General features: G+C 37.8%; 1 protein-coding gene across 2 annotated transcripts; it reads left to right on the top strand.

Moving 5' to 3' along the window:
* Positions 1-162,899: 162,899 nt before the first annotated feature.
* On the top strand, positions 162,900-283,418 carry arhgap28 (Rho GTPase activating protein 28). Of its 2 annotated transcripts, none has more exons than XM_028803730.2 (15): positions 162,900-163,160; positions 239,378-239,574; positions 239,763-239,983; positions 243,713-243,800; positions 244,989-245,152; positions 251,864-252,029; positions 252,113-252,204; positions 257,889-257,966; positions 261,714-261,873; positions 265,850-265,932; positions 271,352-271,549; positions 275,426-275,563; positions 279,057-279,184; positions 279,596-279,654; positions 281,246-283,418. In XM_028803730.2, exons 1-15 carry the CDS (start codon positions 163,036-163,038, stop codon positions 281,335-281,337), a joined length of 1,989 nt encoding a protein of 662 aa, XP_028659563.1. In that variant the 5' UTR covers positions 162,900-163,035; the 3' UTR covers positions 281,338-283,418. The 2 variants fall into 2 exon arrangements, with proteins under 2 accessions (XP_028659563.1, XP_051785113.1); XM_051929153.1 differs by lacking the exon at positions 162,900-163,160 and adding an exon at positions 203,877-204,100.
* Positions 283,419-288,358: the final 4,940 nt, after the last annotated feature.

Here is a 288,358-nt window from a genome sequence, read left to right as displayed (position 1 = left end):
AGATCACAAAGTATAATAGAAGGATACTGATGAGAAATAGAAAAATAGGAAGGGCTTAGTAAGAGCCGGTAATGATGTTTGCAATCATGATACCTCAAAAAAATTCAAAGCAGGGGTCTCCAACCTTTTTTCCCCTTAGAGTTACTTTTACAAAATGAAAATGGCCGAGAGATACTCACGTTTTCTAACGTTTATTCTCTTAGCTTATTTCAACCCAAACAAACTGAATAAGCTTGTTTTGCCTGAACATTTACAAAATGTTGGTTTCCACAACTCACATTTTGCATTAAAGCATCACAAAAAATATTTAGTTCACCTGCAAGTGCATTTTGTATGAATTTTCTAGTTTATCTCACACTATTGAATTAAAACATGAATGCTGTCAAAAAAAAACAATGCAATTCCATAATACACAGATGTTATTTACTCATTTGTCATTTTGTTCCATGTCACTGTTTCACTTCCCAAGAGTATTCACATGTCCAGTTGCATGTGTGATGTGTTTTTTAGTTCGTCAGATAAGTGTCACTGCATGGAGTCAACAAGAGAGGCGTATGGTGGAGTGGAGCAACTTAGGTTCACTCTTATGGAGTCATTTAAATGTTCATCTGTCAGTCTTGTTCTGAACTTTGATTTCATGACATTCATGTCAGAAAAGGCAGAGGTATGTAGACCCAAACAAAGCAGACATTGTCAGAGCTGCTTGGTGAAGATTCTTATAGTTATCTGGCTCTACTAAGCTCCAGAAATGCTGAGAATGCTGTTGAGAATTTAACTGCACATTATTTTGAAGGTTTACTAATATACAGTACAATATATAAAATCCAATGTCTGTCTATCTGTATGTCTGTCCGCTTTTCACGAGAGAACGACTTAACAGATTTAGATCGTTTTTTTTCTATAATTTGCTTGAACATTCCGGTTGAATTTGTGACTTCTCTCATTTCTCTATGCATCATAGTTTGCTTGTGGTACCAATTTATTTGCGCAAATCTGAGATCCATGCCACGGCCTTCCTCACTCACTTGCCAGCTTCGGGGCGTGTTCCTTACCCCCACTTAGCTAGCAAATGAGAGAACAATTGAATTCAACTTTGTTTGATATTTAAAATAAAGTGTTACTTAGGTCTTGATGAGTTTGAGTCCAGATATTCTCTTAAGTGTATGCCACATTGAAAAGACAGATTGCAATTCAGATTGTGGATCGTGATTTTGTGTTAAAAGGATCATGATATGATTTTTTTGGAAAGATCGCCCACCCCTAATTTGACCAATCAAGTTTTCAAATTTATGTAGGATGCATTAACCCTTTGGCGAGCTACTTGGAAAAGGGTTGCAAGCTACTGGTAGCTCGTGAGCGATGTGTTGGAGACCCCTGATTTAAAGTATTCTGCAATATTCATTGGCTGATCAACACCTTTAAATATAATAGACTATACTAAACTAGTGGGTCCTTAGTCTGGATTTACATTTTCATAGTAATGTGAGAACCCCTTCTACCTTCAGAAATATTACAGCAACGTCTAAAGGCCCTGGAAGTCAATATTTTGTCTCTACAGTAGGAAAGCCTACATAGTATGTTCACACCGCTCTCCGTAGAATCTTAAAATTAATAAGGTAAAACATGTAACACTAAAGACTTTAATAAACAAAAAGCATTATGGCTGGGATGAGGAACATACTGACTGAAAGTAATGGACAAATGTGAATACCTGCATGCAATTATGTAAAGTCCAGTTCAAGTCTGTAGGTTGTGTTGAAGAACATTCATACAGTAGGGTTTCTTTGTACTAAATAATCCAAAGACTCTTCCATATACCTACTGATCATAGCACATGAGAGTAACAGTGTTTTATATGTTGATGAGATATACACGCATATTGTACAGACATACTGTTCATGGTACAATAAATTTATATTTGAACTTGATCTTGAACTTAAAGAAAAAAGAATTACTGTTCTCAATTATAACTAACACACATATACACTACTAGTCAAAAGTTTTAGAACACCTCAGTTTTTCTTCAAATTTAATCAATCACATGCAATGAATGACTGGTGAAAAGGTAAGCAGTAAGCTGGCAGATGTTTAAACTTAAAGTTTAGTTTAGCAAAAACTGAAAAAAGGAAATATCAGAATATTACAAAGGGGCCTTCTTCAGGGAACAACTAATAGGTTATAACCTACAGATGTTCTGCAGCAGTTTAAGTAAATTAAGCCTTCCAAGTTGAAGCAGACAATTGCACAGGTGTCCCAACTTCTTTTGATTAATTACAATCCCTCTCTCTGTCTTGAAGCAGAGTTGGAACAGACTGTGTTACTTCAGCCTCTGAAATACTACTTGGACAATATGCCAGTGATAATGGCAAGAAATTGGCAATTAACAATTGAAATGAGTCAGAGCATTATTAACCTTAGAAGTGTAGGCCTTTCATTTAGAGAAACTGCAAAAAATGTGTTAGTGAGTATGGTGTCCTACACAATCCAAAGGCAATTGGAAACTGGAAGAAACTCTGATAGGAAGAGATCTGGCACACCCAAAGTCACAACCCAACCAGAAGACAAGTTTCTGAGGGTCACCAACTTGCATGATAAGTGCCTCACAGCACAACAGTTTAACAGTGGTCGAAAAAAGCAAGTTTCAGTTTCTACTGTGAAGGGGAGGCTTTGCACTACATGTCTGACAGGGCGAGTAGCAGTAAGAAAGCCATTCCTCAAAAGACAAAATAGGGTCTTGAAATACTGGCTGTGGACTACTGCAGACTGGTGCCATCACAGAAGATGCTAAATTTGATTTTATCAGTTTCTTATATATAAACGTCTACATGTGGAAGTGTGGGGTAAGTTGGGGTAAGGGCTCCACCTCTGAGGAAACAGAAAACTCACTTAATAACACAAGTGAGGCCAGCACATCAGCAAAACAAAACCTCCTAAGAAAGTCAAAGTCGCTTAGCCGCTAACATTGGCAAAATGGTATCCCTTTTACTTTTCCTCTCACCACTATTGCACAAGTGATGTGAGCACGTCGGCAAAACGAATCCTCCTAGGAAAGAGATGCCCAGAGTAGTTTCTTTCAATTACCTGGCATCTCTACATTTCAATTTTTTTCAGATGATTTCAATAGTTTCTAGGACCCCGGGCTTTTTACAGCACGGGCTTACACAGCTAGTATATTATAAACTGCATGAAGTAGAGTGACATGTTTTGATTTACTTTCTAATCAACTCAGTTATAGGATGCACTCTGGACCCAGTAGTAGCAAAGGGAAGAGTTAAAACAAAGCTGAGGGCCGTTATGTACAATGTTGCACATCCTCTCTCTCTGGCACACTGACACTGAGGACATTCAACCAACGAATTATTCATCAGAAATTTGTCAAGAAATGCTACTGGGGTGCCTTTATTCCAGCAGCAATACATCTGCATAATGACTCAGTGCGATTGTGACAGCAAAGTCAGAAGTTTTCTTTCTTTTTAATTTTTTTCTTTGTTCAGACCGAAGTGTGTGAATATTTATTTATTTATTTATTTACTTACTTACTTACTTATCAACATATTTATGTATTTATTTACAAATACAGTTCTATCTATCTATCTATCTATCTATCTATCTATCTATCTATCTATCTATCTATCTATCTATCTATCTATCTATCTATCTATCTATCTATCTATCTATCTATCTATCTATCTATCTATCTACATCTGTGTGCCACTCAGACCCTTAATGCAGAAAGGTGACTGTTTGTTTTATACAGCGTAACAGTGTGATTAGTAGAATATTTCAGTGTACTAGTAGTGTTCCTTGCAGGGATGGTTTCTACCTTGCTCCCAGTGTTGTCAAGACTGAGCCTAGCTCATCATGATGTGGTAAATGGGAAGGATGGTTCAGAAAATGGATGGATTAATGATCAGCTTAATTCATGTTTAATATTTTCTGCTTCTACTGTTCACCAAAAAAAAACATTTTGCGCATCAAGATCAACATAAACTGAATAAAAGAATATTGTGTCCCTTTCTAAGGCATTAGGGATATTACAGACATGCAAATGCAATGCAATATATAGAAATTCTATGCAAAATTCTTATCTCATCTCAATTTCTCATCCTCTTTTCCTGGTGAGGGTAACATTATGCAGTATTTTTATTAAAATGTACTAGCAGTTATATCAGTATAAAGTACATTTTATTTTTTAACAATATTTTCATCAAGGTCTTCATACTGCTTTTCCAGATGTTCTGGATATTTAGTCCTTAATTCACTAAATAGTGGGTCTGATGCTGAAGTAGAAGCAGCCATCATCATGAAGTGTTGTTTATCAGATGTCTGCTCTGCTTATTTTTATCTGTCATTATTACGATACAATATCCCATACCTCACATATGAATTGTGATTCTTTTGTATTGTAGGCTAGCTCTCATTTTTATTTTATCTATTCCATACGCATAGGTAAAATACTGGGGATGTTGCATGCTGTTTAAATATCAAAGCGTTACAATACGAAACCTTGCACTAATAATACATTTGTGTTTTAAACACTAACCCAGCATTATTTCTATATTTGATTTTGTTAAACAACCATACAGTTTTGACCTACGATATTTTACAGAGCCTGTTTGGAACAGCCCCTCATATTTTTCTCATTCAATGGCTGTACCTGGGTGTGATCTTCTTAGTAAATGTTCACACTGACTTTCAGTACGTCTCTCTTAAATGTATAAATTACTGTAAGTTTAATTATGCATTTTTGTCGGTTGGTGTGGTGCTACAAATAGGGGTTTAATTCCACATGACATGTCATAGGCAAAGCACAGAGACACCCACGTCACCATTTCTCTTTTTAGCTTCACACACGGCTAATTCCTTCTCTTAGAACTCAGCACTGCTTCATTGTCATGGCAAAATCCCTTCATTCTGAGGTGGCCATAAAACTAGAAAACTTGTAGTTTAAAGTTTTCATGATCATAAGAGGAAAAAGGGACGTTTATCCAATAAAGGCTGCCCCAGATTTATCCTGATTTATAAGGTGCAGTAAAATTGCCACAAAAACAGAACAACAAGGAAAATCTTCTGGTTTGTGGTATGGAAAGCCCCCAAGTGCCCAAGACAAATTTCACCCCTCCTTATAGCTTAACATAAAGCAAATGTCCAATCTGTTTTTAAAAAAATAACCTGAGTATCTGGTTTCATTGTATATTGGTGGAATCCCAGCCATGCCATTTGTTTATGGCCTACTTTGCAAGCAACTTTCAGCAACATGTGGCCCCAATCTATCTCTTCCTTGGCATCATTCCCCTGCTGTTTCTCTTTTGTACAACCAAAACTTGAAAAACATAATGTAATATCTACTCCTTTGGGGTTTAATCACACTTTTGTAACGATTTCTGTGTCTCTTTTTTCAAGTAGCATCTGAAAATGATACCCTTTGGACAATATTTTCCAACCATCAATCGGTCAGTTTTCAAATCCAGTTTAACCACTTCAGGCTTAGAAATGCCAGGACCTATTTTGGATTTGACACCAGTATGTTGCAAAGTATTCTCATTCCCACATTTACTGTACAATGGATCAATATAGAGTCACTAATTAACTTCACCTAAAAATCACAGGATGTGGTAGGAAAATTGGAATGCCTGGGTAAATGATATAGGAAGAATGCTTATATAGGAACATTAAAAGGATAGTTCTTCTGGTATTGCCATTTTCATTTAACATGCTGCACTTTTTAGCTAAACAGTCTTCCAATCGCACAACATATTTGTCCATTTCAAGATAATTTAAAACAGACACATTTGTTTAAATAATTTTACCTGCTTAATTGGTAGCCCAAAGTACAAAAGAGAGTCTTTATCAAATGTTACTTTGTTTTATTATTCCATTATTGTTTCACTGATGCTAGCTGTGCCACCTGTCTAAGACAGGTAAAAATCCAACTAATCACAGTAGACCTCAATGTTAGCATTTTCAGTACACCTTGCAATTCATATGTTGGTATTATATGCCATTGGCATGGGATTCATGAAAGCTGTGTTAATGTTTGTGTTGCACCATCTATTGAAATGACAAATGCAATACATTTTATTCCTAAAAGTGTTAGTAATGCGCCCTCTGTTGGAATGAAAGAGTCATAGGAAACGGACAGAGACACAGACATTCACTACTTCTTCTTTCGGCTGCTCCCATTAAGGGTTGCCACAGTGGATCATCTATTTCCAGACACTTATTCTTTTATTAAGGTGGATATAAGGAAATTTTGCAATGGGGTTAGTAAAAGTAGTGTTAATTTTTGTGTGTATTAGAATGACAAAGACAGTAATTGGACAGACACACACTTACATTTTTATTAAGGTGAATAAAAGGAAATGCTGAAGAATAGTGAATTAAAGATCTCCATTTTATTAGGTGTTACTAGAGTAAGAGGACTCCTGTAAAAGGAATATGTGACTTGTAGAGCTTGGGGTATTTTAGTTTGTATTTTGTGGTGTTTTTGGCATGAAAATTCTAGTGGGGCCCTACAAGAATTTTCCTAACTAATAATATCTGTCCATACTTCTCTCACGTCACAAAAATTCAATCAAACAACCGGTATTTCTTGATTGGCATCAGATCATTATGATACCCTCGAACATGGTCATGATCTGACAAAATACAGCTATATAGATTTAAACATCAGTTAAAACCTATTGGCTATGAACTGCCTAAACTGAAACAGAAACACTTTCTAAGTTCAGTATCAAGCAGCTTTGAGGTGTAAAAGGACAAGCCACACTAATATGGAAAGTACAGACTCCACACTTCATGTCCGGTAGCAGCATTAACTACTATGAGGTAGGGATTTGCTGATCAGCACGTGGCCAGCAAATAATTGAAGAAACAGTTTTCTACATATATACCAATTTTTAAGAAGACAAAGCCAAGGGTTGTTCTAAACATTTTAAGAATAACTTTAATCACTGATGAAGGCTTTTTGCTTATTGCACGCTCTGACGTCACATGTGATGAAGACCATGGAGCGGCAGGTGCTTCACCACCTGAGGCCACAGGTCCAACACGCCCTCGACCCTCTGCAGCTCGCATACCAGGAGAAGATGGGAGCGGAAGATGCCATCATCTACATGCTACACCGATCCCTCTCCCACTTGGACAGAGGCAGTGGTGCTGCAAGAATTATGTTTCTGGACTTCTCTAGCGCCTTCAACACAATCCAACCTCTGCTCCTTAGGGACAAGCTGACAGAGATGGGAGTAGATTCATACCTGGTGGCATGGATTGTGGACTATCTTAAAGACAGACCTCAGTATGTGCATCTTGGGAACTGCAGGTCTGACATTGTGGTCAGCAACACAGGAGTGTCGCAGGGGACTGTACTTTCTCCGGTCCTGTTCAGCCTATATACATCAGACTTCCAACACAACTCGGAGTCCTGCCACGTGCAAAAGTTCGCTGACGACACTGCTATCGTGGGCTGCATCAGAAGGGGGCAGGAGGAGGAGTATAGGGACCTAATCAATGACTTTGTTAAATGGTGTGACTCAAACCACCTACACCTGAACACCAGCAAAACCAAGGAGCTGGTGGTGGATTTTAGGAGGACCAGACCCCTCATGGACCCCGCGATTATCAGAGGTGACTGTGTGCAGAGGGTGCAGACCTATAAATACCTGGGAGTGCAGCTGGATGATAAATTGGACTGGACTGTCAATACTAATGCTGTGTGCAAGAGAGGACAGAGCCGACTATACTTCCTTAGAAGCCTGGCGTCCTTCAACATCTGCAATAAGATGCTGCAGATGTTCTATCAGACGGTTGTGACGAGCGCCCTCTTCTACGCAGTGGTGTGCTGGGGAGGCAGCATTAAGAAGGAGGATGCCTCCCGCCTGGACAAACTGGTGAGGAAGGCAGGCTCTATTGTAAGCATGGAGCTGGACAGTTTGACATCTGTGGCAGAGCGACGGGCGCTAAGCAGGCTCCTGTCAATCATGGGGTATCCACTACATCCACTACACAGTATAATCTCCAGATAGAGAAGCAGCTTCAGCGACAGACTGCTGTCAATGTCCTGCTCCACTGACAGACTGAGGAGATCGTTCCTCCCTCATGCTATGCGACTCTTCAATTCCACCCGGGGGGAGAGGGGTAAACGTTAACATTATACAAAGTTATTGTCTATTTTACCTGCATTTTTATCACTCTTTAATTTAATATTGTTTTTTATCAGTATGCTGCTGCTGGAGTATGTGAAATTCCCCTTGGGATTAATAAAGTATCTATCTATCTATCTATCTATCTATCTATCTATCTATCTATCTATCTATCTATCTATCTATCTATCTATCTATCTATCTATCTATCTATCTATCTATCTATCTATCTATCTATCTATCTATCTATCTATCTATCTATCTATCTATCTATCTATCTATCTATCTATCTATCTACATCTGTGTGCCACACAGACTGTTAATGCAGAAAGGTGACTGTTTGTTTTATACAACATAACGGTGTGGTTTGTGGAATATTTCAGTGTACTAGTAGTGTTCCTTGCAGGGATGGTTTCTACCTTGCTCCCAGTGTTGATGTTGTAAATGGGAAGGATGGTTCAGAAAATGGATGGATTAATGATCAGCTTAATTCATGATTAATATTTTCTGCTTCTACTGTTCTCCAAAAAAAAAAACATTTTGTGCATCAAGATCAACATAAACTGAATAAAAGAATATTGTGTCCCTTTCTTAGGCATTAAGGATATTACAGACATGCAAATGCAATGCAATATATAGAAATTCTATGCAAAATTCTTATCTCATCTCAATTTCTCATCCTCTTTTCCTGGTGAGGGTAACAGTATGCAGTCTTTTTATTAAAATGTACTAGCAGTTATATCAGGATAAAGTACATTTTATTTTTTAACAATATTTTCATCAAGGTCTTCATACTGCTTTTCCAGATGTTCTGGTTATTCAATCCTTTATTCACTAATTAGTGGGTCTGATGCTGAAGTAGAAGCAGCCATCATCATGAAGTGTTGTTTACCAGGTGTCTGCTCTGCTTATTTTTATCTGTCATTATTATGATACAATGAAGGGTGCAAACAACAGAGAGAATGGGCAGAATTAAAGGAAAACAACAAAAAAGAATTAATCATTTAAAGCTATAGCAAACACTGAAATATTTCTAAATGTCTTATAAATGTAAAAATTATACTGCTGTGATTTTCTGAATGCAAAATAAGAGAAGAGAAAAAAGGCCACCTAATTAAATGAGATCAGCTCTTATCAATTCTTATCTCTGATTGTGAATCTGGTTAGAACAATCACCTATACCCATAGTGGGTCCCCAGGACTGATTTAATCAATTTTGAAAATCACATTTTTTGTCATATGATCTTAGGAAGGGAGAGGTTAGGTTAGGAACACACGCTGATACAGTGCATTGCCGCACCCACCACATGACAAACCAACTCAGGATCCCAGATTAGGACCCAAGTGCAGCCATGCGATGGGTGACACTTTGGCACCACACTAGTTCAGATGGAATGGAACAGTGTGAGGTTTTTTATGGTTGCTGGAGTGCCAATTCTGCCACCAACCCCCAGGGTTTTCCCTACAGGTTGGAGGGCCTACATGAAGGGCTGGATGCAGATTAACGTCATACCCAGGACGGAGCAAATGCAGGTTAAGGGCCTTGCTCAAGGGCCTAACCAAGTAGAGTCACTTCCGATTGCCAGCGCAAATCCCTAGCCTCAGAGCCACCACTCCGCCCTTAGGGAGGTGGAGCCAATTTTCAGCCAATCACAGAGCTCACTCACAGTGCCACTTCACTAGCCTTGGAATACATATAAAGTATTTTTTGTTTTTTTCGTTCTCATTTTAAGAAACAGAATACAATTTATTGATAAACACAACAATTATAGAAACATGACAATGGCATATACATTGACATAGAAGACCAATGAGACAAACAAATATGTAACACAGAAGAGAGACTCTGCATAGATAAAAACTTTCACGATACAAAGCCTTTAAGGGTGGTGTCTGATATTGCATGGAGTTGTTGCTGTTATTGCTCAGGATTCAAGTGGAGGATTCTTCTTGATTTAGTGTGTATTCTTACTTTTTGTGAGGTGATCTTTTGTTCATGGTGTGCTGTGCATTTCTCAGTTAGACTTTTTGCTGTGTCCTCTGCAACTTCATAGAAAAAATCATTATACTTTCATGTTCAAGAGTTTAGATGCTGAAGTTCCCTTCTTGAAGTAATATGTGCTTCTCATTCTTCTTAAACTAGGCTCAGTCACTGACCTAAGGCTTAGCTTGACAGAGTGGATCTCAGCTTTCAGGTCCACAAAGAGTCAAAAGAGAGAGCAGATAATCAGCTTTTTAGGTTTCAGAGACTGCAAAAAGATTTTTCAATGAGAGATGAGCACGGCTAATTTTTGAAGGGAGTTGTAACCTCTGGAGTTTGGATTATAGTCACTTCCAGGTACAGAACTAATACCTGCTCCTAGGTACGTTATTTTGTCCTTTAAGGAGTCACTCATTGAATTATAGTTCTTTGTTTGAACTTGGGTGTCCATTTGATGCCTTCTGATCTGAATGAGTCTCTACAAAGATGCCAGTTCAACTCTGATTTACACCTTTGTCATCAGATGAAGTACAAGACTGAGATTGGTATGGACTGTGGCTCAGCCATTTAGTTTAAAATGCAAAAGGGGACTGGAGAAACTGGATTTTTGCATCTCTGTTAAATCTACTGTCTTAACCAGCTTTGTGTGCCACTAAAAAGCATGGCAGAATGTGCACTGCCTACTTTGTCCTACACTAGAGTTGAGATGAGTTTTTTTTTAAATTATTATATGTTTAAGGATGGAAATAAAGGGTGTAGCATAAGTATATAAACAGTGTAGAGATAAAGTAAGAACACACACCCACACCTTTGACTCTTGGGTATAAAGTTAACACAGTATCTTTCGATAGCACCGATATCAAACAGCACTCTACAAACTCCTTTGTCTTTTCAAAGCTGGACTCCATACCACCCTGCCAGCATACACTGTCCTGTCAGGAGTGACTGCAGATGTGCAGTCCTACCATACTGTGCAGACTGTTAGGAGCTCTAGATATTATGGTCTGCTGCCAAATAACACAATATATAAAGTCAACAAGCCCTAGCAATATCAGCAGATCTCTAACACCATGGTTATTTTTCCTATGAATTTCTACTGAATGAAAAAAAAATGCTGGAGGTGACCTTTGAAAGGGTGTGTAATTGTCCCAAGCCAATAGACCCCTAACAACATAACCATCTATTGCTATGGTCTACTATACTGTAATATAATGTATTCACTGGATTCTGGAGAACAAAATCCTCTTAAAATGTGCTCCTTGCTGAATTCTTGCCCAATATGTGTCCATCTCTCTAGAAATATTTGCATTAATATATATACGCTGATGTATTAGGCTAATATAGCATTCATGTACTTTCGAAGATATTTTAAATATACTGTAAGTTCACAATTGGGATATTTTAGCCAGTTGAAATGGTGCTTGCCATTGGTGGAATTTATATATAACTTTGTTGCCAGATTTTGCAAAACTAGGGTACATCTCTGATCATGTGATTTTGTTACACAAATAGATTAAGATGGTAGTTTGGGCATATAGAATAAAAGACAGAGGATTCTTGGTTGAACAGGATCACCAACCTAGAATCGGAAGAGATAAGATTCAGAGGGAAACCAGACAAGATGTGGTTGGAGGTGATGTTAGTTAATATGAAAAGATATCGGTGTGCGGCCCAAAGTGTTTGGACTTGGAGGAAACAGATTTGATATCTGATGATAGCCACAAAATAGGAATACGAATCTTCAACTTTCTGTAACATATTTTCTTGGCAGTTAAGAAAATCGCATCATCATTTATATTTCCTCAACAAAGTCTTTCCATTACTACAAAGTCATACCACAATACTGCATTTCAACCAATTTATGGCTCTTAGGCCCATTCCTGCTTCTAATTAAGCCTCTTCATAGACAATTGATGTCATTAGTTAGCAGCCTTTGGTTTAATTTTAACTTGTGTTTGACATATGTGGTAAAACATCCATCTGCTTTGTAAATTCTGTTTTTCTATTATAAAGTTGTTGAACACAAGGGAGATAGCAAGCCTGAATAGAATTTGTATCCATTGTAGGGCACATTTATGCACATTTCCATATTTTAGTCAACTTAGACTCTCATATGTGACCAGTACATTGGTGAAAGTGGTGGATTTCAATGTTTAGTTACAGGAAATCTAACTGCACCCTTGATATAAAACTTAAAGGTGACTTTGGAATCCCTTAGGAAAGCACAATGTACATCTGTCAGATTGAAAATGAGCACAAAGCCATTGGATGGTTCATTACCTGTGTGTCATGGCACTATAGAATGGCAACGTGTAGCATGTTGGTTTGACATGTAAGTAACAAATTCACTGTAGACTACTACTACTACTACTACTACTACTACTACTACTAAATACATTCACATTTCATTTGGAGGCAGGACTGAAACCAAATGAAAATAATACATGATGCAAATTCAGCATCTATGGTAGTACTTTAGTCATATGCTGGGGAACTCTTGATTTATGGTACTGGGAAAATTTTAGAGTCGTATAAATTACCTTTACACAAGGACAATAAAGTTAGACAATGTAGTCTGGCAACCTAAACCATAAGATGACAGATGAATCCTCCTACTTGACCCTGAGCAAGTAGCAACCTGTCAGTGGACATTACAAACATGTACATTAGCAGTGTGATCTTCAAATCATCTCAACATCCAGACTCAGCTAGTATTTAAACCTTAACCCAGGAATCTTTATGGGCCATCCTCACAATCCCTACCAGGGTTAGTCAGTGGCTCCTCAAACTTTCTTGGACACCAGGCCAGAGTTCAGAACACTGCTGAACATACTCTTTAACTTAATAGGGCAGAAACACTTAAAAGCATTCAGGATGACTGCCTTTCCTTTTCTGTAGCTAAATGCCATCTGTCACCTCTAGGAATTACCATCTGTCATCTGCAGCCCTGACGAAATAATATTCTCTCTCTTTCCGTATCTCATGTCTTTTCTTTAAAACTGGTATCTCCAGATTTCGTCCCAGGTTGTGCTATGCTTTGACGTTACATATTTTTTGTGGCAGCCTGTGTTTACTTTCTAAATGCCTACATAAGTTATAGAATGCCTGTCTATTAATAAATGTAAGTATCTTATGTCTGATACTGCCATTGTTAAACCTTACCCACAGGGCCAGCGCTGTTGGTGATGCAAAAGGTACAATTGCATTCTGAAATGAATGCAAATGGGGCCACACCAAATTCATAAGTGGGCTGAAAGTATTAGCTCCTGCATTTTATTAATCCAGTGATACAGGATATTCATGCCCAAAAAGCAGATGATTTAAAGCACTGCAATTGCTAAACAGCATTGAATTCCCACCACCAAAGAAAACAGCAGCCTTTACTGTATATATTCACTGCAAGCAGAAAAGAGGAGATTATGCTGCACACATTATGCCATAATCTACACTTGCCGTTGGTGTCATGATGTGTATATTCCGCTCCAGTTTCCCAGATCTGCTTTCTGTTTGCCTCCAAGTGACCTATCACAATAGATTATATGGTATCATTTCTAATGGATTGCCTAGCCAAGAGCTGCTATGTGAAAATAGCACAAGATGGGAGACAGCATTCAGCAAAACCCAAACAGGAAAATTAGAGCAGAATTTTCAAATGGCAGTTCACCTAATATATACTTGTTTGGGTTTGTGTGGCAAAAATCAGAGAACAACGAGAGTTAAATGATAGAGAAGAGAACTTGAACAATATTTCCCATGAATCAAGAGGATAAGAGACCAAGTAGCTACCAGAAATGCATTATCCACTGAAGGTGAAAAGGAATATTGAAAGTGTTAATGGAGAGAAGGGTGCCATAAACATAAAACCTCCAAAGAAGCAAACATGAGAAAGAGGTTTTAGTTCTTTTGGAAAAAGCAAAGTGATGCCACAGGAAGACTACCTCAGTATATGTTGGGGTGTCTGCCTAACCCACTATAGAGTGATAAGATTGATGGTAAATGGTCATAAGACCTCCCTTACATTAGGTCTGTAAACCATTTTGAGTTCATGACCCGCTTTTTCCCATGTCAGTGTATTCGCGACCCTCCAGGTGTGATTGTAACAATGGAGAAGAGACACCCTGATTGTCGGAGGGGTGACGTGCTGCAACCCACTGCATGACCCAATCTCGATCCATTGTGACCCACAACAATTATGAACAATAGCAACTCATGACTCCCCCAGTGGCTGAGAAACACTGAATTAAGTGATAGGATATGGTCCAAAGCCAGGTACATTAACCATGTTGCCTGTTGAAGAGTAAGGTAAAGGAATATTAGCAGGTGGGTCACTCTCCTATGTGGCTGCTATGATGAAACACTCAAAATCTTTTTGGGATCAGCAGAACTATCTCAGCCCCTTCAAGATAACCGGCAACACTCACTGGTAGTGCCTTTCACACCTGGGGCCTCATGTATAACGCCGTGCGTAGAACTCATACTATAACATGGCGTAAGCACAAAAGCAGGAATGTGCGTGCACAGAAAAATCCAGATTCAGGAATCTGTGCGTATGCAAACTTTCACGTTCTTCCACTACATAAATCCCGATCAGCGTGAAAAGTAACGCACGTGCACGCGCCTTCTGTCCCACCCCAACTCCTCCCAGAATTATGCCTCTTTGAATATGCAAATCGATATAAATAGCCTTTTGTGAAAAGACAATGGGAAAAGCACGGGGGAAAATATAAGAATTTCAGCGAATACCAAGTGGAGGCAAAGGAAAAACGTACTATTTGTTGGTTTAAACAGTGGTATAATCAACAAAAGAAAGTTGATCGAGTGACATAGTGTCGGAGAAACTCGAAAGCTCAAGTTCACAAAGTCGCACAGTGCCCGAAATAAAAAAGAAGTTGTCACATATCAAAGTCGCCGTGAAAAGGCAAGTCGTAGCCCACCGTCTGAGTGTCATATGAAAGCTTATTAGGGTACAGAGAAAAAAAACAGGCACACAGTGGGAAAAAAGCACAAAATGTCAACTTTAATCTCGAAATTTCCACTTTAATCACGTAGTTTATTTTGCCATTAAAGTAGAACATCATAAACTTCATCTTAAAATCGTTTATTTTACTAGTTTCTCAAGTAGCATGTTAAATGCTTTGTTCTGTGTTTGATCTTCTATGTGCTCTATGTGTGTGAATCACTATGTGCTTCCGTTCTTTCTCTTTCTCCGACAGGACACAGAATCCATTACATTCGTGATATTACAGCTCTCTGAATAATTAAAATACTGAGATGTATACGTGATATCTTTTTCATGATGATAGGAATGAAAGCATGTTATTAAACATGGGAACACGGTGGTGCAGTGATTTTTCATATCTCACGCAAGAGGCTTGCTGCGCGACCTTCTATTAAATAATTTATTACAGAAGTACTGTCTCTTTCAAACGTACTAATCTCCAATTCCAGTCCTTACTTTTCTTTCTCCAAATACCCAATCGCCACACAATCAGTTCTGTAATAGACATTAAGCAATCTGTAAGCTTAGAACGCCGATTCTTCAAAACTTTTAAGGAACATTGAAATATCTTCGTAGTACATGTTTAATTATTCTATCCGTCTATCCTTCCAGTGTTGCGTCAGCACCAGCAATAATACAGCGCAAGGCAGGAGCTATCCGTGAACTAGCTAGCGCTGCGGCACCGTGTCCTCACATGTTTAATTATTAACAATACAGATTATTTAAATGAAGTTAGTTTTATCTGTATACTATAAGCAACATATTTTGCTGCATTTCATCTTAAAACTGATATCGTCATCATACGCGCTTTATAAAGTGGTGCAGGTTGTGCAATATTATAACTGTAGTGCAAGTTTACAGTGAGGTAATTGTACTTATAAGTACAAACAGTTCTACAAGGAGCACTTGATGGACTGATTGAGTGCGTTTATAGTTCTTGGGATGAAACTGTTTCTGAAACGCGAGGTCCGTACAGGAAAGGCTTTGACGCTTTTTTCCTTGGCTGAGGTAGTGTTTGCTTGAAACTGTATACCGATAATTCTCTTTCGGATCAGCTGCTGCTGTGATTCCCCACTCAGAGACAGTGATATAAATACTCTGAGTGGTGCAGTGAGAGTAATATGGAAAAAGATGATCCGCTGTGGCAACCCTTAACTGGAGCAGCTGAAAGAAGAAGAAGATGCAGTGAGCGTAACAATGCTAAGGCAGTTATGGTATTTGGAATACTATGGCTATTCCCTGGACCATTATTTTGCTACAGGTTAATTACAATCAGATGCATTACACTAATAAACAATATGCAGTTAATTTCAGTGTATTTATAAAGCCGCGTCAGGAATGTAGGTCTAAGAAAGAAAGGGTAACCACACAAGAAAAGTAGCACTGCTTTGACGCTGGGTGCCGCCAGTCTGCAAAACTGAGCGGAGAAATTGTGTACGCCAGGGTATGAGGTACCGTGGAAATGTGCGTGGCTTTACGCCAAGTTTAGGTTTTATATATCGCGATTTGAGTGTGGAAACGTTCATACGCAACATTTCTGTGCGTACGCACCATTTATACATGAGGCCCCTGGTCTGTTAAGTTCAGTGGTTCTTAAACTATGGATTGATACCCAAATTGCATTATGAACATATTTCTGATGAGTCACCATGTGATTTGTAGTAAAATTAGTCGAGTTGCTCCAAGCATGAATTCTGTGATATGCTTCCCTCTATTTACCAAACTATTCAGTGCGATCTGAGACTTAGCCTTTTAATAACGACGCCACCGAAGCATAACAGAATGTTTGTGGTACAAAAATATAATTAATATTTCCCACAACACCACCATCAACCCTCTAACATGTAAAACAATTAAACTAGGATGAATGACAGTTGAGACAAATCTAGGAAAGATGGAGGGAGGAGAGACAAGCATATGAGGTAAAGGATTGTGGCACTAGATTAAAATGTCAAAATGAAAATAACGGGCATGGCACACGGATGTGAGTGTTGTGTTGTGGGGGTGAGTGAATAGTCTCAGCAAATATACAATGCCATGGCAGTGCTGATGGCTAAATTCACTCTAAGTGGACATGGACAAGTGGTTGGTTGGGTACACCATTGTTAAATTGTAAGCAGGAAATCCTACTACTGCATTAGTAACATTTATTTAAAAAGAAAGGAGGAGCAACTAGTGAGGGGGTGTAGTAGCAAGTTGGAACGGAAAAAAGAAGTAGCTATTTGTTATCTTTGTGTTGTAAGTTCATGGTTGTCATATCAAAAGGATTGGGCAATTAAGCCAAAAGTTTCAGTGATCACCTCTGTATACATTTCTGTATCAATGACTTCTTTGTTATGTTACTGAGGTCACTCAAAAGCCATGAAAGAAGTTGACGTCAGACTGTTAGCAAGTTGAACGATGTGGGGTACATTCACTGGTCTTAACAACGCCACTCTCAAAAGTACATCTTTTACAAATGGCAACCAGGATATGGTGGACAATCTGAAAATTCATTTAGAAGAATGTATCGTTAATAGTGGAATTTGTTTGGAAAATCTTATGTAAAAAAATACTACTTAAGAGAAGATTTTGATTAATTATATGACTATTTTATTCAGACCTTAACTCAGTAAAACCCAGATGGCTGCAAGGAGAGACACACAACACAGTTCCACTCTCCGGCACAATAAGAAAAGCAACAAAGTTAAGTTACAATTCATACATAGCCAAAGTAAAGATGAGGATGGAGACAATGACTCAATAGCAAAAACAGGCTTTTTTTGGTAGCTTACACTAAATTTTCTCAATAAAAAAATCCCACAACTATTTATAAATAACAAACAACAGTGTGCCATTTCTTTTACCTGTATCAGAAAAAGACAAGGCAGACAAAGAAATTAATGGAAATTAAAGGAGCAATACACATTCTCTAATAGCAAAAATAGCCACCAGGGTTACAATATTATCTTTTCAGGTTCTCATGTTGCACACATTATAAAGGAGAATGTGTTTCTCTCAGCTTTACTGAATCTTAACACTAAGCATTTACACTGGCAGTGACATTCGTCAGTAATCTATTCCCTGTTTTGAATGGTAATTATTGTATTAAGAGTATTTTTGATTTCCACCTTTTTCTTTTAGTAATGTTCGTGTGAAAAATATGCTTAAATCCAAACAAAACACCTTCATTGTTTTGTTTATTATGTGGTTATTGTTATTTGTCTATGTATGTACAGTATCTGCTGCCATTATGGTAATAATTCTCTTCCTCTTTCCCAGTATGGTACCGATTTTCTTATTTGGATCCTCAAGAAAAAGTGAAGATGTAAACATTTAAAAGTGGGCCACCCCATCTTGAAAGTGTTTCTGAGTCTTGACCCTGAAGTGATCCTAGAATGAGATTTAGAGATATGTTTAAGCCTAGAGTCAAGAAGGAAAGAAAGGTTAATGTTAAACAGGGAGTTAGGAGAATTAGATGTTCTTTGGAGTTACTTCGGCACCCCATATAACAGATAGTGGGTGTTGTGAACTTAGAAGTCCCAAAAAGTACTTCCTATAAGGGCACCATAAAAATCCCTGGCTAGATACAAACAGGCCTTGAAGAATCTTTACAACATAAAAGATGTTTTCTTCACAAAATATTATTCCAATAGCAATGAAACTCCATGGATTACAAAGGCAAAATGGAATTTCCTATAAAAAGAAAGGCAATTCTAGGGAAAACAAGTCCCAAATTAGAAATTCAAAGAATGGTCAAAATTGGAGAAAACGGTTGAAATAGCCAATATATCTAAAGCACAGAAAAAAAAAAACATAAAAAGCCCCACTCACCAAATTCCCAACACACATTCGCAATGAACTGTCAGGAATTATGGGATACCCTCTGGATTTATAGGTTGGATCACAGTTCCTGTCAGTGACTGACAGGTGGCCCCACCTTTTGAAGGAGTAACGTACAAAACACATGGAGTATCTCCAAGACATAGTGTACAAAGCACATAATACATCAAAGTAACAATAACATAAAACAATGACCCAAAAGTGAACAAAAAATCCATACATCTCGAATACGAACTCCAACAGGGGAGGAATCCTGGCTGAAATATAACGGGGAAGGAAGCCTTTACAGCTACAAACTGCAGGACTTTGTCCCTGTTGTGTTCCTGTATCTTATAAACAGAAATGACTTTTTATAACCTTTACAAAAAAATAATATGGTATACTGTAATATAACACAAAATATGTGGACATATCTTGTAGCATAATATAAAATACATGTGTTCAAATATATTGTGTATAGATGAAATATAAAGAAACACTTTCACTTAACATATTGTTACAAACATATTTCCAAATAAATTGTGTATAAGATGAGCAATATGCTGTTCGTGTTCAGACTGACAGATCATTAATTTATTTGGTCCATCTTTTCACCTGAAAATAAATCCAAATTCTTTTGAACTCCCGGCAACTAAGTAAAAGTAGTTCACTTAGGTAGTTACTTCAGGAGATAGGCTATAATTTATTCCCACTGAAAAAAAATTGTGTATACTTTCTTTAATTTTCTAGAAACTACATACTTCTTCTTCACAAAAATTACTCAAGTCAGACAATAAAATAGAACAATTAACATTGCAAAGGCATGGAGGATGAGCTACAATGGATTTCAATCTCAAAATATACCTTATAAAAATAAAAAGGAATATATTTTTATAGTTTGGCAAATAAATTACAATATACAAAAACATAACTTACATAACTAACAATATATTTCAGTATACTCCAAGGTATTGAAATATACTGTATTTAGCCTTAAAGTATATCATAACATTTTAAAAAGTATATTAATATTTGTAGTAATTTTTTTTTTATATTTTACATGTATTTAATTTTTGTAAAGGTAATTAGAGATGCACCACGACCCTCAAAAAGGAAAAGCAGATGGGAACATGAGATGAGATGATATAATTAGAGACAAGTAAATTGATCCCATTGATGACAGCCCCCAAAATAAATTAAAATAAATATCACAACAAAGGATGCTGAGCATTTTATTTTATTTCATCATTGACATGGCAAATGCAGTGACAATTTCAGCTCCGAGGATTTCAAAGGCGCCCTGTGCCAGCCCAGAATAAATGGAGAGTCTTATCCCAGACACGACAGGTCACAGGTCTTGAAGCCTTATATCAGGTTTCACTCATGCTTCAAGTCCTCCGGGTTTAACTTCAAAAGGAACCATATGCTAAGGGAAGACAAAGTTGTTCACCAAGAAATCTGATTGGATATAAGTTGTATTTATCCTCATCTAATTGGCTAATGCAGTTATTGTTCTAACTGTCTATATAGCTAATTGGTACAGTTTATCTGATATGGTCTTCTCAGTTCTGTTCAAGCCTGCTTTTATCAGTCACATTCAGGCCATACTGGTTTGTCCAAAAGAGATGCAAAATTGAATTATATATGTATATTCTATTTTTAAATATAAATACATTTAAAAGCAGAGTTACAAACAAACAACTCATATGCACTTGTCTGCCCAGATGAGGCCTACTACACCCTGATAAAGCCTTTTGTACTATGGCCTTCTAAGCCAAGCCAAAGCAGCAATGCCATGCAGTCTATTAATGTTCTAACTCCCCAAATACTTTCATATCTTGTGTTCTCCCTGTATTGATTTCTATTTTGTGTGTTTATTTTTCCAAAATAAATATGCTTATTTTAATTCATCCTATGCCTTTGGCATTATTCCAATGGTGGAGAGATGCCAGGAAGATTCTCTTCAGATACGATGTATAATGATACATTAATTACAATACAAAGATAAATGAGAAAAAAATGCTGAGTGAGCAAGAAGGAGTTTACAAATAATCTCAAATTGTTTCTTAATACAAGAATTCTTATTGACGAAGAAAAAAAAAAAGAAATTTAAGTTGAGTAAGCAGTAAATCAAACTGTAGGCATTTCTTTTTTAGTTTTCCATAATTATTTAATGGAAGCTTTATTTACTTCACCACATTTTTATAAATGTAGAGATTCTACAAAGGAAAAAACAAAGTGGAAAGAGCAATTTTATTGAGTAGAAAACTCTAGTTACAGGAATGACTAAAGTAGAGCCATGTTCTTTACATGTCTATAAAAGCAAATGAACCAGAAATTACTTTTGTCAGACCAAAACAAAGGGTCATTGACTGAAACAGGATTTATACCCGGAACATTCTGAATTTGCAGTATCATATATTGTGAAGAAGTTGGTTGCTTAGTGCAAGAAGTCAGATTAAAAAAGCTTTTCCTTTCTAATCCAAATAAGGCTAACAACATGTCGCAAAATTGCGATCTGAAAGTTCATAAGGTGTTACATCCAAATATACTGTTTACTAACCTGTTCTACAGACACAGCGTCCCTAACAAAGAAAAACTTAATAAAATTAGTTCATTATTTACTCTCTCTTCTTTCATCTGTTGTGTATATTTTCCTCTTCACGGACTCATTATACTTGAATAGCTGGTACTCCCTACCCTTCATATTTATAAATATTTGAGAATGTCATCTCTTGCTTAATCTGAAGAGAATTATCCTAGTGCTTCTTCTCAGAACTTTCTAATTTGCTTACGCCCTTCTTGTGACATAGAGGCCTTATTTATAGACTTTATTACAGATAAGACATACGATTTTTGCGTAAAGTTCATAGCTATGTACTCCTCGCATTTTGCTAAATAACCTAACATTGTAAGTAATTTTATTTAATACTTCTCTGACTATAGACAGGGCAAGTAAAGATAGACTCCCAAGACTTTTTCAATTAAGTTATACCTTCCAGGAAAAATTCCCTGCAGTATCTGATTAAATATAATTTTGTTAGAGATTGTGGAACACTCTTGCATTTGAGATGTAAGCATGTGGATGGATGGCTCCATGTTTTGGTATCCCTTGGTTGGATGAACTTTAAAGATCCTTAGCAGAAGCTAGTTTGTGACTCAAGTAGACCAAGTGTTAGGTTTAGTTTTGATATTTTGATCGAACTTCTAACTGGTTTGTCCCTGGGGTTTGTTCACTTGCGTTTTTTTATCTCCCAGTTTCAACATGGCCTGGCCCTAACTACGATTTTTATCTCGCGTTATTATTTTCCAATCTTTTCTCGTCTCTCATAACACGTTGACATTGTCTCCTAAATACTGAGGGATACTTAGTAACACCAAGCCAAGAAAGTGGTGACAGAAATAATATGTCTGTTGAAGAACAGGCTGCTTTGAAGGAGCAATTAAAAGGTTTCACTGCTACTCTTCAGAAATACGCTTAATGAAAACACAGCCTTAAAACAAACCATGCATAATTTGATTCCACTTGCCAGTGTTGCTGAGCTGCGTATATCTCCCTCTAAGGGCTTTAACGAGGATCCAAAGAAGATGCATGGTCTTTTCTGTCATGTGAGCTTGACTTCAGTGTGCAGCCTCACATTTACTTCAACGATAAGGCTGGAGCAGCTTTTATAATTTAATTATTGACTGTTGAGCCAATGTGAATGGGCGTCAGCTCTCCATTTAACATAAACTTTGTGAAAACAAACAAAAATGGTTAGCAGCTCCCATAATATGGAGGAATATTTCAGACAAAATAAAATAAATATGCAGATAAATAAAAGTAATTTAAAATGTAACAATAAATAAAAAAGACCATGAAATGTGAGAACAAATAATTAAATGTATCAAGGAATATATTTTTTGTTGCTTATTTATTTATTTAACATTCATCCAGCTCGTAGTTATCCTCATTTTTGGGGACACGAGTGGCTGGACCAGGCCAAGGGGTCGCCCACGTATCACCTGTCTGTGGCAGATAGAGGGTCATTTCCAGAGGGTGGGACTGGACCACATGTCTGCCTGGGGGGGTTGCCAATCAGGATCCTGAGTTGTTTCGTCATGTGGTGGGTGCGGCAACGCACTGAACCAGTGCATGCTTCCCAACTTGACTTGTCCATAATATTGCTCCAAACACAGCATGAAATATGGCTTCAATTTAAAACTGTCACTTTCACATGTCAAAGCTGAGAGGGCGGACTCTAGCCATTACTGGTTTTTGATTGGTTAATCATCTGCAGAGTGCTTTGCTTTGCTTGACTTGGGAGTCCTGTGGCTCATGTGTCTGCCCAAAGTTCCAACTGTGCAGGTTGACTATGAGTGCAAGGAAAAGTTGCCCCGAATTAATGTTCAATGTGGCTACTTTAATTCTATAAACTCCAAATAGATCATTAGGAGATTGCTTCTGAATTGTCTGCTGTAAATGTGGCATTTGATGGTCAAAGGTTTAAGTCCATTGTACTGACAACTCACCAATTAAAACGCAGCACTCGCTACAGCCCACCCTCTCAGCTTTGATTTAATTGGTGAGTGAAAGTGACAGTTTATTTCATTTTGTGCTTGGAATATTATGGAGAAAATTAAATAAACAAGCAACAAAACATCATTTCATTTATGTATTTACACTCACATTTCATACATACACTTTTCTTTTATTTATGTCACATTTCACAGTATTTTTATTTACGCATTTATTTAATTATTTATTTTGTCCAAAATATTCCTAAATAGCGTAAATCAATTTCACACGATGTAAAACTAACAAACACCCGTGTATAAAAAACATGTACTTACTACAGCTACCTTTATAGTGCTGGGGGTGGTCACTTCCCTAGTATTGATGTGTGGCTCTGCCTTTTGGTAGAATCCTTTCTCAAAATACAAGAAACATGAGAAAATTGCAAGACATATATAGATACTAAACAATAACCAAATAAAATCAAAGTATTAGAATATACATAATTAACCAAATAATATACGGACAGAACAATATTATAAAAAAATAGAAGACAATGAACGATGATGATGAGTGAACAAAGGAGATAAAAACATGTGCTTTCAACATGAGCCAGGGGAGGAACTATGGCTTGACCATAACAGAGGGGGCTATAAATGTTTCTATTTCAGGCAGTATCTTGGTAATTTTCAATGAAACATTGCCATGTGTTGTTATGGCCAGTGTTTTGTATGTGATAATGATGTTACATTGCAATAAAGTAATACAGTAATGGTTAGTAACCCAATAACAAGATAAATGAATGAAAGATATAAGTTAATTTAATCTCCTCTATGCCACTTGTGAGGCATGTGCCCACGTGAGCCATGAAAATGAAATGCACAATGACATCCACAAGTCAATTTCACTTGCAGAGACATACGTAAAGCTTTTAAAAAGCTCCTCAAACAAGCACAACATACCACTTTTTCCAAGATGAATGATTATTACACAGTGCAATTAACTCGGACAGGAAGCAGCAGCAGTAAACCCCGGTATGGTTAAGTAGCTCCCACTTTCCGTTCTAAAAGCTTTTCTGTCCTCCAGGCACCAATTGGATACAGGAAGGCATTCTTTCTCTGACCGTGAAAGACCATTTTCCTGAGGCAAAAATCACTCATGTAGCTACCTTTCTGACATGCTCGTTTTAGCTGCTGTGAATACACTTCCCTATCTTGAAAGTGCGGAGACAGCTTTTGACCTCTAACCTCGGCAGGATCATTTGTAGCATTGATCAAGCATTATGGGCTCATTTAACAAGGAACTCTTGTGGTGGGCTTTTAGTACTGAGAGGAACAATTTAGTTTTTTGTTTTTTTTTAACATTGAGATGATCAGTCTGAATGGAAATAAAATTCTAAAAATAAGCACCCTGAGCTGCTGAGTGACACTTTAAAACTTTTTAAGCATTTTGCTAATATCTGTTTTCCTCCCACATCTCAAACACGTGTCAGGTTAACAGATAACTCTAAATTGGCCCTGTGTGAATGAATGTAGATTTGCATGTGACAGTTTGGGGTTCCATTTGAAGCTGGTTGCTGCCAACTCCAACATCTCTGCCTCTGGATCGCAGCAACACTGAATTTGATGGACCAGAGCAACAATTGCTGGAAGAAGGGATTGATCCATTTGGTTGAAGTTTTGGTAGAATTATTTGTTTACTATCCTGTAAGTAATTTGTTCATTTTCTTGACCTACTTTTCTTCACTATAGGGTTACAGAGAAGTGAAGACCACTCCTGGTAGTGTCAAACAAAAGTCAGACTCTAACAGTGAAAGATACAACTCATTCATGAGTCCACACTCACTTATACTGGGACAAATGTTAATCTCTGATTAACTTAATGCATATGTCTTTGTGCTGTGGAAAGAGACCATTAAAACTACAGGAAACCCATATGGCCACCACCATAAAAAATGCTTGCCTGTATTGTTTGATTTTATAGAAAGTTAAAAATCTTAAATGCTGTTTGGCTAATTATTTAACTAACTCAAATTTCAAGGAAATTTTGATAACAATACAGATGTGGGCAATTTAATCTCCATTGTCCATTCACAGTGTGGCTAAGCAATTCACCTTAAGTGTCTGAGCTTTAACTTTATAAACACTGCAAGTGTTTTTGGTGCAATGGTCCAATAAAAATGTTTCTGGATGCCAATTTGACTTCTTGTTTTGGCCCCTGCAGTTAAGAGACATTCTATTAAATGCAATGTCTTCTCTAAATAAACCCAATGTGGGCCTGTGGGTGACAGTCATGGTGAATCAATTCAAAGTGTTAGCAAAAGCTTTTATCTGTTTTATGGCTTTTAAGTATTTGTGTTTACTCAAAAGAAAAATTTCAAAAACTCAACTCCATAGTCAAAAGATTTTTAAAGACAAACTCCACTGGACATCATAGTTAAACATTCCTATAATTGCTCAAAGCTGGAGTCACTTTTTATGTATGGGTATATTTTAATTGAATTATTGATATTTTAAACATGTTCTAGTGGAATACTGGACACCAGGTTGCATGCATTTCTCTGCCTTTGTCGTTCTTGTATGCTGTACCTACCTCACACTTGACACTCACCAGATGGTACTGCTCATTTTCTTCTTCTTCTTCTTCTTCCTGTTATGGTGTTCTTCATCACATCACTGGCCTCTGCGATTTGGTTGATGCTCTGCAGATATTACTGGTTTTCGCCCTTTCACTTTGCTTGCAAATCACTGTGCCGTAATAAACCCACGAGTGCTGGAATTGCAACTACCTTAAATTTTTTGAATTTCCGGATTGTATTATGTCATAAGTTTTCAATCAAGATCAAGGTTCTAGCCTCAGTAGTTACATGCGGATCTCCGTTTGCATGCATTTCTCTGCCTTTTTCATTCTGGCATTCTGTATCTGCTCAGCAGATGAGGCTGCTCTTCTTCTCCTTCATATCACAGTTTTCCTCATCACGTCATCAGCCTCTGAGATTTGCTTGACGCTTGGCAGACATCATTGGTCTTCTATTTCTCTCTGCCAAGTCATTTTATTTGCTGGGGTCAGTCTGCTGAGGTTGCCGCTACCTCAGATTTTTAAAATTCCAGAATCTATCAGGTCATAATGCTTATGATCAAGACCAAGATCGCAGTTTATTTTATGTGTGTAGACTGAACATGGATGAGGAAATCTAAAAGCTTCTGGTGCCCTAGTGGGCCCAGAACATAATCGGGCCGTGGTGAGGGTCTTTAAGTAGGTTCTGCTGTGAAATTCCAGTCAACCTTTGAGTTTGTACTCTGACATCAGATCATTGCTGCTAATGTATATTTTGGCTCTATTTCAAACTGAAATTAGAAAAATGGGCTTTGAAAATCAAGGAATGAAAGAAGAAATGAAAAAAATGTATATTGTGTCAATATATAAAATACTAGTGGTAATTTTGGCTTGAATTTTACATGCCATTTTGTTTTTCTTTTGGACTGGATAACACAGTTACCAGGATAGCACATACTGGAACACATACATTTATAGAAGGGTAATGACATACTTATTTATTGGAGTGATAAATTTAAAGTCCCATCTAAATTTAGCAAGAACAATTCAGACATGCAAATTACGTTGTAAAAAAAGTAATTGAGGAAAGTGGTGCTGTTTACTTTAAGGACATTGGTAATGTAATCAGTTTAAAATACAAAATACAGAAGACAGCAATGAAAAATTCAAAGAAAATTAAAAGATGTTATTATACTTTCCGTCAATAAAATAATATAATGCACATCTTAATGCATAATATATTAATACTGAATGGATACTGAATGAGGGTTGTCTCAATTTCTCAGAAAGCTTTCAACAATAAGAGCTATAGTAATGAACAATTCTTTCCTGATTTTTTTATATCACTTAATTATGCTTCTGCTTATATATTGATATACAAAATGTGAATAAAATTAAAAAAAGAGTTACAGACAGGACTCAAACCACAATGCTGCTGACTTACAGTCAGGCACACTACCATCTGCAGTGTTTTGCAAACACTGGCACTAAGATCATCTTTTCCAACTATTAAATGTAAAACATCATCATGGTTTTCTCTAATTTCTTCACAATTAAATTAACTTTTTGGTGAGGGCCTCAGGGGTGTGAACTTGAAAACATTTTTTTGTTAGTCAGTGAAAGACAGTTGGTTTTTCATAATCCTAGGATGCACCACATTCAGAACGTCCTTGTTTCTTTATTTTCTTGAGGTGCAAGTTTGCAGTTTTATTTTTGACGTTAGGCCAGATAATTATTTTAATTTCCATCCTTTTTTAACATTGATGCAGATTTTGGACACACATATATATTTTTCTTCCTGTTTCTTCCTTTATTTTAAAGCACAGTGCATTTCCATTGTGAGAGTGTTATGAATCCTGACACTATTTAACTTGACCAGATGAAGAACAGAAATTCTTCAAAAGTAGATTTCTGCCTAATCTCTGAACTGGTCAGAATATACTTTACATCCTTGGAATTTCTTGAATTGCATGTTTAATACTGTTTATATTATACCTGTTTGATATTACTATAATTATTACAATTATTTTATATTGGTATTAACATGAAATATAATAATGAATGTTATAGAATAACCCTGCCGTATAATTTAGCACTCGTTTTTGTGGTGTTGAGCGCATCATTTACAGCTTAGAGTTGGGCAGCAAAAATACTAGGACCAGCCCTTTTCCTATATTATTTCCTCATTCTGCTCTGTTTGCTCTTATTAAACTTGAAATTGCAGGGTCTTCAGTGAATGTCTGTCTCATGCCCACCACTCTTTGCCTTCTCTCCTGAAACTCTTCACAAGTACCAAATACTGGAATAGGTTTAAGTTCTCCCTTACATTCACTCTCTAGCAACTCTTATTTTGTTTTATACGGTTTCCCTTATCACCTCAAAACAGATGTTATCCAGGCATTCCTTTCATTTCCCTCTTTCAGTCCCCATGACTTGACCCACATCTCTGGTTTCATCTGCATAATGAATAGCCATCACTCAATTTCTTCACATCTGCTACGTACAATATATTTTAGTGAACTGCTCCCAATCTCCTGATCTTCAGGAACCTTGGAAGATCCTCCATTTCAGAAAATGTCTTGGGACAAAGCAGGTTTTCAGATATTCTTGACTGTATTAGAAGAATTAAGAAATCAAATTCACTATTGACATACAGTTCTCTAGAGAATTATTAAGTGCTTGAGCTAGGCCTTGTACTGATTGCAGAAGTACACATCTTGTACTTTACCAAATATGTGTCATTTTCATGTGCCTGAATGCTAGAGTAGGTGCTATTTTAGAAAGATCTAAACATGTCACAGCTGTTCTTTGAATTTATTCTCTCCCAGAAGAGAACTTGTCACAGAAAAAACAGGAAGGAGAGTGCTAACTGTGGTACTCAATAAGGCAGAGATCATGACAACAAGGCAGAAAATTCTGAAACAGGCAGTACGTGATTGATCAGGATTTGGTACACAGTTAAATAGTAAATCACACCTGCTTATTTAGTACGGGGTCCCAGGGAGCTTGAGCATGTCTTAGCAGCAAAGAGGGTGGAAGCCAAGACAGTACACTGGTCTATTGCACACATTCACTCACATTTACAGTTACTGTATTAAGAATGGATATGGGAGGAGAACTAGAGGAGCCAGAGGAAAGCACATACAAGCTCAGGTCCACAGGAAGTAAAAGGAAGAGATGATGCAGTATGTCTCACTTTAACTTTGGGGTAAACAGTACTTATGACCACTCTCCTATTTTAAGAACTCTGAACCAACAATAATTAACTTTGAAATTTTTATGAACATGTGGTGGACGGCCGGGCCCCATGACCGGCTGGAATGCCCCTTCAACGTATGTCCCGGGGGAGCAACCATGGTCTACTCAATACCTCCCCCGGGACGATTGGTGGCAGCCTCCCTGGCTGAAGAGGATTCCTCAGTTTCCCACAGGGCTCCATGGGAGATGGAGTCCTCCACAGCCCTATTGGGATCTGGGGTGGCCGCCAGGGGGAGCTGCATGGGTCCTGGAGCCCTGCTGGACAAATCTTCAGCCCCACCCGGAAGTGCAATTGGAACCAGGTGGTCAAGCACTTGGAACACTTCTGGGTGGGCTATAAAAGGGGCCAGCCACCACCACTCAGTGACCAGAGTCGGGAGGAGAGGACGAAGCTTCAAGGGAGGAGTGGTGGTGCCAGAAGGGTGCGTTACTTTGTGTGTTTAGTGCTTTATTTAGGACTGTGTTGTGTCTGTGGGTACAAGGAAGGCGTAGCCCACAGACGAAGAAAAATAAACATTTATTTGATTTTTATACGTGCCTCTGTGTGAGTATGTGTCGGGTCAGGTGCAAGAAGGCACTATTGTTACAAACATTTCCCTTGGATGAAACAGACCAGGAGGTAGGAGACCTGGGTTTAACGTTAAACTGCATCTGGCCTTGCAAGTGGAGGGGGTTGGTGGCAGGATTGGCATTCCATCCACTTTAAAAAAACTTCACGCAGCTCAGAGACGACAGACAGGACTCGGTTGTGCTCTCTGCAGGAGTAGCTCTGCTGCAGCCACCCATAGGTTGCTCGCATTATGAAGGGAATGAGGGAAAGCCCTTGGGAGCCCCATCCCTGGAAGAGTCAGAACCATCTGAGAGGCAATGGAGTCAGACCTGTCAGGGATCAAAACTGGTGTGGTGCTGAGATGCTGCATGGCAGCGTGTGGGGTCCCAATTTGAGGCAGTGCATCCGGATAGGTGTGTGGAACATCTTGTCTCTCTGGCATGAGAGAGGAGGAGCTGCGTAAACTCTGCATCTCAGTGACCGCACTTTGTGAGGTGTGCAGACCTGAGCTTTGCCAGATCTGTGTAGGTGGGTACATCTTTTATTGGTCTGCTTGCTTTGATGGCTATCATACTCAGGGAGTAGCTGTTGCTGTAGTGGATCGGTTCCTTTCTGATGGTGTTTGATGTCACTCCTTTCAAAAAGCATATTATAAGACTCAGATTATGGGATTCTCTGGGTGCCTTGTCTGATGTCTCAGTGTATGCTCCAACTGTGGTGAGTGATGTCTTGGTTAGGGAGACATTTTACTTGCAACTTCACTCAATGGTTGATAGGTGCCTGCAAGGTGACACTCGTCTGGTCATGGGTGACTTCAATGCAATCACTGGTACTGACAGCCCTGGCTATGAGGATTGTTTTGGTCCCCATGGGTCTGGTGACCATGGTGAAAGTGGTTCCATGTTCCTTGACTTTGCAAAAGGTCAGGGGTTGTGAATCACTGGATCCTGGTTCCAGCATCCTGAGCTGCATTTTTGGACTTAGTACTCCAATACTGGTGGTGTGGTGAAGGAGACCAATCACATCCTCGTGGACAGAAAAACTGTAGGGTCTATAGAAGTGACCAGTTTATGAATTCTGACCAGAGACCTGTTGTTGTTACTCTGAATATCCAGCCTAGGTCCCGTGGGTTACCACCTTCTAGGAAATTGAGACTGGACCTGGCCAGGCTCCAAGATCAGGCTGTTTCTAACAAGTCTGCATGCAGTTTGTGTGAGGAACTTACAGATTTGGGTGTGACTGCTGATCCTAATGTGATGTGAGAGACCTCCCATGACAAGACCCTGAAGGTTGCTGAGGGTTCTGTTGGTGTTACCAGTGTTCCCAGAAGGAGGTGTTTCATCTCACAGGGCACTCTGGATATATCGAGAGAAGTCACAGTGTACGTTTTGATGGCAAATCTGGTTGTACCGGGAACTGAGAAGGATGGCTGTGAGGGCTCTGAGGGCAGATAAGGAGGTATTTGTTAGAGGAATGTATGAGCAAGTGATACACCATCTATGGTCTAGTGACCCACGTCCTGCTTACAAAGAAATCGAAGCATTACGCACTTCCAAATCTGTTCCTCTGAGAGTTGCAGTCAGGGTGGCTGATGGAATGGTACTTACAGATAACACTGCAGTTGTGACTCACTAGACTAGTTACTTTTGGACACCTTTGGGTCTATGGTTCTTGAGGCTGATCCTCCAATTAACTGTGAACCACCCAATCTCACTGAGATTGCACAGGAAGTTGAACCAGCTGAGGGTAGGAAAGGCTGCAGGGATCTATGGTATCTGGGGTGAACTTGTCCAGGTAGGTGGTAACGCTGTCCTCCTGGCATTGCCAGCAATCTTTGCTTACATTTGGGAGACTGGCATCACTTCTAATGACTGGAAAATGGGACTTGTCGTCCCTATCTGGAAATGGAAGCTGATTGCTTGTATTGAGGTAACTACAGGGGAATAACACTGTTCTTGGTGCCAGGTAAGGTCCTTGCTAGGCTTGTCCTCAATAGGATCCGTGATCACTTACTCACCTACCAGCAACCAGAGCAGTCTGGTTTTACGCCTAAGAAGTCTACCATCGACCGCATCCTGGGACTGAGGGTTCTCATGGAGAGCAAATGACTTTGACTTTGCTGACTATGCAGTGATCTTTGCAGAGTCATGGGAGGCTCTGATCAGGACTCTCGAGAGACAGAGCAAGGAGTCTGAGTGTCTGGGCTTATGAGTATCTTGGATGAAAACTAAGATCCAGGCCTTTAATGACCTCTTGGTCAAGGCCATCAGCAGTGTGTCTGTCTGAAAGGAGAGTGTTGACCTTGTCAAAAGGTTTACTTAACTTGGCAGTAACATTCATGTCTCTGGTGTCTCTTCCTATGAAGTCAGTAGACGGATTGGGAAAGCATGGGGAGTAATGAGGTCGCTGGAAAGCGTTGTGTGGCGCTACCGCTATCTATGAAAGTCTTTAGAGTCCTGGTGCTTCTGGTTTAAAGACATGGATGCTATCCAGTGACCTGAGACAAAAAGGAGACTCCTTTGGTACTATGTCTCTTTGGAGAATCACTTGGGTATGTCTGGTTTGAGTTTGAGCTTTTCCTCATAGAGTCCCGAATGAGGCACATTACCTGCATTGTAAGGGAGCGTCAGTTACGACACTACGGCCATGTGGTGCAATTCCCCGAAGATGATCTGGTTCTCAGGATCCTCATTGTTGAGGATTCAAGTGGCTGGATCAGGCCAAGGGGATGCCTACATAACATCTGGCTATGGCAGATAGAGGGTCATTATCAGAGGGTGGGTCTGGACTGCATGTCTGCCTGGGGGGTTGCCAACCAGGATCCCGAGCTGTTTCATCATGTGGTAGGTGCGGCAACACTTTGTACCAGTGTATGCTCCCAAACCTGACCTGTAGGAGACAACTTGATGAGAGAACTGAAAGAAAAAACATATAAAGGATTGAGAGGGTAATATGGAAAGGTTGGGTGAGATCACATGCAGTGATATGCTTTTTGCAGTGGGCAATCAGAAAGCATTCCAGAAGGATGTCTTCTAGCTTTCCATGTATATGTGTTAATCCAATTGAGAATTGTAGGGGCAAAGGCTATTCTAGTATCATTAGAAACAGCTAGGAGACAAGAGACAATGCTTGTCAGGAATCGAGTCTATTGCATGGCCCAATTATATACAACCAAATGGCTCCATTTTAGAGTTATTAATCAACCTAACCTGAGCATCTTTGGAGATGTGTGAGGAAACCTGGAGTACCTGCAGAAAAAATTACACAGACAGGGGGAGAATGTGCAGGATACATGCAGATAACAATTGGGAGTAGGAAGAGAATCCAGGACACTTGATCTGTGATGCAGCATTATGTAACATTGTGCCATCTTCTAATGAACCTGACATCCAGTAAATCTATATCTACTGCCCCATTTGTGTACACCACACCCACCTCAATATGTTTCACTAATGGAAAATCTCAATCACTTTAACTGAATACATTAAAAACAATAAATGAAGCAGAATGACTGTGAAGCAGTCTAGTAATCTGAGATCCATGTAGAGTTTGGAGGTAAACTGTACACAACCACTAAAGGAACTGATTTCTGTCATATTGGCTTCATAAAATGTGAATTGTGGGTGGCATACTGAAGTAGTTCATTAGGCAACATTTCTATTACACATCAATTTGACTCCAATCTGATTTGTACCTGAGTGCATTCTAGAAGGTGTTTACATGTTTTCTCTGTGTTCATTGGAATTTTTTCCTTGAATCCAAAGACATATTCTAGGTTTTTAAGGAGCTCTAAATTTCCTCACAGCGTGTGAATTTAGTTTGAGGTGAACACGTATTTAATCCAGGACTGATTCAATGTGCACCGGGAAAGGATCCAGCTTCCCACAACCCGGACTAGTTCTGTAAAATAACTCAAACATGGGCATATGGATTTTATCAAGTTATATTACCTTTAAACTAGATAAATGTAGGTGGTTTCACACTTCATCAATTTAGATTTGCATACTTTCACCTCCATAAGAGGCCAGATGATTTTGTTCACTTCTCCTGTTTTCATTTGTGTAAAGAGATAAGCCAGACATAGCAGTCTGCTTTCATTAGCTCACATCCTAAATATTACCAGAGAGGAAATCTGCAGCTTAACCCCGAAAAGGGGCCATCTTGACAGAATTTTTGTCTGTCAAGTGCAAAGTGAATGTGACGGAGCTGTTATTGTGTAGGATGTTTCTGCCCACAATGCAAACAGCAGTGTCCACAGACCTACATAATTCAGAGTTCTGTGACAATCACATTCTATTTATCCTTGATAAGTCATCTCAAAGTCAGAATTCTAGTCTATTGATGTTAAAAATGCAGATCACCTATTTTAATATGAGTGAGGAGTTTTTAAAATTTAAATATTTCAGCAGTTAAAAAAAATCACAAAGATTCAAATTAGAAAATCATTAACCTTTGTCCTGAGGTCAAGACCGGTCAAGACCATAAATTTGCCAATATTGGATTTGTATTGTTTATGTGAAAGTGTTCAGGTATTGAATGCTAATATTAATCTAAAGTCTTAAACTATCAAAAAAATCACTTCTACCAACTACATACAATAGTTAAATAACTTGACAGGAATTTAGAAATTAGCTTCTAAATGATCCTCTAAATTAAAATCAAGTCAGTAATATAAGAGCAGATTGGTGAAGAGCCATGCCTGCTTTACCCACTTCATGGACACAGGGTGCAAAGCCTCCCCCAGCAGAACTGAATGCAAGACAGGATTTAACCCACTCAAATAAGAGGCACACTCACTACTAGGGTGCTGATTTAGAATTACAAGTTAAACTAAAAAAGAACCACTTTGGGAAAAAGGGTACCTGGTGAAAACCCATGTAAGCTTGTAGAGAATATGTAAACTCCACATGGTGATGAAGTCGTTGAAAGTCTGGGATGGCATTGATAATCTTTCCTCTACCCTGTTGCCCCTACATGACTGAATATAGAGGATACTGGTTTAACTGGTCTAACCAATAACCACAATCCCTCTCCTGACTGGCCTCAGACCTGCTATTTACATTTAAGGCTATTCCATGTATACTGTGGCCTTACCTTAAACTGCTCTTTTATATTTTTACTAGTCATTTAGCCCGTTACAATAACGGGCGCTAGAACAGTAGTGCATAAACATTAGTAGGAACAGTCTATATTAAATGGCAAGGGACTTTGACCTCATTATTTTTGTTGGTCATACTTTTCTTTCTTTCAGCCTTTCTTTTGTTGATGTTTACTTGCTGAGCTGACCGTTCTTCGTGGGCTGCCGCCGTGTATTGTGTGTCTTTAATTTTCTGTGACAGTAATGCTGTCTTGTACGGCTCTATTCAATAAGGGCACGCACAAAAAGGCGAGCTTCAAAAGGATGACCTCAATTGAGCACGGCGAATAAAGGCGTACGTAAATAATTTAGTTCAAATGGCTCTGGAATATGTGAAGAGCAACAAAGGTGATGGCTCTGGAATATGTGAAGAGCAACAAAGGTGCAGATCTTTATTTACGCGCGCCTTTATTCGCTGTGCCCAATTGAGGTCGCCCTTTCGAGGCTCGCCTTTTTGTGCGCCCTTATTGAAGGATACTGTCTTGTACGTCCGTTGGGTTGTACGTCCGTAATATACCTTTAATTTTCTCTGGCGGTAATACAGGCGTGCGCCTCGGTAATATGCCTTTAATCTCCTCTGACAGTAATACTGGCTTGTATGTGGCTGTAATATGTGTCACTGTATTGTGTACCTTTAATTTCCTCTCGCAGTAATACTGGTTTGTATTTCCGTAAAACGCCTGGAACTTTCTCTGACAGTAATATCGTGCATTGCACCGTGCCCCGCGCATGCGCACTTCATCAGAAGACACCCACACACGGACACCTGGACGCACACAGGGATTTTATGTATATAGATACTGTATGAATAATGTGAAATTTTTCCAATTAGTGCAATAATTTAACAGTGGAAATTAAGAGCATGTAGCCCAATTTTTACCAGGTGCTTGTCCTTCGTTAAATATTATGAGGTGTAAAATGTCTGAAATCTAAAAAAATGAACCTTATCTAGTGGGCATGCTGTACCTTCATCATCATTAATTTAATAATATATTAATTTCCAAAACCCACCTAATCCAGTGTGGTGGAAACAAGGGAAATTACACTTGAGCAGCCTAAAAGAGGTTTTTGCAAAGCAGTTGATGACTCCCGAATGTTTGGTGGGACATTTCAGACTATTTAAAACAAGAGTGGGAAATGTTGACCACAACTGGGGATATTGTTGGGAGGTGGAGGGAATCTTTTGTGGGACTCTTAAACCTGGTGGATACAATATCAGAGGGGGAGACTGTGGTGGGATTATTTGTTGGGTTTGAGTCAGTCACTATGGTGGATATTTCTGCAGTGATAAAAAAAAATGGCTCTACATTGGTCATGCTGCTGGGATGGATAAGATTCTGCTGGCAACTGTGGAGGCGTTTTGTCTAACATGCCTCTTCAGTTTTGCATGGAAGACATGGATAGTGCCTTGGTACTGACAAATTTGAGCGGTGGTCCCCATTTCAAAAAAATGGGAACAAGAAAGTGAATTTTAATTGCTGAAGCGTCACATTTCTTAGCCCTCCTGGGTTGGAGAGTTGGAATGGAAACTCTATCTGATAGTTAAAACTCATATGCAGGAGAACCAATGGAGAATTTGTCCTGGCTGTGGAACAGTGGAATAACTGTCCTTGCAGATACTTTGAGGGAATATGAGAATTTGCCAACCCTGTCTACACATGTTTTACAGACTTGGAACCACCATATGGCCTCATACCTTGTGGTATATTGCTTCAACACTATGCAGTTCAAGGGCCAGTGTACTCTTCACTCCCTGTATTTGCCAAGAGACTGTTGCATACTCATACTTGAAGTCAAGTAAATTAAGTTCAACTTGGGTGTTTTATCTTGCCAAGGATGTGTCTTTACTTCTCTGCTGTTCAAGATATTCACAGACAGGATATCAAGATACGGCCAAGGCTTAAGAATATCCAGTTTGGCAACCTAAGGGATGCACCTCTGCTGTTTAGAGATAATGTTCTCATTTTGCCTTCCTTATATTGTAATTTCCAAAGTTTACTGGAACAATTTGCAACTCGATGTGATGTGGATGGGAAGAGAAATAGCACCTACAAATCCAAGATCATTACCCACTCCTGGAACGCTGTGGCTTGTTCTCTTTGAGTAAGGAGTAAACAGCATACAAAGAAGTTCAAAATACCTTGGGTTGGTTTGCCTGTTTGGGTAGAGATGATCGTGAGACTGACTAATGAACAGAGGTGGGTAGAGTAGCCAAAAATTGTACTCAAGTAAGAGTAGCGTTACTTCAAAATAATATTACTCAAGTAGAAGTAAAAAGTAGTCATCCAAAAAATGACTCAAATAAGAGTAGAAAAGTATTTGGTGAAAAGACTACTCAAGTACTGAGTAACTGTTTGATCATAATAAATTATTTATTTTTTAGAAATGTTGTAATAAGACAGACAAAATATAAAATAATGTGCAAATTCTGCTATTTCCAAATAACAAAATAAAAAATGAGTAAAAATAAATAACATCTTTACAGAATAAAGATGCACAAATAACACAAAGTTCCAAATCTCAGTTTTTCCCAAAAAAGCTTTTGAAGCCAATACCTACAGTAGGTAACATGTATATTTGAACAGTGCAAACTACTTACAGTGATGAGATATACTGTACACTGACAGTATAATACTGCATATTCAATTGCCCTCCAAATAGCACAGTTGATAGAAAACAACATTAGAACAAGGCAGCTTGTGCACGTACAAGAAGTCTCACTTTACCTTGACTGTCTGAGTCTGTGCATGTTTGGTTAAAACGTGCTTGTTCTTCACTCAGTGAAGTGATGGTTAAGCTTCAGCAGGAGTTGGCTCTCATTTTTCATGTATTCTTTCTTTCCCTGTCCGCTGTCTGTGAGGAGTTTGTGCTACTATGCCGCCACAGTTTGTGTGTGGTCATGTGACTGCATGGCTACGTCTGATTTGCGAAATGGAGCCATGTGATTATTGTTGCTACGTCTGATTGGCAAAACGGAGTCTTGTGATTGTTGCTACGTCTGATTGGTGAAACAGTCATGCAGTAGATCCACTGGCGGGTTCTCTCTGGCAAAAATATAGCGTATCTAATGGAAAAAAAGTAACGATTCGAGTGTTGCCCAATGTAGTAAAGTAAGAGTAGCGTTTCTTCTTCACAAATGTACTCAAGTAAAAGTAAAAAGTATGGTGCAGTAAAACTACTCTTAGAAGTACAATTGTTTTAAAAAGTTACTCAAGTAAATGTAACAGAGTAAATGCAACTCGTTACTACCCACCTCAGCTAATGAATTTGTTCAGATGTTGCACCAGATCATGGTGAGGAAGTGGAAGTTAAGTCCTAAGAAAAAAACCTTTCAATTAATCTATCCCCATCCTTAACTTTGGTCAAGAGCACAGAGTAAAAGAATAGGATTGCGAGTACAAGTGGTCAAAATGATGAGTAGCTTGGCTAACTTCTCGTGTCAGGGTGACGATCTCAATAGACAAGAGGGTCTCAGATAGGATCCAGTTCTTCACTGATAGTGAGATTAGCTAATTGAATGTGCTTCATGCATTAAGTTAGGATGCCACCTGGGGTGCCTGCCTTGGGAGTTGTACCAGGTACGGACTACTTGGAGAAAGCCAGAGCAAGGAGATGTTGGAAAGATGTCTTGACTGACCTGCTACCATAAGAATTCCTAGTAAAAAAAATGGAAAAAGTTGCTTGCAATATGGTGGTCTGGTCTATCCAGCACGAGTGTTGCCATTCTAATCCTAATCAGGATAACACAGTGAAACATAACTAAATTTTAAAAAATTCTCTAAACACTATCACTTTCCAGATATCTATATATATAAAATCCCTATGTGCGTCCAGGTGTCCGTGTGTGGGTGTCTTCTGATGAAGTGCGCATGCGCAGGGCACGGCGCGATGTGCGATATTACTGTCAGAGAAAGTTAGAGGCGTTTTACGGAAATACAAACCAGTATTACTGCGAGAGGAAATTAAAGGTACACAATACAGTGACGCATATTACAGCCACATACAAGCCAGTATTACTGTCAGAAGAGATTAAAGGCATATTACCGACGCGCACGCCTGTATTACCCCCAGAGAAAATTAAAGGTATATTACGGACGTACAAGCCAGCGGATGTACAAGACGGTATCCTTCAATAAGGGTGCGCACAAAAAGGCGAGCCTCAAAAGGGCGACCTCAATTGGGCGCAGCGAATAAAGGCGCGCGTAAATAAAGATCTGCACCTTTGTTGCTCTTCACATATTCCAGAGCCATTTGAACTAAATTATCTACGAACGCCTTTATTCGCCGCGCTCAATTGAGGTCGCCCTTTTGAAGCTCGCCTTTTTGTGCGCGCCCTTATTGAATAGAGCTGTACAAGACAGTATTACTGTCACAGAAAATTAAAGGCACACAATACACGGCGGCAGCCCACGAAGAACGGTCAGCTCAGCAAGTAAACATCAACAAAAGAAAGGCTGAAAGAAAGAAAAGTATGACCAACAAAAATAATGAGGTCAAAGTCCCTTGCCATTTAATATAGACTGTTCCTACTAATGTTTATGCACTACTGTTCTAGCGCCTGTTATTGTAACGGGCTAAATGACTAGTGTTTTATAAATGCGCCAGTAGCTGTGACTCTTTATAGCTTGAAACAATAGATTTAGGAGATGTTGCAGCAGTTTGCTACTTGATGTAAGAGCAGAAGGTTTATTTGGGGTGTGTGCTGATCATTTAATCTGCTTATAAACAACCGTATAGCTGGCTTTTTTAATTTTAGCTGTGGTTTTATTCAATAGGGCGTTAGCTGAGAGTTAAGTAGTTTCATTTTGAGATAGAGATGGGTCTTACAGTACGTCAGAATATGGGATGTGTCTAGAAGGCTGAGATGGAGTGCACAGCATGAACAGATACTCAAGGACATTCAAGTTTAGAGCTTTGGAGATGAACTGTTACTGTTACTGTAGAGGTGGTGTTAAGCAGGTTCTAAAAGCAGACCAGTGGATTTCATTTGTTAATGCTTGGTGTCTAAAGTCAATTGACAAATGCGGTGTAACAATCCAATTTAATATAGACCCTAGGGAAATCTGTGAAAAAAATAAATTCAATAAGCATTAAAAAGGTGCTACAGTGTTTTGCTTTTATGGGCCGTTTGCCCTGTTTTATACTTCATGGCTAAACAACTTCCACAGTGCATAAAACTGGGTAATAATTTAATCATTAACCAGGTATACATTGCTCAGTTAAACAGAACAGCAGTTGTCCTACATTTAACAATTTGTTGTGCCAGCTCTCAAGTATCAAGCAGATAAATCCTGCAGGTTCTTACCTTATAGTCAGCATTTGAAGTCACCGGAGGATTTCTAGCACATAGTTTGATGCTGATGAGAAACTCACTCACAGTAGCAGGCACCTCTGAAGAACGAGAGCGACCAGCCATGTGTAAAGAAAAAAGGAAAAAGTGATTGTCACAGTGAAAAAGAGAAAAAGAAGGTCAGCGAGAAAACCTTTTGGGTGTATAATCTTTGTTTTTTTTTGTAAACAGTTTTTTGTTTTATTTTTAAATGCAAATAAGAAAAGGTGGCAACTAAATAAGAAAAGTTCAATATTAAAAAGAGAATAAAGTCCCCATTCCACTGGTGACCCCACCCCACCAAAGTGCTAACCGCATGTCCTACACATGCTGGTTACAACACATTTTTAATAAGCGCAATACCTTTTACTAAATATAACTAATGATAAAATGGATGGAGAAGAGAAATTAATATGAGCTGCTGTTCTAAAAGAATTAAATTTTAAAATAACTTCCTCCAGGAATTTACTAGACATTAGTCTTTTTCCAGTGAGATGACCAGCTCTCTGGGGTAAGTTAACTGTAAACCTAAAGATAGAAAAAAAACTTATCTGGAAATGTAAAGATAAAGGAGTTGTGTAAGCATTGTGTGTATAAATTGTACACCGTATTTATGTTACCAAAGAACAACTTCATGCCTGCATTATTATTTACTTATCTGGGTGATGCATTTATCCAAGGCAGCTTACAATATTTAAGATACAATCAGTTACACTTCTTTTGCTTTTCCAATTGGAGCACAGGAAGGTGAAGTGACTTGCTCATGGTCACATAGTATAAGTAGGGTCTCTGGGTTTGAAGTCCAAAGTCGTATACCACTACACCACCCTGTCTGCCGTTATCTGCATTAAAGTGCTAGAGGAAAGTGGAATGAATATAATTTATTGGACCTGCTCTCTATCATAATCTGAATTAGCCAACAATTTTACCTTTAGACTTCAACAGAAATTTTAACTCTTCTTTTACAAATGTTATGTTTAACAAATTTGAACTACATTTAGTCACAGACCCTCCACGACTAACAAGTTTACATCAGCTGATGCCATTTTTATGTCACTTTAGTTGGATTCTGCTGTCTATAAAGCTACTGAGCCAAAACAAGCATATTTAAGCTATGTTTTTAAGCATGTGACATTGGAAGGTATTGTTAAAAAGCTTATATTTAATGTAGCCTAATATCACATAATTGTATTCTGTTAATGCTGTTGTTTTTGAATATAACTTATTGTTACAAAAATATTTAATAAACAATAATATGATTACTGTCTCTTTAATGAAGTAACCAAAAAATTTAAAATGCTCCAACGTTCAAATCAGCTAACAAAGACTCCAAATGCACTTGAACGTTATGCCATGTGTGCATTTTCTAACTTTTCTACCTTTTGTAGATGCGTAGTGATGCAGACTTTCACTAACTCCAAAGTAAATTTTATTTTAATTAAATGATACAAGAAAAAAATCATTAAAGCATAACATGCTGTATAACACATTTGTTATTCTCTAACAGTATATAACAGGCTACACTTGATAATGTTTCTTACAACAGGGATTTTTACTGAATCACTCGGTAATTAAGGATAATGTCAGCTGGCTTTATCACCACAATCTTACTGTCATAATGACACACACTGTAATGAGCGACAATGCAAAGTGGTGACATAAAGTCAAGTAACAAATTCTGATATTGCTCTGCTGTGCATCTGGACTTACAATTATTACACTGCTGACTATTCAAAGTTAAAATTCATCCATCCATTATCCAACCCAGTATATCCTAATACAGGGTCACGGAGGTCTGCTGGAGCCAATCCCAGCCAACACAGGGCGCAAGGCAGGAAACAAACCCCGGGCAGGGCGCCAGCCCACCGCAGTTCAAAGTTAAAATGAAGTAACTAACTCTGTTTCTTTATTTGTCTTATGCTAGACTCCATCCTTAAGCCACTTTACAGCACAAATCCCTATAAATATTTTTTTTTTACAATAGGATCACAGAGAAGTTAAATGACTTGTCAAGGATATCAATGAGTTAGTTTAACTATTCATGAGAAGTAGTTTTCAGAGTACAAGAAAATCTGATTATTCCATCTGAAAATGAAGAAAAGTCAAGTTATGTTTGTGATAAATTTCATAAAACTGTACTTTTGCAAATAGTGAATCATAGGTGATGGGAGAATTGTGAGGTTCAGGAATACACATCACTAAGTCATTTTACATGAAAACTATCCTTTCATTAAATTGTGCAGCATCTCTGTAACTTAAAGCCCGCAGGTTTAATTAACCCAGAGTCTTGGGTATGACTGTCGGACCCTTGTTTTTATTTTTGCATTTCCAATTCACATATTCTCCCTGCATTTCTATGAATTTCCTTCTGAGTATTCTATTTTATGTCCCAGGTTGCAAACACATATTGTGGATAATTGCATAGATATACAGTACATACAGCATATATGTTGTATGCTATACTATACTTTTTATTTGTTTAGCTTTATTAATCTATTTTTGTATTGTATTTTTCTATCCTTAGGAGATACGCATGTAAGAATTTCATTGTGCTACGTACACATGGCAAAAAATGGGACTTGACTTGAGGTTCCAATGAAAGGTAAATTAAGATACATGGTAACTCTGCACTTGCCTTGTCTATGAAAATTCACCATGAAGTACACTGGTGAGACAGTCAATGTACCTCAAGAATCACAGCGATAGTCTTCAGCTCCCCTCCATTGTTAGCTAGATTAAGCAAATTAAAAAAAAAATCAATAGATTTTTCTTATGTACTGTAAAATTCTTTGATTTTCCAAGAGCCTATGTTCTTCATCATATGAAATATAATAGAATATTCTTAGGAAACGTTTAGTAAAGGACAGATGCTAAAGCTGAGATGTTATAGATAGATAGATAGATAGATAGATAGATAGATAGATAGATAGATAGATAGATAGATAGATAGATAGATAGATAGATAGATAGATAGATAGATAGATAGATAGATAGATAGATAGATAGAATTTACATTTGTCCCTCAAAGGAAATTTGGCTTTTCACAGAAGCTCTGTAAATAAATAAGTATCGAGCTAAATAAATATACACACACACACATTGTATTCTTAACATGCACCAGAATGTCTAAAAAGGAAGGAAGTTAAAAAGGAAGAAAACCTCTAACTCGGCAGTCACAGTGAGGCCTTATGCAGGAGCATTGCTGAAGTTAAAAAGGAGTCCCAGCTGTATTTCCTAACACCCTTCAACTGAATAATTCAGTATGGATGTGCAGTATTGTTCATAATGGCACTCAGTTTTGTTTTATTTCTCTCCTCTGCTACTACCTCCACGGGGTCCAGAGCCTGCCCTTTTAATAAGTTTGTTGATTTGGTGGATATCTCTTGAAGTGATGTTACCAGCCCAGTACAGATTAAAGAAACACAATCTCCTAAGGGAAAAGGGACTGCTCTTCCCTTTCTTATATAGTCGTATATAGTTAAGAGACCAGTCCAACCTGTCATTGATGTGGACCCTCACGTACTTTTAGGAGTGGACCACCTCTACATCTACTCCCTGAATGGTGACCAAACACAGGTTCTTTGGTGCAGCAAAAGTCAATAACCAGTTTCTTCCTTTTGCTGATGTTTAATTGCAGACAGTTTTTTTTCACTAAGAGACAAAGTTCTCCACCTGACTCCTATACTCTGTCTCATTCCCTTTATCAATACACTCCACAAGTACAAAATTTCTGAAAGTGACATGACCTGGTATTATATTTATAGTCTGAGGTGCACAGAGTGAAGAGAAAAGGAGACAGGGCAATTCCTTGTGGTGCTCCAGTGTTGCTCACATTCGTATCACTGTCCTTGAGTCTCATAAACTGTGGTCTGTCTGACAGATAGTCCAGTATTCAGGACACCATAGACTCATCCACCTGCATATCTCTGAGTTTACCACTTAACAGGGATAGCCAGATGGTATTGAATTCACTGGAGAAATCAAATAACACAATCCTCACAGTGCTGCCAGCTTTGTTCAGGTGAGAACAAGCCTTGTGGAGCAGACAGATAATTACATCATCCTTTCTAACATTTGTCCAATAGACAAACTGCAGTGGGCTCAAGTTTTGGGGAGAAAGAGTCACACATACACTTTTTCTGCTGATGTTATTTTTATGTTTATACTTATAGTTATGTTTATACTTGTTTTATTTTAAGTTAAAACGCACAAACTTATATAGAACATAAGAAATTTGACAAATGAGAGGGGAACATTCAGTCAATCAGGATTGTTTGTTTACCTAATAGCTAAGCTGTTCCAATATCTCATCTATGAAGAGCTGGCACTTTTGCATAATAGAATAAAATACTTAAATGTATGTTTCAGCTTACATTAGACAGGCTCCCCTGCAGAAGCCAGCCGAGTGAAGGGGAACAGCAACATAAATATGCTAAGGGGTCTGTCCTACAAGCTACGATGAATTCATAGACACCCAGACAAAACAAGCCTTTTATTTTTTAATAACTGGACAATGAAATGGACTTTCTCAAAATTCTTCACAATGCGCATGTAGAAGTTATATCCAGCTTATTAAAAGAATAAGTGCTTGTGTGCCTTCCTGTGTGCCCATCTGGTTGCTATGTCTTTGTCATTCCATAGGATGTCACATCACTAATATTTTTAGCAATACAATGCATTGCATTTGTCATTTCAACAGATGGAACATTGCAAACATTAACACTGCTTTTACGAATCCCACATCAAATGGCTTATAATAGATACATATGCATTACATGGTGCACTGCAAACGTTATTCTGAGGTCTATATTGATTATTTAGATTTGAACCTGTCTAAGATGGGTAACACAGCTAGTATACAGTATACATACAGTACTGCGCAAAGATCTTAGGCACATGTGACAAAATGCTATTAAGAGGGAAAATTTTCAAACTAATGACACAAATAGTTTTTATTAATCAATAAAATTCCTAGAAAGTGCAGCAAATGGAATCATCAGCAATTCTCGTAGGTCCAAGCCTAGGTACTCACATGCTTGGTTGTTCCAAGCCTCTTGGAGAACGTGCCACATTTGCACTGCTGACTTTGGCTGTCTTAATTGTACTCCCAGGCTGGGGTCATTTTCATGCTACAGAATGAAGTTGTGACCCATCAGATGTCTCCCTGATGGTATAGAATGATAGATAAGAACCGGCCTGTACTTCTCAGCAGTGAGGGGGCCAACAGTCTTGATCAAATCACCCACTTCTATGCTAAAAATGCAGTCCAAAAACATAAAGTGAATCTTTACTGTTGCCAGAATGTACAATTCTTCTGCCTTTATCTGGACAAATTACCTTCTGCTAGATCCAAATTTTTCAAGTTTTGATTCATCAGTCCAGCACCTACTGTGACTTTTATTCACCCCAACGCTTGTGCTTTTCTGCATAGGTGAGTTGTTTAGCTTGATTTCCACCAAGGAGGAATGGCTTCTTGGTTTCATCTCTACCCTGAAGACCACTTTCGGTAAGACTTTTCCAGAGAGCAGATAGGCTTACCAAGGTCCTTGTGTTTTCTACTGGTTCTGTATTTGCTACATTCAGTTTTTGTGACCAACCACTGCATTTTTGGCCCTCAAAGTTTGTGACACAAACAAAAGAATAGTTGAGCAACAACTCTATTATAGAAAAAGGAAAGAAAATTATTAAGGCTTCAACCGTTTTTTTTTTTGTGAGTAGAAGTGTTGTTTTGTCTTGTGTTTATATTGCTGATTTGATATTTAGTGTTTAAACTTATCTACATCGGACAATTGTCTTGGTTGACATTTAAATCTTTGTCTCTTGGATGTTCAATTCCATATCAATCTGTGTTTAAACATCAGAGCTCCAGTATTCCATTAAAATTCACACTTGAAACAGAGAAGAATAACATTAGAAAAAAAACTGGATAAGTAGATGCAGAGATTAACTGTAATAGGCGGTGACGGTCTTGTAGCAAACTCCCATAGCCAAAAAGGTGCCAAGGAGGCCACAAATAAATGAAAAGGGAACTGTTAGTGAAAATGGAGGCATGCGCAAAATTATGACACAAACTAAAGAGAAAAAACAAAAAGCCTACTTCAATAATGGGCTTTCCTCAATAATCTTTGAACCTCTGACTACCCTGGAAGAGAGGCTTCCCCTTTTCTTCATATCATACTGTAAGTACCACTAAAAAATCAACTCCCATCTTTCTCTCATTGCTTCTTTTGACCCTTTCCTTCTTTCACTGCCAATGAGCCCCTTGCCCCAACTGACATCCTCACTCTAAGATTCAAGGCGTGCATAAATTAGTTGGCCATAAAACCTCTTCTGTAAGTCAGTTTTTGTATTTGTCCAAAATGTTTTCTGGATTCAGAGTGCACCACGCCACAGCACACACTAAAGGCAAGCAGCATCCCCCCAACCCTGACATTTGTAGCCCTAAAAGACCAGGTGTAGATACATATGGCAAGTAATGACAGTCTTCGTCAAATGTTTTTGGTCCCTCAGCTTGAAAAAGGCAACATGGTCCTGAGTCTGCATATTTAGGTCCAAGGGCTGCCTTCTGAATGATGGGCAGATTTCACCTGCTGTTAAAACTTTGTTGAGTCATCCACCCTGTGGAATCCTGGAAGAAGATTGCATGTTATCTTCAAAATATTTATTTGTTTTTGTTGAATTTGTTTAGTTAGTGATGATTGTACAAATTAATCCAATAAATTATGTATTCTGTAAGGTTTCTAAACTCTTTTGTGGCTCCCCCCAGTGAGATAACATGCTGAAGGGCGTTCCAAAGTATGATCGTTGCATCAATAGAAGATAGCCTGTCAGTTGCTGGGGCAACCGAGGGCTCCCACCGCTGTGGCAGTTCGCCATGAAAACAAATCCAAAAAAATCGTGGTCATGCTATGAGCACCTGCCATCGATGGGTGATGCAAGGAACATTATAACTGCAGGGAACAATATTACTTGGCCATTAACCTGGCCATGACCCTGCCTGATTGCTGTGTCTGTGTATAGGAGAGTGGCAGATCCCGCTACAATAAGTAGCTGTGCTGTTCCTGTTTCAAGCTGAATAAAGTTGGTTTTGCTAAAGTACTGAGACTCAGCCTCGTATTTTGGAGTGTAAGACAGGGACTCACACATCACAATGCTCACTATTCATGTTAGAGATCAGGCCAGGACACTTTGTAATAACAGTATCATTTGCACATATAGCATTACGATTTTTAAGTGATTTGACCTTGTCTTGAAAAGTCAAGACACTCTAGGTAAGTTCACAAAGTAAGAGTAACAGCCCACAAACACAACCAAACAATGGTGTCTGTATGTGTTTATGCATTTAGGCTTTCTGACTTTGCCACCCTCTTATACTGTAATTGAAAAACAACACACAAAGGGCAGAACAGAAAAGATTATGTGCAGCTTTAATTCACTGCAGTTCCTGTCACGCCCCACTCTACTTCCCCATCACTTTATGGATATGACTCAACAGAGAAAGACGCTTAATGCAGGTATTGGAAATGTTTTGACAGGCTTCAAAAGGGTTGATGGAGGAAAGTTGAACAGGAAGTGCAGGCTGTGCCAGGGCAACCGATAGTCACTGTTCCTTTGTAACATAAGTGTGTGACACTCTTCTTTTTTTACCACAAAGCAGAAGCCACAACTAATTATAGGGCTTTGAAACAGGAAGACATATACTTTCTTGTTTGACTATCATTAAGAAGTTTGATTTCTTTATTCATACTAGAGCTAATGTTATTTTCATTTTTTCTTTGCATTTCTGTTTTCTCCTATTGTTCCACTGTCTGCTGTGTTTCGAAAATGGGCACAGAATGAGGTATTCCAGCTCTTTCTGTAATTTACATCACAGCATTTTTGAATGATGTTTTATGGGTTTTAGACAGGGAGGCACAGTGGTGAGTGCCTTTCAACTGCAGGTACATAAGCTTAGGCTCAGTTCATGTCATGGCCATTGTCATAATGGAGCTTTCCTCCTTTATGCATCTCCGGGTTTCCTGGATTCATTTCAATGGCATGCATACGAGGTAACTTATACACGTCCTGCATCCTTAAAGAAAAGATTTAATGATTGCTGGCTTCTTTTTTTATTGTTGTTGAAAATCAATAATGTGATTCATTTGTTTCATCCATGTAATCAATACATTCTAGAGGTAAAAAAAGTCTCTATCTACTTTAGATGGTGTCACCCTGTGTGTGATTAACTCAACAATGTTACCTTAACTGATGACATAATAATCTGATTATTCAGACTGCATGTTAAATATTGATAAGTAAATGAGAAAGTTAGCAAATTTGTATTTTAAACACATTTCATAACATACTATAAACTTAATTACTATATAAAGCTTAGATTGTTTGCTCTTTTATAGTATTCATTGCTATATAAAACTTTTGCTGTTTTATGGGTGGAAAATACCCATATATATATTATGAGAGGGATTGGCCAGCTAGAAAGAAGGTTGTAATGAGCAGGACTTAGTCAGCATCCAGACCAGAAAGTGGGAACAACACTGGCATTAGGAGAAGTGGTCCTGTGTATGAAAATACAAAGACCACTTGAGGGGCCATGGAACCTACTTGTGTACCAAGAAAGGGAACAAGCAGAGTAGAAGTGATAGTGAGAATAAAGCCAAGAATGGCACACCACAGGTGGCACAACCTCCTTGTTGTTTGAAAGCATATGTTACCAAAAAGCAAAGGTTTGGGAATTTGGAAAATGTAGGCAGCTTTAAGAGTGTATGGACATCAGAACCTCACAGAGAGAATTTTAATGTGGTGCTCTTGAACCAAACGAAAGGCCATTTTGAGCCCAAGAAGTGATTTCTAAGGCTTGACAAGAAATGACACCAAGGAAGGGCTCAAAGCCACCTCTCAAAAAGAAGCCAGTTGAGTGCAGAGTTAGGACAAGCACTGAACTGGAGGGAGTCAGAGCTACAGAGAAAGAGAGATAAAAGGTAAAGGGATTGTTTGGATTGGTAATTTGGGGGGCTGGCAGTGTTGTTCAGGTTTTCAAACCTGATACAGGAGACAATGAGGGGCAGAAGACTTGGTTTTTTGACTTTATTTATTTTGTACTTTACTGTGTAAATAGGGGTGTTATTTTTTCATTATAATAGTTTCCTGTGTGGAGTTCCACAAGTGGAAGGTTGTCATGAGGAGCCTCTCTTATCACAATATACTGTAACAACTCTAGGGGGCATGCCAGCCACCCAACCCGACACAAACAGACTCTAGAGGCACACTGAGAAAAACAAAGACGTTTTTATTTTCTTTTTTCTTCACCTGTGGGCAACGTCTTCCCCGATTCCCACAGGCACACAACACAGTCCCGAACTCAAACACAATCGCGAAACTTTACTTTCTCTTTCTTTCTCCTCCACTCCTCTCCGGTAAGCTTCATCCTCCTCCTCCCAACTCTGGCTCCTTTTATAACACCCCTGGAAGTGCTCCTAGTATTTGTTGACCTACTTCCGGCAGCACTTCCTGGTGTGGCGGAAAACCCACCCAAGAGGGCTCAGCAGCTGCTGCAGCACCCCATGGCAGCACCCCTGGATCCCAACAGGGCTATAGATAACTCCATCTCCAATGAAGCCCTGCAGGAATCTGAGGCACCACTGCAACCAATGTGGCTGCCATCTAACGTCCCGGGGGAGGTACTGTGCTGCCCACGCTTGCTCCCCAGGTCCTCTCAGTGAGGAGGAGTCCCGGTCGGGGAAGGACCCCGGCCGTCTATGACAATACATATAAAATATTGGGTAACACTTCAAAATGAGCTTCCTATAGTTTATAGTTTCTTAAGCTATGGGTTGTGTGTTGTCTGAATTTGATTTGTGCAGAATCATGATTCAGAAATGTACTCAATAGGACAGGGTCGCTAACAGTTTGTTCAGTCATGGAGGGCAGTTTAAGCAAATGCCAATGCTCCATTATGATAATCCGGGATGACTGCCAGCACCAATCTTCCATGGGGGGAATCCCAGGAATGTCTGTTGGAGGCATTTCTGGGTCTCAAAGACACAAAAAAGGTAAAATCAGGTTTAAGAATCACTGATATAGTTCATCTGCTAGTTATGTATAGTTATGTAACATACATAATACCTTTATTAAGGACTTGTTATATAGTAGATCTAATAAGTACCATGTAGGCAGCTGCCTACTCTAAAATGTTGCTGGTTGTGATTTGCAAGTCTTCTTAAGACCAAAGAAAGTGTTCATTCAGGTCTTGTTACATAGGTGTACCTGTTCTAATAATAAATACCGAATAAGGTATTTCAAATGTGAGCACAGCATTGGGGTACAGTCAGTCTATGTGCTGGCTCATAGATTTTTTCCTTAAGCTGTCGTAATTTCCTTCTGGAATTTTCCTGCACTAGTAGTCATTGGTTTCCGTCATTTGTTCATTAGAATATTCTGAGACATGCAGGCATCCTGTCCAGTGATGGTTCCTGCCTTGCATTCACTGGTCCTTTAACCAACATGTCACAGAATGAAAGGATTGAAAGTTTTTAAAATTCCATTTTCACTTACAGATTTATACCTCTAAAATGTTGTGCTTTCCTTCTGGAATTTTCTGCCACTACAGTCTCTAGTTTCCTCCAGTGATGGTTCCTACCTTGCACTTACTGGTCACAGGTCAAAGACTGAAAGGATTGACAGCAATTCTAATTCACTTTTCATTTTCCATACTGGATGGCATGGTAGCTCAGTAGTAGCGCTGCTGCCTCACAATAAGGAGACCAGGATTTGTATCCCAGGTCCTCCCTGTGTGGAGTTTGCATGTACTCCCTGAGTCTGCGTGGGTTTCTTCCCATTGTCGAAAGACATGCAGGTTAGGCGTTTTGGCAAAAGCTAAATAGGCCCTAATGTGTGTTTGGGGTGTGTGTGTTCGCCTTGTGATAGACTGGCACCCTGTTCTGGGTTTGTTCCTTCCTATGGCATCTGGGATAGGCTCCAGCACCCACCACAACGCTGTGACTTTGCATGCACTTAGTATGAATTATATAAATAAAGTAATCACTATTCTATACATGACTCTGCTGAACTATTAGAAATGTGGTTAGCACTTCATGACTTGAAGAGACTGGAGGCTGAAATCCAGTTTGTTCATTCTTCCCAATGCCTCTTTGGCTACTCAAGTCTTCCTCCCATATTTCAAAGAGGCGCAGGTTAGTTAAATGGGTGACTCTAAACTGGCACTTTGTGAATATAAGCTATGGCTTCTACCTTCTGCTTGAAGATGCCAGGATTGGCTCCAGCTCCAATTACACAGGATAAAAGTGACTGCTCAGTAAATAAACATAAATGTACATCTCAGTCATGAGCTATCCCCATTTACTTAAAATACAGATTTTACCTTTTCACTTATCCTCCATGCTCTGCAATAATACTAAATCTCAAGACCATTAAACAGTTAGATTTGTTACATTCCAGGCAAAAGAGGGGTCAAATGCTGTTTCACATTAAATAAATGTGGCTTGTGAAAGCTGTTCATTGTAAGAAATTGACAGGCAGGATTTAAACTCACTTACACTTTCAGTGAAGTCAAGAGCTCCAAGCTGCAGGGGTGACTACATTATTAGTCCAAATTAATCAGAGTATTTGTTGCAATGCAGCAGTGTTCACATTCCTTTGTTAACAGGTTAATAGCATAAATAAATTGAGCACACATGGGCTTAGGGTAAATGTAGGACTCAGGTGGGAAACATTTCAGGTCATGTAATTTGACAGTTTCATCCAAATCTGTTTTGTGTTAAAAGCAAATGACATTACTTTCTCTACTCTAAATGATGGTATAACTCTGTAGAACTCAGAGTATTTAAAGAAGAAGAAGTCTGAGGAAGTCAGAGTATTTCAAGATTCAAGGTATTATTCAAGGAATTATAGAGTCATGAAAAGAATGCAGGCCTTTAAGTGAAATTGATTGACTGTTTATTATTAAGTACAAAAAAGTGCTATTTTTTTTATACTGCACTGAATGTTAAAGCGACTAAGATGATGGATTTTAAACAAGAAGTTGTTCAACTCTTCCTTCACCTTTGACTCTCCAGTGACTCAATGCAGATAAAATGTTGGGTGATATTACAGAAACTGCATAAAGCTGTGACTACATAAACGTCCAAAGTGACTGATTCTAGAGCAGTGTCTGCCATTCTGGTCACCATACTGCAAGAAAGACAGCAGCATCTGAACCAGGGGAGAGTGCACTTGCTATTCTGAGACACTTAGAGACCTCTTTACCTCTCATGCACAGAAAGCTGCATGGTCTTCAAAATTCATAATGATCCATCAGAATTCTCTAGTTGAATATCAAATCACATATCCGAGAACAACGGTGGCAATTACAAGGAAGTGAATATAGGAAAATAGAAACAAAGTACTTGTTCACACATAGGGTTATGACTGCTAAGTCATTTAGTAGAAGGGTAGGTTGGTAAGTTTTAAAAAGAATCAGGGTGAGATACTCAGATAATTTATTTACAAGCTAACTACTTGAGCTTGATAGTCTAGACTCTCATCTATCAAATGTCTTATGTTCATGGTGTGATCATGTGCTCTAGTTGTAAGACAATGAGCAAAATTCCTGTACTTGTAAGACAGCTCGGAGGAGTTCTTTGTAAAGAGATCTGTTTATTTTCTGACTCTACTCAATTCTATTGATGATCACAGGATGCCAAAGCCTTGAATGCAAAACAGAAATGAATTGTGAATGAGACGATGGGTGTTATGTTATATAAACTAAAGGTGATATGCACCTACAAAAGTTCAGGTAACTGAACACAATTACTTTGTTATTCCATGAAAAGACAGCTGCTCAATTATAGCTATCCATTTTATCAATCTGTTTTCAAATTCACATAGTACACTTCAGGACCAAAGGTCTGAAGCCATTTGAAAGTCTATGTGAGTGTGCATATGAAGTGAATATACCAAGAACACTTCATACAAGTGGATGTTTTTTCTTTTTCACTCTAAAGACAATGGAGGGAGAGGCTGTTTCGGTATGGCATGTAAGGCCAAGCAGCTTGCTTGAGGCTAAAAACAGTGATGGGCCAAACCCTAATCTAACGTCATTGCTGTTATATAACCTAATTACTTTTATTCTATATATATTGTATTCATATATTTTATCTCTTTTTTTGCTCTGAGGATGTTGATGGAGGAGTATACATAAGGCCAGAAGAAGTTGCATTGTGTCTGTATGGACCTGGACAAAGCATATGACAGGGTGCCTCAAGAGAAGCTATCATATTGTATGAGGAAGTCGGGAGTGGCAGAGAAGTACATAAGAGTTGTACAGGATATGGACGGGGGAGTGTGACCGTGGTGAGGTCTGAGGTAGGAGTGACGGATGCATTCAAGGTGGTGGCGGGATTGTATCAGGGATCGGCTCTGAGCCCTTTCTTATTTGCAAAAGTGATGGACAGGTTGACAGACGAGATTAGACAGGAGTCCCCGTGGACTATGATGTTTGCTGATGACATTTTGATCTGTAGCGATAGTAGGGAGCAGGTTGAGGAGACCTTGGAGAGGTGGAGATATGCTCTAGAGAAGAGAGGAATGATGGTCAGTAGGAACAAGACAGAATACATGTGTGTAAATGAGAGGGAGGTAAGCGGAATGGTGAGGATGAGGGGGTAGAGTTGGCGAAGGTGGATGAATTTAAATACTTGGGATCAACAGTATAGAGTAATGAGGATTGTGAAAGAGAAGTGAAAAAGAGAGTGCAGGCAGGGTGGAATGGGTGGAGAAGAGTGTCAGGAGTGATTTGTGACAGATAGATAGATAGATAGATAGATAGATAGATAGATAGATAGATAGATAGATAGATAGATAGATAGATAGATAGATAGATAGATAGATAGATAGATAGATAGATAGATAGATAGATAGATAGATAGATAGATACTATATTAATCCCCAAGGGGAAATTCACATACTCCAGCAGCAGCATACTGATAAAAACAATATTAATTAAAGAGTGATAAAAACACATTGCAAGTTAAAAAGTGCAAGGTGTTAGGTTAGGTTAGGTTAGGTTTCTTTATTTAGTCATGTTTACACAGGAAAACATGAAATTTGCCTTCTCAGTTGCATCTAATAACAAGTAACAGACAGAATGAAATAAAACATACAAATAGAAATAAGAAAGGTTAAGGTAAGGCAGTTAGATAAAACATATCTTTACCAAAAAAAAAAAAAAAAAAAAAAAAAGGTAACAGGATATATATCAAAACCTTAAACATTATCTCCGATATTTCTTATTGAAAAGTCGTATGGCACTAGGAAGAAAGGAGTTTCTGGAGCGATTTGTGTGAGTTTTCAAAGCAACTATCCTTCCTGATAGTTTACTGAAGTTTAGTTCTACATGTAATGGATGTCTGTCATCAGTTGAGATGATTTCCAGTTTCTTTAGCATTGCCCTCTGACACACACTAGTCAAATCATCTACATCAGCCCCAATAACTTTAGCTGCATACTTCGTAATCTGCTGGAGCTTTTTTGAGTTTTGGTTTGTCAGACTATTAAACCAGGCAATGAAACTGAAAGTGATCATGGACTGGATCATACTACGATAGAAGGACAACATGAGGTCCTTGTCTACTTTAAATAGTTTGAGTTTATGGAGGAGAAATAAGTGCTGGTTGCACTTAGAAAATATTTTTTTTGTATTTGTATTCCAGTTAAGATTGTTATCTAGGTAAGTTCCTAAGTATTTATATTCATTCACTATTTCTACCTCCTCTCCCAGAACTACAATAGGTGAACATACAGATTTCTGTCTCTTAAAATCAAATAGAGGTGTAGAGTGCAAGGCAGGTATAACAGTCAATAACATTGTATAATGTTACCTTTTAACCCCGGTGGAACTGAAGAGTCACATAGTGTGGGAGAGGAACGATCTCATAAGTCTGTCAGTGGAGCAGGACATTGACAGCAGTCTGTCGCTGAAGCTGCTCCTCTGTCTGGAGATGATACTGTTCAGTGGATACAGTGGATTCTCCATGATTGACAGGAGCCTGCTCAGCACCTGTCGCTCCGTCACAGATGTCAAACTGTCCAGCTCCTTGCATACAATAGAACCTGCCTTCCTCACCAGTTTGTCCAGGCGTGAGGCGTCCCTCTTCTTTATGCTGCCTCCCCAGCACACCACCGTGTAGAAGAGGGCGCTCGCCACAGTCTTATTGCAGATGTTGAAAGATGCCAGCCTTCTAAGGAAGTGTATCAGCAAGAGTAAAAGGGAAGGTCTACATGATGGTAATGAGACCAGCTATGTTATGGGTTGAAGATGGTGGTACTCACAAGAAAGCAGGAGACAGAGTTGAAGGTGGCAGAGTTAAAGGTGTTAAGATTGGTATTGGGTGTGATGAGGATGGATAGGATTAGAAATGAGTACATTAGAGAGTTGGAAGACAAAGTCAGAGAGCTGAGATTGCATTGGTTTGGACATGTGCAGAGGAGAGATGCTGAGTATATTGGGAAAAGGATGTTAAGGATTGAGCTGCCAGGGAAGAGGAAAAGAGGAAGGCCTAAGCCCTAAGAGAAGGTTTATGGATGTGGTGAGAGAGGACATGCAGGTGGTGGGTGTCACAGAGCAGGATGCAGAGGATAGAAAGATATGGAAGAAGATGATCCGCTGTGGCAACCCCTAATGGGAGCATCCGAAGAAGAAGAATTGTATCTCTTTGCATTTGAGAAGTAATTTCTGATAAAATTGTAAAAATATACAATGTTTAATTTCACTGTATGTGTACAGTGTAACAATAATGACACTGTAAACCTATTGTCATAACTAACTGAGAATGCGCTTGGTGAGTTTAACAATTTGGATGATCTCTAAGCATAAATTCTGCCTCTCTAGATTGGGAGGAGACAGGTTTGGGCATGTAGTTAGAATGTCACCCCCCCTGGGGTTTATCAGGCATGTCCCCCTGGGACTCAGGATATGCTACAGAGATTATATTTATTGACTGGTCTGAGAGCATCTGGAAATACTCCATTGAAGATTTAGAAGAGGCTGCCATGGATAGTAACACTTGATGAGATTAGTTCTGTTCATCATGCTGCCACCTGAACCCCTCAACGGGATAAGCTTAGTGAAAGTAAACTGACGATAAAATATATTTATGTGACATTATTGTATATGAGCAAATCAGAATTGGTTGAAACTTCAGTACTGTTATTGTAGGGATTGTATCTTTTTTATTTAGTCAAGAGACACTAATACTAAAGTTTTCCTGAAAGCATCTTTTAGCTTCCATTAACTCTAATGACACAAGAACATAGACATCAGGAGCTATGCACCGTGATCTACATAGGAGGGTTAGACGTGACTATGCAAAGAATATCTCAAAATGGTGATAAACATCCAAAAAAAGAGAACACAGAATTGTATGACCAAAAAGTTAATAAAATAATTTGCTAACACTTTAGTTTAGATTCTGCAAAAATGTATCTATTGCTCATTTTCTCTTTCGTAACAAGATATAAACAAAGGCTTCTTTGGACCTTCATAACACTTTCAAAGCATCTGTAAAGTAAAGTGTTTAGTCAACTCTGCAATGTGACCTGCTAAGAAAAGTTCACTTTGGAGTGGCCTGAGGTGGCTTAACTGAGATATGTTTCTCTTGATATTACATATTTAGTATAAGACCTGTGAATTCTTCATATTAACAAGTAATTTTACCGTCATGTCAGTATGCCGCACTGCACTAAGATGAATTACCCATCTACTGATGTTTTATAAGTGTTGCTTTGATTTGAGATTTATAAAGAAAATTGGCATAGAGCCTGGAGTACGTACAGTTTTATAAATCTGATTTTTCTTTTTTGTGCATGTTGTTTGTGCCTTTCCAGCATAAACAAAATGTTAGTATGTAATCTAAGCAAGTTTTTATACATGAGGCTCCTATTTAGGTACTTTTCCTTTAAGTGTTGTTATTTTTCCTTCTTTGTCACATGGCAATTATAAATATGTTAATGTTAAACACCTTCAGTTGGTGTGGAATTGATTACAGTAGCTTTTGGTTTACTGTATTTGCTGCCTTTTGAATTTTTGGAATTTGGTGTAAGTGAATCCTTTTTTAATGCTTGATTTTCTTTTTCTCACAATTTATGTCTGTATTTTGGTTTAGGATTTGGATAAGCTTAGTTATCTTTGGATTTTAGTATTTTTAATCCTTTTGACCTTTTGATTTTGTTGATTTTTTTTTTACCCCTTTTTGTTTTTTTTTCCTCTCTTTAGTATTTTCAGTTTCCTGTCTTTCCCTTCACTTTTTCTTCTGTATTTTGGTACTTTACTTATTTGGCAGTTATGTCTCCTTTATGATTATTTCCCTTTTTGCCTTATTTGCTATTAGTTAATTTATTCTTCTTCTTTCATCCTTTGCAATGTTTGTATTTTATTATTACTCATTTTTGCATTTTGTTTAGACTTAATTATATTTTGCTTTAACTTCTTTAAGTTTCTGTGGTGGTCATGATTTTTCCAAACAGCTTCCCTCACCTTTTCCATTTTAGGATAATCGAGTTTCCTTTAACAGCACTGCAGATGGTCAAAGCATATGCAGAAATTATCAGATGTAACTTAGAGACCAATATTGAATACCATCACATATTCATTCATATTTGCACAAGTTAGAGTTGCCAATCCATGTAATGCACTTTTTGGGATGCATGCATCTGGAGAAATCCCAAATGATCCTGCGTGACAATGCAAGCATCAAAGAGACAGTATAATAAATTAATTTCTGATTATATGCAGTACATTCATTTTTTTTCATAAAATATACATACAGTGTTTAGCTTTTAATGTTATTGTGAAATTTTATGCTATTTTAGTGGCATTATGTAAAAGTGCGTAATGATGGAATATTTGGGATATTCCTATTCCTAGCCCCGTCTGATGGTTGTTAGCAAAGGTGTTGATTTTGTGATCGTTGCGTTGGTGTGCATGTGGTGTTATTATCGGTAAGCTATTTAAAATGGAGGTGTGTTAGTTTTTGGATATTATTAAAACAACTTATTCTCACTTTTCAAAAGTTTTTGTTAGAGATATGCTGTTCTAGTTGTGGATTTTGGCCTCTTAGCTTTGTTTTCACAACTTTTTACATAATGTTTTTGTAAAGCACACACGTTAGTGCTTCTCTCTGTTTACACATTAGTGTAAATTGGGCCTAAATGTATGTGTCTCTTAGTCCATGTTTAACTAAAGCACTGTTAGGTATCTCCACTCTGGAGCTGTGAAGCAGCACCACTTTACAATACACTAACATATGTTCACATGCAGATTCATCCATCCATATTTTTTCTAAACATGCTTATTCATTTGAAGAGTCACAAAAAGCTAAAGCCTGTCCTAGCAGCACTGAGATCAAGACAGAAATCAGACATGGGTGAAATACTAGTCAGCAGCAAGCACTCTCACTCAGTGTGAATGACTTTTGCTTCATGGAATGAAATCAAAGTATCTGGTGAAAACCCTTTCAGATACAGGGAGAACCAGCAATAAATTTGATGAAATGAAATAAGTTTCAAATAATAAACACCCAGGCCAATTACAGACATTGCCTTTTCTTATTCACACTTTTTAACATTTATTTCTATAGCATATTTTCATACATGATTGTAGCTCAAAGTAATTTACAATAAAAATAACTAAACAGTGTTACAAAAGAGAATACAAAGTAAAGAACAATTAACTATATTGGTAGAGAATCATAATGTTCAGCTTAATAACAAATTATGGTCAGATAGCCGGGGATGACAGAAAAAGAAAAACTTCAGTTGGCAAAATGTTGCAGAATATAAACCTGTGGGGTTCCAAGGCCAAATGACCATTCAGCCCCCACTGGGCATTCTACAGTCCATGAATGAGCCACCATTGACAGGATGCGCTAGTGGAGCTCTCTTCATCCTCCCAGCATCTCAGGTGGCTGCAGCATACTTATGCCACCACAAAGTATTGTTAAAAATACAAAAATGATAAAAGACCACACTACAAAACAGTAAACAGAATTGTATTTTATGAAAAGTGACAATATTTTGAATGTTCAAAGTCTAAACATTTACATTTCTATTCTGTATCTCTTTTACATAATTTTTGCTGTCAAAGTTGTTCACACACATGGCTGCCAAATGTGACTGATCTGTTATTCTTCAAAAATTACACTTCAGACTTCCTATTGCGTATTTAATCTCTGATGATCTGTGTTTACTGCTCATGAATAGGTGGGTCACAGGGTCAGCTTAGCTCACAGGTTGCATTCACTAGCATATAAATTCCCACCTGAACAGAGACGAAGTAACTTTTGACCCGCTTAGCCTTGCAGATAAGTCTGGAATTTTACTTACTGATAATTCTGGCAATCTACACCCCACTCTACTATTTGGAATTTTAAAGGAAGTTCACTAATATTTAGTGAGGACCATTAATCCATTCTATGCATTCTCCCTAACCTCCATGCTGGCTTTTCAGGCTTTGCAGGATTTTCCTTACAATGTTCATAAGTATATGACCATGCTGGGCTTCATCAACTACTAGAAACTCTTCAGGGAGCTAAAGCACACATTGGAAGCACACATTCAAAATATTAAGGGGAAGTGTGTGTCTGTGGGTGTGTGTTGGAAGGTGCAAGGATGAGCATAAAGTTGGTGTTTACTCATATGCAAATAAATGTTGGCATTCAACTAGCAAACCTAAACAATTAAACATGAATTAAAAACTCAATATGCGCACAGAGTGAAATCTGTTGCAATCTAAATTTTGTTGATTAACATTCTGTTCAGCCATTTCCATAATTTTTTTGTTGTGAATAGCCAAATAACACTAATTGTAGTGACATGAGAGAGAGAGAGAGGTTAGGAGCACGCACTGATACAGCGCATTGCTGCACCCACCACATGACAAACCAACTCAGAAACCCAAATTAGGACCCAAGTGTAGCCATGTGGTGGGTAACACCTCAGCACCACACTAATTCAGATGGAATGGACAGAGATTTATTGAATGACAGACTATAGGAAAATGTCAATAAAGCAGAACTACATACAGACTTAGATACTGTACAATGAAGATCAGGCTGATTATTACACATGTAGAGAGTTTCAAAAACACTCAGCAATTTGTCTACATACGCAGGCTGGTGTCCACTGATGGCGGGGTAGAGAGAACTAGGAACTGTCGAAATCAGCAAAGAATATCAGAATAAACAAAACAAACAAACAAATAAATAAATAAAACTACACGTATATAGTATTTTGGTCCTCTCGCTTGCAACCTATGCCACTGCAGCTTAGAACATTATAGCTACAACTGCCCAGAAAATAAATGTATTTCATCAAAGATGCCTCAGAAACATTCTTGGTGTTAGTTGTAAACATCACCTAATGAATGATGAAATCCTGAGGCATAGTGTACTTCAGAAGTTACAGAATATAATTGTACAGCACAGGATTTGTCTGGCCCAGCATATCCTGCACATGCTACATCATAGACTTGCTAAAGCTGTCATGTACTGGGTAACATTCAATGAATTTAAAATAAGAAGACGGCCTAGAAACACATGCAACACAGAACATTTATGGGACATTTAAGGACCTAAAAACGATTCAAATCAACTGGGAGGAGATGACGACTGTCACAGCTGATCAGTGACATCAGAGGACCCTTGGCCATCCAGTGTGCATCCTTGCATGGGATAACCTAAGCTAAGCTACTTTTAATGAATTCTCTTTTGAATCTGGGTTTTGGCTTCTTTGGAAACTGCTTATTTCAAATCCTGAACATTTAAATTATGTTTCTGACGGTTTATATTTTTTATCACAGTGCTATCTTAGATTCTTGTTTGCCGTGAGTGCCACTACTCTCTGTTAGTTCCAGAAGGCTACAGTGATATTGTGTATGGTAACAGCATCTGCTCCCAGTCACACGAATGGGCTACATTGTGGCAGTTGATGTTAGCATGTGGTCCCTATTTAAGAAGGTGTGACGCATATCTAAACATCCTCTCTTAGGATCAAAGAACCTTCTCAGTCTAGTGCTGGAGGAAGCTGACTGGCACCTCCAATTAGAGTTTAGTGTTAGGGCACTTGCTTTTCTCTCTGGAATTTGATACTCATTGTTTTTGTTGTTGTTGATCAAAGTCAGAAAAGCCAAATTAAATCCACTGGGATTCAATGTTGTTTAACAATAAAATATGAAAACTTGAAATATGAAATATTAAATATGAAAATATTTCCTTTTTTAGGCACTTTGTCTATAAATTTGCAAAAACCTCAAGTAAACTTTTTTCACGTTGTCATTATGGGGTGTTGTGTGTAGAATTCTGAGGAAAAAAATGAATTTAATCCATTTTGGAATAAAGCTGTGACATAACAAAAGGTGAAAAAAGTGATGCGCTGTGAATACTTTCCGGATGCACTGTATGTAAATGTAAATGCATATGTATATATGTATATATGCTATAAAAAGATACCATGCACACATAATTTGAAACAAATCCTGAGTAATGTACAGTCAAGGGGAGTCAAGCAAAGAAGCTGTGGTAATCTTCTTTTTAATTTCATTATTGTACTAGGGTCCAAGGGCTGCCTGCTGCAGTATTTCTGAAACATTGTCCAAATTATCTGTGACCATAATCACCGGTTCCGGATGAGAGTAGGCCTACACTGTACGCGATCTGGCTGCCGCTTCTCACCGGTGTCGTTTTGCTCTGTTTTGTTTGTTGCTAAATCCTCTACCTTGCTCATGTTTTTTATGTTTTATGGACGGATTCTCACTGGATTCATACTGGTCCTTTTGTAAAGTTTAATTCCGTTTGCTGCCTATATTCCATGAGCCCTCTCCCCTGTACTCTCCCTGAGCCAGCATGGTTGGTAAGTAAGTCTTTACTTTCTTAGTTGACTATATAGGATTAAGACTTTCTTAGCTGACTTTGTTTTCTGCTCAATTGGAGTTAGTTTATGGGTTCTGGCTAACGTGGTGGTAGCTGGTACTGCTTTTTCTGAAGATGATTACCTACTCTGCAACACAATTATGCGCTTATCGTATGCACTCCAGACTAGATACGGTGACTTATGACTTATGCATGGAGCTTGGCATTGCTCATTCGCGGTATTTACACCGCTCCTCTCTGCGTCATTTTAATATTACCTGTGCATCCGCAGACACTATTTCCATGATTTAGTCTGTTAGACCTGTTTTCTCAAAAAGACTATCCGCAAGACGATGGAGTAAGCAGATGAATTGGCTGAGACACCTGCCGCAAATGCCGGACTGGAGTAACCAAGGATTACAATCTGACGTAACTCTTCACTGTGCGCTCCTGAACTGCAGATCATTAACTAATAAAACTACTTTCCTTAACGACTTATCAACTTCTAAAAAACTGGACATGTTGTTCCTTGTAGAAACGTGGCAAAATCCAGGTGATTACTTACAACTAAATCTGCTTACCCCCACTGGTTTCACTTTCCTGTCTAAACCCTGTCTGAAGGGCTGAGGTACTGTTATTGATACCTCCGATCACAAGCTGATTGAATTTCGCTTCACTTATCCCCTCCCTAAAATAAGTCTAAAATCTAAAATAACCTATTGTAATATCAAGAACATTGATCAGTTATCCTTCTCTATATCTGTTGGTGCTTCCTTTCTCCATGATGTTTCTGGGTTGTCTTGCCCTATGCAGATTTTATCTCTATATAGTTCCACATTGTCACAAATTTTGGATCATTATGCACCTATTAAATCCTTGGAGGTTCCTACTACCCGGACATCTCCATGGTTTACAGCAGAATTGTGTACCATGAAACAAACTGGTCGCCGCTTGGAAAGGCTTTGGAAGAAGACTGGTCTAGCTGTTCACGCCCTGGCTTACACCGAACATCTGATGGAATACAGATGTGCCTTATCAGCTGCACGTTCAAAGTACTATTCCAGTCTTATTGACTTTGGTACTTGTCGCCCTAGATCTCTTTTTAATACAGTTAACATACTTTGTCATCCTGCTGTTAAAAATCCTTATTTCTCTGTTGAGCACTGTAATCTATTTTTGGACTATTTTCAGTCAAAAATTATGACCATATATCAAAGTTTCTCTACCACTCTAACCTCTAACCACTCAGTTTCTGTAGTGACAATTCACATTGTTTTATATTATTGTGTAGAGTGAGGCGGCACGGTGGCGCAGTGGGTAGCACTGCTGCCTCGCAGTTGGGAGACCTGGGGACCTGGGGACCTGGGGACCTGGGTTTGCTTCCCGGGTCCTCCCTGCGTGGAGTTTGCATGTTCTCCCCGTGTCTGCGTGGGTTTCCTCCCACAGTCCAAAGCCATGCAGGTTAGGTGGATTGGTGATTCTAAATTGGCCCTAGTATGTGGGTGTGTTTGTGTGTGTTCTGCGGTGGGTTGGCACCCTGCCTGGGATTGGTTCCTGCCTTGTGCCCTGTGTTGGCTGGGATTGGCTCCAGCAGACCCCCGTGACCTTGTGTTCGGATTCAGTGGGTTGGAAAATGGATGGATGTGTAGAGTGATCAGATGCATATTAATTCATTGCAGAGTTGAATTAGCATAAAAAGTTAACTTTATCACAAAAACCCATTTTCACTTTTTTTGTCCCTGGCACAAAATAATCAGCTAAAAGTGTCCAGCAAGTGCCAGAGCCATCTCCTTCTGAAGAGTCAGCTACACAATTGTGTTGCCACCAGTGCAAAGCTTGCTCAGTATTGGCAGTAGGTGGGCGTGAGCACATCTGTACGCACAATGAGGTGAAGACTTTTGGTCTTCTTTGACTTTGACTTGACTTTTTGTGTCAAGAAGGGCAGGAAAGAAGCCACCTATTTCCAAAAAAACATCTAGAACAGACTGAAATTCTGCAGGAAATATAAGGATTGCACAAAAGAAGACTGGTGCAAAGTTATTTTTTTGGATGAATCATCCTTCTGACAGTGTGGGACGTCTGGAACATCGATTGTCCGGAGAAGAAAAAGGTGAACGCTACCATGAGCCCTGGATTGTGCCAAAAGTGAAGCATCCTGAGACAATCCATGTGTGGAATTGCTTCTCATTCAAGGCAGTGGGCAAACTCACAATTCTGCCCAAGAACACCAAATAAAGAATGGTATCTAAATGTCCTCCAAGAACAACTTCACACCCAAAAATTCAGGCTCAATTTGATGATGATCTGAGTATTTTCCAGTATGATGGAGCTCCATGTCACAAGGCAAAACTGATAACGAAATGGCTTGGAGATCATAATCCCATTGAGAACCTGTGGTCAATTCTCAAAACATGGGAAGGTGGACAAGCAGAAGCCCCCAAATTGCGATCAACTCCAAGCACTAAAAATACAAGAATGGATCACCATCAGTCAGGATTTGGCGCAGAAGCAGATATTCAGCATGCCAGAGTGAATTACAGAAGGTATGAAGAAGAAGGATCAACACTGTAAATATTGACTCTTTGCATAAATTTGATGTATTTGCCAATAAAAGCCTTTGAAATGTATGAAATGTTTATAATTGTTCTTCATAGAAACATGTAAAAAATAATCTGAAAGTGCTGTAGCAGCAAAGTTTGTAAAACACAACATGTGCATCATTGCCAAAACATTTGCCCACTACTGTACAATAAAAAGGGTTGAGGAACCAAAAGAATCCCTGTATAATATCCATATGTAAGGGCAATGTATGGTCAAACAAAAAAACAGTGTAAGAATAGCATCACCAGTCACTTCAAAGTGCCTTCGAGCTTTCGTGTTTTGACAGTGGTGGAGTCAGAGATGGAGCCAGAGGCTTGGCTAAAGTTCTACTGGGTCTTTGACTTCAAATCTGTAGGCAAAAGAGGAAGACACGAGTGGCTGTGCAGTAGCTAAATGCTTTCCCTTTGTGCCCTAAAAAATGAAATTACATTTCACCCCTTGCATATGTGACGCTGTGGCAACCAGGCTCATACTCAGATGACGGCAAGTTACACACTCCAGTAAACTGGCCACACCAACCCGTGCTTTTTCTTAAATGCCTCACCCTCCCTCTATACATATTGCCCAGTCAATGGACAAAAAAAAAACAGCTAAACAAGCCAAAATAAAGGTTTACTAAATGTAAAATGAATGTATGAAAAGATTAAACATTAAACAGACCCAAAATTCTTTGATCCTGAAACAAAATGAAAATATGTACAGTGATAAGCAGAAACTACCATTCAGTCCTTGACCTCCCTTGCCTTAGAAAATGAAGAATATAGGGTGGGGGCTTGTTCTGTTAGGTTTTGCTTCACGTACACACACAAATTCCAATGTAAAACATGATAACTGCAGGGAAAAAACATGGGAGAATCAGAAAATCCAAGTGATCAAATAAAGTCAGATAACACTGTTCAAATGGGGCTATTCAAAAATGTAAACCCCAACAACATCACTGGTGAGTTAGACTGTCAGAGAATGATAGCAATGTGATTTTTCCTTTCCAGTTGAATACAATGTCCTTTTTTAACTTATGCAACCCGGAAGGAACTAGACGACAGCAAATCCCCACCTCTAGAGAAGGTTAAGCATTGCTGTTGATGACATCCTTGCAGTTTGCAGAGGGAAACACTTCATCAGGGATATTTGAATATCCTTGGAAAAGGTCAGACAAACACAACACTTTTTAAACATAGAACAAGCACAATATTTTATGTAGCCTTGCTACAACACATTAAAATTAATAATTCTGCTGTTCATTCCCTAAAGGAAATGTGTAGATTAGAAATTGTGGCAGAAAAAATACAAAGTATTTATTAATTAGTAATAGGTGATATGAAGAGGATGAAAAATGGAAAGGCCGTTGGTCCAGATGACATACCTATGGAAGCATGGAGGTGTTTAGGAGAGATGGCAGTGGAGTTTTTAACCAAATTATTTAATAGAATCTTGGAAAGTGAGCGGATGCCTGAGGATTGGAGAAGAAGTGTACTGGTGCCAATATTTAAGAATAGGGGGGCTGTGCAGGACTGCAGTAACTACAGGGGGATAAAATTGATGAGCCACAGCATGAAGTTATGGGAAACAGTAGTGGAAGCTAGGTTAAGAAGTGAGGTGATGATTAGTGAGCAGCAGTATGGTTTCATGCCAAGAAAGAGCACCACAGATGCAATGCTTGCTCTGAGGATGTTGATGGAGAAATTTAGAGAAGGTCAGAAGGTGTTGCATTGTGTCTTTGTGGACCTGGAGAAAGCATATGACAGGGTGCCTCGAGAGGAGCTGTGGTATTGTATGAGGAAGTCTGGAGTAGCAGAGAAGTATGTAAGAATTGTACAGCATATGTACGAGGGAAGTGTGACAGTGGTGAGGTCTGCGGTAGGAGTGACAGATGCATTCAACGTGAAGGTGGGATTACATCAGGGATCAGCTCTGAGCCCTTTCTTATTTGCAATGGTGATGGACAGGTTGACAGACGAGATTAGACAGGAGTCCCCGTGGACTATGATGTTTGCTGATGACATTGTGATCTGTAGCGATAGTAGGGAGCAGGTTGAGGAAACCCTGGAGAGGTGGAGATATGCTCTAGTGAGGAGAGGAATGAAGGTCAGTAGGAACAAGACAGAATACATGTGTGTAAATGAGAGGGAGGTCAGTGGAATGGTGAGGACGCAGGGAGTAGAGTTGGCGAAGGTGGATGAGTTTAAATACTTGGGATCAACAGTACAGAGTAATGGGGATTGTGGAAGAGAGGTGAAAAAGAGAGTTCAGGTAGAGTAGAATGGGTGGAGAAGACTGTCAGGAGTAATTTGTGATAGACAGGTATCAGCAAGAGTGAAAGGGAAGGTCTACAGGACGGTAGTGAGACCAGCTATGTTATATGGGTTGGAGACGGTGGCACTGACCAGAAAGTAGCAGACAGAGCTGGAGGTAGCAGAGTTAAAGATGCTAAGATTTGCACTGGGGGTGACGAGGATGGATAGGATTAGAAATGAGTACATTAGAGGGTCAGCTCAAGTTGGACGGTTGGGAGACAAAGTCAGAGAGGCGAGATTGCATTGGTTTGGACATGTGCAGAGGAAAGATTGTGGGTATATTGGGAGAAGGACGCTAAGGATAGAGCTGCCAGGGAAGAGGAAAAGAGGAAGGCCTAAGCGAAGGTTTATGGATGTGGTGAGAGAAGACATGCAGGTGATGGGTGTAACAGAACAAGATGCAGAGGACTGAAAGATATGGAAGAAGATGATCCGCTATGGCAAACCCCTAACGGGAGCAGCCGAAAGAAGAAGAAGAAGAAGAAGGTGAAGAAATAAGGATTCACAGGAATATTCTATACCTTTACAGCCAGCAGTAATCTACTAATAAATTATTGACGATAAGGCAGGAAAAAACCCTGAAAGAGAAGCTAGTCGATCACAGGTCAGACTCACAGTTATAAACATGTACTGTACATAAAATTAGAGTTTCCAGTTCACGATGAAGAGGTTGGAAAAACAAGAGAAAAAGGGAACTGGGCTGGAATGTGAACCAAGGTTTTGAAGATAAGCAGCTTTTTCTACTGCACCTTTTCATTATGTTTTATCCATCCATCCATCCATTTTCCAACCCGCTGAATCCGAACACAGGGTCACGGGGGTCTGCTGGAGCCAATCCCAGCCAACACAGGGCACAAGGCAGGAAACAATCCTGGGCAGGGTGCCAACCCACCGCAGGACATTATGTTTTATGCATTTGCTAAATATTAATTAGTTTATTTATTAGATTAGAAGAACAAAGAGAATAAAAAAGCATAAAGTGAAAATCATTCGACATTTTGCATTACAATAATAATGACATTTATTAATAATGCTTATTAATGAATGGAGCTTTGACTAATGAGATAAAGTGTATTATGAATACAGTATACAGTAGGAGATACTTTTATTAAAAATGAATGATTAATGGTTGAGCCTTTTCAAATGCAGGCCCTTATGTCAAAACATTGGCTGTGTCAGCATTTCAGACTGATGAATAGGCTGCCCCCATCCCATTATGGCACAAGGAGTAACCACTGGCAAACTGCAGATGAATAATCAAAAGCGGGAATTCACATGACTCTCCATGCTGACTATGAAAGTTGCTTCAGCTAGTGCTCATAGGAAGTTTAAACCACAAAGCTGAAGTCTTTAATACTCTTTGTTCTTTAAATAGTAACAAATAGCAGCAATGCCTTCAGATTTCCAAATGCCATAACAGCAGAAAACCAACTGACAAAGGAGTTAATGTGGGAGGATCGGAGTGACAAGACAAGGTCAGAAAACAACTGCCAAAACTCAGAGATGCAGTCGGGATCAAACAGATGAGGTAATCTTTTAATCCTCCTGAGTGTTTTGGAGATGAGGGATGGCTAGCGGAGCAATGACTTTTGGGCCCCCCTGTGCCTTTCTTGTGGATTACAAATTCCTTGTGGTTCTTTATACGATTTAATGAGCATGTTTCAAAAAGCTTTTGCTATGGCTTCATTTTGGAAATGCATAACACTGGGCCAACTTAGTATATCCCAAAGGGAAAGAAAAATTACATTTTACAATATTAGAAAAGAGAAACAATGAATGAACCCATTGTCTTTAAGGTCATTCTCAGAAGGAAATAAAACATGATAGATAGATAGATAGATAGATAGATAGATAGATAGATAGATAGATAGATAGATAGATAGATAGATAGATAGATAGATAGATAGATAGATAGATAGATAGATAGATAGAACTTCATTTGTCCCTTTTTTATTAGGGTAATAAGGCTTTGGGAGAAAAACTAAGGCAACCGTACTGCATGAAGTACATGCAAACTTCACATACGCAATGACTGGCATTTACACCAACTAACCAAGACCTGTGAGGCAACAGTGTTTATACTGCACCACCACAGCACCCTACATTTTCAAAGAAATTATAATCTGACTTTAACTACTTTACTAAAATATTCTACTCTAGTGCTGTAGTGCTACCATTCTCTAAAACTGCCTATTCTGTCACCCAACAAGTAGGACGTTCAGTAGCTATACAGTTGAAGGAGGATACTAAAATGGGAATTAGAGAGAATAAGCTATAGGCAACCACTTATGTAAAATGATACTTTCATATTTATGCTGCTTGTCCATAGATAGATAGATAGATAGATAGATAGATAGATAGATAGATAGATAGATAGATAGATAGATAGATAGATAGATAGATAGATAGATATGTTTTCCATTGAAGTCCTGACAAAGCAACAAGTATTCAAAGGAAATAAAAGGCACTTTAGAAATAACCAGTAGGTGTAAATCACATAGAGAACTTGGTGAAATCATATTCAAGGGTGAAAAAGCCAAGAAAGCAAACAACACCAAGTGCCAAGGGTAAAACATAAAATATTGTTCCTTGGGGAACTTTACTTAATGACTACACCTATGTCTTATTAGTGTCCATAGAAGACTTTTCTGGGACTTGGATAAGATATGTAAAGTTTCTCCAATAAACGCTCCTTATCTGGAAGGTCCAACTTGTGATGAGTCAGTACAGTGGCCTAACCTACAAAATGAAGACAAAAGAACAATCCAAGCAACTCCATGAAAATGTCATTGAGAAGCACAAGTCAGAAGATGGATACAAGAAAATATCCAAGTCACTGAATAAACATTGGAGTCCAGTTAAATCAGTCCTTAAGAAATGGAAAGAGTATGGCACAGCTGTAAATCTGCTTAGAACGGGACATCCACAAAAACCTTTTAACATTTTTTGTGTTTTTTATGGATATGGTTGGGTTTACAGAACTAGGCAGACTAGAAAAGAGACCTTAGGCATTATAGATCACAAACAATGCTGAGCAAAAGATTGTGCACAATAATTACTGAAAATGTACTAATTCAAAAGTGCTTTCTGATTTATCAGTCTAAAATACTATACAACATACTGTGGACAAGCAACATAAATATGAAAGTAGCTATAGCTTATTCTCTCTAATTCCCATTTTAGTATCCTCCTTCAACTGTATAGCTACTGAACGTCCTACTTGTTGGGTGACAGAATAGGCAGTTTTAGAGAATGGTAGCACTACAGCACTAGAGTAGAATATTTTAGTAAAGTAGTTAAAGTCAGATTATAATTTCTTTGAAAATGTAGGGTGCTGTGGTGGTGCAGTATAAACACTGTTGCCTCACAGGTCTTGGTTAGTTGGTGTAAATGCCAGTCATTGCGTATGTGAAGTTTGCATGTACTTCATGCAATACGGTTGCCTCAGTTTTTCTTCCAAAGCCTTATTACACTAATAAAAAAGGGACAAATGAAGTTCTATCTATCTATCTATCTATCTATCTATCTATCTATCTATCTATCTATCTATCTATCTATCTATCTATCTATCTATCTATCTATCTATCTAACTAAAAAATAGACTATGATTCCGAAAAAAGAATGGATCAGGAAATTAAAACGTTATGTAAAGGGCTAAGTAATGAGTAGACAAGAAAAACAAGGAGGTCGGTCAGGTACCAAAAAGACAAGAAAAAATGTTAGCCAAAAAGCAAGAGTCAAAACAGCAAAACTGTGTCCCTAGACTATAACCTAAACCTAACTCTAAACTAATCACCATCGGAAATAGATTTGTAAGGGTCTTTATCCAAACTCTGGATGCTGAGCAAAGCTACATACCATCGCATATAGGGTGAGTATAATGATACAGTTCATTAAGGAATCTCCATGCCACATGACTAGCAACCACATAGTAACCGTAAACAACATGGATCTTGCCATGTATAATTAACACAGAAATGGCCAGAAAAATGATTAAAAAAATTAATCACAATGTCAAAAACAAAATAATGCTGCAATACAAAGTAAAAAACAACAATGTGCAAAAATATTACAATTATGACAACAAAAGGGCATGTGTTATCAGGTGAATTAATAACTCTGAACTGCTGTGGAATGAGTCATCAAAGGCTGGTTCCTGCAGTGTTTCTATTGCTGCATAGACAGGCTTCAAGCTGACTCTTGATTCAAAATTTGTTTATGGATGAATGGGAGTGATAAACCGTTCTTACTTTGAGGAATGATGAAAGCATACAAAAACACTTTACTGGAAATGTTTCATGTTCAGAAAACAAACTCTGTACTGGGTTTCGTAATCAATAATGCACTATTTCTTGCAACTATCTTTTAAAACAATTCCTGAAAAATATGATTATAGTTATATCCAATCAAGGAGGTTTTCATTGATTTTGCAAGTCCAGATTGAAGTATACAAATCCATTATAGTGATTCCTATCTGTGAAATTTTGATTAGCGATTGGTGGCTCACAGGGCCAACTCTAGCATTGGTGGCTTTTTGTAATTTGTATGCATCTTGTACAGACTTTTGTTTCCTCCAGCATCTTAATGTATGTCCAGTGAGTTCGTGCTGATAGCTGGGTGCATCAGTGTGCCCTGTGATGGAATGATTACCAAGCTGTGCCCATTATTGGTCTTGATTTCCTAGTTTTACATCTGTGTGGGGCGCAAACTGTGGTCTTTTTTGAAAAGCATGAATTACTGTACATACTTATAGGTATACGCCACTCAAAAATTATTTGCTTGAGAGTGCAATCCACTTTCATTCATGATGTTTTCAGAGGTTGTTTATATAACAATATTTTAATAAAAATACAGGTGTTTGGGGCATTTTTAACATACGACTCCATGACTTGACATGTGGATCATCCAACACAGGTAATGTCACATTTTCTTACAGAGTTTTTGATAATGTTTGATGAATGTCTAGTGTTGGTCATCATAGCTCCATATTATATTATAATCTTTGTTATCTCTGTTCTGCACGAAATCATAAATCATTGTTCTTGGTCATCACTATAAACTACGTAGGGTAACATATAAAAAGTTAAGTTTTTGGGTGGAGTATTCCTTTCCTTTTCAATAGTGGTAGAAACAAACACCAAACTTTTCAAACAGTGTGGGTGATGTGTTATGACCTTGACCATTATAATATCTGTGGCATGTAAAAGTCCTGCCTTGACCTGAAAAATATATTTCTATTTCTTTGCAAAAGCTCCATCTGGCATCCACATGTGCATCCCCTTTATACCAAAAGCTAAATATATATCCTAAAGACTGCAAAAACAATCGTCCAATTGTTACTTTTCTTGGTTTTTGGTGTTCTATGATCATGGGGTGGTCTTTGTGGAAAAGCCCACTAACACTTAAAGACACCATTAAACCATTTGGGTCATCTGGCTTGCTATAAACCCTCACATGGTATTCTAAGTAGGTTGGCTTGTATTTCATATGAATTATTCTAAAAATGAATTTTATACACACTTAATTGCTTATAAAATATTAAAGATGTGCAACTGGTAAAGTCATGTGAATTTTGGGAGGATCTCTTTTTAAAGAGTTACATTTGTAATTATGGAGTCACGACTGTGATAAAAAAAAACATTTAGAGAAAGAAATGGTCTAAAATACAATGCTCGAAATAAACAGGCTGCAAATGACATATTAGAAATTGAAGTGGGCCTTCAATAGACAGAACTAACCCTTGGATATGCCCTTGGATATGCCTTATTATGTGTTTGCAGTTAATGTTTCCTATTTAACATGTTAAAAAATGTTGCATCCAGAGCTGGCCATGAGGCAAATCCCTCACACAATGCTTTGGTCAGGGCAACATTTTCATGTAATTTTTTTTTTAACATTACAAAACAATACTACAAATAAGTTAAGTGTGTACCTAAAGAATTACATACACATCCAGCACTTATTTATATACAGCCTTTAAAAATTTTATCAAATAAAATTTTCATTTAAATGTTTAACATTAGTAACACAAAAAATCCCAAGGCACACCATGATTCTACCAAACACAAAAGCATTAAATCTATACACTTGCTAAACTGTCCAAAAGGGCGGGACCATCAGACACCCTGGCAGAAAAACAAAAAAAAAGCAGCTCGAGATTGCTGTACGCAGACACAGCACTTAGTGAGCACTATGGATGCATTTTCCAGCTACTTTGTCATTTTGCCCACTCATACAGGTCGGCCTACTCTCTGCCTCACTCTACTGACCCAGGGTCAGAAGCAACTCATATGCCCACTGTCCCTCAGCTCTGTGAGAGTCACTGGCATATACACACCCAGGCAGATGGACTCCCCACATGTCTCCTGGCTGCTAAAGTGTTCTCTAAGTGTTAAGTCTGCAAAATGACGATCACACAGCTGCTTTTATGTCAGCTTCTTCAGGTAATTCCGTTCTCCTCAGACAGGTCTCAACCACCTGAGGGGCATGTCTCTCTCTACCATCAGGACCTACAGGCACTACACTCTTATTTCCACAGTGCACCAGTTGAAAAACACTTGTGTAGAGTATAATTATCAAGTCATTGATGGTGATTACCAATTGAGGATGGCATTTGTGGAGTTTTAACACAGGATTTAATGTATGCCCATTTAAGAGTTGCTTATTTCCATTAAGTCAGTCTTTATCAGTGCCTTCAAAGTCTACAGTCATTTCAGTCGTTTAATTTCACATTGACATGTCTGTGCCTCACATGCCATCACAATCTGACAATTAATACATTGACCTCATTTTCTTATTGCTTTAGGAAGGCAATCAAATTCAGGTTGTACTTGCTCAAGAGTATTTTGTTAAACAGTCAAGTTTCGGGTCATTGTTTAAGTTTAAGCTATGCCATTAAATTTTTAAGAATTCCTTTGTTCTAATTCTACATTAATTTTGTGATTCTGTGTATATTTACTTCATACTTTATGTATTCATTTTATGATTGCATGTTTTAATGTTAGATATGATTAATCACAATTAATTCCATACAATTATGTGATTAATTAGTTAATTTTTAATTGATTCCCAGCCCTATTATATATTTATATATAGAGAGAGAGAAAGGGAGAGAGAGAGCAAAGTTAACAACAAAAACACTCTTTCCCATTTAGTTAACACTAGAATTACCAGAGCCTACGAAAAACTCTTAGATCCGGCCCACCTTAAATCTGTCGCACCTCTCCACCAGTGTCTTTTGTCTTCTAAATGTGCTGATAAATACAAGCTGCAAGCAGCTGGCTATTCCATCCCCCCACTGACTTAGAACGTGCACGAACTTCTCCCAGCTCATGCCTTGATTGATTATCTGGGAGTGAAGTGCTGGAGTTTTAGAGTGGAAATAATAGATCATTATTTGGAACACACGCATTTCATGTGTGTTCCGTTTCTACAGTAATCTGTGTAAACACATTTTTAAAACAGAAAGTTTTTTCATATTTTAGTAGTAAATGACAAAATGTAGGCATAAACTATATAATGTATGAAGCCTGAAGTCCAAAGATCAAGTAAACACTTTCACAAGTGTTACTTGAGTCAGATCAGGAGGGGCGGGGTGGGGTGACACTGAAGCTTGTCGATGTTGAATCCTCCTTTTCTGTTTCCATCGCCTTTTCTAGTAAGATGCGATGACGAAGTTCCTCTACAAGCTGAGCCATGAACACTCTTCTTTTCTCAGTGACCCCCGTGCATGCCTTGCACAGTACATGTGTGTTGATCACCGCCAGCATGTTGTAGCACACAGCAACTGGCCACCTGCATGTTCTTGCACGCACTGAATAAGCTCCTGATCTGAGTCTGAGTAACACTGCCAGCATAAATTCACACCCGATCTGACGCTGTTCATTTTTAAATAATATTGCATTAGTGCGATGATGTTTTCTCATATATAGTCTCTTTCTTTCAGGTTTGTAATGGAAACCACAGCATAGAGAGAAGTGTGTACATTGTAACAGGTACACACGTTGTAAATGTAGGAAGGACGATCCTTGCATGTGTGTGAACTGTTAACATTTGAATCTGATGATTGCATATAGCGCTGAAGTTACTACTCTGTACTATTCTTTCCTCTGCATGTCCTAGAGTACAAAAGAAACAGCATACAGCAACATGTGGGGACTGGCAAGATCAGGGAAAAAAAACATGCGGTCACTGATTACAAACCACAAGATGTTATGCGAATGAATATGAATAATATGAATAATGTTGCATTCGTGCCACAAAGTTTTCTAAAATGTACTATACAGGTCATAAAACGAATAATTCCAAATATCATATATACCTATGTCTCTGTTTTTTTTTTTTTTTTGAAATCATACACCATAAGGTGCATACTAATTCAGCGTGAGCAGGAACACTCAATAAAACTGAATAAAAAAAATCAAGTGACGGTGAGATATGAAGAAGGCAGATTTGCCAGCATTTGTGTTTCACCTTTAATCCCTCCAGATGAGAGAATGCCCAGTTCCATTGTCTCAAAACACCACTCACATCTCCAGTTATTCCGTTTCAAATGAAAAATAACAAAACTTCAGATCCCTGGGTGGGGATAACTTTAACAGGTCCTATAAATGCAGACTGTGTGTTACAGACGCAAATCAAATGTATGTGTGTACTGTATAATATTAACAAAAAGAGAAGCTCACTACTGAAAACGGCTCATATCAGTTGCAAATCAAGTCAGCAAATCTTACCACTATGCTGTTGTCTCTTCCTTGAACCTTTTGTGAAAGTGTTTACTTGATCTTTGGACTTCAGGCTTCATACATTATATAGTTTATGCCTACATTTTGTCATTTACTACTAAAATATGAAAAACGTTTCTGTTTTAAAAATGTGTTTACACAGATTACTGTAGAAACGGAACACACATGAAATGCATGTGTTCCAAATAGCCATTTATTATTTCCACTCTAAAACTCCAGCAGTTCAGTCACTCCCAGATAATCAAACAAGGCATGAGCTGGGAAAACTTAGTGAACGTCCTGTGACGGTAGAGGATGGAATAGCCGGCTGCTTGCTGCTCATCTTAATCAGCATATTTAGAAGACAAAAGACGTTGGCGGAGAGGTGAGAACGGTTTTAAGGTGGGCCGGATCTACAAGTTTTTTTGTAGACTCTGGTAATTCTAGTGTTAAAGAGACAATATTCTTTATCACAGCACAGCTTCCTCATACTAGAAAAACAGTCATGTTTTTAGTGGATGAATTGAAAAAAAACAATTTTGCAAGCATACATATGTTTGAAATTAAACGAAACAATAAAGGAAAATACACACTGCCTTTTATTTAACAAAATACATTTAATAGGTTCTGTACCTCTTACATGACACAGCAAATAATCCACTTCTCTTCTCTTGTACCTCCACTTCTCCTAGGCAAATTTTGCCCTCCTCCTCTGCAGACTCAGACTCCTCATGTGAAATTGAGAGCCTTCTTTTCAACCTAACCCAGAAGTCCTTCTGGTGTCTAAACCACATCTTCTGAAAGCATTATAAACCCTCACCTTTTGCTAGCTCTCCCTGGTGGCCCCCAAGGAACACAAAATGGCAGGTCTATGGGACCACAACTCCAAAGCTGCCCTACGGGTGACAATAGCAGGGCTTACCATAATGGATTCGGCAAACCAATGTATGGAGGAATAACCAGCACATGTGAGGCAGACTCCCATTGCTGCATATGTTTGGCCTTCCAACCAGAAAAGAAACTATTATTTATCCTGGTTGGGATGCTTCAGTCACTTTGTCCACACGCTGTACCACTCTACTGTCTGATGTATGATGTTGGCCAGATAAGGGAAAATAATCCATCCCGGCTGAGATGCCAGTCTGTCCATTACAATATCTTAGCTATGCTACCCATCTAAGATGCATTAAAATAATCAATGTAGACCTCAGGATGGGCCGAAACATAATGTCCCAGAGGTGTTCTATTGGATTTTGGTCAGGCGAGTGTGGGGGCCAGTCAATGATATCAGTTCCTTCACCCTCCAGGAACTGCCTGCATACTCTCGCCACATGAGGCCAGGCATTGTCGTGCACCAGGAGGAACCCAGGACTCACTGCACCAGCATAGGGTCTCACAATGAGTCCAAGGATTTCATCCTAAAACCTAATGGCAGTCAAGGTGTCTAGCCTGTAGAGGTCTGTGCGTCCCTCCATGGATATGCCTCCCCAGACCATCACTGACCCACCACCAAACCAGTCATGCTGAACGATGTTACAGGCAGCATAACGTTCTCGATGGCTTCTCCAGACCCTTTCACATCTGTCACATGTGCTCAGGGTGAACCTGCTCTCATGTGTGAAAAGCACAGGGCACCAGTGGTGGACCTGCCAATTCTGGTATTCTATGCCAAATGCCAATTGAGCTCCACGGTGCCAGACAGTGAGAACAGGGCCCACTAGAGGCCACCCTCATGAAGTTTGTTTGGTCAGAGACATCCACACCAGTGGCCTGCTGGAGGTCATTTTGTAGGGCTCTGGCAGTGCTTATCCTGTTTCTCCTTGCCCAAAGGAGCAGATACTGGTCCTGCTGATGGGTTAAGGCCCTTCTACGGCCCTGTCCAACTCTCCTAGAGTAACTGCTTGTCTCCTGTAATCTCCTCCATGCCCTTGAGACTGTGCTGGGAGACACAGCAAACCTTCTGGCAATGACACGTATTGATGTGCCATCCTGGAGAAGTTGGACTACCTGTACAACCACTGTAGGGTCCAGGTATCGCCTCATGCTACCAGTAGTGACACTGACCATAGCCAAATGCAAAACTAGTGAAAAAACAGTCAGAAAAGAGGGTGGGAAAAATGTCAGTGGCCTCCACCTGTTAAATCATTCCTGATTTGGGGAACATCTCACTGTTGCCCCTCTAGTGCACCTGTTGTTAATTTCATTAACACCAAACCAGCTGAGACTGATCAACAACCCCCTCTGCTACTTCACTGACCAGATCAATATATATAAATATAAACTATATACAGTATTGTGAGGGACGACATTTAAGTATTGCTGTCCCGGCTGAAGTTGACTTGGGAACCTTAACTGCTGGGGACACCAGTAATATGGAAGAATGAGGGACAGCAATATATTCAGGTTATTGTGCCCCCAAACTCCCCTTCCCGATTATGACAGCAGTCCTGTTTCTCCAGGACACCTCCATCTCCCAAGGCATTCGTTACAATATGTTCATCTTTGGTGTTGGAGAGATTATTAAAGGTTCATTAATCAGAATACATTAATATTATTAAAACTGTCCATCCCTTCTTTTAGCTGCTTATTTCATCAGATACAAGTATTATTACTTACAGTATATGTTGAGTAAGTGTTTAGTCTTCTGGACAATATACCAGAATTTGTTTAGTGAAAATCTTACCTGAAGTAGTTGTAGACATTTGTAATCAGGAAGTCAAAGAAGCAAGGTCAAATTAGAAATATTTTGGCTAGCTGCCTCTATCAAAACTGGGTGAAAGAGAGACCTAAACTTAACACTCCCTGTGAATTCCACAAAGTCTGGCAAAAAATAAAAATCTGGTTTCCTGTTAAATGGAGAAATACATGATTTTAAGTGGTGATCCCAATTTGAATTGCATGTTTTTGCACTTATGTTGACCTAGTAACTTGCAAATAATGCACATTCACATATTATAATATATGCTGGTATCACTGAGGGAAAACTATCACTGTTTCTTCTCAAGTAAATTTTTTGAGGTTAAATAAACAATGGCTATGCAACAAATAAAACCAGTCTTACCAGTCGTCAAAGTTTTACATCTATTCTTACAAGGTGCCTAACATGTACGTCTCAAGACCGTGTTACACAGAAATATGAACAAGTAACTCTACAGAGTGCTTACATTAACTGTGTACCCCTTCCGAGTTACAGTAATACTTAAGTATTCTAGAGCCTGGTGTCACACACGTAGTCACTTAACTTTCAGCATTTTCTTGCATATCTTTTGCATTTTTGAAAGACTGTTAAAACAAAGAGGAATTGCTTTGATATGTTTTACAACCTTGGATTTTTTCTCAACAGCAAAGCTGAAATCAGTTGATTATGTGTGACAACATCTTTACCTTTGTTACATTTCAACAATGGACCTGTGTCCTTCATTGTCAGTGAACTTTGCTCTCCTAAGTAACTAACACATAGAAGGAGGATCTCACTGATTAAGTGAGTTCTTTAGTGACAGCACAGTCATGTTTCAAACTAAAACAGACAACATGTCATTTCATAGTACTATGCTTTTTTCTGTTTTTTTTATTTTTTTTGTTTTATTTTAATACATGCTTCAAGAAGTCACAAGATGAAGTTAACTGGTGAGATCCCACTGTTCATCAGCAAGCATTGGTTAACAACAAAGCAGAGCTTATAAAGGCATCATCTGAGTGCCAGTTGTATAAATATGAAGCTGCAGCCTTTGCGGAAAAAAATGGCTATCAAACTTTAGACTTGCTGAATTAACAATAACTGTCTGAATAGTAAAATCAATTGTTCACTTAGTTGTAGCATTTGGATTTGTAAGCTAGACTTTCAAAAAAAGTTTAACAAATTAATTTTTTAAATCTGCTGTGCAAAGGAGCATATCACAGGCTGGACATGATAGATGGATTTACAGCATATTTAATCCAATTGTACACCGGAATCATTTCATGAATAATCAAATAACAACTAAAATAACCTGTTAAAATCAATAAAAGGAAGGGTCTTCTGATGTGTAATTAAAAGGAGCAAGATAAACATACAGGGGAGCAGAAAAATCTATTGGTGGTCACCAGTATAATAATACTAGCCGTGTTAAATTTCATAAGACATTTGGCCTCTGTTATAGTGCCTTTGGTTAATCAGGTGTAAAAAGAAACTAAGTGCTTTTATGTATACAATATCTTAACCTGACATTGTTGGCAGGTAGTGTGGTGTAGTGGTTAAGAATTTGGTCCTAGAGCTTCAAATCCTGGGGCTGTGGGTTCGAATCCTGCTACTGACGCTATGTGCCCATGAGCATGTCACTTCACCTCTTTGGGCTCTAACTGGAAAAATAAAAGATCTCTAACTATTTGTATCTCAAATGTTCTACATTCCTTTTGAAAAAGGCATAAGATAAAATAATAAGAAGATTATTAGGTCACTTGAGCTGCCTACTCTGAAACATACACAATCACTCATGAGCAAAACATTCCTGCTTTTTCCAGTGTTCTTGGCTTTTTTTGATAGTCATTGTAAAATACAGTTTTACAGGAAAGTGTATTATTTTTAACTGAAATGGGTAATCACTTGTTTTTCCTTTAAGATGGGCAGGCGTGTAGCTGTTCACCTTTTTTCTAGGTGCTGTGTAGCACTTTTAAACCGCCGCACATACCTTTCACTCTTTGGCAATGCACTCCACGCCTACTCAGGTCAACCCCCCAACCTCCCACCCCTTATTCATCATTCATGTGAGAGTACTGCATGGCACTCAATACTTCACAGGGATCCATACCCTTAAAACTCATCTCACTTGTCATTTGTGTAAGAGTGAGAGGCTGTGAGATGAGTCAAATTGCACCATTACACATTATAAAGGCTTTTTTTACATATTCAGCACTTTATAATTTAATCCTGCATGTTCTACTTATGTCTGAAATTCTTAGGAATGAGTGTGTGCACGGGCATTGCATGTGTCCTGTATGGACTGGTGCTCATTCCAGGGCTGCTTATTGTCTAATGTATGTGTCTGACACTGTTCAGATACACCGATGGCAATTTTAATGCCTATAGTGTAATGATAAATTAATAATACATTCAACGTAGGGACAAACTCAGTGAAAGCTGTTTGGAACTTTATACTTTTTACTTTGCTTCTAACTTGTATATTTTTGTTATATTTGTGTTTAGAAATGTATCATGTACTGTAGTAAATAAGTATCTCAAGTGGGATCACTTGGACTAACATAAACATTCTCTTGCATACTCTGTATTTTCAGGAGCAGAAATAATTTTTTTTTTTTTGTTATTTGTTTATAATTTTATCTGGATTATGGTAACATATTCATCTGCACCAAAACATAAGGTTATTTTTTGATTGATACTGTAATTTTGTGCATTTATTTATATAGGGTCAAATTGTATTTCTATGTGTCCCTACACTTTGTGCGTCTGGTCGCCTAGATGCTAGCAGGCTGATAGGCATTTGATGCTCATGCTAAATGACTGGTGACCTCATGGCTGTCATGGGTTGGCCAGGGCTCCCTCCCTGTCTTTATTTTCCTTTATCTTTATTTACTTTTCCATTTTTTGCAATGTATTTTGAACTATTTTATAATATAAATCTTTTTGTTAATGTCTCCTCTTTGGTATTTAATTATTTATTGTTAAGTGTTTTTTTTCTATTTTTCAATCATTTATAATTTTTCTTGGGATTTTTTTTATAATGTCAGTATGTTTACTTATAATACTTGTTGTTTGTGTGTTGGTCCTGGGGAGGGTGGGACCTCCTGACACTGCAACTGTAGGGCCACCACATGAATTCCCCTTCTGATTTTACTTTTTTCTTAATTTTTTCACCTCTATCTCCCTCTCTTTCTTTTAGAACTTTTGCTTTTTATTTCTGGGTGTTTGTGGACTCAATTGTTAACCCTAGCCCTTCGAAAATAAATCTCTGTCTCTGAAATAATGAAGAGTTTAATATGATCTAAATCTCTTTATGGGTGCAATGTTTAAAAATGAACATAACGTAGATGCTTTTGATATTACAGTTAACTTTCACAAATCCAGCATTATGGCATTATGTTTTCTGGGTTTTTGAAAAAATGATCTGACAGTACTAATTATGCAGAGTGCCATCTTATCACAGGTTGGTTCTTGCCTTGGGAAAGGCTGCAGTCCTGCAAACCTTATCTGGATTAATTGGGTTTTAATTTATAGAAGATTTATATAAAATGCTTACTATTGTATTCCTTCATCTGCATCCCACAAGCATTTACATTTTCTGTTATTTTGTTAAAATAGGTAACTACAGTGTATGTTAAACTGAACTGCTTTGCTGTTTTTTTCTTTCCCATAATTATCACAATCACAGCTTCCTATTAACAGAAAAGCATTTTTTAGTGGGTGCGTTGAAAAAAATGCATTGTTTTGTAATTCTTCCTGTGTAATATCTCAAACAATGTACAAATATAGTATCCGTTACAGCTAATTCATAAATTCTATAATAGATAAACATTTGACATAGGCTGCATGATGGCAAACTTGTTAGTAAAATCACTTCACTACACAAGAGACCTTCAGTTAGGTTTTTTACCTGTGTGGACTCAGGATACTCCTTTTTACAAATTTACATTTTGAATACAATGAACATGAACATGAATATGAGAGACATACAGTATATGTATGTTTACATGCAGACAGTTAGCAGAATTTTGAGTTTTATTTTAATTCATACAACTGTCCTAGAAACTAAAACATCTTCAAAACAATCCATTGCCACAGTAGAAAAACTACGTAAAAAATTACAATGTCTGAAGACGAAAATGAACAGCCTTTTGTTAGAAATAGAAATATTGGATGCCCTGCTATCCCAATGACAAAGACAAAGACCTCTGTGTGCCTCTTGAGCCTCACTTTAGTTAGTGCCACACACTTCAGCTCTTAGACGTCAGCAGCGTACATTGAGAAGGTGCTCTGCTTCACAAAATGAAGCTCTGGTTGCCATAGTTATGACCTTAAACCTATTTAGTGTTCTGCACTTAATGCAGTTTAGCAGAAGAAATCTTACAAATTTGCCTAGTAATAGCTGAGACTTGCAGCTGTCCTGGGTAATTAGCAGATCAGCAGGCTAAGAGAATTCTGTTTACCTGACCTTTTGTTAAAAGAGCCAAGAGATTTGGTGTCCTCCTGTGTGTTCCATCAAGGAAAAAAAATGCCACCATACTGAGCATTTACCTAACCACCTGGGACTGCCATTCAGCTTTAAATTATCCCCGGGAAGAAGTAAAACAGCTGATTTGTGCTACTGTTGCTGTTCTCTTGAGAAATGGGTTTACATTACAGTTTGTTTTCTCTTATTGTATGGATACCATACTAAAAGGATAACTTATTTTAAATCTTAAAGTATTCAAACTGACATATACATTATATTGCTGTTCTTTTGGAGAAACATATTAAATAGGAAAATGCTAAATAACTGTCCATTATTCTAAATAGGTAATATTGGACACTGAAACTAAATGTTTGCTTACGATTGAATTATTGTTATGCTATTACACTTCAGTCTGCAGTAGTCAAGCTACAGTGGTCAGGGCCACTGTGTTATAACACACAATCTCACGCTAAGCTTTTCCCTGTGTGCTTCAATCTTTATACAATACCAGTAACAGCGCACTGCACGATAACATGCAGTGAATACACTTGACTTGAACATTCATAGTTTTCATCCTCTTTCTCTGTACGTTTAGCATTAGTTTGCTCAGAGGTTGATGCGCTTGTTGATTCCTGAGCAAGCTCTTCTTTTCTCCATCCTAACAGCCTGCTTCTTCTCGTCTTTCGTCCACATGTTTTCACGTTAAAACTGATTAAGTCAGTGTTTGTGTTGCAATTACTTTGTAAGTTTTCTTTAATTTTTCACTTAAGCTATCACTTAAGTCTTCAATCTGCCTCAAGAATGATTTATGATATGTAGGGGAAGTGATGGCGAAGGTGGTAGGGATGAGAACGGCACCCATACGCATGAGCCGCACGGCTGCCCTGCTGGCCGCTGCCGAAAGTTGATTCTACAATAAAATAAAAATAAAAAGAGGAATAACCTTGGAGGTCAATCATCACCCTGAAAGCCAATAGTAGACATCACATAGTATATGTGTACCAAATTTCAGGTCATTAGTTCGAACAGTTTGTGAGCTACAGGTGATTTAAAATCCTGGACAGACCAACGGACAGCCACGGTAGCGTATTATAGAAGAAGATATAGTGATAGGTATGCACTTCCACACTAGCAATGACATGACAAGAGGGGATGAACACTTTGTAGACTTCTACACATAAATACTGCATATATATACATGCTATACAGGCCCCTTTGGTCACTAAAATACAAAGCAGTCATTCTCTTGGTGTTCCGTGTACCACAGATAGTGACTGACTGTCACAAACCTATGACTTCTTTTCAGGCTGTCTTACTGTGTTTTGTTGACACTGAATTTGTAAGGCAGCAGTCCACCAAATGGCCCACTTCATCCAAATAAAAGCTTCCACTTACAGCTATAAGGAGAAATGCAGATGATCAAACTGTGATTCATTTATTACAATCATATTTACAGCTTAAGATTTTAAGTTGTGAAAATATTAATACATTCACTTTATAGAGCTTTTATTTTAATTCCAATCTGGCCTGAAAGAGTAAAGATAATGAATGGATGAACCATAAGATTTGATTTAAATATCAAAAAGCAATCTTGTTTCTTTTTCCTTATAACTTTCATTTAAGCTACCTTTAAAATACATGTTCCTGATGAAAACTTTTAAAATTCCAACAAAACGGCTACAAGAGGCAAATTTAAATTGCCCAAATCTGTATTCAAAACCATCAAGTATGTTTTGCTCTCTTTCAGCTTGTAACATCCATCCATTTTCCAACCCGCTGAATCCAAACACAGGGTCACTTGGAGCCAATCCCAGGCAGGGTGCCAACCCACCGCAGGACACACACAAACCAGGGACAATTTAGAAATGCCAATCCACCTAACCTGCATGTCTTTGGACTGTGGGAGGAAACCCACACAGACACGGGGAGAACATGCAAACTCCATGCAGGGAGGACCCGGGAAGCAAACCCACATCCCCAGGTCTCCCAACTGCAAGGCAGCAGCGCTACCCACTGCGCCACCGTGCCGCCAGCTTGTAACATATTCAGTCCAATTTCTATAAATGATTTAAAGGTCTATCAATAAAACTATTTTGTTAAACTTATCTCAAAACAACCTTAAAGAATACACAGGTTATAAAATAACATTAGCTAGGGTTTTAATTATATACCACCAAACTCAGAGACACAACGAGATGGCACAGTCCTTTTATTTACACAATACCTCAACAGGCTTTCAATTCCTCTTGCCAAGGCAGCCCAATACAACAACAGGGTTTTCTTTCTTCTTTGACAACTCCGAAGTATTCTCGTCCACCTCCTCCTGACTTGGACAACTGGTGCAGGAAAACCCGCTGATTTTATGTGAGTACTTTCAGTGCCACAGCCTTGCATTTCAGAAGTACTTCCGGGTTAGGTGGAAGCCCTTCAAAGAAGGTATAATGCTTCCCTGGTGGCACCCAAGCACCCTGAAAGGGCTTTATTGCGGGACTGCAAGACCCAGCTGGCCCTGCAGGTATCCATATGGCAGTTACTCCAGTGGGATGCTGCCATCATGTGCATGGGGGAAAATCATAGCTGTGGGAAACAGCCACCTCTGTTGGGGAGCCAGTCTATCCTCGTCCTTCCATTAGAGCCTCCCTTCTTGGCAAGGAAGCAGTTTCTATCCTGGTCAGGACTCTAGTCCATCTCTGTCTTTCCATTATGAAATACTGCCCTAATAAGGAATGACCTTCCGACCTGGTCAGGATGCCGGACCATCTGGCATGGCACTCACAAGGTCTACTTTTAAATGTCAAGCAATTTCCTTTTCGGATACAACTTGTTTTTCCATGTATGGTTTTTTCATTGCAAGACTGGACACCTCTTTCTTTTTTCATTTTATTTTATTTATTTTGGTTTGTAGTGTTTTGAGGTTCCAGTTCATTGATGAATGCAATAACTTATGACTTAATAGGTGCTAATCTAGTTTTAGGACAAAGGGTTTACGGTGTTCCTCTACTTTAAATCAAATTAAGAAAGAACTCTTCATACATGACATAGGAAAACTTTTTCAATTTAAGAATTTCTGGTTTTCCAAAGCCTGTTTTGACATGTAAAGAATGGTCAGAAGTCAGAGCTAAGGTCTGAGCAAAAATATCCTTTTTCTAGATGCACTTCCCTTATTATTGTAAGTTCTAAGATTTTGCAAGGTTTTGGTTTGGATGCTGATTGTTGTGCACAATCATCTTAAATGCAAACCACATGACCAGAAATGGGTATCAGAACTAACAACAGTTATCAGAAGAGAGCAGCAGTTGTGGGAAAAATGAAAAACAAAATGGCCTTGAGGAATCTAAGTTAAAATCATAATAATATTTAATAACAAAAACAAAATATTCACACATACAGTAAATAACTTAATAATACAAAGAAACATTTGAATATTCTCATGTTTGGTGGATTTCTGTAGCTGTTAGGTTTTGTAAACTAGAAAATATAACTATCTTGCATTTTGTTTTGAGCTCTTCACTTGTGGTGATCAGTTTTGTACCCTTATCCTGTAACACTTTTTCCCAAATAGTCTCCCAGACTGATATTTATTTGATTATGTTCTCCTCTTTTGTCAGTTACTTTGAATAAAAATGTCTGCTAAGCAAAAAATGTAAATGTATCATGACACAACAGATTGCTGGTCACATTTTATAGAGTAGTTCTTAAGTGATCAAAAAATTATTGTACTGATAAATCTAATTATAATAATCATAATGAAGTCAATGGGCTAAACTGAACTTCCATTGCTAACATCAAATAGCTGTGTTTAACAACTGGCTTTCATTTTAGACTTAATATAGACTTAATACAGTCTGCATCTTGCTTACATTAAGCTAGGAGTTTGAAGTGTATAGATGAAAAAGTGTGAGTAGTGAATGTAGAAAACTATACCAACAGACACTACAGAATCCACATCCTATAAAAATGTAATAGACACCTGTACAATTCTAAAGAGTTGACGACTATGGTGAAAGTGGCTCCATGTTTCTTGACTTTGCAAAAGGTCAGGGGCTGCGGATCACTGGATCCTGATTCCAGTGCACTGAGTCTGATGGTTGGACTTGATACTCCAGTGCTGGTAGTGTGATGAAGGAGATCAATTACATCCTCATGGTCATATGCTGGAGGCTCCTTCAGAACTGCAGGATGTACAGAAGTGCCCAGTTTGTGAATTCTGACCACAGACTTGGCATTGCTACTCTGAAGATCCAGCTTAGGTCCAGAAGGCTACCACCTACTAGGAGAATGAGGCTGGACCTGGTCATTCTCCAAGATCAGGCTGTTTCTAATGAGTTTGCAAGCATTTTGTGTGAAGGACTTGAAGGCATGGGTACATCTGTTGATCCTAATGCTACGTGGGAGATCTCCGAAGATTGCTAAGGGTTGTGTTGGTGTTCCCTGAAGGAGGTATTTTCATCTCGCACTCTAAATATATTCGAGAGGAGTTGCAGAGCACAGCTTGATGGCAACTCCAGTCTATACTGGGAACTGAGAATTACGGCTGAAATGGCACTGACGACTGAAAAGGAGGCATTTGTTAAAGGAATCTGTGAGCAAGTGGCATACTCTCTGTGTTCTAATGACCCATGTCCTGCTTACAGAGGAATTGAAGCATTACACAAATCTGAATCTCTTCCTCTGTGATTCGCAAAAGGGCGGGTGATGGAATGGTCCTTATGGATCATGCTACAGCTGTGAAATGCTGGGCTGGCTACTTTAAGTAGTTGTTTAATGTCAATCCTCTGGCTAGGATGTTAGACATCTCTGGATCCACATTTCTTGAGACTGATCATCCAATTAGCTGTGAACTACACTAATTCATTGAGATTGCACAGGTGGTGAATCATCTGAAGGTAGGGAAGGCTGCAGGTATCTGTGGTGTCTGGGATGAACTTCTCCAGGCTGTCCTTCTGGCATTGCAACCAATCTTTGCTTCCATTTGGGAAACGGGCATCATCCCAACTGACTGGAAAATGGGGTGATTGTCTGGATTGCGGTAACTACAAGGGGATACCATTGCTCTCAGTGCCAGGTAAGGTCCTTGCTAGGGTCATCCTCAATAGAATCCATGAGCACTTGGTCACCTACCAGTAACCAAAGCAGTCTGCTTTTACACCTAAGAAGTCTATCAACCTTATCTTGGCATTTAGGATTCTCGTCAAGTGCAAACGTGAATATCAGCAGTTTCTTTGCAGCCTTTGTCGATTTTCATAAAGTGTTCAACTCTTATGATTGAGCTGCCCTGTGTGACATTCTGAGACTTCACGGGATCCCCATAAGGTTGCTGGATATCATAGCCGGCCTGTACACTGGTACTGTGAGTGCTGTGCAGAGTCAAGGCAGAACCTCTGCATTTTTTCCAGTGGATTCTGGGGTTCGTCAGGGGTGTGTTCTTGCTCCTGCCTGTTCAATGCTTGCATGTACTGGGTGTTGGGCAGGGTCGTGGGGTCCAGTGGCTGTGGGCATCTGTGGTGAAGAAAGATTTACTGATCTTGACTTTGCTGATGATGCTGCGATCTTCCCAGAGTCAATGGAGGCTCTGATCCAGGCCTTTAATGACCTCTTGGGCATAGCCATCAGCAGTTGCGTGTCTGTTTGTGTAGAGAGTGTTGACTGCATTGAGGGGTTTACTTACCTCGGCAGTGACATTCATGTTTGTGGTGTCTCTTCCTATGAAGTCAGTAGGGTCATGAGGTCACTGGAAAGGGATGTGTGGCACTCCCGATATCTTTGCAGAAGGATGAAGGTCCAAATTTTTAGAGTCCTGGTGCATCCTGTTTTGCTATATGGTTATGAGACATGGATGCTATCCAGTGGCCTGAGACGAATATGGGAATCCTTCGGTACTGTGCCTCTTTGGAGAATACTTGAGTACCACCGGTTTGACATTTTGTGTGAGGCACATTACCTGCATTGTGAGGAAGCATCAGTTACGGCACTATGGCCATGTGGTATAATTCCCAGAGGGTGATCTAACTTGTAGGATTCTCATTGTTGAGGATCTGAGCGACTGGACCAGGCCAAGGGGACAACCACATAAAACGTGACTGCGGCAGATAGATGGCCATTTCTGGAGGGTGAGAGTGGACCGAATGTCTGCCTGGGGGTTGACAACCAGGCTGCTGAGCTGTTTTGTTGTGGGTGCATCAACGTGCTGCATCAGAGCATGATCCCCAACCTGACCTGACCTAATCACAGACACACCATGGGTACAGGGAATGCTGTATAGCCAACCCAAACAAAATGATCACATTAGTGTAAATAATTATTGACTTACCTTCACACAGTCGAATAACTGGAGTTCAAATGGTGAAGACATTAGAAATGAAAAATAAGGTGTTCTGTACATTATATTCAGAAGCAATAGAACAACCTGTTAGCCTCATGATCCTAAATAATAAGGACTGCTTAAAACCGCCATTAGGAGTGGAAAAAAGAAGAAAACCTAATGGTGGCATTGAATGAATACAACAAATACAACCTGAATATCAAATTTGGAAATGTCATCCAGGTCATTAATGGTGTCACTTTGATGACAGAAACTTTAACTGATGTGGTAGGCAGGTTATCTTGGTTGGTGTGGTTTTCGGGGGGGGGGCAGGTCATATTTAAATGATTTATTTCATACTGTTATATGAACCATGTGTTTTTTTAAATTTCGTTGTTTATATCTGTAACCCACGTTTTATTTAGATCTTACTTCCTTTAAAATGGGGGCAGCACAGTAAACAAGGTGTTGAAAACACTACTGTAGGGTAACAATGTAGACTTTACTTTGAAAACCACTGTGCCACTACTAACTTCACTTATAAATTATCAAAAAGGAGAAAGTACATAAAGGACATCATGCTGTGATGCCAACATCCAATAAAAAATTAAACACATGTCAGGACAGATTACTTCCAAGATGTTTACTTAAGATAAAGACTTTTGTAATGAATTAATAATAAAAATGTGCACGCAGTTGTGGTTTGTGCTCCAGTAATTCTTAAGCTTGCATTAACAGATTAATTATGCCATTTAAAGAATTAAAGAGTTTACAATAGAACATAATTTCTACATTTATAAAAAAGACAAAAAATAACTTGCAGACTATGCTAGTGAAATATGGGATGTAAAATGAACTGTGATCTTTTTACAATATATGAGCAGAAGGATGTAGGAATAAACTAAAACAATAGCTTGTAACAAGAAAATGCAACTGGTAGTGAAATGGTAAAGTAATAGGAAATACATTTTAAACATGTACAAATATTTTTCTAACCAAAACCCTTTGACATTTTGGACCACACAATCACAAACATCAGTAATCTGTTTGTCTTGACATGAACTTTTCTCAGTTTCCTTCTGTTGGCAAGTAACTAATGCGTTGTGCTTGCAGTCCTTTTCCAATTTACAATACACTTTTTAAGTCTCATGTTGAGTTTACTTCTTCCAATACATGAAAAATATTATCTGTTCTTCTATCAATAGGGTATAGACAAAGTTCCAGAGTTCTTGGACATTATTTGTGTAGAGTCTGCCACTTCTAATCCTATCCATATGGGTTTCATTGCACACCTCAGAGATGTGAGGTTTAGATTAAATAGCAACTGGAAACGGAACAGCATTGAGTGAGTGTGAGCTTCTGCTTTACCCTGATTACTGCCCAGAAAGCTCCCCCTGCATCTTTAATAACTAAAAAAGAGTTCATAAACTGACTGGAGAGATCCAAAGATAGCCATTGCTTCAGGGCGGAATGATGCCCAGTTCTTGTAGAAGTAACAACAACAACAATATTTATATCTATAGCACATTTTAAAACAAAAGATGTAACTAAAAGTGCTTTACAAGATGTCAAAGAAAAAACTGCAATAAAAAAGAAAAACAGCTAATTAGAAATAAATAACTATATGATTAAATAAATGAAATACCAAAAGTAGTAAATAAGGTAATAGACAGAGTTCTCAATTATGGATTAGTTTTTAAGACTCATTATTACAATGATCTAATGATTTGTATTCTTTATTATTTTTTATAAGCATTTCTAAACCAAGAATTCTCTGTAAAATATTGTTTTCAGAGAGTTATGAATTGTTTTGCATTTTTTTTGATGGTTTCTAATTTTCATACACATCGGTATTTTAGTAGCCCTGTTGATAGGAGGGAGTGTGGCTTCAGAGGTCACAGGGCTGACATCATTCACGAGACAAATTAAAATGTCACCTTTCCTTATTCGTGTTTACAGGTATTTCAAAATGAAATTTCAGTGTGCTTGTTGTTTTGTTCCCAATTAGTATTATAGACCACATTTTGACTTGACTGATTTATGATTTACGAGTAGGCTTTGACAACAGGTAGGATCGATTCTTCATTATGATCTTTTTTGCTTTTATTTAATGACATTTCTTCTACCTCCATTACTTAAAATGTTCCAACTTTTATGGCAGACATAATAAATGAAAAGATTATGATAAGCAAAAGTAACCTGAGCATTTACTCAGACCTGGTTTTCTTACAATGGAACGCATATTATATTCACAACACTGCCTGGATAGGCTGCCTCCCCCAGTTATGGTGAACCATGTAAAATGGTTTAGAGGAATATTATGTATTGTAAAATGCCAAATAACTTACTGAATTTTTACTGATTTTAGCTACTGCCTGCTATCACTTTTTTGGGGAAATAAAGCAGCCCAAAAATACTGTTCCATATGCTCATCTTGTTATTTACTGAGAAAGACTGATGTCTGAGGCCAACAGATCAAAGGAATAGGATGGATCAGAAGATTTTAGATATTATCAAAAAACAAAGAGAAAGAGTACAAAAGCAAAGAGTCAGAAAATCAGAGAACTAAACGAACAGTCCTATCACTAGAGTTTTTAAACGTATTCACAAACTTGGTCAAAATCTTACATACGGCGCAGGCATAAATGAAGTCACACAGTATATATGCTGGGACACGCTCTTAGCAAATTCATCACTGTTATGATAGCTGTTCCTTTTAGATTTTTTTCCAAGTGAAATACATTTTTCTATATGTATATTTTGGACTTCTCTTAGGTTTGGAACTATACAGATTAGAAAATTATTAGTTAGAAAATGCATTTTCATAACATTAATATTTTATTTGTATTATTCTTTTGGTATGCCATTTTGCTAGCTGGGCCCTGCCATCATCTGCAGTTGTGAAGCGAGACGCATTTCTTAGGGATGTATCCTCAGAAGTCACACCAAAGATGTCAGTAACACGACAGAGACGTGCAGCCTTTTTTCTGAGTTTGAGGATATTGAAAAAGATTCTTGCACCCTTGTTTATCGTGCTTTCTTTGGATTGTTTTTGATCCTGACTTTCACTCTGACTCTGACTTTGGTGTTTCCCTACAACTATTTTGTTTGACATTCTTGTTTCTAAGTTTTGAATTTTTGCTTTGGATTTTGAGAACGATTAATTTCCCAGTGCTTCTCTAAAATATAGTCTGCACTTTGTTCAGTGGTGCCTGACAAATTACATTATAGCAATGAGTGTTCAAAATGGAGGCACCCATTAAAAATACTGGTGTCACAGTTAAATTTGAAACAACATGGTGAACAAATTCAACTAGACTCAAACATGAATCTAAAAAGAAACTAAAAATATATTTGTGTTACCAAATTTTACTGCTTTACCAAAGCCCAGGAAAATGTTATGGAAACTGAGCAATCATAAGACCATCTAGACAAAGCATGACTGCCAAGATTACCTCAGCCCGAAACAGCTCCGTGCCCCCACATTATGAGTCTCTATACAACGTTCACTATTATAAGCCACTAGCTGAAACACCCAGCGTTGCGTGGGAGGAAAATAAAGTGTTTTTTTATTTTTAATTGCTTGAGAAAAATATAATTAGAAAATCCAAAGCTTTAAAAATAAAAATAAATTAACAAACAATGAAGACTCACTAATGTGCTTGTCTTGCAGTCTCGTATGTATGTTATCACCAAGTTGATGCTCGGAACCGGCAAACTCTATTTAATTTCAAAAGCAACAGGGGTGCGGTGGTGCTCAAACATAAAGAACTAGCCATGCTACGCCGCATAATTATGTAGTTGGCGTGCGTATCACACGGTCTGTCTTGCGTGCTGGTTCTTGCGATTCCTGGTCGGCTGCTCAGTGGATTATATATATATATAGAAGATGGTATGAAATTTTGTAGACAGACGTTTAGACAGACGTTTTCCGTGTTCCTGCAGGACCATCTAAGGAGAGGCATGTTTGTCGCGGATGCGAATCGCTGTATGCAGCCTGTAAAACAGTTTGTGATGGTGGATGCAGTCGTGCGTTGTAACCAAAAAGAATAATGAAAAATCAACGTGGCTCAGAGGTGCATGTGGACCGTAGCAGAGACAAACCCGACTGACGCGGTGATTGGTGAGTTGTTGCGTCCGAGTTGGTGGGCGTGGCTCTGTGAGTTGTCGTCGTATCCCATGGTCTTAGAGTTGGTGGGCGGGGCTCTGATGCGGTGATTGGTGAGTTGTTGCGTCCAAGTTGGTGGGCGTGGCTCTGAGTTGTCATCGTATCCCATGGTCTTAGAGTTGGTGGGCGGGGCTCGGTCTTGCACGCGTCTTGCTTGCCATGGACTTAGTGAATTATATATATAGATGCTGGCAGTCACCTGCAGTTCACCTTCTGGTGGTTGTTCTGAGTGTCAACTGGATGATAACATGCATACAAGACCGTAAGATCACCCTCCATCCTAACCAGAAGGGGGTGGGTTAGGGTTGATTTCACCCTACAGTATTTTTAGTTGACCAATGAGAAATTTGTACCAAGTTTCATGAAAATCAGCCGTTCAGAAGTGATACTAGAATATACATACTTACACACACAGATACACACATTGACTTTTATATATATAGATTAGTTCTTCAGCACGCCAGCTGTCTACTGCTTCAAAAATGACATTCAGGGTTGTTTCCTTCTTACACCCGCTGGGGATGGCATAACTTCTTGTTTCCCTATATGCTTACAAAAAACTGCACAAATGTTACTCATTTGAAAGTTTAAACATGAGAAGTTAACATGAAGCAAAGAGACATTTGGTTTTACATTTCCCTAGATTTAAATATTGTAGCAATGAAAATATCTTCTTGCTCACCTTTGAAGAGGAAAGTCTCTGGAGAACAGGCTCAGATTACAATCTTTAAAGTAGGCAACAATTTGGGGCTTGCTGAGTGTAAACAGATGACAGACACAACCGCCAGCAGAGAATACAATATACCTTTGTCTGTGAGATTATGTGAAATCTGTAAAAATGTTAAAAGCCACAGTCATTATTTTTACAAGGATAAAAATTAAATAAAAGTAAATTGTTGTGGTAAACATCTGTTCGTGCATTTCTGCTCTCATTAATCTTTTAATCTGTGGATGTAGCTCTTTTATCAATTCAGTCAGCACCTCCCAAATTGAACAGTCATTTTTTTGCAAACATCAGCAGCACTCATACTGTCAGCATTAGACACTACAGCTTTGTACAGTCAGCCATAAAGCTAAAGATGGGAGTTAAGGATAGCCAACGTGCAAAATGGTTAAAACAAATTATGTAAAATATTGATTTTTCTAGATTTTTTAACACTATTCACAAGTTTGAATTTGTTCATTTTCTTCCAAAATGTTCATATCCAGTGTATTAAGATAAACATGTTAATACATTTTAAGCCAGATCAGTGGGATGTGTTATAATGAGTTACAAGATGTTAATTGTTCACATTTTGCTGTGTATATGTTATAAAATATTAAAGCCAAAAAGATCATAAAGATTTCAGGCACTGAAATGATCCTATATATGATGATGTTGAAATGGAGTTGGTGTTCTTTAGACAGTTGTCAGAGCTTGACTGCATCAGTATGGTGGAGGAGATCGTTTTAAAAGTGGCACAGAAGAAGAGGCAGGGTCGGTTGGCCAGAGACCAGAAGTGACATCATGAGAGACCAGCTCATCAGTCATTCATTCTGAAGAGGAAGGTACAACAGAGGCATTAGATGACAGCGCCAACTCCTGGTTTGGAGGGTAATTACCATCAAACAAGCCCTGAGGTTGTCTTCCACTTGTCCATGTGTGATTATGCACATATTGTAAAACTATATATAACATATAGTTGAATATCTGGGAGTTTTCTGTTCACATTAGGTGTAGGTGTTATGGCCAAAAATTTATCTCACAATATAATTAAAAATGATCACAGACACAGTGTATATCACGGTATAATTTATGTGCATGTACTTATCCAGTTTAGGTGCTTCTGTTGGCCAAATTTTATATTTTTACAGTTGGTAGTTCTGCTGTGATGTTTCTTTGCATGAGAAACACCTCAATCAACTGAAGTAATAATAATGATAAACTTATAAAGCACTTTTCCCATGCTCAAAGCACTTTAAAGTATTCCAAAATGAACAATCAGGGAAAAGGCTATAAAAAGATCAAATACACAATATTGGATACAAAATAATATCACCATAAAACACTACATACATATAGGAAACACAACGCTTTGAATTAGAATTACAGACAATAAACCATAATAAAATACAAAAATACCAATACTACGAGAAAACCCCGAACAAATAACATCATTTGAGACACAAATGAAAATTTTCCTGAGCCCTTGGGCCAAGAGGTAAACTGAAAGAAGGGTCAGAATGTCAGGGTAAAATACATACTTTCCTGAACAATTGAGTTTTAAGATGTTTTGTAAAAGAATCATTTGAGTCAGCTGATCAAACCAATTTAAATTCAAAATATCTTTATCTTGCAAATTAAAAAATAAGAACTAACCAAGAAATAAATAAACATATATACCACTGCAAAGACACAGCATCTTTGAAAATGTGTATAGTATATACTAAACAGTTAAAAAAACAAAACAAAAAAGAATCAAGATTAAAAATAAAAAATAAATATTCAAAGAGGTATTCTTTCCAATTGTTTTGGTTTTCCATTTAACTAAAACAAGCCAGCCTAACTAGACTTTAATATTGTCCTTCAAAACATCTTTATGAATATGAAGAAAGATAATATAAAGACAAACCAAAGAAAATGTCGATCTACTTTGACCGAAATCTGCACCAGCAGCCGTACAACATGTACAGAAAGCTTTCACACTTGTCAATGATTTTCAAAATGCTCTTCCTAAAGAAATTGATCTTGGTACACAAACTTTAAAAAGATATTTTTCAAAGAAGAAACATTAGTATCTGAATGAAACAAAACGCCTCCTATTTTATTGCTTTCTAACTTAGAGGATATAAAGCATTTTAACATCCATCAAAAGATGTAAAGATAAACCTTAATGTTGTCTGCTTACAGTATTACTTTATTTATACTCAAACTTTTCTCTTTCTTTTTTAAAAACTCTGAGGAGCTCAATTTCCTCTGGTGTCCTAAGCATGTACTTATTTTTCTTAAAGGTTAATCCAGAACTGCTTTATTATAATTATCATCAGTGTTTGAAGTGGAACAAATAACTCAACTCTATTTTAATGTCTTATCGGCTTCTTCAACGTACATGGGGGGTAGGTGTATGGCCTCCTTCAAAGTCTGAAGACGTGATCAAATATAAAAATAATTTTAGAGAGCCAAAAGCAGTGGGGTGATTGGAGGTAGTGAGGGGTCTTCTTTAAAATCTGAAGATGCGATTATAAACAGTTTTGGACACAGGAGGAAGGGTGTAGGGTTGTGACTGTGCGTTGTGAGAAGTGCTGGCTGTGTTAGAAGATAACTGAGCAGCCACTCTCAACCACATGCTGTCTCAGGTAGCAAAGGTGTCTTTAACTGTAATAAAAATAATAATACAAACATTTCTACTGGTTGACAAATTTTTACTGTTTCTACTTGTGTACCTCCCATCATGGTACATGTCATTTTGTTTTTTGTGTTTTGGAGTGGAACCACATGGATTTCTGTCCCTTATCAGCTTTGTGAGATTTTGCAAAATGTGGACGTGAACTTATTTTAAAATTATTTTATCACTCTTTCTCTTATCGATTTTATCTTTTGAAATTTTTTTCTTACTGTTGATAATTTTAGCATCATGGAGCCATTTTGATTACCTTTGTTGTGACTGGCAACTCCAATTTCTTATTGTAATGGCAACAACGTTCATTGCTGTTCACAGGTTTCATAATGCCATTACGTATGATATCATCAAGGGTACAGAGCACTGGATGTCCAAGCTATTAGATAAATTACTACGAAACCAAAAAATCATTTTGATTATTGACATCAGCAATTCAATGGTGTTTGACCCTCAATCTGTTTCATAATAACCCTTTGAAATCTGTTTATCTCGAGGTTTTTGCCTATAAAAAGTCTGTCTGTGGAATAACCCACAGTTTTTTCTTGGCTACAACAAGAAAGACTAATTCATTTCAAAAGTAACATGTTCTAAATTTCATTAAACAAATTAGCATTGTTACTGATATTCTTCTTCAGCTAAGCATTAGAAATAAAGGTCAAGGAAATAAATCAGTTCATTAAAAGACCAGCAACGGGCAACGTTACCATCAACAACAACACCACTTCAGATTTAATCGATATTTTAAATGTAAGGTCTAAGACAATGTAGATCAGCATACAAATAACTGAATTTTTAATATACTATCACTACAACCTGCTTCTGAAACTACTGTAGATTTAGTGTGAGAAATGTGAAACATTTTTTCTTAAAGTTTGTTTATATTTTTGCTGTTATTTTTAATGATGTCATGTCATCATCATTTACTGTGTTTGTTTTCATGAGCTGCGCTATATTAATGTTTTGTGTCTTTAGGTTCCTGCATGTGGTGCCTATATAAATATAATGAGTTATTATTATTATTATTATTATTATACTGCATGATGCATGACATCATCCTATAAAACTGCTTTGAAAATACTGTCAAAATACAGCCTAGTCCAGCATTTCCCAACCTTTAAGTATTTGCAACCCAAGTTTTCACAACAGTTTTAAGCCTGCCCCCCCTAATGTTTTTTTGAAAAGAGCCCATTAATATCAATTTGTTATTTTTAAATTAATGATATATCATAGATACATATTTTATTATACCTACTTAACTTTTATCGACATTTATCTAACTCTATATTTATTTTCTGGTATCAGAATGTAGTTTAAGTTAATTTGTTTTGGTTTCAATAGATGTATTTTTCATATTTTTGATTCTTGTTTTCTTTTTTTCACATCTTCGCGCCCCCCTTTTTGTTACTTCGCGCCCCCCTAGGGGGCCCTGCCAAACAGATTGAGAACCACTGGCCTAGTCTATGGTAGATACATATGTGCGATATTCCAGTTTCAGTTCCAGTTCCCTGTGTTTCAAAACAATAAATATAGGGTTAATTTATTGGTATTAAGTGAGCTCTGTTTTTTGATTTTGAGTGTTGTCCTGCAAACTTTAGTGATCCAAATCTATGTTTAGTGTACTGAACTCTGCTATGACCTGACCATTCCTCTGGAAATACCCGAAATGAGAAAGACTTTTTAGACCACTACCGCTCTTTGTAATAACTGAGTTGATGGGAGCTCACTAAATCGTAGTTACTTAGCAAAATTAAATCTTAACAAGAACTGTTTCAAAAATAATTTTCTCATTAAAAAAGCTTTTTTTTAGGTATTTTCTTTATTGCACAACAAAGTCCAGAAACTATTTTCACTTTATGGCCAATTTATATAACATGGCCACCATGCTGTCATCAGTCATGTGACACAGGCATCATGTGTCTAGCAATCACATAGCATCATAGCTTTATGGAAATTGGATATGTAAAATGAATAAACTCATATAAACCATTACACAAAATGGTAGCACCCAGGAAAAAATAATCTTTTGAAATAATGCTTTGATGTCATAGCAGTAAAAATACAAGTACATTATCAAACAAAAAGATCCATTAATTCATGTGCTCTCAACACTGAGAAAATTTGGTTTCAGAAAAAGCCATCTATATAGAAGTAGGAACAACCTTGTGGTTTTAAGTAAATATTCCTTCTGAGAAAAAAAGAAAAGAATGGAACTGCTATGTACGATTCCTTCCAAGATAATTGGCAGTGATTTGTAATAATATACAAGACAGCATACTGTATCATTACTGACTGACTCGTCTGCTAATAGATACCCTATTGCTAGATCAAAATAGATTTCTCCATGCACATTACACTTTAATAATTTGAAAATTATAACAGGGCAGAAACTTCTAGTGCAGATTTCCAAGATTAAACCAACTGTCTTTTTGCCCCAGTTCTATCTAAACTGTTTAAAATTCAGTTAAGGTTCTCTTGCAAAGCTCCTAATTAATATGACTAACACTTCATTTTTTTGTGCTGCCCGACAAAGATTAAAATTGTTTTAAACAGCTTTAAAAATCTTTGCCAGACCTTTATGAGAGTAAAAAAAAATAGATATGAATATGTAACAATTTGTTTTTGTGATGTTACCTTCTCCACATGCAGTGTTGTTGAAAATCTCATAACAGGTCAAAATTTCAAGTTTGAGTTTTTGATGGATTTACACCTATAGGTTTTCTTAAATATGGTATGATCTTTTCTAAACTAACTATTTGTGTTTGTGTCAGCACGGCTGTGGCATGAATTTTCCAAAATTGTTTCCTAAACCACTAGAACCTTATTGATTCTGAGCAAAATGTATTCCCAGAAACTTCCATTTTATTGTGATTTTGACTTAAAAGTTGTTTTTTTTTTACCCCTTTTGAAAAAAAAATTGTCTCAGATACAAGTGTGCAAATATTCTGATCATCACCAGTGTGCCATTGTATTTTTCATTTACTGCAGACAAATTACTTAAAGGAAAGTGAATTCTGAATAAAAGAACCTTTTTATTTGAAAACTTTTTTGAATTTCTCAGCCCTTTGGAATCATTGAAGAAAATGACCAAGTTACTCATGAGAAGGCCTAACATGTCAGTTTGGCAGTTTTTCCTTCATTTTTATTCCTTCATTCCTTTCATTTTTTTGCTAGCAGCCATACCACATGCACTTTAGCACAGGTCATCCACCTGATGGTAGCCATGGTTGGATCCAGCAAGTACTTGGATGGGAGATCAACCAAAAAAAAGCCGTGGGTTGCTGCAGGAAGTGGTGTTGGTGAGAACGGCAATGGGGAGCCAATCCTGTGGTCTGAACGTGGTTCCCAATTCCCCAGTGCAGTGGTGGGGACACTGTGCTGTAAAAATTGTGCCATCTTTCAGATTAGACATAAAACCGAGGTCCTCACTCTCTGTGGTCATTAAAGATCCCTGGGCATCCTTCATAAAGAGTAGGGTGTATCCCAATGTGCTGACTAAATTATTTCGGCCCACTTATCATCCCCTGTCTCTGATTGACTAACTATCTCCACCCCTTCACCACCTAACAGCTAATGTGTGGAGAGTGTACTGGTGCAAAATGCCTGCCGTCACATCATCCAGGTGGATGCTGCACATTAGTGGTGGTTGAAGTGGCTCCCCACTCACTGTGTAAAGTGTTTTGAGTACCTTGGAAAGCACTACATAACTGTAATGAATTATTAGTCTCCTGCACTTAACAGCCATCTATATTGTATTTATTTCTATCAAGTAAGTACTGACATTTGCTTTGTTATTTATAAATGTGGACCATTGAACATACAGTACTTGTAGATGTACTGCCAATGAGAATGATTAGAATATGAAGAAGGTTTTGTCACACACAATGCTTGATTTTTAACTGTTACTTTTTTATATAAATAATTATTTTTTGTGAAAATATTCAGTGATACTACATCCATCCATTATCCAACCCGCTATATCCTAACTACAGGGTCATGGGGGTCTGGTGGAGCCAATCCCAGCCAACACAGGGCACAAATTCTGGGCAGGGCGCCAGCCCACCGCAGAGCACACACCCCCCCACAGCACAATTTAGAATCACCAATGCACCTAACCTGCATGTCTTTGGACTGTGGGAGGAAACCGGAGTAAACCCACGCAGACACGGGGAGAACATGCAAACTCCACGCAAGGAGGATGCGGGAAGCGAACCCAGGTCTCCTAACTGCAAGGCAGCAGCGCTACCACTGTGCCACCGTGCCGTGTGATACTATACAGTATATCAATATTAAATTAAAATAAATAAGCCCTGAAAAATTTTTAAACAATTACCATTTAATGGTACTTAGATCAAAAATTGGAAATATACCTGGAATACAAATAGATAAGCCATACTGTCAAAATTTTAATACAAAGTACAATACAATACTCTCATTTTAGAAATTGTTTTACAATGCGTGTGAAATGTTTTGCTGAAGGCAAAGAGAGAGATGATCAATAGGGACCATGTGTTATCTACATGCACGTCCCGTGTTAAACCCTGCCCGTATGTCTAAGATAAGCTTGTCACACTCTGCCCTTAAGCATAGGTAGCTATCTAATTTTGAGTTGACTTGTGATTTGTACAACATTGTGTCTTGAAAACTAATCTGGTGAAGGAAAGGGCTTAGCATGACAAAGGGGTTTTTTTTTGTTTTTTTTAAATTTGCAAAAAATTAAAAGAAGATGGTTTGACTGGGATATTACATTTTCATATAGAGAACCCTTTGGAAATTTTTCTTAGTTAGTCATCAAAAATTAACTTTATTCAGAAAAACACATCAGTACGCTTGCTTCTAATCTGTATTTTCTTTTAGACCATTAGAAAGTGAACCAGGGAATATCCTAAATTACTATAATTAGTATAATTGCAAGATTGCTAAAACACTATAAATGGCTGAACGATCAGTAAATGGCAGATTGACCTTTACTGAAGGCATAAATGGATCTTACTTTTCAGAGTAAAGTTAACCTGTTGGATTTTTGTACACTTACAGTCAAATGAAGTCTATTTGTCTTTTGGCTGATTATTTTTTTTTGCTTTAATTAAGCAGCTGAAAAACAAAATCATACTGCCTCTGAATGCAAGTAAAGTTTTTGGCTTCTCTATATTATTATAGATTTTGAGAAGGCTGTTCTTCTTTTTAAGTGGAATATTACCAATGAGCTCACATTTTGTGCTTTGGCTCAAAATGTAACATCACTAAGTGAAACCTAGCCAGGTCAAACACATTACACTGTCGCCTAATGCAGCAATTTCTTCGTAAAAGCTCAAGGAGTGTGAAGAAATACTTCAAAGTTTATGAGTTTATGCTCAGTACGACTGAAATGTTGGCATATATGTTTCAAAAGTGTTGAAGTGAGTGCTGAAATATAATAGTGATAGTGGATTTTATAAAATGTAATACATTAATTGGCAGAGATTTTATTAATTTAAACTTTAAAAGTGTTTCCTTCTCCTATTAAATTGTGACTATTCTCTTTCATTGCTTGCCAGGCTGACAATCAACATGGTCACTTGGTTTCTAGCATCATTGACTTATTTGCTCTCCTTAGGAAGACTTACCTCCTTTATGTTTTTATGAAGGGGTGCAAGCTTCAAAGGTCCATTCTCTGAGATGTGTATCTTGGTACACCCAGGTACTAAGGTGGACATCTTATTGTACTATATATGCCTTCCATAACATGCCAACATAACACAACATAACATAAGGTAACCCTTCTAGTTCAGGTCAGGATCATGTGCCTATCAGAGCAGCAATGTGCCCAAGGCAGGAAGCAGTCCTGGATGTGGCACCCATTTACACGAGATCTTAAAATATGTAGTATTTCTTGTTACTTTTTTAAAGTGCTACAAGCCACAGTTTAGCTACCACCTTGGGACAAATAAAGTACTATCTATCTATCTATCTATCTATCTATCTATCTATCTATCTATCTATCTATCTATCTATCTATCTATCTATCTATCTATCTATCTATCTATCTATCTATCTATCTATCTATCTATCTATCTATCTATCTATTGTCATGCACTTGCGAGAAGGAGGACGTTATATGGACCAAGTGAGGGTAATTCCATGCCAGACCAGGGGGTTGCAGGGTGCAAAACACCTTCTTCTGTTGTCTCTGTAGACCATCTGCGGGAAAACCTGTCTGACTCATCCCTGAAGACATCATTTCTGGTTCCGGTGCCTAGGACGATGTGACTTCCAGTTCTGGTGCCTAGGACAATGTCATTTCCGGTTGTGACGTCAGAAGAAGGTCAATTCCAGTTCCCCTACGTCACTTCAGGTCTTTACATTTAAAACCACCGTCTTTACAAACTCAGTTCAGTTTGTTTTTGGACTCCATTGTAGACACTTCTGTGCTATTTCAAAACCCATTGCAAAGTCCCGTTGCAGCCAATCCTGCCTCAGTATGGACTTAGCTCCATGTTACTCTGTAATGCTAAAAGCAAATTCATAAAACAATTGAGAGTTTAATCAAGGGAGGTGGAAGTCATTCTCCTTTTTGCTTTGGTAGCATTTAAATTCATCAAATCAAAGTTTTATACATTCCTTTAAAAAAGGCAGAATGAGAAGAAACAGAATAGTGAGGTGGACTATTAGATTATTTTAGAGGTAGTTTGGACTGATTTTTTCCTAATAAAATAAAACAAAAAAATAAACCCAGCCATGATCCTTCCTCCACACTCATGGATTGTTTAAAATGAGGATTAGTTTAAGCCCCTCAAAATCCAGGACACCAGTTCTGCTCTTACACAACCTCTGTTTTTTAAGCATTACAGTGTGAAGTACATAACATCTGATACTGTAGTTCGTCATCTGTTTTTTTGGGGGAATTCAACTTCAAAAACATGTTCTGCAGTTTTCATAACCCTTTTCTACCCTGGACATTTTTTGGCCGACTGTGTCTAATTTAAGAGTAAAATGACCTCTGATTATACCCTCCGGGGCTGAAATTCCTAAAAAATTATCAGGTGTTCAGTTTCCATAACAAGTTATACATCAGTTACTCAAAAGATTTGCGTTTTAAATCAGTTTTTGACAGCAGACCCATAGATGAAAGCATTTTAGCATTAACAATGCAAAAACCACAGGGCTGGATTTAATATGTTTTAGTTAATCCCACATGGCTGACATTAGGCTTCTAAGTCTTACGTCAAAAAAGTGGAAGTAACATTATGGGGAATATGTTGTAAATGGGACATCTTGAAAACATATATCGTATTGATACAAATTATAAGACAATACTCAGAGTACCTTATTCTTTAATTACCTAAACTGATGGCACGTTCCTCAGAGTTTTTGTTTTACTTCTGATGCTCCTTTTAGAGGTTCCACCGCCTGCAACCCACAACTTGACTATGCGTATTGAGCAACGGACAAATGAAAGAATTACTGTGCACACTGATTTACAAATCATGACTGCATGAAAGTACACATATAGTCTTTTTATCCTGTCATCTATACTATACAATTTAATATATGCAATTCATTTAGAATATATTTCATATGCTGTGCATCTGAGCCCCAACCCTGGTGTTTCGTACATGCACAGCCTTAAACACACCCAGTATTTCTGTAAACAAAAAGTCAAGTTAAAAACGTTTTGTGTATATTCCAAAAATGTCTCTTTCAGTGACAAAACAATGATGGACAGGCAATTCAAGGCACCTCTGCTCACACCTCCTAGCCATCTGACTCTGCAGCAGTGCCGGGCCACACACAGCTGCTGTACTCATAACTGTCCTGTAGAATGAATGCCGGTGTGTAGGTGCGGCACTGGTCTGCCTTTTGCCTTTGACTTTGACCTCATGGGGCATCTTTGGAATGTCCTGGATTGCAATATCCGGAGACGTGACCCTCCGTCAGCAACTTGGTCAGGCTCTTATGTAGGAATGAAATAACAACTGCAGATTCCAAAGCTCATGAGCTCAGTGTGGCAGAGGTGTCAAGTTGTGGCGCCTGCAAGAGGCAGTCACACAAGATACCATGGGACTGCTGGATGACTGTTAGCGTTCATGCTTGCTACTGTTTTCCTGTTTATTTTGTTGTACTATTTTGTTTTCTTATTAATTGCATTAGTTCATTGTTATTTCATCAATGAATTCTGAAATTTCAGTCTAACCAGAAGTGTTGCTATTTTAATATTAATATTTCCTTATATTTATAAAGCACTTTTCTCACTACTCAAAATGTTTCTTTTATGAACACAGACAGTCAGGACCTCAGTTTTACGTCTCATCTGAAAGACGGCACCGTTTTCAAAGCACAGTGTTCCCATAACTACACTGGGGCATTGGGATCCAAATTCAGACCACAGTGTAAGTGTCCCCAGCTGGCCTCACCAACACCTCTGCCAGCAGCATCCCAAGCTTTTCCTAGATGGTCACCCATTCAAGTTCTGGCCAGCCCTGAACATGCTTAACTTCAGGTGGATGACCTGTTCTGAAGTGCATGTGGTATGGCTGCTAAAAGTGTTTTTATTTTTACCTTTATCACGTTTTCCCGATCTTGTTCACAACTCTGAGAGCCTAGTAATGGCTCAACCTTCGTCCAAGATTATAAACATTTTTGACATTTCCTCTGTTAAAGTACTCAACCATTTTCTATGTCTATTTAGTCCAAAACAGACTTGCAGCAGCATTGGAACAAGGCAGGAAGTATAATAACCCTGCATGAGGTGCCTGTTCATCACTGTACACACTTGTACACGCATTCTCACCAGCGTCGATTCAGAATCATCATTTAGCCTAATGTGTCCAAATTTAGGATGTGGGAGGACACTGGAGTCCCCAGAGAAAATGACACACACCACCCAGGGAGAACATGTAGACCTAACAGTGAGGGACACTGACCAGACTCAGGGTTTCACTCTGTCTCTTGGGGCTGTGAAGAAGCGAAGAATAAATGTCATGTTATCTCTCATGAATTTCTGGCTTTTTATATTCTTGGTCCAGGCTACAATTGCATATACTGTACTTACACATTTTTTTTTGTCATTTTGAATATTTTTCCATATTTCTCATCTAAGGTTTAGGAATGGAAAATGTTATTTAAAAATTTTGAAACAGTATTTAAGTTAATTTTTTTCTATGGCACCCGTATCAATAATGTAATATGAAAAATATGTCCCTTGTTCCATTTTAGAAAAAAATATAACAGCATTTAAAAATGAATACAAACTGTAGGCACATTTCAAACAAATGATATCCCAAAAGACAGAATACACAGAATTGAAATAAAATCTAGAGCATATCTAAAGAAAATACAAAACCTGTTTGACTAAGTTCCCCAGAGCAGCAAATGGCCTTCTGGCCATAATTCCATAATAAACATATCAAATTGCCTAGCAGTAAAAGATAATTTGATTTTGACATCATATTTAATCTCCTGAGATTATTAATCATTTACTTCTGCTGCACATCATGTTTTCATTTAAAAGTATAATGGACTCTGTAGATGGCGTTCCTACCCTCATGCGGTGTAGACACTACATTAACAGATTTTTTTTGGTTTTAATTCCGCTAGTTAATGAAAACAGCAAAATAGCAATCCCAAAATAAATAGTAGATAATAGTAAATGATTATCCATCCATCCATCCATCCATCCTCTTTTGCTTATCCGAGGTCGGGTCGCGGGGGCAGCAGCTTGAGCAGAGATGCCCAGACTTCCCTCTCCCCGGCCACTTCTTCTAGCTCTTCCGGGAGAATCCCAAGGCATTCCCATGCCAGCCAAGAGACATAGTCCCTCCAGCATGTCCTGGGTCTTCCCCGGGGCCTCCACCCGGTTAGACGTGCCTGGAACACCTCACCAGGGAGGTGTCCAGGAGGCATCCTGATCAGATGCCCGAGCCACCTCATCTGACTCCTCTCGATGCGGAGGAGCAGCGGCTCTACTCTGAGCCCCTCCCGGATGACTGAGCTTCTCACCATATCTTTAAGGGAAAGCCCAGACACCTTGCAGAGGAAACTCATTTCAGCTGCTTGTATTCGCGATCTCGTTCTTTCGGTCACTACCCATAGCTCATGACTATAGGTGAGGGTAGGAACATAGATCGACTGGTAAATTGAGAGCTTCACATTGCGACTCAGCTTCTTTTTCACCACGACAGACCGATGCAGAGCCCGCATTACTGCGGATTCCACACCGATCCGCCTGTCGATCTCACGCTCCATTCTTCCCTCACTCATGAACAAGATCCCGAGATACTTGAGCTCCTCCACTTGGGGCAGGATCTCGCTACCAACCCTGAGAGGGCACTCCACCCTTTTCCGGCTGAGGACCATGGTCTCGGATTTGGAGGTGCTGATTCCCATCCCAGCCGCTTCACACTCGGCTGCGAACCGATCCAGAGAGAGCTGAAGATCACGGCCTGATGAAGCAAACAGGACAACATCATCTGCAAAAAGCAGTGACCCAATCCTGAGTCCACCAAACCAGACCCCCTCAACGCCCTGGCTGCGCCTAGAAATTCTGTCCATAAAAGTTATGAACAGAATCGGTGACAAAGGGTAGCCCTGGCGGAGTCCAACTCTCACTGGAAACGGGTTCGACTTACTGCCGGCAATGCGGACCAAGCTCTGGCACCGATCGTACAGGGACCGAACAGCCCTTATCAGGGGGTCCGGTACCCCCCACAGGATTCCCCGAGGGACACAGTCGAAAGCCTTTTCCAAGTCCACAAAGCACATGTAGACTGGTTGGGCAAACTCCCATGCACCCTCCAGGACCCTGCTAAGGGTGTAGAGCTGGTCCACTGTTCCGAGTAAATGATTAGCTTTCCTGTTATGAGTGTATCAATTGTTTTGCTATTTAAATTAAGGCACATAGCCTATAAAAGTATTCAACCTCTAAGTTTTCGCATTTTTTTGTTATGTGACATTGAATCACACTGGATTAATTTTGGCTTTTTGGCACTGATTAGAACAAAAACACTTTTTACTGTCAAAGTGAAAGCAGATAGAATAGATAGAAAGTGGTCTAAATTAATCAGATATAAAACATGAAATTATTGAATGCGTAAGTATTCATCTCCTTAAGTATGACACACCTCAGTCATCACTGGTGCAGCCTATTGGTTTTAGAAGTCAGAATTAGTTACATGGAGATCACCTATCTGGGGTTTCAGGTTATTGTCATATACTGTAAATGCCACTGTTAGTGGAAGGTCCAACTTCTGGTGTGTCAGTATGGTGACTGAACCTACAAAATGAAGAAAAAAGATCACTCCAAGGTGATGGAACAGCACTAGGCAGGGGTGGAGATGTGCAAATATCCAAGTCATTGAATATCCCTTGGTGTCCAGTTAAACCACTCATTAAAGAATTGAAAGAGTATGGCTCAGATGTAACTCTGGCTAGAGCAGGCCATCAACAAAAATGGTGGGATCATGCAAGAAGAAGATATAGTGAGAAAGGTCACCAAAAGACTTGCTACAACTCTGGAGCAGTTTCGAGCTGCAGTGGTTGAGAATAGAGAGACTGTTAGTCAACAACTGTTACCTGGCTGCTTCACCAGTAACAGTTGTTTACTTTATGGTAGAGTGGCAAAGAGAAAGTCACTGTCCGCTGGTAGTAGGTTCTGTGGTGTGATGAGGCCAAAATTGAGCTTTTTTGCCATCACGCTAAACACCACATCTAGTGTAAGTCCAGCACTTCATATTGTAAAGAACACAACATCTCTGCTGTGAAGTATGGTGGTGGTAGCAATGCTGTGGAGATTTTTGCTTGCAGAAAGTCCTGGAAGGCTTGTGAGGGTAGAGGGGAAAATGAATGCAGCAAAATATGGAGCAATCCAGGAGGAAAATCTGATGCAGTTTGTCAGAAACCAGTGACTTGTGAAAAGATATGTTTTCCAGCAAGACAACAACCCCAAGCATAAAGCTAAACAAAAATGGCATAAAAACAGCAATGCTTATGTTCTGGAGATGCTGAGTAAGAGTCCAGATTTCAATCCAACTGGGAATTTGTGGCTGAAATTGAAAAAAAGCTGTTCACTCACAATTTCCGTGCAAGCCTGACAGGGCTTGAGCAGCTTTGCAAAGAAGAAGGAAAGACTGCAGTGTCCAGATGTCCAAAACTGACAGAGACCTGTGTACACAGACTCAAGGCTGTCATGGCTGCCACAAGTGCATCTACTAAATACTGACTTGAATAGGGGGAATACTTATTAGATCAACTATTTTGTTTTATAGTTGTAATTAATTTAGACCACTTTGCAGAGACCTGTGTTCATTGTTTTTGTTGTTGTTGATCAAAGTCAGAAAAGCAAAATTAAATCCACTGGGATTCAATGTTGTTTAACAATAAAATATGAAAACTTCCAATGGCAGGAATCCTTTTTTAGGCACTTTGTCTATAGGAGCTGCACACAAATATTACTGTACAAAGTCTACTTTCACAAAAACAAATTTATTTACCTTTCTTAACTAACTAAGTGGATATTCAGAATTTTTTAGCTCTTATCTATTCTGTTTTTAGCAATTTAGTTAAAACACTTTGATGAGGTATAGCATAGGAAGCTGTCTGGTTAGCATCATTTAAAACATTGCATTAAAATAATATTTAATTCCCGTCCTATGTTTTATATATTGTCTATGCATATTATATAACACTGTATTGTTATGATTATGCACAGTTTTTTATTTTTTGCTAGTTTTTCCTTGCATTACTTTGTAGGGGGTTTATTTCTGAGTGTTTTGGCATAGAGAAACTCCTATATTGTTTTTTTAGTTTTGATTTTGCTTTAATTAAGTTTATAATTTTTCAGGTCTTCATTTTAGTCATTATGAGATGACTTTTTTTTTGTGACAGCTCTTTTATTTTTTTTGTTTAATTTTTCTACCCCAGTTGTTATGCCTGCACAAATTCATGTGTGTGGAGCACGACATCCGAGTCGCAACAGTATCAGCAATAAATAGGTGGGAAGTGAGGAAAATTGGGCAGGTTTTGTTTAGTAAAGTTTCTTATTTGGAAGTAGTGAAAGAAATGGGTTGCTGGAAAGTTAAATTTGGAGTGTAATTGTTCGTAGGATGCAAAGATGTCGTCTATGTACAGATCTCTAAGTGATTTAATCCTGAATGTTTTCCGGACATTAAAAACTGCGTATGTTTGAGAAGGAGGAAAAAGGTGGTTATCTTGCAAAGGTGCCACAGATAAAAGCTTCTCTATCTTAAAATACTTCCTACATTGGTTCCATATTCTGAGTGAGTGAAGCACAATTGGGTTGTTAGTATATTGGCGATAACTTGTACTCATTGAGGTTCAAAGCAAAAAACATAATGAAGTACTGCAGGATTTTATTTCTATTGTGGACCAAGCCTGTGTGTGTTCATTTATTTGTGTCCATGTCCAGGTTTTTATAGCTTGTATAAGTTAGGTAGAGCCATGAAACCTTCTGCCTTAGGTCTTTGTAAGTTCATCCTTTGGATATGTGGATGTTTTGAATTTGAAATAAATGAGGTTATGATTGAATCTAACTTCTTAAAAAATGATTTATTTATGTATATTAGAATGTTTTAAAATAGAAAAAGAAGCGTAGGAAGGATATTCATCTTGAGAATGTTAATTCTTTCAGCTACAGTGAAATGAAGGGTAAACCATCTATGCAAATCTTGCTTAATTTTTTCTATGCAGACAGCAAAATTTTGTTCATAGAAAGCTTTATGTTTACTTACAATGTTTACCCCTAGGTATTTAAAGTCATCATTATGATAAAATGAAAGGTGTACAATCTAATATTGTGTGCTTGAGAGTTCACTGGAAAGAGCACACTTTTATTCAAATTGATTCTGAGACCAGAAATCTTTTGAAATTCTGTTAGTGCTGTTAAGACTGCAGGCACAGTGTTTTCTGGGTCTGATATATACAGTACCATATCATCTGCATATAGAGACATTTTCTGTTCAAGTCCTTTTCTGATAATCCCCTTTATCTCATAAGCATTTCAACAGTGAACTGCCAGTGGCTCTTTGGCAATTGCAAGAAAGCAGTGGTGACAAGGGGCATCCTTGTCTAGTACCATGTTCAAGTTCGAAGTAAAGTTGTTAATACATGTACCATACCATTTTCTAATCTTGCTTAATCCTGAGCAGGGTCACGGGGGGCTGGAACCTGTCCCAGCTAGCACAGAGAAAAAGGCAGAAACAATCCCCTGGATAGGGCACCAGTTTATCACAGATTGAGCACATTTACACACTCACACACCACACACACACACACGCACACACACACACACACACACACACACTAGGGCCAATTTAGCATCACTAATTCACCTAACCTTCATGTCTTTAGACTGTGGTTCGAAAACCATGCATATATGGGGATAATATGCAAACTTCATGCAGGGAGGACTTAGATGTGAACCCTGCTGTCCTTACTGCAAGGCCTCAGCACTACCACTGGGCCACCATGCTTTCACTCTTTTGAAATTCATTTGCTTTATTTGATTCTTTTTTATATATTTTAGTAAATTAAATGATAGTTTTGCTTCTTTCGCCCAGTGGTTTTTGTCTGTTCCTACTCCCTTTTTAAGATTTTATGCCTTATGCTTTTTTAATGGTTAGGACGTAGGCATTTTTGAGATATTCGGGCCTTAATGAAATTTGTAAAACACCTAAGCAATTATAAATTTAATATTAAAAATTAAAAAATGTAATTCTGAGGCTACGGGGATACCATATTGCTTATTCATGACAGCACAGAAGAGATGGCTCTCTAGCCTACATTTTAAGCTAAAATATATATGATTGCTAAGGGTAGGAGAAATGTATGTACTCACATACTTATTACCACATATTTTACTGAAATTTAACAAAGTTTTGGCCCAGGTTATATATGTATTTTATCCAGTGGTCTCCCACATTTTCAGCGCACACTATTATACCCATATTTGCACTTTTCTGGGGAAAATGCTTCCCTAATTTCAGTTTGCTTAATACTGTGTTATGTAATTTCTCTTTCGGTTAAATTCCTGTCTATTGTGATTTAGAATCCCAAACATCACAAAAATGATGTAAGGCCTTCTAAAAGACTGATAAAATCAGGTCAGTACCTTCACTAACCAGTCTAGAGGAGGCACACCCTGTTCAGCTAACCCTAGATAAACTACCTGCAGGCTTCAGACTAACTAAGCCCAAAGTGGAGAAAAGTGGCCTACCAGTTACACATATAAGGTCCCAAAATATAACAAAATGCCCTACAAAGCAAGGGAAAACTACAAACCCATGGCTTGTAAACAAATGGGCAACAAAGAATCTTTATAAATGAAGAATACTTAACAACAAATACAAAATAAAGCAAAGATGCTCAATAAACAAAACTACACAAAAATGAGTTGCCCAAAAGAAAATTCCACAACAAACAAGTCTCAATAAACAATTCTTAATTGAAAAACTCAAAACAAAGCAAGAAACAGTAATACTCATGAAAGACTCCAAATACAAACAACAGTGAACCACTGGCAGGATCTCTCGCTCTGGCTTCCAGACAACCAGAGGGAGGACTCAGCAGTGGTGATTTCAGGGAGGCCCTGCCTCCTGTGACTCCACTCACAAAGCACGTATAATAGATATACATTTAAAAAGACAGTAGATAATTACAAAAATAACAGAACATACATACAAATCTGAGAAATAATAACTTAAAAATAACAATAAAACACATAAATGCTCATTAAATACATTACACTGACTGAATTCTTACAATCTTTTTTCTCATCCTCTAATATGGTAAAATGGTGGTATATTTCCTCTAGAATCATATGCATTCTAAAATTTACAAGGTGTACTTGCCTGTAACTTTCCTGATTTTAACTATGTGTTTTTATTAATGTCTTGTGCATCGTATTTTCATTCTGCAGCACATCTTGGATGTTCTGCTGAATGACAAATAAAATTGAATTGATTGAAGTATCAGTTTGGCTATCCTGAGGAAAAACTTATACAGACATTCTTTACAAAATTTATAATTCCATTAACACCTTGTAGTTGAGGAGCATAAGAGTTCTGTCCTTATGACCCTTTTGATAGTTAATTGGGAATCAATGTCCTGGAGGATAAAGAACCACCCAGTCAGTATAGGCCTTGTGAAATGGTTAAGGAACCAGTTGTTATCCTGTTCAATTCATTATGTGACCTTGAGGAAGTCGCTTAACTTGCCTATGATTAAAATGTAACAAATAAATGTATGTAAACTGTTATGAAGCATATCTGTGTTTGGAAAATTCCTTGAGATGGTGTTCGCTATATAAAGGTGCATGTGAATGAGGGATGTTTGCTCTTCTTTGATTGTGTCAACGGATTGTGCTACACTATAAGGTGGGCATTGTTTTCTTCTGGCCTTAGCCAGTGCCCTGCCTTAGCCCATATTGAAAATGCCTGTTTGTGTGTTGGCCGCTCTGGTTCAGACTTCCACTGTCTTATTATTTTCACCTGCAGGTCTGGGGTGACCCCACTTTTAGCCAAGGGCTCTGCCTTGGTGGGGAGGGTGGCACTCTCCTCTGAGAGAGTATAATAAGCCCCTTTTGCTTCCCCCATCTGGACCAGCCCAATCCTGTTAGCCCCTTCTGCACACTGCCTCTGGTACCTGGTTTGCCCGGTTATGTGTACTGGGGATAGAGCATGCAGCTTGTCTTTCCGAATTACAGGACATACTCCCTATTCAGAAACTCTGGTACGGTACTTTCCCACCTGGATGTTACTTGAGGTTGGATCTTCCAGGATGTTTTTCAAGTCCTGCTTGAAGCCCATCATCCTGTCGACTATGCCAGCTGTCAAAGAAAGACAAAAGAGCCACAAAGAGGTTTGGGGCAGCCTCCCGTATACTTGAACCTGGCTGTAAAAGTTGTTAAATTGATTGTACAGCTGTGCACAGGTTGGAGTACAAAACAGAACTGACTGGCTGAGATAAAGATTGCAGCTTTAAAGCACGACAGAGGAAGTGAGGTCATAGGGGCTGAGCCCGGAAGTGACGTCATCGGTGCCGGGACCGAAAGTGGCACCATCGGGCCTGGAACTGAAAGTGGCGTCATCGTGACCAGGTGGAATTTTCCGTAATTGGATCTGGCACGGAATTACCCTCATTTGAGCCCTTTAGCTGCCTCCCATGCACATGTGTGTGACACTAGTTGCCCATGGATCAAAAGATAAAGATGTTAAGAATGATTGAATAGTGAGAACACAACAGAGACAAACAAGCATCTGTTTCAAAAGGATCAGGCAAAGAATAACAGTTTGTCAGACAAGAGACAGACAATGTCAGGACAATACTTCATCAAAACCAAAATGAAATCCAGATCTCACAAACAGAAAGAAAAAAAAGAAGAATCAAAACCAGGGAACCACCCTAACTATTATTTTTTATTTTTCATTACACCAGGCATACCTTCATGTTCCGATGCATCCCTGTTTGTGCTGCCTTCTTTTTAACTGCAATTGTGATGAAATCACACACTGGACAGATGCACACCATGTTGCATAGTAAAGTGCTGTGTCTTGGGCACTAAATGACAGCAATCACTATAAAACACATTAAATGGCAAAATGTTTTCATCCATCCATTATCCAACCCGCTGAATCTGAACACAGGGTCACGGGGGTCTACTGGAGCCAATCCCAGCCAACACAGGGCACAAGGCAGGAACCAATCCCGGGCAGGGTGCCAACCCACTGCAGGACACACACAAACACACCCACACACCAAGCACACACTAGGGCCAATTTAGAATCGCCCATCCACCTAACCTGCATGTCTTTGGACTGTGGGAGGAAACCAGAGCACCCGGAGGAAACCCACGCAGACACGGGGAGAACATGCAAACTCCACGCAGGGAGGACCTAGGAAGCGAACCCAGGTCCCCAGGTCTCCCAACTGCGAGGCAGCAGTGCTACTCACTGCGCCAGCAAAATGTTTTAAATGGGAAAAAAAAAATTGTTAATGTTTAGAAACTGGACACAATTTATTGAGCAGGTTGTAAATTTGTTTCTAAAAAAGGAAAGTATAATGTAGTAATAATTAAGTTAAATGGCCAATATTAGTAGAAGCCCTTTCAAAAATCATAGTCAAGGGTAAGCAGAGATCTTAACCATGAAGTACTAAAACATATAAAGCGATAAGACATCCATCCATCTGGCATCCATGTTAATTCCCAGATGATGGGAATGTCCAGTCAACATAGCCAAGTGAGCAGCGTAAGACAGTAAAGCATGTGGCATACGTCCAGGCTTCACAACATCTGGAGTCCACAACAGGGCTGGAATGACTGATGAACACAGGCAACAAGAAGCACAAAGAAAGAGGGACGTAAGGCCTAGAATGTCGGATGAAAAAAGCCAACAAGATGTACAAAGAAAGGCTTATCGGGTGAACGGAGGTTTGTTAATGCATGATGCGATCAATACAGACACAGTGTAATATTAACCCTTGTAGAAGATGCCCGGACCACAGACAGACACCAGGACACACAGACTCAGAAGTCCCAAAAGCACACACATTTATTATTCTCTTTCTTTTAGCACACAGCACAATTTACCTGTCCACTGACTCAGTCCTTTTCCTTTCAACTCCTTTTTTTCTGCTGTCTCCACTCCTCTCCCACAAGCTCTGTCCTCTTCCTCCCAACTTTGACACCCCGAGTGGAGTGATGCGGCCTCCTTTATACTGCACCCAGAAGTGCTCCAGGTGCTCCCCGATCAACTTCCAGCAGCACTTCCAGGTGTGGTGGAAGTGCTGCATGCCAAGGCTCCAGAGCTGTCCAGGCGCCCCCTATCGGTGGCCTCAATACAACCCAGGGGGGCTGCTCTCTTGGAGAAAAGTTAAAGAAATGAACCCAACAATAATATCACTGTGTTCTGACAGGGTGTCATCAGAAAGGGCAGCATATTCCCATCCAAGAAGATGGTTTTCATTATTCTTTATTATTCATTTTAAGATAACTGGTTTACATTCAACTTCAGAGATGTCTCCCTAATCAGTCACTAAAAAGATCTGTATTGTATCAATAAACATAGACGCAATGCTTAGCACGCTGTCATCTTAAATAAAATAGGATCAACTTGATAACATCATGTGTGAAACGCTGAGAGATCACATGAATGATGAACAGAACTGTCATCTAGACAAACATCATCACAGCTATGTGAACAAACAGAATGGCAACCAATGCAATCAGAATCAACACACAAAATCAGGATTTGGTGATGTCATTAAAACAAAAGTATATATTAAATCAATGTAAAAGTACAAAATAAGCACAGAAAGGGTCAAAACCCCAAAATCATAACGGTGTTAAAGAGAGCAATCTTTGAAAACAGTCTTGAATTTAAGTTTGGTTGATCATTCTTAGTTTTAAAGAAAACATTCACTGATTCTGGAAGGGCTTTACTAAGGCATATCAAATAGTATATACACATGTAACGGTGATTAATGAAGCTTATATTTCAGATGTAAAACACCTGATTCATTTTATCTAAGAGGTATTTCTCAGTTTAGAATAGCATTATTAATCAAAGTGAATTTGGAGGTAGCATATGTTGCACATTCTTGCATAGCATGTATAAATGTTAGACTACTAACAACATTTCCTAAAAGCACCCCATTTTACTGTGTCACACTCACACTCCTGCATTTTATTATCATTTTTATTCTGTTTGAATCACCAAAAGTATGATAATCAAAAACAGATTACTCTGATTACTTCTGTAGTGAGATGTAGTTACACTTTCTCTTACACTTATCTAATTCTAATATTGTTTAGGATTGGAGTCTTTCCTATGAACTGAAAAGTTATACTGGGGGGTTTCAAGCAAAGAGAAAAGGAACTCATGCAAAAGAAATAAAAGAAAGCCTAAAATTCTGCCTCTTACCCTAAAAGAACTTCAATAAAGTGCTATAGCAAAATAATATGGACATTTAATTTTATGAACACAAATTCATTTAACATTTTTGCCACCATAGATCTGTAAATACCATATAGAGTACAGTTATTCTTTTTTTTTTGCTGTTACATTGTGTGATTTCAGCAAATAACTGTTCATGCCAGCTAAGCCCTGGCAACATAAAGTATGCTTTTAAATCTCCATTTAACCACTACCACAAGTCGCTCCTGAATGTCTGCATTTAGTCGTCTAACCCAGATTATCTGTATAAAGCTTTATGAGCAGCTTGTAATTCACCATTTTTTTCATTTTTAATGCAGACTTGCTTTTCCATAACATTATAATACTTTTTAATATTATGGTCACTGAAACAGTTCGGTAACCTCTGTCGAGATAACTTGAATTAAACAAAAACAATTCATCAACATGTTTAAAATGCTGCTTTTGACCTCTGCAATTTAAACTTAGTAGTCAAATTCCCTATTATTGCATGTTTTGAATGTACAACTGGATAACTGACACATGGATTATGTGATGCAGGTAGAGTGTTATTTTTTTTGTTTTTTCCATACGTGTTTTTATCATTGTTTGCCATTTTACAGCACTGGTCACTATTGGGTTGTATTATGTCATAAACGTTTTTCTCTCCATTCTGCATGAAACATGAGATTAAAGGTAAATAATTCAGTTGTGATGTGTACTTTGAGGGTAGGGTTGTTTTACATTGTTGTGTTCTTTCTTTTATTTACTGTTGTGGCTATATATTGTCACGCTTGGGTCACAGATTTGCACAGGAGATTGTAGAGACAGGAACTTTATTCAAACACTTCAAACGAACATACTGTATGTCTCTTTCAAAAGTAAAATGAACTCCATGTGAAGACAGAGGTTCCATCTCTCAATTAAAAGAATGCAAAAACATCTCCCTCATCATAGGGGTGCGCATCAGGAGTGGGACCCCCAACAGGAGCAGAAGATGTCTGGAGGAGGAGAGAGAGAGAGAGTCTGAGATGGATTAAACAGGCTCAAAAATGGATGGAAAGATGGAAGAAAAATACATTCTTAATCTATTTGTCATACAAGTGTTCACTAAAGACTGGTGTTTTCAGGGATACCTTAACAGTATAAGAGTTCATTTAACTGTGCAGGAGCAAGAAAATCAAAACATGAGTGATTTTAAACAGGTTTCTGAATATGAAACCAAATTATTAGCATACAGTACATCTGTTTGTAATCTATGCTTGGAATAAGACTTGTCTAAATACATTTGGAGATTTAATTGCAATTTTGAAATGTCATAGATTTTTGAAAATACTAGTCTGATTAATGAAAGAAAATGACATCACAAAAGCAGGGGTTAAAAATAATTAAAACCACTAAAAAGTTATATTTCAACACAATTACACAAAACAGCTCAGGACAATATTTAAATATATCTTGGCACTGTGGTTTTGTTGGCTTTGGCACAATAGTAATGTCTTTAAATTTGGCGTGCAAGAATTGCTGAGGTGTGGCATCTCAATCAGCAGTATCTTCTGGAAACCAGATTTTAAAAGTCTGATGTAAAATGCAAAGCTCTGTGATATACAGAAATGGTAAAACTAAACAAATGAGTTGATATAAAAATTTTAAAAATATGCTAATTTTATACAGAAAATTTGGTAACATTATGTAAATTGCCTTCACTTTAATTTTTATACAAATGTTTAAGTGATAGCAGGCCTTCTATTATTTAAAGCACATCAAAATTTCCTCGTAATCACAATTTGACTGGAGACATCATGAATGTATTCATGAAGCTGATCTACAGGAAAGCCAAAAGACGCAAGAGTTGAGATACCATTAAAATAAATCGATTTTGATTTACAACATTTCAGTTATTCTGTCTTTTCATATTACTTATGTAAAAACAAAAAGCAATCACTTTATCTGCCTGTCCACATCTATTAAAAAAATGTATGGTTGATCCACAGATGGATATCGTGTCCAGGGCCCATCTTTAGGACAATTGAAACAGAATAGAGGTGTCACCTCTAGCTTTGAAAAGTGGAAAATTCAGAGAACAAAAAGCACATAGTAATTACAATGCCTTCAGAAAGTATTCGAACCAATCACTTTTTTCACATTTTGTTACGTTGCAGGATTATGCAAAAATCATTTAAATTAATTTTTTCCTTCATTGAGTGACACTCAATACCTAAGAATGACAAAGTGGAAACAAAGCTTTAGAAATGTTTGCAAATGTATTAAAAATAAAACTGAAATATCAAAATTGACACAAGTATTTGAACCCTTTACTCAGTATTTTGTTGAAGTTTCTTTGACAGTAATTACAGCCTGGAGTCTTCTTGGATATGACATGACAAGCTTCAGAGCTTTAGTGCCCTGTCACCTGAATTTACTGCCATTCGTCTCTGCAGATCCTCTCATGCTCTGTTAGTTTGGATGGTTACTGTCGGTGGACAGCTATTTTAGGTCTCTCCAGAGATGTTTGAGTAGATTCATGTCTGGTGAGACCACTCAAGCACATTCACAGAGTTGACTCAAAGCCACTCCACTCGTGTGTTGCTTTGTGCTTAGGGTCATTGCCATGTTAGGTGAACCTTCAGCTCAGTCTGAGTAGTAGAGCTCTCTGGAACAGATTTCCATTAAGTATATCTCTGTCCTTTGTCCTGTTCAGCTTCAATCTCTATTTCATTAGATCAGAGAATCTTGTTTCTCACAGTCTGAGAGTCCTGTGGATGCCTTTTTTGCAGTCTCCAGGTGGCCTTTCATATGTTGCTGGCTATTCTGCCATAAAGCCCAGATGAGTATAATACTGTAATGGCGGCTGTACTTATGAAAGTTTCTCTACACTCTACACAGGTTCTCTGGAGACTAACCAGAGTGACATTGGATTCTTGGTCATCTCTCTTACCAAGGCCCTTCATCCCCAGTTGCACAGTTTGGCTGGGTGGCCAACTCTATGAAGAGTCATGGTTGTTCCAAAATCATTCCATTTTAGAATTGTGGAGGATGCTGTGCTCTTAGGAACATTCAGTGTTGCACATATCTGTGCCTCCAACCAAAACTGTCTCTAAGCTCTGCAGGGTGTTCATTCAACTTCATGGCTTTGTTTTGCCCTGATGAATATCTTCAACTGTGGGACCTCATATAGACAGGTGTGTGCCTTTCCTGATTATGTCCAATCAATTGAATTGACCACAGGTGGACTCCAAAGAAGGTGTAGAAACTTCTCAATGCGGAACAATAGAGTGAGATTCACCTGAGCCAAATTTCAAGTGTCGCAGAAAGGGCCAGAATACTTGTGTCAATGTGATTTTCCATTTTTTAAATTTTTAATAAATTTGCAAAAATTTCTAAAATGTCATTTTAAGTGTTGTTTGACAATAGAATAAATTCATTTAGATTGTTTTAGCATAAGACTGCCATATAACAAAATGTGAAAAAATAAAAGGGCTTAAATACTTTTCAAAGGCGCTATATAAAAGTTTTAGTGCCCTGCCATCTGCCAATAAAAACAAATTAGATTAAGATGACTATGTGGTCATTTCCTAAAAGAAACTCTTTATGCCACCCTTCTACCCATCCATGTTGCACATGGCAAGCATGAACTTTTAATGTTTATTGTATGGAGTTGATGATCACCCACATTTATAAACACAAACATTCCTTCTTCCCTTTTACCTCCAAAATACACAAAACCCTACATCCTGTGTATCCATATTTTTATAATTTCCTTTCATAATGCAGGTCTGTCAACGTTAACAAGGAAATACTCTCCTGTTTGATTTCGCATTGCGTGTATTTAATTTATTGATTTATTGTATTAATTGCTTTAATTTTTTATGCATTTTATATTACTATACAGTTAGTAGAGAGCTACAATAGTATGTACCTGCTGAGGGAAAAAGTAAGGTTAATTCCCATACTGAAAAAGTCGGGAATGGTCTCCCCTTGACTTTCCCATATACTAAGATATGGGGATGAATATTTGAGGAGTAAACCGCAAGACAATGATTATATTTTTATTTAATGTACATTAAAGAACCATCAACAACAACTCAAATCAAATTAATAATATATTGAACAATTATTATTGAACAATTATTATAAAAGTAAACTTAAATCAATTGGACTCTGCAGCTGCATGAATAAAAAAGTTGATAGAAATCTACATTTAATTAAAATTAGGGAACACTAATTAACATAGAATAAAACTAAGGTCTGATGGCCAGGGAGGACAGAATAAACAAGAAAACCTCCAGACGGCTGTAGAAAAAAAAAAACATCTGCAGGGGTTCCAGGCCACGAGACCACCCAGCCCCCTCTAGGCATTCTACCTAACATAAATGACCTCAATCAGACCTCATTGTATTCAGGTTTCTCATGGAAGAATTTGATGATGATGGTCATGGGGACTTCTGGCCTTTAATCCATCAATGTAAGGACATCACGGTGCTTTGATTAGGAGGTGGTGGCGCAGATCGCCACCACAGAAAACCGAAAAAAGAACAGAAGAGAAAGTAGGGGTTAGTACAGATTTTGGAGCCACCATGAATGATAATGATAATTAATTAAATATACAGAGCATCAGGATTTAACTAAGATGAAGTTATGAGAAAGCCATGTTAAAGTAATGTGTTTTAGTAGTTTTTTAAAGTGCTCCACTGTATTAGCCTGGCAAATTCCTATTGGTAAGCTATTTTAGATTTTAGGTGCATAACAGCAGAAGGCCGCCTCACCACTTCTTTTAAGTTTAGCTCTTGGAATTCTAAGTAGACACTCATTTGAAGATCTAAGGTTACGATTTGGAGTGTGAGGTGTAAGACATTCCTAAATATAAGATGGAGTGAGATTATTTAAGGCTTTGTAAACCATAAGCAGTATTTTAAAGGCAATTCTAAATGGCACAGGTAATCAATGTAGTGACATCAAAACTGGAGAAATGTGCTCGGATTTTCTTTTCCAAGTTAAGATTCTAGCAGCTGCATTCTGCACTATTTGCAATCGATTGATGTCTTTTTGGGTAGTCCTGAGAGGAGTGTGTTACAGTAATCTGCATACGAGAAAGTAAAAAAGAATGTTAGAGACACTTGTGCCCAGTTGTACAACAATAGGCCCCAGCTCCTGCCAACCCAATAATGGACAAATTGAGATAAGAAAATGTATGTTGATGTCTTTGTCTTTTTGTTAGTTTCATGTTCTTGTGTTTCTTTCTCTCTACTTTATTTCTTTTATGTTTTTCATTTTGTTTTACAATTCCACTAAAAGTTAAAACAAAAGGTACAATTCAATAAATAGACAATCTGCCTTAAATATGTCATTGTTTTATTACTTTTTTGCAAACTAGATCAAACAAATTGAGAATAAATTCATAAAATATAAAATTTTCTTTTCAATGAAACCACTGTGGAGTTCTCAAAACAGTATTTGGATGAGGCTCAAGCAGTGCCTTTTCTGTGTTCCGCATAGTTTTTTTATGCAATACCTAATTTTACTACATTTTCTGACTATTATTCAAGCTGTTTATTTTTGTTAGTGTCAAGTGCTGAAGCTTTTGGAGTTCTGATTTTTTGTCCCCACCAATTTTAATAAGCACAGCTGAATTCCTACTGTAATGAAGATTCAGTGGGAAAATCAAACAGGGTGTTTTTGACTACTCTAAGAAATGTAGACCAATAGGTAATATAATATAATCTCCAATTCATGATCATGGTGAGTCCTTGACTGGCCTACAGGCCATTGCAGGGTTAGCTCACACATCTACCCAAAATCACACTCAAATGGGGCCAGTTTAGAGTCACCAGCTAACCTAACATGCATGTATTTTGGGATATGTGATGAAGAATTGCATACCTGACATAAGATCATATAATTAGACCAGGTAACATTTGTCCTTGAGTGCTCAGGGAGGTTATTGAGTGCATGACACCTCTCACAATCAGGTTATGTTATGTGTGGTGTCCCACAGGGTCAATGCTGGGGCTGCTGCTATTTTTAATATATACAAATGATTTGGATAGGAATTTAAGTAACAAGGCGGCACGGTGGCACAGTGGGTAGCGCTGCTTCCTCGCAGTTAGGAGATCCGGGTTCACTTCCCGAGTTCTCCCTGCGTGGAGTTTGCATGTTCTCCCCGTGTCTGCATGGGTTTCCTCCAAGTACTCTGGTTTCCTCCCACAGTCCAAAGACATGCAGGTTAGGTGCATTGGCGATTGTAAATTGTTCCTAGGGTGTGCTTGATGTATGTGTGTGTGTGTGTGCGCGCCCTGCGGTTGGCTGGCACCCTGCCTGGGGTTTGTTTCCTGCCTTGCGCCCTGTGTTGGCTGGGATTGGCTCCAGCAGACCCCCGTGACCCTGTAGTTAGGATATAGCGGGTTGGATAATGGATGGATGGATATAAGTAACAAGCTGGTTAAGTTTGCAAACGATACCAAACCAGGTGGATTGGCAGATAATCAAGAATCCACTGAATCCTTACCAAGGCATTTGAACAGCAAGTAGAAGTAATGATCTAATTCTAGGTTATTTGCCTGTTTTTTCTATCACCAAGCAGTCAATATGCAAAAACAGAGAAAGAAATCAGACAACATCTTCAGAAGAGTTACTCAACTCCCATCACGTCCATTTAATTTCTTAAAAACACGAAACCGAAATTAATAAGGACTTCATAAACAGGAGAGTTTGCCTAAAAAGGTTTAACTGCAGAAATCTGAAAAGGGCTAAATTAAAAATTCTTAACTACAGGGATATGCCAGCACTAGGGCTGAAGCTCTCAGCCTAATCTATTGTATTTAAAAGTTAAAATGCTGTAAGCATTCAAAATACCGTTTGGCTTGTGAACAGAGGAAGACCTCAGTTTAGCATACAATGGGAAAATTATCCTACCAGCTTGTCAGCATAAAAATGATGACTAGCAAAAGGGCAAAAGGCACAGGCAATCTAATGGAAAAAATACATCCTCCATTCTGTGGAGTGGCAAACATCATTTAAATGAATATGATTCATCGAGGTATAGTCCATAACTGCATTCAGATCGGGTGAGATTAAACTATTAGTGTACAAAGGGAGTTTATTTCACTCTGCCTGCAGACAAAACAATGAAACTAAGGAACACTTTGCTTAAAAATTCATGTGTATTATACTGAGCAACTGAAAACATAGGAGGATTGAATCTTAACATTTCTGGTAAGTTTATAAATCTTGCTTATGTATTGTTTTGTGTTCAGAAACTTTTAAACTAACGAAGCATACATACTGGAGAGAATAAGTAGCTTAAATAATAGTGTAGTCCCAAAATGCTGCTCTTTGGAGCTTAAAATTACATTACATCTCAAGGTGTAAGTGGTTACTGTGTCATTTTGGAGAACAAGTACTTCATGGTATCGCTAAACTCAATTTCTTAGCTTGTTTTGAAAGGGTTAAAGACCGTGCCTGACCTGTATTAAACAAATAAAGCTTCCTTATCCCTTGCCGAGCTTGATTCCTCAGCTCACACACTCTTAAACATAGCAGAGGAGTTCCGTATGGGATTTTGCTTGTGTTATTAAGTCAGCCCCCCTGCCATACTAAAATATGCAGACCCAGCAGTATCAGACATGGAATGTTGTTCTCTGACTTGTTCTGTGGTTCTCTGCCTGCGCTTCCTGCTGTCACTTGCTGGGATCGGTTCCATGAAGGGCTGTATTTCCAAACATATGCTGATAAATTTCACAAGCTGATAAATTAAAAATTTTTAATTCAATCTTCAGCATGATTAATTACAACTAGCTTCTAGCTGCTCTGCTACAGAATCCTTTAGTCACACTGGTGGTCAGACAGCATTTATGATATGATCAACTAACCAGCTAGTCAATTTCAAATAATGTCTTTAAAAATGTGTATAGTCACTTTGCTTTTATTTGACAAATCAAACCAAAACAACACAGTTTAACTGGATTACAAATGATTGTACATACTAGTTTTGCAGTGTATTAGAGCCTTTCCTGGTAGCATCGAACTTCAAAAAGGAACAACTCTGGATACTGTGCAATTTGTTACATGGCAGATTTACTTTATTTAAATATTAAATGGCTCAATAATACTGTTGAGCCAGAGATTAATGCAAGATTGGAGTTACCGTGAAACTACTCTCCCTTACCATTTACACAGAGAGTGTCACAGACAATGAATCTCTTGGGATTGTAGTCTCCATTCTCTATTTTAGAGGGCAAAGGTGGGCTGTGAACTCCCAATATTGGGATTATAGCTGTCGGATCTACCGCTACGCTAAAGGCAACTCTCCCGGTTGGGGAGCAGCTGTCATGGCCACTGAGCTTCTGGCTTGGCTTTGTCTCGTATTGCATATTGATTAGCACCTGCAAGTAAGAATTTCACTGTACTCTGTACACATGACCGTTATGACCCTATATACCCATAAATCTGGGCTGCAGAGAGAGATCTGTGTTGTAGGCGGGGGGAGTGTATTGTTGTGTGCTATGCTGTAGTTTGCAGTGCTGGGAGCAAAGTCTATTATGGCCACTCTACTCTATTGACCCAAACAGCCATTTTAAAGGCAAATTTCTTGTGTTCCTGTGGAGTTTTGGAGGTGACATAATCTAGTATCTTGGAGTACCAGTGAGTTTTACCGTCAGTCACGTGAAACCATATTCAAAATGAAACCTTGCTGAAGCTTTTAGTTTTGATGTGTACTCTGGTTATCACTTCCATATTTCAAACACACATATGTTAGGCAGCTCTAAATGTGCGCAGTGAGAGTGTGTGTACAGTAAGTGTGCTCCGTGGTGGACTACTGACATATCCAGAGTTGGATGCCTTGCACCTGACCCTCATGTTAATCAAGTATGTTTTCTAATGAACAGTATGATGGAGTTTCATATTGTTGGGAGGGTCTCCAACAATATTATTATGCTTGGTAGGGACACTTTTTTCCTTTGTTCATTAAAGCTGCACTTAGTGTAGATGAAATACTGTACTACAAATTCATCATGCTCAGTTTGTTTTCTGGGCATGGTCCTTGTCTTAATGTCCAAGCACATGTTTTTTTCCTTCTGTGCCACTTGCTAGTTTGTTTGGATTGTCTTCCTGGCTCTCTTTTCTTCAAATGTTTCTCTCAGTACACTTTTTCCGCTTGAATTTTTATCAAAGCCATGTTGTTATTTTAGTCTGGAATGATTCACATTTGCTTCTGACCACCTAACATTTTCTAAAAGTTTATTCTTGTTATGCCAGTCACCAATATTCAAAGCAGCTAGCTGGACCACAGCATGGACTCACTTGCCTGTTTTTTTTTTTCATTTTCTTTTTTAATTTCAGCCAACCTCTTCATATTTGTTAACTACCACAGTAGATTGTGAGCAACTGCAAAATGTGTGTTAAAAAACAGACTGGGAGTTGTGTGTGTCTTAAGGAACTAGCTCCTTTGTTCAGCCAATAAATGAGCTGTCCAGATGCTTCTTGAAGGTTGTCAAGGTTTCTGCCTCAACTACATGACTTGGTTGATTCTGACAGTCTTAAATGCACTTCCCCAGTTCTTAAGTTACTCAAGTTATGCCAAGTTAATCAAGGAGTGGTAGAAGGCAGCAATTTTTAGGTTTCACCTCAGATGTTCAATAGAGTTAATGTTACAAGACTGATTGAACCAATCATGGACATCAGTTTTCTTCATGTTAAACTACTCCATTACTGCTCTGGCAATGTGTTTTGTGTGATTGTTCTGTTGAAAGAGAAACTTCCATCCCAATTTAAGTGCAGGTTTTCCTCCAGGATCTGTCTGTATTGTGCAGCATTCATCTTTCAGTCAATCGCGACCAGAGTGCCAGTCCCTGCTGCTGAAAAGCATCCCCAGAACTAATTCTGCCAACCGTCCATTTTACAGTGGGGATGGTTTGGCCTGACTAATGTGCAGTGCTAGATTTGCATCTTACATACTGCTTAGTACTCGGGCCAAATGTTCATCTTTAGTCCTATCAGTCCACAAGACTTTCTGCCACATCTTTCTAATATCTTTTAAGTAATGTTTTGTAAGTTCTTTACTTGACAGAGCATTTTGTTTTGTTGTTTTTTTTATGTTTTTTCTTCAGATACGGCTTAGTTGTGGGGTTGAGGGGTGTGTGGTTGGGGGGGACTGATTTTGCTTCCACCCCAGGCAGCACTTTTTTTAGAGATGGCACTTTTTAATAAACTTTAGCACTAGAATTTTTACATTTATTTGACAATTTTGTTTCGTAAAGCTTTGGCAAGCTAATGTGTGTTATATATGTCAAAATTATCCATCCATCCATCCATTTTCCAACCCGCTGAATCTGAACACAGGGTCACGGAGGTCTGCTGGAGCCAATCCCAGCCAACACAGGGCACAAGGCAGGAACCAATCCCGGGCAGGGTGCCAACCCACCGCAGATGTCAAAATTACAACATTTTTAATATGTAAAAACTGTTACAAATATATATGTGGCAAAGATATTTTATAAATGTGAATCTTGATCAGATCACGACTTACTCTGACCAAAGAATCTCCGTTGACTTATTCTGACTGAAAGGGATGAACCCTTCAATCTCATTATTAATATTTTATTTTTCTCTCAATCTCAAGATGAAATGAACAAAAGAGAGCGGTGCAGCTTTTAGAAAAGAGTAGGTGAGGGAAGAAGGATTAAAAAGAATGAAGGGGTCATTTTCATTTTTGTATGATATTTATTATGTTTAATTTTGAAAGTGGGGGGTGGCAACAAAACCTCTAGCTGCACCACTGTATAAATGCCCTTTTTTATAGAAGAGTTGCAAGAGGTAAGCAGGATAAAGGTGTGACGAAAAGAAGCTAGTACATGGAGTGTAAAAAGTACAAGAGATGAGTAAGGAGAATTTAACATTGGTACCTATGGTACCCCAATGTAAAGACAGTGCAACTGATCAGGTATTAAAAGGGCATTGGGATATGTTATTTTACCTTTACTTGTATACTCTTTTGTTATGATTTCATTTTGTAACACAACCCCTTGTATTTATTTGTTGTATAGATAGTCTTTTCTGTGTATTTTTGCCTCTTTGTGTTATTCTGGAAGCTGGACGTTCTAGAGAGAGAGAGAGAGAGAGAGCCCTTTATTTGTTCCAAAGAGGAAATTTAACATACACCAACATACATTTTTGACTTCTGGCTAAATATAAAAAGAGCAGTCACAGTCATAGTGAGGCATTATAAAGGTGTATTACTGTTGGTATGATGCACCCCCAGTAGCGTTTCTAGACCCACTTCTGCTAAATAATTAGTTAGTTTGAAGTACTTTGTAATGGCCACCCCTTACCCAGCCGGCAGCTACACCTCCAAGACCTGTGGCCTGGATAATTTACTGAGGTTAAATCTAACTATCAAGCCGTACCTCTAACAAATTAAAATTTTCCCCCACAATCGACGGTGTAAATATAAGCACACAAAAGCAGGTATATAAAATTAAACTGATTAAATGTATTAAATGAAACAACAAGACAAATGCAAAAATAGAAAGATCAGCATATATAAATATAAATATCCCTCCACCACATCAACAACGAGACACCACCATATATAAATACAACAAAACCCTCCCTTGCCACTGTAACATATAACAAACAACACGAATAACAAAAAATGAATGATATACGGAATGATTGTGAACTTGAGTCCGGTTATAAAAACTGTCCTGAATACGAATGACTGAACTAGAGAAAAATGTGTTGTTTGATTTTCCCGGCAACTGGAGCAACCTCACTGCGATTCCTCGGCGTATGGTGGATGACGAATTGACCCCGGGGTCTCAGCAGATGAGGGATGGAAGACAGTCCGGCAAAATGAAAAACAAACTGGTGCAAAGGCGCGGTGTGAAAAACAGCAAGTAAGTTGATACGTAGTTGAAAACAAATGGTCTCCTTTCTCCTGTCTTCTCTTCTCTCCCTTCTCCTCTCTGATTACTTAAATAGTCCTGTGACAGCTGTAATTGATTAATAATGAACAGGTGTTTTGCAGGTTAGAGGCTGTGGTCTTCTTTCATCATCATTTACTGATACACACACATAAACAGCAAACGGGACAATGGAAACGAGACGCACTCAGTACTGACATTTTACAACACTAACTATGTAGCCCTGCTACAACTTAATGCTAGTGCTTCAGAGAGAGGATGTGCAGCATTGTTCATAAGGGCGCTCAGTTTTGCCTTTATTGCCTGCTCCACTACTGCATGTAGCAGGTCAAGAGTGTGTCCGATAACTGAGCATGCTGTCTTAATCAGTTTGTTGATTAGCCTCTCTTGGACTAAGTCCACATTACTGCAGTTTCTTTGAAAAATGCAGACATTAGTCTCTATTTTCACATTTCATCCACACTACCACAGCATTTTTAACCCCCCAAAAACAGCAACTTTTCAAAATGCGCTCCAGAGCTGTAAACTTCTGAAAATGCCATCTCACTGTTACATAGTGGAAAGTCAAACATGTACGGTTTTAAAAACACAGACTATAATTGTGTTATTTTTGTTCTTGTTTATTACATAGCCCTTCCCTAAATGGATTCTGCGCAATACAATGTCTTATTCCCTGGATGGCCACATTTCATGCAAGAAAACCATATACCAACATAATGGACATAGTGGAACTGGTGCTTGTTGAGTTGCTTACCTGTTTGCATCTGAATTTCATTTTGTACAGTCTGAATGCTGCATACAGTACATGTGTAAACAGCAAATAATTTTCCAGTTGCTACAGTTCTGAGATAAACCCCATGGATGATGGCATTCCTTGAAGGATTTTTTTCACCAAAGCATGCATGTTCAGTGCCATCAAATTTCTACGTCATATGTGTTTTTGGTCATTTTAGTGTGGACAGAGATCGGAAACAATATGAAAATGTTAGTATGAATGGGATTGTATTCATTTATAGGTGCTAATTTAAAAAAATGTAGTAGTGTAGAATTAGCCTTGAAGTAATTTCCTTGATGAGAACATCCATCCATCCATCCATTTTCTAACCCGCTGAATCCGAACACAGGGTCACGGGGGTCTGCTGGAGCCAATCCCAGCCAACACAGGGCACAAGGCAGGAAACAATCCTGGGCAGGGTGCCAACCCACCGCAATGATGAGAACATGCACACTCCAAATAGTAAGTAAACTGAACCTAATCTCCAAGAGCTGTGAAGCAGTAGTATTGACCCAAACCATCCATCCATCCATTTTCTAACCCGCTGAATCCGAACACAGGGTCACGGGGGTCTGCTGGAGCCAATCCCAGCCAACACAGGGCACAAGGCAGGAAACAATCCTGGGCAGGGTGCCAACCCACCGCAGTGATGAGAACATGCACACTCCAAATAGTAAGTAAACTGAACCTAATCTCCAAGAGCTGTGAAGCAGTAGTATTGACCCAAACCACCTAAAATCAAACCTAACTTGAGGAGAAATAAAGCTCTATCTATCTATCTATCTATCTATCTATCTATCTATCTATCTATCTATCTATCTATCTATCTATCTATCTATCTATCTATCTATCTGTCAAATCTTCTCAAATCTCAATCTTCTCTTCACCTACTGTGCCAATGAGCTCATTTCTTTCTCTTTTGTTATGCTGTCTTGCTCTTGACTTCAAATTGAACTTCTTAACATAATGTTTATTCTGCAATGTCTGCTCCATTGTTCAGTCTCTTTAGTACTTATGCTAACCTGGCTTTGTGTGCAAAATCTACGGACTTCAGTAGCCTTGTTCATATCATATAAAACAATTTAGAATTTATGGATAGCAATATGCTACAAAGATCAAAAGGTTTAAAACAGCTTGGTCTATATTTATCTTAGAGTCTTCAACAAAAGGAATAATTACATGCAGTATAATATATATGAGCTTTTAACATGTATTGCCTGGAAGTCAGTCAGTGAGATTTTTAGGATTGGAAGGTGAAAAATGCTTTAGATTACACATTATAAAGCAACTTTTCACACTCCTGAAACAAATAGGCAGGTTAGAAGTTGAATGAATCAAAGAATAACATTATATTGTAAAGATGATTAGATCCAACCCTGATACTGTCACTACAACCCAGCTTTTTTAACTTTTACCACCTGTAAATTGAACTGAATAGTGCAAAAACAGCCACCATATGTTTTCAGCAGACTTTCATTACGGGGACAGAGAGGTCCTATTATGCTGGAGAATTCAGGAAAAAAGGCAACATAAATGCCAGGCAGCAGTATAACACATGATACAATTTGCCTTTTGCTCTTGATAAGGAACCTCATGACAGGCTTATCATCAAATTATAAGCGGCAGGAATTCAGGGAGTGGTGTGTACTCTAGATGGCTGCACACAGCAAACAATGGGTTATCAAGCAAATGATTTTTTTTCTAAATAAGGTGGTGTTACTGTATAAGCTTAGCTGGGCTGTAATTAGTAAATGAGACATTGCTGCGTTTAATAAATGTAGAGGATTTTAGGTACAAATGTAACAAACATGTTGGCTAAGTGTACAGTATGTATGGCAGTAAATTAGGTGAACTAAGAAATATCCTATGCTTAGTTATCAACGTGCCTACCAGAACAAAAATGTAGATTTGGGGGGAAATTATATTTAATGTAAATAAACATCTTATAAAGATTAAAAATTTTGAAATAATTACACAATGAGATGTCTATCATTAGAAAGCCCACATTATAATAAAGAAAAGACTTAAGTATTCCACTAGGATCTTCACTGATCTCAATTAGCACTGAGTAGATTGAAAGGCAATCTAAAATTGATGCTGGGCCATGTACTGTAACATTCTGTTTAGAGCAGAACTAAAGAGAAGTTACACTTATACTTTATATAATCCATTTGTGGGGCCACTTTTGGAATAATATGGGCAATTTTGATCTCAATTTAACATGAAAGACATGACAGCCAACTCATTTCAGGGTTGTAGGGTATGAGCAACAAGGGAAGACTGAAGGGAAATAGACAGACAGACAGACAGACAGACAGACAGACAGACAGACAGACAGATAGATAGATAGATAGATAGATAGATAGATAGATAGATAGATAGATAGATAGATAGATAGATAGATAGATAGATAGATAGATAGATACTTTATTAATCCCAAGGGGAAATTCACATACTCCAGCAGCAGCATACTGATACAAAAACAATATTAAATTAAAGAGTAATAAAAATGCAGGTAAAAACAGACAATAACTTTATATAATGTTAACGTTTACCCCCCCAGGTGGAATTGAAGAGCCACATAGTTTGGGGGAGGAATGATCTTCTCAGTCTGTCAGTGGAGCAGGACAGTGACAGCAGTCTGTCGCTGAAGCTGCTCTTCTGTTTGGAGATGACACTGTTTAGTGGATGCAGTGGATTCTCCATAATTGATAGGAGCCTGCTTAGCGCCCGTCGCTCTGCCACAGATGTCAAACTGTCCAGCTCCATGCCAACAATAGAGCCTGCCTTCCTCACCAGTTTGTCTAGGCGTGAGGCGTCTTTCTTCCTAATGCTGCCTCCCCAGCACACCACCGTGTAGAAGAGGGCGCTCGCCACAACCGTCTGATAGAACATCTGCAGCATCTTATTGCAGATGTTGAAGGACGCCAGCCTTCTAAGGAAGTATAATCGGCTCTGTCCTTTCTTACACAGAGCATCAATATTGGCAGTCCAGTGTAATTTATCATCCAGCTGCACTCCCAGGTATTTATAGGTCTGCACCCTAAAATGATAAAAATTATTAAAACCATGAACAGAGTTTGTCAGTTGTTACATTAAAATTTTTTTTTTCAACAAAGAAAGAGGTTAATTGTAAATTTCACAGAAGTATTTGCAAGTCTTTCTTCTTACAGTGGACTATAGAACAAACTATGAAGTAGCGTACATAAAGGCTGAACCCTGTGAGCTTTCAGATCTCCATACAATTAATAAAATACATGTTAAGTATCCCTAATCCGAAAATTCAAAAATCCCAAATGTTCCAAATTTCCAAACTTTTTGAGTACCAAAATGACACCGCTTATGTTGCCACTATGTTTTTTTTTTAAAACACAGCAGATATGAATAACAGATGTGCAGATTCCAAATGGATTTATTCTTTCTGAGCAAGGGTTTGGAGTCTCTGGTCCACTGGGAAGCAACCAGCAGTTCAAGCACTACAAAGTACCATCACTCCATTGACTATTGGGGAGGGGGGGTCCCCCGTGAAGTACCACAATGCGGAACAGAATGCTGCATAGGAAGAGTTGGAGGTGGGAGTGAAGATAACTGAAACAATAACACCTGCATGGCAGTATCCAACAACATAGGGTACCACAAATGGAAAATTCAACAACAGGTGCCCCCTTTATAAAACTTTGCTTGCATTCATACACAAAAATATGTGTATACTGAAAAACAGGAAAATTCTTTATTAAAATTGGTGTATACACATTTCACATGAAACTTGCATCAAAATTCACACTGACATCACTGATGACTTGTGCATTAATGGACTGTCACTGCTCAAGGTAACCAAAGCGGCTTCATTCTTGCAAGGTACCCTTATTGCAATGTGAGTGCAGTAAATAGCTCTGATTTTGTTTGGAAAACTGGACATTGATGCAAATTGACTATGTTGACAAAAACATGTTACACTTCATGTATGTACACCCACATAATATGAAAACTGAATGCAGTGCCTCAGCTTTCGGCAGAGCAGACCTGATGGAGTGATGATTGTTCAAGATATTTCTGAACTGTTAGCTGGTTCCCTGAGAAGTGAAATCAAGTGGCCCGATATAAACTGATGACAAAACAAAAATGTTCTTCAGTGCACATTGTCCTCTTAAAAAAAAACATAAATACAGTCAATAAATTATATTCATCCCTTTCGAGGTTTAATATGTTTGTCATGTCAGTACAAATTATAATAGCAGCTTGGTGATATGAATAATTATATACAGTGCATCCAGAAAGTATTCAGAGCACATCACTTTTTCCACATTTTTGTTATGTTAAGCCTTATTCCAAAATGGATTAAATTCATTTTTTTCCTCAGAATTCTACACACAACACCCCATAATGACAACGTGAAAAAAGTTTACTTGAGGTTTTTGCAAATTTATTTGAATATTGGATTAAAAGTAAAATAATACTTTATTTATAGGTTTCTGTTACTGGATTGCATGCAGACACACAAATTTTTCATTAGCTGTGTAATTTAGTCTTGCAAAGTACTGGCATACTGTCTACCACATTTGCTTCTTGCCTTACACCCAGTGCTGCTATGAAAATCACTCACTCCCTGTGACCCTACACTGTAGTATTAAATTTACAATAAACGCCTAAAACATCTTTTCAATTCTTGTCACTAGACAGCCGGAGCATGAGTGTGCACAATGTTACTAACCACTGCAGGCAATATCTTTGCAAAACAACACAATTATTAATGCTTAAATTATTGTAAAATAACGCAATAAACTATTTGTGAAATGGTTGGAAAAACGTCCACAAACTGTAAGTTAAGTTGGTTACAGTTGTTTGACCCATTCATTAATTATTTGCTACAGATGCACCCACATAAACACACACACACACATGCCTGATATGATCAAATGATATTTGGAGTTTCACCCTGTACTTTGTGTAACGAAAGTGAAACCAGATTTCAGTCTGTTGATGTTATGTCTGTTTGTCTACAGTAATACAGCAAATTACCTGAAATGTAAAGTGCCTAGTTTACAAGGATATGGAGTATTTTAATAAAAAAAAAAATGAAAGAGTGGGGTGGCATGGTGGTGCAGTGGTCTCCCTTTTGGAGGTGTGCATGTTTGTCCCATGTTCATGTGAGTTTCATCCAGGTGTTCCAGTTTCCTCACACAGTCCAAAGACATGCAGGTTAGGTGGATTGGTATTACTAAAGTAGTCCTAGGGTGTGGATGTGTGTGTTCACCCTTGTGATGGACTGGTGTCCCACCCAGAGATTGTTCCTACCTTGCACCTGCTGCCTTCTGGGATAGACTCCTACAATGCTGCTTTGGATAAGCATGTTAAAAAAATGGATGGATGAATTGATTGACAGATTGAGGTTCATTTTCCAAAATATCATGCACTTCTGCTGCAGTACAGTAAGTAGATGCTTCCATTTTAGCATAAGAGATGGCCCACTTCTGTTATAAATGAACTTACCTCGATGAACAATTGCAATTGGAATTGTTTTGTATAACAATTTAATTAATAATTTAAAGAACATGATGCACTCGGAAGCCCACTTATGAAGATCCCATAGTGGTCTGACTAAAGGAAATAAAATAACTCTTACCATATTTCATATTGTAAACATCTTTCATTTTGAATTTTGTCATCCAACATTTAGTAATATTCTTATTGGTTTTATAAGGAATGCAATGCTGTTTAGTAAACTGAAATCAGTGTTAGGCAAGTAAATAATTTTTTTTTGTATAACACACAGATGCATTATAAACATACAGTATATATGCTGCATTAATTGTCTCCTTATTCCCTGCATAACCCTCACTCTCGCAAACATCTGCACTCAAGTGTGTTATGAGACAGTCCAGACAATTAAGCTGTAATAAAAAATATAGTGCTATAGCTATGACTGCACGCTATAAGATGATTTTTAACACATATAAAAACTTCTTAAATTACAAGCACTATTTAGTGTGTGTGTTACTTCAACTAAAAGAATAATCTTCCCCAAAATGATATTGCTTACTTACCTCATGTACTCAGGCCGAGAAGAAATTTTAACCTCATATATTCATGTAAAGTGTAGACAAAAAATTTATGATAAATTACAACCCAATGGTGACCAGTGCTGTACAATAGCATAATCCAAATCATTTATTCAGTTGTATATTAAAACATGCAAAACATGTATTTTTTACTAACATATTGTTATATGTGTACTTATATATACTCTGAGCACATCATAAACAGGAAACACTAGTTACATGATACTGACTTTTTGAACTGAAGATCAACTTCTCCCTACTGGTCAGGAGTCTTACTTCCAATTGATATGTTTTACAGAGTTTTATTTCAACAATACCTCACAATATGCAGGGAACTCAGTAGCATTATACCATTTACTGTACTTGTTCTAAAATTACAGTATCTTGAGGAAAACAGCTTTAATGTAAATTCCAGGGCTGCTGTAATTTTGCATGCTCTCCCTATGCTGACATGGTTTTCTTCAAAAAGAGTTTTCAATTAAAGTTGAAAGCCAAGTTGTTAGGGTTATTTTTGACTCTAAATTTCTCAGGTTGGATCAACTGAATCCAGAGGCGGATGACAATCCTGATCAGGGTAAGTTTTGGTTGGACTAGCCTCCAGCTCTCCACAGCTTAAAAAATATAAAACATAAACACAGATGTATAGTGTATCACTAAAGAATTATCGTGACATTTTTCTAAGATCTTGTACTAACTTAACCACAATCACAATTACAAATGTGTTGGTATTAAAGATCTACTGTATCTACCTATCCATGTGTCAGGTATAAAAGAGGTCTGAAAATTAAATACAGTATGTGAGTTTTAAAAGTGACATAAGACAGCTAACAGAGTTAAAAAGAGGCCAAGAATCAGGGGCCCAAATGCAGTTGCATTGGTCACAAAAACTGCTGAATGATTTCATTAGTCAAGTGTAACAGACACAAAAATAATGTCAGCCTTTAACAAAGTAATAGATGGAAGTTTTTACAGGACAGTTGCTAAATGTGCTAACATTACAGCCTTAAAAATGACCACAGAACTGAATTAGTACCTCTCACAGCCAGTCACAACAAAATCTGTAAGGCATGCACATCACAAAGCTGGAACTCATGGCAGGGCTGCTATTCAGAAAACACTTGGATTCAAGGCCATCTCACAAAGATGCATAACCTGTTTAAGAAGCACAAAACCCACACCCCTGAGCAATCAAAAAATAGTATTGTCTGATGAGTCATCTTTCACACTATTTCCGACATCTCTCTGGATTTGGATTCCTTCAACCTAAAATGTCTGCTGCCAACTATCAAACCTAATAAAGTGATTCTGAAATGGTATGGACAACTATTTCACAGGAGCGTTAGGTCTGATGATGGCCAAGGAATTTGAAGGAAATTCTCTAGGGCTAAGTGCACCCTATGGGAAAAGCAATATTCACCTTATGATGTTCCACTATTCTAGGATTATATAATGTTCCCAGTGTTGAACTAATTCAAGAGTGGTTTTATAAACACCCAGTGAAGTCAAATGTCTCCATAATTACCTGATTAATTATCTAATTACCTAAACATAATCAGTTCTTTATAGTAATCTGTGGAGCACAGGGTGTGAAGTATCTTATAAATTTAGTCTTGATGCAAACGTTAAATTACTTGATAACCAAAACATAAGGTATATAATTAGATACCAAGAGATAAAACCAGATGCTCCTCCTGCAGCACCTGTAATAGTAACTTCATTCAAATGAAAATAAAAACATATCACCAGTTCAGAAACACTTATGCACTTTTATATGCTGCTTATTAAACATCACTCTCTTGAAAGTAAAGCTGCTTTGATAAATTATATTAAGTACAAAATCTGATTTGTGTCTTCTCAGTGAAGTCTGGCTTAGTAAATCTGACACTGTTCCCCTAGCTGAAGTATCACCAGATGGATACACATTCCTTCATAAATGTAGAGATTCTGGTCAAAGAGGGGACCTTGGAATAATTCATTGTGACAAAATGCAAATCGCTTCTGAAAATTTAGGCAAATTCACATCTTTTGAAGAACTCATTTTAAGTATTAAAATAGAGACCAGCACAATTGTGGTGCTAGTCTACAGGCCACCAGGGTCATATTCATTGTTCATGACTGAATCTGGCAACCTTTTTTCTGATCTGGCTATAAATTATGATTGTTTAGTGTTGATGGGGGATCTTAATGTGCAGTCTGACACTTTTAGCAAATGTTTTACTTATTTGTTAAGTTCAGTAGGATTTTGTCAGATTGTTAATGGTCAAACCTATCAAAACCACACATTACATTTAATTATAACTCACAGAGTTGAAATTCAAAATTTAAATATTACTCCATTAAATTATCACTACTAAATTACATTTAATTTGATCTTGCCCTTACTAATACATTCACAGATTAAAACAAAGACAGTTTGACACCTATATTGTAATTTATACGTATTTTGAGTACGTCAATTGTTGTTGTGGAATGTAATTTAGATCAGCTAACATCAAATTATAATATGACCTTGAGAGTCTTTGGACGCAGTGGTTCCCCTTAAAACAAAAGTGGCCAAAGCACATAGAAACTCACTCTTGTTTAATTAGAGCACTCAAACTCGTAAATTAGAGTGTTGAAAACTGGAGCGTAGATGGAGAACAACACAGCTGCAGGTCTTTCAAATTGCTTTGACCGAGAGTTTTAAAAAATATAATAAAGTTCTCTTTAAAGCTTGCTCAGATTACTATTCTAATATAATAGATAACAACTATAATAATCCTAGTGTACTGTTTAGAACAGTGGCTAATTTAACAAATGGGAATTCAGAACTACAGCGCAAAACACCAACAGACGTATAGACTTTATGAACTTCTTTAATGTGACAATCGAAAATATAAGATTCCATATCTCAGCATCAGAGTGCAAACCTAAAACTAGCTTGGCAAACCCTGTCTCGCCTTGCATTCAACACTTTAGAAATTTTAATCCTGAAGCAGAACAGCAGAACCTGCTATATCCTAACTACAGGGTCATGGGAGTCTTAACTTTAATTGCTAAAATGAAACCTAATACTTGTTCCCTAGATCCAATGCCAGCAAAACTAATAAAAAGAGCAATGGATTATCTTGCAGCACCTATTCTTAACATTATCAATAGCTCGTTACTGCATTTCGCAGTACCTGATGCACTAAAAGTGTCAGTTATCAAACAATTACTTATAAAGTCAGACCTAAATAATACTAAATAATAATACTGTAGACCTATTTAAAATTTACCCTTTCTCTCTAAAATACTTACAACAGTAGTCGCCAATTAGCTTCCATCTCATCTTACACGTCATAATTTATATGAGAAATTCCAGTCTGGCTTCCATACCAGTCACAGTACAGAAATGGCACTAACGTGTTGTAAAATACATTCTGATATCCTCTTTCTGATTTTCCAACTATAATTATGTTGTTAGACTTAAACACAGTGTTTGACACCGTTGACCATTCTGTTTTACTACACAAGTTGGAGACTGACATTGGGGTTTACAGGCAATGTCCTTGCCTGACTTTGCTCTTATTTATCAAATCAGTTCCAGTACATACTGAAATGTGCTGGCAATAGTCCATCATTATACACAGAAGTGAGTTAAGGTGTCCCGCATGGCTCAGCACTGGGACCTTTACTGTTTTCAATTCATATGCTTTCACTGAGATCTATCATTAGAAAACATAATGTTAATTTTCACTTATACACAGATGACACACAGTTATACCTTTCTTTTAGACCAAATGTTGTTTGTCTGATGTTGTCATTAATTAGATATGTTATTGAGTTAAAGGAGTGGATGGATGAGAACTACTTGTCTTTGAACACAGATACATGATGATGAATGATGGTAATCACTACAATATTTTGTCATTGTTTAGCTAAGTTGAAATCACTATTTGGTTTACTTAATCAGCCGGCTATCTAGGCGTTATCTTTGACACTAGTATGTCATTTAAAATGCACATTACAAAACTATCCAGAGCAATTTTTTTCCATCTTAAAAAGTTTGGGAAATGAAGGCTTTTTCCAAATATGCAGGATACTGAGAAATTATTTTATGTATTGTTTTCTAGTAGGAGTGACTGCTACAATTCGGTGTTCACTGGCTGTTCAAATTGCTCTTTATACTGCTTTCAGTTAATTCAAAATGCTGCTGCAGTAATTATTACAAGAACAAGAAAATACAAACACATAACTCCAATTCTAAATCCTTACACTGGCTCCGGTTAAGTTTAGGGTGGATTTCAAAATCCTCCATTTAACATATAAAATCCCTCCTTATTCATCTTAACTTACAATACAGTATAATTACTTACTAACCAGAGCACACATTACTATCTCAAGATGCTGGTTTGCCTATGATTCCAAGGATTAATAAAATAACAGTGGGAGGTCAAGCTTTTAGTTACAGGGCCCCGAAGCTATGGAATGGTATGCCTGTTACTATAAGAGATGCTCCTTCATTTTCAGCTTTTAAATCCCGGCTAAAGACTCACTACTACAGTTTAGCATACCATGAGTAGAGCCGCGGATTATCCGTACATACTGCATCTCTGTGGTTAAACATCAGTATTAAAATATAAGTACGATATTTATAAACTGTTACTAACGCTCTCCTACTCCGTTTCTCTTCTCAGTACTCACATGTGGCACTTGATGCCACTGCTCTACTGCCAAGTTATTTGCTTGTCTATGGAAAAGTCACCTCTGATAAAGAAGCACTGGTATCATCAGGGAGAAGGGTCCTTTTATCAGATTGGCCAGCCCAGCACAGACTCAGCTGTGAAATGGCCAGCAACTTATTGGCCGAGGTCTCCCGGACTCTGAAAAACATGGCTTGTTAAGGCCCATTGCAGCACTCCTTGTGTGATTTTGGGCTATACATGAAATAAATTGTTATTGTTGTTGTAGAAGTAGATCTCTACGTTCTTCACTACTCAAAACAATGGAGGTTTTTCATTTGGAAGAAAGAAATACCATACTACACAGAAGTTTTTCTGAAGATAAAGGATGACCTTAATCTTTCTTAGGTCTTTGATATTAATATAGTAATAGGTGTCTCTGTTATTTGTCCATTACATGTATATTTATTGGAAATCACGTATTCAGTAACACCAGTGAAAATTAAGGGAATGTGAATTTAAGACATACCCGAGCACTTCTTCACATAACGAGTTTTGGAAATGCGGAACAAAATAAAATTCCATGCAGTTGAAGCAAAAACCTTGACAACATCTAAGAAGTAGTTGTATAAGGTTTTGGGACAATTAATTTGATGGAATCAATGGTTTCATTTGTCAAATGTCTTACTGTCCGATGTACAGTGGAAACTTCTTAAAAGCTGACCAGTGTATGCTTGTTCACACATTGTACAGTTATAGGCCAAAAGCTATAGAATGAATTAATCAGTGACGGTTGGTTTCCTGTAAACTTTGATGTTGAAGTTCTATAACAGCAACCTTTTTTGACATGAGAGAGAGAGAGAGAATCTCCAGTTTCAGGCTTTTTTTGTTATATAATGTCAGACATTTAGGCAAAGAAAGAAAATACATAAATAATCATTAATAAGTGTTAGAATTTAGACACATTTTAATTGACATTACAGCATTAATAAGCAGGATATTTATTTCATAATGTGATGATATTTGGAAATCTGCTACATTATTTATGGGATATATGGAATGTAAAAACTTCCATATACTGTAATATATAAAATACAATAATCTAAGGCTTATTACTTAGCTCTTTACACATGTTCAAGCCTAAAAAAAACAAAAAAGAAAGAGCTGCATATTAATTAAATATTTACAAGATCACTTCATTCTCCATCTGCTTGTCTTGGTAAGGGTCGTAGTGACAACTCACTCAGTGGGACAGATCAGGCCACCCTATCCTTAGCAACAGTCTCCAGGCACTTGTGGGCAATTCCTAGGCACAGCTGAGGCTGCAAGAGAAGATGCATGTAAGAAATTACACAGATATGAAATGTACAAAGCTTCTCTGATGTATGATCAGATAAAAGCATTTAACTCCAAAAAATCAATCTTATTAAAAAATAACTTTTTAAAACGATGGCAGCATCCATCCAAACTCTACCATTTCATTTTGCTCTTAGTCCAGAAGTTCTTCATTGCATGGAATATGTATATTGTGGTGTTTAGCATTGATCTGAGATGCTTGATTCATAAAGCTCAGCTTTTATTGTATTTTATGTCTCTTTCAGAATGATGATTTATGTACAGTTAACGTTTAAGTTATGTCGCTTGATGATATAGGTGGAAATATGGAATACCCAGCTTTATTGGAATTTAATATTCTGAACCAGTAGATCTCTCTGAAAGTATTATAATGCACAAGGAGTCAATAAAACTTGTAAACTAAGAAGCATGGCTGGCATTTTAAATAACGCTGCCTGAGGCAAGGTACATTTTTGCTCACCCCTCATACTAAATGGGCTGAGACTTTACACTAATTCAACATGTAATATTCATCGGAATAAAGGGCTTCACAATACAATACTCCCATGATACAGTGCATCCTCATAGCAAATGACAAAATACAAGAGCAAGTCAATAATTATCAGCACTTTTAGGATAATTTTCTTTGGATTGGCTTCACAGATTTCTTCATGTTCATATAAAAACTGTCTGTGGTCACAGTGATAAAGTTTCACCCTTCATCTGTCAGTTTCTCTTATTGTTTTGTACTCCACTCTCCATTTGCACCAAAGAAGAGTGGTGATCAGTGAAGGTGTACTGGGGCTAAAATCTTGTCAGTTTTTCAGAATCGTGGTATGGATTTGCTCAACGTTGTCGTAGGTAGTGGACATTAACGGACATCCCATTCCTTCTTTGTGGTTAGAACTCCTCCAACCGTTTCTGAATAACTCAATCCATTTGTTCAACCTCCACCATGGTAAAACATGGTCTTAATATTGTGCATAAATTTTGGCCTCTGTTATCACTTCAGCCCTGTTTGCTGCTGTTCTCTGGCACAAATGGAGAGAGAACCGGCCGTGTTTATTCATAGAAAACAACAGAAACTGACTGATCAAGATCAAAACTTTAACACTGTGACTGCAGATATACAATGTTTCTACATATGCACTGGGAAAGCTCTATAGCCAACCCAAACAAAATAATCATAAAAGTGTGGATAATTGTTTTTCTATCCTTCCCTTTAAGGCTAATCTTGTAGAACAACGTCTAGAAGAGAACAAGTCAAAAAACACCTGGGGCCATGGGCACATATTGCCTCAGGTGGCCAATGGATCTACAGTAGTAGAGCTTTTTGTTGGCTTTCCTTTCCAGGCATAAGAACCCAGTGCTGTCCCCATGATGATTCAGTTCTTTAATTTTTCAGAATCTTGTGTGTAACTTGTTTGGGTCACATTAGTTATTTTTAATCCATACAGTTCACCTATTTTCTGTATTTCTGCTCCCATTTCGCAAACAATTCGTAAACAAATTGGTGTCACTTGATTGATTTTTGATATATTCACAAATATACAAGTTCCATTATAGCATTGTCTGTATCAAATATCCAAAATGGTTGAAAGAAACTTGCAAGTTGGTTCACCCCTAAAGGAAAGAATGTTACAACTTATTGTAATCTATTTCTTCCAGGAGACTTTGTTTGCATCCACCTGATAAACAAAGATGCTTATCTCCACCAATTGAAATAACATACTCCCTAAAAAAGAAAAAAAAAATATATATATTTATACTTTTTATGTCTGGCCCTCAGTTACAACATCAGCCAGGCACCTTCAAAGTGTTATAGGCCTGTGAGAAATGGCCTGGCCTCTTGTGTTGAACTCTTCTTGACATTAATGTATTTAGTGCACTGATTAAACTAAACAGGGCCTTTGCATCTTCAGGTCATCCTCCATTTATGACTAAAATACCTGCTGCTAGAGACACCTGCCAAAATATCTTAGGAAGTTTATCCCATTACACTAAGCTGTGTAAAAGACTGGTTACTAACATATTATTAATATTTGAGTGACAGTGTAAGTGGCGGGCATTGCATGCAATTAGAGAGACAGCACTACAAGTTAGTATAAGTAAAGAAAGGCATTGACAATTGAAGTCTTGAAATACTTGTTTATCTTCAATGTGAGAACCTGTTAGGAGATGATAAATGATCTCTGTCACAATGGAAATTCAGATTCCTCTGATTCCTTGAGAAATTTGATTAGATCAAGCTGACAAATTAAGTAATAGGATAACATTCAAACTTTGAATGGATCCTTTATAAGAGTGGCTAATGACAATACACAACACATCATTAGACAAGCTTTAACTATTAAAACTGAAGAGAACTCTTTTTTCACCTGGACATTTTATGCTGCCCTAGGCAAAGCCCACAAAAATGACTTCATCATGTTCACGAAAGGCATGAATGAAATGAAAAAAAAGTCACACAAATCCGGTTCAACCTTTTAACCCATTCCAGAGCCATCTCTTCAAATCTGATTACTGGTTGCTGAGGGCTGGAGTGAAAGCAGGCCTTAGTGTAAGACAGGAAAGGAACTTCCACTCATCCATTTATTACAATTACATGTGGAAATGTAATTGATGTAATTGAACAGATTTTATTCAAAGCAGTATTGTTTAAAATCAGCTCTGTTTTTAAAGATTTTTTTTTTCATTTCCCCCTTGGGATCAATAATGTATCTCACTATTTACCATTACGTTTATTAAATCAAATTCAGAATTTTCAGGGTCAGAGTCTCTGACAGAATTTCACAGGTGCAAGAGGAGAGTGGAAAAACAAAGTACCTACAGGAAACCCTTGGAGAAAGGGGGAGAACCATAAATGCACCCTACAGGCAGTATCCAGGCCACACTTTAGACTTAGGAGTGGATTCAGAAAGTGTTCAGACCCCATCACTTTTTGCACACTTTATTGTGCTGCAGATATAATTGTAAATTGACACTTTTGCCATTTTTACCCATTAATCTGCACTTAATAATCCATAAGGACAAAGTACAAAGTTTTCAGAAAGATTTGCAAATGTATTAAAAATCAAAGACTGAAATCACTCATTTATGTATACAGACCCTTTGGTATGGCAGTTCAAACTGTGGTCAGGTGCATCCTGTTTCCTTTAAATATCATTGAGCTTTGTCTAGAACTTGATTGGAGTCCACCTGCGTCTGTTTGAATTGACATTGTTTAGAAAGGCACACACCTGTGTATATAAGGACCCACAATTCATACTGTATGTCACCACATAATGTAAATTAAGTCCAAGGAACTCTCTGCGATCAAATTGTGATGAAGCATAGATCAGGGCAAGGGTATTAAACCATTTCTAAAGCTTGGAATGCAGTGGCCTTCAAAAGTTTGAGATGGAAGAAGTTGGACTCACCAGTGCTCTTCCCAGAGGCCAAATGTATAACCAGGCAGGAAGGGCCTTGCTAAGGGAGGTGACGAAGAACCCAATGGTCACTCTAACAGAGTTTCTGAAGTTCTGAGATGGGAGAACCAATTGGAAGGACAACTATCTAAGCAACACTCCATAGTAGAGTGGGTAGGCAAAAGTCACTCTTGAATAAAATGCATATGATGGTTTAAGGACTCTGAGAGCATGAGTAAAAGAACCTCTGCTCTGGTGAGACAAAAAAATTAACTCTTTGGGCAGAACTCAAAGCACACATTGTGGTGAAGCATAGATCAGGGCAAGGGTATGAAACCATTTCTAAAACTTGGAGTGCCCCCAGGATAGCAGTGTCCTTAAAAGTTTGAGATGGAAGAAGTTTGGACCCACCAGTGCTCTTCCCAGAGTATAACTGTATAACCAGGCAGAAAGGGCCTTGCTAAGGGAGGTGATGAAGAAACCAATGGTCACTCTAGCAGAGTTTCTGAAGTTCTGAGATTGGAGAACCAATTGGAAGGATGACCATCTTAGCAACACACATAGTGGAGTGAGTAGGCAAAAGTCAAGACCACACTGAAATGGCTTTGGGACAAGTTTGTTCTTGAGTGGCCCAGCCAAAGGAAGACTTAAACCCTACAGAACAGTGTGGAGAGACCTGAAGTTGACAGTTTTCAGTCCTTCCCTATCCAATCTAATGGAGCTTGAGAGGATCTGCCAGGAAGAATGGGATAAACTGTCTAAAACCAGCTATACCAATGTTGTAGAAACTTTCCCAACAAGACTCAAAGCTGTAATTGCTGCCAAAGGAGCTTCTACAAAGTACTGAAGTAAGGAAGTGAATATGTAAATGAATGAGAGATTTCAGTTTCTATTTTTAATACATTTGGATGGGTCCAAATGGCAAATTTATCCATTTAAAACAAAACCTGCAACACAAAGTGTGCAGAAACTAAAGGATTCCACTGCATGTCTCTTTAATTATGACACAGGGTCATGAATTTTAATAATTATGGCACTTATTAAGTCTTTGCTGGAACATATGTATGGATAAGAGCCATGGTTTTTGCTGATCTTCCTTTATTTCAGCTAACAACTTACCAATAAATTTATTATCTCCATTACATTAAGCATGTAAGGAAATGTTATTTTTCTTTGCTTGATTTTTACAACTGAATTAAACCTATAATTCTGCCAGTCTGCTTACTCTCTCCATCTCCTATAGTCTGCTGTATATGAAGGAGCCTCTTTAAAGCCGGGCCTTATTTGTCTCACATACAGTATATAAGTAAGAAGTTCTTTATTTGATATTTTTGCACTGGAGATCAGAGTTTTTCATGCTATCAGCAGTGTGATTCTAGAAAACAAGTAAGCCCATGATTCGCTAGTGAGTCGGAAATCCAAGAATGGCAATCAGCTTCTGTTCTGTCCGATATTTGGATGGATGACATATCATGGAGGGTGGGTGCGTCTGGGGAAATGTCATTTAATTCAATAAGCATATCTGTACTAAAGCGGTTTCATTTTGTGGAGACGTGATTCTGTTGCCTTTGCTGACACCGACTGCTGGCAGAGTGGAGCACAGCACGTGTAGTTTACAGGTTGTGGTGTTCGTGTGCCAGCCACTGAGTTGGGGAAGCCGCTGGATTTGAGTCTGTGACCGTTATGTGATCTACAGTATATTACTGGCACAGTGGATTAGAGCAAGTGTAGTGAACAGGTTGTGTTGTTTGGGCGCCACATACTGATTCTGGGAAGCTGCTGCGTTTGACTCTGGGGTGTGCGCCACGGCGCAATATGCCGCTCGGTGGGAAGCCACTGCGTGATGACATATCATGGAGAGTATATGCGGTGGTGTGGGGGGTCGCGTCAGGGCGGCTGTACAACCTGGCGTGCACGCTTTACCTCAGGTGTAGTTCACAGGTCGTAGGAATGGTAAAGTTTCCATATAATTCAATAACCCTATTTGAACTAAAGCGGTTTCTTTGTGTGGGCGCCTTCGTTCATTGTTTGTATCCATGACTGTACAGGTTGTGTTGTTTGGGCGCTCACAGGTTGTGTTGTCTGGGCACCACCTACTGACTCTGGGAAGCCGCCGCGTTTTGGGAAGCCTCTGCATTTGACTCTGGGGCGGGCGCCACGGCGCAGCGCATTGTGTTATTTGGGTGCCACCTACTGACTCTGGGAAGCCGCTGCGTTTGACTGTGGGGCGGGCGCCACCGCGTTTTGGGAAGCCGCTGCATTTGACTCTGGGGCGGGCGCCACGGCGCAGCACGTTGTGTTATTTGGGCGCCACCTACTGACTCTGGGAAGCCGCTGCGTTTGACTCTGGGGCGCCGCGGCGCACTGCGCATGCGTATCGGTGCCTCCATGCATAAATTAAAACTGTGGTTTAGTAATACAGATGTGTTGCATTCTAAGCCTGCACACATGCAATGTAATACACTCACAATAACAGACTTTCTTATCAGAATTGTCAATTGTAGTCATAAAAGTACAATATTCATGTCAAGTTTTCTTTTCCAGTTTTATTAATATTCCAACTATTGCTGCGAGTTTAATTTTAGCTGATTTCTTTATTAGAAACCAATCTTTGTGCATTTTAACTATAACATTCTACTCCTTGATCCCATTGTCATTTTGTTGTCATTACAGACAGGGTTTTCTACCACTGTATGTTCCAATATCAGAGTGGGGCTCCACTTAGGTTTCTTTCCTGATGCTATCAGACTAGGCAGCAGCTAATGCATCTTTGAACTTGATTAACATGTTGTGCTGCAGGGCAAACAGTCCCAAACTCATTCATGCCTGTACCCCCCCCCCCGCTGAATCCGAACACAGAGTCACGGGGGTCTGCTGGAGCCAATCCCAGCCAACACAGGGCACAATGCAGGAAACAAACCCCGGGCAGGGCGCCAGGCCTCTGCAGTGTATTCCCAAGCATGCCTGATAAATACTTGAAAAGTCTTACTAACACTAAAGCTGATATCATATTCTATTTGCAGGGAATGTCAGACTTCCTGACTGTAGTTGCTGATCTTGTAGTCAGACTATGTCAATTTACACAGCTGAAAATTGCTGGGTATATCAAATTTAGCGACTGCAGCCTGACCTTCCAGTGCAGTCTTCCTAGCCCCTTGTTGTGAGAACCAATAATATTCTGCCTGATGGAGCTTTTGTAGTATGAAAATTTAACAGGTACACTGAATTCAGCAGCAATTTCTGCCCTTTTTACCTTTTTTCGTCTGTTGTGGCATGTAAAACATGAGCCATCAGACAGATGAGCTACTGTTATGTTTGTGAGGTCCAAAATGTCCATTGTAGCAAGAGAACAGGCACGCTGGCTGGGATGGAGAATGATTTATTACCCGGAAGGGAGGCCAATGAAGCAAACAAATTAGCTGGTGGGGTGAGGAAGTACATTTGTACCCGGTGGTATGGTTTAAAGGACGGACTGATAAAAGCCAAGGATCAGGATTTGTTCCATCCCCAATATGCTATGTGGCAGTGGTTCTTGTATGGTAGTCCAATCTGGACAACCACAGGGGTACTTGGGAGCTGGAGTCTGGAAGTGCAACCCTGTTGTGATGCCTGGGTATCGATAGAGGGCGCTGTCAGAGGAGGACTTCCCTACTTCTTCTATGGCCTAAAAGTGCTTCATTGAAGACATGGCGTGACATCTTAAGCATCCCCAGGTCCGACTTAAAAGGAGTCTGCTACCTCACATTGGGGAATCAGAGTAGGTAGGCAGTGGGCAACACTCAATGGAGGTAGAAAGAAGGAAGAATTTTTTAATGTGTCTTGTTATCGTGGCTGATTGCTGGTGAGGATTGTGAAGAAGTGCTTTGTAAGAATAAGTATCTTTTATTTTATTTTAAAAACATGTGTTGTATTACGGTGTCTTGGGTTTGGGGCTCAGTGGTGCCTCCTAGTGGTCACACTGTGTCCTTTATTCCTCATTGCTGCATTATGCATTGTACATCCTGATCAGCATTTATTTGTTGTCAGCACTCATTCACATACAGCCGGGCCCTACGACTAAAGACAAAATCAAACCTGTTTAATTTTGTCGAGGCAAGTTATGTACTAGTTTGAGTGAATCACTGGGTATGTCACACTATATTACTCGCCTTCACTGGAGTACTCACTGATTGTCTCCGACTTGATAAAATGATGAAAATAAAAGTTACAACTGAAAATTGCTGGGAAAGTTGTTTAATGTGACATGGCCTTAAATAAGCCTGTCCACCAGAACTTGAGAAGCAAGCTTTGTGACCTGCAAACCCAAAAAGGAGCCAAAGGTTGCAAATTTCAAAATAGAGAGGGGAACCAAGAAATATCTGGCATAAAATGACAAAAACAATCCTTCAAATCGACAAGTGTATTATTCAAAAGACTAAAAAAAAAAACAAAAGCAAAAAAAGAATAGCAGAAGGTATCCAATAACAGGCAAAGCAAACATAACAAAACCAAGTCCGCAATCCAAATATCAATAACCAAAAGAAGTATTTAAAGAAACAGAGAATCAAAAACACGTGCACTTACTAAATTAAATGAATCCAAAATGAGTCAAACAACAAGAGCAGAGGCAACTCACCTTGAGTTCAACATAAAGAGGACAAAGAAAGTAATTCGCAGAATTTATAAAATATGAAAAGCTAGGGGGCTTTACCCTCTGCTCGCCTTACTCTCACTTGTCTCTCTTCTCCCCACAAACTTCCTCAAACACTAAACGATCTCTTTTCGCTGTTCCATTATTTCACCAAGTAATATTTTCCGTTTGTTTGCGCTAATGAGATCTTTACTATCATTTTTTTGAGTCTTTCGGGTTTTCCTATTTCCATTATCTCTAACCTACGCTGCATGTGTATCGCCCCAACGTTTTTGAATTCTTCTACTTCTACTTTGTCATCTACTCTTTGTCTTGTTAAATCTCTTGGCACAAAGTCTCGTCTCGAGGGATGTGAAAGTGTCTTTCTGAGAAAGTCACATCTCGTCTCTCTGAACAGGTCTCGTCTCCTCCTAAGTTTTATTTATATAACAGAGAGATAATTAATAGATGAGACTTATTCTGTAAAAAAGAATGAAAAATAAACCATATTCAAGAACACCCAAAATAATTCAAAAGAAAGAACCATATACCTAAATCAGAAGTAAAGAAACTAACCCTGGGACTGAGTCAAAACAGGACATAACTATGAAATGATCACATGGATTTCTGGATCAACTCTCTTCCAGTGTAAGGTTATTGGTTATCCAGGCACAAAGCAGAAAGTAACTTTACCACAGGGTATAATTCGTTACAAACCAATGCTCACTCACCTTACCTTATCGAGTTTGAGTGCCCACTATGACATCCATATGAATATGAAGAGGATGGGCTAATGCCACACAAGCACTGACGGACAGGAACAGGACCCACTCCCTGGAGATGTGAGGCAGCAATGCTTTCCCCAGCATCAACTTGCAAGCCTCATGGGAAATAAACTAAATGGTTTCTAGGCCAAAGTGGATTAAAATCACTCAATATATAACACTGTAAGGGTAGTTTTATGTTTCAATCAGAGTAAAGTAGCTGACTACATCTGGATAGCTGTGCCTTACCTTCAACTGGTAACTGGTAACCTGTAAAAATAACATAAAATTCTACATGTCCTAAACACAATGTGCTTGTAACAAAAAGTCTAATTATAAGGTTGTAAGTATCAGGTCTCAAACATTTAACTTAGTCATGTGAACTTTATTTTCTTCAAATAACATGTGAAAATGTTGATAAAACACTATGGGCTGTTCCCTTTTCTCGTAAACCTGAAAAAAATAAATCTCCATGTTCAGAAGCCAATCATCTCTGTGTCCCCTAAACCTCGATTTTACTCCTGGTCAGGGCTGCAAGGAGAATATAAAATAATTATGTTAAACAAAAAAAAGTATTGCATATGTTAGTCTGTGGTTTCATGCACATCTGGTGTTAACTTATAAAATTAAAAAATCTGGTAACAAGTCTGAAGTTAGGAACAGTAATACAATCAAGGCTGAGCGGAGGACAGGATTCATTTTGTGTCTGACCAAACTAGAGCTGGCACTTTCAGCTTTCAGTATAGAAACTGAGACACAGGGTAGTTAGGCCATCACAAGAGTCCTTTTGTTCTTCAAAAGCCTGCTAGCGGTTGCCTAAAATATGGATTGCTAGACTCTTTTAGTCCCATAAAGAGACTATTGTTATGAGAGGATCATCCTGCATCTGTTTTAATATTGGACATTTCCTTATTAGTCATGAAGCAAGATAATTTTATAGCTGGCACTTCTCTTAATTATAGAAAATAGACATTGTTCTGTTATGTTCTTATACCGTAGTAATATAAAGTTTGATAGAAAATTGGTAATGTACTTAGAATATCCAAGTGAAGTATTGTCCCAGTCTTATAAATTAATGGAGTTTTGACATCCTGCTTACTAATTTAATTGTCCTCCCATGAAAATTCAAGAGTGGGTTTACACAGTAAACAGAGAGTAGCAGCATCCTTAAACTTTAACAAGATCCTCCTTCCTCCCTCACACTAAGCACTAATAATTCATGGCAAGAGACTACACTATAATATTGCCAAAACTTGTCCTCATAAAACTCTTGCTTCTACTGTTATTCCATTTCCCCACCTAAGCCTTTATCATTTAAATGACCAATGTTACATTTTGTGCCATAATTGCAGTACATTTTAGAAGATACATGGCTAAAAGTAATGTTAATTAAAACTGATCAAATATAGAAAGTGTGTCTTTCTTAGAGACTAAGACCATGCCACATTACACGATTTTTCAAGTGATTTTTAGTTGTAGACCTAATTTTCATAATCTTAGCAAGTTGGGGGCAGTCATGGCGCACTCCTATACCCATCCACTCGATCTAACTAGTCTGTGACTTGCCGTGATATAATCAAACCGGTTTGTCTTAAGTCTTAAGAGAGGGCTGTGTGCACATGACAGCTGACAACCAATCAGTGCTCACCCAGAAGTACAATACATATATATATAGCTACAAGAAATAAGGAAAATGGGTGTTTAGGAACTCTTAAACAGAAGGGTGGCTTGTCAGTCTGATATCTCCCACGAGATAAAAGAAAAAGAAAAAAAAAGAACAGAGATTGCTCCTGAACACGACATACCTATAAACCATTTGCATGTGCAATGGCTCTGTCAGGCAGCATGTTACTGACTATCAGAAAAAGGGGCACACTTGTGATACTATCTCTCTATTATAAAAAAAAATCTTGGAAGGCTTAGAAGGAGACGATACATGATTTTCTCTGAGACACTTTAACGTCCCGCGAGACAAGGCAGTGAGACAAAAGGACTGCTGCTGGTACAGGCTTTTAAATGGTCGACGTGCAGTGCAACAGGCAGAACACGCAGCTCGGCAGCAGCAGCAGCAAGCCAGCAGCTGATCTGACCGCATCTCCTTAGCATGTATTCAGCCCTCCCCTTCACAATGAGAGCAGCAGAGACGCAAAGTGGCTAGTGCATAGCGCGCCCCGAGGGGGGGGGGGGGGGGGGGCGGTGGGCGAGCAAAGTGAGCAGGGGGCAGAGCCCCCTAGTGTAAATATAAAACTGCACTGGAAATTCATCATGCAGCTGCGTAATTTGTCATCCCCGACAATATCTAGTTGTGTAATTTGACAACTCAGAGGACAAGATCAGCAACAGCAGTCATCAGGTTTGATAGTCTTGTAATGTGGCATCAGCTTTAAGGTTCACAAATATCCTACTTGAAACACCACATCATACTATACTCAAGGTGAAAAATGTTTGCTTATTAAGAAATATATTTTACTGACATATATCTTTATCTTCGTTTGTTAAAATTACTACTGAAACCGACATGAACAGAGATTCAAAGTATTTTAATTGTGGAAAATCTCAATTTGACCTTGTTACAAGAAATGAACAATGCTATAGACTAGAAAGCCTTCTGAGCTACAGGGGTATATCATTAGAGCATTTGGCTGTAATAATGTCATTTTTAGAGTGTGCTGCACCTTGAGAACCTTTGGAAATGTACACCCTGGCAGAAGAGTTGTTTGCTGGCACTTATTTGCATAAACCCATCACTTTACACTGGTGGCAAGAGTGAGATCTTTGATATCTTTAAATAGACATCAATTAAAAATGGCTTTCCACTGTTATGATTCCCTTTTGTTATTATTCAGACTAAGCAGGTGAAGTAGCACACAGCCTTAAAATAGGTAGCAGATTAGGTCAGGAACTCCAACAAACCTCACCCAAATCCAGCCACCTTACCCAATACCCTGTGATGCTGTGTTGCCTTCAAAAGGCCAGAAATGTGAAAAGCTGACATTAAAGCTTAGAATGCCTTTAACTAATCTGTAATATCTATGGGAAAGGAAACCATAACAAAAACCTTTGGCTTGGAAAGACAAAAAAAAATATTCTTTACTATTCATAAATGTTTATTCAAAACATTAAAAAGTGACACAAAGGTGCTCAAGGAGCAAAAACAAAGGCAAATGGAGTTGCCTTAGAGGCAAACAAATCCCAGTGCATAAATCCAACAAAAAATCTACAAAACAGAGCAGAAAATTTCAGAAAATCAGTTAAATCAAACATGAAATCTAATAGCAACTGTTACTCCTTCACCTTGTCAATGTGCCACTCCTGAGCTTCTTCAGCTCTGACCAAAATAACCAGAGGGACGGCCCAGGAGGGGTGATGCCAGGGTGGCCTCACCTCAAGAGGTACCAACCACAAAATACAAGGGGGATTAGAGAAAATACTTATAATTAATTTATAAGTGAAAAAATAAAAAGCAATGTCAAAGAACAAAATTTTACACAAAAGAAAATAAGGAACAGAAAAAAAGAAACATGGAAACTTAATATGTTACCACAATAATATTAAATATACAGGATATAAGATTAATCCAGGGCAATGACCCTGGCTGAACCATAAAGCACTTTCTTTTTAATTTTCTCTCTGCTTATTACAGTCCATTTTTATGTTTTTTTTATTTTTATTTTGGGATTTAAAATTCATTCATGTCTGGTGTTCTGTAGCTTATTTGTTAATTATTTTTGGAATTTATGTTATTTTTGCACCTACCTGACCCTATTCTATTATCATATTAGGCACACCCATGTTGTTGATTAGTTGCCGTGGTAACCAATGCTGGATCCACAGTAAGTGACATCACAGATGCAAGTGCACAAAGGTCAGGCCATTTGATTTCTGGATCATCTGATAAACAAAGACGTTTGCAGTGTGGTGTGTTATATGGTTTAGATTACCTTTTGTTACTAGATCCTTGGCTATGACTCTTTTGACTATGACTTTTGATTATGATTTTTGGTTTCTAAGGATAGAATTAATGTTGGTTTTTTACTTAAATTTCATCTCTTGGTAGCAATTTAAAATTTTCATGGTGTCTCCACTCAGATATCAAAATTTTCACTGCTTTCGCAGAAACAAATATAAGAACAACAATGTGAAAGCCAGTCCCAAGAGGTAGAAAGATAACAGCACCCTTGTATTTCTGCTGCTGTAAGTCTCACTTTCATATGCAAACTCAGAACACTTTTGCTCACAGAAAAACAGGTCTCACCTTACCTAACACATCTCCGTGTATCCTATACTGTATATATTTTCTAGCAATGTCCATTGTTCAGCCAGCACACACACTCACAGAACAACAACAACAAATAAGTGATAAATGACATACAATAATCCTGACTATCAAATGTAATGCACTGCTGACAAATGTTAAGAAAATCATCAAAGCTCAAGTTCATTCACAAAATATTGAATACATCGTCACACTTTGATGGGTTGAAAGGGAATATTAAATTAAAGAAAACACAATGACTTATGCTTTATTTTAAAAACTTCAAGATACAACCATTCATCTTATTTTGATTATATCTGTCGAGCCATTTCTAACCAAAGTCACACTGCGGCAGTGTATGATTCAAATAGCCGACAGTATTGTGTAATGTGTAATGTACTGGAATTTAAATCACAAGATTTCTGATTCAGTTCTTGCCTCTGCCTCATTCTGAACAAGTCCTGCCTCTTCTTCAACTATAAAAAAGAGTATTTGAAGAGTTAAAACTGTATCCTGGTAATAAAAGCCCCAGTTAAATATATCAATAATACTTACAGGTGGGAAACAACCCTGGACAGAGGGGTAATTCATATAGTAATAAATGCATATTTCAAACATTTTTTGCAGTATAGAGCTCAAGCAGCTTTTTCTGAGGCTCATGTTAATCTCAGATGACTAAATCTACATCATTGTACAGTGGTCTAGACCTACAGTTGAAGCTGCCCTGTTACATAACAATTAAATTATGACTACACTCCTGAATGCTGAGCAGTTTTGTCTCAATACTATTAAGACTGACCAGGATGACCAGCTCACTTTAGTATGTCACATGTCTGTGGGTCGCTAGAGGTTTGTTTTCCATCAGCATGAACTTTTGTTTCCTTCTATTCTGTTTTGTCTTTTCATGTGCTACATGCATTTTATTGTCAGATTAGGAAACACTTGGACCTCTGATCCTTGAAAAAGGCTTCTTAGGGAACAGCACCCCAGGTCACTCTTCCGAGGGTGCCATTCCCTAATGGTGTGTATGGCTGTCTTTTTGCGCTCAAAGTGTATGACTTGTGAAGGACCCAAAGCCCAGTTACATGGCAGAGGTATCCCACAACTCCAATCCTTTGGTCACAAATGACTTTCTTCTGTGCTCCTAAGTAGAGCTCAGGAATGCTTGTCTCTGTTGTTGTCAACCTTGCATTCTGTATCCTGTTTGAAACGCCTTCCGTTATGCATGTAATGCTCACCGCTTTTAATACTGCGTATAAGTTATAATGTGTTGTTTGCTCTTCTTAGTCAGTGCATGCATTATCCATGTACACTTGATGCTGAACACATGGTGCTGCTATTCTTTTCATTCCACAATCTGTACTTAGGCTCAGTGGCTCTTTATTGAAGCAGACTTTTAGCTTTGGTATTTGCGGCTGTGTCCCATCGTGTCATTATTTCTTCTTGTTGTCAATGAAATGGCTCCCACTTTTGGCTTGATGCAGAGCCGAGGTCACAGATCACATTGTAGTTGATGCGTGTGTGATTGGCCTGTGCAATGTGCCTCACTGTCAGCAGATGTCGCAAATGTTCTTTTCCTGTACATGCACAGCTGTTTTTTTTTTTTTTTCTGTCAGGTTTGGAACATTGCCATGCCACCAGTTGCCATGAGAAGGACCTGAGGCCCAATTATGTGGCAGTGGCAGCCCTCACGCCCAATTTATGGATCGTGGTATGGATATCACGGCGTAAGCTCTCAATTAAAAGGTTCAACTCCCAGTGGGTTATGATATTTTCCATGATAAACAGACAAACCGTAGCATTTTGTTTATAGAGATACTGAGCTTAATAATTAAATTGCCTCATGGTTTATGTTTTGTAATTTGTGCAGTGTTCTGGGATATTTGAAGGGTGCAGAATAAAAACAAAAATGTAACACTTCAATGGTGATGTGGTGCTAGAAACTGTTCCATATCCTCATTTTGCTTGTTCTCACTGTGCCCTGTGGGTTTAACTCCAGTTTCCCTCTTGCATCCCAAAGATATACTGATTGACTCAGTGTGGGTGTTTATGGATGTGCTGTGTGATGGACAGGTGCCCTGTGCAGGACTAGTTTTGTACCTAGTATTGGAAAGATTAGCTTAACCCCATGACCGTTCATTGGATTAGGGTTCAGTATTTAATTATATAGATACTAGGGGGCTCTTCCCCCTGCTCGCTTCGCTTGCCCACCCCCCGGTTTGGTTTACCGGATATACAATTTAAAGAGATTGTTATTTTCATGGGAATTGTTACATATGCATTATTTTCACTTTTACTTTAAAACTTTTGTAAAAACAATACTTGTCCTTTACTTCCGGCCCCAGGTGTGGTTACATCTTTCTTGCAGGATGTACTGTATAATACTGCTCGTGTTGTGAAGGGGGGCGGCTGAATGCACGCTAAGGAGATGCCATTGGATCATCTGCAGTCTTTCTGCTGCTGGCGAGCTGCGTGTTCTTTTTGTGTCATTTATTTCAAAGCCTGTACAGCAGCTGTCCTTTTGCCACTTCGCGTCTCTGCTGCTCGCGTTGTGAAAGGGGGGGTGCGGGGGTGGGGTGGCTGAACGCACGCTAAGAAGAACTAGTCTGATCATCTGCTGGCTTCCTGCTGCTACTGCTGGCAAACACTACTTTTTTTCCCTGATGGCAACGTGAATTAGATGATCTACAAGTCTCCAACTTAAAGTTTAAATCTGAACAATATATTCAGTCTCTTTACACTGTTCTGTTATTTCACCAAGTAACATTTTCCACTTGTTTCCGCTAATGCGATCATTTTTTTGAGACTTTCAAATTTTCCTACTTCCATTATCTTTAACCTGCTCTGCATGTGTATTGCACCAACATTTTTTAATTCTTTATGACGTTGTACTTTGTCATCTACTGTTTGTCTTTTATTTCAGGCCCCGGGCATGGTTAAATCTCTTGGCACAAAGACTGGTCTTGCGGGACGTGAAAGTGTCTCTCTGAGAAAATCACGTCTCGTCTCCTTCCAAGATTTTTTTTTATAAGAAAGAGATATTAATCCTATTATAATATCCTAAAGCACTTTTGCCCCAATCCAAGCTGGAGCCTTACCCACCAACACTGGGTGAAGACATGATACATACCTGAGCAGGTTGCCAGTCCATTTCAGGGCCCAGTCATACCCATCCATGCGCATAGACAGCCAATTAACCGAAAAAGCATGTCTTTGGGATGTGGGAGAAAAATTCACTGAAGAAACACTGCATGAACACTTCACACAGACAGTGACCAGGTGCTAAACCCCAACCTTGGATGCCTAGTTGCAGCACTAATTATTGAAACAACACACTTTCATTAATATTATTTGTAAAAAGAGGTGTATATAATTTTGAATTAGAATAATCAATTTGTCAGGGATAAAGCAACTGTACCTATGCAGCCAGCTTGTCAGACCATCATCCTTTCAACATGCTAGGCTTAAGCAGGGTTTGCATCCTTGTTCTTGTGTTGTCTTTGAAATTAGATGCAAATAAATAACACAAATGAGGTGAGAGGAAGTGCAATAAAAAAAAACTCATTCAGATATTTTTACACTTTACAACAATACAAGTAGTGTTTTTGTTTTCCTTCACCATGACTACCCATCTGAGATGGAGCTAAGGTGTTGTCTCCTGTAAAGCACTGATAAGATTCCAGTATGTTTTAAACCTATTGTTATTAAAAATGCATATTCCAAATAAAAAGAAACCTCACTAAAAGCAGCTTTTAGATGTCTGTGTTATTGTTTGAATGAAATCTAATGCCTAAATACTGCCAATTGCATAAGAGCATAAAAAAGGGAAAAAATGCTGACTTACATTCGCCTGTGGCTGCTGATTCATTTCTTATCTGGAAGCTACTGACTCCAGACATATCCAAACTGGCACAGCAGGGTGAAAATGTAAAAAAGCTGTTTTAGCATTTTTAAGCATTGCTGACTTATTACTTTTAGTAGACTGCATATACAACAAAGATAAGCTCTTCCTTCTTTTTTTCCATAGTGAAAGGCCTTTAACTTAAAAAATAACTTTAGGATCTACGGTATATAATAGTGTAATACTATGTCTTATTAGAAGTAATCTTTAAGAAGACAGAGTTAATATGAAGCCCACCAACTAGCGGCAATGCATTTATTCGTTAATGTTCCAAAACTCTGACTTAGACATACAACCTCAAATAAGGTTGCACAGTAAAATCAAATCATGTGACTGAGTAACAATATTAAAAGAAAAGTTGAGTTAAGAACTGGAGTTTGTTAAGGAGCTCATATTCATTTTCCTCCTGCTCGTAGCTCCAGGCACTAAAAGTTCTGTAGTTTGCTTCAAAGTCACTTTTGCCTTCAAATGTGAGAGATTAGTTTACTGAGAGTCTGAGAAACAAACACTTGGTCTGACTTTCAGGGAACTTTTCAGGCAGTTGTAAAATATTGTTTATAGTGTTCAAAAAGCCATCATGATGTATAAACATCACTCATCAAACCTCCGTGTTGTTTGCGTCACTTAATTAAACACTTTTTTGTCAGATTATTGGCAGTCACACAATGTTTACTTTGTAAATACAAACTTGGAAACAACTATTTGCTCATTCAAATAGGGTGCACTTAGTATACTTCTCATTAAAATGTACTTGACACATTTGAAATTATTATTATTTTTTTGTCTATCTTTCAGTTTTCTAAGCCACTAATTATTCAGGTAGGCACATGTGAAGAAGTGCATAGCAAATGCAAAGCCTGTAAAGGGTGCAAGTTCATTAAAGGGCATCCTCTCTCTCTCACACACACACACACGCACACACACACACTTGGCCTTTTTGTATTGCTATTCAGCATATGCCTGTGAAGCTAAATTATACTTTTCATAGGAGGTCATGTGTTAAATGATTTCAGGTGCATGTTGAAAATGCTATAGACAGCAATTTACATTAAAGACAAATGGCTCCCACCTCAGCCTGGCTACAATCTGGCAACTGCAGGGAGTGTGGTCCCTTAAAAAGTAATTCATTCTAAGGTTTAGGGATAATGGCTGTGAGAAGTTATATTAATTTACAACACAGAATACTCTTCTGAAACAAATTACAGTATAAATAACTTAAGGTGGTAAAGTACAATTTGACGTTTAGTCCTTTGTTTTTTCTATGTGGTTATGGAAGAAAAACTTTGTTATTCACTCTGTGGAATATGCAGGCTCAGACTTAAAGGTTGCTATGATCTGAAGCATCCAAGAGATTTTTGGATAATTTACATTTTTTCTGTGTGATATTATGCAAAATGGCTATACACCATGGCTGCATTATTTATTATACTACAACAGTCAATCAAACTATCCATCTTCTGTACATGCTTTATCTTGAGTACGGTCACTCCGAGCAAGCATAGGACTCAAAGCAGGAACTGCTTCTGGATAGGCTGGCATACCATCACAGAGTAAACACACACACACACACACACACACACACACACACACACACACACACATACATACACACATACACACACAAGGGCAAATTTAATATTGCCAGTCCACCTAACCTGCATGTCTTTGCAGTGGCGTAACTGTGGAGTTTGTGCCGCTCGGGGTGGGGCGGTGTTCAATTTGCCACCCTCCAATACATCTGAACATGTTAACCTATTTAAATAGAAAATTAAAATGACATATAAAAAAATAAGATTAATTTTGCATAGATTTATTCATATACAGAGAAACAGCAATAATGTTTCACATATAATTATTTATAGGCATCAACTAGACAATGCACTGATAAGCCGTGTTCTAATTATTAGTTTAATATAATTACGCTGCGAAAACCAGAACCAGTGTAGCGTACAAGTGATAGGTGGGAATGTTTTCTGTGCAGAGCAAGAACGCATTTGGATTGATAACAAAATGAAATCATAAATTGTAAAAATAGTTGTTTATCTAGAAATTATTATCAGTGTAATGTTTGTTTGATTGTGTTATTGCCTCATAAATTTCAACTGCTGTGTCTGACGCCGGACAAGCTGAAAATTATTTTTGAAGCATTTGTGGATAAAAATCAGAGAATTTTATTTTTTTCATTCATGTGTGATATTTTTCCGAACCCTGCTGCTTACACGCGAATTGTACTGAGCCTTTTGGCCAATAATGCTGCCCCCAAAAATGTGCCGCCCGGGGTGGACCGCCTCCTCCACCCACCCCTAGCTATGCCACTGTGTCTTTGGGCTGTAGGAGTAAACCGGAGCAGCCAGAGGAAACACATGGTAACACAGGGAGAACATGCAAACACCAAGCAGTGAGGACCAGGATGTGAACTCCAGTCTCCCCAGCAGTACCACTGCGCTACTCTGCTGCCCTCAATCAAAACACTTTCATGTTTTCAATAAACTGTAAGAAACATCATCATCCTGAAGAGAAACTGCTAAATTTCACATCAGATGAATCCAGTCAAGCATGGTACACCATGAGTAGAGGAAAGCTGTACAGAAGGGAAAACAGGCTGTTCAAAAAAAATAATTGCTGTTAATTTTTCTAATTCTGAAAGAATATTAAATGATGTAAATATATTTCTTCTGCATTAATACTATATTCTTTTCTGAATATTTCTACATTTATTGTATGTTTTTGCATCAGTTCAAAACAGTTAATGACCTCTGACATTAACAAACATCACGGTTATTAAGTTAAACGCATCACTGTGCATAACATGATTGAATAAACTGATGAAACTATGAAGTGTAGTAGATGGTAACTACAGCTGCTGCCTCATACCTGAGACTGCCTGTTCACTTCTCTACATGGAGTTTTTACTTTTTCCTGCGCCCATGCATGTTTTTCTTCATATGCTCTGGTTTTCCTCTCACATCCCAAAGACATCTGCTAGGTTGATGGATTAGAGTGTCAGTGTCTCCCTGTCTAGAATTTTTTCTCTCTCATCTTGCTGGCACTGCTGCCAGGTTCGAGCAGACTTGCTGTGAACATGAACTACAGAAGTGGGATAGAAAGTGGATGGATGAAAATGAACTAGACATTGTCTAAAATATCCTTGGAGTTTTTGACAGTTACAAAATTGTATTAACTAGTGAAGCAATCCATGTGAAGATCATTACTCCTGCAGAGGTTAACGACCATATAAGAAACAATGGCACAAGCTTCCATACATTCCTCTTTTTTAGAATCAGCTGTCACAACATTTTATGCCATCCATACATTGTTAGAACTTATTTATTCTGTTATAATGCTGAGAGAATATCTGAATGATATTTCTATCTGTATGATGAGCCTGATTTTTAAATTTGAGGTTTGTGGAAAGGGCGGCATGGTGGCGCAGTGGGTAGTGCTGCTGCCTCGCAGTTAGGAGTGGCGTTTGCATGTTCTGTCCGTGTCTGCGTGGGTTTCCTCCAGATACTCCGGTTTCCTCCCACAGTCCAAAGACATGCAGGTTAGGTGCATTGGTGATCCTAAATTGTCCCTAGTGTGTGTGTGTGCTTGGTGTATGTGTGTGTGTGTGTGTGCCCTGCCCAGGGTTTGTTTCCTGCCTTGCGCTCTGTGCTTTCTGGGATTGGCTCCAACAGACCCGCATGGCCCTGTAGTTAGGATATAGCGGGTTGGATGGTTAATGGATGGATGATTTGTGGAAATATTGCAATATTGAGGCTTGTGGAAACATTGTTTCATCTGTCTAAAATTACTTATCCATTCAAGGCTGGAAGATTTGTGTATGAATCTGAACTTCATCCATCCATACATTACCTAAACCTGCTTCTTCCACCAAAGCATCATATGAATGTGACCAAATTACTTAATTAACTGCGTAAACATTTTTCCAATCAAGTTATTGTAATAATTCATAATACCTTTTCATGAGATGTCAAGCAAAATGACACCTTTTATTAGTTAACTAAAAAGATTGCAATATGCAAGATTTCGAGGCAACTCGGGCCCCCTTCTTCAGGCAAGATGTAATCATGAATACATCTTTAATCTTTTAAGTTGGCCGATAAAAGGTGTCATTTTGCTTGAGTTCTCATTACATCCATAATAGCTAACACGGTAGAACGCCCTGGATATAGCTGTTAAAAAATCGTTTTTATTACGCTAAACAGTCTGAATTTGGTTTTGCAGAAATGTATCTTATGGAGTAGGGTCTGACGAATCAGGAATTCCCCTTTCAAAAAGCAACACTATTCTATTCCTTCGTGTACGTGTAGCATATGCACCCTGCTTCAATTGTCCAGACCAGTGGCTTTCCTCTTGAAATTAACCACCCAAGACCGCTGCAACCTGAACCAGTAAAGTGTGGAGATAAATATTTTCTCTGTCTACAGCGCGTGTACGAGGCGTCTCCGGTCTCCTAGCGACCTGACGTATGCTCCACCTCGTTTAGCAGGCATGGTGCTTGCGGTCGGCAGAAATTGAATATATTATGCAAATCAGGGCGAAAGTGAACCAATGGCTCATTCGAAGATTTCGTGGCGCGTCCAGGCTTAGCTGTCAGTAAGCAGACTGTCTAGTGCGGTGTTGATTCTTGTGTTTTGTCTGGCTAACACTGAGGAATCTCCGCGTGAGAGTGACAATGTAACCGCACGCCTGTACTTCACCTCGAAGATGGAGTTGAAAGACTCGGGCAGCGTGGTACTGACAGCGTACCATCCGCACACATCCTCGCGTACTACGGCCATCGAACAAACCTGCGCACCGCCGCTGTCAGCCGGGTCGTCCTCACTCAGCAGGTAAAGTCAAGAAGAGCACAACGCAGTATCTCGGCCGCTTGGTCAATGGATTTCTAAATCCGGTGAAAGCCGTTTTTATTGTTATCTCAAACTGAATAAGACGATTTTCTGTCAGCATTTGAATAGGCAATGCAAAAAGAAAGTACAGTGTCCTGCAGATCGTTAGCTATCCGGAATAGAAATGTAAATTGTATCTGTTTTGAACAGAACTGCCAGTCAGGTCACATTTATAATGTATGGATTGTACTCTATATGCAATATTTGTTCTCACAGTTAGTCAAGGTTAATCTAATTGTTATGGCATAGATAATGGACAACAGACTCTACTGTACCCATGCTGAAATAAAAGGAAGGCAAAAGGGTGTGCAGCCCTAAGTATTTATAAACACCGTTTTGGGCTTGAAAAGTCCGTGTTTCTATCTGGGCCATAACAGGGCCCTTTTTAAAATCTATTGTCTTCAGCACTGAGACGTCTTTGTTTTTGTATAGCATTTTGACAATCCGTGAGCATTTTATCCAAAGAACTGTATATCCTGTGCATCTAATTAGCAGAAAAAGTTTTAAATGTAAAAAATATTTGCAGCCCAATTCTTCTTTAACATGCATCCTTGTAGTCAGTGGAGAATATAAAAGCTTTTTATTTTCATTCAAAATGAAACCAATAGTTGCTTGCTATGTAGATGTGTGGAAATTCCAGTTATTCTAAATATATTTGTGTATCTAATTCTGTTACAATAAAATCAGCACTTGATGGCAACATCATGATTTCAGTTTGTTGCATGCATGTTCAAATTTAAGTATTCTTTTAAAGCATTGTGCCTGTTTATGGGTGAGGTTACTAAAGTTTGCTCTATGTATTTAAAGTACTGCAGGTCAAATTAACACTCTCCTTCCAGATGTAATTGTTACGAATAAATGCAAGACATTGTGGTTTGTGTTCAAATAAAGGAATGAATTGTTCCTTCCTTGATTTCTGCCTATTGTCTGGCAAAAACTAAATGTTGTGAATATTGATTGTGAGGTTAAAGTGAAACATTGCAGACACAGTCCATTATAAACTCGGCTTCAACACTGAATGCCACAAATGTAACCTACAACTGAACCCAGTTAGTTTTGTCTCCTTTGGCTCCATATGTACTTAAGAGGAAAACCTTGGTGCCTGTTTTTTGAATCCCTAGGAGGGCACAGTATATTTAGACTTCATTTTTATGTGTTATGTTTGAAACCTAAGTTGGTTACTCAAATTTCTTTTGTGGCGAACACATGCTAAGTCCCCTGTTACCTCAACGTGCATAGCAGATTGAAAACATCTGGCAAATTGCCTTTTGATCGTTTTTTTTTGTTTGCATGTTTGGCCAGTTGCCTTGTCCATTTTCAGTCATTCATCAAAAGTTGGAGTTGCCTGAAGAAATGTTAGGGTCAGACTGAGCGGGCATTGGGAGGCCTCTTGCGAGCTTTATGAAGCATGATTGAGATACAGTAATTGATGACGGCTGCAAATATTTTCACTTTTTTAATGTCCTGAGTAATTTGAAAGCAAATAAAAAAAACGTGCATCTTAAGCGTTCATGCAGCAATGAGAGACGGCAAATCATTATTTTTTGCAACCTAGGAATCTGAAGACTATGTGACAAAACTTGTCAAACAGGTTGTTTCAGCTCTTAGTTAAAATGCATTCCTTAGGACCAATTGTTGCAATTTTCTGAAAAGGTAAACAGTTAGTTTGAACGTCAACTTGCACAGTCATTGTTAAGCCATATATCTATTAATTTATTTTCTGATTCCACTTATTCCAATATAAGAAGACTGGAGCAGTACATCCCAGTAGCATTAGGATTAAGGCTGGAACCAACCCTTTCAAGGCTTATGCTCATACCTGCCCAGCGTGGAGTTGCCAGTTAAATGGCTTGTATGTGTTTGGGAGGTGAGAGGAAAATTGATACAATCCTATGCACAATCCTATTCGCTACACATATTTAAAAGGAGCAAGTAAAGCAGTAGAGGGGCCAACATTTGGCTATCTAGATCTGTTTTCCAGTTTTCTTTGCGTTGTTGATCAGTTAATAGTTTTAGGAGAGCCAAATCCTATCAAATGTGCAAAAAGGTTTACCATGCCCAGAGCAATACAATGAAGAAAAATTAAAAAAAAAACAAAAATGAAGAGAATGAATTTCAAAAATGTTCATTCTTCCTGCAAACCTTTTTCTCTCCTGTGACGTGTGAACATTCAGTGTTTCAAATTTGACTTCCTGAAATGTGGTGAGAGGGGTAGCACAGTGGTGCAGTGGTTAGCACGCTTGCCTTCTGTCTCTAGAAACCTTGTAGAGATTGGCCATTCTGCCCATGCTCTTGTGTTTCTTTTTCTGGATACTCCAGTTTCCTTCCATATCCATAAAATGTGTGTTAGGGTAGGTAATGTAAATGGACCCAAGTGCATTTTAAAATAAACGTGTACTTCTTTGGATAAGTACCCCATTTACGGCTAACTCTTGCCTTAGACAGAGTAATGTCAGGGTGAACTCCAGAACTCAGTGAAGGTATGGTGAAGGGGATGTTTTCATAAAATGGATGGAAAATGTGCAGTGATCCACCTAACTAAATTTGAAATTGGTGGGTTTTTGAATGGCTTTCATAGCTTTAATAACCATTTTTTAGGCCCTCCTATTTTTTATTGTTTATCAAGGAGAATAACTGATTCATGGTGTAACAAACCAAAGAATTGAAGATTGTAAGGTCATGAAACCGAATATGTGCACAGAACTGAAATGACAGGTAATCCTACACAATCATGCTGTGTTTCAGGTTATTGCACAGTACAAGTTGTCTAACTACACAATTTTAAAAAACTTTCAATATGGCATCAAATATAAAGTGAGGGGAACGTTTACTTGTAACTTGTGCATTCCTGTAATCCATTTGTAGCCTAAACAGACTCGAAATGGAGCCTTATTTGTGTAAAAGGTCATAGTCTAATTACTGGAAATGAAAGGAATTTTTGGTAAACAACATATTAAAAAATGCAGATGTTTTCTTCTTTTCTGATTCAGTATTTACCTTGAGTGTGCATTGCCTTCAGTATATGAAGCCAAGATCTTAAGAAGTGCTTAAAAAGCTGATTTTAAGTTGACAATACTTACAGCTTTTCCAGCTTAAGCGTGCAGTCTTGACTGAGGTTGATGGGGAACTTTGCTCAGTAAACTGCAGACGTACTTTGTGTGTGACAGAGACCATCATGACAAGTTTGCTTACCAGTTGTTCATTTGCAATACCATCTTTTCAACAAAGAAAAGCTTTTAAAAATAAGAGATAAACAATTCAAAGTAAAACACTGAGGCACGGCTGTAAGGTGTTGTTGGCCAGTACACGTATTCAAAGTCAATGGCAAATTTGTTTCTGTTATTACTTTAAAAAATATTTCTGAAACCTTCACCCTGTATCTTAAAATAGTACCAAAATAGCAAATTATTGTAAACAAGTTCAGTTGTCTGACTGGGTTAGACTGCATAATTATGTAAATTAGATTTCAGGAGGTCATGGGCAGGGCCATTACTTAATTCAGAAAAGAATTTCGAGTTCTGGCTGTGACAAAATGCTAAGATTTCTACTCTAATGTACAATTTTCTTAATTGAAAAACAGAGCTGATTATCAATTACAATGTTTTTAATTGTTGTTATGTTATGAATTGGCTGACAGTACTGATGAAGGAGCTCATTTAATGACATTGTTACATATGTGGAGAGACTGATGGGGAGCATGTGTATGGTTTGCGTAAACACGCCGTTTATTGTAATGCTTCCCTGACATGACAGTTTTACCTTACCTTTTCCGCTGCAAATTACAAGAATGTTGCTACTTTTCTCATTGATGTGTTTTATTTGGTATTTTGACAATGCTAATGCTTCCTTTGTAAGACCCTTTCTGGCCATAATGTGCTGTGTTTATTGCAGCTGTTAACCAGCCTTTAGAAATCTCACCTCTGATGTAAACGCGCCCATATTATTATTTACCCTGTTTGAGTCATTGCGAGGCAGTGTCCTGTCCTGCCAGAACTTGGCGTAATGTGGGAAACAACAACTGATGTAGCTCTAGCCCACTGCAGTCAAATGCTGCAAACTTGTAATTTATGTAAGTTATGGCGGCCATTCATCTTCAGGGAACTGTTTGAATCTTTCTGGTCAGTGTCTGTCTGGAGTTAACCCATTCTCTCATTCTGTCTATGTGAGTATTTCACCAGATATCCTGGCATTCCTCACACATTCCAAGCAAGTGCGTGTTCTATTAATTGTCAACGCTTGTATCAGTGAGTGTAGGTTTGTGTGAGTATGTCTTGCTATTATACACTGGCATTCCATCCAGAAATGGTTTCTATCGTAAGTCCTTATCACACTACATGACTTATCCGGAGATTTTTAGTTGTAGATTTCATTTATATAATCTTAGTAAGTCATGTAGTTTGACATTCCCAGCAACATGGTCTTGAACAAACTTCAAGAAAATCTGTCTTAAGTTGTAGGAGTTGGGGTTGTGTGTATGCATAGGTTATCAACCAGTTAGAAATGGAAGTACAATACATACAGTGACTGCAAGGAAAGAAGGAATGCATTTATTTTTGACCACACAAACAACCAGCATCTGCAATTCTTAAATTTGATATGCTCCCCAGCTAGAAATTGTGTAAAGTGCCAGCTTTATTCCAGTTTCAACACACTGATGCTTTGCAAAAAAGAAATAGTTTGTGTGATTTAAAAAAATTCTAATTTGAAAAGAGATATTGTTTAATTATGAAGTGCCTGAATTGAATCCTAAGGTAGAGAGGTATAGGTTTGTGTCAGAAACAAAGTTACTAGCTATCCATTATAACATGGGTGCAGTGGTGAAGTAGGTGTCTCGGGTAAGACCTTATTTTATGGGGAGCTCTTCTTGCCACATACCATTAGTTTGTACTACCATACTAAATCAACATGTCTATTAGTTTAACTCCCTAGTATTTATTTGTTTTCATTTTTGTGCATTTTATAGACAGGACATACCTTAAAAGCACCTTCTTTGGAAAACACAAGATTTTAAATATGGCTTTAAATTACAGAATTAGCTAAGTAAAGCGACAGTACAAATGTTTAACTTTCATCTACAAACAAGAGTGTGACTCTGTGTCTACAACATTTAACCTTAAACCACAAGGCTGCAAGTTCAATTCCCACTTCCAACTCACTGGCCATTTCATTTCATTCTTGCTGAAAAAGTTAAATAAAAAAAGGAAATAATTGCATTGATATGAATTTTTTAGATATTTTAATATATCTTTCACTAAAGAAATATTTATTGATGTTCATTTATATTTTCATTTGCAATGTGTTGTTTATCCAGTTCATTAATTCGCAGTTACTGACACTTTACATAGTGAATAAAATCATTAAGATTACATCAGTGTGTAAGTGTTCATTTTAAACTCTCTCAAGAACATCTTGTGCAAATTCTCCTAGAGTACATAGTGAAGTCTATGCAGTGTTCCTATCTTTTTTTTTATAACAGAATCAATCTACAGTATTTACATTAGTACTAGGGTGTTGTACCGTGTTAGCCATTATGAATGTAGAGAAAAGCCAAGCAAAATGACACCTTTTATTGGCTAACTAGAAAGATTACAATATGCAAGCTTTCGAGGCAACTCAGGCCCGCAAAATGACACCTTTTATTGGCTAACTAGAAAGATTACAATATGCAAGCTTTCGAGGCAACTCAGGCCAAGCCTGAAGAAGGGGCCTGAGTTGCCTCGAAAGCTTGCATATTGTAATCTTTCTAGTTAGCCAATAAAAGGTGTCATTTTGCTTGGCTTTTCTCTACAGTATTTACATAAAATGTAATGTCGCTCCAAATGTACGCAATGGTTAGAACATAGAAAGAAAAAAATTCTTTAGTATGAAACGGTCTTATTTGTGAAAAATAAAAACACTTTGGGCTTATCTCTCACTTTTACTTAAGCCATAAGGATCAAGGAAGCTTTGAAAAAGTGAACAATAAAACAACACAGGCTGAAATAAAAGATAGAAGAATATTGCAGAGGCAACAATTTAAAAGGTAAATTATGCAAAGTTTGTGCTAATTCTTCTTGACTCGTGCGCATTTTCAAATTAAAAGTATATTAAATGGGGCACTCTCACAAGAGGGTGGCACAGTGGGTAGCGCTGTTGCCTTGCAGTAAGGAGACCTGGGTTTGCTTCCCGGATCCTCCCTGCGTGGAGTTTGCATGTTCTCCCCGTGTCTGCGTGGATTTCCTCTGGGTGCTCCAGTTTCCTCTCACAGTCAAAAGACATGCAGGTTAGGTGCATTGGCGATCCTAAATTGTCCCTAGTGTGTGGTGGGTGTGTGTGTGTGCCCTGCGGTGGGCTGGCGCCCTGCCCGGGGTTTGTTCCTGCCTTGCGCCCTGTGCTGGCTGGGATTGGCTCCTGTGACCCTATGTTAGGATATAGCTGGTTGGAAAATGACTGACTGACTCTCACAAGAACTACTTTTGTGGTTGTAAGGTTTAAAAAACATGTTTTATATATATATATATATATATATATATATATATATATATATATATATATATATATAAATACAGTGGATATTAATTACTGGTTGATAAGATTTTGTTCTTCAGTAATCCAGGTAGATAATTGAATAATACTTTATTGGTCCCTTAGTAGAAATTATGACTTTACAAAGCTAAAGAAAAATAAAAATGTTACAGCAAACAACAGAGACCCTAAAACCTGCACTATTACACTATAACTAATATAAGTTCCACAATATTAAAAAAAATATATTTTTTATTTTAGTTATAAAACAGAGCTCCACATATTTGACTTTTTGGCTATATTCCTGCATTAATGAGAGCTCTAGATAGACAGACAGACAGACAGACAGACAGACAGACAGACAGACAGACAGCTAGCTAGATAGATAGATAGATAGATAGATAGATAGATAGATAGATAGATAGATAGATAGATAGATAGATAGATAGATAGATAGATAGATAGATAGATAGATAGATAGATAGATACTTTATTAGTAGTAAGTAAAGAACTTCCGAAAACTCTGATTTAGTTGTGTCCACATTTATATAAAGTATGTTGTATGCTTTGATCTCTTTGATCACCCCCGTGTGATTTCAGCATTGATATGATAATAAATAAGACCTGCACATATTTTTATTTTTAATATGTTGTTTCAGAATGCACTACTTTTATACAGAGTAATTCTTGAGCAAGGTCGTATATATGCAGCTATCCTAGTTGAAGAGCACATTAACAAGCAATCCATATTATCCATATTACTAAACGAGAATGGTAAACCGGATATGGACGCAGGGACCTGCCCGTGGACGCAAAAGACATAGTGCGCAGGTGCCACACAAAGCCCCCCCCCCCCCCCCCGAGTGAAACGGGAGAGACTACGCACGTGCGCAGGTGCCACACAAAGCGGTAAAGTACAAAAGGCAAAGGCGCCTACACAGAATGGTAAAAACCGCCATAATACGGAAGGCACAGGCGTTGCCGCCATATTGTGAGTGGCACTAATGTGTGGTGAAAGCGCAGGAGGAGACATAGTAAAACAAGAGGAGTCAACGCCCCGCCCCAGAGTGAAACGGGACACACTACGGAGTCCACAAAGGTTCATACATCAAACCCGAGATGGTACGGAAACGCGTCTGAAACCGCGGAAGCAAAACTGTCTCGGCTCCAAAACCAAACAGCTCAACAACTAACACAGCTTCGACACCGAGCCCGCATGGACAGATCTAATGAACGTGGACGCCTACAACGCATGTCTCAAACTGCGTAGGCAAAACAGGCACGGATTCAACACAACACAGCTCGAGTGACCGAGATACAAACATGCGCCTGCCTGGATATAATTAATGAACGCAGGCGCCTACAACGTGCGTCTGAAATGCCGCAGACCAGGCAGGCACTGCTCCAAAAATAAAGAGGTCAACTAAACGAGATACGAAGTGAAACGGGAAACACTACAGAGTCCGCAGTGCTCCACAATGCACCGCATAATAGTTCGGAAAGAGCTTCGTAGTAACAGTGGGGAGACCTACAGTGACATGGGCGAACGCTCTGTATTAAACATATGTCATCCTCACACGTCCAAACTGTACAGCATAGGTGAATCACATTACACTGATGCATTATTAACAGTACGATAAACATCACAGTATCGCAAACAAATGAAAATTATTACTCGAAAAAGGGAAAATATATTCACCACAGACCAAGTGTCATTGAAACAAAAGCAGAATAAAGTGAGATCAGAAATGAAAGACAGAGTAGAAAGCAAAGTAAAACGTCATAAACAGGTTAAACGAGGGGGCAAACACATGGACAGCAGGTTGCAGATAATGAAGACCGCAATTCAAAAGCTTCAAAAACAAAAGCTCGACTGACCGAGATACAAACTGAAACGGGAAACACTACGGGGTCCACATAATAGTACTGACGGAGCTCCGTATTAACGGGGGGGTGGGGGGGGTTTGGTATAGGCCCAGAGTGACGCATCATCCTCACACGTGGCTGCCCAGTAGGCACGGGTACAAAACGCCGGGGGTAGGCGAGCGAAGTGAGCAGGGGGCGGAGCCCCCTTGTATAAGTTAAATCAAATCTTTGCTTGTAAATTAGGCAAATCAAAAGCCCCTACTGAAATGGACTTTAAAAATATTGTCTTTTGTCATAAACAGAACTACTGATAATCTAAAAATGTAGGTTTTATATCAATAAAGTACAGAAAAAGTTGTTAACATTTCCTTTTTTCACTTATGAAGACATAGGCTGTGTTTAATTCTAAAGGACTACAAAGATGTTAAAAATGTCTATTTATTTAAGTAACTTTATGTATTTATACTGCTTCATCCATTTGAAATATAAATACGTGAGTAAAGCTGTAAACTACATCTTTATCAGGAATTTGATCTTTTACCACATATGGATTTTGTCTTGAGGTGAAATGTCTGGATATCTTTTGCAGATATTACAATCTGAGAAAAGGTTTACTCTTGTCACTGTCAGCTTCATATGTTACCAGTTAAAAGAGTGGGGTATAGACTGAATGATAGTACAGTATAAGAAATAATAAAACAAATGACAAAGAAGGGCAGAATACATATATTATGAAAAGTGCATTACATGATGTGCCTCGAGTCATTCTGCTTTGCTATACATACACAATTAAAACTATAGTAAGTAGAAAAACATACTCGACTGTTTTATGTACCAGTCAGTGTACCAGAATCCACAGTGTATCTGTATTCAAGTCATACCTGATTACAGCTCCCAAAGTCTGTGTTTATCAATGGCTTCTAGTGAGCTGTCTATAAGGGTGACTTTTCTTGAAAAAGCCACCAATAGGTGATATTATCCCATTGTTTTGGAAAGTCATTATGAATGTATCAGTTAGATGACAATTGAGAATTGTCAGATTCACTGCTTTGTGCTTACCTTGTGATTTAATTCTGGCTGACAGAGCAGTGGCTCTGACAGTGTAGCAGATCTCAGAACAAGTATCACTGTTTGTCTATAATTTACATAATGTATGACATGCTGGCACAATAACCTACAGAATGGTAAAAATGTACTTTGCTTCTCTGATTCTGTAAAATAGTATCCTTTTTTATTTTTCCTAAATTTCTTATGCATACTTTACTAAAATGGTCTAAGTGTACATAATTATTTTTGGATAACTGAATATAATAGAGAAATTTAATATTGAATAGATTATGTGCACATATTGTATGGTTTATGGCATTGTAGTCTGAAACTTGTGTAAGGATGTGCCTGTTGGGTTAATTAACAATTTTAAATTGATCCTGTGAGGGTTAGTGTCCAGTATTTCCAGGACACTGTCAATCCTGTAGCTTTCTCTGCTTCTGCTTCAGGAATATTTCCTGGTTGTCTGGGCTAGGGTCCCTTTCATTCCTTGCCTTAAAAATGCACTTGCAATATATCATAGGTCCTCCTTCACTCATCAACAGAACTAAACTGACTGCCCCCATGGAGATCCTCCATTCGGAGCACTTTCTGGTGACATGTACAGTAATTGGATGGGACAGGGCTGCACTATTGATTCCTTATGTCATTAGGAAGTGTTTGCTTCCATGTTCTTCCTGCATTGTGTGTATCCTTTCTGGATTACTTTCAGTTTTCCTCTTAAAAAAGAACAAAACCTGCTTTGAAGTATCTTGTGCCCTTCGTCTGTTTCGCCATGATTTTTCCCTGTGCTTTCAGCTTGATTGTCATAAGAAGAAGGAATGTTACAGTTCTTATTATAGGCAGGTTTGTTTATTAGGGCACATATTCCCCATGAAAAATATTTTTAGACAAAACCACCATGATAAAAGCTCTTTCCGTTTTCACATATGTGATCCTTTGTTTTGCTGTAGAGAGTTGCATTTCCATATGATCCTACTTAATTTTATGTGACAGGATATGTCATTTTAGTGTGGGGATTAGATTAGGAGTGAGAGGTTGAGTAATAAAATGTAGACTAAAATTGTTACTCTTTAAAACTGTATTTTTTGATGCATAAACCTTTAAGCATTACGTCACTTAAGAAACATATACCAACACAGCAGTCAATAAGAACTGTAGGAGAAAACACTCTTGTTACCTTGAATGCTGTAACTGAATTTGTTTGAAGCAGGAAGTAGGAAGAGGTAGCTGAAAAGACTCTTAAAAATAGCAGTCTGACATACAGTACATATAATGACAAAAGGAAAACCATGTATATAGCAGTCCTTTTTGATTTGCACTGATTAGAAGGAAGAAAACCAGCAACTGCCATTTGCTTGCTGTGATGAATGTTTAAAATTCTAGCACCAAATTTAATTTAAATTGAGCACCTTGGGTCTTAGTCCTCCCTCATCATGCACTGCTGTCTAAGGATGAGCTAAATACACCCTTAACTGTTCGCACTGGTGTATTTTGTACACCAATCTCAGTTTGTCTAACGTCCTTTTACATGACCCTACCGGCAGCATCTGCCATCTATCCTCAGCTTGATTCATTACAAGTACAGTGTTGCAATGGTTTCCATCCAGTGTTTCACTAGCCGGTTTTATGAGTGGATGCACAGCTGCGAGTTCCATATGGTGCATTTGGTACACTTCAAAGGTACTTATGTATGTATGACAACAATGAGATGTTCTTCTTGCAATGACTTTGTCAGCAAAGAATATTCAACAACTGAAGTGAAATGTGATACTTGTGCAAATCCTGCAGTGGATAAAAGTATGACCAGTGATGAATGAGCACTGGAGACGTGGATCAGGTTTATTTTCAGATAGTCCTAGACTGTGTCATACTATTCAGTAATATGGTACTAAATTACATTAAAAACATGTGCAACTTAAAATTATTGCAATATTTTATACTACAACCTCACAGCATGCATTTAAATAGCCATTTTAACACTGGTGCATAAAGTACACTGCGTGAGTACTTATGAGATGAGAAATGGTGCAAGTAGTTAAGGGTTAAACTGATATTCACACCAAAAACAATAATGACAAGTGACCTGTAAATCAAACGATAAAAAAAAAGTTTGAATTTAACTTATCAGGATATTTGACACAATTTCACCGAAAGATTTTACTGAATTTATGCAGTAGTCCATTGATACATATATATATTGTATTTTCAACAGGAGGAGTCTTAAGACTACATTGAGTGCTTAATGGTGCAGAAGGTAGGCTTAATGCTAAGCAGGGTAGTGAAGTTGTCACGATGTGGAAGTTTGATGAAAACTTTTGAAGGAAGGTGACAGTTTGTTGCTTTCATATTTTAGCATTTGTAAGATGTCAAGATCCCTCTGGAACCAATATGAGACAGGCTTATTATAATGATTTACTAGGGGGCTTCACCCCCAGCCTGCGCTACACGCCAGCCACTTGGCGTCGCTGCCACTTGTGTATGTGGATTTCACTTTCACCAAACAACAAATCTTTTAATTTTCGCAGATATGCCTCTTCATTTGGAAGAAGCACTACTTTTCCCTGATGGAAACATGAATTAGACGATCTATAAGTCTCCGACTTAAAGTTTAAATCCGAACAATATCTACATACTTCTGTCATATCACCTATGTCTACATATTCAATTTCTTTTCGCTGTTCCGTTATTTCACTGAGTAATAATTTCTGTTTGTTTGTGCTAATGCAATCTTTACTATCATTTTTCTGAGACTTTCGAATTTTAGTACGTACTTTCATTATCTGTAACCTACTCTGCATGTGTATCACGCCAACCTTTTCAGAAACTCTATATGACGTTCTACTTTGCCATCTACTCTCTGTCTTTTATTTCCGTCCCGGGTGTGTTTAAATCTCTTGGCACAAAGTCTCGTCTCACAGGACATGAAATTATCACTCTGAAAAAGTCATGTCTCATCCCAGGCTAAAAAGTCTCATCTCGTCCCAGGATTTTTTTATATAATAGAGTGATATGTGTAAGGTATCCAAGTCTAGTGTTTTTACAAATATATCTGAGAATCAGATCATGAAAATATATTCTTAGTTGAAATTAAGAGTACTTTAGGAAAAATACTTTTTTTCATGTTATTAAAAATTCATCATGCGTTGGGACAAAAAGAAACTTCTAGCAAGCCGATTTTGGACTGTGGATTACAGTTCTGACAGCACTGGTGTAAATATGAAAGGCGATTATAGAATTATGTGGATATTACAGTTGTTGATTTGGAATGTTTAAGTATTAAAAAAGTTCAAAAAATCTGGCACATTTTACAAATTAATAAATGAATAGCATTGGTGTAATGTAAAATGTGTCCTTTTGGGTAGTCTGTGTGTATGTTGTTGTGTAGATATTTGATTTTTATTTAAATGTTTGTACTTTAGTGTATGGGACATATGGAATCCAGTCCAGAATATCGAGGGCCATTTCGAGCCAAATATGTACAATCACACAAACATACTTTGGATAATTAATCCATTTATTATTTTAATTGAAATTAACATGCCCTGACCCTAGCACATTCTCTGATGACCCAAACAAATGTAAATTAAAATGGAATATATTTTTAGTCCCTTACGTTGCTCAAACTCACATACTCAATATAAAAGTAAGAATGACTGGCAGACACACAAATAGTCCTTCTGGGTGTATACGCTAGCAGAGAACAGCTGTTAAAATGTTAGCCTGACCGTGGTCATAAAACAACCCCTGCGGTCACTAATCCATTTCCCTCTTGCACCTCCAAAGAAAGACCACATACTACACTTCTGTCAAGTTACAAGCTACTAAAGAGATGAAATTTTACACCATGTGCAGGAGTCTAGCAGTCAGTGGATCAGGAAGTGACACATACCTCAGGCTTCTTATAGCGCTGCTTTGTGTCTAGTACTTTAAACACTGCTGCCAGCTTTATTAATAAAGTTGTATTACAATTGAAAATCACACACTGAAAGGCTGAAATATCACTTCTGGGTCTTTTTGTAACCCAGACCAAGTCACCTCCCTGTATTATAAGTGCAAAAATGTGCAAACCTTTAAACTGCTGATGTAAAGTGTAAGGAAAAATTGTTCACTGCAAACAATGGTATATAAAATTGAATATCTTTCTTTCAAGTGATGCTTTGGTACCTGTCTGGTCTGAGATTAAACCCATGATCTATACAGGATGAGGACAAGAAGTAATTAAGATATAAATATATTTATTTAAAAACAAACTATGGTTTTGAGTGGGGCCATAGTTAGTCCAGGCTGGCACATCACAATTCCAGAGACCTACAGTATATCAGAATTCCAGCTTCGGAACTTTCTGTCTGGGATTCAGGTGTTTTTACTGTGCCTGAAAGGTTTACCTCTCACATCTCAAAGATGTGTATATAAGGTGATCTTCTGTGTATAAAATAATCCACATTCCATTAAGTGCACAGGTCACCTTCCAGGAATTTCATTTTACATGCTGCATCAAACTAGTAATCGCAGAAACTCTAGAAGGTAATTATTGGATATGGAGACTGATGGAAGAGTCAATAGGTACAACTGAATTTGCTCATGCAATAGTCTGCCACATTCATGTAAAAACTTAGAGGATCAGGAAAACTTGTGGATGATAAAGCAGAGCATAGGATTGCCCGTTCTGGTTAGATTTACAGTGTTAGTCTCATACATTTGTCTCAAAGACTAAGCGATGCCACTCCTCAAGTTTCCTTTAATACTGTTGACAATTAAGTTATTGAAAGCATTGTAAAACTTTTATTTATTTATTTATTGAATAACATGTCATTAGTATTTTAACATGCATTTTTTATTTTCCAGAAATTCACAGTGTTCATGTTTCTAAGAATTAATACATATGTTTAAGGTTCAGCTGAACTGATAACCATATTAGCCTTTTTTATTTGAGCCTGCCACCTCTTTCATGATAAAGGAGAACATTTGTGTTTCATGTTCTTTGGCTTATATCATCTGCAGTTTCTTTTGTAATGTTTACCTAAGAAATCGATTGTTGTGTTTAGTAGTAAATAATTCTACCTGTAATTAAATTCTTGATGCATGTAAAACATTGCTTTAATGTTTTGGACATATTTTTGATGTGGCCATTACAATATTACTATTAGAATAAAATCATTTTTCACTTTACAGTATGTTACTGTTTTACAAAAGATGAGTATTACATATTCATATATGCAGTAATTAGGATATCGTACATAGTAATGACATTGTTATATACTGTACATACAAAATGTAGGTAAAGTTTATCATTAATGTTTCATTGTATAGGCTATGGGCAGCATGGTGGCGCAGTGGTAGCGCTGCTGCCTCACAGTAAGGAGACCTGGGTTCGCTTCCCAGGTTCTCCCTGCATGGAGTTTGCATGTTCTCCCCGTGTCTGCATGGGTTTCCTCCCACAGTCCAAAGACATGCAGGTTAGGTGCACTGGCGATCCTAAATTGCCCCTACTGTGTGCTTTGTGTGTGTGTGTGCCCTGCGGTGGGCTGGTGCCCTGCCTGGGATTTGTTCCTGCCTTGTGCCCTGTGCTGGCTGGGATTGGCTCCAGCAGACCCCCGTGACCCTGTGTTAGGATATAGCGGGTTGGATAATGACTGACTGACTGTATAGGCTATAGTGAAGGCATTTTTTGTTGTCTTTTATATTACAACATAAATTATATGGAATGCTCATGCTTCTGTTTGTGACTTTATGTCTGTATTTTATATATTGCTTCTTGAAGTCTTGTCCTCAAAGGCAGTTTATGTCTAGCAGATAACTATTCCTAGAAATGGAGTGTGGGAAGGTTACATGACTTTCACAGAGCGGTATTAAAGTACAGGTTGCAGATTTAAGCTCCAAACATTACTTATACTGTATTTATACTCTATTGAGGATTTGTTCTGTTCTGTGTATTGTATTGTATTGACCCCCTTCTTTTGACACCCACTGCATGCCCAACCTACCTGGAAAGGGATCTCTCTTTGAACTGCCTTTCCCGAGGTTTCTTCCATTTTTCCCTACTAGGTTTTTTTGGGAGTTTTTCCTTGTCTTCTTAGAGAGTCAAGGCTGGGGGCTGTCAAGAGGCAGGGCCTGTTAAAGCCCATTGCGGCACTTCTTGTGTGATTTTGGGCTATACAAAAATAAATTGTGTTGTATTGTATTGTATTACTGTCTTCAGTCTTTTTCCTTATGAATTCTGACATACCTGGCCCTATCAGTTAATATAAATTTATTTGTAGTGCGTTATGAATAATTCATTTTAATTGATGTGTTATTAATTACATTTTTGAAGGTTTAGAACAAATGACAATGGTCACTTTCAAATTACTAAGAAGTTGTTTACAACACAGAAAACTTATACCCCAAGAATAAGAAAGATGTACTAAAAAGCCTGAAGGCCTGTACTGAATAAAGTTCAGATAAAGGAGGTGTGGATGGGTAAATCAAACGAAAAAGGGTGTCTTACAATTAAATGTAAATAAACCTACAGTAGTTTTAAATTTGGCATAAAAAATGAAGGTGGATCACTACAATACTAGTGAGTTAGTGTTAGGACTAGACATGCAGTGCATAATAAAAATCACAGGTCAGAATAAAAAGATACCTAGAAAACACAATTTGATTACTAAATGATTTTGTTCCCATTTTGCAATTTTCCATTCAATTCTTGTTTTTTTAAACGCCTGAACCTAAACTAGCAACATCAGAAGCAGTTTCTTGTGATGTATAATTATAATGATTTTAACATTTATGACACATGTATTTAGAAAATTTATGAAGAAGAATAGAAAACAATTAGTTAAGAAAAGAAAAATAACGTCAATAGCACTGTCCAGTCATTGGAACTTCCATTATCTTAAACACCTAGCTGTTTTTGGATGTTCAGAAAATGGTAAAAGAAGGTTATAAATGAGTGAAATGAGTGAAATGAGTCATTTTATTACAATTGCCTGCACATCTTTTTAATCAAGTTGTCTATTGTAATATGCTTCCAGGAATGAAAGCAGGTGAACAAGAAATCTTTTAGAATGAAGCCTTGTGCTTGTTCAAGGTTTGCATATGGCTGATTTTTTTCATTTGACTTTGGTGTGGTGCTTGTTTGCTTTTTTTCCTTTGTCATTCTCCTTTGTGGCAAAAGAAATATTTTGATTACAGAACAGTTCCAAAATACAGTAAAAGTAACAACATAACTCGAGTTTGTAAATAATATTGATATTGTCAGCAACACAGGAATGTTGGTGTTTAACCTGTGTTTACTTTTGCCACCCAGGAGACTCTCTTAAATTTAAGGAGTTTGTTTCAGATTTGAAATGGCTATGGAGGTTAATAATACCAAGTCCACCTTAAATATATCTTTATTGATAGCCAGAAATGTGTATTTTTTTCAGGGTGCTGCAGAATACAGAATAGTGTAAGACATTGCTTTCTGAATATGGGAAGACTTGCATGACCTTTGTAAGTTGATCCTAGCATCTTTCTGACAGCTTAATAATGTAGATCATGCTAAATAAATAGTAGCATTAGCAAGAACATCTGTGCATGGTATAATAATTATTTTAAATGTTAAACATTTGTACAAGTGATTGAAAGTTAAATATATCTACCACAAGGGAGAAGAACTGCTCCTAGCAAATATTACATTATGAAGACAAAGCAATAATGAGATAAGCTTATTAGAAAACACCATCAGGAGAAGGAAAAAGAAAATTTACAAATTACAGGGCAGTGGTAGATTGCTTTGGCTTCACATTTTCAGGATATGGGGTTAAGGTTCTGACCTGGTCACTGTCTGTGTAGAGTTTGTGTGTTCACTTGATTTTCTTCTAGACGGTCAGTTTTCCCCCACACATGTGCAGGTGGTTTCAATTCATAACCCTTCATTTAGTCTCTACATGGGAGTACAGGGGATTGTGTGAGCATTTCTTGTGATGGCCTTGCAATCCATTCAGGTTTCTTTGCTGTCTTGTCCCCTAAAGTGCTAGGAAAAGCTCCAGTTCCTGAGCTGATTGGAAAACAAATGAAAGCATCTATCCATTTTTTAATCAGCTATTTCTATTTTAGGGTCATGAGAAACTAGAACTTATCCCAATGGACGCCTTGTTGAAGCCAGACATGGACAAAACATCAACGTCCATGGTTGATGGGCATTTCCACTCCATACAGGGTTTTTATAGGCTGCAACCATCCTTATCTCTTAAGATTCAATGACATGAGTTCAGAAAATTTATATTTAGTAAATAATAAATTGAATGACTTATGCAGATCATTGCAGAAGTATTTTAATTAGGTGTAGTCAGTTTTAAAGTAGCAATACTAAAGATTATAATTTACAAAATGTACAGCAAATTCCCAGTTTGGCTTTCTAAAAGACTTGAGACCAGTGCTAGAGGATTCTGCAATCTTATGACACAAACATTGACTTTTTTGTCATTAAATATAAATGTTAGTTGTGACACATATCATCCTTAAAACACCAGCAACTTCTCAATATCAGGGACTGGAAAACATTAAAAGCAAAGAGTCTCTAAAGGAAACCCAGATACAGTTTACAAGAGTGAAGGAAACATGATCCATATTTAAGCATGAGAGTTGCCCAGATATATCTGAAGCTAGAGTAGCATAAAAAGGTAAAGATTCATAGGTGGCAAAATGAAATACCAACTTTAGTGCAGATAAGAACATGCAACATCAAATTTGTCTTTCACCAGTGATTCCCATTCACGCCAATGGAGTTTGAGGAATTTTAGAAGTAGTAAAGATACATGTGTCATATCAAGGTGTGCAAAGCTAGTACAGACTTACTGTAATTTTTACTGAATGCTCCCCCTATCATGTAATGACTCATGAATATACAGTATATATATATTCAGAATCAGGTATTTTCTTTTTATAGAATTAATTTTTACATGTACAATATTTTTTCTATTTAGTTCATGCAGTTTTTCTTGTTGGTCAAGAAAGTACCAAAATTTACTGTTAAATATGTTAAAATTCAACAATACTGAAACAATGTCAGTGAGAGAATAGTTCTGTATTTAATCATGATTCCATTTTCATGTAAACCCACTTAATTAAATTCAATGTCAAGGAGAATCAGAGCCTATCCAATCAACAATATTTACTAGAGAGGAACCATCACAGAGGACATACATATAAAACCAAACTGGGGCATTATAGAGTCATCAGTCAATCTGACAGCATGTCTTTGGAATGTCAGAGAAAGTCCTTGACAGTGTTATACATAACATGTTAAAAGTAACATGCGTTATGTAGTAAATTTATTTTTTAAAGTAAAGAGTAACCTAATTCAATACTTATTTTATTGAAGTAAAAATACCTGCTAAACTTAAAAAAATCAATAAAAAAAACACATGCGTGGTTACCATATTATTATGAAAGATTATTCCTGCCATTCAAAAAAAAAGTTACTTTGCAGAAATATTGCCTTTTTTATCAAAGGTATTGAATACTGCTCTTGGTATACAAGTGAAAAGAGCTAACAAATGTTGTAAGTATATATTTAACCCTGCATGTGATAAAGTGGTAAATTTAATCAGCCCAAATTAGGGGTTGATGCAGTGGGTTGGCACCTTGCCCGGGATTGTTTCCTGCCTTGTGCCCTGTGTTGGCTGGGATTGGCTCCAGCAGACCCCCGTGACCCTGTGTTCGGATTCAGCGGGTTGGAAAATGGATGGATGGATGGAAATTAGGGGTCACAGGCAGCCAGCGATCATTACAACACCATTAGGTATAATGCAAGAAGCATATGTGGTGAATGGTATTTTGGTCCTTTTTAAGGCAAAGGTAAAAAAGACAGTGGTTTAGTGAGCATTCAATGGAGCCAATTGAAATGTAAAAATGACAGTTTCGGTACCTTCCCAACTTTTGAGTATATTGCCATTGTTATTCAAGGAGTGTCCCAGTCTCTCGTATTGACAGTTTGCAGACCTCCTTAATATAATACGTCTTTTATTGAGTAATCCTCAGATTTAGTATCTATAATAGTAACTAACTATGACAGGTTCCTAATTGTAGGCAATGTTTAATTTTCATGTGGATAACCAATGTGAAGCAAGACAATTCATGAACTTGCTGCACTCTTTTGATCTTAGTCAGCACATCAGCCAACCCACACATATGGAGGACATACAGTATGCTGCATTTAGCAATTTCAAAAGGATTATAAATTGATGTGAGGTAGGTTGTGGATATCGGTATGTCAGACCACTTTTGCATGCTATTTAATGTAGAAATGCTGAAAAGTACAACTAATGAGAAGTGTATTGTTAAAAAAAGTTATTTTGATACATCTGCAGCTTCAATGTTTGCTATTATTCTAAACAATCAGTCCGATTGTTGTGCTTTCCTCAATATTGCTCACAGTGTTAACAGTGAAGTGGAGAATTTTTATGCTAAGGTGAGAGCTGCAGCTGACATATTGTCTCCTAAAAAGACAGTTAAGAAATCCTCCAGCACTATTATACCTTCAAAGACACAAAGAGTGTCTGATTTAAAGAGAACATACCAGAGAGGTGGATTGCACTTACTTCACAGCACATAAGTGCTTTTTATAAAACACAAGATAATTTTCAAATTTTGTTTCTGGTCACTTTTGTGAAGGTTCATATATGGGTTTAGGATTTTATAACAAATCCCAGCCAGTGAATATGTGCAGTTTTTCACACAAAGAAAAAAAGAGTAATGCAAAAGTAACACACTGCAACACATTCAATTTTATTTTAAATAACTCTATACTGTAACATATTTAGTTACTTTTTTGTAAATAATGATTTACTTTTAGGGTTACGTTCCCCAACATTGGTCCTTGAAAATAAAGAAAACCATTGCAAACTTCACATAATGGGAACTCTAGCCAGAGAAGCCCAGGAAATGTGAGACTTAATACTGTGAACCTAAGATGCCTCTATTTGGTATGAGAAGGCAGATATAACATCATAAGACATTGTCTTGGTCCAAAGAAAGATGTTTTCTTTTTCATGAACATAACACATTTACTCCCTCCATCCAAAGACATGCTATTCAGTGCATTGTTAACTTTAAATTTGCCCAATACAGTATACCTCAATGTGAGTTTTGATAGAGAATGCCTTGGGAATGTCTTGTCACCCATCTAGTGCTGGTTGTTTTTTGTAGTTATTACTCATAGGACAGCCTCTGGCTCTCCTAAGTCATAACAAGGAGGAGTAACAAAATTGCAGATTAAATGTTAATTAGGATCAGCAAAATGCTTCACTTTGCCATACTCAAATGTTATAAATATGTATTTCTGTTCTGCATTATACTATTCAAACAGAGTCCTTTGGAGAGGCATTTATTATAAGAAGTGCTTGAATATTGGGTGTTTGCAAAAGACTACATTAAAATAACTACATTTTTTTGCTAACTATGCTAAGAATATTTAAAATGGACAGTTTTAAAAATATTTTTTTTGTTTTTTTTTAGAGTAATGGACATGAAGTGATTAAGTGCTGTGATGGATGTATGAGATGACAAAATGTATTGAGTAGAAAAATAGGCACATTAGGGAAAGCTTAAAGGTGAAAGGGATATGGTGGAATATGATAAAGATAGGACTCCATTGAACTGGACGTGTATGGAGACAAGAGGAGAACAGTGTGCTAAGAAGAGTGTTAGAGGTGGAATTACCTGGAGAAAGAAGCTAGAGGGGGACCTAAAACCAGACAGAAAGATTTGCTAAGAAAGTATGTACAGGAGATTGGGTGTAATAAGGAGTTGGCTGGAAACAGAATTCAATGGAAAGAGAGACACACTTCCACAGTAGTGACCACTTATAAGGGAAAAGCCTGAGGGAATGTAGAACAAGAATGGACTGATATCCTATCAGGGTTTGGTTTCTGTCTTTTGTTCAGCGGTAAAATTACAGACCAAATTTTCTGTGACCCTAATTATCACTTTTTGTAAGACACATTACTTGTCTCAAGTTTCCTGTTTAAATGGATGAATGAAAGTTAATATAACATTAATTTTGATGTAAAGAAGTGTATCCATCTTCAATGGGCTCTTTCTGACTATGCACTGCTGAACAATACTCTGTAAACTTTAACATTAATTTGAAAACTCTTTAATGCAAAATATACTTTAGTCTAAAATAATGGGCAGCAACAAAAACTGAATTTAAAGTTCCATCCATCCATCCATTTTCCAACCCGCTGAATCTGAACACAGGGTCACGGGGGTCTGCTGGAGCCAATCCCAGCCAACACAGGGCACAAGGCAGGAAGCAATCCCGGGCAGGGTGCCAACCCACCACAGTGAATTTAAAGTTCTTGCAAAAAATGTATAATGTATGCTTTTAGACTGTAGTAGTTACTAGATACCACAGAGTGCTCTAATATTTATTTGGTTTTATGCAAAAGGAAAACAGAAAAGAAAGAGTTACAAATGTGTAATACAGGAAGGTGATCACCTTCTTACAGGTTATACTCATGTAGGTAAATATCAAAGCCCCTATGCAAGACCTTATTTACAACTGTACACATTAAAATGTTCATTATTGCAAGACTACAAAATATGCCAGGGAAGTTTTGCTTTTTGTCATTTACAAATGCAGTACTACTGTCGTTGTGACTATAATAAACTATGGATAACTGTGAACTTAAATTAGGTAGCAACAAAGAACCTCCTTTTGTTTTTCAGCTAAATTTTCTAATGTGGTGTGAATCTGATTGTTAAATACAGAGTATATTGATGTTAATATTATTGCTCTCCACATTCATTGTCTGAAACTACATTTTCCATCTTAGTGTCACAGGGAGCTGGAGCCACATCTACACCTAGATGTTTACCCCAACTCTCACATCTTATGTTGTGAGAAATAAAGAATTCCCTAAGAAAGTCAGTCTGAAAATGAAGAGAATGTACAAGCTCAACACAGTGACTGTGCTAGGGTTTAATTTAGATACCAAGAAGGGTGAGGCAGCTTGTGCACCTCCATGTCATTCCAAAATACATCAACAATTCTTTCTTCATAATAGATGTTACATAATAGTGATTTCCAAATTGGACCTATGACAATCATTTAAACATGTAGCGATTTGTGGCAGACATGTTTGTAAAGCACGCTTATGTCATAAATGCCAGCTATTTTTGTTTTTCATGCTTTAAATGTCATATATTTAATAACTCATTCTTCTTCTTTAAAATGTATCCATCAATTTTCTTTAACCTATTTATTCAAATTAAAGTGTCACCCACTCTGTCAGCAGTTGCCACAAGGCAGGAGACGATTTGGCAGGATGCACTTCCATTCACTCTTCACAGGACAAATTAGTGTCCTCTACATATCATTGAGATGTGGAAGAAAACAACAAAGAAAGTCAATGCAGACATGAAAAAAATATGGAAACTCCACTAGGATAATGTCTAGATTGAGATCTGAGCTGATCTCCTTAATCTGTCATGCTCTTACCATGCCAATTTGTTTAAAAGATTTCCATCTATCTGCTTATCTATTCAAGACCCAATGCTGGATGGGACAGCAATCGGTTATGGGGCACAGACTCACTCACACACCCATCCTGGGCCTTTCTACATGATTCAGTTAACCTAACCAGGATGTCCTTGTGGAAAATTGGAGTATCTTCAGGGAAATTTCTACAGGCATGGGATGAATGTACAGACTGAGTAGCTATTAGGCCACAGCGCTAATCACTGTGTGACCCTTTTTGAAATAGGAAATAACATAACATTTCTTATTAGTGCTTTATGTAATGTCATGTCTTTAAAATACAGTAATTCAAAATTAGAGAAACCCTAAAATCTGTTATTCTTTTAATAACTCCAGTTTAATATTAACATTTTTTCAGTCTATTTTGACCAATTCATCATGTGCTTAGAATAGTATGAAAAGTGACATTTTGCTGTGATCATTAAAAATAAGTGGAATTTTTAAATAATTTTTATCTTGATCAAATTCATCCATCCATCCATTTTCCAACCCGCTGAATCCGAACACAGGGTCACGGGGGTCTGCCGGAGCCAATCCCAGCAAACACAGGGCACAAGGCAGGAAACAATCCCGGGCAGGGTGCCAACCCACCGCAGATCTTGATCAAATTTATACCATTAATTTGCAATGTTCCTTTTCTGCATTTAATAATATAATACTGTTATTATTAAGAGAGAAAATGGTTACTTTTGGGAAAAACTTTATATTTGAAAGTTTCAAGCCACAGATAATTGTGAAATGTAGTTCAAGTACCACAGGTGAAGTTAAAAAAAATAGAAAAACAACAGCTACCCTCAAGGCTTTCTTCTTTTTTATTTGTATTATATACAGTCCTTGTCTGTTGTATGCTTATTGGCAAAGAGGTTGCTTGTGTCTGACGAGAAAAAAATATTTTCCAATGTAATTTAAAGTTTATATAAGTTTGTCACTGTTAAGTTTGCATTGTTTCTTCATTTAAGAATACAGACATAAATAATTCACACAGTGAAAAAAATACAACATTGCGCTTAGTTTTATAAATAGAGCAGGAACTAAAAAGTACTTCCTGGTGTGTGTTTTTTACTGTGTAGCTTGTCAACATTCCTGGCCTTTTCTACGTAATTGTATCTGTCACTCAAGCATGGGTTGTTTTACAGTTAGTTTCCCCTTTGGAGCTTACACTGTACGATAAGAGAGGAAACACCGGAGTCATGCCCAGGTAACCAGAAGAGGCTGCTCTTTTGTATTTCTCTGGGAGAAAGAAGGACTTGGTAACCAAATAGCTGCAGCTGGTATTGCTGTTTCTACAAACCAATCATCAGATTCCTGTCACTAATGAGAAAGTTTTAGATTGAGAATTCCAGCATTACAACATTTTAATCTAAATCTTTTTGAGGAATATGATATCAGATATGTAAAGCTTTAGAAAAAAAGACAACGTTCACCTGGATATTTGCAAATGGACCTGTATGGATTAGACAGAGGCATAAAGAGGTAGGGAATGGAATATTTAGGCTAACAAACACATTTTGATGTTGTTCCTGCAGTACTCTATAGAGTTGGACACATTTTCTCTAACCCCTTTTTGCTTCACAGGAAACTAAAAACACAGTGTTATGCTTTTTGCTCTGCTTCAGTAGCCACTGTATATGGCAGCTTTTGTAAAAGTAGTGTGATTGTATAAATTATAGGCTAGCTTTCTTAAGGAAATGTCATATATTGTATGTGGTTATAAGGAGTTGTAAAGCATTATCACTGACTAGATTTGTCATTAAATTGATGAATCAGACATAATGGTTTGGTGCATTCTGTTTGTAATAATTTCATGATTTAAGTCTGGCACTCCCACATTCTCAGTTTCTTAACAGAAATAAAGTTCACTGAATTTGTGGTTGTGAGGTGCATATTGAATGAAAATGAAGTTTCTATCTGGCTGGTTGCTTTGCATGCTCTACTGCAGCACTGAAAAGGCAAGTCACAATGAATTTGAGAGTGAAATTACAACATGTGGAGCTAGTAAAAGTAGAAAAACAAAGCATTAGATGCCTGTAGACTGATATCTGCATTGTGTACAATCACATGTGGCTTTCTCATTTTAAAACTGAAAGTCATGAATTATATATTTATGCAGAGATATGCTTGTCAGACACTGGTCACAATGGAGAGGACAGGCAAAGTGGGGTCCAACTAAGGATCTTCCTTGAGGGATAAAAGAGTATGGATATGATTAGTGCTTTACCAACTTATGTACAGGAGCTTCCAAATGATTGCTTGCTTGTTTAAAAGTGAAGAAGTGCTTGGCAAGACTCCAGCCTTATTGCCTTTACCATTAGAGGTCACACTGCAGTGAAAAGGAGCTACAAAGTAATTTGGTTGCTTTTATGTTAATGTTAAAAAAATGGCATCTGAAACTTAGAAAACAGTTTTATTAAGTTAAATGAATAGTATCTTTAGGTTTTAGTTTGAAACTAATTAGCTTGTTAGAAATGATGGATACGTTTTACATCTCAACATTCAGAACGTAAGTTTGTTTTCATTTCTGTCTAATGTGTTTAATGTCTCCTTTTGTCAAAGCAGTATAATAGTTTTGTCTCAGTCAATCCAATGGTTTCAAAAATTTCATTTTGAGATCCCATGTTTTTTTTGTGTGTAATGGAAGAAATTCACTATACATTGGTTGTTTCATAACATAAGTTCTGTATTTTAAATCACTTATGGGTCATGTCCTTCATTTGAATGTGCTGTAGCAGAAGGTGTTTAAAATATTTCACTAGTTATACAAGTGTCATGTCTAATATGCACATACCAATCCTGAATCAAGTTGCTGCATCACCTGGGACCAAACCGGGATTCTGCTGTGCCCACAGAGCATGAAAACCAAGCTGCCATTGTCACTGGTTTACAACTAAAGTACATCTGGTCACAGTCATTATCTAGCTTACACTCATATTCTAGAAGCTTATGTAAAAATCACATTGATTTTTTTGTATGACAGGTTTTACTTTGTGACATGCGTCTAGGTTACACTGTTATTTGCATTTGAAATTCCTGCTGTTGACATACTGTATTAGTAAAGTATTTGCATTTCGACATACACCTGTTATACAATTTTTCAAGAATTAAATATGGCATAGAAATGTTGGATTGCCAGTTTTAGCAGCACATTTCAATCTAAATGTTAAGGGGAATACCAGCTTACATTTTACATAAAAAGTACTAATCTTCACTGTATTTTTTAAAAAGAAGGGAAACGAATCCTACTCCTTTAAAAACAGGAACTTACTTTGAAAATAACTTGAGGAACATCAGTAATATGTAAAAATCCCCAAAAAGACACAATATGCAGTTTCTGAACAAGTAAAATATTCATATGACTGTAGTTTGTTGTGATGACACAGCATTATAACATCATTGTAAATGCTTTTATTTTTGACATGTAGTGATTTTCCCATACTTTTCCATGTAGCTTGTTTGTATCAATAGTTTTTTTTTTCATTTTAAGAAGAACCAAATATGTAATTAACACATTAATTATAAAATTTGATTTTCGATTAAGCATTTGTCTCCAATGAAAATTTATAACCACTTTGGCCTTGATATATGATAAGCAACTCCTTTTTTGTCATGGCCTCTGTGTCTTTAATGTGTTGTTCATATGAACAAAATTCCATGATTGCCAGCCAGATACTGCATCACAGGGGTCTTCATACACCTTAGTTGTGTAAACTATTTTACAGTATGTGATACAAATTCAAACTTTCAGCTAAAAGTAAATATTGACTAGCTAGGTTTAGTTCACATTCAGCTATAGAATGAATGTTTGTGTGTAGAGTAGTAGCATGCGCAATTAAATGACTATTGAAGACAGAATAGATAGATAGATAGATAGATAGATAGATAGATAGATAGATAGATAGATAGATAGATAGATAGATAGATAGATAGATAGATAGATAGATAGATAGATAGATAGATAGATAGATAGATATTATTATTGCTGCTATTATTGACACTTGCTTTTCGGTGAACACAAACATATTAATCATGCAATGATTATAGTTCACACTTCTAGGAAAAGTGTGTAAGAGAGAATATTTGTAGACGATATCTGAGGGATTTAGCCTTGTAGATAGATAGTATTTCCGCCTGCTAATTTTCAATGTAACTAAATATTTTTTGATACTAAATTGTGCATTCAAATATTAGTCTATCAAATAATGTACAGTTTGTGTTTGTATGGTATTTTGTAACAGTGTAGTGTCATAGAATCTGTCAGTCAGTGAGTCATTTTCCATCCATCCATCCATCCATTAGCCAACCCGCTATATCCTAACTACAGGGTCACGGGGGTCTACTGGAGCCAATCCCAGCCAACACAGGGTGCAAGGCAGGAACAAATCCTGGGCAGGGCGCCAGCCCACCACAGGGCACATGCACACCCACACATCAAGCACACACTAGGGACAATTTTAGGATCGGCAATCCACCTAACCTAACCTGCATGTCTTTGGACTGTGGGAGGAAACTGGAGAACCTGGAGGAAACCCACGCAGACACGGGAAGAACATGCAAACTCCACGCAGGGAGGACCTGGGAAGTGAACCCAGGTCTTCTTACTGCGAGGCAGCAGTGCTACCAATGCGCCACCGTGCTGCCTCATAATATATGTACATTTTAAAATACTTCATTATTAAGACTTCTCTACCCTACCCTAATTTAACATTGGTGCTAAAAGCCTTGTATTATATTTGTTCCAGGAATGTTTGGAGTATATATCTTTCAGATATAAACTAAAAAAATACTCCTGGTTAATCTAGTATTTTCTGTAAAACACAATAAAAAAATCAGATCAAATTGTTTGGAGATTTTTGGTGAAAATAGGAATACAGCATCAACAAATGAAAAACTTAACTAAAATACACACACTCTTAAATAGAAGAAAATCAAATGATTTAGATCATTTTAAAACTTTATTCAAAATAGTGCTGGAAGTATGCAATAATATTAATTCCATGAAAAATAAAACTCCATCTATAAGATCATGATGGTTCCTCACATGTAGACTATTGACACTGCACTTCTAAGATTTCTTTTATATTTCTTGGGAATCTCATAAAATTTACTTAACAGAATACATATGCTCCTATTCTGCACAATATACTGTGTAATGAGAATATCACATCTGACATACCTTTTCTTATAATTTCATGTGAAATATATTTGATTTCCCAGTCTTTAAAATAAATAGCTCTGCTGCCAAAGTTTTCCTGTTTTGTCCAGAAAAAACTAACAATCATTACCTGAATGAGGTATTTCAGTCATAGCCCATTTAAAAGATGCATAAGATGAAATGCTGTAGCTTAACGCTTAGTCTCTGTTAGCGTGCTGTTTTACATTACTCAAAACAATTCTCTTACTGAATTAGGGATGTATCACCTACTCATCCTTCTTTTCATCCTCCTGACCAAGGCACAAACACACGTGCAGTAAACACCAGTCCATTGTTGGGCATAACCATGCACAATACACACTTGCTCAAACAGATGGCAGTTTAAAATTGTCAGTTAAGATCATCTGCATATCTTTGGAAGAAAACCCCACACAGGAACGTGGAACATATGCACACTATCTCAGGACACTACCTGGTTGAGATTTGAACTCAGGACCCTGAATATGTGAGGCAGCAGCATTGCCCACTTTGCTACTGTATGTCCAAGGGCTGTGTTGTTTTATTTGACTTTAAAAAAAAATCTATATATACTGTATACCTAAGTACAAATCACTTATTTTATTAAAATGTTTTGTCAAACTTGTATGGCTGACCATAGCAGTAGTAAATGAGTTTTCACGGGATCTATTCCGGTATTTTATATTTATGATCAAATCTGGTTTAAAATCATCACCTGTTCATCTTTGAGTAAAATCAATTTAGGTTTTCTGCATAATAGCAACATACACCCAAGAATCATGCTTTGAGTGTTATTATTTGTTACCCACATGTTCAATTAATTGACTAGACTAGAGTAACCTTTTAATTTAATTGGGTAACGTTTGAAAAACCTATTTTAAGTGTTTTTGCATACTGCTGTGGAACTGGGCACAATAGGCAATTTGTAATTCTTTACAATTTTGTATTTAATCTTTTTTGTGCATCTGAAGTAGTTTGTTCTGTTTCCTGTTTTCCAGGAATTCAAATGTTAACAATATAACTGAATGCTTATCTGTTTTTTATAGAGACACCTGAGTTCTTATAAATGCATTTATTGTAAGTCAAAGAGAGTGAACAATTATGATTAAAACAAACAGAAGAGAAGTTCCACGGCATATGCCCAATACACTGCCCTTTAGTGCGAGCAGCTGTCCTGCTTTCCATTCACTGTTACTTTCCAAGTCTCTCAACTCTGCTTTATTATTTCTTACCTTCGTTCTGTGTTGGTCATTGCTACCTGCCAAGTTACACCTCACTGCTTTCCCATACAGTACAGTAATACAATACAATTTATTTTTGTATAGCCCAAACTCACAGAATGAGTGCTGCAGTGGGTTTTAACAGGCCCTGCCTTATGACAGCCCCCCTGCCTTGACTCCCTAAGAAGACAAGGAAAAACTCCCTAGTAGGGAAAAAAATGGAAGAAACCTTGGGAAGGGCAGTTCAAAGAGAGACCCCTTTCCAGGTAGGTTGGGCATGCAGTGGGTGTCAAAAAAATGGGTAATTACAATACAATATACAGAACACAAGTAATCCTCAATACAATATAATAGTGCAATAGAAATATTACAAGTACAGAGCAGAATTCAACAGTAGATAAAATTACATAATACGATTTGGATTTGTCCATCAAGCTGCTTCCCCTATTGATCATTCCAAGCTGAGTTGGCTGGGCCAGCCAATCCGATGAAATACTCAAGCAATATGTTCTTGTCAATAGTGGTCACTTACATCCCATTGCCATGTTGCTTTCAGAGTCTAGATCATCTCCTAACATGTCTACTATGCAATACTGTCTAATATTACCTCATATTTGGTTGCTTAAGACAGAACATTATGAATTGTTTATCCATCCATCCATTATATATCCTAATTACAGGGTCACGGGGGTCTGCTGGAGCCAATCCCAGCCAACACAGGGCGCAAGGCAGGAAATAAACCCCGGGCAGGGCGCCAGCCCACCGCAGGGCACACACACACCAGGGACAATTTAGGATCGCCAATACACCTAACCTGCATGTCTTTGGACTGTGGGAGGAAACCGGAGCACCCGGAGGAAACCCACGCAGACACAGGGAGAACATGCAAACTCCACGCAGGGAGGACCCAGGAAGTGAACCCAGGTCTCCTTACTGCGAGGCAGCAGCGCTACCACTGCGCCACCATGCCGCCCATGATGAATTGTTTTTTGCTTAATTGTAAGCCTAAGGAAACCAATAGCAGCATTTCAGCTTGCTCTTTCAATATAGTCAGCATTCCTGTACCATTGTGACTTTTTTGAACTGTGGCTTGGAGATTCTGATCTAATGGTGTTTCGACAAAAAGTATAATGATAAAGTAAGTTACATTCCAAAAAAAAATAATAAATAAAAATAAACAAATAAATAAATAAAGTAACGGCAGATTGGTATGGTCGATCCATTCAACCATCCATTTTCCTACCCACCAGAACCAAAAACTACTACCCATCAGTACAAGCAGCCAAGCTTTCACCACTGTGTTTCACTTAGATGTACTGCATTCATGCATGCTCTCTATACCAGTATTTCAACAGTATAAAGAATGGCAAACTGTCTCATTTTCTGTATTTCTATTGTTTTGTCTACTCCTAAAAACACTGTAATAAATGTGTGGATCATTTTCTTTAGATTTCAGAGAATATTTAAATTCTAAGATAGGAATTGGAACTCCTGATAGGTAACATCCATGAAAGTTAAGAATGTGTATGGTTAAGGTATATGGCTAATGCAAGTTGTATTTTAATATGGTATTATAGATTATATTAAATTAGATTAGATTAGATTAATTTTATTAATCCCATGGAAAGATAATACAGCCAATCAATCAATCAAAAAATAAAAATAAATCTAACAAATACATCGGGAGAAAGCATTGAATTGCCTGATAGCAGTGGGCAGAAAAGATTCCCAGAGGTGCTTCTTAGCACACTGTGGTGGAATAAGCCCATGATTAAAAGTATTCCAAGAGAGCACCTCCTGGAGGGGATGGAAGGGAAACAAGTTTGCCTTCATCCTCTTTTCTACAACAGCTTTCAGGGTGTTCACCTTGTGATTCAACAGGCATTCCTGATAATATTATTCAGGTATTGTGCTTCTTTTGACCTTGTGTTGCTTCCCCAGGAGACTGCAGCGTAGACCACCACACTGATCTATGGACTACTAACTTTCTATGGACTGGTAAAACATTTCCAGCAGTTTGCTGTACATATCAAAAGACCTGAGTCTCCTTAGCAAGTGCAGTCTGCTCTGGACCTTTTTTGTTCAGCAGCACTGTGTTGTCAGACCAGTCCAGTTTTGTTGTTTTTATGAACCCCCAGGTACTTGTAGCTCTGCAACACTTCCATGTCCATGCCCTGAATGGGGACAGGTCTCAGAGGCATCTTGGCACGCCGGAAGTCCACCATCAGCTCTTTTGTCTGGCTGATGTTGAGTTGCAGGTTGTTGTCCCTGCACCACGGAACAAAGTCTTCCACAGCCTTCCTGTACTCTGACGCGCCTCCATTATTAATGCAGCCTATGATGGACGAGTCATCTGAATATTTCTGTAAATGCCAAGTGCTGGTATTTGCTGGAAGTCTGTTGTGTAGAGGGTAAACAGGAAGGGAGACAGGACAGTCCCCTGAGGTGCTCCAGTATTACACAACACAATTTCTGACACATTATAAAGAAAACTACTTTTTATTCAAGATTGAATTATTTTTGTGTTATGAGAATATTTCACTCTAGGTCTCCTCAAAAAGTTGTTGCAATTATACAGAGTCATCCTTTCTAGAAGGAGATAGGATCCTTCTATCACTTGCTGTTCATTCACCAGTTTATTTAATTGCTGTCTGATCTAGGTCATTACACTCATGGATACAAGGACAGTATTTTGTCTTGTCCTGGATGGAATACTAGTTCATCACATTAAATGAACAATGTAAAACATCCAGCCTATACTGTAATGAACAAAAGTAGAATTATTTTGTATATGTAACCTATCTATGTTCAAGGAGGAAAGGAAATATCATTTCATATAATCATGAAAGTATTACTGTACCTGAACACTGACATGCTTTATTTTATGGAAGGAGTTTTGCATATTCAAAATGTTATATGAATATTTTTACTGCCAAACTTAGTATCAGCATTGCAAAGAAAGAGAAGTTCAAAGTACTGAAAGAATGTTGAGCATAATATATTAGTATTTAAAATAGAAAATAATCTGAAGATGATTTACAACCTTAAATAAATGGTCAGAATCATGTATGTTCTTCTTCCTCCTGTTTAGCTATGTGAAAATGCTACAGTACCTGAAATGGATTTGTACGCAGGGGCAATATGTTAACATTACAATGCTTACTTTAAATTTGAATTCAGAGTCCTGGGTTCCAGTTTAGCACTAGCTCTTGTCTGTGTACAGTTTTCATGTTCTCCTCAAGTCTGCCTGGATTTTCCTCCCATATCTCAAACATATGTGTGCGTGTGCATGTGCATGTGTGTGTGTGTGAGTGTGCGTGTGTGTGTGTGTGTGGGGGGGGTGTGTGTGTGTGTGTGTGTGTGTGTGTGTGTGTGTGTTCAGTATGAATGTGGTATCTGTGAGACTGAGATTGAGCCATATAATGGCCTTTTGCTCTTTTGATTTTTGACTTGTTATAATTATTATGTATATAGCTGTGTAAGCCCATGCTGTAAAAAGCCCTGGGTCCTAGAAACTATTGAAATCATCAGAAAAAACCTGAAATGTAGAGATGTCAGTTAATTGAAAGTAACTACTCTGGGCATCTCTCTCCTAGGGGGATTCGTTTTGCCGACGTGCTCGCATCGCTTGTGCATTAGCGGCTGGAGGAAGAGTAAAAGGGATACTGTTTTGCCGATGTTAGCGGCTAAGCGACTTTGTCTTTCTTCTGAGGTTTCATTTTACTCACGTGCTGGCCTCGCTTGTGTTATTAGTGGCTAAGTGAGTTTTCTGTTTTCTCAGAAGCTCAGCCCTTACCCCGACTCTACCTCTCACTTCCAGGCTGGACAGACATGCACACTTCCACGCGTAGACGGTTATCCATATTACTAACCGAGAATGCTAAACCGGATGGACGCAGGGACATCCGGCCATGGGCCGTAGCCGCAAAAAGACGTACTGTGCAGGCGCCCCAAGAAATCCCCCAAGAAATGCCGCGAGAGGCGGCCAAGACCACAGAAAAAAGGAGTGAGCACAGAAAAAAGGAGTCAAACGCAGGCGACGCACACAGCGCCGCACGAGCAAAACACACCCCCCCACACACACACAAGCAACAGACGGGACACACACAAAGAGGACGATTCAACAAGCCCCTGGCACACAAAAAAAAAGAGCACGCAAACCCCCCCCCCCCCCCCCCCCCACACAAGCAACGGATGGGACACACACAAAGAGGAGGATTTAATCCCATTGCACACGAAACGGGACGCACACAAAGAGGAGGATTCAACAAGCCACAAGCACACAAAAAAAAAGAAGCCGCGAGCAACACACAAAGCCCATTGGACATGAAACGGGACAGACTACGGACATAGCACACGAAACGTACACAAAAACGACGATTCAGACCCACGACCACAGTAACATAAATAACAAATGACACACAAAGCCCCATTTCTAAATGAACCGTCCGTATTAAACATACGTCATCTCAACACGTTCACAATATGCAGCATAGGTAGATCTCATTACAATGAGGCACTATTAACCGTTCAACCGCAGAAAAGGATCCATATTAACAGTGAGTGCGATCCTCCTTATTACTTATCCATATTTCTCACGCTCAAGAACAAACAAGTCATGAATTCACGATCACAGGTACAAAACGATACCGCTCGGATAACGGGACCAAACACAATTCACACTATGCAGCATAGGTGGATCTCATTACAATAAGGCACTATTAACCGTTCAACTGCAGAAAAGGCTCCATATTAACAGTGAGTGCAATACTCCTTATTACTTATCCATATTTCTAGAAGAAAAAATGTCTCGGCTCCAAAAACGCAAAGCTCAACTAAAGCTTCTAACTAACGATGTACCTAAAAGTAAAAACTTTATGAACTGCATTAGATCCTACAATAGTTCATTCGCTTTTGCATCTACCGGAGTAAATATCAGGCCACCAAAAGGCAATGGCCCATACTGCTTTTGCATATGTGCACAAATACTGCATCGCATTGGAACAGTGCACCCTGAAACAAATCAACAACGCAAATATACACAAATCTACATCCTAGATCCACATGACGCAATCTATCAATCAAAGTGTTGCATCGCAACAGGCACGGATTCAAAACGAAACACCTCCCGTCTCAAACATACGTTAACGGCAAGGAAGGCTACAATGGGCTTCTCACACAGCACAGGCAAATCGATTACAGCTCCAAAACAACACGTCCCAAATACTACACATGCAACAACGCGCCTCTCAAACGGCACAAGCAAAACATACACCAGGAAAATTCATTCGGATTAATGAATGTCATTTGCAATCATTGTCATTCAGTTCACTTCCCTGAAGAAACAACTGGCAATACAAGTTATACATTTACACGTTGTTGTCAAAATGGTCAAATTAGACTGCCTCCTTTACATTCATATCCTGAATATCTACAGAAGCTTCTAACTAACGATGTACCTGAAAGTGAAATCTTTAACAACTGCATTAGATCCTACAAATCGGTATCCACTATGAACATTAACAGTGGCACTGCACGTGACATCCGTCTTGCAAAAATGTTAATTATTGATGAATGTACAATGGCATCCAGTCACTTACTCAACACCATTCATAAACTTCTACAAACGTTTATGAATAATAATATTCGCTTTGGAGGAAAGGTACTTTTATTAGGAGGAGATTTTAGACAGTGCTTAGCTATTCTTCCACATGCCATGCACTCAGCTATTGTTCAGTGCACCTTAAAATACGCAGACAATTGGCATTGCTTTCAAAAGATACAGTTAGTAAAAAAGATACGATGTCCAGAACCAGATCATAACAATTGCTTATTACAACTGGGAGATGGTACACTCACCAATACAGATGGACTTCACCCACATATTATTACAATTCCTCAAGCCTTTATCTGCGACGACTTAGTTACAGACAGATTTGGAACAGCAATCTTATTAGACCAAATGCCCCTTTTAACACAACGCACTATATTATGTCCAAAAAATATTAATGTGGAAAACATAAATACCCAAGTCATTCCATTACTTCCTGGAGAGACACAACTCTTTCTAAGCTCTGACAAACTTGACTCTGATCACAACAATAACCATCTTCATTGACATTACAAGTTCTGACCTGGAATTACCTTTTACACTTAAATGGCGTGTACAAAGAAATTTTCCAATAAACCTTTACACTGTGCCACACATTTTATTGTTTGCTTTCTATTTGCATCATCTACACCTTCACACTATTCTATATCTCATTCATACATCATGCTCTTTGTCATTCCCAACACCAGGGGTTGGCGAGCGAAGCGAGCAGGGGGCAGAGCCCCCTAGTACAGTATATATGATAAGCAATTGCAATAAAGTGTATTGGTGCAAAGTAAGTTTGTTTGTACCTCAAAAGAAATGTGAGAGTTAAGAAGACAAAAAAGTGTTTTAATTTATTTATGAGCCAATCATGAATTATAGTCTAATACATTAAATGCTTTGAAGACCACAACAAATGTTTTGGAACCTTTCGGTCTTGGTAGCTTATGTCCAGTCAGATTTGGACTATCTCACAATAGTTTCTTTTTTCATTTCTGGGCATGTCTAACAGACTGTATTCTCAGTCTCTCTGTCTCTGGCTTTATCTCTCTCTCTTCCTGTGTATTTCTCTGTCTGTTACTTTGACACAAACAATCAAACCCTTTCTGTTTTATTTAGCTTTTCCTCGTTTATGGAAGTGAAACATAGTTACAGATGAGGTAGGGAAATTATTTTTCCCTTTTGATGCCTCATTTAATTATTTCCCTGTTGCAGTGTGATCAAAATAGCATTTATAACAAATTCTGAGAACTTCATTTAGTTATATACTGATGGAAGAGAGTCTACATTGGTGCACTGTGAGGGTTTTTAAGTACACTGCGATGGACTGGTATCCAGTCTGGCATAGACTCCTGGAAGGAATGCAAAGATGAATCTGCACACTGTGTCCAGGGCATATGAAAGAACAGACATTTTTTCTCCTTGTGGCTAGTGATTCAAATAAGGGTTGAGTCCCTGACACTTTGTATTGAGACTTTGAGCACTGTGATTTGGTAGGAGACATCTAGGCAACCAAGACAGGAGGCAACAATATCAGAATTGATAATATCTTGTTTGGGTTATAAAAATGTGTGTCTGACAAGACAATACAATGTACGCTGAGGTCATGTAACTGTTAGGCAGCCTGCATTATTTTAGTGGCTGTCTTTTACATTACTCAAGCAAATTTAATTGGACATCAGTAAGACCTGATCTTGAAGGTGAGTGATAATGACTTCTAGCTTCCTGGAGAAAGAGAGTAAGAGAGGGAGGCAGGGAAAGATATTATAGATGTCTGTGCACTGAGATTTTGGACAAGGACATTCATATTCAGCGGTTCAGAATCTACTGTAGGCTTACTGTGTCACTCTAACCAAGTTATTTATTCAGCTTGTTGTAGCACTGTGTGTGTAAAATGATTGATCTTATAGTGCTGTTATGAACTTCTACTCCTCACTGCTTGCATTTATGGAAATTACACTAATGAATCCTTTTTTTTATGTCTCTGTCTGCCTATTACAATGCATTTCACACTAGCTTTACATTGGCAGGTAGACAGAAGATTAATTATATATACATTTTTTATTAAGGTACAGTATACAAAGTTACTGTTTCAGTGTATTAAACAGCCAGAAAATTTGGAGTTATTATCAAAAAGAGGATCTTTTGTTGAGCTTATATTTTATCATAGCAAATTACCAGCTCACCTTTTTATAACTTTCTCACGCACAGAATAATGTCAGGCAGACATGTATGCTCAACGGCACTTGGTTTCAGATCAAGATAAAAGGTTAACAGTGCCAATTAACCAATATATCTTCTAATGCAAATGTATGCTTCTCAGAAATAGAAAAAAAATACAAAGTACAGTTGTGGTATTGTAATGCTAGGTCATCTACATGTATGTTTGTTTTATGGATCACAATGCTTGTACATTTGTTACAATCTATGTACTGTTTGTTTTTGTTGTTTATGATCATTTACATGTGGAAATACTGTATGTATTTATTTGTAAAAATGTACCTGTCCCATTTTGAATCATGTTTTAAATGAGCACAGTCATTTTATTAAATAATGTATGAGTGTTTATTTAATAATTAATAGAATGCAAATTGCAAGAGAAATGTGATTTGTATAAACTCACTAATAATCCTTTTGCAAAGTTTTTCATTCTGTCCATCTGTTCTTTACATTGTATTATCCAGTACATGAATACTAGTGAATTGGGACCTGTCCTTTCATTTATTTAAACTTGCTTTTCTCTTCCAATTCATTATTCCTGTCAGTCCATTTACTGAATATGTCCCATCCAGTTTTAGGACTGAGTGACCAGCACAAGCCAGGAACCAAACAGTATGCCAGTCCTTCACTGACTACACTCACACATACACCTGCACTGAGTACTTGTTGCTATATATGCTTTTAATGTTTATAGCATCCATCAATGTCAATAACATTTCACATCTTTCTCTTTTTCTCCAAACAGTAAGATTACAGCTCAATAATGACACCAATATGGTAGGAAAAATGTAAAAAAATATTTGTTTTATGATACACTGTAATATATCTCTGGTTAGTCCACATCCTTTAAAAAGCTGCACATGCATTGTTTGTTTTTGTTTTTACCCTATCCATTGTGGAAGATAGATGGCGCTATAACACGCTAACCCGACACAGACAGACACTAGAGGCACAAGTCCATAAAGCACATGTGAATTTATTGATATACAGTATCCCCAACAACCCAATCACACTCTTTCCTTTCTTTACTTTCTTATTTTCTCTTTTTCTCTCAGTCCTTTTCTTTTCTTCTTCACTCCTCCTCAGCAAGCTTCATCCTCCTCCTCCCGACTCTGGCTCCTTTTATAACGCTTCAGGTGCTCGCTGACCTACGTCCGGCAGCACTTCCGGATGAGGCAGAAAACACGCCCAAGAGGGCTCAAAAAGCTGTTGTAACAACCCTTGGTGGCCATCTAGCGTTTCAGGGAAGGTAATGTTCTGACCACACTTGCTCCCCCAGTCCTCCCAGCGTTCAGGCATCCCATCCATGCAAGGACCCCGGCCTTCCGCTACACCATGTTCTGTAAACTGTTTAACAAGGATACCTTTGATAGTGCTTGTATTAACACATCTGTTTGAAAAGAATGCCCATATATTTCTTATTCATTTTACTCATATACAGTAGTTATTGTGGTGTCTTGTATTTTAATATGTATATTTCTCTATGGCAATGGCTTAACAATAAATGTTATGTTCATCTTTTCTAATATATAGCAATTTTTCAAGCTGTTTTTCAGTAGTTTAGAACAGTGCATGCAATCTCAAGTAAAATAACTTTCCATATGACTGTTAAAAATCATCTTTATTTATTTATTAATAAATTGTCAACATCTGAAGGTAATAAAAATGAATATAAATGCATCAGTTTGTGCAAATAGGTGCTTCAGCTGTTAGAACTGTTGCCTAATAGCTTCAGGGATGTGGCCCGATTTTTGGCTCAGCCATTGATAGCATATTCTCTGTGTAAGCTGCTGGCTTAGTGTGAAGGAGTGCATTACTGTGCCCTCAAACTGACTGGCTGACTTCTCAGGATTGTTTCTTACTTTCTGCCTCTCTATAGCCCTGTAACAGAAGATGCTTTTACAAAGAATAGATGGATGGACGGATGGGTATGTAGGCATGATAACATTATCATTATGACTATACTAGACAAAGAGCCCATTTCGACAACGTAAGATGAAATGGGCATGAGTTTGTGTCAGCAGTGTATGAAGAACAAATGATAAGTAACGAAGAAGTTGTTTTGTAATGATTGTAGTCCGCTTTACTCATTGCTCTACAGGGTTGTACTGTTAGTTGATGAATTTTCCAGGCCTATAGTATAATATTGAATGATGAATGTTCCAGTACAATATAGAATAGTAATAAGTATAAGCACCACAAACCTGATATAGGTGTATTGAATGAATGCGTAATTGAATCAGAAGGCGTAATTAGGCCTCGAGCTGTAGTCGAAATCGCCTTTCAGGCCTCTAGAGCTTTAATTGAAGTCGCCTTTCTCTTTGAATCCGCCGCCTGCCGCGATGTTGGGGTTGGATGTCGGTCTTAAAAGGTTTTTTGGGCAGCTGCGCAGAAGGCGACTGCGCATTCAGCTTCGGACGTGCGCAGAAGACGACTGCGCATTTAGCTTTGGACGGATGTGAGTGAGTGAGTGAGTGAGTGAGGAGGCAGGCGAATTATGTATTAAGATGATTCATGGGTAGTCCATAGTGCCTAATGGGATTCAAATTGCTTGTTACTGGTAGTGAAACTGCAGTGCAATAACACAATGCAAGAACTAAAATATGAATGTAGTGCATTTTTAATTTGCAAATTATAGGTTTATCGGGACATTATTGTCAGTTTGAGAGTACAGTGAAATTCTTACTTACATATGCTAATTGGCATACAATTTAGTTAGACTTTAGTGCTATTCTACTTAGCATATCATAAAATATATTTATTTAAAACTCGATTCCATCTCGGAGTACACCCACCCTTTTATTTACTGCATCACTGTTCTCTTAGCATACCTGAGCTTGCTCAAGCTTGTTGGAGAGTGGAAGATGAAATGAACTTCCTGTATGACTGCTGTTCTACTATGATGGCTTCCAGTTTTTCATAGAGCCATCTTTTCAATTAACATTATATTTATGTATTTTATATTTTCAAATGAAATTGACTTTGTCTTAGTAGCCCTGGTTTCAATTAAAAGGTTGTTTTGTTAATTGCTATAAAAACTCTACTTTTGGAATTTAGAAATCCATAACCTTTCCTGTGAGCTGTGAAGTATTTGCTGTCGGAGCAAGCCAGGGTCCCAAGAGTAAAATACACACATGAATGGTGAAAGACCTCATGTACTGTAACATAGGCACGACTTCGTAATGAAAAGGTTAAAATAATTTTAGCAGTAATATAAATTGTTAAAAATATTCACAAATTTGCATTCATTTAATATATTAGTCATATACTTTTTATTCTTTTAATATATTAGTTATTGTGCCCGTCATTCTTGCAATGCATTCAAAATTATAATCATTTGACTTTAATTTCCATGCTTCTCTAAAGACAAGCTATGAACTGAATCACACTAGTCACAGACTGATTAGGGCTAATCTGCTTTTTTTTTTTGTTCTCATTGTAAAGTACTGTAGATAAGATGTTGGGAGGCCATTCAGTAACAGGAAAGCATTCCATAAGTAACAGCCTTACAGACGGGATGTTATAAATGGCTACTTTGTGTTTTGTAACTTTTTCACATGAAGGAGAGAATGAGCTTCTGAAATGATTACACTGCTGTGGCCAAAGGCAGAATATTGAACTGGTGGTATCACAAGATCGGACAGATTGTCAAGGATGGCTTTATATTACACAGTGAACTGAAAATAGCTGAGCCCTAAGAATGAAACTAATCATATTTTCAAGGATGAAACACCAATAGGTTATTCATTTGAGGTAAATTATTTTATGTTGAAATTAAAAGATGTGATGTATTAGCATATATATTGTCTTTAGAATGCCTAGTGAGGTTGTTTTACATACCGTTAGTGGTATAGAAATATATAGTATTTGGTTATTATAAAAAAAAGTGAACTAGAGACGTACTTCAATGAAAACTAATGTTGCTGAATGAGGCATGGGTACTTTTTCCATGACTAAAGTATATTAAATGGTGTTGGGATATCTTACCTATCGGGCTTTGTTGAGCAGTATCTTGCGATGGAAAGAAGGAAATGAGGCATGCATCACTATAGCTCTGTTTTAAAAAAACGCAAGTGGTGATTATATTTACTTTCCATTTAGCTGTATGATAATAATAGAAAAAAATACATTTAGGCAGTAGTTTTCTGATGCTATTCAGAAACAGTAGGAGATAGTTTAAAATGATTAAACAATTTTTATTTTAAGTACAAACTTTTACATCTTAACAGTAGATGTGTTTATGCTGTGATGTATAATATTGTATTTCTTTGCACATACATGCTGTATTTTCTTTTATATTTTTTTTAATTAAACCAGAAAATATTTATTACAAGACTAGACAAAGAGCCCATTTCGACAACGTAAGATGAAACGGGCACGAGTGGAATAGTATAATACATAATAAGTATACGCACCACAAACCTGATATAGGTGTATTGAATGCATGCGTAATTAGGCCTTGAGCTGTACTCGAAATCGCCTTTCAGGCCTCTAGCGCTTTATTCGAAGTCGGATGTCGGTCGAAGTCGCCTTTCTCTTTGAATTTTCGCGGGCGTAAATCCACCGCCTGCCGCGATGTTGGTCTCGTGCATTCGGCTTCAGACGGACATGAGTGAGTGAGTGAGGAGACTGGCGAATTATGTATTAAGATAACTACAAAGATCACAATATGCAAGCTTTCAAGGCAACTCAGGCCCCTTCTTCAGGCAAGATGTAATCATGATTAAATCTTGCTTATAATCTTTTTAGTTGCTTTACTTCTCACTACATCCATAATGGCTGAAATGGTACAACACCCTAGTACTAAAGATAGTGCAAGGAAATATGCCCTTCTCAAAAGTATTTAGAGCAAATGTAACAAATGACTGGGGTGGACTGGCACCCTGCCCTGAGTTTGTTCCTGCCTTGTGCCCTGTGTTGAATGGGATTGGCTCCAGCTGACCCCCGTGACCCTGTGTTAGGATATAGCGGGTTGGATAATGGATGGATGGATTTAACAAATGATATCATTGTATTAGGTTAACTCTATAGGCTGTAGTTTTCTGTTATATTATTTCATAGCTGTTTAAATTAATTAAAAATCCACATAAATTAATTTCTTAAACTGTCTCAAAATAGAAAAGCATCTCTGCAGGTTAAAAGCTAGCATGTGCCACTCTGCTTTTACCAATATTATCCATTCATAGCATTTCCTGTTGTCACACCAAGACGTTCATGCTCCAACATCACTAGCCCACATGGCCAGTTATTTTAAAATTCAGTCCTTTTATATCAAAATTTAAAATGTACTGATGAAGTTAACATTTGTTGTTAACACTTTGAAATTATGCAACATCACTTTAGAACTGATACTGTGTTCCTGGACTTTGATATCAGTATTTTAACATTCTTATGACAGACTTTAATGTTTGCCAAAGATTTGCCAGTGGTTCTATTGTTACACTTACTTTACACTACAGAAAACTGGGCCACCCTGTCCATCAATTGATCGCTGCTAGTCTGGTTAAAGCTGTCTAAGAGCAGAGACTTCTGATAAACTACTCATGATCAAGTATAGAAACAGAGTGGTTACTGCCCATGAGATACTTTTATCATTTAGTGATTTGTTACACTTTTAGTTCTTATGAACTATTTTGTAATATGTACTTTTTGTTTTTGTCAAGACAGCTATTTTGAAATATGTTGTTTGTTTTACGAGCCTTACTCCAGCATTGGCTCCTTGCATGGCATTGCACATTGCATGAATTTTTCTTTCCAACTGTACTCCTGCCCTCACATTTTTGTATTCAGCATGTCAGCCTGCAAGTGCATAGTGATTTGTGTCTATGTGTATTTACTCATTTCTGAAAGCAAATACAGTAATGATTGTGTTCCCTTATATACTGTAGTAGATAATTCAGTAGTTGCACATTCACCTTGAGACAGTTTCATCCATTTTAATTTTGCTGCCTCACACTTCACACATTATACACTCAAAGGCCACTTTATTATGTACACCTTGCTAGCACCGGGTTGGACCCCCTTTTGCCTTCAGAACTGCCATAATTCTTCATGGCATAGATTCAACAAGGTGCTGGAAACTTTCCTCAGTAATTTTGGTAAATATTGACATGATAACATCACACAGTTGCTGCACATCCATGGTGTGAATCTCTAGTTCCACCACATGCTCTTTTGGATTGAGATCTGGTGCCTGTGGAGGCCATTTGAGTACAGTGAACTCATTGTCATGCTCACGAAACCAGTTTGAGATGATTTGAGCTTTGGTGTCATGGCATGTTATCAGAAGATTGGTACACTGCAGTTGTAAAAAGATGGACCTGGTCAGCAACAATACTCAGGTAGGCTGCAGCATTTAAATGATGCTCAGTTGGTACTAAGGGTCCCAAAGTGTTCCAAGAAAATATCCCCCACTCCATTATACCACTACCATCACCAGCCTGAATCGCTGATACAAGGTAAGATGAGTCCATGCTTTCATGCTGTTGATGCCAAATTCTGACCCTACCATACGAATGTCGCAGCAGAAATCAAGACTCATCAGACCAGGCAGCATTTTTTAAATTTCTGTTGTCCAATTTTGGTGAAGCCATGCAAATTGTAGCCTCAGTTGCCTGTTCATAGCCGACATGAGTGGCACCTGGTGTGGTCTCCTGCTGCTGTAGCCCATCTGCTTCAAGGTTTGACATGTTGTGTGTTCAAAGATGCTCTTATGCATAACTCAGTTCTAATGAGTGGTTATTTCAGTTAGTATGGCCTTTCTATTAGCTTGAACCAGCCTGGCCATTCTCTTCTGACCTCTGGCATCAGCAAGGCATTCTTGCCCAATTTTTGGACCATTCTCTATAAACCCTAGAGATGGTTATGCATGAAAATCCCAGCAGTTTCTGAAATACTCAGAGCAGCCCGTCTGGCACCAACAACCATGCCACATTCAAAGTGACTTCAATCACCATTATTCCCCTTTCTGATGCTCAGTTTGAACTTCCGCAAGCTGTCTGGACAATGTCTACATGCCTAAATGCATTGAGTTGCTGACTTCTGATTGGGTGATTAGATATTTGCGTTAACAAGCAGTTGAACAGGTGTATTTAATAAAGTATTCGGTGTGTGTATACAGTGTGGTGCAGCCTTTCACACAGTAATAACTAGATGTAGTATTATATGAAAGGAAGCTTAAAACCTTGTCATGTTGAGCCTCTTACAGTCAAATAGTGAATCTATACTGCCATAAGAATGTAACTTTTCTCAGTTTTCTTATGCTTATACCTGCATCACATCAAGAGTATTGATTGACAGGACATTTTGTTTAGTTGATTTTGGAAATTTTTATTTTACATACGTTCACTGATTGAATTTTTTTTTAATTGTTTATGCATAATGTTGATTTATTGGACGCGTCTGACATTCGTTACATTCTTGTTGAATTTCTGTATTATTGTACTGTGTATGTTACAACATTGTGTAACGCCAAATTTGATTATGTTTAAGGAATGCCTGACAAGATAGATTCATACAAGAAATGTAGTTTTATTTTATTTTTAGTTTAAAGCATGTAATCTTTGGTGTGATATTTAAAACTACAGTTTTATTGTAGTAGTCTTATTGACTGTTAAAGTGCCAACAGACTTAGCATTAAAGTATCCAGATGCATGGTACATTCAGAAGAAATGAATGTATGTTTAAATTGTACTGAATGGCATAAAAGAGCTGAATACAAGAAATTGCTAACTGATACGGTAACAAAAACAAAATAAATATTCCACTAAAATAAGTCTGGACCCTTCAAGTTTTTTCTTTTTGCAAATTATTATCCTCTTACTCTTTCTATATTAACTTCCTTAAGCATTTTTTTTGCTCAATAATGCTTGTTTAAGAACTGTCTTTGCAACAACAAAAATAGTAATAATGTTTAATTTATACAGCACTGTTCTTAAACCTCTAATTTAACTTTTGCATAATAAAAAATGGAAAAATGAAAACTGTAAAAACTGCTGAGACCAAACAATGAAGTCTAGGAAGTAGATGGGTTTTAAATGAAGTTCAGGGTGCCGAGGAGGGGAATATTGCCTGGTAATCAGATTTTCATTTGGGCTTTAACGCATTTATGGAGATGTTGCAATACAATTTATGACACCAAATGAATTGCTCATTTGTAGAGAAGAGTCTGGTCTGCACACCGTTATACCAAATTTAGACTCACATTGTAGTATAAAAAACAGGTAGGGGCCTGTAAATACTCATATTTGTATGAACTACTTGCAAATTAAGTTTCTTGGCCTTTAGCAAGGAGTCGGTTCAGCTGGGAATTAAATTATAGGTTAAATCAGTAATTGAGAATTTAACTAGTGATTAGAATTATTGTCCTTAGGTAAAAATGTATTTACATGTTGACCAGCGTTCAACACCAATGAATTACGCAAGTGATTCACTGTTCCAATATGGTTTTTATCTTTAAAAATTTGATATTAATTAAGCAGATCTGCAAATTTAATGTCATCTCGTTTATTTTAATGTGCCTTTGTTTTGTCCCTAGCATTGTTCTCCACCTACCCCTAGATTATTTCTGGTGTATCCCTGTGATCACTTCATTATATCTCACACTGAAATCACTCAGGAACTTTCTTACTCCCCAGCATCACATAACCTATTTCCATTATGAACAGCAGTGCCTCTATTCTAATGTCCTTTTCATTATTAAATCTTTATGCTTGATGTAATTATTACAACAATTCATTCTTTTTTAAATACAGTATCTCTCATCTCTCAGAGGTCTGGCTCTAAAGGATGTAATAAAAACCATATGCGGCACTTCTTATCGATACAGAAAGTAAATATTTAAATGACAAATGATGTTAAAAACCGCTGCTTAGAAGTTTTCCTTTATAAAAAAAAAGCAAAACAAAAAAAGAAAGAAACACATGCAGCTAGGTCATTGTGGGAAAAAAAATACAGAAGCAACAAATGCAAATTTCCAAACAAAATAAATAGGCAGTTCATTTCCAGAATAGAATCACATTGGGCCAGAGCTTATCACCACAGTTTTGAGCTTAATGCCGGAACCCGTTTTAGATATCGAGCCAGTTCATCACAGGCCCCTTCATACCAAATGAGATCAATTTAGAGCCAAGAGTCAGCTTAATGTGCCCATCTTTGGGATATTGGAAGAAACCAGGGTATCCAGAAAAAAATCCAGAAGCAGAAAGTAAAAGGTGAACAATAGAATGAGGATGTCCTGCGGTGGGTTGGCACCCTGCCCAGGATTGTTTCCTGCCTTGTGCCCTGTGTTGGCTGGGATTGGCTCCAGCAGACCCCCGTGACCCTGTGTTCGGATTCAGCGGGTTGGAAAATGGATGGATGGATAGAATGAGGATGTAGATCCTTATGACTGTGATGAGGAAAAATTCAAAATGCTGGTTAACAAATGTCCTAAAATATTATTTCAAATTCAGTTAATTGGTGACTCTGAACTTTCCCAGTACAAGTGTATCTCTTTCTGGGACAAGCTTTGATCTTCTGTGACCCTGAAATGGATATGTGGCTTAGGGAATAGATGGATAGATTAATTCTAATAGTACGAGCTCATTGCACAGTACTGTATAAATTATTGGAAAAAAGTGTGGGAAGTCAACTTTTGTCATGCTTAAAAATTAAAAACACATAAATGTAAATAAAAATTAACTCTTACTATTTTTAACTAATACACTGTAAAAAATGTAAACTTTTCTAATCACTTGTCAAATATTTCATTCTTGTTCCATTTGTGGCAGGTAGCCCGGACACAGACAGGCAGACACCGATGATTCAAGCACCAACACACGTTTATTCATTATTTACAGTGCACACAACCCAGTACTCCCGTACTAGTCACCCACAGTCCAAGCCTCTCTTTCCAATGCATTCCTTCGTGACCGCCTCCACTCCTCTCCTCCGAGCTCCGTCCTCTTCCACCCAACTCCAGCCATTGAATGCTGGTTGCTGGCTCCTTTTATGGCCCACCCGGAAGTGCTTCAGGTGCTTGATCACCTGTTTCCGGTTGCACTCCCATGTGGGGCCGAAGATTAGTCCAGCTTGGCTCAGGGACCCATGCTGCACCCACTGGCGACCTCCCCAGACCCAAACAGGGCATGGGACTTGGCCGTCCGCCACACATTTTAAAACTAGACGAAAAAGAACATAACACAGTACATGCTGTACATAAAAATAAGTAAAGGATGCTGTTTTTAGAATAACATTTAACACAGATGTATAAACTGTATGACAGATGTTTAGTCTAGAAGGAAAAAAATGTTTCTCAATTAAAACCCTGTCATTTTAAAAACTTCTTTTTATCAGCTTTCAGGATTGTGCGAGCATACCTGGAATGCAGGTACATTAAAGGGGAATTGAGAGTTGTTCATTAACCTAACACTGTTACGTTAGGGATGTAGAAATAATCTTGAGTGCCTGGAGAAAAAGCATGTGAGCACAGGAAGAATGTGAATACGCTTCCTAGTTAATTAGCTGGCAGATCAAACCAGGTCAGTCCCTGGAGCTAACCACTGTTCAGACTCAGAACCATTTCCACTGATTTTGATATTCTCAATGGAAAAGCTACTTTCATGCAAAAAATAGAATTGTGCTTCTACCTCTGTTGCACAATAAGAATATAGGACTTATATTAGTGAATTTGGCTCATTGATTTATTCCAAATAACTTAATATACTAGCAAGGTAGGGAGCATGTACTGATGCAGTGCAAAATTAATAGAAAAGCTGCTTACAATTTTTTGAAAGCACCAAAATCATCAAAACATACAATTGTCAATTGATTAATCATAGTAGAAAACAATTGAGTAGCTTTTCATTTTTTATCATGTTAATAAATTATGCAAAACTATAGTATTAATAATCTGCGGTGGGCTGGCACCCTGCCTGGGGTTTGTTCCCTGCCTTGCGCCCTGTGTTGGCTGGGATTGGCACCAGCAGACCCCTGTGACCCTGTAGTTGGGATATAGCAGGTTGGATAGATGGATGGATGGATAGTATTAATAATGTGGCTGTATTTGATTGGAATTAGTTCTGTGTTTCTAATGCATATGTATTTTAGTAGCCTCTTATAACCCCTTCAATAATGATCATGCTGTTTCCCTGTAAAGGGTGCAGCTTAGAAATTAAATTTTTACATGCTAACACTTCTTTTATTTTATTGGTGAAAAATTCAGTAAGACAAAGTAGAACCAAATCTTGAAGATAGTCCAGAATTTCCTAATAGTATAATAGAATATTACCAAACTATTCACCCTCCTTCATTTATCTTTTTACAACCTGCCTGAAGAACTGGCCTGAGCTGTCTTAAAAGCTTGCATATCGTAATCTGTTCAGTTCGCCAATAAAAGGTATTATTTTGCTTGACTTCTCATTATGTCTTTGAAGAAACATAAATATCACATAGATATTTATTTGAAATGTTCAATTCATTTTTTTTGTATAGTGTTTTCCACTGGGTACAGATTTTGAGCTTTTGCATACATTCATACAATAATAGAAAGGCAATAACAGAAATAGGCAAACCATACACCATTTACATACAGGAGCACACATGTTAGATTAAATGTACAGTAAAACAAACGTTTCAAGTTGATTAATATAAACAAAAAATACAAATATAAATAAAGTATTTTGATATTTTAGTTGTGATATGGTCAGTTGACAGCACAGTAGAGGAAGACAAAACCAAGGGATAGAACCCATGTGTCTGAGACTATGAACAACAATTTCTAAACACTTTCCCCCCTTTTCTTCCAAGTGGAATCTTGTTCATCTAATTTTGAATTTTGAAACTGAATATGTGTTCTGGACAAAAAACAGGGGTGAACTGTTGAACATGAAGTTTGAGCAGTGTGCCTGGTCAAAATACATTTTAAAATAATTGGGAATACTTCTGACTACATTTTAACTATGTAATATGTACTTTATTTTTGATATTTATTTTTGAGAAGGTAATAATCACTCTATTATGTGATAATGGTACCCTTTATTTGGAAAAGAATCTTTTTTTAGTGCTGTCTATACATTTTCACTATAGTTAAGCTGTGAGTCAGCAGGATTACCGGCTATTTTAACTTACACTGATTGTCACAGTAATAAAATATAACAGATGATCTTAAAAACATGCTTGGAAATATGTCCTAAAAATAGGACAGTCTATGAACAGTTGGCAGTAAGAAATTACTAGAGGACACAGACACGTTTTATGTCTTCACTGCAGTTAGTAGTAATCCATTATTTCATTTTAGAAAATGATTTGTCCTTCAAAATCTTTAGACCTCAACCAGTCAAGTATCTATGGGAAGAGGGGGGAATTAGAGATCCAACAGCTAATTTGTAATTGCTATAGGTTACATTAGTGTCGACATGGATCAATATCTTTATACCACACTTTTTAATCTCTGTTGAGTTCCTTTCTTCACAAGTTAGTGGTTGTTTAGAGGACAAGTCACAGTTACTGTAGGTACAGTAATCATGCTACACCAAAAGAATTACCAGTCATTGTTCTGCTGCTATAGACAATCAGGGATTGACCACTTTTTCTAGGTTACCACAAGGGTATAAAATGATGTATTTAAAATGAATTCAATAGAGATAGCAGGCATATCTGTTTACTGAGGAAAATGCTATAGGAAGATGACATCAACATGTTAATATATTTCTAAGTGAAAGAACAAATACACTTTGTAGTCATTTTACTAGGTAAACCTATCAAGTACAGTACTAGGTATGATCCACATTCTTTTACCACAAAAGCCTCTGATGTTTCAAGGCATGGGTTCAGTGAGGCTGTAGAAAGTGTCTTTTAGGGTTTTTGGTTCATGCTGACATTATAACATTACACACTTCCTGCAGAATGTTTAGCAACATATTCATACCATGAGTCTCTGATTACGTCTCATCCCAGAGGTATGATTCTGTTTGAACTCTGTAGTCCACCAGAACATACCGAAGTCACTGTCATATTCATGTAACAAGCTTGAAATAATGAATACTTTCTAGGCTTTCAGAGTAGACTGAAGTCACAGTCGTATTTATACAGTATAACCAAATGTGAGGTGGTACATGCTTTGTGACATGGCATATTATCCCACTGAAAGTATCAATTTGAAAAGGGGTATACTGTGACATGAATGGATGTACAGGGTCAACAGAATGGCTTGAAAACTCTTTGGCATTGAAATGATTTTAACAGGCTTAATTGGTGTCAGGAAGACATTCCCAACACCATTTTATCAGGTTCTAACATTAATGCATAGGCAGGAAATATCACTGGTTTCATATTCGTAATGCCAAATTATCACATGATCGTCAGCATAAATTGAGATTTGACAGAACCAGGGAATATTTTTTCAATATTTTTTTTCTCTAATTGACCATTTTGGTGACCATGTGTCTACTGCTGTTTCATATTAGCTAACTGGGGTGAAGCCTAGCATGGCTGCTCTGGCCCAGCTGCTTCAATGTCTGTTGAACTGTTTGTACAGAAATGCTCTTCTATACACAACTGTTTGTAAACAGCTGTCTAGTCCTCACAACCACTTGTGCACCCGAGTTATTGTCAAACACAACATGCCGAGGGGTACTACAGTCATTATTGCAAGTTACTGTGACTTGCTGGAGACCAATGTGAAGCCTGCTATTTGATCCAAGCGGCGGGGACTGCTGTCTCAAGGAGTCCTTTACTGACAAGACAATGCCTGCCAGCCCACACACTGCTAAGAACACCAAGGCTTGTCTGGAGAAACTGAAGTTTGAGGAACTGCCACATCCTCCTTATTCTCCAGATTTGGCACCGTGTGATTTCCACCTTTTTGGGCCACTAAAAAAACATCTGGGTGGTTGTCAATTCAAGACAGATTACGAGGTGCACAAGTGGTTGTGAGAACAAGACAAAATCTTTTATTCTGCTGGAGTCCAGGCACTTCCAGGCAGGTGGCGCAAGTGCATTGAGAAGGGTGGAGACTATATTGAGAAATGACATTACCAGTTTTGCTAAAGTTCGTTCCATTTTCTTATAAATCCAGTTTTCTTACTTAAGCTTGACTCCCCCTCGTATTATCAAAGGATTCAAGGAAGCTTGGAAATAATAATTTAGATGGTGATGCTTACGTATTTGCACTCTGAATTGAGAAGCTCAGATATAAAAAATAAAAAAAATAGTTTCTAGGTGTAGAGTTCCATCCCTCCAGCTTCTTTTTGTGGGGAACAGTGGCAAAATATTTAAGAAACACTTTAAGGAGAATATTAGCTTACTATATAAGTTTTACCCTTTCTAGACTGCAGCAGTTATTATAGGTAAAAATATCTTCACAGTTTTCTGTGAGTCAAAATTATGTGTTATTATTAATTTTAATAGTGTTATTGAACTTATGTGTGGTCATGAAAAAGTTTTGGGAAAACTTGCAAAATTTAGTATTAGAAGAATCCGATTATGAAATTATATTGCTTATAACCATGTAAACCCCCTTAAGCAAATAAGAACAACAACAGAAAAATCCAGTAGTAGAGTCCCTTTTATGTCCTGGAATACACACACAAATAAACGTGACAGGAGGCCATTTATTTCTCAGAGCTCCTCCTGTCTCTATGATATACTGTATAAATAAATAGACTCACATCACACACAGAGACATCTTAAGCACAACACAATCCAAATAAGTGTACAAAAAAACAAACTGTTATACAAGCACTGCATTCACGTGTATTATGTTGGAATTAGAAACGAATACTGCTAAAGGGATAGACCACTAAAACCAAAACATTTCAAACAAAAAACGCGCTTCTTTGCAATTACATATAGATCAAATTCAAAGTATTCAAGTCTTATTGTAAGGTAGACACATTTTATGGTGGCTCTGAAGGGCAAAAGGCAAAAACAAATTCAAAAACAAACCAAATAAAAAAAACAAAATAAAAACAACAGAATGAAATTAATTAATATATGACAACATGAAGTTAACAATAAAAAGTGAGAGCATAAACTTAGCAAATAGTGAGAGTGCGATGCCATGGCAGACATTTTTGCGCCAGCACGCTCACCACGCATTAGCTGTTAGGTGGTGAAATTGGTGAGAGAGATAGCCAGTTAAAGATGGGGGGAGATTAGGGGGCTAGAATAACTAGACCATGGAGGGAAATTTAGGCTAGACATTGTGATACACCCGCTCTTTATGAAGGATGACCAGGGTGTTCTTTTATGACCACTGAGAGTCAGGATCTTGGTTTTACATCTCATATGAAGGATGGTGCTATTTTTACAGCACAGTGTCCCCATCACCACATTGGGGCTTTGGGGTCCACATTCAGACCTCAGGGTAAGCACCCCCTGCTTTCCTCACCAACCAGCAGAAACCCAAGCTTTTCCTAGATGGTCTCCCATCCAAGTACTGGCCAGGCCCAACCATGCTTAACCTCAGTTAGATGACCTCTTCATATGGTATGGCTGCTGGCAGCAAAAAAAAGTGATCTAATACTCTGCTGTATATAATGGAGAAAATGTCACACCCACCTCAAAGCAGGTGGAAGAGGAGAAGACTCTCAAGCATTAGGAGATAAAGATAGCACTTACTGTAGCTCAACTTTTAATGCTGGTTTAACCTGAAGCACAGCAAAAGCTGTAGTGACATGAAACGTATTATTATCATCATTGCCCAACAAGTGTCTCTGATACAGCTTGAATGTTAGACAAGTTTCTTGTCTGTCACTGTTTTTTTTAGTTCCCTTTAACTGTGTCCCAGTGTTTCAGTTTGAAAAAAGCTGCAAATGTAGGATGTCTTTATAACTTGCAATGATAAAACACTCTGATGTTATACCGTGAAGACTGTAGCAGCTGAGTAGAGTATCTGCCCTTTTTTATCACCTTACTCAGGTTTTATTTGCCACATTTGGCATATAACAATGCAACTGAATATATGTTACATGTTCCCCATATTTCCTTATGTCCCCAGGCATTCTGGCATTATCGTGGCCTTCACCGCAAGTCTTATTTTCTAGTTTCTGTCTAGATGTTTACTTTAATATGGGTCTGTGCAGTATATGAAAGCGAAATCTATATACAGATATGTACATCTTCTTCTTCCTAGCTTTTATCCCATGCTTGTGTAATGTCAGCTGTTGAGCAGGACTTTTGCCACTTGTTTCGATCAAGGGCATCTTTGGGGACAATATCGACTTCATCGAATTCAGTTGAGCCAGCACTTTTTCAGTCTTCCTTATAGTTGCTTGTCAGGTGGGCTCAATCGTAAAGCTGTTTCGGCCTCTGAGTTGTCATTGCTGCGGATGACATGGCCGCACCATTAGAGGCGCGCACTGCACATCTTCTCGTTGATTGGAGCAACAGTCATGATCTTCCGAACATCATTCATGATATGGTCAAGTCTGGTTAGACTTATATGTATATATGTATACATATATATTTACATAATATCCATCCATCCATTTTCCAACCCGCTGAATCCAAACACAGGGTCACGGGGGTCTGCTGGAGCCAATCCCAGCCAACACAGGGCACAAGGCAGGAACCAATCCCGGGCAGGGTGCCAACCCACCACAGGACACACACAAACACACCCGCCCACACACCAAGCACACACTAGGGCCAATTTAGAATCGCCAATCCACCTAACTAGCATGTCTTTGGACTGTGGGAGGAAACCGGAGCGCCCGGAGGAAACCCACGCAGACGCGGGGAGAACATGCAAACTCCACGCAGGGAGGACCCGGGAAGCAAACCCAGGTCCCCAGGTCTCCCAACTGCGAGGCAGCAGCGCTACCCACTGCGCCACCGTGCCACCCTTTACATAATATATGTACTGTAAATATTTACATATAGTAAAAAATTAAATATATCACAGCACTTTCATTTAGAATATAATAAATATAATTACAGTGATGTACTAATTATTGATTATATTTTCTGCCCATTTCAGCTAAAAGTATCTGTCAAAGGTTCATGGATCATTAAGTAATTGTAGAAACCCAAGGATGCAGGGATACCTGGGGTTGTCAAGGGGAGATTTGTGGAGAAGGCAAAATCCCACAATGTTTGGGGATAACCCTGGAAATCAACCCCTTCTAGGGCTTAAAGGTTGCTGTCTACCAGTGACTTATAAACTATAAAGTCAGGAGGTGAGTAGTGACAAATGCTTGACTGGCAGGAGGGAGGAAGAAAGGAGAAAGAAAGAGAAACAGACAGGAGGTGGGCAGCAAAGATTGGGAACTGTGTATTGTGGTAATTGAGCTGGAAAGTGAATAAGTCACTTCAATGAGACTAGCATGTCATGGATTGACCCTTAGAAGCTGGAGTTTTTAATACTTTTGGATTCTTGTGTTCTTCGATAACCTCTTCTGTTTATACCCCCTTATTAACTGTGAATTTATGTATTACTTTCCCCTTCTTGTCATCATTCTGGGTACAGGAATGGAAAGAGTCCATCTCCTATCACTCACACTTGATGTTTTAACTCTTTTTGGAAATTAATGTTCTTCTACAATTGAGAGCAGCATTGTCTGTAGATTTTTTATTAGTCTTGCACTGAACGGCAGATTATACATTTTAATGAAAAGTATACAAATGCATTTTGCTCATGAATATGATGGTTTGGGCACAAGTACCACAACAAGGAATGAGATAAATGTTCACAACGCTCTGGGAATATGAAGACGTGAATTGCATTTGTGTGTTTTCTATAAGTGCTTATGAGGGTGTGCTACAGTATATGAAAAGCACACTATAAATATTTTTTGATTGATTGATCAATTTATAGGGACTCATTGTGGTGCAGTAGTTAGTGCTGTTACCTCACCGGTTCAGGGGTTTGGATTTTATTTCCACATGATCACTACCTGCATTGAGTTTGTATGTTCTGCCCATGTTGGCACGTTTTCTGTCAGAACTCTAGCTATCTGTCATATTCCACTGCAGATTAATTTGGAATTCATAAAGTGCATTCAAGAAGAAGCAAGAAACTAAGGAGTCAGTGCATGGCGTTGTACATTTTATAATCATAGAAGTTTAAGGGACAGCAAGTTATCCCTAACTCTGCATTTTCATCCCATTAATTCACAAAATACTTTGGAACTGACACACAAACTGCCTTTGATTGAGCTGAATTATCGATAAATACTTTGGAAAGCCTTTCATACTTTAACTAATTTCACTCATTCTATATGTGGTCTCTTTGTAGTGGACAACACTTTATTGATTTGCTTTAGCTTGCAGAACTATTGTTCTCTTATAAAAGCATTTAGTAAAAGTAGTGCCCAAGGGAGAGTGAGAGAGAGGGAGAGAGAGAGAGAGAGAGAGAGAGAGAGAGAGAGAGAGAGAGAGGGAAAAGAAGAGATGGAAACTTACTTTGAGTCTGCAAAAACAGATGAAAGCATTAGGGTGGGAGCCTTGTCAGTGTCAGACAGATTCAGAGTTCAACACCAAAGGAAATCCTGAGTGCACTGTGCCACTAACTCTTCATTGTTTTTTGGAATGCATCCTGAATTCTCTAGGAGGCTGTTTGGTTTGTTTTACACATCCGAATTTCCAAAGGTAAATAGCAGAGATATTTTCAAAATTACTTTTTAATTTGTTATTAAATGTATTATTTTTAATGTCTTTCTTTTCTTAAAGACTTGGCAAGTCTAATGTTTCCATTTCAGTGTTTAGGTTTTATTGCTGCTTTTTGGAATGTTATACAATGGTTATTTTCTGAAATAATGCTTTTGGTCTGGGACTCTCTGCCATTGCATGCCTATACTAGCAAGTAGGTTGTATTGTTTTCTGTTAACTACTTTTAAGATTCAGCACACTTTATTCTTTACAATTTGTAGCGTTTCACAATTATATTTCTTTGACTTGCTGGAATAGTTTGGAGTTTACTTTCTAACACCACATTTTTGTAAGCTGTTACTGTATCTTAAAATGCTTCCACAGTACAGTAACCTAGTTTACGGTTCCTGTTTGTACTTGTAGGTGACACAATGGCACAGTGGTTAGTGCTACTGCCTCACAAAATCCAGCATCCTGGATTTGAATCCCACATTTGGTCATTGTCAATGTGGAATTTGCAAGTTCTCCCCTGTCTGAGTAGGTTTTTCCGGAATGCTCTTGGTTTCTTTCCCAAATATGTCTGCGTTAAGTTCCCCAAGTGTGGGCTCTGCAGTCACTGGTAAATAGACTTTATTCCTCCATTATTCAATTGTTCTGAATTGGATTAACTTCATGTAAAATATTATTTGAACACATTACATACTGTTTGGGAGTAAACTGGGCTACCTAAGCTGTCTATAAAAAATACTCCTACATGTACCCCCAAGGACCAGATTGTGTACTTTCATATTCCTTATTTGGCAATAGAGAGTGCCCACAAGGAACATTGTGATACCATTTGAGTCATTATAAAAAGAGAGCTAAACGAAAATGGACACAAACTACTTCTGACTGTATTGCAGGGAAAATTGCAATAATAGCAAAGTAGGTGTTGTGTCCTTCATTGTTATTGCAGTACTGCTAAAGTGAATGAACTTTCAACGTTTGTCTCAAAATACAAGTTCATATTAGATGTTTTTATTAAATTTATAATTTATAAACCCTAATTCCTTAAGATTTAGAATCAAAGAAAATAGTTGAGTATATTTGAGCTAAAACCTGTGTTTAAAGCTTTTGTATTCCAGTTCAGTGCACAGAAATCATAGGTAGTGTACAGTGTAGGAAATTAACAAAACTGGCTTTATTTAGTTGTTAGTTCATATTAGAAGCCTAAAATTAAACAAATGCAATTTTCCTGTCAGAAAAGATCATTAATTGTATGTTCCTGATCCCAGATCCTTCAGGCCTTTAGGTAAAAACAACCTCAAATAGTCAATCTACCGGGCATATACATGTGTCTTTACAGTATGATGCACCTGGGGCTACCCAATGTAAGATTCAGTGACATCTTCTTCAATAGGAGAATTATTATGAAAAACCTGTTATACTGTTGAAATACATTTTTTTAGACATTGATGTCCTGGGTGATAGAGATATGCTCTAGAGAGGAGAGGAATGAAGGTCAGTAGGAGCAAGAAAGAATACATGGTGTGAATGAGAGGGAGGCCAGTGCAATGGTGAGGATGCAGGGAGTAGAGTTGGCGAAGGTGGATGAGTTTAAATACTTGGGATCAACAGTACAGAGTAATGGGGATTGTGGAAGAGAGGTGAAAAAGAGAGTGCAGGCAGGGTGAAGTGGGTGGAGAAGAATGTCAGGAGTGATTTGTGACAGACGGATATCAGCAAGAGTGAAAGGGAAGGTCTACAGGACGGTAGTGAGACCAGCAATGTTATATGGGTTGGAGATGGTGACACAGACCAGAAAGCAGGAGACAGAGCTAGAGATAGCAGAGTTAAAGATGCTAAGATTTGCATTGGGTGTGATGAGGAGGGACAGGATTAGAAATGAGTACATTAGAGGGTCAGCTCAAGTTGGACGGTTGGGAGACAAAATCAGAGAGGCGAGATTGTATTTGTTTGGACATGTGTAGAGGAGAGATGCTGGGTATATTGGGAGAAGGATGCTAAGGATATAGCTGCCAGAGAAGAGAAAAAGAGGAAGGCCTAAGAGAAGGTTTATGGATGTGGTGAGAGAGGACATGCAGGTGATGGGTGTGACAGAACAAAATGCAGAGGACAGGAAGATATGGAAAAAGATGATCCACTGTGGCAACCCCTAACGGGAGCAGCCGAAAGAAGAAGAAGATATCCTGGGTGAGGGACCAGTACAGGACACGAGTCCATGATAAGACACATTCACATACCATTGCACGCTCATTCGGGTCAGATTGGTTGACGACCCATCAATCAGCTTAACCTGGGTGTCTTTGGGCTCTAGGAGGACACTGGAGAACCTGCAAAAAAGAAAAAGAAAGATGTGAAGAAAACATATTAAACTTTCATCATAACTACATCAGGAACTGAACTTGAGTCTCTTCAGTGCTGCCCCACTCCTAAGAGAAAATTTATATTAAAGCCCTTAAAAAGTTGTTTTGATGGGAGACATGGTACTGTAAGTCAGATAGTTAGTATCTTCCACTTTGAAGTTCTACTTAAATAACATGCATTTAACGATTTAGTATTGTTCGGCTTTAAGATGCTTAGTTATTGAGTCCTCTGTGTGAACTAATTAAAGATCAATGACTACTCCGGAGGGAAAGAGTATTAAACTCTGACAGAAAAGGGAAGGAAGAAACAAGTTGTATCCGTTTATAGTTACAGGGAAATAAAGCAGAGGTTGGATTCATCAGCAGCCTATTCTCTAAGACAGTTGCATTTTATTTTGTATGTTGAGGAAGTATTTTATTAAATATTCAGATTGGTCTTGAATAAAAGAGGTAAACAAATGAAACTGTGTGTCTTAAATAAAATCATTACTAAATGTTATACAGTAACTTTCCATTAATGTATATCCGTTATTAGATGGTTTTCGCAAAGGCGGTAAATGAGTTTTATTTTGCTATGACAATGGATGTGGTAAAATATTCACCCCTTTAATACCTGTGAGCTCTTCTGAAGGAACTATAACTAGAGTATTTCCAGTATCTTGAGTATCCCTAATATTTAGATCACAGTTGATCAATTTAACAAAAGGAATTCTCAGCTTTAGAGTGTTCACGTTTTCCATGTGCTTCTTTGGGTTTTCTCTAGGAACTGTTCTTCTCAAACAATCCAAGATATGCTGCTAGCTCGCTTTGTGTCTCTAAATATGTATGATATGAGTGACTGTGGTTATTTGTAGGAATAAATTATAATGAGAGTGTATTGTCCTAGGTTAGTATATGCTTAAATACATTACTTTTGAAGTAGGATGTCGCTCTTCTTGTGCTTTACTGAAACGAAAAATAAAAGACTTATTTAAGGATGATTATGTTATTTAAAATGTGTATTTGAAATAAGAAAATTTTGACCATCATTCAAAACCTTACAATTGTTACACTGATTTTATTTACACTTTTTAATGGCAGACTATATTTCCTGATATTTAAAGTAATTTGGAGGACATCAGTGTATTTTATTTTGTCTATTCTTATGGTCATTTACGATCTTTGTGCCTGCAAGTATTCTTGGCAGCTAACTTCACCAGATGCTCTTCGACAGATTAGGCATGTCTCATTATTAACAGATTCATACAGCAGGTTTAGGCAAAGAAATGGGGATGTAAACAAGGAATGAAACAAGAGAGATACAACAACCCCAGTCTTGCAACTTCTAGCCTACTTATCACGTCTGCAGTATTGCTTTAAACAACAGGTTGAAAATGCTGTAAAGTTGTAATATAGTCTCTCTAGTGTGATGGGAAGCATGTTGAACTTTAAACCACAACATTGCTTATTCAATCCCTTGTCTATACTATGTGATCCCAAACAATCCATTTGAAAAAATGATGCACACATTTATATTTAAAAAGTCATATTTCAGTCTGTACTTTTTTTTTTAAAGTATGATAAAACTCATCTATAAAATGTATTATTATTTCCATATTCATGTTAAAGCACTCTAAACTACAAAAAATGTGAAGCATGTTAAACCGCTAATGCATAACTACCAGATGTGTTGCATAGCAATATTTCTACTGTGAGAGGTATTTTAGGGATTTCCTTTTAAAGATCTGACATGGAGCAATAATGTCATGAAGACATTGTGAGATATTTAATATACAGTACTGTGTCTTTATAAACATTTTTATTCTATCATTATTCATTCTGATAGAAACACATTCAAATGAATTATTTACTGTATATAAAACTGAGCATGCTTGTATGGGTAATTTCCAGCCATTATTGCTTTAAACCATCATTACAGACTAATAAACACACAAACAAATGCCTAATGGAACTCCTTGGCTCAGCTGTTTGTTTGCTGTGAATCGCAGGCTGCCATGTTTGCATATATAACTACACTGTCCTTCACTGAAATTCCTGATATTTTTTCCTGTTTTTCCCATTGATCATGTTATCTCCATACTAGTGAGCCTTGACCCAACTTTTCTATAAGATCTAAATACCACTAAAGTTGTCCTTTAAATCAATCCTATCATTTCTTCATCGATCGAAACAGTCTGACAGCATAAACACTTTTTCAGAATTGTATTCCTTGCAGCTGTTGCTTCTCATCTTGTGTTTGTATATAACATACTGTAGATGGTGCCTGAATATTTACTGTACCTTAATGGTATTCATTACCATTTGGAGGTGTTCCTTAGAAATTAATTCTTTAAGCAAATACATTTTCATTATTGGTGTCCGCATTGAATCTCACTTTTGTGTGTCATAATATGAATTTCAGTTTATTTACTCATATTTTATTTTATGCTTGTATGGGAGAATCCTTACATTTTACAGCCAAGTTGTCATTTTATAAGATATAACAAAAAGGAGTATTTCCTTTCCTTTCCAAATTGAGCTGTCGATTAGCTTTCCAGGTTTCTCTCTAAATGAGGCATTGGAACTGATAAGAAAATATTGACTTCAGGCAGGACTTTTTGGCATAAAATGCAGTTTGAAAAGCCAACAGTAAAGAAACACAGAAGCAAATCTGACCACTTTCACTTTTTCTGATAGGATTAAGTGATTAGATTTGAGGTTCAGCAAAAAGTCCTCTGTGACTTTAATGTACCATTCACTTTGGAAGTAGCAGGGTCATAATAAAAAATCAGATGGCAGTGATTTATAAAGGTTTTCACGAGCTGCCTAATGGCTGTAAGAAAGAGAAAACCCAACAATAACTAACCCTGATGATGCATCTTGTTTAATATATAAAGACTTACTGAAGGCCTCCCAAAATATGAAAGTAATCCAGTCTTTTTAAGGTGTGTAAGCATGCAGCTCCAATAATTCTTTGGCCAATATCAGAGCAACTATTCAGCTACCATTAAATCTATTTAATGATGCTTGGTTTTTTACCTTAAACTATCTTTAATGAAATACCTCATAATACTTAGACTTACTGTTTGAAGCACTATTCCCACTTAGTCCTCATAGTTTGCAACCACTCTCACTTGACATCAGTGACTCTTGGATGATTTCTGGAAAGAAAGAAGGATCATACGTCTCTGTACTCCTATGTGATAATCTATCTATCTATCTATCTATCTATCTATCTATCTATCTATCTATCTATCTATCTATCTATCTATCTATCTATCTATCTATCTATCTATCTATCTATCTATCTATCTATCTATCTATCTATCTATCTATCTATCTATCTATCTATCTATCTATCTGAATGTTTCATGTGTTTCCTAACAGTACTCTGCCAGCCCTGTTACTAGGTAATGGCTGAGCACTGTGTGATCTTTACTTTCTTACAGCTCATACCGTAAAAGAAGGTACTTTGACAGATCCATGTCACCTTGAGTTCAGCTGTTCTATCATTTTCTTTTGTGGTTTTCTTTAATTTTTTTTTATGTACAAGCCAGAGATTATTTTTTGTGACTTTGATTTTGGGATAACCCCAATGTATGACCCATCTGACTTAGGATTCTTTCATTGCTTTTTGTAAGTAAGCCCACCAGGAGTTTTTAGTAGTTCAGCACATTATTAAAATAGCATTACATTTTCAAATCCCACTTGACTAGGACTGGAGCCTATCCAAAGTCATAGGATGCTAGGCAAGACCTATCTCTGTACAAGGTGCCACAACTATATTCACACTTACAACAAGAATGTTTTGGATTGGGTAATTGTGGTATAGCGGGTCCACAGCTCCTGTCAAAAATTCCAGTGTTAATAAATAATCTCCGTACTCGTGGCTTAGTGAGGGGGCGTGGTGGTGTGTGGCCGAAGCAGTTCCTAAGGAGTTTGTGGTGTGGGCGTTTCTCACCTAAGTGCACAGGTGAGAAACGGTCCACATCCGTAATTGTTCCCGGGAGCTGCTGATTGCCACGACTACCATGTCCTCTTTATAAACAGAAGCACGAGTCAGCTGAAGGAAGAAAAAGAGAGAAATTGAAGAAAGAAACAGAGGTTGCAGGAGAAGGCAGGAAGCAGGAGGAGAAAGTCGGTGCGAGAGAGCGAGCGAGCGCAGGCTCGCATGCAGCTGAGCAGGGAGCCTGGGTGTTGGGCCGACACCCGGGGAGTAGTCGTAGTGGTCACTCCTGCTGAGTTTATAGTAAAGAGCGGAAGTGACCGGAAGGCAGATGACTCTCTGCATAAGGCCACGGAAGGCAGCGGGAGTCGGGACTTGGGACATGGATTCTGCAGCGTGAGAGCCCTTGTCGTTGGGGGATTCCAAGTCACTGTTTGGTGGAGCCTACCGGAGCCAGGGATCGGTAAGGCGAACTGACCAGTAGGAGAGTGGAGAGAAGGCCAGCTGCAGGTAGGGCGACTCCACTGTTGAGAAGCCCAAATGGGAGAAGCAGGGGAGCTGCCAGAGGAAAGAAGACACCGGGCTTGTTTTGTTTTAAAAGACTGCTTCCTGCATTGTTTTAACCTTGTTGTTTTAAAGATTTTTCTAATGGATTTTAACCTCCACTTTTCACTTCTGTTTTTATGGATTATTTATTGACTTTTGAAGCACTGCACTTTATTTAATTTGAACATTGTTTTTGGTTGTTGTTTTAATAAAAGCACTTGGCACTTTTGTACACCATCCCCTTGATCCATTGTTGTGCCTCACTGTGAGCTCATCGGTGACATTACCGACGGTGTTGGGTTCAAGGGCTCCCGGACAGAAGATGGGAGCATGCAGCGAACCCGCATCGTCACAGTAATTAGCCTATCCCACACTTTTATCCTATAATCTTATTGTGTTTGCTGTATGTTTTGAATACTGTTAGGGGCTAACAGACATTAGTTGGAAACAAGAAATAATAACCCTGAAAATTTGACAATTGTCATTGCTTTTTTTTAAGCTTTGGTGCAGTGGTGCCCTGAAATTGATAATCACCAATAGATCACAGTCAACATGCTGAACGTTCAAGTGTGACAAACTGCTTCTTGCTTGATGTTGATTTTGAAAAAAAAAACCCTCTATATCAATGGAAAAAAGCATTTAATATGAATTAGTATTATGGGAAGCAGAGCATTCTTAAAGATGGGAATTATTTTGAATAGTTGTACCATAAGTAGACCACAATCCATATCCATTAGAAAAAAACAAAGTCAAAGTTCGTTGTTATAGCAGTAGTAATATGTCCTAATATTGATTTAAACTGAGGATGGCTACACTGCATATCCTTAATGTCAATACTTAAGTTGATTCGGGCTATTTACAACATTTGAATAAAATTGTAGAGAGGTGACCACTGTATATATAGAATATATAGAAGTTGCATTGCTTTGGACATAGTTTCTTGAGATCTTCCTGCTGCTGAAAAATAGAAAATGGTTATTGAAGATGGGCTCTTTACTTGTCATTTCTTAATGAAATGAGTAGCTGTTGTAAAAAAGGCGCTATATTGTGCCCGACCCGGTACAGACTTGACACAGGAGGCACGTATAAAATAAAAACTTTTATTTTTATTCAACTGGAGGGCACGTCTTCCCCGTGAACCCCCCAGCCACAACACAGTTCCAAGCACTAAACACTTAATTCAAAAACACTCCTCTCTCTTTCACCACCACCAGTCCTCCACAGCTTTGTCCTCCTTCCATCTGACTCTGGCCGTTGAGTGGTGGTTGCTGGCTCCTTTTATGGCCCACCCGGAAGTGCTCCAGGTGCTTGATCACCTGTTCCCGGTTGCACTCCCGGGTGGGGCTGAAGATTAGTCCAGCTGGGCTCAGGGACCTAATGCCGTGCCCCCTGGCGGCCACCCCAGACCCCAACAGGGCTGTGGAGAACTCCATCTCCCATGAAGCCCTGCGAGAGACTGAAGCACCGCTCCAACCCAGGGTGGCGGACATCCAGCGTCCAGGGTGAGGTACTGCACTGTCCAGGGCTGCTCCCCCTGAATACACATCGAAGGGGCATCCCGGCCGTCCGCCACACCGTATATAATTAACATATGCAGGGAATAGAAGTTTGCATTTTCTCTGTTATTTAATAAAATAAAAAATACACAATATTTTTGGCATTTCAGGTTTTGCTTTTTCTCCACTCTGCTTTTATCCGTATTACCTACAATAATGATGACACTCTTATACCATTTGGATTCAGACATTGCCATTTTTAGATTTCACCAGAATCAGATTTCTGTTTGTTAAATTAATTACCTGCACACCGAACCTTAATGTGGAAACAGGTATTGAAATGTGTTAAACTAATATCAGTTAAAAATAAAATCAATTTAATGGAACAGTACAATATACAGGAAATTGGAGAGCTCTCACTACCTAAACAAGTTCAGAGGTTATATTTTTATTAATTTGCACAAAGTTAATAAAACAAAGTCTTTGTTTTTCTTTTAATTATAAATAACATCTCTCTATTATAAAAGAAAATCTTGAGATGAGACTATTGGCAAGAGATTTTTTCAGGTCCCACCTTCCTCTCAACTATTTACAGTTAACGGCTCACACCCACAGTCCTCTCACCTCTCATTAGTGTGAATGCTTTTGTTAGACACAGTTCCTGCACTCTCAACTCTTATAAAATTTTACATTTTCCTCACTTTAAGTTCCCAATAAAAGAAGACTTATTATGTCCAAATCTTATTGAAGAATTTCATCCCGAAAGGTTATCAACAGAAGAAATGAGTACACAGGCAATCCTACCACCAGGAAACGATGAAGTTAAATAAATTAACGCGAAAATTGTTGATTGGTTACATGGCAAATTGGTTAAATGCGTATCAATAGACTATGCTGAAACAGTTGGTGGTGATGTTGTGGAAGATGAAAACATCAAGTTACAACATCCCATAGAATATCTTACAACCATTAACACCGTCTGGTCTTCCACAAGCCGAATTACGGTTGAAAGAAGGTTGTATCGTAATGTTATTTTGTAATTTATGTCTGAGTGATGGGCTATGCAATAGGACAAGACTAGTTGTATTCAAAATTGGCCAAACAATTCTGACATGTACAATTTTAACAGGTGACAAGAAAGGTAATGTAGTACATCTTCCGCGGACAACATTAGACACCAAAGGAGATCTTGATATGCCATTCGTTTTAAAACGTTTACAGTTTCCCATTAGAATAGCTTTTGCTATGACAATTAACAAATCACAGGGACAAACATTCTCTAACGCAACATGAAACATTATTTTCTTTCAATTTATTACGTTTTACTATTTTTTACTATGGTTAATTACTCACTGTAATGTAAAATAGTTAGTTCTATTTTACATATGTAACAATTCCTATGTACATCCACTTCCCCATACGAGAGCGGCAGATCCGTAAAGTGGCTGGTGCATAGCGCCCACCCGGGGGTTGGCAAGCAAAGTGAGCAGGGACAGAGCCCCCTAGTTTATGTAAAATTTAAGAGCATCAGAGTGTTTAAGAGATGTTTACTAAGAAAATGTGTCGGTGGACTTCAGTCACATACCTCTGTTATTTCAAATTATAAATGATATGCTGTTACTTCACCAAAGGGACACAATGTGGTTGTTCAAATTGCTTTCACCCAGAAAATGCCTCACAAGCATGTGGTGCACACATTGCATCACAGCAAAAACTTAATCAAAAAATGATAGCAAAATATTTTTGACTGAAAGCATATTTTCTTCCTAATAATTTGTAGTTGGTTATTTTCACAACTGTCAAAATCAAATTGTGCAATGCTATTTAGGTCAAAGAACCTTACAGTAAATGTCAATAGTGCTGTAATTGGTTTCTTGTTTTTAAAGCAACAATGACATTTTCAAACAGTGCTATCAATAATGACATATTGTACAGATAGTGACCTTAGATTAGTATCCAAATAGTTGTTTCTTTGTAGTTTTTTTACTCATATAAGCAAATATTAATAACTCTACTGTCTGATTAAAAGTAACCATAACTCCTATATAGGAAAATTGATTGTATTTTTCCTTGTCTACATGCCTTATTATGTTGATAATGTCATTAAATAATTTTAAAAAGTATTAAATTAATTTTCGTCTTGTAAAATGTGACTTTTTTGTAGTTATTTTGACAGATACTGGACTGTTTCTGATTTCATGTGGTTACCTGTGTTCAACTTAACACAAAAAAATAAGACTAAAAGATGATAAAGTTGTAAAAGGTCAGCTTGTGATAAAATAGTATATTTTTCTTCTTTTTGTTATGAGTTTTGAGAGATTTAGAATACAAGCAGATAATTGTAGTAATGCTTGCAGGGTGTCACTAAAGCTAAATTGTATTTTAGGGAATTCAATGTATTATTAAATACATTAAAGACTCCATTATCATAATAGGATCATTATGATTCATTGCAGACCTCTAAGTGGTCTAATGTTTTAAAAGCCATATGGCAGGTGCTGTTTATTTGTAATGGCTTTGTGTCTGGCTGTCATTCCAGATGCAGGTTATAATCGTGTTAGATTTCATTTGGTTTCTTTGGCACCTGAACATACTGGGGGCAAAAGTCTCAAATGTGATTACAGCCTACGAAATAGCTTCTTGGATTATGTCTGTATACATATAGTTTCACAATTTATTTTGTACTTTAATTTAATCTGTTTTATGGTTTGTGGATAAATATTTTAATAATTTAAGGCAGTGTATATGTGAATAAGCATTTGTTTTGGCCCAGGCTCAAGAGATTCTAGTAATATATCTATTTGATAAAAATTCCATTATGAAGCACTTTGGGCTGTGCAGTGTCACTGAAGCATTTGATCAATTTTATCTTTTTTTACAGCCCAAAATCACACAAGGAGTGCCACAATGGGCTTTAACATGCCCTGTTTTTTGACAACCCCCAGCCTTGACACCCAAAGAGGACAAGAATATACTCCCAAAATTCCTTTAGGGAAAAAAATGAATGAAATCTTTGGAAAGGCAATTCAAAGAGAATTCAAAAATGGGCTAAATACAATACAATACATAGAAAAGAACACAACTAATCCCCTTCACAGATCTAGAAGGCCAATCTATCATTGTCACCTCAGGAGTACAATACAACAGTAATAGTACTAGCTACAAAGCATTAATGCAAATATAGATTACATCACATGTGAGGATTTAAGATTTGTTCAGAGTCCTGGAGACCTCGACCCACAAGCTGTCTCCCCACTACTGGCCATTCCATAACCAAGTCAGATCTGATGAAAGGACCCTTCTACCTGAAGATTCCAGTGCTCCTTTATCAGAGATGACTTTTCCATAGGCAGGCAAACAACTTGGCAGCAGAGCAGTGGCACCAAGTGCCACATGTGGGTACTGAGAAGAGAAGCAGAGTAGGAGAGTGTTAGTAACAAATTTTAAATACCATGTCACTTATGTTTTAGTACTAATGACTAACAGCAGAGATGCAGTTTGTACAGTAAATCAGCAGCTCTACTCAGGGTATGCTAAACTGAAGTAGTGAGTCTTCAGTTGGGATTTAAAGCTGAGAGTGAAGGGGCATCTCTTATAGCAGCAGGCAGACCATTCCTCAGCTTTGAGGCCCTGTAACTAAAAGCTTGACCTCCCATTGTTATTTTATTAATCCTTGGAATCATAAGCAGCCAAGCATCTTTAGATCTTAATGTGCACTCTGATTTGTAAGTAATGATAAGTTCAGATAAGTAAAGCGGACCTTGGCCATTTTAGGCTTTATATGTGAAAATGAGGATTTTGAAATCTGCCCTAAACTTAACCGGGAGCCAGTGTAAGGATTTAAGAACTGGAGTTATGTATTTGTATTTTCTTGTTCTTGTAATAACTCTTGCAGCAGCATTTTGAATTAACTGAAAGCTGTATAGTGAACAATTTAAAGATCCAGTGGACACCACATTGCAGTAGTCAATCATACTAGAAATGTAAAAGTGGAAGCATATAAAATGAAAACAATAAAAGTCAGAGTACTGAGCCTTGCAGGACACCACATCTCACTTCTGTGGAAAATGATGGTGTACTGTCAGCACATTTCTGTATGTATGGAATTGATTTGATAAATAATAACTAAACCAGGCAAGGACATTGCATGTATGCCTGTTACCTATCTACAGTAATCCCTCCTCCATCGCGGGGGTTGCGTTCCAGAGCCACCCGCGAAATAAGAAAATCCGCGAAGTAGAAACCATATGTTTATATGGTTATTTTTATATATTTTAAGCCCTTATAAACTCTCCCACACTATTATAAACATTTCACGCACAATTATACAGCATAAACCCTTTGTATTCTCTTAGATATTAGGTAAGATTCGTTGAAATTATGTATGTAAACACAGTTTACATACAGTAAAACCTAAATATTATTTTAAAGATATCGAGCGTCTCCGATATCACATATGTTACAGCCATTACGACAGACAGGCCACCAGCAATAAATACGTACAATGCAAGAAAAATTGTATACAGTAAAATGTGTGTACAGTGACACTAAACTATGTACATGTAATAAGTACTGTGCGTAAATAATTAATTATGGTTACTCGCCAACAATGACACGACGTCTTGTCCGATAACGATGAGTTTAATTTTACTGCACAACAAAGGATAGCGTTACAGCTCTTCTAAAGGAGCCTCTTCAGGCGACTGTTTAGCACCGCCGTTGTTCTTCTTCTATCACTCTTCAATCCAAATCCCTAAAGCAGATTCCATCCAGACTACTGCCTTAAAACGTCCACTTGCAACTCATTTTGCGCCCTGGTTAAAAGACACTGCAGCGGTAGATCTTATATGCTTTTCCTCCTTTTTAAATAAAAAGAATTGTGGACTCATTTATGCTGTAATGGTGTCCTGCAGCGGTGTAGCTGTTTCTTTCCTTCAACATATCCAAAACTTTTACCTTTTCTGCAATCATTTGCATCTTCTGTTGGCGCTTGTGCACGTTAATGCAAAATGAGTGAGATTAGACTTCCTGGTTAATGCAGCACTCCGTCGCTGAGCCAATCAGCAGCACACAGGAACTTAACCGCGTGCTCTGATTGGGTAGCTTCTCAGCCATCCGCCAATAGCGTCCCTTGTTTGAATTCAAATGCGTCCCTTGTTTGAATTCAAATGGGCAAATCAATTGAGGAAGCACACGTACTGTAGATCGCAGACATCCGCGAAGCAGTGAAAAATCCGCGATATATATTCACATATGCTTACATTTAAAATCCGCGATGGAGTGAAGCCGCGAAAGACGAAGCGCGATATAGCGAGGGATCACTGTACAGTATAACAAAAATAAGTGCCTTGCTGTGCAAGTTAAACTTCAGACGCCTTTCAGCACAGAACTCAAAAATTATACTTAAACTGTATCTGTACATATCATTTCATCTTTTTCAAAGTCATAATTAAAATGTTATTGTTTTTTATTTAATTATAAGGATAGTCAAATCAGTAATTGCAAGCACTTCACCAAAGGTATTAATATAAACCTAGGGCATCAATTCATTTCACCATGAATTTAAAAAATGTAATTTAATGATTTCCTTGAAGCTATCTTTTGACCACACTGAAATATGTTGAATTTAATCTGAATAATGCCAATGTGCTGCTTTATTAACTAGTTCTATATGTCTGCAGTTCTCCGTGTCACAAAATACAGTGCTTTTGAATACTTGTGTTATTTTTAGTCTTAGCTGGCCTCCATTTGTATATCTGTGTCTTTATTTCAAGTAAAAACTGTTATCCACTTTGATTGTACCAACATTTCTGTCATGTTGCTCTGCATTTACTTGCTGCAGCATTTCCTCTTAGCTTATACCTGTGGTTGTGGAGTTAATGTCATACAGATTATCCATCCATCCATCCATTTTCTAAGATGCTGAATCCGAACACAGGGTCATGGGGGTCTGCTGGAGCCAATCCCAGCCAACACAGGGTGCAAAGCAGGAACCAATCCCGGGCAGGGTGCCAACCCACTGCAGGACACACACACACACCCACACACTAAGCGCACACTAGGGCCAATTTAGAATCGCCAATACACCTAACCTGCATGTCTTTGAACTGTGGGAGGAAATCGGAGCACCTGGAGGAAACCCACGCAGACACGAGGAGAACATGCAAACTCCACGCAGGGAGGACCTGGGAAGCGAACCCGGGTCTGTCATAGAGATTATCTGGATTGCATTTGTCATTTCTTACCTATAATACAGAGAACTCAAAGTACACATAGAATTTTAGATTTGGCTGCACTGAGAGTTCTGCTCGAGTGCAAACGTGACTATCGGCTGAGTTTCTTTGCAACCTTTGTCAATTTTAGTAAACGTTCAACTCAGTTGATTGAGCTGCCCTGTGGGACACCCTGGGACTTAGAGGGATTCACATTACAGAATTGCAGAATTCTCGCTGTTGAGGACCCAAGAGCCTGGACCAGGCCAAAGGGACAGCCACTTAGCACCTGGCTGTGGCAGATAGATGGTCATTTCCGGAGGGTTGGACTGGACGACGTGTGAGCCTGGGGGGGTTGCCTACCAGAATTCCAAGCTGTTTCACTATGTGGTGGGTGCAGCAATGCTGTAGCAATACTTGCTCCCCAACCTAATCTGACATGGCACAAATTGGTTATAAGGCTTGAGCATATTCTGTGGTGAATTATCCCTCACACATTGCTGTTAGCCTTTTAATTGCTTTCACCCACTGTCCACTGGGACCTGGTATACTCTATGCCTCTATTATTTCTAATCATCTGTAAGGATACATTTATTTATATTTTTTTGATTGGTTGTCTGCTAGAGTATGAATGCTATCCATGTGTATATATATAGGGATTTACCTGCCTCTACTTTATGATTTGATTCCCCTATCTGAGTGCTTGTCAACAAATTTATTTACCTTTTTAAATCTATAACCTGCATATAATTAAAATACAGAAAAAACTATAATTATAAAATATAATGCCCTTTTGTGCTTTGAATTTGGATTCATTAACAATTATTTGATACTTTTTTGTAAGTTGATTTTAACATTTATTAGCGCAAACTGTATGACTGGAAGGAAAATAACTAATTATCAAAGAATGAAAAAAAGAAAAATCAGACAGCTATCAGAAAGTCAAGCAATGAGACACGTACAATATGTGAAAGTAATCCATGGTTTTGGCTTATGAGAAAAGAGGTTTGCAGGAGATACGATAATACATTTCAGTTATGAAGATGCAGCAGACAAGCAACATCTCTGAACCAACTGACAAACCATTTTTAATTAATTTATAATGAGCAAGAACAAAACTACAATTTGAAAAGGTTGACCTGTATTGAACTTTGAGGCATGATTTCGATCTATCTATCTATCTATCTATCTATCTATCTATCTATCTATCTATCTATCTATCTATCTATCTATCTATCTATCTATCTATCTATCTATCTATCTATCTATCTATCTATCTATCTATCTATCTATCTATCTATCTATCTATCTATCTATCTATCTATCTATCTATCTTAAACAATGTTGTACCTGTTAAGATATTGCAGACAATGGTGAGATCATTAAGAATGTTTTATTGTTCTGAATTATTGCCAAGCCATTGTCAGTTACACCGCAGACTTGTGTCCTTTCACAGTAAGTTAATTTTCAGAGCCACAATTGGAAAGAGATTTATTTCTGAAAAGTTACAAGAATTTTACAAACAGCAGGTGGAGTCTGCTTGCTTTTTGTTGCCATCACAAAGCTTTGGAATTCAAGGTAGTAGTCCATGCAATAAGTGGTTTCAATTGCAATCCCGTAAAGGCAGCACTTTAATTTATTTGGTAGTCCAGTCCAAAAAGGGGACTGAGTATTTTTTTGGAAATGAGGAATAATGCTTTCTGAGATAGAATTTCATAAATGCTGTGTTCTTGCCGAAATGTTTCTTTTATTTTTACGGATTAGAAGTTCTGAGCAAAATCTAGGCAGACATTCATGTAAGGTAAAGATACTTTGCAGCAAGGAGGCAAAGGCCTGAACCTACATTATGCTAGATAAGGGTCTCTAGCACACTAGGGACTGATCATTTTCAGAATGATTCAGTACAGTATCAGTATACAGCAGCAGACTGAGTAACTCGCAAGGATGTGCTGCTAAATTAATGTTTAACTTTAAATTGGCATGGTCTGGTTGTTTCTATCAGTATTGTTTTCTGTGTATAGATCCCTATGAAACCACATTGTAGAAAGCAGACTCGAGGAATGGATAGGATAGGTGAATGAATGATAGGTTTTTCTGCGGTGGGTTGGCACCCTGCCCGGGATTGGTTCCTGCCCTGTGTTGGCTGGGATTGGTTCCAGCAGACCCCCGTGACCCTGTGTTCGGATTCAGCGGGTTGGAAAATGGTTGGATGGATGATAGGTTTTTATCGATTTTCACCTGCATTATCCTCTATATTATCTTTAATTAAAGCTCGTTCTAGGCTAAGGCCAGATAGGTACTGGCCTAGGAGCTCCATGCCTTTTGGGGGACCATGGCATATTCAAGCATAAAACCTTGCTCTTCTAGTGTATGTCATTATAGCTCTACAAGACCAGCCCTTCATTCTTTAACAACAAAGATATGAACACTGTCTAATTTCCAAGGGGACCCCCCCTTTCAATTTCAATTTCATATGCAAATATTATTACACTCCAATCAACAAAGGGGCATATCAAGCCACCATAGTGTCAGGGTGCCATGCTCCCTTGAGGCCAGAACTGTCTTTAGGTGTCATTGACTGAAGTCCATAGCATTGGTTTGTGAAACAAAGCAACTTTGAATCAAAAACATCTTGCTTTTACCTCCGTTTTTTCTGTTTGCTAAAAATTTGCTTAGCAGATCAATACATTCCTTCTTGTGTTATTTATACAGTATGTGATTTAGTGTACTTATGTAAATCTGTGAAGTTAAGGTATTAGAGCAGCACAGTGGAATAGTTGGTAGTGTTGCTGATCAACATCTCTAGGGGACTGGGTGTGAACTCCAGCTCTGTCACTATGTGTGTAGAATTTAAATGTTTTTATTGTGCTTGTCAGGGCTTTTCTCTAGTTACTCCTATTTTCTTCACTCATTTTAAAAATGTCTATGGCAGTTTATTAGTGGATGTTGGGGTGTGTATGTGTATTGCATATATTACACTAGCACCCCTCTTAGATTTTTTTCATACCTTACCCCTTATCGGAGTGTTGGCTCTGAGGCTAGAGATCCATGCTGGCAATCGGAAGGTTGCTGGTTCGAATACCATAAATGCCAGAAGAGACTCTACTCAGTTGGGCCCTTGGTCAAAGCCCTTAACCTGCAATTGCTTTGTCCTGGGTATGACGTTAATCTGCACCCAGCCCTGCAAGCATTTCCTCCAATTTACAGGGAAAACTTGGGGATTGGTAGCAGGATTGACACTCCAGCCACCGTAACAAATGTCACACTGTTCAAGTGTGGTACTGAGGTGTCACCCACTGCACTCGGGTCCCAATCCGCCTGGTTCGTCGTGTGGTGGGTGCGATAACGTGCTATCAGCGCATGCTCTCAACCACACTCTCTCTTACCCCTTATGTTCCTAGTTTAGACTCTAACTGGCTATGAATTGATAAACTACTCCGTAATGTTCCTACAACCAGAGGCCTCATGCATAACACCGTGTGGAGAATTCATACTAAAACATGGCGTATGGACAAAAGCGGAAATGTGCATACGCACAAAAAAATCTAGATGCATGAATCTATTCATACGCCAACTTCCACGTTCTTCTGCTACATAAATCCCTGTCAGCGTGAAAAGTAACACACGTGCACACCCCTGCCGCCGCCCCCCAACTCCTCCCAGAATTACGCCTCTTTGAATATGCAAATCAATATAAATAGCCCTTAATCTCGGCGTTCTGTGAAAAGACAATGGCAAAAGCATGGGGAAAAACAGAAGAATTTCAGCGAATACCAAATGGAGGCAAGGAAAAACATACTATTTGTTAGTTTAAACAGTGGTATAAACAACAAAAGGAAGTTGATTGAGTGACATAGAGTGTCGGAGAAACTCGAAAATTCAAGTTCACAAAGTCACACAGTGCCTGAAATAAAAAACATGTTGTCAGATAATAGTGCCCGAAATAAAAAAGAAGTCAGATATCAAAGTCACCGTAAAAAGGCGAGTCGTAACCCATCATCTGAGAGTCATATGGAAACTTATTAGGATACAGAGAAAAGACAAAAAATAGGCAAACTGTGGCAAAAAAAGCTTGAAATGTCAATTTTAATCTCGAAATTTCCACTTTAATCACATAGTTTATTTTGTCATTAAAGTAGAACATCATAAACTTCATCATAAAATCATTTAATTTACTTTTTATTCAAATATTATCGTAACTAAAGTAGCACGTTAAATGATTTGTATTATATGTGTTCTTCTATGTGGTCTATGTGTGTGAATCACTTCTTCTGAAAGGACACAGAATCCATTACATTCATGATATTACAGCTCTCTAAATAAATTAAATACTGAGATGTATACTATTTTCATGATGATAGGAATTAAAGCATGTTATTAAACATGGGAACATGGTGGCACAGCGATAGTGATGAGTTGGCGCCCCGTCCAGAGTTTGTTCCAGCCTCACGCAAGATGCCTGCTGCGCCGTTCGCGCTACCTTCTATGAAATAATTTATTGCAGCAGTACTGTCTCTTTCAAACGTACTAACCTCCTATTCCTGTCCTTCCTTTTCTTTCTCCAAGTAACCAATCGCCACATAATCAGCTCTGTAGATGTCAAGCCATCTGTAAACTTAGAATGCCAATTCTTCAAAACTTTTAAGGAACATTGAAATATCTTCGTAATACATGTTTAATTATTCTATCCATCTATCCATCCAGTGTCACGCCAGCCCTAGCACAAGGCAGGAACAATCCCTAAACGGGGCGCCAACTCGACACTAACGCTGCGACATGTGTCCTCACATGTTTAATTATTAACAATATAGATAATTTCAATGAAGTTAAAATTTTATCTGTATAATGTAATAAACATATTTTGCTGCATTTCATCTTAAAAATGATATCATCATATGTAAATACCCACTTTTTAAAGTGGCACAGGTTGTGCAATATTATAACTGTATCGTAAGTTTACAGTGAGGTAATTTTATTTATAGGTACAAACAGTTCTATAAGGAGCACTTGATGGACTGATTGAGTGTGTTTAGAGCTCTTGGGATGAAACTGTTTCTAAACTGCGAGGTCCGTACAGGAAAGGCTTTTAAGCGTTTGCCATATGAGAGCAGTTCAAATAGCGCATGGCTGAGGCAGCGTGTGCTTGATGCTGTATACCAATAATTCTCTTTCTGATCAGCTGCTTCAGAGCTGTGATTCCACACTCAAATACAGTGGGATAAATACTTGAGAATAACAACGCTAAAGCAGCTATGGTATTTGGAATAGTTTGGCCATTCCGTGGACCATTATATTGTTACAGGTTAATTACAATCAGATGCCTTAAACTAATAAACAATATGCAGTTATTTTCAGTGTGTTTGATAAAGCCGCGTCAGGGATGTGGATCTAAAAAAGAAAGGGTAACCACACTGGAACAAAAGCACTGCTTTGACGCTGGGTGCCACCAGTTTGCAAAACCGAGCAGAGAACTTGCATACGCCAAGAATTAAGGTAGCGTAAAAATGTGCATTTCTTTACGCCAAGTTTAGTTTTTATACATCACAATGTAAGCGTGGAAATGGGGGTACGCAACATTTTTGTGCGTACACACCGTTTATACATAAGGCCCCAGGAGTTTTCAGTTTTCAACCCATTCTACCAATTTTTATTTCTGATTATATTTCAACCAGTTTGTTGATGCTGTTTGTCAAATTTCTGATGACTACTGAACTTCCTATGTAATTAGACTAAATATTTCTGCTCTCAAGTTTTGTGATGATGATTTTGTGATTATGCTGTAGGTATTGCAGTTATAGTATTAAAAATGCATGCTCATATATACAATGTAATATCACTTTTCTTTTAATAGATTTAATCATTAATTGTTTTTCAGACCAAATAGCTGACCCGAATATTAATTTTCTCCTCTTTAGCAGGAAGGTAAACTACAAAAAGATTTTTAGGATGATCTCTCAGGAGTCGTTGTCTCCCCCCTCCATTGGACGCTCCATTTCTCAGGAATCCCTAGATAGCACCTCCATGGAAGATTACTGGAGTGAAGTGAAGAGCATAGAAGAGGGTGCTGATAATACACAAGAAGACCAAGTATTTGAAGTCAAATCTGTTGATGGTAAGCAGAAATGATAAATGTAACAAATGTAACAAAATTAAAAATAATATGAATTTTAAATATTCATTTTATTAGGGTTTTCCAACAAATTCTAATTAACCATTTTTTAGTGTATCTAAAAATCATTTTCAGAATCCACAAAGTTATTTGATATGTATGTTGATGCCTGTTTGATTTTCTATTTACAGAAAGTGAGCAGGATGAAGCTTGGCTAAATGAAACCGGATTGTCAATGTTGGTATCAGGAGTACCTGAAAAGGACTGTGCAGAAGCTCTGTTGTCCACACTGACTCGAAAACAGGCTGCTGTTGTCCAGAAACGACTGGACAATTACACACAAACACTGCGCATGAAATATAAGCATCCTGTCAGAGATGTTCGGGACATCTTTTCAGGTGGAGATGCTCCAGTGAGTACAAAATTGTTGTGGGAAGCACAAACATGATGGAAGGACTGTGTGGTAATTTCCATTTTAATGTTTAGCAGTTTACTGTTATTGTGGTATGGTTGTAAAATTGTTTTACGCCGGGCCTTTACTTGGTAAAGAACACTATACAAAAGTAAATCAAATATAAAATAGTAAAAACTATATCACTTTAATTCCACATGGAAAAAGTTAGACATTATGACTGTTCAGCTTATGTCACATATCTAACCCTTAAATAGACCATATGGTTTCTGTTATTAAATTGTAGTGTTCATACAAGAAGTTTTATAAAAATCAATGAAGATAAAACAGTTATGTTAAGAGCATTATTTTTCTTTTCAAGGTCTTAGTTTGTTTAGTATTCTCAAAAGTTCCAATTGGAGAGCTTTGTGAGGTGATTATACCCCTGTTCATTTTCTAAATCTGTTTGGTACATCGTAGTATCATAGGTTGTGAGAACCTATCCTGGTGGAAATTAACTTTGGATTGTATGATAGCCCATCCTCAGGCGCACATGTACTAAGAGTGAATCATCACACTGGGTCTGATTTGGAGATTTCAAACATCCTTACCAGATAGTTGTACTGTTGAGGAAGGGAACTTAAATACACATTAATCCAACTATTGCAGACACTTGGAAGAATGTGGCAGCAATCCTGACCTCTGTGTCACTGGGGTGACTGTTACTCTTTTTGATTTATGAAGACAAATGTTTTACTTCATGCGCCATACCCATCTACCCATATTGGTATGGGTTATTTTCAGTGAGTGTGTGTGTAAATTTTGCCCAGACGTTATTTTCAATCAAAACTCACAAGTTGTTTGGCTATTAAAGTTGTGCTATCGATAATCAATATGGTTGAGGGGAACACTTTGACTCTGTACTTCAAAGACATTCATATTCACTTACATTTAAACTAGTATATTGCTACTTAAGCTTGATGATTCGGATTGTTATTGTAGAAGAAGGTGAATGTTAAACCCAAATCCAGGTGTTCAGAGAGATTGTTCATTTTTTGCTTTCTCGTATACGAAGTATAGGGAAAGTATTGTAATCGTCCAAAGATTCAATGTCGAGATTTTGATGAATCTCGACGTTTTAGACCTCCCTGACTTTCTCGTTTATGAAATACTGGGAAAGAATTGGAATCCTCAAAAAATTCCATTTTGAGATTTTGAAGAATCTCAACATTTTAGACCTCCCTGAGTCCAAAAATACCATTTTTAGAATTATGTCTGTTTGTCTGTGTCGGTGTGTGTGTATGTAAACATGATAACTTGAGTACGCTTTCACTTAGGTTAACCAAATTTTGCATACAGGTATTAGGTACAAAACATAGATTTCTATCAACTTTTGGGCTATTTCTGTTAACCGAAAGTGGCACTTTACCTTTTTATTCGTGCAGCTGCAGAGTCAAGATTTATTCAACTTTTTTCTTTAATTTCAAATTATTTTTTTATTCTCCATTGAAGCATTTTCATTGCATATTACTACCACTGTAATGCTTCACTGTAAGGTAGCATTAGCTTAGTACAGTACCTAACACTTGCATTTTAGTCACATATGACTTTTCTTTCCTCTTAGGTGGATTGTTTTCTGGGAGAATACAGATAGGCTTTGGATTCCTTAAGTAGCTCATGTCTTTAGACCTTGCAGTTTGAGCCTTTTTGTGGAGTTCTAGAGCGTGTTGACAGCTGCACATTTACTCTTCATCTGGAATTTTCAATACATCTTCTTAATGTGTTTGTGTCTGAGACTAGACAGACAGACCTTTTGGCAGAGTCTACAGTGTTCTCTTCTTGAGCCAGAGAGTTCACTATGATGTATCCTCCTCAACCATATCTTTAGATATTGGGATTCACAAAATCGAGACAAAGCTTTTTACCTTTTTGTGTGTGTTCTGAATTCTAATTCAAACTTACAGTATGTAATTTCCCTTTCTTGGTTAATTTTATGTATTAATAGTGCGTATGTTTTCAGAAAAGTATGTAGCAGGTCAGACACATTAAATTCTATTTTAAAATATAAATCAGGAAATACAGAAAATAAGGTATTTGTATACACATATAAAATGGGTGAAATTATAATGCTTACCGTATATCTTCTTAAGGAATACAACAGTGTAACACTTAAATGATATTTAGAATTTAGATGCTTTTTTTTCAATTATTTGTTTACTTGAAAGTATTACTCAAACAGTATTTAGCCTTGATTTTTATTTTTCTTATCTCTACGTAGCATGACAGTGTTTGATTCAGAGGCATTAATTGACTGCCGCTTTCAGACCACAAATTGCTTGGAAATTGGTTTGAAACCCTTCCTGTACTCATAGGCATCAAGAATCTAAGGGTTTCAAGTGTCTTTTGATATTACATAGCTATACACACACCATGTCCCAGGTTTCTAGTGCTTAAACAAGCTGGGGCCCTTCAAATTACACTCTAATGATATTTTAACCATTTTGATTTGTTTGGTTCATCTGTAGTGATGCCTGTCTCTGTGTGTGGCTGGGTGTATCGATCTGTGGATGTTGTAAACCTGAGCAAGTCCCTCAATCCAAATGGATCATAGAACAGTATTTAGCAGTATAAAACATTAAGGAGAATTACTTCAGTAGATAATTTAGTGTTTTTGTTTTCATTTATATCCCAACTGCATAAAGAACAGACAAAAGCCTAAATATTCTCTTATTTTAACTATGGTCTTGTTCAACTTGATCAGTAGAATTAAGTATCATAATTCTCACAAACTCTAGCAAAACTTTGCTTTTCCTAGCAAGAACAGTTAAATATTTGAAGATACTTTCCAAAAGTATATATAGCAAAGCCAAGTGAGTCGCGGGCATCCTGTAAATAGCAGGCATTGGCTCTTTCCAATAGGGATTGTTAACCCCTTCAGCCCATAATAAAATAAAATCTTTTAAATTAAATATAAAATAATAATATTATTATTCAATATAAAAGAATAATTTGATTTATATGTTTAGGCTAAAGTAATTGTTGAAAATTACTTTGGGAATCTTTTTAAAAAATGTGCTCCACAAAGCTTATATCATTCATTTGTTTGTTCGCGAACAAACAAAAGAACTTTATTTGGCCCAGGGGGAAATTTATCTTTTCACGATAGCTCAGGAATCATTAGAACAAACAACAACAAACACCCCTCTCAAATACACACAAAGAATTACAAAAAAGTAATTTTTATTTTATATTTTTAACTTGTTTTTATTGATGCTTAGTTACAGACAATTCTGTTTGCACCAAGAAATATCATTTTTAAAATGTGGAAGGAAACTGGAGGACCGAGAGAAAACTCCAGATGCGCTTCACACAGACAGTGAGCAGACATCATTGATCACTGGGCCAACATACTGCTTAAATAAGACCAATTATATTGGAATAAATCAGTATGTTTTATTATACAGTTATTTCATGTTTAGGAAGTATTACAGATAAGCATATTTTGATTTTCTTTCCATGTAGGTGAAGAGATGTGGAAATTTGATTATTTTGCTGTAAATAACTAAATTCAGATTCACTATTGTGCCACAAAATACTGTTTTTCTTCTGAAGGTTGTTATGAACTTCACATTTGCTTTATGGGAAATAAAACTGTTTGGGTTATGCCTTGCACTTTAATTTTTTAATATGTACTTTTAATGCATAATTATAAATTTTAGTGTATAAATCCAATTTTTGGTTTGGTTACAGACTGGATTTGGTCCTGGAGCTGAAACAACTAAACCTTCCAAAAGCATTTCGCTGCCTTTTAAATTGCCTTTACGGGTTCCAGGAGGGTGTAAGTAGTGTTTAAACTGTTTCATTGTTAAATTCATGTTTCTTGAAAACAATTCATTTTAAAATTATTGAAACTTTCATATATCTGTAAAAACCATTAATTTTAAAGCACATTTTTCAAGATTTTCCATTTTTTAGCAGAAAGTATAACTGGATCCTGATTGAGATCATAGTTAATGACATTTGCCCTGTCTTTAACCTTTCACCCCAAGTTGACAGGTTTTTTCTACACTTTAAAGGCATACAATATGTCAAGGCTGATGAATGACATTCAGGAGGCCTGCTGTGTGAATTGTAACATTGCATTAGTGCACCATACTAATTAACTAATGCCCTAACCTGCTTAGCTCCTCTTAGTAATTGGACAGGTTTTAGTTTCTTGAGGAAAATTGGGCACTGAAAATGAATGGATTTTCCTAGATGAGATTTAAACAAGAATTCAACTTTCAAAGGACTCAGATGCATAAAATGTTTATGATAATCAATGGACATTCATTGACCAGGCCAGAAGTAACACATTATCCATAGCTAGTGATTATGCTAAGTAAAACTGTTCTGTGCTGTGTAAAATCTTTGAGAAAAACACAACATACACTACAGCTAATGTATAAAGAAATAAAAAACAACTGGTTAATTTTCAGTTATAAGTTAGGAAATGAGTCAAGCAGTGTTGCAATGTTTATGTTAAATTTATATTTTTTGCTAGATTTTTCTAAACTTTAAGTACTAGGGTGTTGTACCATGTTAGCCATTATGAATGTAGTGAAAAGTCAAGCATATATAGAACAGAAAGCATACATAGAACAATACTGAAACAATAATGGTCTAAAAGCTGAGTACAGTACAATGAAAACTGGATTGTTTAAAGTTCCTTTTTAGTAGTGCCATATCTGTTTGAATCATCTATATAGCAATGTGTGTGTTTAGTTGTGAACAGTTTTAAATGGTTACGTATGTTAAAATGTAATGCATTAGTCTACAAAACACCATTCAGGCTATAAAGTTAAATGATGTTGCTATTTTTGCATTCTGTCATTTGTATGAGTTTTGTAATTACAAGTTTTCTGGGACAGATGAACTAGATAAGTGCATTAGACAATAGATGGAGTATCAGGTTGAATTAATGTAGTATAATTAAGCATTTATATTAGTAAAACTAATAAGCACTGCTACATGAATGGTTTTACAGTGGACACTTGCACATCCAATTGCCAGCTGAATAGCAAAGACAACTCTTTGTCAACAGAAGAACTGAATCTTGAAGTGCCCTTTTCAGAATGTGTTTCAATCAATGGGAAAACCATACAGTGCTGTGGTATCCATCGAATAAAGAGGGATGAAGCTACATTACCAGTAAGTCACAGCAGATTTTACTTTTTGTCTAATTACAATTAAAACCTTTTTCTTTATTTATTCAGATACAGTACTATATTTCCAAAAAAACTTGTATCCAGCAACAATCACCACTTTGCATATTTCAAACATCTGTTTATATATCACAGTAGCTCTGGAATTGAATACTCTTTGTTCATATTTGTTATGTTTTTAACAATATGTACAGTAGTAAAATGCACATACTCCAAAAAAATGCCATTCAGTGTTTTGTAGCAATTACTATACTGCTAAATTAAATGAAAGAAAACAAAGGCAAATAGTATTCAATGTATTTGGTCCATGTATTGTAAACGTGATGCTGTTAACTTGTTAAAAAAATAAACCAGTATTTCAGAAAATGTACTAGCAGGCTTTTGTTTGAATTACAATGCATTTCTATAAAGTTATGCCATCTACTTTCCACTAATTGATTTTTTTGTTTCTTGGTAAATGTGTTGGAATGCAGCTACTTGATCCTACCTCTCATGCATCTACTGCAGTGCAGGTCTTTGGATCCATTTTTAAATTCATTTGCTTACTTTTTCTCCAGGACAGCACAGTAGTACAACAGAAAGCATTGCCACATAGACTTATGTATAATTGTTCAAATAGTCCTGCATTAAATTCTTTTTTTCTTCTTTTGACTTTGTCTGTTTTTTGTTCTTGTATGTGTCCACACAGCTCTGTTAAGGTCAAGCTCTGAGGTACAAGCTCTTTAGACTTCCACTCCAGTAGATTTTAATTGTGTTTGCAGCGTGTTTGGCATTGATTCCATGCTGAAAAACATAAAATATTTTTACCAATAAACCATTTTAGTGTTTCTTACAGTGTACTAGATGGCTTCCTCCAATCTCGCACCAGTTTCACAGACACATCGAATTTTGTTGCAGTAGCGCAGTTACCAATTTCTTTCGCCACCTCAATAACTTTTAATTTAAAACCAGCTTCATATTTTCTTCTGATCGTACACTCCATCGTAGAAAATGGATGCTTTTACGATAAAGGTGTATGATGGTGTGAGATACAAAAAACACAAAACAGTGCAAACGTCGCTTCAGAATAGTTCGGGTATTACGTGTGGTCACGTAGTACAATACATAGTACAATACATAGACAGAAAAGGCAGTGTGCTCTGTGGTTACTCTCTCAGGTGGGCGCTAGCATATCATAATCTCCTGGACCAAAAACATGAGTTTTCTGCATTCAACTTATACGACCGACATTATAAAATACCAGAAATTATACAAATTCAAGCCACGACTTATCCACAGGAAAACTTGAATGCAAGTATATTTGGTAAGTGCCACTTTGATCAGGACTGAAGATTCTGATGCATTACACTACTGATAACTTTTTCCACATGATATAAGAATGTAATTACAAAACACAGGTAAATTAAAAATGTAATAAATGTACTAAATTTGGTCTAACATTTTTCAAAATTTATATTTCCTATACTTGAAACCTATGTAATTATATCCAACAAAAACAGTTAAAAACTGTTGCTCCATGTCCTGCTCAACAGCTAACATCTGACCTATCCCCCTATACAGAATTAAAAGCTAGAAGCAGGACAGACTAATGGAGCACCGCCTTATTATACACAAAGGCATGATTAATCAACTAATACTTACACTTTAATATAGGCATTTACTGTACATATTATTACACAAGTGGCTCCTACAAATAATGTTATCAAAAGTAAACAGTTTTTTGGCTATTTCAATACCTTTTCGGTGTAAAATGAGCCTAGTTTCCCCAATTTTAGTTATGATAGTTTGATCACCACATCCTGAGAATCTGGTTTAGTGTGCTGTTGTTGATACAAAACTTTAACTTCGTGTCTGGCAAAGTCTATTAGCACAGCCATTCCCGAAACTTTTCTCAAGGCACCCCAGCATCTATGGTTACCCCCATTATTTCCTGAATTGTACCGCTAGCCCTGCTTTGGTTTAGCGCTGCCTCAGTAATTTGAGCAGGTATGCTGGTGGTGATATTTAAAAAATACATGCAATGGACAGAATGCTTCAAACAAAGGTTTAGGAGCCTCTTTTTACTATTAAAATGTTTATTTTTTTGTACTAATATTATACAGGATATAGTGCAGGGGTGTCGAACTCCGGTCCTGGAGGGCTGCAATGGGTGCAGGTTTTTAAGAACCACATTCTTAATTAGTGACCTGTTTTTGCTGCTAATTAACTTTTTTGCCTCAGTTTTAATTAACTCGACTCAGACCCCTTAGTTCCTTCTGTTTCCTTAAGTAGCAGCCAAACAATAATGAGACACAAAATGAGCAAACAGGTGACCAGCTAACCACATTATCTGAACATAAAGAAAGATGAGGGTCTCAGTAAGGTTGATCTCTCAGGTTAATAATCAGAAACAGAAAATGAACAGTAATTAATTACAGCCATGTAATTAATTAACAGGTTTAATTAACAGCAAGAATTGGCTTCTCATTAAGAAACTGGTTGGAGTGAAATTGGTTGGAGTTTGAAATCCCAGTTTAGCTGGTCATCTGTTGGCTCGTTTCACGTCTCATTTCTGTTTGGCTACCATTTAATGAAGAAAAGAATCAATTGAGAGGACTGAATCCTTAAAAACAGGGCTATTAAAATGAAGAGAAAAGGAGTTAATTAGCAGTGAAAACTACTCACTGATTAGGAAAAGGGTTAGAATGAAACCCTGCAGCCACTGCGGCCCTCCAGGCCTGGAGTTTGACACCTGTGATATAGTGATTTCTCCAGAAAATAAACATTTGTGGCCAAGATAACTAGCTTTTAAGATATTTTTGGGTAGTCTAAAACATTTCCACAATTACATATTTAAACCATTCTACACCATTTTTCTTCCTCAAGCTGGTGCTTATTTTTTAATATTAATTTTCTTTTCAGCTTTTTTTTGTGTTTACTTACCAGCCTCATGCAGTAAAGCAGAGACATGCAAATCCTATCCTTGTATGATATTCAATGGTTGTTGCTTTATACTATTTCCTAATCAAATGGTCCAGATTCTTGATAATGTCTTTTCTAAGTTTTCAAAATATACATATCCATCCATCCATCCATTGTCTCCCGCTTATCCGAGGTCGGGTCGCGGGGGCAGCAGCTTGAGCAGAGATGCCCAGACTTCCCTCTCCCCGGCCACTTCTTCTAGCTCTTCCGGGAGAATCCCAAGGCGTTCCCAGGCCAGTCGAGAGACATAGTCCCTCCAGCGTGTCCTGGGTCTTCCCCGGGGCCTCCTCCCAGTTGGACGTGCCCGGAACACCTCACCAGGGAGGCGTCCAGGAGGCATCCTGATCAGATGCCCGAGCCACCTCATCTGACTCCTCTCGATGCGGAGGAGCAGCGGCTCTACTCTGAGCCCCTCCCGGATGACTGAGCTTCTCATATATACATATGAATAGGGTCAAATTTCTGTCATATGTACTTTCAGTGAAAACTTCATGAATTATTTTTAGTGAGGTGATTTAGGTGTAAAAATAATGAAATATATATGCCTTTGATAAATTATGCCAGCTGTGTAACTGTGACAGATAAAGTCCAGACACTTACTCTATTATTAGGAACCAGGATCACCCAAAAATGCTTTCCTTTTTGTTTTATATATTACTAGCTGTCCCCCTCGACTTCGCCAACGTAATAGTGAAACAGGACAAACTTTAAAAATCAATAAAAAAATATTAAACACACTAAAACATGGCAGACGGACAAAAGTTGAAATGTGCATGCGCACAAAAAAATTCTAATGCAGAAAACAGTGCATAACACAACTTCCACACACTTCCGCTACATAAGTCCTGGTCTTAGTGAAATGTAATGCTCGTGCACACACCTGCTGCCCCACCCCATCTCCTCCCAGATTTACACCTCTTTGAATATGCAAATCAATATAAATATTCCCTTAAATACAGCGTTCTATGAAAAGACAATGGCAAAAGAACAGGGAAAGAAAAAGAATATCAGCAAATGCCAAGTGGAGGCAAGGAAAAACATACTATTTGTTGGTGTAAGCAGTTGTATAAAAAACAGAAGGTAGTTGATGAAAAGTTCAAGTTCAGAAAGTCGCACAGTTCCCGAAATAAGAAAGAAGTTGTCAGATATCAAAGTCACTATGATAAGGCAAGTCATAGGCCACATATGGAAGCTTATTAGGGTACAGAGAATAAAAAAAATAGGAACACATTGGGAAAAAAAAGCTTGAAATGTCAACTTTAATCTCAAAATTTCCACTTTAATCACATACTTTAGTTTATTTTGTCATTAAAGTAGAACATCATAAACTTCATCTTAAAATCTTTTCATTTACTAGTTTCTCAAATCCCATCGTATCTAAAGTAGCACATTAAATGCTTTGTATTCTGTGTGTTCTTCTATGTACTTTATGTGTGTGAATAACTACGTGCTTCTTAAACAGACTTTCTCTTACGCTGACAGGACACAGAATACATTACATTCATGATATTACAGCTCTCTGAACAATTTAAATACTAAGATGTATACTTGATATCATTTTCATGATGAAATGAATTAAAGCATGTATTAAACATTTTGCCACAGTGGCGCAGGGGTAGTGATGAGCTGGCGCCCCGTCCAGAGATGGCCCCTGCTTCCTGCAAGATGCTTACTGTGCCATGTGCAACCTTTAATGAAATAATTTATTACAGCAGTACTGTCTCTTTCAAATGTACTAACACCCAATTCCTGTCCTTCCTTTTCTTTCTCCAAATAACAAAACACAGCACAATAAGCTCTTTTAATAAATGTCAAGTCATCTGTAAACTTAGAACGCCAATTCTTCAAAACTTTTAAGGAACATTGAAATATATTTGTAGTACATGTTTAATTATTCCATCTATCTATCCATCCAGGATCGTGCCAATCCCAGGAAGCATACAGCGCAAGGCACAAACGATCCCTGAACAGGGCGTCAATTCATCGCTACCACTGTCCACCGTGTCCACACATTTAATAACAGTATACATTATTTAAATAAAGTTAAAAATGTATCTGTATAATATAATATATATAAACTTTACTGCATTTTATCTGAAAAATTATATGAAGAGCTCTAAGAAGATAGTGCCTGGAAATCTAAATCGACTTGCAAATCCTCCATAAACTTATTTTCCTATAAAATGGTAAAATAACAACAACAAAAACAATAATAATGTGTTAAAAAACAATGAAAAATATACATTATGAAAGCATAAGTGGCTCAGGTTGTGCAATATTACAACTGTAATGCAAGTTTACAATGAGGCAATTGTACTTATAAGTACAAACAGTTTTACTGGGAGCACTTGATGGACTGATTGAGTACATTTATATCTCTTGGGATGAAAATGTTTCTGAAACCCTGAGGTTCATGCAGGAAAGGCTCTGAAGAATTTGTTGAATGGGAGAGGAGAAGTTCAAATAGACTGTCCCCATGGCTGAGGCAGTGTGTGCTAGAAGCTGTACCCCAATAATTCTCTGCACGCTTGACACAATCTGCATTAGAGCTTTCGGATCAGTTGTTGTACAGATGTGATTCCACACTCAGATACAGTGGGTTAAAATACTCAGTGGTGCACTGAGAGTAACAATGCTAAAGCAGCTATGGTATTTGGAATAGTTTAGCCATTGCGTGCACCATTATATGGTTACAGGTTGATTACAATCAGATGCCTTAAACTAAAAAAACAATATGTGGCTAATGTGAGTGAATCTAAAAAATAAAGGGAAGCCACCCAGGAACAGTAGCATTGCTTTGACACTGGGTGCTGCCAGTTTTCAAAACTGAGCTGAAAACTTGTGTACACTATGCTTTGAGCTGGCGTGAGAATGTACGTGGCTTTACACCAGATTTAGTTTTTATACATCGAGATGTGAGAGTGGAAACAGGCGTACGCAACATTTTTTTGCATATGCACCATTTATACATGAGGCCCCAGGTCTTTAATTTTTACACTTTAATCAAAAGTCATCCTTTATTGATAGATACATGACATGGTTATATATCATAAATTATTGTCATAAAGTACCTTGTGCCTCTTTCCTTTTAAATCTGAAGCAGGAATTTCCCATCTAATACAAACCTTACTTGTCATTGGAGTTTTTAAATTGCCATCTAACCATTAAACCTGCTGTTTAAAAAAAGAAAAGCAAAACCTGTCTCTCTTGACAAACCATTTAGAATGCAAAATTTTTGTGTTGAGAGATTTGCCATATATTTTTGGAATTCCCCTTCTGATCTACCAAACATAAGTATTTGTTTGCTTTGTCTGTCAGTTAAGGTATTCTGATTTCTGTTTCATTTTTTTATAAAAGAGAATATTTACCACATGAGCTAAACCTCCAGCCTTTTGTTTTGTGTTTTGTGTTTGGGTCAGGTCTGGAAACTAAATAAAGATTCTCAACAGCAGGGTTCTTTTCAGTGTGTTTACATACAAGTTTGCATATTTCTAATTTTTGTCACACCTCATCTTATGGCAAAATTTATTTGCTTGTATTTTACTAAAAAAGTGCTTCTTATCATTATAGTATGTTATATAGAGGTTGAAAAAAGTTCTTTAAAATTAGCAAATCTGCATGGAACTTATAAATCTACTTTTTTACTGAAGCTTTTCTTTATAGTGCACATTTAATTAAGGTAGAACTAATAAGTTCACATGGTTAAAATAATATGCAATGTCTCTTGTACTTTTAGAAATTTACAGTTCGTAAAGCTAGACTGGGATGTACAATAATTCGAGACCTGTCACCACAAGATATGAAAAAAATTGCCTGCCTCTCCCTGATTGAGTTAACGGCTTATTATGACGCCCTTGGAATTGAGCTGAAGAGAAACAGAGCAGTTCGCGTTAAAGCACGAGGTATGTGGGAAAAAAAATATGAAAAACTATTTGATTACTAATTTAAAAAACACGTATTAAATGTAATGTTATTTACATTTCAGAAACCGGACTTTTCGGTGTCCCTCTGTCAACTCTAATAGAAAATGACCAGAAGAAGTTTCCTGGTTCCACAGTGCCACAGATATTTAAAAAGGTAAACAAAATGGCCTGATGCACCTTTTCAACATTGTGTGGAGGTTGGGGACAGTGCCTCTGGATTGGAAAATTGAGGTGATGGTCACCATCTTTAAGAAAGTGGATCAGAGAGTGTTTCCAGCTTTAGGGGGATCATGCTCCTAAGCTTGGCTTTTTAACCTTACATGGATTCTAGAGGTTTCACAGGAGTATGACCAATCAGTCTTTGTGTGTTTTGTGGGCTTGGAAAAGACCAGATCCCTTGGGGTGTCCTGTGAAGGGTGCCTCAGAAGTATGGGGTACCAGAGCAGCTTTTGCAGGCTCTTTGCTCCCAGTACGACCAGCATGAAAGCTTGGTTTGCATTGCTGGCAGTAAGTCAGACTCATTCCTAGTAGGTGTGGAACTCAGCCAGGGCTGCCCTTTGTCTGTTCAAAAATTTTATGGACAGAATGTTTAAGTGCTGCCAAGAAGTGGATGGTGTCCAATTCTTTGGCCTCATGTTCACATCTCCGCTTTTTTGCAAATGATGTGGTCCTATTGGCTACATCCATAGACATTTAATGAGGCAGTTTGGAGCTGAGTGTGAAGCAGCCAGTGTGAGGATCAGCGCCTCTAAGTCTGAGGTCATGGTTTTCATCCAGAAACAGGTTGATTGCCCTCTTGGTTTGGAATGAAGTGCTTCCTTAAATGAAAAAGTTTAAGTATCTCGGGCTCTTGTTCAAGAGTGAGTGAAAAAGGGAATGAGAAACAGGCCAATGAACAGGAGCAGTCATGTGGACATTGTACTGCTCAGTCATTGTGAAGGGAAAGCTAAGCCAAAAGGTGAATCTGCCGATTTAGTGGTCGATCTATGTTCCTACCCTCACCTATGGCCACAAGCTGTGGGCAATGACTGAAAGAACCTAAGTTTCCTTCTCAGGATGTCTGGGCTCAGCCTTAGAGATAGAGTGGGAGCTCAAAGTACAACATGTACATGTACTGCTTGAGCATAACTTTAAATTCATACCTTCATTCTCAAAATTCAATTAAATATTCACAGTGTGACTGTGACTTTTGCAACTATTGTTTAGTCTCAAAACTAATTATACATATAGATTTTTATATGAATTGTGTAGTGTGGCATTGTTGTTCATTTACCCCATACACTTAACACTAGAATTACCAGAGCCTATGAAAAAACTCGTAGATCCTGCCCACCTTAAATCCGTTCACACCTCTCCCTCAGCGTCTTTTGTCCTGTAAATGTGCTGATAAAGACAAGCAGCCTACTATTTCATCCCCCCCACAGCTGCAGAACGTGCACAAAGTTCTCACAGCTCATGCCTTGATTGATTATCTGGGAGTGAAGTTTTAATGAAATAATAGATTGTTATTTGGAACACATGCATTTCATGTGTGTTTCATTTCTACAATAATCTGTGTAAACACATTGTTAAAACAGAAACGTTTTTCATATTTTAGTTGTAAATGACAAAATGTTGGCATAAACTATATTATATGTGAAGTCTGAAGTCCAAAGATCAAATAAACACTTTCACAAAAGGTTCAAGAATAAAACAACAGCTTCCGTGGCGTAGCAGTAAGATTTGCTGACTTGTAATCAAGAGTCCCAGGTTCGATCCCGTCTGCTTCCTATATTTGCCGTTTTCAGTAGTGAGCTGCTCTTATTGTTAATATTATACAGTACACACATACATTTGGTTTGCGTCCGTAACAGACGGTGGACATTTATAGTACTTGTGAAAGTTATCATTTTATTTTCACTTTTATTCTCTCAGTCACAATCTCGTTATATACTACCGCCCCCCCCCCCCCCCCCCCCCAGGGATCTGACGCTGATAGGTTTTATTTGAAACTGGGAATAACTGTAGGTGTGAGTGGTGTTTTGAGGCAATGAAACTGGACATTCTCTGATCTGGAGGGATAAAAGCTGACACACAAAGCTGGTGAATCTGCCTTCTTCGTATCTCACCATCACTTGATTGTTTTTTATTAAGTTTTATTGAGTGTTTCTGCTCACGCTGAATTAGTATGCACATTATGGTCTATGATGTCAAAAAAAAAAAACACAGACATAGGTATATATGATATTTGGAATTACAGTAATCCCTCCTCCATCACGGGGGTTGCGTTCCAGAGCCACCCGCGAAATAAGAAAATCCGCGAAGTAGAAACCATATGTTTATATGGTTATTTTTATATTGTCATGCTTGGGTCACAGATTTGCACAGAAACACAGGAGGTTGTAGAGAGACAGGAACGTTATTCAAACACTGCAAACAAACATTTGTCTCTTTTTCAAAAGTTTAAACTGTGCTCCATGACAAGACAGAGATGACAGTTCTGTCTCACAATTAAAAGAATGCAAACATATCTTCCTCTTCAAAAGAAACAGAGAGGAAAGCAAACAAATCAATAGGGCTGTTTGGCTTTTAAGTATGCAAAGCACCGCCGGTACAAAGCTGTTGAAGGTGGCAGCTCACACCCCCTCCGTCAGGAGCAGGGAGAGAGAGAGAGAGAGAGACGGAGAAAAACAAAGTCAAAAATCAATATGTGCCCTTTGAGCTTTTAAGTATGCGAAGCACCGTGCAGCATGTCGCTTCAGGAAGCAGCTGCACACAGAAGGTAGCAACGTGAAGATAATCTTTCAGCATTTTTAGACGAGCGTCCGTATCATCTAGGTGTGCGAACAGCCCCCCTGCTCACACCCCCTACATCAGGATCAGAGAAAGTCAGCGCAAGAGAGAGAGAGAGAAAGTAAGTTGGGTAGCTTCTCAGCCATCTGCCAATAGCGTCCCTTGTATGAAATCAACTGGGCAAATCAACTGAGGAAGCATGTACCAGAAATTAAAAGACCCATTGTCCTCAGAAATCCGCGCACCAGCAAAAAATCCGCGATATATATTTAAATATGCTTACATATAAAATCCGCGATGGAGTGAAGCCGCGAAAGGCGAAGCGTGATATAGCGAGGGATCACTGTATTCATTTTATAATCTGTATAGTACATTTTGGAAAACATTGTGGCACGGATGCAACGTTATTCATATTAATATTCATTCGCATAACATCTTGCACTTGTAATCAGTGATCCACGTGTTTTATTTGTTTTTTTTTCCGATCTTGCCAGTCTCCACGTTGCTGTATGGTGTTGTTTCTTTTGTACTCCAGGACATGCAGAGGAAAGAATAGTACAAAGCGGTAAGTTCAGCGCTATATGCAATCATAAAATTCAAATGTTAACAGTTTACACATACGCAAGGACCGTTCTTACTACATTTATGACATGTGTACCTGTTGCAATGCACACACTTCTCTCTATGTTGTGGTTTATATTACACACCTGAAAGAAAGAGACTATATATGTGACATTTTGAAGAAATAATTTTATGACCTGAATAGTACCAATCAGAAAACATCATCGCACTAATGCAATATTATTTGAAAACGAAATGTAGTAAATGTAGTAAGGACGGTCCTTGCGTGTGTGTGAACTGTTAACATTTGAATCTGATGATTGCATATAGCGCAGAACTGACCTGGTAGTATATATCGTGATCGTGACTGAGAGAATAAAAGTGAAAATAAAACTGTAACTTTCACAAGTCCTATAAACGTACACCGTCAGACGCAAACCAAATGTATGTGTGTACTGTGTAATATTAACAATAAGAGCAGCTCACTACTGAAAGCTGCAAATATAGGAGGCAGTCAGGATCGAACCAGGGACTCTTGATCACAAGTCAGCAAATTTTACCGCTACGCCACGGAGACTGTTGTTTTATTCTTGAACTTTTTGTGAAAGTGTTTATTTGATCTTTGGACTTCAGACTTCACACATTATATAGTTTATGCCAACATTTTGTCATTTACTACTAATATATGAAAAACATTTCTGTTTTAACAATGTGTTTACACAGATTATTGTAGAAATGGAACACACATGAAATGCATGTGTTCCAAATAACAATCTATTATTTCCACTCTAAAACTCCACCACTTCACTCCCAGATAATCAATCAAAGCATGAGCTGGGAGAACATTGTGCACGTTCTGTGGCAGTGGAGGATGGAATAGTAGGCTGCTTGCTGCTTGTCTTAATCAGCACATTTACAGGACAAAAGATGCTGACGGAGAGGTGTGAACGGATTTAAAGTGGGCTGGATCTACGAGTTTTTTCGTAAGCTCTGATAATTCTAGTGTTAAGAATACAACCAAGAAACAAAAGTTGGAAGACATTTTCATTTTCCAGGAATGAAAGATGGAATATGAAGGTTCCTCTTTTAGTTACAAAGCAAAGATATACTTGAGTAGTTTAGTGAAATCAAGAAATATTGCGTTTACAACACAGGTAAAATGTATGCAGTATTTAAATTGTTTTTTCAATGATTATGTAAGTTGAAATATCATCAAAGCTGTGGAAAAGAAAATCAGAGCTTTTGAAATGTGGTGCTAAAATATATAACTAGTATGGACTTCACCAGGCACAAATATCTCTGTTTTAAATTACCTTAATTCTTGTTGCACAATTAGTTGATGTTTAACTTAACTATTGTGGTCACAATGAAAGAAAAAGTCTCATTAGCAGGGCATAAGTTCTGTGTGAAGAACACAATAAATTCAGATTTAACATTTTACAAGGAAACAGTAAATAATGCATAATACTGGTATCGTCACTACATACAGCATGGCGCTGCACTCACTGCAGGTAACAATATTCAATTCAAACAACACCATATTACATCTTTCCTGAGGAAGGGGCCTGAGTTGCCTTGAAAGCTTGCATATTGTAATCTTTTTAGTTAGCCAATAAAAGGTGTCATTTTCCTTGACTTGTCAAAACATTCATAATGGCTAAAGCGGTACAACACCCTAGTGCTACAGGCTTACTAAATTATACTTGGCAGCCTTTGATGTTATCACTGTTTATTGGTCAGTTATTTGATGTCCCTCTAAAGAAACACCCTTAATAATAATAATTATAATAATAATTCTTTATGTTTACTACATTACATTCACTACTCAAAGCACTTTACATAGTGAGTGGTGAGCCACTTCAGCCACCACCAATGTTCAGCATCTACCTGAAAGGTGCAATGGCAGTCATTTTGCTTCAGTACCCTCACTACACATTAGCTGTTAGGTGGTAAAAGGGTCAAAGAGATAGCCAATTAAGGACAGGGGATGATTAGGGGGCCATAATGACTAGGACATGGAAGGTAACACTCTGGACAATGAGATACACTCTGCTCTTTATGAAGGATGCCCAGGGATCTTTAATGAAAACAGAGAGAGCCATTTCTTACAAAACAGTGTCAGTGTCCCCTCAGAAAAGATAGAAATGGCGCCATTAGAAATGTCCCTGTTGATTTATTAAGTCTGCCAAGAAAAAGCTAAAAACTACCTTGATTGGTACCATAACTTGTGCTCACTTCACCCAACTCAGAAACAGAGAAGACCTGCCAGCCAGCAACTGGCTGATAATTTTGTTTGTACTTTCTAAACAATTAATTTGATCATCAGCAATAAAATATGGGATTTATTTTTATGTCTTCCTGACTACAAATTCATTTCTATTTTGATTGATTAGAACTATAGATAATCCATACTCGTAACTGAACAATTTTTCTGCAGTTACAGTGCTTGATGTTTGTTTTTAACATGCACCAGTCAAAAGACTTAAACAAGTCTGTGCTTTTCAGTTGCTCTCCAGGTTGGAACAGACGGGTCTACAGACTGAAGGCATTTTGCGAATACCAGGGTCAGCGTCAAGGGTAAAGGTAAGGCTGACATTTTTCAATTGCATGCTGGGCATCAGACTCAAGACTCACTAATAAAGTAATTCTGTTGCTCAACCTAATGGCATGTTTGTTAGAAAATTCCATGTTTTGAATTTTACCATGACCTTCGCCTTATAATATTCTATGGTATTATATCCTTTTGTTGTTTATTTTGTTTCTGTATCTTCTCTTGTTAGTCTATACATTAGTATACAATGATGTTGATGATAGAACTAATTCAATTCAATAATGCTTGCAAAAACAGTATGTGGCTTTGAAGTGGAAAACTGAAATGTTGGGGGAAAGTAGTTTGTCCTTTTTTTAAAAAATAATGTATTCTGCTCTGTATACTGCTGGGATTTGAGAAGGGTTTTTGCTATTTCTACAAAGGTTTGTGCAGTTTGAATATTCTTTTCAAAAGATCCCGTAGTGTAAAATACAAATATGGGGCACAAAGCTTTCTAATAAGGAAAAAAAGCGAAGTGTTCTAATCTACGACAAGAATAAATTATATACAGAATAAATATTCCACAGAACAGTAGATAGATAGATAGATAGATAGATAGATAGATAGATAGATAGATAGATAGATAGATAGATAGATAGATAGATAGATAGATAGATAGATAGATAGATAGATAGATAGATAGATAGATACTTTATTAATCCCAATGGGAAATTCACATTCTTCAGCAGCAGCATACTGATACAATAAATAATATTAAATTAAAGAATGATAATAATACAGGTGAAAAAAACAGACAATAACTATGTATAATGTTAAATATTAACGTTTACCCCCCCTGGTGGAATTAAAGAGTCGCATAGTTTGGGGGAGGAACGATCTCCTCAATCTGTCTGTGGAGCAGGACAGTGACAGCAGTCTGTCGCTGAAGCTGCTCTTCTGTCTGGAGATGACATTATTTAATGGATGCAGTGGATTCTCCATAATTGATAGGAGCCTGCTGAGCGCCCTTCGCTCTGCCACAGATGTTAAACTGTCCAGCTCCATGCCAACAATAGAGCCTGCCTTCCTCACCAGTTTGTCCAGGCGTGAGGCGTCTTTCCTCTTAATGCTGCCTCCCCAGCACACCACTGCGTAGAAGAGGGCGCTCGCCACAACTGTTTGATAGAACATCTGCAGCATCTTATTGCAGATGTTGAAGGAAGCCAGCCTTCTAAGGAAGTATAACCGGCTTTGTCCTTTCTTGCACAGCGCATCAGTATTGGCAGTCCAGTCTAATTTATCATCCAGCTGCACTCCCAGATATTTATAGGTCTGCACCATCTGCACAGAGTCACCTTTGATGATCACTGGGTCTATGAGGGGTCTGGGCCTCCTAAAATCCACCACCAGCTCCTTGGTTTTGCTGGTGTTCAGGTGTAGGTGGTTTGAGTCGGACCATTTAACAAAGTCATTGATTAGGTCCCTATACTCCTCCTCCAGCCCATTCCTGATACAGCCCACGATAGCAGTGTCATCAGCGAACTTTTGCACATGGCAGGACTCCGAGTTGTATTGGAAGTCCGATGTATATAGGCTGAACAGGACTGGAGAAAGTACAGTCCCTTGTGGCGCTCCTGTGTTGCTGACCACAATGTCAGACGTGCAGTTCCCAAGACGCACATACTGAGGTCTGTCTTTAAGATAGTATTTAGTGTTCAAAACATTTTAAGTGCCCTGTGAGCTTGATCAAACACCTCTGCCCTTTCAATATTCTTTTCAACTCGGATTAATTCATCTCTTTAGTACGCACATAACTAATGGGGAAATTGCTTTTGCAGTCTTGTGTTTTGTAATTTGATACTATTAGCATTATAGAATCTTTTTGTTGTTCTTTTGGACATAGTTTAACCCAGTATTTATGATATTATTAACAATTTGTATTGCATTTATTTGTTTCATATTTTAACATCAGTGACATTCACTTTTGAGGGTGTAGCTTTGTTATTGTATTCTTCCTTTGTAATCTGAAACTTTCAGAAAAAGTGTATTTGATTTTTGACGGTCCTTTGATGCGATCTTCTAAGGATCTCCTTGTTATATACATTTCATCTTAGTGATAACTGTTGCTAATTTAATCTGAGCTTGATTTGTATCAAATATTGCATGCTTTTCTGAATCTAAACAATACTCTTTTTCTTTTACTCTAAAACTTGAATAAGTAAATATGTGCATAGTTTTTTACCCAAGATAGCAGATGCTAACAGCATACACCGTGACTTTGACCTCCAAGATATCAGATTACTTTGCGTTTAAGTAAGTTCTTTTAATATCCAAAAGTCTGTATTTGAAGGTAGTTCAACTGAAAGATAACGTAATTGAAACAAAATACATTTTGTATTGTAAATTTTGAAAAAAAATCATCAAAGAAACTATTCTAATCTAAAAAACACAACGGAAGTTTATAAAAACAGTTAGCATTATTCAGAGAAAATGTTAAGAAAATGCAAAAATAAAAAGTTGAAATTTATAAGAAACAACAGATGAAATAAATACTTCCAAATGAGAAATAAACTAAACGTCATAGTTGAAATAAGCAACAGGTATTATGGTGCCGGCCATAGGCTACTGGCATAAGCTTTACCTCCTCAAGTGTAAACGATAGAAAGCAGGTATAAAAATAGACAAAAGGAAAATACTGAAGAATGATTGCAGTTTTTCAAGCAAAATATGGACTAAAAACAACATTTTTACATTACAAATTTTAAAAGTAGATCTAAAAGAAATTACATTTTGTTGACTCCATTAGAAAATGGTACCAGATATACTGAAGTCTTCAAATGTAATTCTGCCCCACATAATGAGAAATGCAGATCCCCGTGACAAGCCTGCATAAACTGTAACAATAAAAAGCAGTCTAGTTAAATACTCATTCACTCACTCGCTCTCTCATTCACTCACTCACTCACTCACTCTCCATCCACTTGATCTGTCCATAGTTGTGGTGGCAATATGGCCAAGCTGAAGAGACCAGACCTCTACAACAGTTTCCATCTCCTCATGAGGAATTTCCAGTTTTGATTTTCTTGACTCTTGCCTGGCACATCTCTTTTGGGAAGGCACAGCCTTACTTCATGCCAAAACTACCTCTTGTGGCTGCTCTCTCTTCAGACAAATAACTGCTGCATTTGTGAAACCAAATGATACGTTAATTGTTTTTGATGCTCTGTGCCAGTCAGCCATTGTCCTAGTTCTTTATCACATGCATTTCAGAGTCATTGATTCAACACAGGAATCCATTGTTTTTATCCTAACATGCAGAAGCAATGCAGAGGTCCCACTTGAAAAAGTAACCTTGTTAAACTGTGAGAACAAGTGAGAGTCCCACACATATAATGAATGATATGTGAAAATGTTCAGTGCCAAACAGAAATGAGACCAGGTAATCTGAGGGACTGTCCCAATGGCACCACCCTATTACCCAAATGTTATATTGAATATTATATCATTCACTTATACATGCAGGCCATGTAAATATCTTTGCTGCATTTAGTGAAAGATTATTCATGAACATTTAAAAAAAAATATCATTAACTCCATGACAGTCTCCAGTTTCTGTAACTATAACAACTCTGTCTCATTCTCTGTCCATACTCCACTTTTAATAGCCTATAATTGAATATAAATTCTCCCTGTTCTTATACAGTATGGACGTATTTTGTTTTAAACTAAGTATTTATTTCTTTTGTGAATGTTTAAAGAAGATGAAAGGCATATTTTAACTATACTTATTTTTCCCACAGAACCTTCGTCAAGAATTGGAAGCTAAGTTTTATGATGACACCTTCAACTGGGACCAAGTGAGGCACAATGATGCTGCTGGTTTGCTAAAACTGTTTATCAGGGAGCTGCCATATCCTCTTTTAACAGTAGAATACCTTCCAGCCTTTGCTGCTGTAGAAAGTGAGTTAAAAATTATTTAGTATTTTTTACACTTACAATGAAATTCCAAATGTTGCTGACTCTGATCTTGGAAAACTTGGAGTGTGTACTGCAACTGTACAAACAAGATTTTGCTAGAATAAAATTTAGAAATCATTTTAATTATCTACCTATATGTCAAAGTGATTGTTTAATAAAACTGTAATTAAGCGTCTGCTCTGGTGAATAGAAGGTAATGTTACAATTTGTACATTACAGCAATTACTTTTAACATGCATTTGTGTGGGGAAAAAACCTAATAACAATTTCAGGAGTCTGAAGTGATGATCAAAAGCAAACTAAAAAAAGTGCTGCTACTACACTTCCAAGTTAATTTAACTAGCTAGAATGAGTTACTGGACATGTAACTTCAACTTTATAACTATGTTTCTCATCTCATATTTTTTAAAAGAAAAGACACAACTACAGTATTAAAATTATGTCAGTTAATGACAAGGCTCTGATGATATCCAACTTTATTTTTTATGTAGTGCTCTTGACATAATTCCTCATTTTGAGAAAATCCAGTTTATCTGTAAATAGTTTCATCTTGAATAAAATACACTAGAGCCCTACATCTATAGACAATCATCATCTTTACATTAGTCCATTACAGGGAAATTAAATGGCATATTCATTTTTTAAATGTTTACTCTTACAATGATGAAGTAAATAGTTCAGTATAATTACACAATGGGGATCCAGAAAGTGTACCTCATGAGAATGGCTTGGTTTTGTACTTGTCTTTTGTTGGTCCTCAGTCAGACAGTATACAGAAGAAATCAAAAAGGCTTATAAGAACATTTGTTTGTACAGCGTTTTGCATAAAGTAGATGCCAAGAGGGTATACGGTTAATCTATATGATGTACTTGTGAAACCATATCTGCAATATGAGTGTAGTTTTGGTTTCTTGATTAGTAGGAAGTAAAAACATTGGAAAAAGTCCAGAGGAGAGCTGGCCTTATTTCAATATATGAGTAGTGAAGAAGGTAAAAGGAGTTTAAGCACACAGACATATATGTTTTAAAATTATGAAGGAAATTAGCAGGACAGATCTCAAATGTTACTTAAAAATTAGGACTTCAACAACAATACAGAGGCACAAAAAATTGTTTAAAGATACATTTAGTATAAACATTTGAAATTATTTCCATCCACAGTGAATTATAAATATACAGAACAAATTAATTAGGAGTGTAGAAGCATACAGCGTCTTAAAGATCTTCACATTTCACACTCAAAATATTTTTGAAAAAAATTTGAAAATATGACAAGAGCTGAGACGTTTTAAACTCAGATCATACACATTCATTATGGGGCCCACTCACATAAGCGCACCCACACTCACACAGATCCAATTTGGAATCACCAATTAACCCAACTTACATGTTTATGGAGCCATGAGAGTAAAGTTAGAGTATCCAAAGGAGAACCAATGCAGACTGAAGGACAACATACAAACATCTCGATGATAATATCTGGTGATTTGAACATAAGTTCTGGATTCATAAGTTGGCATTGCTTCTTCTTGCATCACCGCAATGCCCTTGATCACAAATACTCTTGTTTATTTATGATGTCTCTCTATTATAAAAGAAAATCCTGAGACGAGACAAGACTATTTCCAAAAGGTTTTTTAAAGTCCCGCAAGACGAGACTTTTGCTATGAGATTTTTTCAACCTCTCGACCATTTACAGTTAATGACTCATGCCAACGGTTCTCTAACCTCTCATTCGTGTGAATGCTTTTGACAGACACAGTTCCTGCTCTCTTAGCTCTTATAAATTTTTACGTTTTCCTCACTTTAAGTTCCCAATTAAAGAATACTTATTATGTCCAAATCTTACTGAAGAAGTTCATCCCGAAGGGTTATAAACAGAAGAAATGAGTACATGGGCAATCCTAACACCGAAAAAACGATGAAGTCAAACAAATTAACGTAAAAATTGTCAATCGGTTACACAGCAAATTGGTTAAATGCGTATCAATGGACTATGCTGAAACAGTTGTTGGCGATCATGCGGAAGATGAAAACATCAACTTTCAATATCCCGTAGAATATCTACAACCGTTAACACCACTGCCCGAATTACTGTTGAAAGAAGGATGTATCCAAGAAAGGTAATGTAGTACATCTTCCGCGGATAACATTAGACACCAAAGGAGATCTTGATATGCCATTCATATTAAAACGTTAACAGTTTCTCATTAGAATATCTTTTGCAAAGACAATTAACAAATCACAGAGACAAACATTCTAAAAAGTCGGTTTATTTATTAGAGAGAAAGAAACGAAACTCACACATGGGCAGTTATACATTGCGTTGTCACGATGTAAGTCCAAACACAGAATCAAAATTCAATGAGATATTGACGAAAATTTTATCAAAAAATAGTTTTTACTGAAGTTTTACAGTAAAAGGGTAAGTTTAAAAAGTATCTGCATGTTAAGCCAAACAGAACAAAATCATATAACCTAACAAATATCTCTAACGCAACATGAAACATAATTTACTTTCAAATAATTACGTTTTACTATTTTTTAATATGGTTAATTACTCGCTGTAATGTAAAATAGTTAGTTCTATTATGCATATGTAACAATCCACATGAAAATAACAATCTGTTTAAATTGTACATCTGCATTCACATACGTGAACGGTAGAAACGCAGTGGCTAGCGTGTAGCACCGGCCCAGGGGTTTGGCGAGCAAAGCGAGCAGATAGTACATCCAGAATGTAATCTCCTGTCTTCCGTGTCTCTTGGAAGTGAGTTTATCTGTGATCATATAATTTAGTTAAAAAATTAAGCAACAACACAGTTGGATTGGTAGTGTGAAAGCCCATACTGTAGCCTTAGAAATGTAAAACAGAGAAATGGCTGCCCCTGTAAATATGAAAATAAGCTATTTTACATGTCCACCAAATAATAGCTGTCCTGTCTTGTTGGTATATTAATGAAATTAAGCTGCCTTTATTTTATTACCAGATACCTATTAAAGGTCATTTAATTTAATAAGCATTGTGAATTGTGCATAGATAATGTAAATTCACTGAAAAGTCTTTTTGGTGAGGAACAAAAGGCACCCTGAGATAGTCATCTATTTGTAGATTTAAATTTCAGGTTGCATGTGTGAAGAAAAGACTTTTGTAAAAACAACAGACACTCCATAACCTTTGTCCTGCAAATCCTTAAACCTTTCAGGTGTTTGGTTTTTTTTTCATTTTGAAAATGAAACACAGTTGTTTGGTGCTTAATTATGATGAAAGCTGAAATGCAAGTATATATTATTAAAGGGGTTTAATTTATTTTTAACTATTTGTAGCATCAGTCAAATTATACCAAATTTGAAGGTTTTGGCATGTTTATGATTTCAGGAAAAATGTAAGAAAATTCTTTTAGTCAGTGTCATGAATGCCATTTTTTTATTTACTATCAAATTATTCACTGGCATCTTTCTATTCAACAATGTATAATTTATAGAAAGCATCACTTTTTTTAAAATGAAAATTGCAAATGGTTAGTAATGTTTAGTAAATATACTTAAATTTAAATGTGTAAATCTGCTTTTTTTAAATTACAGTGGTACTTTTAATTATTTTATAAAATAATGTAGAATTTTGAGTATAACATTTAATAGACTATAAATACTTTGCATATGTAAAAAAGACATTGGGCGTGAAAGAAAAAGTAATGAAAATTCCCCAAAAACTTTCCCAACATTTTGGTTGTATTCCTTGAAACACTGCGTCATTCTACATATAACCTTTCCTACCAGTTGTTTGTGATTTTAGTATTTGTCAGCTTATTTGAGTATAATTATTGTAAACTTTGTTTATTTGAGTAATTTGATGAACTTGCATTGCATGCACTCAATGATAAGGCAGAGGGGAGTAGCTAGATTACCTTAATATGTTTACTCAATATTTCTAACTTTTTTTTCTGTAATATTACAGATATCAGTTCATCCAGGCTACAGCTGCATGCTTTACATCTCCTTATTATGTTGCTGCCAGAAGCACACAGGAATACACTTAAGGTAGGAATGAAATGAAGAACGACTATACACATTGAACAACTAAAGTCTAGCACATATTTTACCCTCTGTTTGAAAAACAAAATAAGTAATTTAAATCTATGACTTCTGCCCAGATCATTAAACACAAGAGCAGCATTTGGGGGTGGCAAGTGGGGCGACCGCCCCAGGCCCCGCACCTAAGGGGGCCCTGCTTTTGAGGTCCGCGTGTTCCGTTCGAGTGGATTTCTCAAGTTGTATTCTCCAGTGTATATATATTTGAGATGCTTCTAAGAAGAACCCTTTTAAAATCCCTCTTCAAGGTCAAATTCCGTACATGTAAGTCTTTGAAAACATTCCATACTCCGAAAATTAATGCACAAAAATATGTTTTGCTAATGATAACTGCCTAACATGACATCAACGTGAGTTATGACTATGACATCCTGCATATCGAGACTCAGAGTATACAGTATTTGCAATTTGGGTACTTTTTTAGAAGAGGCCCTGCTAATTTACGCATGACACCGCATTGCATTTCACACTGTCGCGTGGTATTGTCATGAATTATGAATTGCACTCTTTTAATAGATTAAATCGTTATATTTTCATAAAGTGTGTTATCTTGCAAAAAATTAGCTGAATACTGTAATCTGAAAATCCGGTATGTGTTAACATTTTTTTTATTTAGTTCGCACGCAAGTTTATACAGTCCACACATACCAGTAACAGTTTTTGACTAACCAGCCTCACGTGGGGTTGGTCAGGCCTAGGCCCTGCACAGCCCTAAGGCTGCCTCTGATTACACATCTACATCAGCAAATCAATTCAATTTTGCCAAATATTTTCACACACACATACGCTCATACCCCATATTTCAAAGGCATGGTTATTAGATTGATTAGCAAATCTAAACTGATCCAATATTAGTGAATATGAGCTTATGAATGATTGTGTCCTATAATTGAACAGACATTGTTCTGTTGGTAGACAATCCAAAGACATCACTTCTTAAACTCATATCAAGTGTAAGATTGTGCTAAAACAGGTTTATGAAGTTCTAAAAAAGATGGCATAACTGTGTGGAGAGTCAAGATTCAAATACCAAAATCACTTGTGGAATAGGAGACCCGGACACAGACAGGCAGACACGTTACAAATCATCACCACACGTTTATTTACAATAATACTATTTACAAGTCAATAAGTGCACCTTACTCCAATTCCTCACAGTCCCAAAGTCCAGGCTTCCTTCAGCCTCCTCTCTTCTCTTCCACACACTATACAATGGGCCTCTCTTCACCCACCTCCTTCTCCGACCTTGTCCTCCTCCTCACCCGACTCCAGCCTTGATTGTCGGGAGGCAGACCTTTAAATAGGCAGCTGATTGCCGACCACACCCAGCCACCTGTGACACACTTCACATATTTAATGCAAACACATGGCATCAGCTTGCAAAGTAAGATTTCATCCAATAATCTGTTTATATTACAGGAATGTAATACAACGTACATTGTTATAAAATTGATTGTTCTGTCTTAAGTCTTATCATACCTTTGTTTGTTTTTGTTACAAAAAACAAAGCACAAGTATTTGCATTGCATACATTTCATATTAAAACAGAGTTCAATTAATGTACATTAAAACAGAATATTGTTTTCCTGATATGTACAGCATTCCATACATTCTCATCCTGAAAGAAAAAATTCTGAAATATTAAAAGTTTAATTAAGAACTGAATGTAAAAAAAAATCTCAATTGCTCTTTTGAGTTCTTTGGGTTTAGCCAACCAACACTCCCAACTATCTGAACCAGTGCAAGTAGCATATAGAAATCAGTTGACAGCTCACACCTCCCTTTATGCAGATGCCCAGGACAAACAGGATACATTTACATTAAAACAGTGTAAATGTAAATTAGACCTTAGGCTCAAGCTGTCCTTAGAAACAATGACACCTTCAAATTTTTAGTTATGGACAGTCCATGCCTGGAATAGGAATCCAGTAGCAATGCATCACACTTATATTCAGTGCCATTCAGTCATTCCCGACATGAGCACTCAAGTCTTCCCAGAAAGAGTACAGAGCCAGTAAGTGCTACTGTTAAAGGCACCAATCCCATTTTCTTTATGAAGTGTTAATATTCTGAATAGTTATAAGGTAAATGCACACAATCAACACTTAAACATTCCTCTGTATAGCTCAAAATCATATTTTGCCTTGTAGGTCATGAGGCCACACAGCTTTTTCAGGGTGAACCTGAACTGGTTTTGTGGTTCATCTGGCCACCATTGACTCAGTAATTAAGGTCGCACAAGACTTGACAAAAACACACAAAAAAACACATACATACTGCACAGGCTCAAGCGAATAGGAAATATATTCCTCTGTTAAATATTTTAATAGCGACAATTTAAAGCATTTTACTTTTTAGTTTAAAAATTCTAAACTGGCAACTCTTTAAGTATTTGGAAAATTACCAGTATTGAAAATCCAGGATATGTTTAACTCAGGACCTGCTTTTAGGTGTGTTAGCATGTAATGCATAAAGCATCAATTGTGTTAGCCCATGTCTGTCTGTCTGTACATCTGTTTGACCTCATGAAACAACTCGGCCCACCATAGACCATTTTTGTTGAAATGTGGCACTCTTATACCATACTTCAAATAAATTTGTTAGGAAAGTTCAATTTTCATTGAGATATCTGGAACAGATTGTTCTGTGCATAGTTTTGAAATTTCAAAATCTTCCATTGAAAAGTATTGTCGAATTTGCAAACATGTCCATCTTAAAACAGGCAAATGTTCTGTGCGACATCACCTACAAATTATTTGCTCTTTAAATTTTACCTTGGGAGCAGTTACTTGAACTTGTTATATTTTCTTCATTTATATATTTTCTACATTTTCTGGTAATACTGACTATGCCTTTTCTGTGTTACTAAAATCATTTTTTTATATTTTTATTAATTTTAAAATTCCACTGGGTAGCCATCAGGGCCAGCTGCTTTCCCACTTTGAAGTGAGTTTATAGCATCTAGTAATTCTGAAAGTGTGAGAGGTTTATTTCGTTCCACAATTCTAAGAGTATCTAGTTGTGGTATCTCTAGTGAATGAAGAAACTCAATAAATGGTGTCTTGTCTTCTTTAAACTGAGTGGAATATAAGGACTTATAGTACTCTTTAAATGTGTAACTCATATTTTTATGGTCAATAATTTTATCTCTATCTGTGTTGTTAATTGTTATTATTGCATTATGGACTTTCTGCTTGTGGATTTATTGGGCTTAGATCTTATTGGCCTTTTCTCTATGTTCATAATAATGATGTCGCAATTTAAAGATAAGCTGTTCCGTTTCTTTAGTAGTCAAGAAGTTAAATTGTGATTGCAAAACCTGTCTTTTCCTATAGAGTACCTCTTTTGGAGACTTGGCGCATTCTAGATCTATTCTGGTAATTTCGCAGATTAACTTGGACACTTTTTTATTTCCAGTTTATTTTTGTAAGAAAGATATGAAATTATCTTTCCTCTTAAAAATGCCTTCCGAGTTTTCCAGAGTATGCCTGCTGAGACCTCAAGGAAATAATCAATTTGCTTGGATATGAATTCTGTAGAGTTCTCATCAGCTAATGACAAGGGGTTAAGATGCCATCTACGAGATAAGTGTGTAGAACGCAGTAATTTAAGCTCCATGATCAGGGGGGCATGGTCAGAGATAACGATAGCGTCATACTTACAAGATTTGATACTGGGCAAAAAATTATTATCTATGAGGAAATAATCAATTCTTGAATAACAATGAAGTAAAAGTGAGAAGAAGGAATATGCTCTTAGGTTAGGATTTAAGAACTTCCATGGGTCAGATAAGTTATGATCCATTACAAACTGTGTAATTATCTTTGCAGTTTTAGATGATATCTCCATTGTATCTGTGGATCTGTCCAGGTCTGGTTTTAAAACGCAATTAAAGTCTCCAACCATTATAATTTTATGAGTGTTCACATTAGGGATAAATGCAAATACATTTTGGAAGAAAGCTCTATTATCCACATTAGGTGCATAAATATTAATCAACATAATTTTAGTATTACCGTATATACTCATGTATAAGTCGGGTCTTGAAACCTGAAAAATTAATCATAAAATCAGACCCCAACTTATATGCCCATTCAAAAATGCTACACTTAATTTTTTTTTTATATATATCTTCTTGCCTCCTCAAATCTCACATCAGTTTCTCAGACACATCGAATTTTGTTGCGCAGTTACCAATGACTTTCGCCACTTCAACAGCGTTTTAATTTATAAAACCAGCTTCATATTTTCTTCTGATCGAATGCTCCATCGTAGATAAGGGATGCTCTTACGATAAAGGTGTATGAGGGTGTGAGATACAAAAAACACAAATCAGTGCAAACGTTGCTTTGGAATAGTTTGGGTATTACATGTGGTCACGTAGGCACAATAGACAGAGAGAGAGACGTTAGGAGCACGCATTGATACAGTGCATTGCCGCACCCACATAGAAAAAAAGGCAGTTAGCTCTGTGGTTACTCTCTCAGGTGGGCATTAGCATATCATAATCTCTTGGACCAATAGAGTGAGTTTTCCACATTCGACTTATAGCAACATTATAAAATACCAGAAATTATACTGTGAAATCAAGTCCCGACTTATCTGTGGAAGAACTTATCCGCGAGTATATATGGTACATAAATTGCCCGTCACCATGACATATTGCCCTTCAGAATCAGATATTGCATCTGACACTACAAATAGAATAGTTCTGTGTATTAAGATTCCCACACCCCTGGTTTTCTTTGTATAGCTAGAGTGAAAAATTTGGCCAGACCACTCACTTTGCAACCAAAACTTATCATTGTTTAATAAGTGAGTCTCCTGTAAAAATACTATCTTGGCATTTAGACTTGTTAAGTGTGAGAGTACTTTCTTTCTCTTTAATTCATGATTGAGACCCTTGACATTCCAGCTCACACAGTTCACTATTTCATCATGGAAATATTTCTTCTGAACTTTTATTGACATTTTGTAGTCTTAGGTTAAGGTAGTACATTGAACATACAATAACTTTCACATAGATTTCATATTATTTCCAAGTGATACAGCTATGAAGCGTATTGTTATGTTGACACTAACGGTTATTTTGGTGTAAGAAATAAAATAGAACTAGCACTGCTCTCTTTCTCTCCACCACCACGCCCCCACCCCACCCCCACACTTCACAAAGTCATGGGCCTCCGACAAGCCAAGAGAAGGAGCATGTCTAGATCAGATTGAACCCACCAGCAGTGGTGTAAAGAAGGTTAAAACTGAATTTCATGTGAAGTATTACAAATATTGTATGGGTATTCATATTTCAACATGAAAATTCTCACAATGAACTTTATTTTTATTTGGGAGTTTTTTTTACTGTCTTTTCCAGGCATTGCTAGAATTCCTCAGCAAAGTGGTTGCAAATGAAGACAAGAACAGGATGAGTCTATGGAATGTGTCTATGATTGTTGCTCCCAACCTTTTCATGTACAAAGGCAAATCTACTAATCCACAAGAAATCCAGGGTTCTGCTGGTGGGACACATCTTGTGAGACTTCTAGTAAAATATCAGGACATTCTATGGACTGTGAGTACTAAGACCCCATTTATTATTTTCATTTTAGTATATAATGAGAGGGTCCCATTTTCCCATTCATATGTCAGTGAACGGCAAATCAACTTTGTGCCTGTACATATACAAATTACAAATAACCTGATGTCAAATCTAGTCTCCAAAATAGCAGTTAACTAAATTAGGAAGATAATTGTCTATAAAAGTATCTTACAGATTTTTTTCTATTTTCCTTCCTATTTATTTTTTTCTTGTTCAAATTCAAAAGTCACTGTTTTGAAACAAACATGTTTAGTCACAGCTAAAGTGAAGTAGCCCACATTCCTTAAACCACAGTTATGGTTTATATACACAATGAATAATCATGCATTAGCCTTTCTGCAACTTAGACAAAGAACAATAATAGACAACTACAAAGCTGTCTTTTCATAGGATAGTGAAGCACAACACTCACCAGGTCTACAATGTGTAAACATTTCCATGAAAATTAGCGTAAAACTGTACCCTTAGGCTACTGCATATAGTAGTGGCAATGACAGTGCCAGTAAATTGTGGCTGTAATGCAAATAGTTTACCGTAGATGCCATCAGAGAACAATTAAGCATAAAAATGGTGCATTGTTCTGTCTCAAGTTAAAATCCACTTTAACAAGGTACGGGTTACAAAGTGGTAAAATAAATTGTCCTGTAGTTAGCTGCAAAAAATGGTTAAGTGATCAAGAACTTTAGCATGCTAGTAGTTGCAGTTTTTCTGGACAAGTCTCATTTGTAATTTTTTTTTCTTCTTAAAGTAAGTCTTCCATGAACCTCACTTTTGATACACCATTTTCTGACTATACTTGTAGGGTACACCAGCCTACTTTCTATATTCAGAATTTATTACGGTTATTGCATTGCATAATATAGTTTACCTTTGGTGAATATGATCCCATTGGCAGAACAGAATTTAAAATTCTGGCTATTTGTTGTAAAAGTCACTTATCAGTTATGTCATATTTTAGAGTGTGCTAGTTGTAGATGGCAAATTGGGCTTGGGTATAAATTAGCAAAACATCGCCAAAAATTTATCATGCTGCGCAGAAAGCCACTTTTATTACAGGGTGGTGCTGGGCCAGTTCATTTGGTTGATGAGCCTCAGTGCAAATATATGCCCATTCTTTGGCAGCTTATCGGTTGATGTTTTCCTTCTTTTGGTAAATGATACAGGCTCAGGTTAACAAATCTATCATTACTATGTAAAACTAATAAATGCTGAGTAAATGTGATTTGACTTGACAGAAGTCAAAACATTTGTCACTGTTTTAATATTTTTAGTTTGTAGCAAAAACAAGTGTGCAAGGAATTAAATTAGCTAGGTCCACAAGAAACAACAATATGCAGATGTTGACAAAAACAGGCCTGAACATTCACGAAAATACAATATTAAAATAGAGGAATTGCAAAAGTGATCAAGCAAAGAGAATGATATAGGATCTGATTCATTATAAATAATTATGCAGTAACAGATTAGTGAGTGATAACATCTGTCATGTAAATGTGATGATTACAGTTTATAAACGATTCATTAACATAACTGTTATTTAAAACACATATTTACTACATGATAAAACTGGTATTGTAAAATATTTAACATCAGATATCAGCTTATTGATTTTAATTTGGTGGCACAGCACTGTGAATTCTGAATAATGTCACTTTTCTAGTTGTTAATGTGACATTTACAAGAATATATGTTAATAAACCCTGAAAATACTGCAGTCTTGTCACACTAACCCTGTAAGTGAGCAAATATGTCTCCATGATAAATTTATTTGAATATTACATTAATAATGTTCAATCCTTCTGACAAAAGAAATAAAACAACTGAACTTTTGATAAGCATACCAAACGACATACAGGTCAACTTTCAGGATTAGTTGTGCTTTGATTTTTCCCTTTCTAAATGTCTGTTACCATGAAGTTAATTTTTCACGGGTTTTATTTTATCTCTTGTTGTAAAACTGACTCATGCATTGTAAAATCCTGTCAAATCATAGCTCACCCAGTGTCATAATGTCCTGTTTGCATAAAGTCACAGGCCTTCTGTTGTCAAAATGTCCAGAACCATATATTTAAGCAGCACATTTTAATATGGACCTTCTGCTGCTGTCATCTCAGAGTCCACCAGGACATTTCTAAGGAGACATTACTGGCGTGTATGCTGAAACATTAACCAGTATGGTTCAGAAAGGAATCAATTCTAGCTGATAGATACATAGATAGATAGATGGCACCACCAAGCCCCAAACCCTGGACACAAATACAGCTTCAAAACAGGGGTTTTTCTTATATAAACATATCTCAAAGGCTTATCCAGTGGTCACAGAAGCACAATTACAAACAAACAAAGTCTTCTTTCTGATTTCTCTTCTCTCTCTGTCCACCTCACTTCACTGAGTATTGCCCACCTTCCTCCCAACTCTGAGTCCGCTGGAGGAGGCTAGATGGCTTCTTCTTATGTCAGACCTGGAAGTTTTCTTCCCGTGCCAGGACATAGCCCAATGGAAGACCCAAGAAAATGGGATTATGAATCCCCACAGCACTCTCTGGCGGCACCCATGAGACCCAGCAGAGGTGATTCCCAGCACTGCTAGTCCCATCATGCACTGCAGGTGTCCACATACTGTAGCTACCGAGGTGCTGCCGTCTAGCAGATTGGGGATAAACATATTCCTGGTGAGGAGCCTTCCCCCATTGCTCTTTTGTCTTCTCCTCCTGCCCGGGTAAAGGTCCTATACCCATCCCGGACGGGATGCCACTCCATTGCTGTTTTTCCTTTCTTGCTTCCCTTCTCGGTCATCCTTTTCTCCTGTGTGAGATGCTAGGTAATCCTGCCTGGCATTTGCAATAGATAGATAGGTAGATGGTACTTTATTTGTAACCGGGTGGCAGGGATTTAACTTTTTACTGAAGGTCAAAAAAATAAATAAATAATATAATAAACATCAACAGCTCCCATGCAAATGCAAAGAATCAGTACTGAGATTGTCAAAAACAAGAAGTATTGTAAGAAATGGTTATCTAAACTAAAAGTTCAATCCTACTCATTTCTTGACCTCCATATTTGCATGCCTTCTCCATTTCTAGACTGTGTTTTGTTGAATATACAGTATTTCAGTTGACTGTTTTTGTAATATAGTTTCATTCCCTCTACATTTATTTTGAATCACTCAGTTTTTTAGATACAACATTTCATGCTATGGAAACACTTGGACCATTAACCTGTCTCAAGTTTTAGAAATGTTACATAACAACATGACATTCTCAAATCCATCTTCATCCATTTGTGGGATGTGTGGAGGTGGAATCTGTCCCAGCAGTACTGGACGTCAGGACCGATTATACACACACCCACACTCATAGTCACTCAGAGCCAGTCTGAAGTTGCCAGTCAACGTTGCCTACATGTCTTTGGTGATGTGGAATGAAAACCTGAAGTGCCCAGAGAAAAACACACCAAGACATGGTGGAACATTTAGACTCAACATGACCAGCAACAAGGCACGGGAGTCAAACCCAGAACGCTTGATCTATGAGGTGGTAGCTCTACCTACTGCACCACTGTGCTGCCCTCTAGAAAGTTTTGAATTTTTAAAAATGTTTATTCATATAGTGTGCACATGTGCTTATTTAATTATGCCAAATTTTAGTTAGCATACTTTAACCCTTCATTCATCACAAATAATACCACATTCACTTGTACGTAACCAGCATGTCGATTGACTCTTCTTTATTCCTTTTTGGATGATGTTCCTTACCAGCAATTAAGCTTATAATTGGTTGAAATATCCATAAATACATGGCATTGTCAAACTGTCATATTTAAAATAAAACTCAATTTTGCCTTATCCAGGTCCCATTATTTATGATCGACCAGGTAAGAAAAATGAATGAGGCCTCAGCGAACAAAAAGCAACAAACTTCTGACAAAACTAGAAGAAAATTTTTTCAAAAGTGGAATGCTGAAAGAGACAAAATAGAGAGAACAGAGGTATGATGTGTATTTTACAGTTTATTTATTTTCCAGAATTTTGTTTTCAATTTAACAAGTTAGGAATGAATCTGGTAGTATTTTTACATTTACATACCTCTTCAAATCCTGTACAAACCTGATTTTCCAATCTAGAAATGAAATTTCTCTTTAGGATCCTCTTCTAATGAATAGGATTAGTTGTCACCGGTTAATCATTTTTAAATCTCAATCTGATTATGTGGCCTAATCAGTGTGGTAATTTGACACATCAATCTGACTTGCCAACGTTCGCACATTTTGATTACATGCTAGTGGGTCTCAGAATGGAGTACTGCTCAGTGTGATATGGTCATAGAGGCAATCACCTAAGAATTGTAGGCAACGTTTTTGCTCTTTCTCTTTGCAGACCTTGACTATAGTGTGAAATCGCGTCACAGTTTTGATATATCAAGGGTGGAACTGAAGTGATACACATTTAGTGTACAAAACAGAGGTTATACTCATGCATTTTAAATATCCCAGATAAAATAATACCTTGTTATTACTTTTCATGAAGGTTTGTACAAAACAAACATAACATAGATGGTATATGTTAGAGAGCAGCAAGTGCAGATCCGATTATCATGGTAGAAGAGGCATACAGTGGTGTGAAAAACTATTTGCCCCCTTCCTGATTTCTTATTCTTTTGCATGTTTGTCACACAAAATGTTTCTGATCATCAAACACATTTAACCATTAGTCAAATATAACACAAGTAAACACAAAATGCAGTTTGTAAATGGTGGTTTTTATTATTTAGGGAGAAAAAAAAATCCAAACCTACATGGCCCTGTGTGAAAAAGTAATTGCCCCCTGAACCTAATAACTGGCTGGGCCACCCTTAGCAGCAATAACTGCAATCAAGCGTTTGCGATAACTTGCAATGAGTCTTTTACAGCGCTCTGGAGGAATTTTGGCCCACTCATCTTTGCAAAATTGTTGTAATTCAGCTTTATTTGAGGGTTTTCTAGCATGAACCGCCTTTTTAAGGTCATGCCATAGCATCTCAATTGGATTCAGGTCAGGACTTTGACTAGGCCACTCCAAAGTCTTCATTTTGTTTTTCTTCAGCCATTCAGAGGTGGATTTGCTGGTGTGTTTTGGGTCATTGTCCTGTTGCAGCACCCAAGATCGCTTCAGCTTGAGTTGACGAACAGATGGCCGGACATTCTCCTTCAGGATTTTTTGGTAGACAGTAGAATTCATGGTTCCATCTATCACAGCAAGCCTTCCAGGTCCTGAAGCAGCAAAACAACCCCAGACCATCACACTACCACCACCATATTTTACTGTTGGTATGATGTTCTTTTTCTGAAATGCTGTGTTCCTTTTACGCCAGATGTAACGGGACATTTGCCTTCCAAAAAGTTCAACTTTTGTCTCATCAGTCCACAAGGTATTTTCCCAAAAGTCTTGGCAATCATTGAGATGTTTCTTAGCAAAATTGAGACGAGCCCTAATGTTCTTTTTGCTTAACAGTGGTTTGCGTCTTGGAAATCTGCCATGCAGGCCGTTTTTGCCCAGTCTCTTTCTTATGGTGGAGTCGTGAACACTGACCTTAATTGAGGCAAGTGAGGCCTGCAGTTCTTTAGAAGTTGTCCTGGGGTCTTTTGTGACCTCTCGGATGAGTCGTCTCTGCGCTCTTGGGGTAATTTTGGTCGGCCGGCCACTCCTGGGAAGGTTCACCACTGTTCCATGTTTTTGCCATTTGTGGATAATGGCTCTCACCGTGGTTCGCTGGAGTCCCAAAGCTTTAGAAATGGCTTTATAACCTTTACCATACTGATAGATCTCAATTACTTTTGTTCTCATTTGTTCCTGAATTTCTTTGGATCTTGGCATGATGTCTAGCTTTTGAGGTGCTTTTGGTCTACTTCTCTGTGTCAGGCAGCTCCTATTTAAGTGATTTCTTGATTGAAACAGGTGTGGCAGTAATCAGGCCTGGGGGTGGCTACGGAAATTGAACTCAGGTGTGATACACCACAGTTAGGTTATTTTTTAACAAGGGGGCAATTACTTTTTCACACAGGGCCATGTAGGTTTGGATTTTTTTTTCTCCCTAAATAATAAAAACCACCATTTAAAAACTGCATTTTGTGTTTACTTGTGTTATATTTGACTAATGGTTAAATGTGTTTGATGATCAGAAACATTTTGTGTGACAAACATGCAAAAGAATAAGAAATCAGGAAGGGGGCAAATAGTTTGTAACTGGATTCCCAGGTCATAATCTGGGGTGAGGATGGGGGGAGATGCTAATTTAACAAATTTGACCCAATATTTTCTAAATATGTGATATATGTGCTACCTCATGTGCTGGATCATTGCTGTACACCAGTACCGCTCTACCACATGGGCAGGTGTGGAACATTCTACCTCATCCTATTACACAATTGTGGTGGTGGCGCTCAGCAAAAGGTGGGGACTGAATGAGAGCGAAGAGAGGGAAAGAGAGCTAAGCTGACTCACCAGGATGCATGCCGCTTGAGTTCTTAAAGGCAGTCCCAGTGTGCACAAGTGCAGGATTTCACCAATTATCTCAAGGTTGCTACTGAGGGTCAGGGTTTGTGGTTGGCCATCAGCAGATATCACATTACAAATGTCCAAATAGGGAGGGATTGTGGTATGATTCCATGACAAAATAACAATCCAACAATAATTTAAAGCTGGTAATCCCACTATTACTGTAGCTAAAGACTGGACAAACAGACCCATAGAAAAATTATAAAGCTGCTGATAAACCAGAGACTGGAATATTTTTAAAAACTAACCAACAGCCCTGGTAAATAAATGGTCTCTGTGACGCCATGTGTACAGTTTAGGGAAGACAGCTGTAGATCCACAAATACATGCTTTAGATTTAATAATGGCACACCATAATTTATATCATTGCTAGGATACCTTCATCCAAAGAAGAGGAAGTCTGCGATGCAGGGGATAAAGACTTCTACAAGGCAGTCAAATCTAGACTGAAGAAGGGGATCAGAGCTGCCATGCAGAGGAACTCTAAAAGCCTGCCAGCCAATGGTCCATATTTTTTGTGGAAAGACTTCCAAGACCCACCTCTACAATACTTCACAAAGCTGCTCAACAATCTTAGTGAATTCTGTTGTAGATCTGAGAGGCAGACAACATATCTGGGGCATCCTAAGTCCCCAATTCAGCACTTGCAGACAACTTCCCAATAGCCAGTCTCTCACATTTTCCCCAGAATCCACTCAAAGAGTCTTGGTTGTTCCATTAAAACTCAAAGAACAAGACATACTTGACACAGAGACACTGAGAGAGAGGAAGAGAAGAGTGAAAGAGAGAAAAAAAAATCAGCATGTCATAAATTATCAATGCCAGTGTTGCATAAATGTTAAATGAGGTCGTTTCACTGTATTTTTGAAGTTTATTGCTATATTAGTATCCATGTCATTTTGTAATTTAACTTATGCAGGGCGGGAAATGTTTTTTGTATTTTAACAGCAGCGTGAAATACCAGAAGGTGTAATACGAGTCCATGCTCCTCTGCATGCTAAAGTTTCCATGGCAATCCAGCTAGACAGTGAGACAAAGGCCAAAGATGTCGTGGCCCGTTTCGACTGTGAAAACAGGTTGGTCTCCTTTTATAGAAGAGTAAATCACCTCCCCAGTCTTGTGTCTGTAGTTCATGTTTATTTCCTAGGAAATCGAGAAAAAATACAGTTGTATTCCATTATGGATAGTTTAATTTCTAAGATGGAAAAGCTAGTGCAAGTACAGTATATTGTTTTGCTTGATGTTTGTTCGATTGCTCATCTCCATTAGTCGCATATGTATTTCAATATCTAACCAAGATATGCCGATATGAGCTAACTGAAAGGGCTTATATAACCGTTCTTTTAAGAATAACGTACGTGGAAAATTACTGCATGAAGACATATTGTGTAAAATAAGCCTGTATTTGATTTGTCATATTTCCACAAGTTGAAAATCTATCAATAAAGTGTAGTTTTGTTATAACAATAATATTCTTTGTTTTACAGCAGTGCAGCTAGTGGTTCAAAGCAGAAACAATATCTTTTTGAAGTTGGGGGAAACATAGGTAAATGTATATTCAGTTTTATTTCTTACAAATACTTTCTTTCAGTAGGGTTGTCCTTGCTCTAATGATAATACAGCAGGCTTTTTGTCTTAAGATGATACAATCACGATGGAATCACATTGTCAGACTTGTTTGACCCCATCGATAAAGCTGAACGTTGACAGGTGGAAGGTTTGGAAATCCAATAAAAAGGCAAAGCAGTTCTCAGAAACAGTCAAGCAGTTATTCTAGCTACTGTCAGCAGTTTGTTAGAACCAAAGTGGTATAGATAGATGTAATTTTTAGAACATGCAAAAATTTAACGTACATTATTAATGGATAAATATAAGTTTAAGTAGCTTTGAGAATTATGCATGGTTTTTATCAGTGAATAATTAATTCCTAAAGACATATAAAGCAGTGGTTAGTTCTGCTGTAGCCCCTCTTGGACTTGGTTTCCCTGTCATTGTAGTTGTACAATTTGCATATTCTCTGTTGCTTTTGTGGGCTTTTCCTGGCCGCTCAAATCTCCTCTCACGTCACAACAATATCCAGATTCCATTCCCTGGTGATTCCAGACTGTCGTGGAATGAGTGAATGCAGGTATGTGAGTGCGAGAAAATGACTCACAATGGAGTGATTCCCCTCCCAGTTCTGGCAGGATAAGTGCCAAAACACAAAGGGGGAGTGGGGAGGGGGGTTAGCGGTTGGGAGTATGTGCTGATTACAGAGCATTGTGGCACCCACCACATGACAAACCACCTGGACTGGGACCCTAGTGCAGCTGTGCAACGGGTGACATCTCAGCACCACACTGAACGGTGTGAAGTTTTTTCACAGTGGCTGGAGTGCCAATCCTGCCACCAACCCCTGAGTTTTCTCTATAAGTTGGAGGACCGGCTGGCAGGGTTGGAAACAGACAAAACAAAACAAAAAAAAAAAACAGGCACTGAGTTTTGAGTTTTCATTCATGGTGGCTCAAGTGGTCTGAAGGTCCTGGTCTGGCCAATTTGTATACATGTTCTCTGTGCCCATGTCACACTCTATAAATAATTGGGTACACCATTTTCCTCATACATCCTAACTTGAACTGGGGGCTCTAAAGTGAGTGCGGATATGTGTGTGAGTGTGTACCTTGGTGGACTTTCCATTCAGGACTGTTTCTTGTCTTGGGCTCACTTCTGCCAAAGTAGCCTTAAACAACCTGCTACTCAATGTGGAAAAACTCAGTTCAGAAAATGAATGGATTAATTTGTACTTCTTTGTGATGTTTTGCTCTTTGCTGTGTATTCTTTTTTGCTGGCTATATGCAGTAAAGTACGTAAGAAAAGCCTTCTAATGGCAGGTGACCACTTACTCCAAACCAGTGATAATGTTGATGCTAGCAGGCTGCTGCTTTAGGGCTACAGAGACATTCCTTTCATTCAATTAATGTTTTAAGTAGGATTTTCCTAATGTTGTGAATATTCTCAGTTTTGCTCATTTGGATTAAACATTTAGGCAGCTAATCCTGTTTTTTGTTTTTTTCACTTATAGTTTTGCGTTACAGCGTTGAATGCTCTCAGCATACTGTATTTGGATTTGTGTCTGACCAGTTTGTCTGCATTTACAGGTGAGAGACGCCTGGACCCAGAAACATTCCTGCTGGATTTATACCACGTGAACCCACAATGTGAATGGTATTTTAAACCCCAGACAACTTGATGCTTTTGCAACCTGTAGAGTTGACGTTTTGACACAGAAAGGTTGTCAATACCTCGCCATATGGATAATGTATTCTTATTTCAGTGGTATTCAGGAATTCACTTCAGCAGAACAGATGCTGCTTTGAATATCTTGCTGGGAACGGCCTGAACTTCAAAGATGTCATTGTCATTGGTGGGAGTTTGTTAACTCCTCTCCTGTGTAGAAAACTCTGGTGACTGTTTCATGTCAACCTCCACATGGAAGAAATTTTTAAAGCAGACAGAACCACTGGGCAAAGGATGACGAAATATGGCCGTGATCTTTGCACGACTGGATTGTATTTGCGACTTGGGTTTTTAGCCAAACACTAAGAGAGTTCATCTTTCTTTGACAGAGCCAATCTGTGCCATGCAAACATGTCATATGCCTTTCGTTGGTCTTCAAGAGGATACCTCCGATATTATCAGCCGAATAGCCTTTACCACTGAAGATATAAAAACCATGTAAAAAAGTGTAAATACAATATTTATTGCACAGATATTCTCATATTTATGTATTATAAGTAACCAACATTTTCAAGACTTTTTTTTATGGAGTTTTAATGTAAATAAAATAATTACTGTATATTTAGGAGAAGAAACACTTCATCCAGGGAGTCAATATGGAATACTTGCCACCTTATTCCTGAGTAACAGAACGCTTTACCTTAACAAGATCTTCGGAAGCAAACAAGGCAACATTTTCGAAGTGCTGCACAGATATTTCTGTCATAGCAATTGCAATAGACGTACTGCGCCGCTAAAGACTTCCATGTGGTGTTTCATTATGAAGCGTTTCTATCATTTTCAGGTAATATGAACTTCCATAAGAATGTACAGAAAGTTTTAACAAGAACGGACCATTCAGGTCAGCAGAACTTGTCGATTATTAGCCGAATTCTTTGAAAAAACCTTTGAGGTTTGAAGGTCCCCAAAGTGCAACCATTAACTACATTGCATGGTAAATTATTCCATGGGTCTATTGTTCCCTGACAGAAGAAATGCTTTTAATGTTGGGAGAAATTCAAATTTGTGTTAGTGCCTGTACAGAAGTGTGTGTCTCATGTGAAACTCCATAATTGCTAGTGACTTTGAACAAGTGAAACTAGACGCAGGAAAATCATTCATTTTGTTCATTTTGTTGTATTGTCCGCACACTGTGCTCACTAAGTACTTGGAAACACTAAAGAATGTAGCATTTTATTTTAGTATTGTTCTCTGCATATCAAATATGTGCATAATGAATTGTTTCTTTGTGCATTTCAGTCCATGCTGCATCATGGAGACTTGAGAAAACCATAAAGGTGTAGCCAACCGTATCTCCATCACCCTTGAGGCCTTTCTTCAGCATTGTATATCTCTTTAAAGTATACAGTATGTTTAAAGTTTGGAATATTCTAGTGAATGTTTATCATTTGGATCCTAAAGTTCTGATATTTTGCTCATCTTAGCTGAATTTCTAAAAAAAAAAAAGCATGCATGAGCCCTTATCGACAATGTCCATTTTCACTCTTTTATTATTAGGGCATTTATTGGGCAGTTTTTCAGCCTGCCCTGAAGCTTCAACTCGAATGCATCGCTCCAGTTGCCAGTGATAAGATGTGCACTGCCAAGCTTTGAAATGCAAATGTGTTTTGTGGCAGTTTCCGTGCAGTTTATTTTTACTTATGTGCTCCATCCTTCCTCTTTCAGAGGAATCGAATCCAGTTTTAGGGTTGTGGGGAGCCGGCGCACAAACCCATTTCAGGGCTCCCACATTCAGCCATACTGGGCCAATGTAGAGGTTCCATTCCACCAAACGTGCCTGTCTTTTTGATGTGGAAAGAAATCAAGAGGCCCCCTGAGAAATCGCATACTGTCTCAGGGAAAACTCTGAATGGCAACCCTGGGGCTAAGCACTGCAATGCCAAGCTACCCACCTGTGTGTGTCTTAGATAATACATCATGACATAATTTGACATATGTTAACATTTGCTCTAAGGTTTCTAGTGAATGGAATAAGAATTTAATTTAAAAGTGAACTTGTTTGCTCTCTCATTAGAATAAAATGGCATGTCATTACATTGCATTTTGATGGAGTGGTCAACTGGAGCGTGGTACGGTCCTGCAGTGCAACCCTGGGTGCGAATCCTGGTCATTGTCCGCATGGCATTTGCACGTTTTGCCTTCTTCGATTAACTGATGACTCTAAACTTACCCAGCGTGTGTGTGCAGGAGTGGGCTTATGATGGACTGTCTAGGGCAGGTTCCTGCTGCGATACTAGAAGTGGGTTTGAGAAGGAGGATGTTATGTTTGCTTTAAGTTAACTCAAGTAGCAGCAATAAAAGTGCAATATTAATTTCATTCTGATGTTTGATTGTGAAGTGTGGTATAAAAATGGGGTGCTGTGGAGTGTTCTCTGAGTAAGTGCAGTTTTAAAATGGTCAATAAACAAGACAAGAGAGAATAAGAATCCATATACAGCACACGGTGTAAATAAAATAAAAACACTGTGCTCATCTGGGCCTATCTAAACATTCTTGGGCTAACTACACAACTGCTGCACCTCTCCTTCTTCACTGTATTGGTCTCCTCGTCCTCCCTGTCTGGTCAGCCCTTGCCTGTTCTCCTCTCCCAACACTAAGCTATCCTGAATGAGGAGGCAGAGGTACCCTGATGAGCCAGCCTTTGGGGCGCACATGAGGGTCATCTCTGTTCACACAGAGAGTGGAGCTTTCAGGACCTTCTGGGAGAACCTGAACTATCACAGTATGGTAGCACTGTGGACCACTAGCAGCCTGAGGGAGTTATTACTCTTGTTGAGTTCATCCCCAGCTGACGACCTCTAGGTGAGGCACGCCAGTCAGGTGACATGCGTACTGCCCACTCTTTGGCGCGTACCCCATATATTCTTTATTTCATCCATTCTTCCTTTTTTTCAAACACCTGTACAGTTTGTGGTTGTGGGGCGCTGATGTCTATCTGGTAGCACTGAGCACAAAATGGGAGCAAACCCTGTTGGGACTCCAGTCCAGGCTCGTGCTGTGTTCTTTATTCTTCTCCCTATCATCCCATATTAGTCTGTAATTTTCCAGAAAATCAACAGTCTTTCAGTAGTGTGTGAAATATATGAATACCTGTTCCAAATTTTTTTTTTAAATGTTGCTGATAATGAAGAAGGGTCACTTTGTTTACATGATTCTGCCAGGCTGACATACTGAGATGTTGACAATTATGCCAAGACACTAATTAAAGTGAGGCAAAAAAAGTGTCCTTGTCCTAAGGACCAGAAATGTGACATCAGGTAAGGCAGTTACAGCAGGCAAGCACTTAGGCTCAGTTGTACTGTTTTCATTAATTAAAAAATGGTATGCATGCTTTATATACTGAGTTTTGTTAATATTATATCTGGTATATATATAAAGTCTGTAATGTATTTGCACCAAAATGAGGTAAACATAAGGTCTTGGTTCACATTTTTAAAGTATTTGGAAAAGAAAACAAATCAGTTCTATGTCACCTGATCAGCTCGATGACGCAGCAGATAGCTCAGTGCTTGGGTTATGTAGAGCATGGGTTGCCAACTCCGGTCCTGGATTTAATGCACAGTTTTTGCTGCTAATAATTGAATATTAAATTCATTTTAATTGACTTGTTTTTTTAAGATTTGTTCCTAGAATTGCTTCATTTCTTTCCTTAAATGGCACCCAAACAGAAATGAAATGAGAAGTGAGGGAGCCAACAGAAGTCCAACTAAGTCAGGGCCTCAGACTCCAACCAGTTGCTTAATGAGGTGTCGATTCCTGTCGTTAATTAAACGAGTTCTTTAATTCAGTGGCTTGTTGCTGCTCTCATTGTACAATAACAGACATTTCTGAAATTCTTGAATTTCTCTTTTCTAAGAGCAGCACTGTTAAAAGGTTTTGCGGACCTGAGCAGGTCAGCATTCCTGAGACCTTCACCTTTCTTTATTTTCAGATATCATATGATGGACACCAGTTGTTTTGGCTCATTTTGTATCTCATTATTGTTTGGGTGCTAATTAAGGAAAATGAAACAATTAAGGGGTCTGAGTCTTCAAGAGCAGGTCAATTAAATAATTAGCAGCAAAACCAGGTCACTCATTAAGAAAAGGGTTAGGATGAAAACCTGCAGCCACGGTGGTCCTCCAGGACCGGGGTTGATGACCCTGTGGCAGAGGGCCAGCCCAGCATGTGTGTGAGTAAGTGGGTGGAACGCACGTTGGTGTGCTTGGCCACCTAATGGAGACGAAAGAGATACTCATACTAAGTACTGCTTTAAAGATAATGTGTGTAATTTAGATAGTCAATACACATTACTAGAAACAAAGGTCAAAAATCAAAGGTTCTGGTCCCAGTAGTTTGTAAGTACCAGCAGGTTGTCTTGCCGTATGTGCTAGCATGTAATCGGCTTCTGCAATTTGCGTCACGCTCAGCAGATGTTGCTGCTCTCCTTTTTCTTTCTGCTATGTCACCTTCTCGATCAGTTTTGCTATGAAGTTTGTTCCGCAAAACCCGATAACTTGGCGGAGGCTGCCGCTAGTCACATTTCTTTGCTTTGCCAGCACATATCGCGTCCTAAACGTTCGATTAAGGCCAAGATCAAGGTTCCAGTCCCAGTGGTTCACTAGTAATTGCGTGACAGACGGACACAACATTTCACATTTACAGATTCTAATATACACTGATATAACTGTTTTCTTTAATGTAAAGTTGCTACATTTCGGGAGAGAAATTTAACCGTGCATGATGCTTTGTTTCTGTCAAACTGAATGCATTCGTATAAAGCACCCGACCATTCACATGGTTAGAATGAGGTGCAGAGTTCCGTAAATATCCATCCGTTCATTATCAGGCCCAGGTAATACAGTTGAGGAACATGCATTTAAAAATTACAATAAAAAAGGGATTATGCAAGAAATCACAAAGTACAATGAAAATATCCATCTATCCATCCATCCAGTTTCCAACCCGCTGAATCCGAACACAGGGGTCTGCTGGAGCCAATCCCAGCCAACACAGGGCACAAGGCAGGAACCAATCCCGGGCAGGGTGCCAACCCACCGCAGGACACACACAAACACACCCACCCACACACCAAGCATACACTAGGGACAATTTAGAATCGCCAATCCACCTAACCTGCATGTCTTTGGACTGTGGGAGGAAACCGGAGCGCCCGGAGGAAACCCACGCAGACACGGGGAGAACATGCAAACTCCACGCAGGGAGGACCCGGGAAGTGAACCCGGGTCCCCAGGTCTCACAACTGCAAGGCAGCAGTGCTACCCACTGCGCCACCGTGCCGCCACAATGAAAATATATTCATGTCAATAGACATCATTTCTACTCCAGTATCTATGGTTCCTAGAATTTAATGTGATACTTATTGTCTCCAACACACTTAAACACCTAAGATGTTTTTATTGAGCAGCTTAAATTCTAATTTTATAAAAGGTTGGGCTTTATAGATTGATTGGAAATTTGTAGCTTTGTTATTTTTTATTCATGTAAAAATCCCTGCTTGTGAAGGACATGCGAGGGGCTGCTCCAGTGGTCACAGTCCTGAATGACAGATGCCCTGCTGCTTAAAAGCATCCGAACTTGAGGCCTCGTGAGACCCTCCTGGCGCAGCTTCGGCCCCACCGCTGTGCTCACACCCGGCATCTGCGTGTTTGGATGTCTTTGCCAGTATGGCTCAGGGCTGCTTAAATGGAGTTGGTCAAATTCTTTCATCTAATACCCTTTCATCTTCATTAAATTATATAGAGGGTAATAATGGAAGAATTCATAAACATGCTTGTGTACTTTCTCTACCTCTAATTTACTGATAAAAAGACAGGCTCATGTCCAGCTGCCTGCTCTCTTGCTCCCACTATTTCTATTTTAATTATCTTGGGGCTATGCAGGTAAACATTCCTTTGTGTTTCATACCTGGAGAGCTGCAGACCAAACAACTGCCAACATGCAATTATGAGGAGCCCAGGAGTTCATGAAGAGCAGCGATCAGTTTCATATTCCACCCTCTTACCATTGATGATATGCGTTTTTGTCGTTTTTTCTGCATTTTGAAATTGTAGCGTATTGCCTTATAAAGACACTTTGTAAAGATGAATTGGAGTGCTGTTCACTAGCCAAATATATATATATATTTGCAGGGTTATTGTAGTGTCATTTATTATTTTAAAAGCAGGTTTTGTTTCCATAGTGACTGCTCTCCAGAGGTTCACTTAATTTTTATTGCTGATGATTTTAATCCTGATAAATGTGTTTAAAAATTATGACCATTAATGTTTTTCATATCTTTTGTATGTTGGCCACCACTAAATATTCTAGGATTATTCAGGGATTTTTCTCCAAATGATATTATAATGTGTGTGAGTAATGACAACAAGAAAAATCGATGTAATTCTAAGATGGGAAAAGTGCTTGTGAATGTAGAAAGCTCGCTTTGAGAGAATGATTAAAGGCTTTAGGATGACAATGGGGTTTGTGCTGACAAGCGAAGCAAAAGCTGACACTACATGCAGACGCGTTGTATCCAGTGCTGTAAAGTATATATATATTGTATTTAGTCATACGATTAAAGGAAGATGGAGAAAAATGATGTGTTGCTTTATTTTGTAAGCTTTTTTCTTATTGTACCCAAGTGATTTCATTTCCCAGCCCAGCCTCATGTCATGTCTGTATAATGCCCCCCAGTGTCCAGTTTTCTCTTCAGTTTGCCTTCTGTGAGTGGTGCATATCTTTAGGGTTTGGACCAGTATGGCCACCATAGTCAGCCCCTCAGGATTACCTCCTCAGAATGGATAAAATATGGTGACAGGAGGATTTAAACCCAATTCTAACAGAGCCTTGCCTTTGTATTGCCTTAGGCAGACATCGTTATTCACAACAAGTCACATTTGTAAAGCATACATTCTATGACCTTGGCCTCAGATGAGAATTTTTAGAATTTATTCACGGACGGGATGCCAACACTGATCAGCTCCTTCAGTGAT

This window comes from Erpetoichthys calabaricus, chromosome 6 (genome assembly GCF_900747795.2).
Source record: "Erpetoichthys calabaricus chromosome 6, fErpCal1.3, whole genome shotgun sequence".
NCBI classification, from domain to species: domain Eukaryota; kingdom Metazoa; phylum Chordata; class Cladistia; order Polypteriformes; family Polypteridae; genus Erpetoichthys; species Erpetoichthys calabaricus.
Note: the sequence above shows the minus strand (reverse complement) of the source record. Positions and strands in the feature narration are given on the sequence as shown.

What these genes read in the sequence shown, in the direction of transcription:
- arhgap28 (XM_028803730.2), top strand. Translation starts at nt 163,036, where the DNA reads ATGGAGTTGAAAGACTCGGGCAGCGTGGTACTGACAGCGTACCATCCG. An exon ending in GGGTCGTCCTCACTCAGCAG is followed by an intron (nt 163,161 to 239,377) that starts GTAAAGTCAAGA and finishes TCTCCTCTTTAG; the next exon opens with CAGGAAGGTAAACTACAAAA. An exon ending in ACAAAATAGAGAGAACAGAG is followed by an intron (nt 275,564 to 279,056) that starts GTATGATGTGTA and finishes GTATTTTAACAG; the next exon opens with CAGCGTGAAATACCAGAAGG.